At 50.0% G+C, this 275,022-nt stretch overlaps 3 protein-coding genes across 6 annotated transcripts in view; 1 reads left to right on the top strand and 2 right to left on the bottom strand.

Moving 5' to 3' along the window:
• Positions 1–15,779, bottom strand: part of LOC137547423 (V-set domain containing T-cell activation inhibitor 1-like) — a 92,135-nt gene extending 76,356 nt beyond the window's left edge. The window contains exon 1 of one of the 2 annotated variants that reach the window (XM_068271003.1): positions 15,679–15,779. The gene's annotated coding sequence lies outside the window, so the exon portion shown is untranslated. Of the gene's footprint in view, positions 1–15,074; positions 15,258–15,678 lie in introns of those variants that run through there. The other variant, XM_068271002.1, reaches the window with a different exon arrangement.
• Positions 15,780–36,227: 20,448 nt separating this feature from the next.
• Positions 36,228–127,878, bottom strand: LOC137547422 (V-set domain-containing T-cell activation inhibitor 1-like). Of its 3 annotated transcripts, XM_068271000.1 has the most exons (8): positions 127,804–127,877; positions 117,830–117,962; positions 114,897–115,032; positions 53,233–53,297; positions 51,568–51,915; positions 50,091–50,345; positions 43,744–43,878; positions 36,228–39,449 (listed from the first exon to the last, which is right to left on the bottom strand). In XM_068271000.1, exons 4-7 carry the CDS (start codon positions 53,294–53,296, stop codon positions 43,763–43,765), a joined length of 783 nt encoding a protein of 260 aa, XP_068127101.1. In that variant the 5' UTR covers position 53,297; positions 114,897–115,032; positions 117,830–117,962; positions 127,804–127,877; the 3' UTR covers positions 36,228–39,449; positions 43,744–43,762. The 3 variants fall into 3 exon arrangements, with proteins under 3 accessions (XP_068127101.1, XP_068127102.1, XP_068127100.1); XM_068271001.1 differs by lacking the exon at positions 117,830–117,962 and having other exon boundaries at positions 127,804–127,878; XM_068270999.1 differs by lacking the exons at positions 114,897–115,032; positions 117,830–117,962; positions 127,804–127,877 and adding an exon at positions 76,266–76,698.
• An 89-nt stretch (positions 127,879–127,967) lies between these two features.
• Positions 127,968–257,257, top strand: MAN1A2 (mannosidase alpha class 1A member 2). Its single transcript, XM_068270998.1, has 13 exons — positions 127,968–130,707; positions 214,131–214,386; positions 226,161–226,257; positions 229,453–229,571; positions 234,812–234,892; positions 240,634–240,728; positions 242,011–242,134; positions 244,614–244,707; positions 247,754–247,869; positions 249,006–249,225; positions 249,870–250,042; positions 253,297–253,412; positions 256,554–257,257. The coding sequence occupies exons 1-13, from the start codon at positions 130,400–130,402 to the stop codon at positions 256,684–256,686; spliced, it is 1,932 nt and encodes a 643-aa protein (XP_068127099.1). The 5' UTR covers positions 127,968–130,399; the 3' UTR covers positions 256,687–257,257.
• Positions 257,258–275,022: the final 17,765 nt, after the last annotated feature.

The raw sequence follows: 275,022 nt of genomic DNA, 5'->3' as shown, positions 1-275,022 counted from the left end.
CCTACAGGCCCCTATACCTACCTACCCACCTACAGGCCCCTATACCTACCTACCTACCTACCTACCTAAAGGCCCCTATACCTACCTAAAGTCCCGTATACCTACCTACCCATCTACCTACCTACAGGCCCCTATACCTACCTACCCACCTACAGGCCCCTATACCTACCTACCTAAAGGCCTCTATACCTACCTACATACCTACCTAAAGGCCCCTACACCTACCTACCCACCTACCTAAAGGCCCCTATACCTACCTACCTACCTACCTATACTTAAGGCCCTATACCCTGCTACCTATACTGAAGGTCCCTTTACCTACCTACCTAAAGGCTCCTATACCTACCTACCTAAAGGCCCCTATACCTACCTACATACCTACCTATACTTAAGGCCCTATACCCTGCTACCTATACTGAAGGTCCCTTTACCTACCTACCTAAAGGCTCCTATACCTACCTACCTAAAGGCCCCTATACCTACCTACATACCTACCTATACTTAAGGCCCTATACCCTGCTACCTATACTGAAGGTCCCTTTACCTACCTACCTAAAGGCCCCTATACCTACCTACCTAAAGGCCCCTATACCTACCTCACTAAAGGCCCCTATACCTACCTACATACCTACCTATACTTAAGGCCCTATACCCTATATACCTATACTGAAGGTCCCTTTACCTACCTACCTACCTATACTGAAGGCCCCTATACCTAGTTAACTACCAATACTGAAGGCCCATATACCCTGCTACCTTTACTGAAGGCCCATATACCCTGCTACCTATACTGAAGGCCCATATACCCTGCTACCTATACTGAAGGCCCATATACCCTGCTACCTATACTGAAGGCCCATATACCCTGCTACCTATACTGAAGGCCCATATACCCTGCTACCTATACTGAAGGCCCATATACCCTGCTACCTATACTGAAGGCTCATATACCCTGCTACCTATACTGAAGGCCCATATACCCTGCTACCTATACTTAGGGCCCCTATACCTTGCTACCTATACTGAAGGCCCCTATACCTTGCTACCTATACTGAAAGCTACCCATATTGAAGGCACCCATACCTAGCTAGTTATACTGAAGGCACCTTTACCTCGCTACCTATGCCTGGGTACCTATACTGCGGGCAACTATACCACGGATCGCACAATTCTTATGTGCAGGATTCGTTAGATTCGGGATTCGAAAGGTTCGAGATATTCGAGAACCTTTTTAGATTCGGATCCGGATTCGAAGAAATTGTGGATTCGTCCCATCCCTATGCAAAAGCAACCAGAGAGTTTTTGAGGGGAAAGAAGTGGAATGTTATGCAATGGCCAAGTCTCCTTACCTGAATCCGACTGTGCATGCATTCCACTTGCTGAAGACAAAACTGAAGGGGAAAAAGCCCCAAGAACAAGCAGAAACTGAAGACAGTTGCAGTAGAGGCCTGGCAGAGCATCACCAGAGATGAAGCCAGTGTCTGGTGATGTCTATGAGTTCCAGACTTCAGGCTGTAACTGACTGCAAAATATTTGCAACCAAGTATTAAAGGGAAGGTTTGCGCAAATAAAAAAATACTAAACCACTTACCTGGGGCTTCCTCCAGCCCGTGGCAGGCAGGACGTGCCCGACGCCGCTCCGCAAGCTCCCGGTCTTCTCCGGTGGCTCACCCGACCTGGCCAGGCCAGCTTCCAGGTCGAGCTCTTCTGCACTCCAACGTGCGTCTCACGCGGGCGCGCTGATGTCATCGGACGTCCTCCAGGCTGTACTGCGCAGGTCGGGTGAGCCACCGGAGAAGACCGGGAGCTTGCGGAGTGGCGTCGAGGGCACGTCCTGCCTGCCACAGGCTGGAGGAAGCCCCAGGTAAGTGGATTAGTATTTTTTCACACACTGTGGATCTTCCCTTTAAAAAGTGAAAGTGTGATTTATGATTATTATTCTGTCTCAGTACTTTTGGTCCCATAACAAGTGGGAGGCACATATACAAACTGGTGTAATTCCTACACTGTTCACCTGATTTGGATGTAAATACCCTCAAATTACAGCTGACAGTCTGCGGTTAAAGCACATTGGGTTTGTTTCATTTCATATCCATTGTGGTTGTGTATAGAGCCACAAATTCTAGAATTGTGTTGATGTCCCAATATTTATGGACCTGACTGTACACCCAAAACAAAGGCATGGATGGCACGACACACAGACAGTGAATGCCCAACGCACAGGCACCACCAACTGTCACACAGTTGTGGTCGCCCAACACAAAGGCGCGGATGCACGACACAAAGGGGCGGATGCCTGACGCACAGGTGTGGAATTGGTACAAAAATCATCCAACACACAGGTGCAGTTATAAGCATGGTCGCCTCACACAGACACAGTCGCCCAACACACAAGTGCGAATGCCTTAGGCAGGGAACACACTTGTCTTTCCGTTTTCTGCACGCGTTTTCCTGCATACTTTTTCTGCACACCAAGTGTGTTTCTATGATAGAGAAAACTGACAAAATTTGCAGAATCATGATGCAGAATGTCAGTTTTTTTTCTGCGCGCGAACAACCTATTAAGTGTGTACTAGCCTATTGATTAACATGAGTTCTCAGTTTTTCTGTGCAGAAAACACGCACAAAAACAGTCAAGTGTGTTCCCTGCCTCACACACAGGTGCCATCAACCACCACACAGGTGTAGTCTCCCCACGCACAGGCGTGGTCGTCGGACACACAGGCGTAAAGCCCCCCCTCCCTCTTACCCCGCTCAACCAGCTCCTCTGGCGGTAGATTCAGCGTCACCCGCTCTGCGCCATCTCACACGCTAGAGCAACAGCCAGCTGCCTGATCCCTGCCGTCTCCTGTCCACTCTCCGATGCTGCGCATATTACTTCCTGTTTTAGTGTGCGCAGCATCGGAGAGAGGAGACAGCGGGGATCAGGCAGCTGGCTGGTGCTCTAGCGTGTGAGATAGCGCAGAGCCGGTGACGCTGAATCTACCACCAGAGAAGCTGGTTGAGCGGGGGAAGAGAGAGGGGGATAGAGGTCGGACTCAAGCTTCTGCACTTGTGGGCATTCCCCTACCCCACACCGCTCGTGGCCGGAGCACGCTCGCTCGACCCCAGCCCCCCCCCCCCGTCGAATTGTCGATGACGCTTGAGGTTTGAGAGAACCCAGGGAGCCAGTGACACTATATCGGTAGGTGAGTTGCACACCCTCCCAACCAGCCTGACCACCTCCCCATTAGCCTGACCACTAGCCCACCAGCCTTGACCACCACCTCACCACCCCGCTAGCCCACCAGCCTGACCACCACCACACTATCCCACCAGCCTGACCACCACCCCACCAGCCTGACCACTAGCCAACCAGCCCAACAACCACCACACTAGCCCACCAGCCTGACCACTAGCCCACCAGCCTGACCACCGCCCCACTAGCCCACCAGCCTGACCACCAGCCACCAGCCTGACCACCACCCCACTAGCCTGACCACCACCCCACTAGCCCACCAGCCTGACCACCCACCCCACTAGCCCACCAGCCTGACCACCCACCCCCACTAGTCACCTGCCTGACCACCCACCCCACTAGCCACCAGCCTGACCACCCACCCCCAGCCTGACGCTGAATCTACCGCCAGAGGAGCTGGTTGAGCGGGGGAAAGAGGGAGGGGGGATAGAGGTCGGACTCCAGCTTCTGCACTTGTGGGCATTCCCCTACCCCACACCGCTCGTGGCCGGAGCACGCTGCCCCCCCCCCCACCGAATCGCCGATGACGCTTCAGGTTTGAGAGAGCCCGGGGAGCCAGTGACACTATCGGGGGGGGGGGCGCGCGAGGTGAGTTGCACACCCTCCCCACCAGCCTGACCACCTCCCCCACTAGCCTGACCACTAGCCCACCAGCCTTAACCACCACCTCACCACTCCCGCAAGCCCACCAGCCTGACCACCACCCGACCACCACCCCACTAGCCCACCAGCCTGACCACCACCCCACTAGCCCACCAGCCTGACCACCACCACCCCACCAGCCTGACCACCACCCCACTAGCCCACCAGCCTGACCACCACCCCACCAGCCTGACCACCACCCCACCAGCCTGACCACCACCCCACCAGCCTGACCACTAGCCCACCAGCCTGACCACCAGCCCACTAGCCCACCAGCCTGACCACCACCCGCTGGTCCATATGATTTAGTCCATACCGCTTAGATGGCTTATTAGCATAGCACTGTCGGCTCCATCACGCCAAGGACTTCAATGCGGAGGACGCCAGCCCGGAGTTCCGTAAGCTGCGTGTATGGATGAGAGCTGCAGCGCACGCAGCCGCGTCAGCTCCGCCCACCGACGCGTTTCACGTCCTAGTTGGACGTTTCGTCAGGGTGTGGTCTCGCTAGTAGACGTCACCTCATATATAGTGATTCAGGCTCCACCCATCGCATCTCGTCGCCATGCTATTTGTTTTCACTGCATGGAGTATGTAAAATTCGGCTTATTTGTGCTTCACACTGTATGACAGCCACTGCCCTAGTCATATGTTAAAGGTAAGCCATATCTACAGTGACAAGTTCATGTCCGGATTGGTCACTCAGAACTTTACATATTTCAGTTAATTTGCATAGGCCACATTATAGCAGCACAACAGAAGTCCATCACAGAAGGGGAAAAAAGATCTATGCATATAGTTCACAGTGCAGTTCCTCACTTCAAAAGATCACAGCAGTCTAATGGGTTTGCTCAATGTTGAGGGCTCACATCACAGCCCAATGAATAATTCATTTTCAAAAAGGCACATACAGTATTACCCTTAAAGGCACAGTCACCATTTATTGCAGATCCATACATACAACATGCTTTACCCATTTTTTTTAGGTCCCTTACAGGCCACACTCAAATACAAGGATCATTTTCAGGGGACATACAGTAATTAGACCCAAGCAGGGCTCCAAAATAGACAAAAATAGAAAACCAATTTTCACAGAAGGCATAATTATCTCTTAACTGTATCTATTAGCTTTAAAGTGGATCCGAAATAAACTTTTACTCATTGCATAATTGTGTTCCTTCCATATAGTTTATAGGGCATTCCTCAAGCCAAATACTTCTTTGTTTTTGTTTTAATACTCTAATTCCCTATAAACTGAACAAGCCTCGCCCACAGCTTCTCCAAAACGCCAAGGCACTCAGACCCATGTAGCAAGGGCTTATGGGAGCTCAACTATCTCAACTTTAGATAAGATATATAGAAAAGTTACTTGTTATAGTTAATTTTTCATCTCCGATCCACTTTGAGAAAGGGAGATAAATCCAGTTCAGCATTTAATCCACTGGGTGTATGTGTGGGTGTGACAGTGCCAAGTTTAAAAATCCACATCGCCTCCTTGCAATAAAGTATTTCATCAAAATCACCCCATCTATTAGATATTTCACCTCCCCACTAGCCCACCAGCCTGACCACTAACCTACCCTAGACCTACCTACCCACTTACCCAACCCAGCAGCCTGATGTACTTACCCACCCACCCCCACTTTGGTGTAACCCTTCTTTTCCACCCAGCATGACCTTAGGGCCCTTTTCCACTAGCTGCGATCCGCTTCAGAAAGTGGATCGCAGCCATTTTGATGAGCACCATGATAACATGTAAATCGCAGTGCTCATTTCCCACTAGCATGCGTTGTATTTTTCTGAATCACAATTGTCGGGCGATCGTGCTCCATTCCCAGCAGCTATATGAAGCAATCACGGGTAGTGTAAATTGTAGGTTGCGCTATTGTAGCGCTATTGTGATCACACTTCCTAATGGAAAAGGGCCCTAACTTCCCCACCCGACTACTTTTTCATGCCACCCGGCTGAAAAAATTTTCTGGGGAGAACCCTGATTTAGAAGGGTATACAGTACATGTTTCAGCCATATATCCCTCTCAGTTCGGGTTCCCTTTAACAGCATCCAACATCCCCCGCCAATCTCTACAGGATATCATCAGTTTACATTCAATATGAAAAATATATTTTTTGCTTACTCCTTGCCTGTCTAATACTGGGTCCACCGTCAAACAGGAGAAGAAAGAAGCGGAATTCCGGGTACCTTCCGTCCAGATACTTTACTTGCAGTGATATCAAAATAGATGGCTTGTAGTTGGCACATCCATATAGTGGATCATCAGGTGGTGGTGGGATGGAGGTGGGGGGGTGCCGGGCACCAGATGGGGCTTGCGACGGCCGTTTCGCGTCTCACTAGACGCTTGGTCACGCTGCGCTCCAATACAGAGGCGAGTCGCGGACTTCTGGTAAAATGCGGGGACAGCCCCGCACACGCCATTGGTGGATGGAGATCAGAAGGGCGATCCAGCCAGCGGAAATGTGTCGCCTTCGCTACCAAACTACATTACCCATGCGGCAATGCAGACCAGAGTGTTGGGAGGGATGTGTGCTTTCGCCACACCTCACATGGCTGCCAATCATTCTGGACTGCCACTCCCCTCGGTCCACGCTGTCCCATGACAACTGTATACATTTTAACAGTATATCATGAAACGGGCATGTGGAAATGCAATATCTTATTATTCATTATTGCATCTCTAAGGTGCAGTGCGAGACATCTCCTGCTGTTAATGTCCCTATATGTATACATAAAGTGTAAAGTGACACACCATTGCTTAAAAGGGATAAAAAAACCGGGCTGGTCAGACTCAGCTGCAGCCAAACAAGCCTAACTGCTACGGTACTTTAAAATAGGCATTGCACATTGCTGTCAGTTACATGGCCATCTCAACTAGCAGAAAGGGGAAAAGAAGGTGACAAAGAGGGGGGGGGGGGAAGAAGAAAATAGGAACAATAGAGGAAAGTTTGATCTTAAATTCCACCTCCATCGCACCAGCACTAAATATGACACTGGAAGGCATTACCATAATATTTTGCACATAGAACAATGAAGCAGAAAACAATCATTCAGGGATCCAACATACATGCCAATTCAATTTTGTCATTGAGGCCAGCTGGTCCCATTGCTTCAGTACGCAATATAACACTGGTTTCCCTCCGTTATGCTGGGAATACACGGTTCGTTTTTGCCTTCGTTTTAGCCTTCGATTCGTTCGGTAAACGAATCGAGTGTTGAAAACGTATGTGAAAATAGTCATAATCTCATTATAGTTTCGATTAATAGACCCCAAAAACGAACGACTAGTGATCGAACAGGTTTGATATTATCTCTCTTTATCCATCTAATCGAGCCCATTGGTAGGCTTGATGGCTGTTCAGATCGATTATATATTTGTTTATGCCTTCCGTCCCTGTACTACGTTTCGTTTCTTTGCAGCCTTCGATCATTGGAAAAACGAAACCATCAGAATCGAAAAAAAAAAACGAAACCGTGGGTGGTGATATTAACCGTACGGTCGATTATTTCGGGATCGAAAAGGACAAAAGGCACAATCGAAACGAAGGTTTAAACGAAGGCAAAAACGAAACGTGTATTCCCAGCATAAGAGGAGTTTGTCCCTATTACCTCCCCTCCTAGGGGCCTCCACTCTTTCCAAATTTCAGTCCTTTGCCACTACCTCCATGTTCATCCCTCATATGAGAAACCAATCTGGTGCAACTCTTCCCAGCTTTGATCGTACTAATATGCTCTCCAATACGTTTCCTAATAGATCTCGTTGTTTGTCCAATATAATATCTTTTACATGGGCAAAATAAAACATACACTACATAATCGGTTTGGCATGTATAAAGGCCTCTCATATGGAACCCAACCCCTCCCACCTCTAAATACCTTTGCGTAATCATCCTAGGGCAGTATTTACAAAACCCACATTTGAAATTGCCTTTAGTGGCACATCGATCAAGCCAGGTTGTACGTTTGGGGGACACAAACTCACTCTTAGTTAGGAGGTTGGCCAAAGAGGGGGCTCTCCTAAAAGCTACTCATGGGGGATGAGTTAACTTTCCTGATAGGTCAGGATCCTGTTGGATTAATTCCCAATGACTGAAGATACTCTCCCTTATTTTGTCAGCCATGGGGGTATAGTCAAAAGTGAAGACCATCCTCTTGTCTCTTTCCTTTCGGTTAGTATTTCCATACAAGAGGGTCCTTCTATCCTTCCCTGCTGCCCGATTTCTCGCTTTCACCAGCATTTGTGGATCGTATCCTCTCTTGATAAATCTGGCAGCCAAATCATCAAACGTAGATCACAACCAATTGTTCCTTCTCAGGCGCAGAAACTGGCCGTATGGGATAGCCTCCACAACATGTTTTGGGTGGAAGCTCCCAGCATGAAGGACTGAATTGGTTGCGGTCGGTTTACGATAACCCTCGCTAATCAGTCTATCATCCACAATTTTCAACCTCAGGTCGAGAAAGACCACCTCATCTCCTATCATCTCTGAAGTACATTGCATATTGATTTGATTGACATTTAAATACTTTAAATGAATTCAACAAATTCCATTTCCGTGCCGGACCACACCACCAGGACGTCGTCCACATACCTGGACCACTGTCTGATGTGCCCCCGGAAAGGATTCACATCCGAGTGCACAGCAGACTCTTCCCACGCCCCCAAGAAGAGGTTTGCAAAGGAGCACGCCACTGGGGTTCCCATAGCGGTCCCCGCCACCTGTTGGTACCACTGGCCGACATTATGTGTTAATACATAATGCAGACATTCGCAAAGAAATTCAACAAATTCATCATCCTTATTGGTCCGCTGCAAAAATCTCCTGACGGCCTGCACCCCCAGGTCTTGGGGAATCCTGCTGTACAGACTGACCACGTCAATTGTGGCCAGTCTGTCACCCGGGACCCAAGTGACGTGCTCCACCACCTGCAACACCTCTAGGGTGTCCCTCAAATAGGAGGGCACCCCTCCGAGGGGGCGCAGGAGGTGGTCCAGGTATCTGGACAGTCTCTCCGTGAGAGACCCACAGCCAGAAACTATGGGGCGCCCCGGTGGTGCGGTCAGGGACTTATGGATTTTAGGGATGTGATACCATACTGGTCGTCTGGGGAAGGTCGGGATCAAGTCCCTCGCCAATTTTTTGGGGGAGGAATCCCCTCCCTGCCCCTCTTTCTAATAGGGCTCTTAATTCGGCCTGGAAGTGGGGGGTTGGATCACGGGGAAGCCGACGATAGGTGTCCCTATCAGTTAATTGCCTTTTGGCCTCATTTTTGAATTGTTGGGTAGACATTATGACAAGGTTGCCCCCTTTGTCCGCATTCCTTATGACCAACCCCTCATTTTTCCTCAGCCACTGAAGTGCCTTCCTCTCTTGTATACTTAGATTTGGTATGGCCTGTTCATAAATCTGTGCTTTCAAATCTTTTAATACAGCATCAAAGAAATGGTCAATACTCGACCCAGGGTTGGCTGGGAAAGGTTGCATCGATCTACAAGCTCTGAAAGTATGTGTGTCCCCCAATTGTAAATCCCCCGTGGCTACTACATCTGACCAATCCAGACATCCTCCTTCCTCCCACAAGTCATTTGTATGCCCTCTATTTCCTCATCCGTGGGGTCCCACCGCACTATTGGACCAATGTCCAAGTTGCTGGTGTCAATCCCCTGTGTCATCTGAGGAAAATCTTCTTTGGCACCCTCCGTTGCCGGGTTGGTGGCCTCTAGAGTGTTATTAGGTCCCCCAACCCCTAAGGCTTCCGTCATTGGGTGTATAGGGGCACCATGCGGTAATGATGTTTCCACCTCAATCGAGTCCTTGGTCACTTCACCAAATTTCTGGCAGATGACCAATTTCCGTGTGGATTTGTAAAGGTCCACAGTAAATGATACTATATCAAAGTCCTGCGTGGGACAGAAGTTCAACCCTCGACTCAGGAGGGAAATACATGCTTCTGGGACGGTTACCCCTGAAAAGGTTTACAACCTGGGGGACCTTAGATTCCCTAATTTCTTCTACATGATGGATACACGTTTCTTTTTGGGTTGTTTGGCCTCCTTGACCCCCTCCCAATGGACTGTCCTTGATGTTCCCTCTAAAGCTGCGTCCCCTTCCTCGTCGGACTCTTGGTCTAAAGGGCCCACTGCCCCAACACATGATGGATCTACCGAATCTTTCGTCTCTTCCTTTTTAGGGGTTTTAGGAGGTTTCCTAGGTTTCCTTTTCGGAGGTTTTCTAGGTTGTTTCCCTTGATCTGGATCACTATCTGAACCCGAGTCAGTGGTCCAGTAGCCCCTGCCCCTAGGATTCTTAAGAAAAGGGACTGGATTCCAGCTGAAGATCTTGCCCTTATCAAAATCCTCTCGATCACGAAATAACTTTTTCAGTTTTCTTGTTTTTATCTCGTCTTGTATTTTGATAATTTTATCTTCTATGTTTGAAGTTACTGCCGTGAATTTTTCCTCAGTGACGGAGTGTTCATATTTTTTAGTGTCATTTAGTTCTGCTGATATTTTATTGTACTCTAGGGTGGTGCATGCAAGGACTATATTTTGAAGCCTCTTTGCATGGTCTAAATGAGCCTCTGTCCAATCATCAACAAATTGTTTATCTTCACAGTATTCGGATGGTTCCCAATACCGTCTAAATCCCCTGGCCACTATGCCGTCTCTCTTGTATCTTTTGAGAGTAGTGACCGTCCAGAAAAGCTTAGTTTCCTGCTCACTGAGCCTACCCGGGCCCCAACCTCCTTATTTGCCTCCGTAGAAGCTGCAGTGTTCGAGAAGAAATTTGTAAGGTCCTCTCTACCGACAGCCACCTTATCACTCACACACAGTAATGAATCGATATCCAGTGAATCCAACTCGTTATCACTGTCATTCTGCACATCGTCTTCATTCATTGCATCATTAGAGCATGTAGTCATGATAGTTGCTCTACTCCTTATTAAGTGGCTGAGGAAAAATGAGGGGTTGGTCATAAGGAATGCGGACAAAGGGGGCAACCTTGTCATAATGTCTACCCAACAATTCAAAAATGAGGCCGAAAGGCAATTAACTGATAGGGACACCTATCGTCGGCTTCCCCGTGATCCAACCCCCCACTTCCAGGCCGAATTAAGAGCCCTATTAGAAAGAGGGGCAGAGAGGGGATTCCTCCCCCAAAAAATTGGCGAGGGACTAGATCCCGACCTTCCCCAGACGACCAGTATGGTATCACATCCCTAAAATCCATAAGTCCCTGACCGCACCGCCGGGGCGCCCCATAGTTTCTGGCTGTGGGTCTCTCACGGAGAGACTGTCCAGATACCTGGACCACCTCCTGCACCCCCTCGGAGGGGTGCCCTCCTATTTGAGGGACACCCTAGAGGTGTTGCAGGTGGTGGAGCACGTCACTTGGGTCCCGGGTGACAGACTGGCCACAATTGACGTGGTCAGTCTGTACAGCAGGATTCCCCAAGACCTGGGGGTGCAGACCGTCAGGAGATTTTTGCAGCGGACCAATAAGGATGATGATTTTGTTGAATTTATTTGCGAATGTCTGCATTATGTATTAACACATAATGTCTGCCAGTGGTACCAACAGGTGGCGGGGACCGCTATGGGAACCCCAGTGGCGTGCTCCTTTGCAAACCTCTTCTTGGGGGCGTGGGAAGAGTCTGCTGTGCACTCGGATGTGAATCCTTTCCGGGGGCACATCAGACAGTGGTCCAGGTATGTGGGCGACGTCCTGGTGGTGTGGTCCGGCACGGAAATGGAATTTGTTGAATTCATTTAAAGTATTTAAATGTCAATCAAATCAATATGCAATGTACTTCAGAGATGATAGGAGATGAGGTGGTCTTTCTCGACCTGAGGTTGAAAATTGTGGATGATAGACTGATTAGCGAGGGTTATCGTAAACCGACCGCAACCAATTCAGTCCTTCATGCTGGGAGCTTCCACCCAAAACATGTTGTGGAGGCTATCCCATACGGCCAGTTTCTGCGCCTGAGAAGGAACAATTGGTTGTGATCTACGTTTGATGATTTGGCTGCCAGATTTATCAAGAGAGGATACGATCCACAAATGCTGGTGAAAGCGAGAAATCGGGCAGCAGGGAAGGATAGAAGGACCCTCTTGTATGGAAATACTAACCGAAAGGAAAGAGACAAGAGGATGGTCTTCACTTTTGACTATACCCCCATGGCTGACAAAATAAGGGAGAGTATCTTCAGTCATTGGGAATTAATCCAACAGGATCCTGACCTATCAGGAAAGTTAACTCATCCCCCATGAGTAGCTTTTAGGAGAGCCCCCTCTTTGGCCAACCTCCTAACTAAGAGTGAGTTTGTGTCCCCCAAACGTACAACCTGGCTTGATCGATGTGCCACTAAAGGCAATTTCAAATGTGGGTTTTGTAAATACTGCCCTAGGATGATTACGCAAAGGTATTTAGAGGTGGGAGGGGTTGGGTTCCATATGAGAGGCCTTCATACATGCCAAACCGATTATGTAGTGTATGTTTTATTTTGCCCATGTAAAAGATATTATATTGGACAAACAACGAGATCTATTAGGAAACGTATTGGAGAGCATATTAGTACGATCAAAGCTGGGAAGAGATGCACCAGATTGGTTTCTCATATGAGGGATGAACATGGAGGTAGTGGCAAAGGACTGAAATTTGGAAAGAGTGGAGGCCCCTAGGAGGGGAGGTAATAGGGACAAACTCCTCTTAAGGAGGGAAACCAGTGTTATATTGCGTACTGAAGCAATGGGACCAGCTGGCCTCAATGACAAAATTGAATTGGCATGTATGTTGGATCCCTGAATGATTGTTTTCTGCTTCATTGTTCTATGTGCAAAATATTATGGTAATGCCTTCCAGTGTCATATTTAGTGCTGGTGCGATGGAGGTGGAATTTAAGATCAAACTTTCCTCTATTGTTCCTATTTTCTTCTTCCCCCCCCCCCCCCCCCTCTTTGTCACCTTCTTTTCCCCTTTCTGCTAGTTGAGATGGCCATGTAACTGACAGCAATGTGCAATGCCTATTTTAAAGTACCGTAGCAGTTAGGCTTGTTTGGCTGCAGCTGAGTCTGACCAGCCCGGTTTTTTATCCCTTTTAAGCAATGGTGTGTCACTTTACACTTTATGTATACATATAGGGACATTAACAGCAGGAGATGTCTCGCACTGCACCTTAGAGATGCAATAATGAATAATAAGATATTGCATTTCCACATGCCCGTTTCATGATATACTGTTAAAATGTATACAGTTGTCATGGGACAGCGTGGACCGAGGGGAGTGGCAGTCCAGAATGATTGGCAGCCATGTGAGGTGTGGCGAAAGCACACATCCCTCCCAACACTCTGGTCTGCATTGCCGCATGGGTAATGTAGTTTGGTATCGAAGGCGACACATTTCTGCTGGCTGGATCGCCCTTCTGATCTCCATCCACCAATGGCGTGAGCGGATTCCGGAGGAGGCGACTCGCCTCTGTATTGGAGCGCAGCGTGACCAAGCGTCTAGTGAGACGCGAAACGGCCCTCGCAAACCCCATCTGGTGCCCGGCACCCCCCCACCTCCATCCCACCACCACCTGATGATCCACTATATGGATGTGCCAACTACAAGCCATCTATTTTGATATCACTGCAAGTAAAGTATCTGGACGGAAGGTACCCGGAATTCCGCTTCTTTCCTCTCCTGTTTGACGGTATGCATAATCTTTTTTCACCATATCCGTTGTGCACACGTCCTGGCAGCAAGGATTCAGGAAAACGTCGGTGACTTGGTGAGAACTTTTGCCTGTATGACACCCACACTGTCTCCAGACATGTTTATGTAGGGAGTGCCACTCACAGCCTTTTTCTTCGGGTCCTAATGCTGGGGCCACACCATAAAATTTTTTGGGCAGATTTACCTGCCAAATCGATTATTTCCAGCATGTCTGATCTGAGAATCTATCACTTTTTTGAGCAATTTTCTGACCGATTTCCATAGAAACTAACAGAAATCAGTCAGAAAATCGCTCACAAAAATCTATAGATTCTCAGATTGGCCATGCTGGAAATAATCGATCTGGCAGGTAAATCTGCCCCAAAAAAAAAAATGTATACATACTTCCCAACTTTTTGAGATGAGAAAGAGGGACACTTAAGCCACGCCCCTGTCACACCCCTAGTGACGCATACCATAAAGATTTCATAAGAAAAATAGGTACTTATCCGTTAGCCGGGCGCATCCGGCAGGTGGCGCTGTTGTTAATTCCAATCATATTTACAGTCACGTAACAAAACTGTGAATGCGCCCGGCTAACTGTGAATGTCAATGTAAACGCCGCAGGTGGCGCTAATTGCATTCTTTGTTAAGGTGACAATATGTATATTAAAAAAGAGAGTTAAATGACAAATAAGCCGGCGGCAATGTAACAGATCAAGCCGCCGGCTTGCTTCGTGTCTCGCTCTCCTCCCCCCTTGTCCTCTCTCGTATAGAGCCCTGGGGAGGGGGGGGGGGGGGGGGGGGGACTCGTGTCCCCCTAGAGTCGTTTGTCGCGGCAGGGAATCCTGCTTGTTTTATTGTGACGAACGACTTTGGGGGGACACAAGTCCCCTCCCCAGGGCTCTATACGAGAGAGGGCAAGGGGGGAGGAGAGCGAGACACGAAGCAAGCCGGCGGCTTAATCTGTTACATTGCCGCCAGCTTGTCATTTAACTCTCTTCTTTAATATACATATTGTCACCTTAACAAAGAATGCAATTAGCGCCACCTGCAGCGTTTACATTGACATTCACAGTTAGCCAGGCGCATCCGGCGTTTACATTCACAGTTTTGTTACGTGACTGTAATTATGATTGGAATTAACAACAGCGCCACCTGCCGAATGCGCCCGGCTAACGGATAAGTACCGAAAAATATGTTGTTTTATAATTCAAACCACACAGGTCCTTTCTATCCTGGTTCATTTTCCTTCATAGTAACATTTTAAAAGTAGTAATATATCAATTTATAGGATGGGAATAAAGTTTAGAGTCAAACACATTTTTTAGCAGAGAAATATATTATTTACATAGAAAGAGGGACAAATGAGGAGGAAAGAGTGACAGTTGGGAGCTATGGAATAATCATAATACCAGCTCAAAGCGCAGGTCGCTGAGAAGTTGCCACTCACCAAGCCCCAGTAAGTTTGGCTGTCACTCACCTGCCTGCTCCCTCGCTGACAGGACAGACGGCTGGAGAAGTGCTGGGAGGTGTCAGATATCAGCAGGCTGCGGCAGTATACTGCACTGGCTCTGGTGACAGCTCTGCCTCTCCTCCCTCCTCACCCATCCAGTTTCCTCACTCTTCCTGTCAGCTCAGCTTCACTTCCTGGCTACAGCAGACCCCCACTTCCTGGCTACAGCAGTCCCGCCCCCTCTGCCCAGTGCCCACTGACTGACAAGCTGCGGGGCCGACCAATCGCAGGGCAAGTGACATAGCACGCCTCACAGCACAGAGCGTGATTTCCGGAGATGGGATGTTGTGAGGCGTGTGAGCTGGTTGGCGTGTGTGCGAAGCTAGGAGATGAGCTGACTATTAGGGCTCTCAACAGTACGGGTTAGTCTCTGGCCCCCAAATCAGGACAGTCCCGCAGGATTCGGGACGGTTGGGGGGGGAAGGGGAGGCCGAGGCCCGGGGCTGCTCCCTGTTCCCTGTGACGTACTTGGGGGTCGGCTGCCAAACGCATCATTACTCAGAGCAAAGTTTCTCCTGTTTGCATAACACACAGTTCTGTTTGTGCAGCAGAGCTTCACTCTGCACCTTACCTGTGTCTCAGGGGACCTGCAGCACCTAAGCACAGTGCTCCTCCCCCTCTGTCATCATCACATCTCTGCACAGAACTCTCTCTCTACCGGGATCCAGCTGGAGAAGGCCTAGGCCTTGACTGAAGCTCAGTGTGCAAACTTCCTGCTAAAGGCTTGCTATGGCAACGCGGCGGCGGCCATTTTGGATTTGGGCAACATGCCCATACAAATTAGATCAAAGATGGCTTTTATTGCCATAAGATTCATACAGATATTGCCAAAGCAGAAGGGGGGGGGGGTGAGGGACATGGAAGGGGTGGGGTTGGTGTACAATGTCTAAGCAGTGTGTGAGGTGTTTAGGTTAAAGGGACACTTAAGTCAAACAAAAAAAATGAGTTTTACTCACTTAGGGCTTCCAATAGCCCCCTGCAGCTGTCCGGCGCTCACGCAGTCTCACTCTGATCCTCCTGGCCCCGCCGGCAGCCACTTCCTGTTTCGGTGACAGGATCTGACAGGCTGGGGACGCGAGTGATTTTTCGCGTTCCCAGACACATTAGCACCCTCTATGCTGCTATATGCAGGGCCGGATTTCTGGCAAGGCCACATAGGCCATGGCCTAGGGCACCAGAAGTTTAGGGGGTGGTTCAGTGAGGGACAGGAAAGCTGTTCTATGCAGTCATCCCTATCTACAAGAACAGCTTTAACCTTTGAACTCTGTCCTGCACTTGTGCCGTCCCTGCAAGACCTGTAAGCTCTATTCTGCAGGTATGGTGACGCAATGGGTCCATCATTAATGAGATGGCAAACATAACATAACATTTCAAAACATAACTTCTAATCTATACACGCATCACTAAAATAGCTATTGTCTGTGACACCAATGATGGAAAGTAAGGCGAATTCTCATTGGGGCACACAGAGATAACAACCATACAAATGATATAGTTGGCGGTAAAAAGTACAAATCCGGCCCTGGCTATATGGTATATGATATATGCTATAGCAGCATAGATGGCGCTATTGTGGCCAGGAATGCGAAGAATCACTCGCGTCCCCAGCCTGTCAGCTCCTGTCACCGAAACAGGAAGTGGCTGCCGGCGGGGCCAGGAGGATCAGAGGGAGATGGCGTGGGCACCAGACAGCTGCAGGGGGCTATTGGAAGCCCTAGGTGAGTAAAACTCATTTTTTTGTTTGACTTAAGTGTCCCTTTAAGGGCCCGTTTCCACTACGGCGATTTTCGCCGGCGATTCTGCAGAGTTCCCCCGCACATGATTCGCACGGGGAAACTCTTCCATAGGGGATGATGGGGCCGCAGCGGAATCGCTTGCGGGAGCGATTCGGCCGGAACCCCCCACAGAATTCGCGGCGGAGGCCATACCTCCCAACATTTTAAAATTAGAAATCGGGACACAGGCCACACCCCTAAGTCACGCCTACCATAACGTTTTTTGGAGATTTTTTTTTTTTAATATTGATGCCCTTATATTTTTTTAATAAATATATCCCTCATATACCCTGCCCATGGGTGGGGCTAACTGTAATGTAGTTATACCAGCTAATGTAGTTATATAAAAATATGAAGTAAATGCACATAATGACAGACAGTGTTTCCCCAGTAAACGCACATAATGAGAGACCGCTTTTCACCAGTAAATGCACATAATAAGAGACAGCTTTTCACCACTAAATGCACATAAGAGACAGCTTTTCACCAGTAAATGCACATAAGAGACAGCTTTTCACCAGTAAATGCACATAAGAGACAGCTTTTCACCAGTAAATGCACATAATAAGAGACAGCTTTTCACCAGTAAATACATATAATAAGAGACAGCTTTTCACCAGTAAATGCATATAATAAGAGACAGCTTTTCACCACCAAATGCACATAATAAGAGACAGCTTTTCACCAGTAAATGCACATAATAAGATACAGCTTTTCACCAGTAAATGCATATAAGAGATAGCTTTTCACCAGTAAATGCACATAATGACAAACAGCCAGTTGTCCCCAGTATACAGTATGTAGCCAGGGATATATGTGCCCAGTATATGTAGCCAGAGGTATATGTCCCCAGTATATGTAGCCAGGGATATATGTGCCCAGTATATGTAGCCAGAGGTATATGTCCCCAGTATATGTAGCCAGGGATATATGTGCCCAGTATGTGTAGTCAGAGGTATATGTCCCCAGTATATGTAGTCAGGGGTATATGTGCCCAGTATATGTAGTCAGGGGGTATATGTCCCAGTAAATGTAGCCAGGTGCATATGTCCCAGTATATATAGACGGGTATATGTGCCCAGTATATGTAGCCAGGGGTATATGCGCCCAGTATATGTAGCCAGGGGTATATGCGCCCAGTATATGTAGCCAGGGGTATATGCGCCCAGTATGTATAGCCAGGGGGATATGTGCCCAGTATATATAGCCAGGGGGATATGTGCCCAGTATATGTAGCCCGGGGGTTATGTGCCCAGTATATGTAGCCAGGGGGATATGTGCCCAGTATATGTAGCCAGGGGGATATGTGCCCAGTATATGTAGCCAGGGGGATATGTGCCCAGCATATGTAGCCAGGGGGATATGTGCCCAGCATATGTAGCCAGGGGGATATGTGCCCAGCATATGTAGCCAGGGGGATATGTGCCCAGCATATGTAGCCAGGGGGATATGTGCCCAGTATATGTAGCCAGGGGTATATGTGCCCAGTATATGTAGCCAGGGGGTATATGTGCCCAGTATATGTAGCCAGGGGGATATGTGCCCAGTATATGTAGCCAGGGGTATATGTGCCCAGTATATGTAGCCAGGGGGTATATGTGCCCAGTATATATACCCAGGGGGATATGTGCCCAGTATATATAGCCAGGGGGATATGTGCCCAGTATATGTAGCCGGGGGATATGTGCCCAGTATATGTAGTCAGGGGTATATGTGGCCAGTATATGTAGCCAGGGTGTATATGTCCCAGTATATAGGCAGGTGTATATGTAGGCAGGGTTATATGTCCCAATATATGTAGGCAGGTGTATATGTGCCCAGAATAGGTAGCCAGGTGTCCCCCCCACCCTCAGGAGGGGAGCAGCGCAGTAAAGAGGGAGAGCGGTGGGCAGCGGTGGAGAAGGGGGGCAATCACCCCCCCCCCCCCCTTCCCTCACCTTAGGGTACTCTCCCTCCCTCGCTGTCCCCTCCGGGATTAAGTGCAGTGGCTGGCAGAGGGGCGGAACTTACCTTCCGTGTCTCTGTCCCGTCTGGTCTGGTCTCGTCGCCGGCGCGGGATGATTTGCCACTACTCTTTTCTGATCCAGAGCAGCGGCTGCAGAACCAGAACTTCCAGCCGGCACTTGGAGCGACACGGAGGGTAAGTCCCGCCCGCTGCCAAGCGCCACCACACTTAGTTTCGGAGGGGAGAGCGAGGGAGGCAGAGCACCCTAAGGTGAGAGAAGGGGGGGAGATGGCCCCCTTCTCCGCCGCTGCCCACAGCTTTCCCTCCACTGCGCTGCTCCCCTCCTGTTATGGGTAGCTGTCAATACTGACAGCCGCCCCGGACTTGGGGGGCTCTTACCGGGATAGCGGGAGAGCCCCCAAAATTGGGAGAATCCAGACGAAAACGGGACAGTTGGGGACTATGGCGGAGGCTGTGAATCCCATAGCCGTGCATGGGATTCGCCTGCGATCCCGCCCACCCGCTCAGTGCCAGCGTGCGTCTAAGAGACGCACGCCGCACTAGTGGAAACGGGCCCTTACAGTTCATTTATGTCCCTCTCAGTCTGTGCCATGCTGTGGTGTAGTGTGCAGCGATTTTCACTGTGGGTTCCTCCTCTCAGTCTGTGGCATGCTGTGACATAGTGTGCAGTGATTGTCACTGTGGATTTCTCCTCTCAGTCTGTGACATAGTGTGCAGCGATTGTCACTGTGGATCCCTCCTCTCAGTCTGTGGCATGCTATGATGTAGTGGGCAGTGATTGTCACTGTGGATTCCTCCTCTCAGTCTGTGGCATGCTGTGATGTAGTGTGCAGTGATTGTCACTGTGGATTCCTCCTCTCAGTCTGTGGCATGCTGTGATGTAGTGTGCAGTGATTGTCACTGTGGATTCCTCCTCTCAGTCTGTGGCATGCTGTGACATAGTGTGCAGTGATTGTCACTGTGGGTTCCTCCTCTCAGTCTGTGACATAGTGTGCAGCGATTGTCACTGTGGATCCCTCCTCTCAGTCTGTGGCATGCTATGATGTAGTGGGCAGTGATTGTCACTGTGGATTCCTCCTCTCAGTCTGTGGCATGCTGTGACATAGTGTGCAGGGATTGTCACTGTGGATTCCTCCTCTCAGTCTGTGGCATGCTGTGACATAGTGTGCAGTGATTGTCACTGTGGATTCCTCCTCTCAGTCTGTGGCATGCTGTGACATAGTGTGCAGCGATTGTCACTGTGGATCCCTCCTCTCAGTCTGTGGCATGCTGTGACATAGTGTGCAGCGATTGTCTCTGTGGATTCCTCCTCTGTCTGTGGCATGCTATGATGTAGTGTGCAGCGATTGTCACTGTGAATTCCTCCTCTCAGTCTGTGGCATGCTGTGATGTAGTGTGCAGCGATTGTCACTGTGGATCCCTCCTCTCAGTCTGTGGCATGCTGTGACATAGTGTGTCAATTTGTATGGTATAGAAGGGTTTGAAGGTTGGCACTGCAGCTTGAGTATCGGGAGCTGGCAGGATCCACTATGCTTCATACAATATGGCAGTGAATGCGTGCTCTGGTGATAGGTTTAGCGTTACTGTATGGGAGAGGGGAGAGAGAGGAGAGGAGACCGGCACTGCATTCAGCATTTTATTCCATGTTGAGACATACGCATAAAAAACACACATAGCATTGTGCAATGGAGAACGTACCAGTAAATGAAGCAGTGAGGGTGGCGGTGGGTGCAGGGCACTGTGGGCCTTACGGCCGTTTCGCGCAGGTATGCGCTTCCACGGAGGCTCTAGTGCGGGCTGGATGCTGGCCAGGTGTTTAAATACATGTCCTGGTCAGCGTTCGGCGTCTCCGCGCCGAAAGAGACCGCCCACTTCCTACCAGAAGCTCCAATAGCGCGCTGGGACGCATTCGCGTTCCAGCTGGAGGTTCCTGGAGGATGACGTCACCCTTCTACCTAAGCCCGAGCAGTCCACACTTATTAGGTGGCTGCCTGAATGCTATTGCATATGACGGGCATTGGAAGGGATGGGTGATCGCCATCTTGTGGCCGAAAAAGAGTAAGCAGCGCTATAGAAACAATGTGATAGAACCTGGTGGTTAGAAACCTAGTGTAAACAATCCATAAATACAATAATAAGCTAAGTGAAATAAATGGGTAAATACAGTGGTTACAGGAGCTAAGATGTGGATGTTATCCACAATATTCAAAAGTGGCAACGTGCAAAAAGTGCATTGTTAGTGCGTACAAATATTGGCACATAAAGTGAGTGGGAGCTAAAAAGGAAGCAGCGTGTCAGCATGCTTCCATAAATAGGGGTTGGGTAGAGATGAATGGAAGGAGACCTTGCAAAAAACATTGTCAAATGTGGGCGCAACGACTAAATTAGATCTTAGATCCTACATAGGGAGGGCATATATGGCATTAGTGCCATAGAGGCGTAAAGGGGGGTCTCTGGTACATCTTGATAGATTGTTGATACTTGTGTAAATTAGATACTATAAATGTGAACACGGGCCATCTATTCATACATCATGGATCTAAGAAGCAAGACAAGTCAGTGTAATCATTGAGTCCTAGTGCACCCATGGCATCAGAGCGTATAATAAGAAGGACTTCCTCCCTTTTGAGTTTCCTTTCTCTGTCCCCCCGACGTGACAGGGGGGATACTTGTAATATGTTGGCGAAAGTCATCAACCTTGCGTTTCCTTCATGAGCTTCTCTCATGTGCTTGATCAGGCGTGGGGAACCATGTCCCGATTTTATAGAGTTAAAGTGTTCTCTAAATCGTCTACTGGCCGTTCTGGTGGTTTCCCCTATGTAGAACCGGCCGCAGGGACACCATATCGAATAAACGACGAAATCGGATTGGCAAGTGAAAAATGATTTAACCGATTGGCATAGCGGTCCGAGTTGGTAAATGGATCCGGTGCGCATTTGTGAGCAAGAAATGCAATGGCCGCATTTATGGTTTCCCTGCGGTCTAAACTGAGCTAGCCAGGTTTCTACTTTTGGACTCCGAAACTCACTTCTACTGATATGGGAGCCTATAGTGGGAGCTCGCCTGAAGGAAAATAAAGGGCCATCGTTGACCAGACTTTTAAGTGCAGGGTCTCTGTTGAGAATCTCCCAGTTCTTTTTGACAGTACTTTTGATCTGTTCTGCCATTCCAGTGTAGTCAAAAGAGAAAAGGGCTTTATTCGAAACTTCAATGTCCTTCCTTTTTCTAGACCTCGTCAGGTCCCTTCTATTCAGGCTTTTGGCTCTTTTGAAAGCGTCCTGTATTTCTTTAGCCTCATATCCCCTTGCCACCAATCTCCTGCCCAGCTCCTCGGACTGAGAATGAAAATCAGTGTCGCGTGCGTTATTACGGCGCAATCGGAGGAACTGGGCATAAGGTAACGAGCGGGCAACATGGTCAGGGTGGAAACTATCTCTGTGTAGTATTGCATTTGATGCTGTAGTTTTGCGATAGCCTCTGGGGATCAGTTTATCCTCTTCGATGACTAGCTCTAGATCTAAAAAAGCTATCTTTTCATCTGAGGTAGTGGCGGTGAAGGTCATATTGGCCGTATTGTTGTTAATATAACACATAAAGTCATTAAAGGTGTCACAAGTCCCGGACCAAAAGACCAGGACGTCGTCCACGTACCTGGACCATGCCCTAAGTTGGTCGATGAATGGATTGTGGTTTGAGTGGATATATTCCTCCTCCCACCAGGCTAAAAACTGGTTGGCATAAGTGCATGATACGGCTGTGCCCATGGCAGTGCCTGAGACTTGCCAGTACCACTTGCCGTCAAAAGTGAAGGCATTATGTGTTAATACGAATTGCAAACACTCGCATATAAAATCCTTATATGCTTCATCTTTACCGGTGCGGTCTAAAAAAGATCGTATCGCTCTGAGTCCTAGATTGTGGGGTATCCGACTGTATAAGCTCTCGACATCGATAGCTGCGAGCGTGTTACCACGATGCCAGTGGAATTCCTCTACACCTCTCACAACATCAATTGTGTCAGCCAGATGCGAGGGTACTAAGTCAAGCAGAGGTCTCAGGACATGGTCCAAGTACCTGGACAACCTCTCCGTAGTCGACCCCATTCCAGAAACAATGGGGCGACCCGGAGGGTTGGTCCGGGACTTGTGCACCTTCGGTATGTGGTACCAAATGGGCTTAGTCGGGTATATTGGCAACAAGCCATGGGCTAAGGTGGGTGATAGCACTCCTTGTTCTACGCCCTTTCTTAATAGTGACCTAAGCAGATTTTGGTAGCGTAAGGTGGGGTCTGACGGCAAGCTTTGATAAGTTTTTGGATCTTGAAGTTGCCTTATTGCTTCATTGCGATACTGTTCTGCCGTCATCACAACAATGGCTCCTCCTTTATCTGCTCTCCTTATCTGCAAATCTGGTCCGTTTCTTAGCCATTTTAATGCTTTCTGTTCGCTGGTGGATAGATTACTTTCCACTTTTGGATAGATCTCTGCTTTCAACTCGTTCTCAACAATTTTTTGGAAAATATCAAGGCTGGAGCCCGCCTGAACAGGGAATGGTGCTATGGACCTACAGGGCCGAAAGCTGGTATCTGGATTCAAGGTACTGTCATAAGCTTGGGACTCTAATTCAGTTAAGATATTCATATTTTGCTGGTCCTGGCTTGTCCAGGTGATAGATGGACTAAAGCCTAGTGGGCCTATTTTGGCATTCCCCCAGCACATGTTGTGTGGTTCTTCCGTTGGAGCTTGCTTTTTGAGGAAATGCAATTTTATGTTCAATCTCCTGATATTCTTGTAAAGGTCTATCTTAAAATGGGCAAAGTCAAAATCTGTAGATAGACTATAATTAAGCCCTTTTTGTAGCAAATCGATCGTTCCTTGCGGGAGAATGTATTGAGATAGATTAATGACTTCTAGGAAGTTGTCTTCAGATTGTACTGATAGATCTAAGATCTTTTCTTTTTCTGGTTCCTGGGGGCCCTTTTGTCCTCCCAAGAAAGGTGTTTCCCTTTCCTTTTGTTTCTTGTCTTTGCCTCTTCCTCTCCTCGTGCTCCGCCTAAAGGGCGGGCACGATTCTCCCCGTTAGGTTTGTTTGCTGAGTCTTCTATCGCTTTGCCTTTTTTGCTACTATCATCTTCATCACTTGATTCCGTGTCTGTAGTCCAATGACCTCTACCTTTTCTGGGTGTCCTTGGTCGTCCTCCTCTTTGCCAAGAGAAGTATTTTTTAAGATGATAGTCGTCTTTATCTCTTTGAAACTTGCGTAGTTTCCGTTCTTTTATGTTGTCTTGCACGGTGCTCAGTTTACGATCGATTTTCTTCAAGGTCTTGGTGTATTGTGAGCGATCAACTAGTTCTTGATATTGGAGTTTCAGGGTTTCTATCTCTTTAACGGTTTTACTGTGTTCTTGTCTCGATCGATCCAAGACGATGTTTTGAAGTGTGGCCGCGTGTTCCAAGTACGCTGTTTTCCACTTTTTCACGAAGTCTTCATCCTCTTGGTATTCAGATGGTTCTACATACCGTCTAAACCCTCTTGCAGTGATCTGATCATCCTTATATTGTTGTAATGTCGTGACGGTCCAGAATAATTTGATCTCCTTCTCACTCAATCTCTCCAAACTGGTCTCTGCAACCCTAGCACCCACCGTTTTGTTTGAACGTGACGATGATGATGAGCTTTTAAAAAAGCTCTTAACGTCGTTTCTGCCAGTTGCTCCTACAGCTGCTCCCGCTTCGTCTCCACTATCTGAACTTTCGTTCTCAGAATCTGAGTGGAAGTAGTCTTGTGTAGTACTCATTGACATGCTGCGTGCTCTAACCGAAAGTGCGTCAATTTGTATGGTAGAGAAGGGTTTGAAGGTTGGCACTGCAGCTTGAGTATCGGGAGCTGGCAGGATCCACTATGCTTCATACAATATGGCAGTGAATGCGTGCTCTGGTGATAGGTTTAGCGTTACTGTATGGGAGAGGGGAGAGAGAGGAGAGGAGACCGGCACTGCATTCAGCATTTTATTCCATGTTGAGACATACGCATAAAAAACACACATAGCATTGTGCAATGGAGAACGTACCAGTAAATGAAGCAGTGAGGGTGGCGGTGGGTGCAGGGCACTGTGGGCCTTACGGCCGTTTCGCGCAGGTATGCGCTTCCACGGAGGCTCTAGTGCGGGCTGGATGCTGGCCAGGTGTTTAAATACATGTCCTGGTCAGCGTTCGGCGTCTCCGCGCCGAAAGAGACCGCCCACTTCCTACCAGAAGCTCCAATAGCGCGCTGGGACGCATTCGCGTTCCAGCTGGAGGTTCCTGGAGGATGAAGCTGCGGTGCCAACCTTCAAACCCTTCTCTACCATACAAATTGACGCACTTTCGGTTAGAGCACGCAGCATGTCAATGAGTACTACACAAGACTACTTCCACTCAGATTCTGAGAACGAAAGTTCAGATAGTGGAGACGAAGCGGGAGCAGCTGTAGGAGCAACTGGCAGAAACGACGTTAAGAGCTTTTTTAAAAGCTCATCATCATCGTCACGTTCAAACAAAACGGTGGGTGCTAGGGTTGCAGAGACCAGTTTGGAGAGATTGAGTGAGAAGAAGATCAAATTATTCTGGACCGTCACGACATTACAACAATATAAGGATGATCAGATCACTGCAAGAGGGTTTAGACGGTATGTAGAACCATCTGAATACCAAGAGGATGAAGACTTCGTGAAAAAGTGGAAAACAGCGTACTTGGAACACGCGGCCACACTTCAAAACATCGTCTTGGATCGATCGAGACAAGAACACAGTAAAACCGTTAAAGAGATAGAAACCCTGAAACTCCAATATCAAGAACTAGTTGATCGCTCACAATACACCAAGACCTTGAAGAAAATCGATCGTAAACTGAGCACCGTGCAAGACAACATAAAAGAACGGAAACTACGCAAGTTTCAAAGAGATAAAGACGACTATCATCTTAAAAAATACTTCTCTTGGCAAAGAGGAGGACGACCAAGGACACCCAGAAAAGGTAGAGGTCATTGGACTACAGACACGGAATCAAGTGATGAAGATGATAGTAGCAAAAAAGGCAAAGCGATAGAAGACTCAGCAAACAAACCTAACGGGGAGAATCGTGCCCGCCCTTTAGGCGGAGCACGAGGAGAGGAAGAGGCAAAGACAAGAAACAAAAGGAAAGGGAAACACCTTTCTTGGGAGGACAAAAGGGCCCCCAGGAACCAGAAAAAGAAAAGATCTTAGATCTATCAGTACAATCTGAAGACAACTTCCTAGAAGTCATTAATCTATCTCAATACATTCTCCCGCAAGGAACGATCGATTTGCTACAAAAAGGGCTTAATTATAGTCTATCTACAGATTTTGACTTTGCCCATTTTAAGATAGACCTTTACAAGAATATCAGGAGATTGAACATAAAATTGCATTTCCTCAAAAAGCAAGCTCCAACGGAAGAACCACACAACATGTGCTGGGGGAATGCCAAAATAGGCCCACTAGGCTTTAGTCCATCTATCACCTGGACAAGCCAGGACCAGCAAAATATGAATATCTTAACTGAATTAGAGTCCCAAGCTTATGACAGTACCTTGAATCCAGATACCAGCTTTCGGCCCTGTAGGTCCATAGCACCATTCCCTGTTCAGGCGGGCTCCAGCCTTGATATTTTCCAAAAAATTGTTGAGAACGAGTTGAAAGCAGAGATCTATCCAAAAGTGGAAAGTAATCTATCCACCAGCGAACAGAAAGCATTAAAATGGCTAAGAAACGGACCAGATTTGCAGATAAGGAGAGCAGATAAAGGAGGAGCCATTGTTGTGATGACGGCAGAACAGTATCGCAATGAAGCAATAAGGCAACTTCAAGATCCAAAAACTTATCAAAGCTTGCCGTCAGACCCCACCTTACGCTACCAAAATCTGCTTAGGTCACTATTAAGAAAGGGCGTAGAACAAGGAGTGCTATCACCCACCTTAGCCCATGGCTTGTTGCCAATATACCCGACTAAGCCCATTTGGTACCACATACCGAAGGTGCACAAGTCCCGGACCAACCCTCCGGGTCGCCCCATTGTTTCTGGAATGGGGTCGACTACGGAGAGGTTGTCCAGGTACTTGGACCATGTCCTGAGACCTCTGCTTGACTTAGTACCCTCGCATCTGGCTGACACAATTGATGTTGTGAGAGGTGTAGAGGAATTCCACTGGCATCGTGGTAACACGCTCGCAGCTATCGATGTCGAGAGCTTATACAGTCGGATACCCCACAATCTAGGACTCAGAGCGATACGATCTTTTTTAGACCGCACCGGTAAAGATGAAGCATATAAGGATTTTATATGCGAGTGTTTGCAATTCGTATTAACACATAATGCCTTCACTTTTGACGGCAAGTGGTACTGGCAAGTCTCAGGCACTGCCATGGGCACAGCCGTATCATGCACTTATGCCAACCTGTTTTTAGCCTGGTGGGAGGAGGAATATATCCACTCAAACCACAATCCATTCATCGACCAACTTAGGGCATGGTCCAGGTACGTGGACGACGTCCTGGTCTTTTGGTCCGGGACTTGTGACACCTTTAATGACTTTATGTGTTATATTAACAACAATACGGCCAATATGACCTTCACCGCCACTACCTCAGATGAAAAGATAGCTTTTTTAGATCTAGAGCTAGTCATCGAAGAGGATAAACTGATCCCCAGAGGCTATCGCAAAACTACAGCATCAAATGCAATACTACACAGAGATAGTTTCCACCCTGACCATGTTGCCCGCTCGTTACCTTATGCCCAGTTCCTCCGATTGCGCCGTAATAACGCACGCGACACTGATTTTCATTCTCAGTCCGAGGAGCTGGGCAGGAGATTTGTGGCAAGGGGATATGAGGCTAAAGAAATACAGGACGCTTTCAAAAGAGCCAAAAGCCTGAATAGAAGGGACCTGACGAGGTCTAGAAAAAGGAAGGACATTGAAGTTTCGAATAAAGCCCTTTTCTCTTTTGACTACACTGGAATGGCAGAACAGATCAAAAGTACTGTCAAAAAGAACTGGGAGATTCTCAACAGAGACCCTGCACTTAAAAGTCTGGTCAACGATGGCCCTTTATTTTCCTTCAGGCGAGCTCCCACTATAGGCTCCCATATCAGTAGAAGTGAGTTTCGGAGTCCAAAAGTAGAAACCTGGCTAGCTCAGTTTAGACCGCAGGGAAACCATAAATGCGGCCATTGCATTTCTTGCTCACAAATGCGCACCGGATCCATTTACCAACTCGGACCGCTATGCCAATCGGTTAAATCATTTTTCACTTGCCAATCCGATTTCGTCGTTTATTCGATATGGTGTCCCTGCGGCCGGTTCTACATAGGGGAAACCACCAGAACGGCCAGTAGACGATTTAGAGAACACTTTAACTCTATAAAATCGGGACATGGTTCCCCACGCCTGATCAAGCACATGAGAGAAGCTCATGAAGGAAACGCAAGGTTGATGACTTTCGCCAACATATTACAAGTATCCCCCCTGTCACGTCGGGGGGACAGAGAAAGGAAACTCAAAAGGGAGGAAGTCCTTCTTATTATACGCTCTGATGCCATGGGTGCACTAGGACTCAATGATTACACTGACTTGTCTTGCTTCTTAGATCCATGATGATGTATGAATAGATGGCCCGTGTTCACATTTATAGTATCTAATTTACACAAGTATCAACAATCTATCAAGATGTACCAGAGACCCCCCTTTACGCCTCTATGGCACTAATGCCATATATGCCCTCCCTATGTAGGATCTAAGATCTAATTTAGTCGTTGCGCCCACATTTGACAATGTTTTTTGCAAGGTCTCCTTCCATTCATCTCTACCCAACCCCTATTTATGGAAGCATGCTGACACGCTGCTTCCTTTTTAGCTCCCACTCACTTTATGTGCCAATATTTGTACGCACTAACAATGCACTTTTTGCACGTTGCCACTTTTGAATATTGTGGATAACATCCACATCTTAGCTCCTGTAACCACTGTATTTACCCATTTATTTCACTTAGCTTATTATTGTATTTATGGATTGTTTACACTAGGTTTCTAACCACCAGGTTCTATCACATTGTTTCTATAGCGCTGCTTACTCTTTTTCGGCCACAAGATGGCGATCACCCATCCCTTCCAATGCCCGTCATATGCAATAGCATTCAGGCAGCCACCTAATAAGTGTGGACTGCTCGGGCTTAGGTAGAAGGGTGACGTCATCCTCCAGGAACCTCCAGCTGGAACGCGAATGCGTCCCAGCGCGCTATTGGAGCTTCTGGTAGGAAGTGGGCGGTCTCTTTCGGCGCGGAGACGCCGAACGCTGACCAGGACATGTATTTAAACACCTGGCCAGCATCCAGCCCGCACTAGAGCCTCCGTGGAAGCGCATACCTGCGCGAAACGGCCGTAAGGCCCACAGTGCCCTGCACCCACCGCCACCCTCACTGCTTCATTTACTGGTACGTTCTCCATTGCACAATGCTATGTGTGTTTTTTATGCGTATGTCTCAACATGGAATAAAATGCTGAATGCAGTGCCGGTCTCCTCTCCTCTCTCTCCCCTCTCCCATACTGTGACATAGTGTGCAGCGATTGTCTCTGTGGATTCCTCCTCTCAGTCTGTGGCATGCTATGATGTAGTGTGCAGCGATTGTCACTGTGAATTCCTCCTCTCAGTCTGTGGCATGCTGTGATGTAGTGTGCAGCGATTGTCACTGTGGATTCCTCCTCTCAGTCTGTGGCATGCTGTGACATAGTGTGCAGCGATTGTCTCTGTGGATTCCTCCTCTCAGTCTGTGGCATGCTATGATGTAGTGTGCAGCGATTGTCACTGTGGATTCCTCCTCTCAGTCTGTGGCATGCTGTGACATAGTGTGCAGTGATTGTCTCTATGGATTCCTCCTCTCAGTCTGTGGCATGCTGTGACATAGTGTGCAGTGATTGTCTCTATGGATTCCTCCTCTCAGTCTGTGGCATGCTGTGATGTAGTGTGCAGTGATTGTCACTGTGGATTCCTCCTCTGTCTGTGGCATGCTGGGATGTAGTGTGCAGCGATTGTCACTGTGGATTCCTCCTCTCAGTCTGTGGCATGCTGTGACATAGTGTGCAGTGATTGTCACTGTGTATTTCTCCTCTCAGTCTGTGGCATGCTATGATGTATTGTGCAGCGATTGTCACTGTGGATTCCTCCTCTCAGACTGTGGCATGCTGTGATGTAGTGTGCAGTGATTGTCACTGTGGATTCCCCCTCTCAGGCTGTGGCATGCTGTTATCTAGTGTGCAGCGATTGTCACTGTGGATCCCTCCTCTCAGGCTGTGGCATGCTGTGAAGTAGTGTGCAGCGATTATCTGTGTGGATTCCTCCTCCCAGTCTGTGGCATGCTGTGACATAGTGTGCAGTGATTGTCACTGTGGATTCCTCCTCTCAGTCTGTGGCATGCTGTGATGTAGTGTGCAGTGATTGTCACTGTGGGTTCCTCCTCTCAGTCTGTGGCATGCTGTGACGTAGTGTGCAGCGATTGTCACTGTGGATTCCTCCTCTCAGTCTGTGGCATGCTGTGACGTAGTGTGCAGCGATTGTCACTGTGGATTCCTACTCTGTCTGTGGCATGCTGTGATGTAGTGTGCAGCGATTGTCACTGTGGATCCCTCCTCTCAGTCTGTGGCATGCTATGATCTAGTGTGCAGCGATTGTCATTGTGGATTCCTCCTCTCAGTCTGTGGCATGCTGTGATGTAGTGTTCAGTGATTGTCTCTGTGGATTCCTCCTCTCAGTCTGTGGCATGCTGTGACGTAGTGTGCAGCGATTGTCACTGTGGATTCCTCCTCTCAGTCTGTGGCATGGTGTGATGTAGTGTTCAGTGATTGTCTCTGTGGATTCCTCCTCTCAGTCTGTGGCATGCTGTGACGTAGTGTGCAGCGATTGTCACTGTGGATTCCTCCTCTCAGTCTGTGGCATGCTGTGATGTAGTGTGCAGCGATTGTCACTGTGGATTCCTCCTCTGTCTGTGGCATGCTGTGATGTACTGTGCAGTGATTGTCACTGTGGATTCCTCCTCTCAGTCTGTGGCATGCTGTGACATAGTGTGCAGTGATTGTCACTGTGGGTTCCTCCTCTCAGTCTGTGGCATGCTGTGACATAGTGTGCAGTGATTGTCACTGTGGATTTCTCCTCTCAGTCTGTGACATAGTGTGCAGCGATTGTCACTGTGGATCCCTCCTCTGTCTGTGGCATGCTATGATGTAGTGGGCAGTGATTGTCACTGTGGATTCCTCCTCTCAGTCTGTGGCATGCTGTGACATAGTGTGCAGGGATTGTCACTGTGGATTCCTCCTCTCAGTCTGTGGCATGCTGTGACATAGTGTGCAGTGATTGTCACTGTGGATTCCTCCTCTCAGTCTGTGGCATGCTGTGACATAGTGTGCAGTGATTGTCACTGTGGATTCCTCCTCTCAGTCTGTGGCATGCTGTGATGTAGTGTGCAGTGATTGTCACTGTGGATTCCTCCTCTCAGTCTGTGGCATGCTGTGACATAGTGTGCAGTGATTGTCTCTATGGATTCCTCCTCTCAGTCTGTAGCATGCTGTGATGTAGTGTGCAGCGATTGTCTCTGTGGATCCCTCCTCTCACTCTGTGGCATGCTGTGACATAGTGTGCAGCGATTGTCACTGTGGATCCCTCCTCTCAGTCTGTGGCATGCTGTGACATAGTGTGTAGTGATTGTCACTGTGGGTTCCTCCTCTCAGTCTGTGGCATGCTGTGACATAGTGTGCAGCGATTGTCACTGTGGATCCCTCCTCTCAGTCTGTGGCATGCTGTGACATAGTGTGTAGCGATTGTCTCTGTGGATTCCTCCTCTCAGTCTGTGGCATGCTATGATGTAGTGTGCAGCGATTGTCACTGTGAATTCCTCCTCTCAGTCTGTGGCATGCTGTGATGTAGTGTGCAGCGATTGTCACTGTGGATTCCTCCTCTCAGTCTGTGGCATGCTGTGACATAGTGTGCAGCGATTGTCTCTGTGGATTCCTCCTCTCAGTCTGTGGCATGCTATGATGTAGTGTGCAGCGATTGTCACTGTGGATTCCTCCTCTGTCTGTGGCATGCTGGGATGTAGTGTGCAGCGATTGTCACTGTGGATTCCTCCTCTCAGGCTGTGGCATGCTGTGATGTAGTGTGCAGCGATTATCTGTGTGGATTCCTCCTCCCAGTCTGTGGCATGCTGTGACATAGTGTGCAGTGATTGTCACTGTGGATTCCTCCTCTCAGTCTGTGGCATGCTGTGACATAGTGTGCAGTGATTGTCACTGTGGATTCCTCCTCTCAGTCTGTGGCATGCTGTGATGTAGTATGAAGCGATTGTCATTGTGGATTCCTCCTCTCAGTCTGTGGCATGCTGTGATGTAGTGTGCAGCTATTGTCACTGTGGGTTCCTCCTCTCAGTCTGTGGCATGCTGTGACATAGTGTGCAGTGATTGTCACTGTGGATTCCTCCTCTGTCTGTGACATGCTGTGACGTAGTGTGCAGTGATTGTCACTGTGGATTCCTCCTCTCAGTCTGTGGCATGCTATGATCTAGTGTGCAGCGATTGTCATTGTGGATTCCTCCTCTGTCTGTGGCATGCTGTGATGTAGTGTGCAGCGATTGTCATTGTGGGTTCCTCCTCTCAGTCTGTGGCATGCTATGATGTAGTGTGCAGCGATTGTCATTGTGGGTTCCTCCTCTCAGTCTGTGGCATGCTGTGATGTAGTGTGCAGCGATTGTCACTGTGGGTTCCTCCTCTCAGTCTGTGGCATGCTGTGATGTAGTGTGCAGCGATTGTCACTGTGGATTCCTCCTCTCAGTCTGTGGCATGCTGTGATGTAGTGTGCAGCTATTGTCATTGTGGGTTCCTCCTCTCAGTCTGTGGCATGCTGTGATGTAGTGTTCAGTGATTGTCTCTGTGGATTCCTCCTCTCAGTCTGTGGCATGCTGTGATGTAGTGTGCAGTGATTGTCACTGTGGGTTCCTCCTCTCAGTCTGTGGCATGCTGTGATGTAGTGTGCAGTGATTGTCACTGTGGGTTCCTCCTCTCAGTCTGTGGCATGCTGTGATGTAGTGTTCAGTGATTGTCACTGTGGATTCCTCCTCTCAGTCTGTGGCATGCTGTGAAGTAGTGTGCAGCGATTGTCTCTGTGGATCCCCCCTCTCAGGCTGTGGCATGCTGTGATGTAGTGTGCAGCGATTGTCACTGTGGATCCCTCCTCTCAGTCTGTGGCATGCTGTGATGTAGTGAGCAGCGATTGTCACTGTGGATCCCTCCTCTCAGTCTGTGGCATGCTGTGAAGTAGTGTGCAGCGATTGTCTCTGTGGAGCCCTCCTCTCAGTCTGTGGCATGCTGTGATGTAGTGTGCAGCGATTGTCACTGTGGACTCCTCCTCTCAGTCTGTGGCATGCTGTGACATAGTGTGCAGTGATTGTCACTGTGGATTCCTCCTCTCAGTCTGTGGCATGCTGTAACATAGTGTGCAGTGATTGTCTCTGTGGATCCCTCCTCTCAGGCTGTGGCATGCTATGACGTAGTGTGCAGCGATTGTCTCTGTGGATCCCTTCTCTCAGTCTGTGGCATATGGTTATCATATTTGCATTTCTGCATAAGTATTATTATTCATTTAGAAATTACAAGTTCCCAAAAGTACAGTTTTTTGCTTTGAAAGCTGACTTTGCATTTTATTCATAACTGGTTTTGTTCATTATGTATTGAAGGCAGAAATGCTTTCAGTGTCTGTCTGTGTCCAGGAGCTTCTGCACAGTCAGAGAATGTGTCACATTCCTCACTTGATACAATTAAGTAAACACAAGATAACATCTACACTTCAGATGCATCCAGATTTCTCTGCGCTGAACTTTCAAGTCCTGTGTGTAACCCTTTGAATGCTGTTCTAGTAAAAAAAAAACGCTGGTTGTATATAATATGCTGTAAATAAATTGTTAGAGCAAAGGAGAAATGCTGGGTTTCATTGCGCTTTAACTGAATTTTCGTAAGGCTACATTCACAGAGGGCACTCTGTTGCCTGTCACATCAGGATTGCAATGGTTCAGGACAGTTGCACGTTATCTGTGCATTGAGTCATATACAGTGAAGCTACAGTCAACAAAAAGTATGCTTCACTGTAACTGATAACACGCACATTTTGTGGTAAATCACTGCATTACGATGACACACGCTGTTATACTGCAACGCATTCCACTGCACTGTGAATGTTGCATGGGTGGTGCATCGCAGTTCAGCAAGCCGCGTTACAAATCGGCCGTTATGCCGCACCGCAATGCATAGCTGCGAATGTAGCCTTACTAGTCCAGTGTTCTCCACAGTTCATTTGTTTCTCCAGCCATTTAACCACTTCCCCACCACAGGTTATGTCCCCTTAAAGGGAACCGAGCATCATTTTTAACTCCCCGGTCAGCTCTATAGCAAATTAAAAATGCATGCTAAAAATGTGGGTTATTATTAATTTCATTTTACCTCATCTTTTTAATTAGAGGCAGAATTCTTCTATTTCCTCCGTCCGCACAGACAAAGCAACAGAAGATGGAAGGTAGATAAGAAGTTACCTAATTAGACTTAAAGCGGATCCGAGATGAAAAACTAACTATAACAAGTAACTTATCTATATATCTTATCTAAAGTTTAGATAGTTTACACAGCAAATCTGGCTGCAAACAGCTTCAACAGTGTGATTATTTATTCTTGTGATACAATGATACAATGCAGCCATGTTCTGTTTGTCACATTACACACAGGCAAGCTGCTCTGCATCTCCAGCCCTCAGCCTGTGAAAACTTCACTCGCCTCTGCCTCTGAAATCTCTGGCTGGTAACACCTCCTCCTGCCCAGACTGAGCTCCCATAAGCCCTTGCTACTTTGCCAAGGCCAAAAGGCTTGTTTAGTTTATAGGGAATTAGAGTAATAAAACAAAACAAAAAAAGTATTTGGCTTGAGGAATGCCCTATAAACTATATGAAAGGAACACAATTATGCAATGAGTAAAAGTTTATCTCGGATCCACTTTAAGTACCCACAAACAAACCCATTATGCTGGCTCCATACCATACAAATTTTTTGGCAGATTTGCCTACCGGATTGAGTATTTCCAGCATGTCCGATATGAGGAATTTTAGCGTTTTTCTGATCGATTTGCATAAAAACGAATGGAAATCGGTCAGAAAATCGCTCCAAAAATTGATCGATCTTCAGATCGGACATGCTGGAAATAATCGATCTGGCAGGTAAATCTGCCCAAAAATTGTATGGTGTGGAGCCAGCATAAGGCATTAGGGAGGTAGAGGAGTCTTCCCCACTGTACTTCAAACACAAAACATTAGTCACACTTAAAGAATTTCACACCAAACCTTGGATAATGGCAGTGAAAAGGTAGCAGGGGGGGTAAATTCTTAAACATGCAGAGGCGTAGCAATAGGGGGTGCAGAGGTTGCAACTGCATCGGGGCCCTTGGGCCAAAGGGGCCCTCAACTACAGTATTAACCTTTATTGGTCCTGTGCTGATAATAATCACTTCTATAGATACTTTGCATAGTGGTAATCATTAACAGACTGTTCCCCATCCCCTTCTTGCACCTCTGACACTGTAGTTGTCCTTGTTAGGTTTTGGTGCGCCGTATCAATTGTTATGTATGAGTGTTTGGGGGGCCCCAATGTAAAACTTGCATTGGGGCCCTGAGCTCCTTAGCTACACCACTGCAAACATGGCAGCCCTTTCAGTAATTTGAAGCCAGAAGCTGCTAAGATCCCTTTATGAAACTAGAGCATATTTCACACATCACGCTCCTCCCATTTATTCGCCAATAACTTATCGCCACTTATGACACTGAAATGATCTATTCAGTACATCTGGGTTTTTTGCCACAAATTAGGCTCTGCTTAGGTGAGTATCTTTTCCACTACAGATCAAAAAAGCGCTCAAAAAAATGCTTCTAGTGTGATTGGGCCCTTATAGCTATTCCAACCAATTGCCTCCAAGCTAAGGATCCGGATGCACAGCTCTGGCTTCCATGGGTTCTTAGGAAGCACCGAGCCTATCAACAGTAGAAGGCTGTGGTTTCCAGTGTTCTTTATAGTGTAACCTATAACTGATGCTTCTCCACTCATCCTCTCCTCCATAGAGGGGGCGGGTGTATTTGTGGAAGGGGGTGGAGTCACAGGTTGCCGCATCTGAGGGACTGAATAGTTCAGAAATGGCCCTCCTCTTGCAGATGCTGGAGACTTGTAAAAGCAAATTATTCTGTATGATCAGTGACCGTATTGTAAGCATACAATGAATTTGTCTTGTTATAACAAAAAACAAAGTCTTGTAAAAGTAATACCTTTTAATGGCTGACTGATAAAGTTACATTAAAGTTACATTGTTTTCTCTACCTACACAATTTGTTTGGCTAACACAGTACAGAAACATTTTTGCTACTGTTTTGTTATAAGACTCTATTTTGCCTTTTATTTTAGTAGCTCTCACATTGTGTAAGCAGGCTATGTAACAACAATCTGGAATGTGGACAGACAAGGTACATCTCCCCAAACTCAACCAACAAATAAACTGGCGTGGATAACACCTCTCTATCGATGCCTCCATGGATGGGTGATGTGGACTCAGAACCTTCCATCCTTCAAACTCTGGACACTGGAATAGTCTGATTATTTCCCAGAATTCCCGGCTCATCAAGAAGGTTGTTTGAATGATCCATGTAGCGGTGTACAGCGTTTTCCATGTGTCTTGGTGGCAGTTACTACATCAGGTGTAATAGTGGCACTGCCATCACTCTCTGTTACTCCATCTGCTGAAAACACAGGTGCATAGCGCCCAACTGTCCCTCTTTCGGAGGGACAGTCCCTCTTTGGAATCCCTGTACCTCTGTCCCTCTTTCCTCCTCATTTGTCCCTCTTTTTTTGTACAGATCTATGTATATATACATATTTTTGTACTGAAAAAAATGTCTTTAATATAAATGTTATTTATATCCTTTAAATTGATACATTTCTTATTTTCAAATGTTAATATAAAGGAAAACGAACAAGGATAAAAAAGGACCAGTGTGGTTTCAATTATAAAACATCATATTATTCTGATGAAATCTTTATGATACTTGTGACTGGAGGTGTGGCAGGGGTGTCACCTAAGTGTCCCTCTTTCTGATTTCAAAATGTTGGGAAGTATGCACAGGTGTCCAACACAAGGCCCGCGGGGGGAATGTGGCCCTCGAGATCTTCAAATGTCCATCATTGTAAGAAGCAGAAGAACATCAGCACACGGCCCTTCCATCCAGAGGACACTGGTGACATTCTTTCTAATTTAAACATTGTCATTTTGAGCCGGAGTGCAACAATAACTCACAGGACACCCCTCCCCCAACAAAATTAGCATAGGGCCCCCTCCCGAGATCCAAACCGCCAAACTTCCCAGTTGGTCATAAAGCACACACACCTTTCCCCCTCCCCCTGACACCATTTCCCCGCATTGCAGGGAAGCGCAGGGGAGCAGTGTAATATTTACCAGTGCTAGTGATGCGTTGTGTCTCCTGTCCTTCCTGGCAGTCACTCGCTCTGTGCTTTCATACCTCCTTCCTTCAATCACCTGACATCCATTCTGATTTCTGAGCCAGCAGAGCGTGTGGCCATCAGGAAAATCTGAGGAGTCCTCAAAGCAGCATTCTAGCAGGTAAAAGTTAAACTGCTCCACTGTGCTACTCTGCAGTAGGGGGAGGAGCGGGCCCCCATAGCCACCCACCATGATCATGAGACATGCCTCGGGAGCCAGGGGTATGCCTCATAGAGCGTGTGGCCATCAGGAAGATCTGAGGAGTCCTCGAAGCAGCATTCTAGCAGGCAAAAGTTAAACTGCTCCACTGTGCTACTCTGCAGTAGGGGGAGGAGCGGGCCCCCATAGCCACCCACCATGATCATGAGACATGCCTCAGGAGCCAGGGTTATGCCTCATAGAGAGTGTGGCCATCAGGAAGATCTGAGGCGTCCTTCGAAGCAGCACTCTAGCAGGTAAAAGTTAAACTGCTCCACTGTGCTACTCTGCAGTAGGGGGAGGAGCGGGCCCTCATAGCCACCCTCCATGATCATGAGACATGCCTCAGGAGCCAGGGTTAGGCCTCATAGAGCGTGTGGCCATCAGGAAGATCAGAGGAGTCATCGAAGCAGCACTCTAGCAGGTAAAAGTTAAACTGCTCCACTGTGCTACTCTGCAGTAGGGGGAGGAGCGGGCCCCCATGGTCGCTATGGCTACACCACTTAACTGAACCTGTTCAATAATGTTCAATCTTAATAAAAATTTTGGCCTGCGACTTAGACTATGTTTAAGACTTTGGCCCCTTATGTTATTGAGTTTGAAACCCCTGGCTTAAACCATACATGATATATCATTTGGAACAATTCTTTCACTGTTAACATTTTCTTTTACACTTGGATTTTTCCATCTCAGGACCTTCCAGTCTACCTGCAATGAGTAAATTACACAAACTTCACCCGGCTCCCTCCATACAGATGTGGCAGGAAGACATGACTCGTGTTAGGGGGGAAAGGTTTTGTTGAGACATAATATGTGATGATGATAGCTCTGGTGGAGTCTGATAGAGGATAAAGAGAAGCCTCTCCAGAGACTGGTTAGAAAAGTCCCCCCTCTTAGCAGATCTATGGATCAGCAGAATGAGGTCAGTCTTTATAGACAATGCTGAGGCCAGGTAAGGAGGTCCACCAGAGATGAGGCATCTCCAGAGATTGGTTAGAAAGGTTTCCCCTCTTAGCAGAGCTAAGGATCAGCAGAATGAGGTCAGTCATTATAGACAACGCTGAGGCCAGGAGAGGAGGTCCACCACAGATGAGGCGTCTCCAGAGATTGGTTGGAAAGATCTCTCCTCTTAGCAGAGCTACAGATCAGCAGAATGAGGTCAGTCTTTATAGACAACGCTGAGGCCAGGAGAGGAGGTCCACCACAGATGAGGTGTCTCCAGAGATTGGTTAGAAAAGTTTCCCCTCTTAGCAGAGCTAAGGATCAGCAGAATAAGGTCAATCATTATAGACAACGCTGAGGCCAGGAGAGGAGGTCCACCACAGATGAGGCGTCTCCAGAGATCTCCAAAGATTGGAAAGATCTCTCCCCTATTAACAGAGCTACAGATCAGCAGAATGAGGTCAGTCTTTATAGACAATGCTGAGGCCAGGTAAGGAGGTCCATCACAGATGAGGTGTCTCCAGAGATTGGTTAGAAAGGTTTTCCCTCTTAGCAGAGCTAAGGATCAGCAGAATGAGGTCAGTCATTATAGACAACGCTGAGGCCAGGAAAGGAGGTCCACCACAGATTAGGCATCTCCAGAGATCTCCAGAGATTGGTTGGAAAGTTATCCCCTCTTAGCAGAGCTACGGATCAGCAGAATGAGGTCAGTCATTATAAATAATGTGGAGGCCAGGAGAGGAGGTAGTAGGTACATCAGAGAGTCCAGAAGTAAAGTAAGAAGTGTCCACCTCGTGTCCTGGCAGTGGGGTCCTCATGGCACCAGAGTTACTTATCATTCCTGAAATGGAAAATGAACTGTGGTTAATATACTGTACATATAAAGGGGTCCTAAACTATCTTATATGAGAGAATGAAATTCTTTATGCTCAGCTGTATTGGAAATTGTAATTTATTTAAACTAATTTCAATGTAATTATTTGCATTAAAACTTTAATTTAAACACATGATCCAGGTAGTAGCTACAGTAGCTGCCAAGCATGCTGGTCCTAAATACCGGTAATCCTGTACCCGGGACACAACGTTGCAAGAGGACACCTACAGGATCAGTGGCATAACTAAAATTCATGAGGCCCCCCAGTGAAACAATTTTCATGCCCCCCCCCTCAATGTTTCCACCCCTTCCCTTGTCTCCCCTTGGTACAGTGACCAGATTTTTGTAGGCTCAACCTGGGACGGGGGGAAATTTGGTGTCTGCAGCGAGCGTGAAAAATGGGCGTGGTCATGACATTCTATGGGCGGAGCTAACGTAATGATGCAACAGCGAGGCATAAGAAAGCAGTGTTTACGCCGTGATGTGGTCAAACGTGGATTCACATCATAGGTGTGCAGAAACTGTGTGATGCTATTTAATAGTATGCCATAACCCCAAAGCAGCAAACACAGCCAACTATGACCATTAAATAATAAATGCAGCAACAGTTACCCCAGACACCACAAAATAAACGCAATGGGCAACATTTCAGCACAAAATAAACGCATTGCGGGCAACATTTCAGCACAAAATAAACGCATTGCGGGCAACATTTCAGCATAAAATAAACGCAATGGGGGCAAACATGTCAGTACAAAATAAACGCAATGGGGGCAAACATGTCAGTACAAAATGAACGCACTGCGGGCAAACATGTCAGTACAAGATAAACGCACTGCGGGAAAACATGTCAGTACAAGATAAACGCACTGCGGGCAAACATGTCAGTACAAGATAAACGCACTGCGGGCAAACATGTCAGTACAAGATAAACGCACTGCGGGCAAACATGTCAGTACAAGATAAACGCACTGCGGGCAAACATGTCAGTACAAGATAAACGCACTGCGGGCAAACATGTCAGTACAAGATAAACGCACTGCGGGCAAACATGTCAGTACAAGATAAACGCACTGCGGGCAAACATGTCAGTACAAGATAAACGCACTGCGGGCAAACACTTCACCTGCAAGAAAAAGCATTTACTCACCTGGCAGAAGACGTCCCCTCACGCAGCCGGCCTCTGGTGCCTCAGGTGCAGCTCCCCCTGGCCTGGACGATCCTCCTTCAATCTCCCGCTCAGCCTCTCACAGGCAGAGCAGGGCTACGGCAAGATGGCGTCCGGAGGCGGAGCCCTGTACTGGAGACAAATAGTCTCCAGTACAGGGCTCCGCCTCCGGACGCCATCTTCCCGTAGCCCTGCTCTGCCTGTGCCTGCCGGAGGAAGACAATGCAGGCTGGAGCGGGGCTGCGGGGAATGAACTAGCGCAGCGTCTAGTAGACGCTGCGGCTAGTTCATTGTACGGTGGCCAGAGTCCCGAGGCCGGGACGTCCCGCTGCTATAAGCGGGACGTTTCCCGGGACCTCATGCAGCCTGGGACAGCGCCCCCCGAAGGCGGGACGCGTCCCGGGTAAAGCGGGACGTATGGTCACCGTACCCCTTGGTGACCCTCACACCCTGGGGGCCCATCTCACAAGTGTCATAAAACTAGTGTGGCCATCAGGATCCTCACACCCATAACAAGTGTGGCCACAAAACACCTGAACTGAAGTGTACAGTTGTCCCCTGTATGGGTGGAACGGAAGGTTAGTAGTTGGGGGCTTGGGGCCCCCCACAGCTCTGGGCCCCCCTAAGATCACAGGTGCGGCACCCCATAGTTACGCCCTTGTCCAGGATTATTTCACACAACCCAACTGGTGGGGGCAGAAAAAGATTGAAATGAAATGGGGCCCTGGGCATGATAGCTGTCACATTGCCAATGTGACAACTTCATGCAGCCGTGTTTCCTCTGGAAAAGCTGCAATTCCGGCCCCAGCCACTGGGAGTCCCCCTAATGCCTTCCTCACTGTGCACACAGTAAGGCTTTGTTTACAGCGTACGAGAGGATTCACTGCCAGGAGACTTGGGCGCAGGATACAGCCGGTATGGCTCACCCTGCTGCTGCACAAGTTCCCGAGGGCGTTAATTACTATTCCCCCTCCAGGTCCACGTGGATGGTGAGGAATGATGTCATTCGGCTTCCAGCTATTGCTGTCGGCCGAATTACAGTGTTTTAAAAGTAACTTCAGCTCCGTCTTCTGACAGCGCCGAAGTTACTCACTGTGCGCTGCTATAGCTGTAATTCCTATCACGGTGTATGGTGGCGCCGGCTGCGCCCAAATCTCCTGCGCTGGATTGCCAGTGCTCGTCGTATACATCTAAAATCGAAATCGCTGTCACCAGCAATTTTTGTTTTTTTGCGCGATTTTCCCCCTCCCGTCGCTCCACTGCACGCTACGATTGCAGAGTGATTTGTTTTTTCACTTCCTGACGCAAGTCAGGAAGTGAACTCTTTGACCCAGAAAAGAATAACTATAATGCATTTATTCTTAACAGCACGAACGTAATGGCTGGATAAAGAGATTTGTGAGCGTTTTGCACATTTCCTGTACCTTCCATTGTAGCAAAATGGCCCCCCGAAAATGGTACAGACAGAGCTTTGCTGAATGGAAAGCGGACGCAATGCGCTAATATGAACTATCCCATTAGGAATCATTGCACAAGCGATTTCAGGGCATTTTTTAAAAATCGTTGGCGCTCAAAAAAAGCACAAAACGCCCAAGGTGTGAACAAGCCCTCACAGATTGGATTGGATGGAGTGTGGATTAGGACACAACCCAATTTCCATTGTATGGCTAACTCAGTGTTTCTGAAACCTGTCCTCGTGGTTGCCCAGCGGTGCATGTTCTGCAGGCAGCCTCCCCTATGCACAGGTGGGGTAATTAGTGTCTCAGCTACATGGAATCCACCTAGCTGGAGTCACTAATTACCCCACCTGAGCATACGGGAGGTTGCCTGCAGAACATGCACCGTTGGGGAGTCACGAGCACAGGTTTCAGAAACACTGGGCTAACTGATACAATCTCCTCACAAGATATTTGGTATACTGCCACCACTTCGGCAGAGAATTACATTTAGCATATCTGTGCTGCAGGTTTCTCTGGGAAGGAAGTGTACATCTCCATGATCCATCCCCTGGGAACTCCGCAGACCCAAGTGCAGTTCCCAGAGATACATGTCAGCCTCACTAAAGACTAGACTTGGTATTACTTTAGTCTAGATGCCACAAACACTTGGGGTCACCTTACCATCTGAAGATGGGACCACAGACTCCGCAGGGTAACATCGGCAGATATGGCACAACTGGCACTCTTTCACCAGATAAACATTGGCTGAAAGGATACTCGAACTGAAATGTGACATAATGAGATAGACATGTGTATGTACAGTGCCTAGCACACAAATAACTATGCTGTGTTCCTTTTTTTCTTTCTCTGCCTGAAAGAGTTAAATATAAGGTATGCAAGTGGCTGACTCAGTCCTGACTCAGACAGGAAGTGACTACAGTGTGACCCTCACTGATAAGAAATTCCAACTTTAAAACACTTTTCTAGCAGAAATGGCTTCTGAGAGCAAGAAAGAGGTAAAAAAAAGGTGAATTTCTTATCAGTGAGGGTCACACTGTAGTCACTTCCTGTCTGAGTCAGGACTGAGTCAGCCACTTGCATACCTTATATTTAACTCTTTCAGGCAGAGAAAGAAAAAAAGGAACACAGCATAGTTATTTGTGTGCTAGGCACTGTACATACACATGTCTATCTCATCATGTCACATTTCAGTTCGGGTATTCTTGAAGTTGTGGCAATGTAAGCATTCCCATTCATCGCTGAGTGGCATTGCCATAAATGGACAACTGAAGACCTGTCTGGGCCAATCTGGTTTTGACAGAGGTGGTCCCTGGACCCTGTGCCTCATGGGTAAATGCCACCATGGTCAGTGGCCCCTGTGCCTCATAGGTAATTTCCACCATGGTCACTAGCCCCTGTGGCTTATGGGTATTTCTCACCCTGATCACTGGCCCCTGTGCCTTATGGGTAATTCCCACCCTGATAACTGGCCCCTGTGGCTTATAGGTAATTCCCACCCTGGTCACCGGTCCCTGTGGCTCATGGGTTATTCCCTGCCTGGTCACTCGCCCCTGTGCCTCATGGGTAAATGCCACCCTGGTCACTGGCCTCTATGCAGTATGGGTAATGGTATCAGGCAGACATATATACTCACCATGAGATAAGAAGCTCCATCAGATGGCAGCTGTGTAGCCAATGAGGAGGAGGAGCCACAGCAGGAAGACAGGTGGAGACAAGATGGCAGCCGAGCCAGTCACATCCAGGCGTCCGTCAGTCTTCAGACCAAGAACTGCAGGAAAATAGAATCTTATCAGCAAACCACCAGCATACAAATTACCCCATTTCATAAAGAATTCTCCATCCACATGAGACGAGGTGGCTGTTGGTCCGGTAAGTGCGTCCCATACCCTCAGTCACATGACCCTCAACCTGCGGAGGCGGGATATGTGGGGAATAGTGTTGTCCCGAACGGTTCGCAAGCGAACAACGTAGGTTCGCGTTCTCATCGAATCGAAAACTTTATGCGGGTTCGACCCGCCCCCTATACTATATCATTGAGCTAAACTTTGACCCTCTACATCACAGTCAGCAGACACATGGCAGCCAATCAGGCTGCACTCCCTCCTGGAGCCCCCTCCCCTCACTGTATAAGGCAGCAGCGTCGGCCATGTTCTCACTCTGTCTGCTGCTAATATTAGTGAGAGAAGGGAGAGACATTGGAGAGATAGGGAAAGCGATAGTTAGGGGGTCTGTTAGCTTGCTCCTTGCTGATATGTATTGATGAAAAGCACCACCAAAGCAGCTCTTTTGAGAGATAATGTTCTTGTGATTAGGGATGCTCAAATCCGAATTCGGGTGAAACCCGGATAGTTCTATCTGGATATCTCCCAGTAAACCTGTGCAGGGTGGGCGGGGGGACAAGCTTACCTGTCTGACGTCTTCTTCGGTCCGTCCCTCGGCGCCTCCCATGATGCGGTCCATGCACATCACTGGACTACAAACACTTCCTCCTTCAACCCGGAAGGAGGAAGTGTTTGTACTCACGTGACCACCGCGTGGAACGCAGACCGAAGGAGACGTCAGACAGGTAAGCTTGACGCCCCCCTACCCAACCAATCCCCCCCCCCCTAGCCCGCACAGGTTTACTGGGAGAAATCCGGATAGAACTATCCGAGTTTCACCCGAATACGTATGTGAGCATCCCAGCTTGTGATGTGTTTTTTTGTGTGTGTGTGGCCCACTGACACTGCATATACAGCCCTGTCTGTCGCAGCTGGCCCTTGCTAATTGCTATACTAGTGTATACCTAGTGTGAATGTTGCGCATTGTATTATAATACCAGTCACTGCATACCTTTCATTGCACCTGTGTGACCGCACGCTGTTTTATATAGCAGTCACTGCATACATTTCACTGCACCTGTGTAACCACATGCTGTTTTATATAGCAGTCACTGCATACATTTCACTGCATCTATGTGACCGCATGCTGTTTTATATAGCAGTCACTGCATACATTTCACTGCATCTGTGTGAACGCACGCTGTTTTATATACCAGTCACTGCATACCTTTCACTGCACCTGTGTGACTGCACATTGTATTATACCAGCAGTCAGTGTATACCTTTCACTGCATCTGTGTGACTGCACATTGTATTAGTCAAGTCAGTGCATACCTTTCACTTCATCCCCCCCAATATGGACAAAACAACAGGCAGAGGCAGATCCAGAGGCAGGCCACCCGGCAGGTCTGTTCGTGGTCGTGCTGTCATGATTTTGTGCGGCCCTCAACCAAAGTGCAGTGTTTAGAAGAAGGCACGTGCCTGAATAGAGTACTGGTTAAGGGCACTGCCTTTGACATGGGAGACCAGGGTTCGAATCCTGGCTAGGGTCAGTACCTATTCAGTAAGGAGTTCAAGGCAAGACTCCCTAACACTGCAGGGTGGCCTCCTGAGCGCGTCCCAGTGGCTGCAGCTCTTGAGCGCTTTGAGTCCAACAGGAGAAAAGCGCTATATAAATGTTCGGATTATTATTATCAACCCCCAATATTGTCAGGACGTAGTTGACTATTTAACACAAAACACCTCATCTTGCTCAGCTTCCGCACTGAAGCGTGACATATCTACCTCCTCCTGCTCTGATTCTGGCACCCCACTTAACACTCCGTTGCAGCCATCACCAAAGTGCCATTATCCCAGGCAGGGGAGGACTGGCACAGGGGGACGGGGGGCAATTGCCCCCCCGGGCCGCCCGAATCTTAAGTAATTAGGGCCAGCCACTGCTATATGCAGCGGCCGCAGACATACCACAGGTGACAGGTTTGCAGTGGGGATCGCAACCTCGCGCGATATTTCCCGGCAAGTTGAAGTATCCAATCAGAGAAGGGGCTGAGGCGGCCGGCCGTGGTGTGCCCTTGTGCGTGGCTGCGCCTGCGGTGGATGTGAGCGGCACAAGGAAACAAATAGCTTAGGTCCTCTCCGGCCTGGTGGGTTGACCCTGCTTGACTCCGCCCCCCGCCTGGAGCCATTGCCGCCCGCAACGTGCTGCTGTGCCTGCGGTGTCATCGGAGTGAGCTGTCTCACTCTTCAGCTTTCTGTGCTGGGGGGGCTGGGGGCCTGGAGCTGTGGCTACGAGTGGCTGGCTGGCCTGGCTGGAGGAGTCGGACACAGTCCTCCCCTGTGCTGCTGTGCCTGAGGTGTCGTCGGAGTGAGCTGTCTCACTCTTCAGCTTTCTGTGCTGGGGGGGCTGGGGGCCTGGAGCTGCGGCTACGAGTGGCTGGCTGGAGGAGTCGGACACAGTCCTCCCCTGTTCTGCTGTGCCTGAGGTGTCGTCGGAGTGAGCTGTCTCACTCTTCAGCTTTCTGTGCCGGGGGGGCTGGGGGCCTGGAGCTGCGGCTACGAGTGGCTGGCTGGTTGTCCTGGCTGGAGGAGTCGGACACTCTGGGGGCTGGGAGTCGGAGATGCCACCTATAGCTGCTTGCTGCTGTGGAGGAGGAGGAGGTGTAGGACTGAGGAGACAGGAGGATAGAGGAGGTCGGGTCCAGTCCAGGTTGCCAGAGGAGAAGGTGTTTTTTATAAATTTTGTTTCTGTACTTCTTCTCCCTTCTTGTCACTGAGTTACTCACACTCTGCTGCCTGCCTGCTACTGCTGTTAAATTAAATTCTCTGCCCAGGCCAGTGCCCTCTGAGTTTTTTTTTGTGTGATAATCATCCCCATTCTGACCCTGGCCTGAGGGGGAACGTTTTTTCTTCTTGTGGTGTGATTGGCGTCAGGGGAGGGGGGAGGCAGGCAGTTAGGCACTGTCAAACAGGTAGTTGGAGGGGGGTAGGTGTCAGACAAGTAGTTTGTATGGTGGGTGGGCAGGAGTGGGGTTAGGCATCACCAGGTAGGTAGGTTTGTGTGTGTGTGTGTGTGTGTGTGTGTGTGGGGAGGGGGTTGTTTAAAGGAGTTATCAGGCATTTTTAATGAAATAAGTGCTACTTACCCGGGGCTTCCTCCAGCCCCATGCTCTCAGCATGTCCCTCGCCGCAGCTCTGCAGTCAGCCATTCGCTGCCGTTGCCTCCCAGTCCCCGACGATGGCACCAGTCCGACCTGGATGTCGGCCTGTACTGCGCCTGTGCGAGCAGCACTGTCAATCACCGCCACGTGGACCGGAGTGTACTGCGCAGGCGCAGTAGTTCTGCATCTGCCCAGTACGCTCTGGTCCATGTGGCGGTGATTGACAGCGCCACTCGCACAGGCGCAGTCGGCCTGACGTCATCGCCGGGGGCTGGGAGCGGCAGCGAACAGCTGACTGCAGAGCTGCGGCGAGGGACATGCTGGGAGCTTGGGGCATGGACAAGCCCTGGGTAAGTAGCACTTATTTTCATAAAAAAAAAAAAAGCCTGATAACTCCTTTAAAGGGAAACTTAAGTCAAACAAAAAAAATGAGTTTTACTCACCTAGGGCTTCCAATAGCCCCCTGCAGCTGTCCGGTGCCATCGCCGTCTCCATCCGATCCTCCTGGCCCCGCCGGCAGCCACTTCCTGTTTCGGTGACAGGAGCTGACAGGCTGGGGACGCGAGTGATTCTTCGCGTTCCCAGACACATTAGCACCCTCTATGCTGCTATATGGTATATGATATATGCTATAGCAGCATAGATGGCACTATTGTGGCCAGTAACGCGAAGAATCACTCGCGTCCCCAGCCTGTCAGCTCCTGTCACCGAAACAGGAAGTGGCTGCCGGCGGGGCCAGGAGGATCGGAGGGAGGCGGCGATGGCACCGGACAGCTGCAGGGGGCTATTGGAAGCCCTAGGTGAGTAAAACTCTTTTTTTTTTTTGACTTAAGTGTCCCTTTAAGGTTAGGCATCAGACAGGTAGATTGTGCGGAGAAATGGGGTTAGGCATCAGGTAGTGTGTGTGTGTGTGTGTGTGTGTGTGTGTGTGTGTGTGTGTGTGTGTGTGTGTGTGTGTGTGTGTGTGTGTGTGTGTGTGTGTGTGTGTGTGTGTGTGTGTGTGTGTGTGTGTGTGTGTGTGTGTGTCTGGGGCTGTTATCACAATTTGAAGATTTGCACACAAGAAAGATATGGCTTTGGGCTGGGGATGCCGTGAAATGGGCCTCTAGTTTGTGTTGTCCTCCCAGGCCAAAAGGTCCCAGTCCTCCCCTGATCCCAGGGCTCAGCGTTGTGGAAATTTTTTTTGTGTGTCTGCCTCAGATGAGAGCAATGCCATCTGTAGTCTCTGCCACCGAAAATTGAGCCATGAAAAGACCAAGACGCGCGTAGGGACAACTACCTTACGAAGGCACATGATTACAAAGCACAAACTGCAATGGAATGACCACCTGAGGAAAAGCAGCACACAAAAGCAAAGCGACACACTGCAGTGGAAAATACCAGGCCACAATTATTTCTCAAAAAAGGCGATACCCAAACTGTACCGTGATGTTGAAAGGCAAGTGGTGTCATCTCTGGCACACAGCGTTGGGTCAAGGGTCCATCTGACCACGGATGCCTGGTCTGCAAAGAAGACTAAGTCGGTCCCCACACAGCATCTCTGCCTGCAGGCCGCTTGACTGCCTTCTCCGCCACTACCAACAGGGTCCAGGACTCCAGGCAGATTCCTGAATTTTTAAGCTAGCAGCAGCCGCTATAATAATTTTTCTGGTGCATGCCTGCCTCATTTTTCTGGCTGCACTGCGGCTGCAACAAACAAAACAAAAGGCATGTACATGTGTCAATTCCCCTTCGTGATCGTTACCTTGCTGCAATGAAGGGGCTTGCATATCCAGGGCCGGCCCACTCATGAGGCGGGGTGAAACTTTTGCCTCAGGCGGCAAATTTCTAGGGGCGGCATCCGCCCGTCGGAGGGTGCGGGGAGCCGGCCGCCCAGCTGGAGGGGTAGCGGGCAGGACGGGGGTATTGGGCCTAGCGGCGGAGAGGGGGGTCGGACCCCCCCCTCCCTCGCCTGGGTCCCCGTCCTCCGCTCCCCTCCAGCCTTAAATGCATCAGAACTAGCGCAACTCGTAAGAGGCAGTGGGCGGGGAGGACTCACCTCTTCCTCGCTCGATCCAGCGTGCGCTCCACTGACGTCACTTCCTGCACGCCGCCCACTGTATTGTAAATGGACGGCGTTGCAGGAAGGGACGTCAGTGGAGCGCACGCTGGATCGAGCGAGGAAGTGGTGAGTCCTCCCCGCCCACTACCTCTTACGAGTTGCGCTAGTTCTGATGTATTTAAGGCCCAATACCCCCGCCCTGCTTGCTACCCCTCCAGCTCGGCGGCGGCGGCGCCCCCCACGGGGGGGGGGGGGGGGGATCGGCGGCAGCAATAATTTTTTTTTAAATTTGCCTCAGGCGGCAAAAAGTCCAGGGCCGGCCCTGTGCATATCACAATGAAGCAACGACAGCCGGCTATATGAGTGTGTCGTTTGGCACACCTGACCCAAGAAGATAATAAGGTTGTTGCTTCATTGTGGACAGACCAAATTCGATCAGCTGGAAAGTCACTGTTGTTCTGTCATTGAGCTACCTCAGCCCGACCATAGAGGCTTGAAAACCGCCATGGCCTGCCCTCTCACCATGGTGCGCACCAGTCCAGCATGGCCGTCACTACACAAACAGCTGTTTGCGGTGCGTTACACAGTGAGTTTGGTGTGTCAGTGTGAAGCAGTACACTAATTACACTCCCTGATTGATGTATACACATGCAAGATGTTTTCAAGCACTTTAGGCCTCCAATTTAGGATGCAAAGGGATTTCTGCCTTTTAGGGAGTATAACCTTGTTGTGCATCAAATCCAGATTTTTCCCTGGGACTTTGGGCATGTATCCCACTCCACCATGCCCCCCTCCAGGTGTTAGACCCCTTGAAACATCTTTTCCATTACTTTTGTGGCCAGAATTAGTGTTTGTAGTTTTGAAAGTTTGCCTGCCCATTGAAGTCTATTGTGGTTCACGAACCAAAATCCACAGGTTTGCGACAACTCTAGTGGGGAATTGAGGATCTGTGGATACTCACTTGTGAATTTGGCGCTGCCCTGCGCCTTGGCGAGGTTGTTCTGTATGATGCAGGTGTACTGCTCCTCCAGCACTGCTCCGCTGAAGGTCGATAACACGTCCACCGTGACGCCCAGACCTGACACAATCTGAGTGCTAGCATTGATATTGGTGCCATTGCTGTTCAGCCAGGAGACGGTGGGCGACGGGTACCAGCTGCTGGAGCTGCACTGCAGGGTGCTGCCGCTGGTGTTGGTCAGTGTGAGGGGGGAGAAAGCTGGAGGAGACAGGAAGAAAAGATATATTTACTGATAATCAACATCTCACACGACAATAAACCTGCAGCAAAAGGCTGGCCATACATCAGTCAATACGAGCAACAAACGGATCATTATCTGATCAGAAAGCGGTGTTGCTCATAAATCTTTGCATGGAAAATGGCATTTTCGATTTCGAGAAACTTTTTCCTGAAAATTCAATGTATTTTCACAAAATGGCGAAAAAATTTATGAAAACTGAAAATTTTAGCACAAAACAAAATGTTTATTTTAGCGCAAACATTTTTTGAAAAATCACAAACTTGTTTCAAAATAAATGGCATTCACTCGAAAGTTGAATTTAAAGGGGCAGTTTAGTGAAAATTATGCTTTTCCATTAACCCCATATCAGTTATTTTCATGGAAAAGCAGAATTTTCACTAAACTGCCCCTTTAAAGTAAACCAGAGCTTTAGAAAAGAAAAAGTTTTAAACATACCTGGGGCTTCCTCCAGCCCCATATGCTCTGATCGCTCCCACCCCATTGTTCTCATTTCTCTCACCCTCCAGTGTTCTCACCTCCCGTACCCCCATCCTCAGTGTTCTCACCTCCCGTACCCCCACCCTCAGTTTTCTCACCTCCCGTACCCCCACCTTCAGTGTTCTCACCTCCCATACCCCCACCTTCAGTGTTCTCACCTCCTGTACCCCCACCTTCAGTGTTCTCACCTCCTGTACCCCCACCTTCAGTGTTCTCACCTCCTGTACCCCCACCTTCAGTGTTCTCTCTTCCCGTACCCCCACCTTCAGTGTTTTTACCCCTAAATCCCAGTATTCTTACCTCCTGTATCCTTAACCCCAGATTTCCCAGCTTCTTCACCCCGTAACCCCAATGTACTAACAAACAGCCCCCACACCTCCCCATACGCCCCGCGTTCTCAGATCCGGGAAGAGGTCACCCAGCACCCAAGGCTGAGACGCCAAAGTGCGCCCCCCCACACCTCCCACCCCAGCCATCATACACTGATTGCTATTAGACTAAGAGGCGCCCCAGGCCCCCAACACCTTAATCTCTAGTTATCTGGCTTGCAGTCACTGCCATGTATCCCCTTTTCTTATTTATCTCTGCTCCAAACACAATAGGGGAATGATAGCTGAGTGAGTTGTGCGCCCCATCCTACACTGCGCCCTGAGGCTGGAGCCTCTCTCGCCTCTGCCTTGGCCCAGTCCTGTGCGTTCTCACCTCCCACATTGAGAGTCAGCTTGTTGCTCCCAGTTCCCTTGGAATTGGTGATGGTACACTTGTAGACTCCGGCGTCCGCCAGCTGCACATTGCTGATCTTCAGAGAGGCGTTTCCTGACGTCAGCTGGTCCAGGAAGAGGGCGGTGCGACTTGTAAACTGGCTGTTCTGGTCCTTCAAGGAGGCCTTCCCATTCTCATACTTGTAGACGTTGCCAGTCATGCCATCCTTCTCCCACAGGACATTGCTGGCCTGTTTAGGGTCAGGCGTAAAGGTGCAGCCTAGGATGGCGTTCGTACCAATCTGCCCAACCGCATTGGATGTCGTGACATCATTCACTGTGCTGTTACCTGCAGAGAAGCCGAGAGACCAGAGACTTGTCTGCTGTGTATATTTCATAAGGTGCTCATTAACATTACAATCTCCCAAACGATCCACTGTACAATCGATTTCTGCATTGTGATTATTCTGAGTTAAAAAACTAATATCCTGCATTACTTTTTAGCATTGCACATTGCGCAGTACATACATTTTTCTATTAAAATACATTGAGTGCCAATGTATTTCAATAGAAAAATGTATGTACTGCATTGTTGTATGCGTTTTTGCATGGATTTTTATGTAAATGATGCCTGATGATGTGTTTCCTGTTCCTGTATCCTCTGACTGCAGATGAAAAAAATTGATAATTCAAAAACGCAGATAAATGCACAAATAAAGACAAACCTGCATAAAAAAACTGCACAAATGCATATGTGAAGTAACACAGGCCTTTTTGCAGTGTGAATCTTTCCTGTGGGTTTTACCAGGACTTGCACAGGGCTAATCAGTTCACTGAATAGTTAATCAATTTTTAGGTAATTCACGGCTTTCAGAATCTAATTCCCCCTGTGCAAGTTCTGGTTCAGCCCAGGTTAATGCCGGGGGCTCCTGCAGAACAGGAATATCACTGGAAATTGAATTTAAAGCTTATCTGTAATCATCAGTGGAAATTTCAGTGACTGGCTGCTTACTCATATTTATCCACAAGATGTCGCTATTTGCCGTGAAATTTACACCGTGTATAATACAGACACCATACAAGCTTGAGCTTGCAGAAAACAGCAGCTATTAGCTGGGGGAGAGAGAGAGAGCACTCCCAGATAGATGTTATTTGAAGTCCGCAGAGATCATGTAAATGTGAATTTGGCATTCAGCAGAATTTAGATTTATCTTTTAGCCAGTTTATTAGTTCCATGCAGAGGGAGACCATTATGTGACACTAGTCACATACTATAACAGGATAAATAATATCCCATTCAGTTTTTGAAAAAACTTTTACTAAAAATTAGGAAAGTCCCCGCAAAGGCGGGTCCTGCAGTAAGCGGGGGAGGGGCTGTGAGAATGGCACTGATGTTTGGGGAGGGGAAGAAGGATTGCCATTGCAATGGTGGCATTCTTCTGTGATTTCAGGAGACATAAGATGATGACAAGGGGCGGGGTAAAGAGGCAGTAAATAACGATAATCTGCTGTTAGAGGAGGCGGGAGATGTTCTATTTCCATAAGCATGGTAGACAAAGGGGGTGGGGCATAAACAGGAACATAATGAGGGAGGCGGGGCAAGCACCAATGCCCCATGCCACGCCCAGGTAATAATACAGAGGATAAACTTGTTGGAATGACTTACCTGCTACGCTGAGGCCGATGATCAGAGCGATGACAAACAAGAGAAGAACGATGATCGCGATCATTCTGCACACAAACATAAAGACAATCAGTGCTCTGTGCATGGGAGAGGGGAGGGCCACATCACCGACACCCTAACACTTCCAATGACTGAACCCCACATCCGCTCACAGAGCTCAGCAGACCAGAGTGACCCTGAGGGGACTGCAGCTTCCTGACATGCCAAGGAGGGACACTTATAGCAGGCATATATTTTGGTAAAAGCCCCCCCCCCCCCCCCCATGCCTCCAGGAGAATAGTGGGAACGGGGAAAAGCATCTTTGGATTTGCCGCAGGGGCTTCCTATTGGTTATCCTCTCTGACCCCTCAGCTGCCAGCTTGGACCTGCTTTATCTTCCCAGCTGCGCTCCCCTCCCTGCACTGCGCAGGGGCTTCCCATTGGTTATCCTCTGAGACTCCTCCGCTGCCGGCATGGAATTGCTTTATCCTCCCGGCGGTGCTCCCCTCCCTGCACTGCGCAGGGGCTTCCCATTGGTTATCCTCTGAGACTCCTCCGCTGCCGGCATGGAATTGCTTTATCCTGCCGGCGGTGCTCCCCTCCCTGCACTGCGCAGGGCCAGTGGGTTTGTGTCTGTAAAGTAACGTGGGGCTGCTTGTGCATGGAGAGAGAAGCCGTGCACAAGCCCCTCCCTTCTGCGGCGCAGATGCTGTATATTGTGCCGGCGCAGTGCAGCCATGATCGTATATGGGGGGGGGGGGGAGCAGCCACGAGAATTCTACGACATTAAAGTTGAAGATTGTTTAGAAGATCCCAGCACAGGAGGGGTGTAGGAAGAGCGGGGAAGACTATGCACTGTCCAGACGCTTCCCCTGACTGATGAAAGTAGTATTGTCCCTGGACTGAGGTAAGTATCTAACTTTTTATTTTTAACCTAATTACAGTTTTTCTTTAAAATGGAGAGATCCCATTGGTTAGTGTTAAAGGTCTTTATTGATAATTAAGAATAATAAAATACTTTACTCATTGTTGCCCTTTTTATTTCAACTTAAAGAGACTCTGTAACAACATTTTCAACCTTAGTTCTTCTATCCTATAAGTTCCTATACCTGTTCTAATGTGCTCTAGCTTAGTGCAGCCTTTTCTAGTTGCACTGTCTCTGTAATATAGCTAATCTTCCTTGCTTTGTCAAGCATTGTCGACTCAGGGAGGAATGCACTGCTTCTGCTGCAATAGGGAGAAGTTATGCACACCCCCTCCACGCCCCCTCTGGCTCTGTGTGTGTGCTGTGTTTATAAGTCACAGCCAGCGTCTCTGCTCACAGCCAGCCTGTCTGTAACCTTGTGAACAGCTGTGAGTGCAGAAAGATCAGTTCAAAGCCCAGACAAGCAGCTAAGGCAACAAGTGGGAGAAACATTCCAGCAGTCAAGTCACGTTTGAGAGGAGCCTCTGCAAAAAGGCGCCTGCTCTGATGATGTATTTCCTGTTTGGCGGCCATCTTCATTGTTTACAAAAACAATGAATAAAACAGTGATTTTATCACCAGGAAAGCAGCGGGGAGCGGTGAAAATGTCACAGAGGGGGCTAGGAGAAGACAACAAAAAGGCTGGTACGTTTATTTATGTAAGATTTTCACAGTACAGATTCTCTTTAACCCTTTGTGGAAATGGGTGTACCTATTTCACCGGGGGGGGGGGGGGGGGGAGGGAGTTGAGTGCAGGCATCTGGGGGCCCCCTTGTTGAAGGATCTCTTTGCCCAAAATATGGAAACCGAGAGCCCAATCTAACGTGGTATTTTTGATAAAGATGAAAATAGTATGCATGAGATATACTCACAAATGTGGGTAACCTCAAAGACAACCACTGATTAGGCAGGTGGGGAGAATTATAAACTGACACCCCACTCAGGTCTGTAGAAAGATGGGGATACACCCCTCCACAAAGGGTGGACTAAATATGTAATGAACAAGAGGATAACAGAGGCACCAATCAAGGATAAAGACGACTAAAACCCGTCTAAAAGGAAGGAAGTGGGTGGACTTACTTCCCTTAAAGTATATAAATGACCAGGCCAAATGAGCCGTTATAAATATAACAATAACATTTATTAAAGCAAATCCCAAAGGTGCAACGCGTTTCACGGGCCAACATCCCGCTTCATCAGGCAATCAAGCATGGAGAACACTAAAATGGTCAAGCAAAAAACCAGAGCTCAACTGAGAGCCGCCCGGCGTGTGTATGAGGCTGGATGAGGAGAGTTAAGACTATGCGCTGAAAGGTAGGCTAAGGACAGGTTGAGTCAGAAATAACTTTTCTTTCACAAACTTTCTCATGTTGTGAAGAAACGCGGAAAAGCCGCCGTCTCTCAAGGTGAGGCGGCTGTTTCCGCGTCCAGCATGGCGTCACAACGCGGAAAAACCGCCGCATGCCGCATAGGCAGAGCGGCGGAATCCGCATTGGGAACGGCGGAATCCGCATCGGGAGCAGCGGAATCCGCATTGGAGGCGGCGAACTTGCCGCATGGCAGTGTCTCTGGCAAAGGAGTTGAGCATGGGGAAGCCGCCGCAGGTGTAGGGAGCGGTACAGCGGCTCCCACGCTCGGTTCACTGGATACATTGCAAAACAGTACTGGTGTGGCTGGGACTGATAGTCCACCAAGATTCAGAGTGACACGCGCGCGCGCACAGAGGCAGAGCTTATATAACAGCCAGAAGTAGGTCAGCTGACCAAGCTGGTCAGCTGACAATTCTGAGCCCTCTCATTGGTCCACCACTTAGGGAGGGGCTGGAGAGTGGCTGTGTATATATACTGCTGGCTGTTCAGTTGCTGGTTGTCTGGCGTTGCGATCACTACGTGGTAGCACGCAGACCTGAGTCAGATCCGAAAGTGTGCCGGGACCAGCTGGAGCTGTAATCCTACACTTAGCTAGACTTTGTTGATAGTGTAAGTACTAGTTTGATTGTGTTTATCTGTTATGACCTTCTGCCTGCCTGACCATTCTCCTGAACTCTGATCCTGTACTTTGCCTTTCTGATACTCTGTTGCCGAACCCCGGCTCGTCCTTAGACTCTGCATCTGCCTTCTGACTTTGTACCTCGATATTTCTGATACCCTGTTGCCAAACCTGCCTGTACTTTAGACTCCGCCTTTGCCTTCTGATTCTGTACCTTGTCTGTCCGTGTGGTTACGACCTGATCTGTCCGACCTCGAGAACCGACCTTACTGTTAGAGGCGGATCCCAGTCCTGATAGTGACACTTCCTCTTGAGTGTCACTCTCGTTCTGTCCTTCCTTCTCTCAGCCTGACTCCTCCTCCCGGGAGAGTCCAGAAGGAATTTGTGCAGTACTCCTTACTGCTCTGAGGCCCAGCCCTCTAAGTGTTACTGTTTGCACCAAACACTCCTACGCTACTCAGGCGAACAGAGGTTAGCTTATATATCGGATTATCGGTGATACTGCAGACCATCTATAATCTGGTATATATCTGTATTCCCTGTGATACTGCAGATCACCGGTAATCAGATCCTCTCTGTGTTACACCGATCGTTACACATGTTTGCAGAAATGTAAGAACTTGCCCAGCAATGTGGCTGACACGGAAGTGGTCATATTGGTGATTACTATCCAGAAGGGTGGAGAGAGACGCAGCATGTTATTCCAGCAGCCACATCAGTCAGTGACACAGGAGTACAGCGTTGTCAGCGCGCAGAGCGGCCTCATCCACATTCTCATGTTGTTTCTTTGGTAGAATTTCTGAGCACGCCTGTGATTCAACGGACAGGAATAACCAGCTCAGACCTTCATACGGATAAGGAGGGTTAGGTGTGGCTATGGACGGTTAGGTGTTGATAAGGAGGGTTAGGGGTAAGTGGATTAGGGAAGGTTAGGCTAGGTTCACACTGAGCATTGAGATCTCTGGAACAGAAAAGACGTGTTGCATGTTATACAGCCAATGAAAAGTATGCTTCACTCCCACTGGTAACGCACATATTGTGCAGGTTATGCGGTAATGCACTGTCAGGACAAGTCAGCAGAGATAGGACCTGAGGGTTTTGACCGGATTGGGAGGAGAAGCTGACTTATCTAAGGGTAAAACGAAGCTGTCAATCTCAACCACACCTTGGAAGACTCAGCCACCACTGGCAGTTGTGTGTGAACGAATCTGCTAGACACCAATACACACACAGATTCCCGTACCAAAGGAGATCTGTACCTGTCTATGGCACTTGTGACAATTTCATGCACTGCTGTCGAGCTACTCACACTCAGGCTGGCGTCACGTATCTTGGGTCAGCCAGCTTTAGGCCAAAACTACGGGAACGCCACCCACACAATGCAATCTCACACGGTAGCAATGAATAATGCGAGCACACAATCTGGCACTGATCTGTAACACAATACACTGCAGTCTCACTCCAGGAGATGTAAATCTCTGCTTATTACACAGAAGGCTAGCTTATTAAATAAAGATTTAATATTCCAAAAAAGGTGGAACAAATGTAGAAAGAACATATACAAAAAATAATATTCACAAAAACAAAAGTAAAAATGACAAACACACAACAGGACGCTTGCTTATCAAAATAAAAGGGGATAAAACAGAAATAGAGCTTTACCAGCGTAAGGTCTAATTTCTGGTGCGGAAGGGCAGGAAGTGGATCAGATCCCAGCTAAGCGAAACAGATCAGATTCCTAGCTTAGCCTAGGTTCACACTTGGTCCGTAAACGAATCCATGACTCCGTTTTTCATCTCGGATCAAAATCGGAGCCACGCATATCTAGGTTAAAAATAGCAGCCGTCTTCACTCAAATTAAAGATAATGTAAAGTGAAACAGAGGTGCCAAAAGGATAAAAACAGTTGTTAAAAAGTTTTAAATGTTTAGGAGGCAGCCGTGGTCTTACCTCCTGCAAGCAGGCACAAAAACTGTGTATTCAAGACAAGTAAAGTTTATTGGTACACTCAAGGGGTTTAGCAACGCGTTTCGCAGGCTCTCACCCGCTTCATCAGGCAACAAGTTAATGGAGTACACAACAGTATGTGGTCCGGGATACACCTGGCCCCTCACTCAAATTAAAAACTGATCTGCCTGCGTTCAGGGGGATCCCTGTTCAAAACCTGAACGGATGGTCCAGATTTGCTGCATTTTGACGGACCACGGATACACGGAAGAGTAGTGAACATGAAGGGAAAGACGGATCCCCCTCCACACAGGCAGTTTTGGACACAGAAACGGATCTGCTTCTGTGTCACAGCCTGTGGGTTGGGAGGGGGTCGCCATGCATGCTGGAGGGGTATAGCATTAGCAGACTGGAGGGGAGGGAGCGGGCACAGCGGTGGGGAGGGGGGATCGTCCCCCCCCCTCCCCCGCTACCCCTCCAGCTACTTTGCGCAAAAAGTTGTTAAATTGTATAGCGGCAGCAAGCAGGGAGCTTACCTACTTCTTCAAGTCATGCGTCACTTCCTTCCTGCAGTGCCGCCCTCTGAACTATAGAGGGCGGCATTGCAAGAAGTCAAGCGGCGACCAGAGGAAGCACAGAAGGTAATCTCCCTGCTCGCTGCCGCTATACAATTTAACAACTTTTTTATCTCAAGTGTGTATGTAGCATAACCCTCCTTATCCACACCCAACCCTAAAGCCTGGTACACACTTTCAATTATGATTGGCCAATCACTGATCAAATTTACCACATCCATGTAGTATGAGGGTCAACAGATATTGGAGGTGGTAAAATTGGTCAGTGATTGGCCAATCAGAATTGCAAGTGTGTACCAGGCTTTAGGTGGGTAATGCCTGCCTTATACATTTTCCTGGCAGATCAGTGAATTTTCAACATGTCTGATCTGCTCCCGATTAGTAACGGCATCGGAATTCAGATCATTACTGCTTAAAATCAACCCCGTTATCAATCGGGAGCAGATCAGACATGTTGGAAATGATGTATTCAACCCATCAATCTGGCGTGAAGTTGCATCGTGAATACCAGCGTTTAGGGAAGATTGGGGTTAGCCAGGATGAGGTGCTTTAGGGTTAGGAGTGGATGAGGAGGGCTGGAGTATATTGTACTGGAAGGGTAACTTTAAAGTGAACTCGACGTGAGAGTGATATAGAAGCTGCCATATTTATTTCCTTTTAGGCAATACTAGTTACCTGGCTGTCCTGCTGATCCTCTGCCTCTAATACTTTTAGCCATAGCCCCTGAACAAGCATGCAGCATATCAGGTGTTTCTGACATTTTTGTCAGATCTGACAAGATTAGCTGCATGCTTGTTTCTGGTGTGGATCAGACACTACTGCAGCCAAATAGATCAGCAGGGCTGCCAGGCAACTGGTATTGTTTAACAGGAAATAAATATGGCAGCCTCCTTATCTCTCTCACCTCGGGTTCTCTTTAATAGCCGTAAAAGAGCGAGGTTGGCACCGCAATAATAAACCTCCAAAAACCGCTTTACAACAAAACTCTGCATATAGTTGTCACAGATCTTTGTGGCCCCGTGAATATGATTTATGCCTTTGATTAAACAGACGAGAGTCTTTCCTCCGCCTCCCTGCTCAGAATATATAATATTAATGAAAGGAAACAAGAAAACATCTATTTAGCGCTAATCTGCAGGAAGTGCGGTCTCTGTGTAATTTTCTGCCGTTTCCGATACGCGGTAATAATGATTACAGTCATTTCACATACATAATGTATATAAACTTGGCTCCGCTCGCCGCAGAGAGGGGACGTCGCAGGAAATAATAGGGATATTATTAGAGACTCGCAGCGATTTCCACACGGAAGCCGCGGTCTGTGTAACAGCGGGCGGAAGGGCTGTGACAGTGATATAGCGAGTATCGCCGCTCACAATGCAGGGATATCAATGTGTCTATTATTGTTGGGAGTTTATATAGCACCAGCATCTTCCGTGGCGCTGTACAATAGTGAATACAGACAGCAAAGGTTGCCATACATTACTCAATGTTCCACTGAGCGATTAAGTGATTGACTTTATGGGGCAAACCACTACCGTGTGTTTTTTTTCTCCTGACACGGGAGTCACGCTCACAACCTCATGCATCACAGGCAGAGGCAGTACCTGTGGTTGATCAAAAGTCGATTGACTAGAGCTCCACACACGGTGAGATCTTATGTGATTCTCCTCACTAATCAATGTGTACAATGTGCCTCCACGGTCCGACACCAAGCATCCTTTCTGTGTCTTGTATCCCTTTACAATCAATCGATATTTTCCATCCTGCCTCATTGAGTAAATTGGCTGATTTGATTAGATATCAGCCAATTCCCATGGCTACAGCAGAATGGAGCATAATCAATTCTCCTTCAATCTGATAAAATTATCGAATTGAATAGTCAATCGTACAGAAAAATCAAGTAATGTGTGGACACCTTTACAAGGCAATAGGTTAAAGCTAGACGACGGTTGGACAGGTGAGCGATGTGTTCTACATGAAGGTGGAAATATGTAACAAGTCACACAGCAGTAATAGCACATAATACCCATGTGTGTGCTGTCAGTGGAAAGGGGCAGGAGGAGGGAGAGGTCAATGTGTAAGTGAGTGCCGGCCAGCGAAGGCGCGTTATTGCACACTGATCGCTACAGGACAGGTTCTAGGTAGAGCTGCTCAAATCCGGAACTAGGAGACATCTGAATAGTTCTATCCGGATATCTCCCAGTTACCTGTGTGTGGGGGGGGGTCAGTCTTACCTGTCTGTCTTTGGTCCGTCCCTCGGCGCCTCCCACGATGCAGTCCAAGTGGCGGTCACGTGATTACAAACACTTCCTCCTTCCGGGTTGAAGGAGTGGAGCGTATCGTGGGAGGCGCCAGGGACGGATGAAGAAGATGTCAGACAGGTAAGATTGCCCCGCCCACCCCGCACAGGTTTACTGGGAGATATCCGGATAGCTACTATCCGGGTATCTCCCGGTTCCGGATTTGAGCAGCTCTAGTTCTAGGTCCTCACACAAGGGCATTGCTAGCCCCAAAGATCAGTGGCACGTGCCATGGATCTTTTCTGGCGTGCCCTGGATGTCCCCTGGCAGAATCAGCTGTGGTGCCTCAAAGGTGGCCATGCTGGGAGCTGTGGTACATCAAAGGGGGGCATGCTGGGTGCCTGTATGTGGGCATATAGGGTGTTGTGAAGCCTTTATGGCAGGTCATGGAATGCTATGGGGGGTCTGCCAGAGAACTTAGTGGCAGACCAGCCCTCCCACCAGAAAGCCAGACCAGACAGCATGGGTGAGGGCGGCTTCATCCAACATGTTGCTGGGCAGGCTTACTTAGACCGCTGTTAGGCTTGTGTACATTTTGCTCCACCCATAAACACACCCACATTCTGGTCCGTGGTCACACCCATTTTTTTGGCTGGCGTGCCCAAGTGCCGCGGATCTCTTAGGATCCTAGCAATGCCGCAATCTCACATATGGTGAGGATATAATATGCTCTATAAATGTCAGACATCTCATGTTCTTTACACGTAAAAGGAAGTAAAACAGCGTACAAACTAAAAATGGATAGGATGATATTTTATTTGACAAGGCAGAGGGCGTGGGGCATGATTTGCCAGTTATACAAGAAGCATTTAGAAGTCCCACGTCGGGCACCGTGCTGCTGCTGAGTTTATTGAAATGCTTTTATGGCCGCTGTCTGCCTGAAGTAACCAGTCAGAATTTATATACACAGGGAGAGGAGCAGCATCTGTCGGAGGCTTTCACATTATAAATCGCAAGTGCTGAGCGATCTATACTGTGATTTTTTTGAAGAGCTTTTCCCTGCGATTTACGCTTAGAAAAGCGTTTTTATAAGCGCTTTTGCTCAGCAATTTTTTTTCACTTCCATCCTGATGTCAGTCAGGAAGTGAAATCTTTTAGCCGGAAATTAATAAACACAATGTATTTATTCATAAAAGCACTCAGGAAATCGCATTATTTCTCCATACCTTCCATTGAGCCAAAGCGCTCAGAAAAATGGTACATGTAGCGCGTTTGCGATTTCAAAGAAATCAAAACGCTCACAGGTGGACACTCTCATAGGAAAACATCGCACAAGCGATTTTAGAGCGATTTCTAAAATCACCAGCTCTTAAAAAAAAATCTGCAAACACTCATAGGGCTTGATTCACTAAACCGTGATAAGACAAATATCACACCTTATCAAAGATATCACACGTTATCAAAGTTATCACACTTTGTCAAAGTTAACATGCCTTATCAGAGTAGCATAGCGAGCACTACAAACTTATGCCTGCTAACTGGTAATGTCACTCGTCCTGCCCTGAGCCCCTGCGGGTTTGTAGCGCTCGCTATGCTACTCTGATAAGGCGTGTTAACTTTGATAACATGTGATAACTTTTGATAACGTGTGATATCTTTGATAAGGTGTGATATTTGTCTTATCACAGTTTAGTGAATCAAGCCCATAGTGTGAAGAAGCCCTGACAGCTTCTCTGCTGAAGTCGTGCTGCTGCTCTCTCCTGCTCCGCTAAATCCACCAATGCAGCCCCCTGTCACCGCTCAGCTCCCCTAGTGGCAGGAGGGCGTTCCTGCATCATGTGATTACACCAGGGGAAGAGCTGAGCGGTGATAGGAGGTCGGGCATCGATGGACTCTGCTGCAGGTGAGATAACAGAGCACGACGTTCCGCTCGCACAATACTCTACATTACATGTCAGCTGGGGGGAGCGCTGGCACAGCAGACACGGGCGGCTGCAGAGGACTCCAGTGTCACCCCCCAGCCCCTGTCGCCTCCCCCTAGGTACGCCACTGCAGTCTGCATGGAGCCACGGACTGACAAAGGAGCACATGTGAGACACTCCTCTGCCAAATACATTTCAGGGTCTCTGGGGAGCAATAGTTAAAAGTGGGGGAAAGTCAAGGTGCAAAGCAGTTGGCTCTTGGGCCCTGGGGGGTGGGGCTTCAACACAGGGTCCCCTATTGTCGCTTTAGGGTCAGGGGTTCATGTCTGTCAGGGGTGCCCCCATTGTAGCCAGAACCAGCCTTGCTCTTCTGTGCAGGGATCATTGGACTTCTCATGGTAAGTATTTTGGGTGGCATTTCTGACAGTCAGGGGTTCTTTTATGTTTTGGGGGGGGGGGGGGGGTGGAGAGGGGGGTTATGTTTGGTCTCTCTTGAAGGTAGATTCACCTCCTGGACCAAAGTCTTGGTAAGCTGAACATGATAGACACGGGTGAGTAGGTGACCACCAGGGGCGTAACTAGAAATCACTGGGCCTCCCTGCAAAACTTTGGATGGGGCCCCTCCCTCTGTACACTGAATAGGGACTGTCTACAAATGTTTAGCTACAAACCTTTGTATGATTCCTTATCAGTGGCTGAGCAGATGCAGTCATTAGCACAATTGTACAGAAAGCAGAAAGTTTTTTCTCTCCTTGGCCTTAGTTGTCAGTCTCTCAGGACAGGGCCCCCTGTGGCTTCTGGGCCCCCCTGTGACTGCATCCCTTGCAGAGTCTATTGTTACACCCCTGGTGACCACATATGGTGGAGCTGCTGGTCATGGATCACCTCCACTTTGATCTTCTGGGACCTTCAGTGACCTTAGTAGGTCATGTGACCAGCCAATCAAACAAATAATGATGGGGATGGAGAATGCAGTATCCTTATAATAAAGTACTGATATGTAGAGATCATCTCCATCAAAGAGAACCATCACAGAGGCGCTTATCGTGACCTTGAGACTGTACTGTGTGTACTCCTATTTGTTATTGCCTGAAGAAGCGGGAATATACCCACGAAACGTGCCAGTTGTTTCCAGGGGTATGTGAATAAATTGTGACTACCTCAATTGACCGTGTCGTGTCTGTTTTGGAGTGGCTGGTCCACCACCGCCTCCTGAACGTTTAGCATATTTTATCTCTGTACACCTTTACAAATCAAAGAGAACCGGACTCTGGTCTAGAGTTTGTGGAGCTGCAGTGAGTTGGTGACGGGCGGCGAGGCTGAGCCAAGGACTTCCCAAAATTGAGATGCCAAAGTTCTTCCCAACCCCCGCTGTGCCCAAAGCTGGGTGAGGCCCCCAAATAAACCAATGACTAGTTCACAGAATTGTTGGGGCATCGGGTCTGGGATCTGCAGCACTTTCCTGTGAGTCCCGCATCTGATCCTGTGGAACGATCCACACTAATGCACCACAGCGATGAAAATGTCATTTTCCTTCTTATCTCTACATGAAGTTATTTGCAGGCAGCAGTGACTAACGCCCCGCACCTTGCGGTGAAGTTGAAATCCATTTATAGTCAGCCCTGGAAGGCCGCAGGGTGAGTAGTGTTGATACAGTGTGACATTGTTACTGCTGAAGTGTCCCTCTAAGAACTGTCACTGAATGTTCAACCGGATAATCCGGAGAGGCGAGATCTGCGACCGGCCAGCAGTACGAGAGGAGAGGATTATAATGTTCAGCTTGTACAAGAGCCGAGAAGGCTGCAGCACAGAACTCTGATAATTAGTGATGGTCGTAAACTGCTAACTTCGCAAAAGGTGCCCATACACCTAACGATTTTCCCGCCGACATACGGCTGATTAGATCACAGTGATCGAATCGGCTGTGAAATCGCCGCGCACACCGCTCACAGAACGATCGATTTCCGTCCAAAATCGATCGTTCCGGCCGATTCCTGTTGATCCGTCCGTGTGGAACATATTTCTCGATCGCCGGCGGGTCGGGAGTGCGTCGATAGCGGCGTTCGAATGCCCGACGACCGACGCAATACAGCGGGTATACATTACCTTTTCCGGCTGGCGCGAGTCCCCTGGTCCCCGCTGTCTTCTTTCCGCGCTGGGTTCCGGACCGGCTGCAGCTACACAGAACTTCCTGTCCCGGCAGGAAGTTTAGACAGTAGAGCGTCCTCTACTGTTTAAACATTCCCCTGGACAGGAAGTTCAGTAGCTGCAGGAACGGTCTGGAGCCCGGAGCGGAGAAGAAGACAGCGGGGACCAGGGGACTCGCGCTGGCCGGAACAGGTGATGTATGCAAGGGGGGGCAGCAGCGGCAGCTACACAGATTGTGATCGGTTTCAGGCTGAAATCGATTCACAATCTGTTTGCAGTAAAGGCAGCCATACGATCCCTCTCTGATCAGATTCGATCAGAGAGGGATCTATCTGTTGGTCGAATCTGATGGCAAATCGACCAGTGTATGGCTACCTTTGTGCAAAATTTCTCGTGAAACTTACAATTACGATTACACATAATTGCGATATTGAATTTGAATTGATTTCACTTAAGCCATTTGAAAATTTTGCATGTTATACGAAATTAAGAACAAGGCAGCTGTAAACATTCCTGCAAACCAGACTGCGTTGGACGAGCATTTCAAATCCAGCGCAGGAGATTTGGGCGCAGCCGGCGCCACCATAGGCCGTAGTAGGAATTACATCTATAGCAGCGCACAGTCAGTAACTTCGGCGCAGTCAGAAGATGGATCTGAAGTTACTTTTAAAACACTGTAAGGGCTGGTGCACACCAGAGCGGTTCTGGGGCGTTTTTTAAAACGCTTGTGGGGGAAAACCGCTTGGTAATGAAAGTGAATGGGCTGGTGCACACCAGAGCGGCTCGATTTTTCCACAAACGCAAACTTGAGGGCTGCAGCATTTTTTAGATTTCTGAGGCGTTTCTGCCTCAATGTAAAGTATAGGAAAGTGGAAAACCGCTCTGAAAAACACCAGATCAGAGCGGTTTTCCAGGCGTTTTTGTTACAGAAGCTGTTCAGTAACAGCTTTTACTGTAACAATATTTGTAATCTGCTACACAAAAATGCTCCAGAAAACGCTAGGTATGTTTAGAAAACCTCTCTACACATGCCTAGAATCGCTCTGAAATCTGCTTCAAAAACATCTAGCGTTTTGCAGATCTGCTAGAGGTTTTTGGTGTGCACTGGGCCTGATTCAGCCGCCAGCAATTACTGGAAGCCAAATTACATCATTCCCCCACTATCCATGGCGGCGTGGAGGAGGAATAGTAATTACCGCCGCCAGGACTTGTGCAGGTGCAGGATAAGCCGTATATTGGCTGTATGCTGCGCCCAGGTCTCCCAGGGCCGATTTCACTTGTCTGCGCTTTGAAGGGATAGGGGCAACATTTTCAAAACTTTGTATTTCATGAGAAAATTGATTTTAAAAAAATTCAAAGAAAAAATGTTTTTTAAACCCGGTAAAATAATATTTTAATATGTGCAAAGTTCTTCCAAGTTCTGTATACTTATTTTATACTTTTTAAGAAAATGGGCAGCGTGGGGTCCCCCCTCTCCGGAGCCTCTTTAACCCCTCGTCACCCATGCAGGTTACTATAGCTAGAATTTGGGAAAGGGCTGGGGGGATGAGGGGGCTTTGCATCCCCTCTTTTCCATAGACACCCGTCATCAAGGGCCATACGGGCTGGTATAGCTCAGGCTGTGGAGTCCCACGCTGTCCGGGCTATACCGGCCTGCATGGCTGACCAGGGGGTAAAGAGGCTCGGCAGGGGGGACCCCACACTGTCCGTTTTCTTCAAATGTGTATACTGGACTCGGAAATTGGTATATATTAAATTGTACCCCAGCAAAATGTCTTATTACCAAGTTTAAAAAAGAAAAAGAAAACATTTTTTTTCTTAGAATTTTTTAAAATCAGTTTTCTAAAAATCTAAAAATTCTCTGTGTCACTGTAGTGGCCATCTTGTTTTTGTAAGTTCCCTCCGCCTGCAGAGCCCCCATGACAGCGAGTCATCTGACTGCTGCATCAGACATTCAAGGGTTAGCTTTGCTTCTGCAACTTTCCAGGCAGGAGTTTGTTTACACTGAAGAGTCAGGGCTAGGTCAAGCAGCCAGTTAGTGCTGCACATATTTCCCAGATGCTCACAGAGAGACTCAGCAGGGATAAAGATGAATTTATCCAGAAAGGAGCTGCAGATGTACAAACAACAGCTATGTGAAACATTCTACTCAGGAAGGGTACTTGTCCAAAAGCTTAAAGTGGACCCAAATTAAAAATACAAGATATCAGGAATAAAATCTATTTTCTAAATTATAATAATAATTAGCAGCCTTTTTTCAGCTGCATGATGACAAATATAAAATATTTTACATTTATTGGAGGAGCCCCTCCCTTCCTTTCATATTGCCGGGACAGAATCCGGCAGACTGGTGGAGTAGATGGTGTCCGGCAAAGGAGGAATTGCTAATGGCTGCCAGGGGTGCTCATTCGGATTCCGCGGAAATGCAATTTCCGAAATTCTGATCGGAAATTGCATTTCCGCATCGGAATGCGGAAATCGGTAATGCAAGTGCCGTAGGCGGATTTCCGCCGGAAATCGCTGAAATTTCTGCCGGAAATCGCGGAAATTCCACCCGACTTTAACATCGATTTTCTGAAAAACTATAAGGTCTTTTTGAAAACATTTTTTTGCATCTTGTTCACAAAATTTAGTTTAATAAACCCTGAAAACTGGTGTTTCTAGGACTTATGGGGGCTTTGCTATTAACTGCTAAAGTCAGTGGATTTTTACTGTAATGTAAAATGCAGAAAGTCTGCATCTGCCTATTTTTTTCTGCATTTTACATTACAGTAAAAATCCGCCGAATTTAGCGGTTAATAGCAAAGCCCCCGTGAGTCCTAGAAACACCAAATTTTAGGGTTTTTATTAAACAGAATCTTCTGAACAAAATGCAAAAAAAAGTTTTCAAAAAGACCTTATAGTTTTTGAGAAAATCAATGTTAAAGTGGGGCGGAATTTGCGCAATTTCCGGCGGAAATTCCGCATTGGATTGCGGAAATTGGTAGCGGAAAGCGGAATCGGTAATTGGTACATGACGGAATGCGGATTTACTGCGGAATCGCAAATTGGCATTCCGACCATCGAGAGCTGCCACCTGTATAACCCTAGTTATGAAAAGAGAAGGGTGAAAAGCATGCACTGAAATGCTCATAGGCTTGAAGGAGTGTTTATTTATCTTTGTATGTGTCAGAGTGGTGCTACTAACTATTTTAAATTAAAAAAATGTTTGGTTTGGGTCCGCTTTAAGTTCTGGAGTCCTGTAGACTCTCTATCTGCTCCGGACAACAGTGATATCACCATAGAGTACAGGAAACAAAACGCTGCCTGATTACCAGGAACTCAGGATAGGCTCCGGAGTTGTGGGGGAAAGAATCTGAGGATAGAATGTGAAGCGTTTCTGGGCTGGAATGGCTGTGTAATTAGTCGGTAATGCTGATTTCTCAGTACTATTAGTGCAGGGTTAGCTGTTGTTACAGCGGTGAGAAACGCCCTTCGTGTCACCAGTGGAGAATTAATATGTCAGTTTTCTTACTTGTCAAATGTGCAACATAACAAAAAGTGTGAAAATTCTTTATGTTTCACGGTGTTTCTCATTTTCACTTTTGAAATCTGAAGAGTTTTTTCACCCGGAAAATGGAAGGAAAGTCAGAAATGTTGACGGCAATCAGGATAGTGGCCAATAAAGTTTATTTTATTCTTATTTGTTGTTAATTCTCATGAACGACCCTACACAGGTGTGTACTGCAGCGAGGGGAGGGATATATCTCTCCTAACCACACCCTCCCCTTCCTGCCAATGCCTAACCCTAACCACTCCCTCCCCTTCCTGCCAATGCCTAACCCTAACCACACCCTCCCCTTCCTGCCGAAGCCTAACCCTAACCACTCCCTCCCCTTCCTGCCAATGCCTCACCCTAACCACACCCTCCCAATGCCTAACCTTAATTGCAATCATACAAATATTGTTTATAGCAAGCACCTAAATTTCCTGCTATAAACGAGCTTTGTATGGGCGTCTGTGGCGGAGCCCAAACCTCCGCGGCTCTCCGGCTCCTAAATTACCTGCTTCCAGAATTTATGGTTAACTGACTTATTTGTTGTTGTTTTTGTTTAACTTTTAACTCTGAGAGAAAATGGGTAAGGGGTATTTCAGTACCCCTATACCCATTTCACCTGGGGGCAGAGATCTGTGGGTCCCCTTGTTAAAGGTGGTCCGCAGTTGCCACCATGAACCCATCCCCCAGGGGCCACGCCCGCAGGCATTAGGGTAGTTACCCCCACCCTCCTGCTGGGGCACCAGAGGGGATAAGCCCCTTGTTCATGGCTTGGCCGCCCTCTACCCAGGAGCCCTCACATTCCATGGACCATGCAGGCTGGTATAGCTTAGGCTGTGGAGCCCCCACACGGTTCGGGCTCGGCATTCTGGCTATACTAGCCTGCATGGGTGACAAGGGGTTACAGAGGGTTTATAGGGAGGAACCCACGTCATTATTTATTTGTTGTTGCAAACAATAGGTACTATGTACTGACCACCAGGAAACCCCGGCAGGAAATTCACTGCTCTTTCTGTTGATATATGTACATTTTCATTAACACATATATAAGAAGATACCTGTTCTACTTACATAACATATGTATTGTACTGTCCATGTTTTGATTTATATGAATTCTATATAGTAAATAAAGAGAAAACCGTTTCAGACATTTTCCATCTTTACTGCCTCTAACTGAAGCCAATCTTGATGTCATTTCCTCCCTTACTCTTTTTTTTTCTCTTAGAAACTGCACTGTCATAGTTAGCTTGCTTTGTAAATACATGTGAGCACAGCATAGATTGTATTTCAGCAGCTTCTGCAGATGGGTGAGGTGTATTTCCCTTCTCAGTCTCCTGTCACACTGAGCTGCCTTCAGCCAATCAGTGAGGAGCAGTATTGGATTAGGGGAGTGAACAATCTTCCCTCTCCTAGGCCAGGCTGACTGAGATTTATTACAGCAGAAACATTTATGATTGTATTGGAATGCTTGCAATGCAGACTGCATGTAAATTGCATAATAAACACACAGCAGTGGGTAAATGGAATTTGATTTTATGGCTGACAATCTTGCTCTAACATACCCTGCACATTTGGTGATTCTAGCATGTATGGGGGGCAGAGCCGGGACAAGGTCCTTCAGCACCCAAGGCTGAGACAGCAAAGTGCGCCCCTCCATCCCTCCCACCCCAGCCGTCACACACTGATTGCTATTAGACTAAGAGGTGCCCCAGGGCCCACAACACCTTAATCTCTAGTTATCTGGCTTGCATTCACTGCTATGTATCCCCTTCTTTCTCTCTGCTTCAAACACAATAGGGGAATGACAGCTGAGTGAGTTGTGCGCCCCCTCCTACACTGCGCCCTGAGGCTGGAGCCTCTTCAGCCTCTGCCTCGGCCCGGCCCTGATGGGGGGACTTTGCAATTAACCGCTAACATCGTCGGTATTCTTCAATGCCATTCTGCCCCGAAATTGCCAGTGAATTTGCGGAAATGTGTAAAGGCGAAAATGAATGGGAATGTACGCCATTATTGTAGAAATCTGCGGCGAATTGGGGCTTTCTAGCTCGCCAAGGGTTTTCACAATAATGGCGTCCATCTGCGCAGGACATTCTCACCTGCTCATCAATAGTTAGGCCTCTTTTCCACGAACTGTTGAGCTGTGTGCTCAGCAAGCAGTTACCAGGCAGCAGCAAGCAGTTACCAGCAGGGCCGGCCCTAGACTTTTTGCCGTCTGAGGCAAAATTAGAAAAAATCGCCGCCCCCCCCCCAGCCGTGAAGGAGGGGGGCCGTCGAGCTGGAAGGGTAGCTGGCAGAAAGGGGGTATTGGGCCTAGTGGTGGGGAGGGGGGTCGGACCCCCCCCCTCCCTCGCCTGGGTACCCTGATCTGCGCTCCTCCTCCAGCGTTAAGTACCAGCCTGCATATGATGAAGAGGCAACGGGCGGGGGAATCACTCACCTCTTCCGCGTTCCATCGTGCGCTCCACTGACGTCACTTCCTGCAAGGCCGTCCACTTACAATACAGTGGGCGGTGTTGCCGGAAGTGACGTCAGTGGAGCACACGATGGAACGCGGAAGAGGTGAGTGATTCCCCCGCCTGTTTTCTCTTCATCATATGCAGGCTGGTACTTAACGCTGGAGGAGGAGCACAGATCGGGGGACCCAGGCGAGGGATCGGGGGGTCCGACCCCCCTCCCCACCGCTAGGCCCAATACCCCCTTTCTGCCAGATACCCCTCCAGCTCGGCGGGTGGGTCCAGCATCCATGGACAGGCGGGTGCCGCCCCCCCAGATCTGCCGCCTGAGGCAAATGTTTCACCCTGCCTCATGAGCGGGCCGGCCCTGGTTACCAGGCAGCAGCGAGCAGTTACCGGGCAGCAGTGAGCAGTTACCGGGCAGCAGTGAGCAGTTACCGGGCAGCAGTGAGCAGTTACCGGGCAGCAGTGAGCAGTTACCAGGCAGCAGCGAGCAGTTACCAGGCAGTGAGCAGTTACCAGGCAGCAGTGAGCAGTTACCAGGCAGCAGTGAGCAGTTATCAGGCAGCAGTAAGCAGTTATCAGGCATCAGTGAGCAGTTACCGGGCATCAGTGAGCAGTTACCGGGCATCAGTGAGCAGTTACCGGGCAGCAGTGAGCAGTTACCAGGCAGCAGTGAGCAGTTACCAGGCAGCAAGCAGTTACCAGGCAGCAGTGAGCAGTTGTGAAAGTTTGAGAGGCATTTCACTGCCTCTAAACAGTTTGTGGAAAAGAGGCCTTAACGCTCTCGATTGGCCCATTTCCAAAGTGCGCATATTTTCATAGAATTAGCATAAGATTTGCATCACCTGTGAATAATTAGCATCTCATTTGACGATGCGTATTCGGAAGCAGCAGACGCAGTGTGAGAAATTCCTGAGATTAAATATTGATCAGCCTGACCATAAAATCCTCATAATGTTGTTACTGCAGCGACACCCAGACTGTATACAGGGCTAAATCCCTGCAGTGTTTGTGCTGTTACTATATACACAATCCAGCCGTGTCACGCATTGTCTGTAACCATGTTATATGTTCAGCACACGCCCGCACCCACACACGTATGTACTGTGTACACAGGTCGGCAGACACACACATAGGTACTATACACACTCAAAAACACATATATTCTCCCCCACTGCCACTATACTGAATGCTGACTGCAACACACACAGTCTAAAGCATAGGTTCTCAACGTGTGGTACGCGTACCCCAGGGGGTACTTCGGATGGTTCCAGGGGGTACTCGGGCTTGATATACTTAACCAAGAGTAACAAATTTAGAGTTTTAGAAAATGATACATCTTATTTAAACAACACCAACTTAGTATATTAGCTAATTAAAAGCAATAGTAGATGCTTAGAAATTGTTTAGAACAAATTAGCATGTACTACGATTACTTATATATTTGTCAAGGGGTACTTGTGATAATGTTTACTATGCTAGGGGGTACTTGGTGAGTACAGGGCCTTAAAAGGGGTCCATACTAATAAAATGTTGAGAAACACTGGTCTAGAGGCAGTGGGGGTGAATTCTCTGGGGGTGAGAGGTCCAGGGCCCACCCACACTTCCCTCTGGGTATGGCACGGTGGTTTGGGGGCCCCAGCTAGTGAGAGAGACTGGGGCCCCTGGCTGTCGTGTGAACCAGTGTTTGTGGTTTTAAATTATTTTATGCAGCCTCCAGGATGCGGATGACAAGTGAGTGGTTAGGGAGGGGGCCGTGTGGGAGATGCCTACATGGGGGCGGTCCTCCTGGCGACGTAATTACTACGATTACGTCCAACCGAAGCCTCCCACCTGAATGCTGCCTAATTTATGCAATTCCTGCTTGATTTGGTACGGCAGGCAAAGGGTGTATAACTGGGCACCTGATTGGCTGACTGGCGCCTGCTGACCACTGGCCAGATAAAGGAAGGAAATTGCAGGAGCTGTGAGTGAGAAATTGTGTGTGTTGCAGTCAGCATTCAGTATAGAGGCAGTGGGGGTGAATTCCAGGCCAGTGAGAGAGCCCAGGGCCTCCAGCTGTCGTGTGAACCAGTGTTTGTGGTTTTAATCTTTTAGGCCAATCAGAAGTCTCGGAAGTAACAGGCCAATCAGTGTATGTGGACGTTTACCGTGGTTGCCAATCGGAAAAGCAGATTACAAATAATTGCTTACGTCTGCAAAATATAGTGGATTCTGCAAAAAAAAAAATTCTCTAGGTACTATACCGTTAGCCGGGCGCAACCACTAGGTGGCGTTAAATACTATTCCCCCTCCAGGCCGCCATGGATAGTAGGGAAAGATGTAACTGCTGCCAGCGATCGCTAGAGTTTTATCGCCACATAGTGGTTGCACCCGGCTAACGGAAAAGAACCATTCTCTACAATTAACCAACTTTATTTGCAAATACTGTACAAAAAAAACACACTGTACCCATACACACATACTATACATGCACACACACTGTACATATACACACAGTATACACACTAGACACACTTCAGGCCCTTTCACACTGGCATGGTGTGGTGTGGCAGACAAGCGCACTGCTACCACAGCCTAAATAAAGCCTATGGGGTAAGTTCACACTTCCCACATTGCGGTACGCTGCACCGGAAGTCCCTAACGCTAGCGCAGAACTACAATACCGTGCGGGATCCGCGGCGACCTGCATCGGCTTGGAAGTCATGTTACTCAATGGCGACACAGAGTTTTGTTTTTTTGACGTGGTGCTGCGCATGCGCGGAAGCATATTTTTACAATACGCTTCCATGCACATTTGCATACCTCGGAGGAGGAAGTAACCACAAGTGCATGTCACTTCCTGCTTGGCTGGTGGCCAGACAGGGAACACCACGTACTGACGCGGTGTTCCCTGAAGACCTGGTTTTGGTGGAGTGATGTAGTATGAGGCCAACAGATTTTGAACACAGACAAATCATTGAAAAGTGAAAAATCAAAGATCAAAAAAAAGACCTCAAAAGATCCAGACGACAGATATTTATCTCTCAATCTTCCAGATCCATCCTGGTGGATCTGATCTGCAGATGAATGTCTGTTAAACAAGGCTTGTATGAGATCTGCAGATATCATAGAGTCAGGGCTGAGCACACACAAGAGCTTTTCTGAGCATTTATAAAATTGTTAGTGCTTTAAAAAGGCACTTGGCTAATGTATTTGGATGGGATGGATCACACCAGAGCGATGAGCTTTTTTCCCAAACTCTGGTCCTGCAGCATTTCTGCTGATTTCTGAGGCGATTCTGCCTCAATGTCAAGTAGAGGAAAGTGGAAAATTGCTCTGAAAAGCGCTAGATTAGAGCGATATTCCAAGTGTTTTTGTTACAGAAGCTGTTCAGTTCCAGCTCTACTGTAACAAAAATCAAAACCGCTACACCAAAACGCTCCAAAAATCTCTAGGCATGTTTAGAAAATCGCTAGACATGTGCCTAGAATCACCTTAACGCTGAGCATTTGCAATTACGCTAGCGCTTATTGGTGTGCACTGCTGGCCCTATGAAAGCATTTTGCAGGAGCTGATCTTATGCATGTGAGCAGCATCTTTAGTAAGCTCAGTCTTTCAAACCTGATAATTTTTATCTGATGGGTGTACTACTCACACACATTGTACACATACACACTCATACACACTCATACACACTTTGTACACATACACACTAGACGCACTCATACACACATTGTACTCATACACACATTGTACACATACACACTAGACGCACTCATACACACACTGTACACATACACACAAGACACACTCATACACACACACTGTACACATACACACTAGACACACTCATACACACACTGTACACATACACACTAGACACACTCATACACACATTGTACACATACACACTAGACACACTCATACACACACTGTACACATACACACTAGACACACTCATACACACACTGTACGCATACACACTAGACACACTCATACACACATTGTACTCATACACACACTGTACACATACACACTAGACACACTCATACACACATTGTACACATACACACTAGACACACTCATACACACATTGTACACATACACACTAGACACACTCATACACACATTGTACACATACACACTAGACACACTCATACACACATTGTACACATACACACTAGACACACTCATACACACATTGTACACATACACACTAGACACACTCATACACACATTGTACACATACACACTAGACACACTCATACACACATTGTACACATACACACTAGACACACTCATACACACATTGTACACATACACACTAGACACACTCATACACACATTGTACACATACACACTAGACACACTCATACACACATTGTACACATACACACTAGACACACTCATACACACATTGTACACATACACACTAGACACACTCATACACACATTGTACACATACACACTAGACGCACTCATACACACATTGTACACATACACACTAGACGCACTCATGCACACATTGTACACATACACACTAGACGCACTCATGCACACACACTGTACACATACACATTAGACACACTCATACACACACTGTATTCATACATACATTGTACTCATACACACACTGTACACATACACACTAGACACACTCATACTCACACTGTACTCATACACACATTGTACTCATACACACACTGTACACATACACACTAGACACACTCATACACACACTGTACACATACACACTAGACACACTCATACACACACTGTACACATACACACTAGACACACTCATACACACACACTGTACACATACACACTAGACACACTCATACACACACACACTGTACACATACACACTAGACACACTCATACACACACTGTACACATACACACTAGACGCACTCATACACACACTGTACACATACACACTAGACACACTCATACTCACACTACGCATACACACTAGACACACTCATACACACATTGTACACATACACACACTATACAGACACTGTACAGACAAACACACCACAGTGACCCCAGACACACTCATACACACACTGTAAACATCCACACTAGACACACTCATACTCACACTACACATACACACTAGACACACTCATACTCACTCTGTACTCATACACACATTGTACACATACACACATTGTACACATACACACATTGTACACATACACACACTACACAGACACTGTACAGACAAACACACCAGCAGTGACCCCAGAGACCATGGAGGGAGCAGAACTCACATTTTGAAGATAATAGCTCCAATCCCAGCCATAATTCCTGATCACTGTGTATCCAATAAGGGATCACTGTACTCTTGTGCTCAGTACTCCTTCCCAGGACAGATATGCAGCGCCCGCTCAGTACTCCTTCCCAGGACAGAGAGGCAGCTCTCAGTACTCCTTCCCAGGACAGAGAGGCAGCGCTCAGTACTCCTTCCCAGGACAGAGAGACACCGGTCAGTACTCCTTCCCAGGACAGAGAGGCAGCGCTCAGTACTCCTTCCCAGGACAGAGAGACAGCGGTCAGTACTCCATACTCCTTTGACATCAGACAATGCTCAGTACCCCTTCCTCTAGGGATAGTCGGTCTGTAGACTATGCTCAGTACCCCTTCCTCCAGGGATTGCCGGTCTGTAGACTATGCTCCGTACCCCTTCCTCCAGGGATTGCCGGTCTGTAGACTATGCTCAGTATCCCTTCCTCCAGGGATTGCCGGTCTGTAGACTATGCTCAGTACCCCTTCCTTCAGGGATTGCCAATCTGTAGACTATGCTCAGTACACCTTCCTCCAGGGATTGCCGGTGTGTAGACTATGCTCAGTACCCCTTCCTCCAGGGATTGCCGGTCTGTAGACTATGCTCAGTATCCCTTCTTCCAGGGATTGCCGGTCTGTAGACTATGCTCAGTATCCCTTCCTCCAGGGATTGCTGGTCTGTAGACTATGCTCAGTACACCTTCCTCCTGTGACATCAGGCAATTCACAGTACTCCTTCCTCCTGTGACACCAGGCTATGCTCAGTACCCCTTCCTCCAGGGATTGCCGGTCTGTAGACTATGCTCAGTACTCCTTCCTCAGGAGATTGCCGGTCTGTAGACTATGCTCAGTATTCCTTCCTCAAGGGACACCAGGCAATGCTCAGTAACAGAATACCCCTTCCACTGGCAGTCCCCAGCTATGTTGCCTGCACTGTGCACACAGCAGAGCTGCAGGTATGAGGAAGAGAGGGAAGGGACCAGCCCTGCGACTCACAAATGTGAGGGTGGAACAGACCGTGGCAGCCTCGGGCAGTGCTCCTCCACGCTGGTCATCACAGACCCAGCAGTCCAGCTCGGCCAGTGAGGCCCAGTGCACACCAAGCGGTTTTAGGAGCGATCCGCCAACCGCATCCGCCAGTGAAACCGCTTGGCTAATGTATTTCAATGGGATGGTGCAAACCGGTGGTTTGAGGTTGTTAGCAAACCGCAAACGTGCCTCCTGCTGCACATTTGCAGTTTGCAGAAGCGTTTCTGCCTCAATGTAAAGTATAGGAAAAACGCAAACCGCTCTGGAAAACGCTAGATCAGAGCGGTTTCCAGGCGTTTTTGTTACAGAAGCTGTCCAGTAACAGCTTTTACTGTAACAATATTTGTAATCTGCTACAAAAACGCTCCCAAAAACGCTAGGTATGTTTAGAAAACCTCTCTAAACATGCCTAGAATCGCTCTGAAATCTACTTCAAAACCGCTAGCGTTTTGAGGATCTGCTAGCGGTTTTGGTGTGCACGGGGCCTCACAGCCGGACACTGATATACGGCTCAATATCTCATCAGTGGTCTGTCTCACAGATTGCTGCACCTCCATCCACAATATAAGCATTGCATGACTACAGGTGCAGGATACTATCAGCTGACATGATCATGTATGATAATCCCAGGGACAGTACAGGTGCAAGATACTGTCAGCTGACCTGATCATGTATGATAATCCCAGGTGACAGTACAGGTGCAAGATACTGTCAGCTGGCCTGATCATGTATGATAATCCCAGGTGACAGTACAGGTGTCCCCATTGTCATTTACTGACCTGCCAGACTAGGTCGTTAAACAAATGACACAATCACTGTCGTTCAGCGCTATGCACTCTTCCATCCCCTCCCCCCTGATTCTCGTCCCCCCCCCTCCTGCTCCATAGAACGCGATAGACCGGTCCACTGTTTCCAATATGGATCAGCGCATGGATAGTTCGGAAATCTGGTGTTTGCATCAGAATCGTGCAATTTCAAGTTAAAATTTGAAATCACAGAATTCTGACACATAAGTTTCTAAAAGTTAGAGAAGCAAAACAGTTTCGTTACCGTGTTAGCCAAGCAAATTATGTAGGCAGAAAAAACAAAGTTTTGTAAAAGTAATGCCTTTTATTTTACCTAACCTCTGGAAATATGCCTGAAGAAGGGAACTAGATCCTCGAAAGCTCACAGAATTTAACTTTATCAGTCAGCCATTAAAGAGACACAGTAAAGTTAAAAAAAGTCCCCGGGGGGGTACTACATGGGAGGGGAAAACCTCTGGATCCTAGAGGCTTCCCCCGTCCTTCTCTGTCCCTTGATGGCAGCGCAAGAAGCCCCTGAAACCACAGCCGACACAAGGAAAGTCGGCTGTAGTGCAATCGCACCTGCAATATTTTCTCTTTTTCTCTTCCCGGTTCCAGCACAGACGCAGTAGCAGCTCCCCGATGGGCTCAGACGGTCTACTGTGCTGGTACAGGCGACTCGTGCCTGCGCAGTAGAGCCTCCATTGAAGCATACGCCGTCTGCGAGCGCGGTAGGCGCAATCCCCGCGCCTGGATCCACCACCACTTTGGTAAGCCCTCTTGCTTATTTTACAGCGCATGATACATTCCTTCTTTTTTGGTACTTATTGGTTCACACGTAAGTCTTTTACGGATGAGCTTTATATTATTGATGGCACATTGCGGTTGTTTTGACTGTATCGCACTAGGTTTCTTTAGAGTGCTGCCCTTATGCCAGACAGCACAGTTTTTTGCTATATTGCTTCACTTCCATATTGCACTTTATAAAGTTGTTACTGTGGTTATTTTGCACCAGCACTTTGTTTGCTGTGGGATGATTTCACACCGCAGCATCATTTCTGGGCTTCCGTATAGTTTAGTGCAATTTACCTTTATTCATTAGATATTGTGATATTCATTGTGGATTACCAGAGGATCTGATTACTGTCAGTATACGGGGATTTTTTACTGGTTTTAATAGTATTCTTTGATGTTTTACTAATAAAGTTGTTACCTGTTTCACACTTGATATCCGCATAATGGTGACTTTTTTATGGTTCTCACTTTTTTTTAGGGCTCTTTTTCTTATTTGGTAGCATATTGTTATCTCCCTGCAGCAGTGATCTGTAATATATTGGTCATTTGAGGTTATTGCGCTGTAGAGCTGCGCATCGGGGAGCTGCTACTGCGCCTGCGCTGGAGCCGGGGAAGGTAAATATTGCAGGTGCTACTGCGCTACAGCCGATTTTCCTTGTGTCGGCTGTGGTTTCGGGGGCTTCAAGCGCTGCCATCAGGGGACAGAGAAGGATGCATACATATAAATTCGCCACCAGGAGACTTGGGCGCAGGATACAGCCGGTATATAGCTGATCCTGCTGCTGCACAAGTCCTGGGCCTGGCAGCGGTAATTACTATTCCCCCTCCAGGTCCATGTGGATGGTGGGGAATTATATCATTTGGCTTCCAGCTATAGCTGGCGGCAGAATTACAGTGTTTTAAAAGTAACTTCAGTTCCGTCTTCTGACAGCGCTGAAGTTACTCGCTGTGCGCCGCTATAGCTGTAATTCCTATTCCGGCCTCTGGTGGCGCCGGCTGCACCCAAATCTCCTGCGCTGTTATTACAGCGCTCGGAGGAGGACGGAAGATAGCGAGAATCGTCTCCTGAGCACATCACAGGACTTCGAAAAACAAAAACTGTAAGGCCCCGTTCACATCACAAACGCGGATGGCCATGCATGCGGAACGCAACGCATGCGAACGCACGCTATCCGCGTTTGTGTGCGTTGCGTGGCTGATCCCATCACTGAAAAGTGAATGGGACAGCCGCGCGTTTTTACAAAAAATGCGTGCAGCATGCGTTCCTGGACCGCACAGGTCTGGAACGCATGCAGTGTGAACATCAGACAGTGCACTCTATGCAATGTCTGATGTCGTGCGTGTCGGCCACCTGCACGCGTTTCCAAAACGCGGCTGGAAACACGTGCAGTGTGAACGGGGCCTAAAAGAAATTGTAACCTAGTGTGAAGATATTTTCATCAATTCATACTGACTATATTTACTCTTAATTATGGTTAGTGTAAAAATATATTTGCATGACATTCAAATTTCATGATTTTTTGAAAAATTTTGAAAATGATTTGGATTTGGAATTCAGCGAATCTGACCATTCCCAGAAGCCAAACAGCGTGTCTGTACAGGCAGAGTTCCTAAAACTGTTACCCAGAACAATTACTTAGGCTACTTTCCCATCAGGACATTGCGTTTGATGCAACGTTAAAGTCGCACAACGTGCCCCTAACGCAACGCATTGTGCACTATAACTTGGAGGTTATAGTGCATTCTTTAGCCCTGCGTTTGGTGCACCGTTTTCGTCGCACAGTCATGGAACGAAAACGTTACATATATATAAAAATAAATACATTACTGAGCATGTGCAACACACAACGCAGCAGATTCATTGCTAAACACACAGCATGCAGCATCTTCTAATAACGCCTCACGTTACACACAAACGCAACGTGTGCACTGTGAATGTCGCACACACTTTGTATTGCTGTGCGTTAGTCTGCGTTATAAAATTTTCTAACGTGTGACTTTAAAGAGGAATTCCAGTGAAAATAATGTTAAAAAAAGTGCTTGATATTTACAATAATTATGTATAAATGATTTAGTCAGTTTTTGCCCATTGCAAAAATCTTTTAAATCCCTGATTTACATTCTGACATTTATTACATGGTGACATTTCTACTGCTGGCAGGTGATGTAGCTGCTGCATGTTTTTTTGGCAGTTGGAAACAGCTGTAAACAGTTATTTCCCACAATGCAACAAGGTTCACAGACAGGAAACTGCCAGGAGTACCACAGTCCTCAGAGTTTCTTGTGGGAGGAGTATCACCACAATATCAGCCATACAGAGCCCCCTGATGGTCTGTTTGTGAAAAGGAATAGATTTCTCATGTAAAAGGGGGTATCAGCTACTGATTGGGATAAAGTTCAATTCTTGGTCGGAGTTTCTCTTTAACGTCACGCTGTGAAAGAGGCCTAAAGGCCCTTATGTGTCTGTACGCTGCTCAGCTGTTCCTCTCAAGCTGTTGGTTGTACAGTAAGGATAGGTATACAGTATATTGTCTCAAGAAAGTCCACAGATGTCTAATGACGAGGGTTGGATGAACAGCTCTGTGTTCGATATGTCGGCCATTCGATTGAACAGATCAATATTATTCCGATTGCTGAAGAACTAAACTTGAATTCCCTTGAAGTCAGTACTACTATACTACTACCGGTATTAGCAAAGCCCCTGTAAATACTAGTATCACCAGATTTGTTGCATATGTTAAAGTCAACCCGAGGAGAGAGTGATATGGAGGCTGCCATATTTCGTTTTAAACAATACCAGTTGCCTGGCAGCCCTGCTGACCCTCTGCCTTTAATACTTTTACCCATAGCCCCTGAACAAGCATACAGCAGATCAGGTGTTTCTGACATTATTGTCAGATCTGACAGATTAGCTGCATGCTTGTTTCTGGTATTATTCAGACACTACTGCAGCCAAATAGACCAGCAGGACAGCCAGGCAACTGGTATTGTTTAACAGGAAATAAATATGGCCGCCTCTATATTCCTCTCACCTCGGGGTCACTTTAAGAGAACTGTGGCAACAAACTGGGAAAATTCAAAAAGCCCTTGTGATTTGTAAATGTGGATAAATGACAGATAATGTATCAACCTATCGGTAGTGATAATGTACATATGTCAAAAGAAAGCGCAGTGAATTTCCTGCCGGGGTTTCTGGGTGGTCAGTATGCAGTGTGCAACCTCGGTGGAAGTGGTAACACTTTGGCCAGGGGGATCGCTGTACAGCTGCAATATTGCTGTATGAGGATCCCTGACAACTTGACCTATTGTTTGTACTATTCAAAGTAAAACAAAAATGATAAAAAATGATATGGGGTGTGGGGATCCACAGCCTGAGCTATACCAGCCGTATACCAGGGACAAGAGGCTTCTCCCCACCATCTGTAGACAGTAGGAGAGTGGCGGTAACTACCCTCATTCCTGCTGAGGTAGGGCGGGAAGGGGGGATCATGGTGGCATCTGACCCCCAGATGCCCGCCCCCCCAGGTGAAATAGGTATGGGGTTAAAAAATAAAAGCGTTAACTTAGCATTGGTTAGTCCCCCTTAATTAATTGTCTTGATTACTGTAGCACCCTACTCTGTGGCCTACCAAAAAACAGACTGGCACCTCTCCAGTCCCTACCAGAGCCAGATTAGGACCATCCTGGGCCCCAAGCAGAAGATGTCATGGTGTGTACCGGGCATTCAGGTTTGAGGAAGATTGTGGCTGATTCACTGCAAGACCAAATTAGTCAGTTTCGCTCTCTCATTCCCACTGAGCCGGGACAAGGTCCTCCAGCACCCAAGGCTGAGACACCAAAGTGCGCCCCTCCATCCCTCCCACCTCAGCTGTCACACACTGATTGCTATTACACTAAGAGGCCCCTCCATCCCTCCCACCCCAGCCGTCACACACTGATTGCTATTACACTAAGAGGCCCCTCCCCATCCCTCCCACCCCAGCCATCACACACTGATTGCTATTACACTAAGAGGCCCCTCCATCCCTCCCACCCCAGCCGTCACACACTGATTGCTATTACACTAAGAGGCCCCTCCATCCCTCCCACCCCAGCCGTCACACACTGATTGCTATTACACTAAGACCCGCCCCTCATCCCTCCCACCCCAGCCGTCACACACTGATTGCTATTACACTAAGAGGCCCCTCCATCCCTCCCACCCCAGCCGTCACACACTGATTACTATTACACTAAAAGGCCCCTCCTCCATCCCTCCTACCCCAGCCGTCACACCCTGATTGCTATTACACTAAGAGGCCCCTCCATCCCTCCCACCCCAGCCGTCACACACTGATTGCTATTACACTAAGAGGCCCCTCCATCCCTCCCACCCCAGCCGTCACACACTGATTGCTATTACACTAAGAGGCCCCTCCCCCATCCCTCCCACCCCAGCCGTCACACACTGATTGCTATTACACTAAGAGGCCCCTCCTCCATCCCTCCTACCCCAGCCGTCACACACTGATTGCTATTACACTAAGAGGCCCCTCCATCCCTCCTACCCCAGCCATCACACACTGATTGCTAATACACTAAGAGGCCCCTCCCCCATCCCTCCCACCCCAGCCATCACACACTGATTGCTATTACACTAAGAGGCCCCTCCTCCATCCCTCCCACCCCAGCCGTCACACACTGATTACTATTACACTAAGAGGCCCCTCCCCTATCCCTCCCACCCCAGCCATCACACACTGATTGCTATTACACTAAGAGGCCCCTCCATCCCTCCCACCCCAGCCATCACACACTGATTGCTATTACACTAAGAGGCCCCTCCTCCATCCCTCCCACCCCAGCCGTCACACACTGATTGCTATTATACTAAGCGGCCCCTCCTCCATCCCTCCCACCCCAGCCGTCACACACTGATTACTATTACACTAAGAGGCCCCTCCCCTATCCCTCCCACCCCAGCCATCACACACTGATTGCTATTACACTAAGAGGCTCCTCCCCATCCCTCCCACCCCAGCCGTCACACACTGATTGCTATTACACTAAGAGGCCCCTCCATCCCTCCTACCCCAGCCGTCACACACTGATTGCTATTACACTAAGAGGCCCCTCCTCCATCCCTCCCACCCCAGCCGTCACACACTGATTGCTAATACACTAAGAGGCCCCTCCCCCATCCCTCCCACCCCAGCCATCACACACTGATTGCTATTACACTAAGAGGCCCCTCCTCCATCCCTCCCACCCCAGCCGTCACACACTGATTACTATTACACTAAGAGGCCCCTCCCCTATCCCTCCCACCCCAGCCATCACACACTGATTGCTATTACACTAAGAGGCCCCTCCATCCCTCCCACCCCAGCCATCACACACTGATTGCTATTACACTAAGAGGCCCCTCCTCCATCCCTCCCACCCCAGCCGTCACACACTGATTGCTATTATACTAAGCGGCCCCTCCTCCATCCCTCCCACCCCAGCCGTCACACACTGATTACTATTACACTAAGAGGCCCCTCCCCTATCCCTCCCACCCCAGCCATCACACACTGATTGCTATTACACTAAGAGGCTCCTCCCCATCCCTCCCACCCCAGCCGTCACACACTGATTGCTATTACACTAAGAGGCCCCTCCATCCCTCCTACCCCAGCCGTCACACACTGATTGCTATTACACTAAGAGGCCCCTCCTCCATCCCTCCCACCCCAGCCGTCACACACTGATTGCTATTACACTAAGAGGCCCCTCCTCCATCCCTCCCACCCCAGCCGTCACACACTGATTGCTATTACACTAAGAGGCCCCTCCTCCATCCCTCCCACCCCAGCCGTCACACACTGATTGCTATTACACTAAGAGGCACCCCAGGGCCCCCAACACCTTAATCTCTAGTTATATGGCTTGCAGTCACTGCTATGTATCCCCTTTTCTTATTTCTTTCTGCTTCAAACACAATTAGGAATGACAGCTGAATGAATTGTGCACCCCCTCCTACACTGCGCCCTGAGGCTGGAGCCTCTCCAGCCTATGCCTCGGCCCGGCCCTGAGTTATACACAGGTCAATAACGCCCAGATATGTCTAGCCATTATTCCATTAATTGTTTAGTGATCAACCTCTGTCACGGCAAGTTTAATTCTCATAGGCTTCAGCAGAACTGTATCAAGCTTCAATCAAACTGCAAGTGCTGTACTGCTCAATGCAGAGCAAAGTTATGGACCATCGATCCCCCATCGCTCCTGTCCTGCCCCCACACCACAGAGATTGATAAACAGCGCAATATCGCTTAAAGGCCAATCAATTATACAATACAGTATATGAGCAATAGATTACTGGCAGATTCAATAAGCGGTCAATATCGATGTGTGTGTAGCCAGCTTTAGATATAGTTGGCCAACTAGGGTGATAAAATTAAGGCCAAGTTCAGCAATGACGGGAACCGACTGTGAACATCACAGACAGAAATCGGGCCTCGTTCACATTGCGCTCCGATCACGCTCGTGTTGGCTGTTTTTTGACAAGTTTTTTTTTTCCCGATTTATGTGTATTGGACGTTTTTGTTAAGCGCTTTTCTAATCGCAGAGCAGAGAATTTTGCACAGCGACTGTGTTTTTTTCACTTCCTGATGTCAGTTCAGGAAGTGAACGCTTTTGATCTAGAAAAGAATAAATACAGTATTTATTCTTAACCTATTTTGGTTCCTGGACGTAGTTTCTACGTCCAGGAACCATGCGCGCTCCCGCGGCCGATCGCGCGCGTGCACGCGCACTCCCGGCCGCGGATTCGGTAGCCAGGGAATCAATGTATCGGGCTACGGCAGAGCCGGGACAAGGTCCTCCAGCACCCAAGGCTGAGACACCAAAGTGCGCCCCTCCATCCCTCCCACCCCAGCCATCACACCCTGATTGCTATTAGACTAAGAGGCGCCACAGGGCCCACAACCCCTCCAACACCTTAATATTTAGTTATCTGGCTTGCAGTCACTGCCATGTATCCCCTTTTCTTATTTCTTTCTGCTTCAAACACAATTAGGAATGACAACTGAATGAATTCTGCGCCCCCTCCTACACTGTGCCCTGAGGCTGGAACCTCTCCAGCCTATGCCTTGGCCCGGCCCTGGGCTACGGTGCCCGATACATTGATTCCTCTCCCCCGCTGAAAAAGCGACAGCTTCTCTCGGAAGCTGCGCCTTTTCTGGCCGTTCCCTTCCCGATGAGTCACTGTAAGCGTATGTTACGCTTAGAGTGACGTCATGTAAACAAACTCATGGCCGCCATCTTGTGGCCAAAAAGTAATACTACACCTGTAAAAAAAAAAAAAATTAAAATTAACACACATTTACATTATAAATCTATTGTTTACCTCCCACCCTCCCAAAACTACCCAAATAAAATGTTTACTATAAAAAAAAAAAAAAATTACAATAAAAAAAAAACATGTAAATATTTACCTAAGGGTCTAAACTTTTTAAATATCAATGTAAAGATGAAATATTTCTATATTTTTTTTATTTTAAACTTGTAAATAGTGATAGATGCAAAACGGAAAAAATGCACCTTTATTTCCAAATAAAATATTGACGCCATACATTGTGATAGGGACATAATTTTAACGGTGTAATAACCGGGACATATGGGCAAATACAATACGTGAGTTTTAATTATGGAGGCATGTATTATTTTAAAACTATAATGGCTGAAAACTGAGAAATAATGAATTTTTTCCGTTTTTTCTTATTCTTCCTGTTAAAATGCATTTACAGTAAAGTGGCTCTTAGCAAAATGTACCCCCCAAAGAAAGCCTAATTGGTGGCGGAAAAAACAAGATATAGATCAGTGCATTGTGATAAGTAGTGATAAAGTTATAGGCTAATGAATGGGAGGTGAACATTTCTCACGTGAAAACGACGGAACCTGAATGGGTTAAAAAGGCTCACGCAATTGCCGCACAAAGCGATTTTGTGAGCGCTTTGCATTTTCCTATACCTTCCATTGCAGCGGAATTGCCTCAAAAATGGCCCATGTACCGCTTTTCGGAGCGGATCGGAAACGAACTGCTCAGATGTGAACTCTCTCATAGGGAATCATTGCACACGCGCTTTCAGGGTGATTTTGAAAATCGCCAGCGCTTAAAAAATGTCAAAAACGCCCCAGGGGCTTGATTCACAAAAGAGTGCTGTTAGCACGGGCGTTTTCGCGTGAATTTTCGCGTGCAAACGCAAATTCTCACACGAAAACTATATCAATTTCGCGCGAAAATTCGCGAGCGTGCGCAATGCGAAAATTCACGCGAAAACGGCCGTGCTAACAGCACTCTTTTGTGAATCAAGCCCCTGGTCTTTAATAGTTGTGTCCTATTTATCTTTCTGCAGTGGGTCCCGATACTTCCTCCTTACACCCCTCATGTGGAAAGTCATAAAAATAAACCAGAAATATTATAATTTGTGGTCACTCCCATTCCAATATCCTCAGACATGTCCCGTGCCAATATCCTCTCGTCCGACTAGCGACCTACAGCAGCCGCACAGGTCACCACAGGCATCTGACAGAAATGTATCTGATAGTCGAATCTGCTGCAAATCTATCAGTGTTTGGCTACCTTTAGCTTTGATTTTATCTCCCAAATAAGGAGCCCATAAAACTTTATTGTCTCTGTTCATGATTCATCCTTCTCTGTCTGTAATGGCCCATACTCACGGGCGGTAAAAGTGGCCTGTCGCCAGCACACGTGAGCGTGTGGGCGACAGGCCGGCGACAGCTCCTCGCCAGGTCACTCCGCGTACAGACGCGGAAGAGGGACCAGCGGCATGACGGAAGCTGTCGCCGACGTTCCTCCTCCCCCCGCCGGAAGCTTGCCGGAAGCTCTGCGTACCTCAATGGAGGTTGCTGTCGCTAGTCCGCGTACTCACGCGGACTAGCGACAGCTGCGGCGGAGTTGCGGCGGCGACTGTCGCCAGGCGATTGAACATTTCAATCGCCTGGCGACTTCAGCGACGGGCGACAGTTCGGGGTGCGCGCGGCTCATACTCACGGGCGACCTGTCGCCGCAACACGCGCGCCCCGCGTGTTGCGGCGACAATTGTCCCTCGTGAGTATGGGCCATAAGATCTCTGCAGCAATGCTCTACCACAGAGATAAGAGATTATACCCACAGACACACAGGGCTTGATTCACAAAAGAGTGCTAACTGTTAGCACGGCCGTTTTAGCGCGAATTTTCGATTTAGCGGGAAAAATTGCGTTTGCACGCGAAAACGTTATCGTTTTGCGCGAAAATTCACGAGCGCGCGCAATGCGAAAATTTGCGCGAAAACAGCCGTGCTAACAGTTAGCACTCTTTTATGAATCAAGCCCTAGTAGTGACCTTAGCACGTTTAAAAACGGGCTCTAGGTCTGTCACCGCTCATATGAGCACGCCTGCCCGCCGCGCCGGCACACGCCCACCCCTCCTGGCCACATCCTCCCATGCAAGCCACACGTCCTTCCCCAGCTCTCCTCAGTGTCCCTGCATCCCTGCACATGCGCACAGCGATAAAAACACACAGGGATATGGGACGCAGAGACACTTGCCTGTTATTAGGTAGGATAGGTAGTGATGGCCGAACAGTTCTCCAGGAAAACAGTTCCTGACAAACTTCTGCCATTCCCTGTTCACATTTAAAGCAAACTTTTTTTGTCAAAAGTTTACATACGTGCTAAAAACACCAAACGTGCATTGAAACAAACGCTGAGCTACAGCGCTAAAGGGGAACTGAAGTAAGAGGTATACGGAGGCTGACATATTTATTTCCTTTTAAGCAATACCAGTTGCCTGGCAGCCCTGCTGATCTATTTGGCTGAAGTAGTGTCTGAATCACACCAGAAACAAGCATGCAGCTAATCTTGTCAGATCTGTTAAAATTGTCAGAAAAACCTGATCTGCTGCATGCTTGTTCAGGGGCTAGGGCTGAAAGTATTAGAGGCAGAGGATCAGCAGGTAACTGGTATAGCTTAAATGGAAATAAATATGGCAGCCTCCATACACCTCTCTCTCCAGTTCTCCTTAAAGGAATACTGTAGGGGGGTCAGGGGAAAATGAGTTGAACTTACCCGGGGCTTCTAATGGCCCCCTGCAGACATCCTGTGTTGGCACAGCCACTCCCCAATGCTCCGGCCCCGCCTCCAGTACACTTCTGGAATTTCAGACTTTAAAGTCTGAAAACCACTGCGCCTGCGTTGCCGTGTCCTCGTTCCCGCTGATGTCACCAGGAGTGTACTGCGCAGACACAGACCATACTGGGCCTGCGCAGTATGCTCCTGGTGACATCAGCGGTAGCGAGGACAGGGCAACGCAGGCGCAGTGGTTTTCAGACTTTAACCTATTTTGGTTCCTGGACGTAGAAACTACGTCCAGGAACCATGTGCGCTACCGCGCGCCCCCGCGGCCGTTCGCGCGTGTGCACGCGCACTCCCGGCCGCGGATTCGGTAGCCAGGCTATCAGTGAATCGGGCTATGGTGCCCGATCACTGATTCCTCTCCCCCGCTGAAAAAGCGACAGCTTCTCTCGGAAGCTGCGCCTTTTCTGGCCATTCCCTCCCCGATGCGCCACTCTAAGCGTGGGCTACGCTTAGAGTGACGTCATGTAAACAAACTCATGGCCGCCATCTTGTGGCCAAAAAGTAATACTACAACTGAAAATAAAAATAAATGAAAATGAACACACATTTACATTATAACTCTATTGTTTACCCCCCACCCTCCCAAAACTACCCAAATAAAATGTTTACTATAAAAAAAAAAACATTACAATTAAAAAAAAACAAACATGTAAATATTTACCTAAGGGTCTAAACTTTTTAAATATCAATGTAAAGATGAAATATTTCTATATTTTTTTTATTTTAAACTTGTAAATAGTGATAGATGCAAAATGGAAAAAATGCACCTTTATTTCCAAATAAAATATTGTCGCCATACATTGTGATAGGGACATAATTTTAACGGTGTAATAACCGGGACATATGGGCAAATACAATACGTGAGTTTTAATTATGGAGGCATGTATTATTTTAAAACTATAATGGCTGAAAACTGAGAAATAATAAATTTTTCCATTTTTTTCTTATTCTTCCTGTTAAAATGCGTTTACAGTAAAGTGGCTCTTAGCAAAATGTACCCCCCAAAGAAAGCCTAATTGGTGGCGGAAAAAACAAGATATAGATCAGTTCATTGTGATAAGTAGTGATAAAGTTATAGGCTAATGAATGGGAGGTGAACATTTCTCACGTGAAAACCACGGAACCTGAATGGGTTAAAGTCTGAAATTCCAGAAGTGAACTGGAGGCGGGGCCGGAGCTTCGGTGAGTGGCTGCGCGGGCGCAGGATGTCTGCGGGGGACCATTAGAAGCCCCGGGTAACTTCAACTCATTTTCCCCCGACCCCCCTACAGTACCCCTTTAAGCTCTGCCTCACCGGGCAGCAAAATCCACGACCTGGAAAGCCATGGAATTTTTCCCTGGGATTTGAAGGGTATAAAGCCCTCGTTCTACCGCAGGAATACAGCGTTTTAGCACTGCTCATATTGCTTAACATAAATAACAGGTAAAAACAAGTATTTAAATTGGCTTCAGACTCTCTTTAAATGAGTTATCAGGCAAAAGTAACAAAATAAGCGCTACTTACCAGGGGCTTCCTCCAGCCCCAATCTCCCTCGCCACAGCTCTGCCCCGATCCCCTCTAGGTCGGCCTGTACTGCGCCTGTGCGAGCGGCGCTGCAAACACCGCCACGTGGGCCAGAGCAGACTGCGCAGTTGCGGCGAGGAACATGCTGGGAGCTTGGGGCTGGATGCAGCCCCAGGTAAGTAGCGCTTATTTTGTTACTTCTGCCCTGATAACTCCTTTAAGTGTTTGTGATCTCATAAAAGGCCACTAGGTGGCAGGAGACCAATTGTACTGTTAGTATTTTCCAGGGTGTGTGGTTCCATAACTGCAACACTAGATGGCAGACAGTTACCACCAATAAAAAAAACACCTAAATCCTGGGAAGGTGACAAAGTTAAAGTGGAAAAGAAGATAGTTGTAAAACAAATAGTTTCACTTACCTGTGGCTTCTGCAAGCCCCCAGCAGCCATCCTGTCCTATCGCTATTGCAGACGGGAACGGGGGAAAAGGATACGCTTCCCCCTCAACTTAGATGTTGAGGAACAAAACAGAGCGGCGGCGGGAGAGCGGAGGATCTTGGAGGACCGGCGCGGGACAGGACGGCTGCTGGGGGCGGGAGAATGGAGGATAGTGGAGGATCGGCGCGGGACAGGACGGCTGCTGGGGGCGGGAGAATGGAGGATAGTGGAGGATCGGCGCGGGACAGGACGGCTGCTGGGGGCGGGAGAACAGAGGATCGTGGGGGACCGGCGCGGGACAGGACGGCTGCTGGGGGCGGGAGAACGGAGGATCGTGGGGGACCGGCGCGGGACAGGACGGCTGCTGGGGGCGGGAGAATGGAGGATAGTGGAGGATCGGCGCGGGACAGGACGGCTGCTGGGGGCGGGAGAACGGAGGATCGTGGAGGATCGGCGCGGGACAGGACGGCTGCTGGGGGCGGGAGAACGGAGGATCGTGGAGGACCGGCGCGGGACAGGACGGCTGCTGGGGGCGGGAGAACGGAGGATCGTGGAGGACCGGCGCGGGACAGGACGGCTGCTGGGGGCGGGAGAACGGAGGATCGTGGAGGACCGGCGCGGGACAGGACGGCTGCTGGGGGCGGGAGAACGGAGGATCGTGGAGGACCGGCGCGGGACAGGACGGCTGCTGGGGGCGGGAGAACGGAGGATCGTGGAGGATCGGCGCGGGACAGGACGGCTGCTGGGGGCGGGAGAACGGAGGATCGTGGGGGACCGGCGCGGGACAGGACGGCTGCTGGGGGCGGGAGAACGGAGGATCGTGGGGGACCGGCGCGGGACAGGACGGCTGCTGGGGGCGGGAGAACGGAGGATAGTGGAGGACCGGCGCGGGACAGGACGGCTGCTGGGGGCGGGAGAACGGAGGATCGTGGAGGACCGGCGCGGGACAGGACGGCTGCTGGGGGCGGGAGAACGGAGGATCGTGGAGGATCGGCGCGGGACAGGACGGCTGCTGGGGGCGGGAGAACGGAGGATCGTGGGGGACCGGCGCGGGACAGGACGGCTGCTGGGGGCGGGAGAACAGAGGATCGTGGGGGACCGGCGCGGGACAGGACGGCTGCTGGGGGCGGGAGAACGGAGGATCGTGGAGGATCGGCGCGGGACAGGACGGCTGCTGGGGGCGGGAGAACAGAGGATCGTGGGGGACCGGCGCGGGACAGGACGGCTGCTGGGGGCGGGAGAACGGAGGATCGTGGAGGATCGGCGCGGGACAGGACGGCTGCTGGGGGCGGGAGAACGGAGGATCGTGGAGGATCGGCGCGGGACAGGACGGCTGCTGGGGGCGGGAGAACGGAGGATCGTGGAGGATCGGCGCGGGACAGGACGGCTGCTGGGGGCGGGAGAACGGAGGATCGTGGAGGATCGGCGCGGGACAGGACGGCTGCTGGGGGCTTGCAGAAGCCCCAGGTCAGTGAAACTGTTTTACAATGATCTTCAGTTCCACTTTAAATGTCTGATTCTGGTTTTTTCCCCTGACTTGTTGCATTGAGTAAACATAGCTGTGATAATTATTTGTGTGTATCTTCATGATAGGCTTATACCATCTATTGGCTAACTTAAAGTGGATCCAAACCAAACATTTTTTTTTAATTTAAGATATTTAGTTGCACCACTCTGACACATACAAAGATAAATAAACACTCCTTCAAGCCCATGAGCATATCAGTGCATGCTTTTCACCCTTCTCTTTTCCTAACTAGGGTTATACAGGTGGCAGCCATTAGCAATTCCTCCTTTGCTGGACACCTCCTACTCCACCAGTCTGCCGGATTCTGTCCCGGCAATAAGAAAGGAAGGGAGGGGTTCTTCCAATAAATGTAAAATATTTTATATTTGTCATCATGCAGCTGAAAAAAAGGCTGCTATTTATTATTATAATTTAGAAAATAGATTCTATTTCTGAAATCTTGTATTTTTATTTATTTGGGTCCACTTTAAAAGAATAAGAGTAAGCTTTCTGCTAATAAGACTCCTTCAGACTCAATTCCTTATGAAGTGCTGGTTCACACTTGCTTTATAAACGTGGCTCAGCAACTGGCCAGAAAATGAAACTTAGCCGATGCGGAGGACCGGAGCATCGTTCCAGGACTTCGAGGGCACAGGGCGGCTGCAGGGGGCTGGCAGAAGCAGATTAGGCCTCATCTAAACGTCATATTGTGACATAAGGACCTTTTAATATGGTTCATTATACCGGACGTTTATTACTGTACTATATAATTGAATGCTATGTTTGGCCCACAGCATCTGATCCCCAGGATGCCGGGTATGTGCTGCACCTCCTCCCATAGCATCTCCTCCCTGCTGGCCCGCAGCATCTGATCCCCAGGATGCCGGGCATGTGCTGCACCTCCTCCCATAGCATCTCCTCCCTGCTGGTCCTCTGATCCCCAGGATGCCGGGTATGTGCTGCACCTCCCCCCATAGCATCTCCTCCTTGCTGGCCTGCAGCATCTGATCCCCAGGATGCCGGGTATGTGCTGCACCTCCTCCCATAGCATCTCCTCCCTGCTGGCCCACAGCATCTGATCCCCAGGATGCCGGGTATGTGCTGCACCTCCTCCCATAGCATCTCCTTCCTGCTGGCCCGCAGCATCTGATCCCCAGGATGCCGGGTATGTGCTGCACCTCCTCCCATAGCATCTCCTCCCTGCTGGCCTGCAGCATCTGATCCCCAGGATGCCGGGTATGTGCTGCACTTCCTCCCATAGCATCTCCTCCCTGCTGGCCCGCAGCATCTGATCCCCAGGATGCCGGGTATGTGCTGCACCTCCTCCCATAGCATCTCCTCCTTGCTGGCCTGCAGCATCTGATCCCCAGGATGCCGGGTATGTGCTGCACCTCCCCCCATAGCATCTCCTCCTTGCTGGCCTGCAGCATCTGATCCCCAGGATGCCGGGTATGTGCTGCACCTCCTCCCATAGCATCTCCTCCCTGCTGGCCTGCAGCATCTGATCCCCAGGATGCCGGGTATGTGCTGCACCTCCTCCCATAGCATCTCCTTCCTGCTGGCCCGCAGCATCTGATCCCCAGGATGCCGGGTATGTGCTGTCCCTCCTCCCATAGCATCTCCTCCCTGCTGGCCTGCAGCATCTGATCCCCAGGATGCCGGGTATGTGCTGCACCTCCTCCCATAGCATCTCCTCCCTGCTGGCCTGCAGCATCTGATCCCCAGGATGCCGGGTATGTGCTGCACCTCCTCCCATAGCATCTCCTCCCTGCTGGCCTGCAGCATCTGATCCCCAGGATGCCGGGTATGTGCTGCACCTCCTCCCATAGCATCTCCTCCCTGCTGGCCCGCAGCATCTGATCCCCAGGATGCCGGGTATGTGCTGCACCTCCTCCCATAGCATCTCCTCCCTGCTGGCCCGCAGCATCTGATCCCCAGGATGCCGGGTATGTGCTGCACCTCCTCCCATAGCATCTCCTCCCTGCTTGCCCGCAGCATCTGATCCCCAGGATGCCGGGTATGTGCTGCACCTCCTCCCATAGCATCTCCTCCCTGCTGGCCCGCAGCATCTGATCCCCAGGATGCCGGGTATGTGCTGCACCTCCTCCCATAGCATCTCCTCCCTGCTGGCCCGCAGCATCTAATCCCCAGGATGCCGGGTATGTGCTGCACCTCCTCCCATAGCATCTCCTCCCTGCTGGCCCGCAGCATCTGATCCCCAGGATGCCGGGTATGTGCTGCACCTCCTCCCATAGCACCTCCTCCCTGCTGGCCCGCAGCATCTGATCCCCAGGATGCCAGGTATGTGCTGCACCTCCTCCCATAGCATCTCCTCCCTGCTGGCCCGCAGCATCTGATCCCCAGGATGCCGGGTATGTGCTGCACCTCCTCCCATAGCATCTCCTCCATGCTGGCCCACAGCATCTGATCCCCAGGATGCCGGGTATGTGCTGCATCTCCTCCCATAGCATCTCCTCCCTGCTGTCCTGCAGCATCTGATCCCCAGGATGCCGGGTATGTGCTGCACCTCCTCCTATAGCATCTCCTCCCTGCTGGCCCGCAGCATCTGATCCCCAGGATGCCGGGTATGTGCTGCACCTCCTCCCATAGCAGCTCCTCCCTGCTGGCCTGCAGCATCTGATCCCCAGGATGACAGGTATGTGCTGCACCTCCTCCCACAGCATCTCCTCCCTGCTAGCCCGCAGCATCTGATCCCCAGGATGCCGGGTATGTGCTGCACCTCCTCCCATAGCGTCTCCTCCCTGCTGTCCCGCAGCATCTGATCCCCAGGATGCCGGGTATGTGCTGCACCTCCTCCCATAGCATCTCCTCCCTGCTGGCCTGCAGCATCTGATCCCCAGGATGCCGGGTATATGCTGCACCTCCTCCCATAGCATCTCCTCCCTGCTGGCCCGCAGCATCTGATCCCCAGGATGCCAGGTATGTGCTGCACCTCCTCCCATAGCATCTCCTCCCTGCTGGCCCACAGCATCTGATCCCCAGGATGCCGGGTATGTGCTGCACCTCCTCCCATAGCATCTCCTCCCTGCTGGCCAGCAGCATCTGATCCCCAGGATGCCGGGTATGTGCTGCACCTCCTCCCAAAGCATCTCCTCCCTGCTGGCCCGCAGCATCTGATCCCCAGGATGCCGGGTATGTGCTGCACCTCCTCCCACAGCATCTCCTCCCTGCTGGCCGCAGCATCTGATCCCCAGGATGCCGGGTATGTGCTGCACCTCCTCCCACAGCATCTCCTCCCTGCTGGCCCGCAGCATCTGATCCCCAGGATGCCGGGTATATGCTGCACCTCCTCCCATATCATCTCCTCCCTGCTGGCCCGCAGCATCTGATCCCCAGGATGCCGGGTATATGCTGCACCTCCTCCCATAGCATCTCCTCCCTGCTGGCCCGCAGCATCTGATCCCCAGGATGCCGGGTATGTGCTGCACCTCCTCCCATAGCATCTCCTCCCTGCTGGCCCGCAGCATCTGATCCCCAGGATGCCAGGTATGTGCTGCACCTCCTCCCATAGCATCTCCTCCCTGCTGGCCCACAGCATCTGATCCCCAGGATGCCGGGTATGTGCTGCACCTTCTCCCATAGCATCTCCTCCCTGCTGGCCCGCAGCCTCTCTGATCCCCAGGATGCCGGGTATGTGCTGCACCTCCTCCCACAGCATCTCCTCCCTGCTGGCCGCAGCATCTGATCCCCAGTATGCCGGGTATGTGCTGCACCTCCTCCCATAGCATCTCCTCCCTGCTGGCCGCAGCATCTGATCCCCAGGATGCCGGGTATGTGCTGCACCTCCTCCCACAGCATCTCCTCCCTGCTGGCCCGCAGCATCTGATCCCCGGGATGCTGGGTATGTGTTGCACCACCGCCGCATCACCCGCTCTCAGCAGATTAGCAATGGGATCACCAGCCACACGTGAAATCCTGCTTCCTCTCTGACTACAGCGGCGCCTCATGTGACCTGGCAGCATGTAACAGGTCACATGAGGCACCGCTGTAGCCATGGATACAGGACACTGGATGGGCAGATGGAGATCCCATCGCTGGAACACTGAGAGCAGGTGAGTGAAACGACGCCGTGCATCTTGGGAGGGGGAGGAATGTGAGGAGGAGGGGGTACATTTGGGGAGGGGAGCCGCCTCTTGCTGCCCTCTAATTGTTGCTGCCCTGAAGAATGTGATTCAGGTTACTTCATGGAGGAACCGCCCCTGGCCATGCACGAAGGTCTACAGACCGGCCAGCGGTGGGGGGCTTCAGGAGAACATGGGAAGCTGCGGCAGTATCTGTTTATTTGGGGAGGGGGGGCACCTCAAGTTTGCTTTAGGAAATGTAATATAATTTATTTTGTAACCAACAGGTTGGTCGGAGAGTGAAGGACGCCCTGTACCCTGCATGGTATATAAATGGTTTTGATTTTGCAGCTACCAGTTTAGGAAGTAACCGAGGGACACACATTGTACAATCCGGTCACAGGATTTCCCCACCACAATCCATTATTTGCCTTCCGCTCGGCGGTGATGACAGCAATCAATATGCTCATTTCAGATAAGATCTGAATTTCCTGCCGGATCGCTCCGCGCCCGCGACTCGCCGCTTTATTCCTCCCGGTGTTTGGGGAAATCAACGGATATTTTTATCCAATCTTCTTCTAATCTGAGAACAAAGAATTTCCAGCAGAGGAGATGGAATTTAACCCCTTGGCGGCGGCCTCTGCGTGGCGTGGAGGAAACGTGGTGTCTAGTGTGGCGGGAGAATAACTCGGAGGGAGAGAGGCCTGAATCGTGATCCTCGCTCTCGGAATATATAGCGGAGCCGCGGGAATAAACTCATTAACTGTCTTGTCATTGTGAAGCTAATTAGTGGCCGGGACTTCAGCAGAAGCCTCTGATTAAGGAATGATGGATGAGGGGTGAGAGAGGCGTGATGGGCGGCTGCTGTCATCAGTTATTGGAGATGTGGCACCAGCATGCTCCATAGCGCTGTACACAGCAGAGGGATGATGGATGAGGGGTGAGGGAGGCGTGATGGGCGGCTGCTGTCATCAGTTATTGGAGATGTGGCACCAGCATGCTCCATAGCGCTGTACACAGCAGAGGGGCGGAGGGGTGAGGGGTGAGGGAGGCGTGATGGGCGGCTGCTGTCATCAGTTATTGGGGATGTGGCACCAGAATGGTCCATAGCGCTGTACACAGCAGAGGAATGATGAATGAGGGGTGAGGGAGGCGTGATGGCAGCTGCTGTCATTAGTTATTGGGGATGTGGCACCAGCATGCTCCATAGCGCTGTACACAGCAGAGGGATGATGGATGAGGGGTGAGGGAGGCGTGATGGGCGGCTGCTGTCATCAGTTATTGGAGATGTGGCACCAGCATGCTCCATAGCGCTGTACACAGCAGAGGGATGAGGGGTGAGGGAGGCGTGATGGGCGGCTGCTGTCATCAGTTATTGGAGATGTGGCACCAGCATGCTCCATAGCGCTGTACACAGCAGAGGGATGAGGGGTGAGGGAGGCGTGATGGGTGGCTGCTGTCATCAGTTATTGGGGATGTGGCACCAGCATGCTCCATAGCGCTGTACACAGCAGAGGGGCGGAGAAGGGTCACACAGCAATCAATGGATGGTGGCAGATGAAACATGCAGATCGCTCATTGCCAATCAGACACAGTGTCCATCATCCCAGCAATCATCAGCTGTTATCAATAGTAAACTGATTTCTTTTCTTCTGTCACTATTAAGCCTCAATTTTTTTTCGAATAGTTCTATGTACTCTTAAGTGAAACTGGCGCAATATTCATTTTCATCAGGCTAAGTTCACAGTGGTCAGTTGCATAACTGCAATAGGGTAAGCAGAGGATGCAGCCACATTGGGGCCCCTGGACCAGAGGGGCCCACTAGAAGCCCTCCTCCATCCATGGTAGCCTAGTAATGAACACCTCTATGGGCTTGATTCACAAAGCGGTGCTAACCTACTTAGCGCGTCTAAAGTCTTTAGACGCGCTAAGTAGGTTAGCACCGGATTTTTCAATCAGATCGTGCGCTAACTTTGCGCGCGTAAAGTTTTACGCGCGCAAAGTTTTACGCGCGCTAAGTCCCATAGGCTTTAATGGGCACTTCGCGCGGTGCGCCCTGTGCTCTGTGCAGTACGCGCATAAAGTTTTACGCGCATAAAGTTTTGCGCGCGTAAAGTTTTATGCGCGAAAAGCTTGTTTAGACGTGCTAAGGGGGTTTTCACAGGCGTGCTAACAGTTAGCACCGCTTTGTGAATCAAGCCCTATATGTGCATTGCATAGTTGTAATGCTTAATTAACTGTTACACCTCTCTGACACTGCAGCTTTCCCCTCCCCTGCTTACACCTCTCTGACACTGCAGCTGCCCCCTCCCCTGCTTACACCTCTCTGACACTGCAGCTGTCCCCTCCCCTGCTTACACCTCTCTGACACTGCAGCTTTCCCCTCCCCTGCTTACACCTCTCTGACACTGCAGCTGCCCCCTCCCCTGCTTACACCTCTCTGACACTGCAGCTGTCCCCTCCCCTGCTTACACCTCTCTGACACTGCAGCTTTCCCCTCCCCTGCTTACACCTCTCTGACACTGCAGCTGCCCCCTCCCCTGCTTACACCTCTCTGACACTGCAGCTGTCCCCTCCCCTGCTTACACCTCTCTGACACTGCAGCTTTCCCCTCCTCTGCTTACACCTCTCTGACACTGCAGCTGCCCCCTCCCCTGCTTACACCTCTCTGACACTGCAGCTGCCCCCTCCCCTGCTTACACCTCTCTGACACTGCAGCTGCCCCCTCCCCTGCTTACACTTCTCTGACACTGCAGCTGTCTCCTCCCCTGCTTACACCTCTCTGACACTGCAGCTGTCCCCTCCCCTGCTTACACCTCTCTGACACTGCAGCTGTTTCCTCCCCTGCGTACACCTCTCTGACACTGAAGCTGTCCCCTCCCCTGCTTACACATCTCTGGCACTGCAGCTGTCAATTGCAGCTGCAATTGCTTATGCAATTTTGATCAAATTTTCAAACAGTGAAGCATATTTTTGTAAAATAAATGGCTCTCTCTTATGAGTGCAGCTAAACTGGTGTTGGTGTTCTGTATTTTGGGTGGTTTACTATTACCAGTGCTAGCACCTGGGAGGTTTGATACATATTGTTGAGCATTTGTACATATTTTTTTCTTTATACACACACTAGATGGATGTCTCCCGACTGGGATCGCAACCCAATAACTAGGGCAACATTGCTGCGCCCAGGTTGACAGATGCGTCATAGCCTGCAGGTTGATATGTGGGTGGTGACGTGGGGCGGCGTTATCTGTGGATGGGTAGGGGCGTATTGGCGCAGCAGTAATAGCACAGGGGAACCAGGTAAGCGGGAGAACATTGCTCTAGGCTATAGCTCGGCCAAAGCAATCCTCCGGGTCGGATCTCTGGTGAAGTGGTTGCTGTACAAAAGTTGGATTCTCGTTATTGTTGAGTTTGATCTGGCATGTGTATGGTGCTTAAGGCTCTTCATTTTCAGAGTCAAGGGACTCCACCAGTCCCACCATCCAACCAGGCAAGCAGGGCAGCTGAAGCTCCTCCAAGCATTGGTCTCCAACTGATGCTGTTCCTACACAATCCTCGGACCCTCCCAAGTTCCCAACTCCCTGCTCCACATCCGGAGACCCCTGCACCACTAGCCCATGGCCACCACCTTCACACCAAACTCACGCCTCCCCACCGCTCAGTATAGGGGGGTCCTCAGCTGTAGGGGTCACACCACCCCCCTTCCCACCATAATCATGCCACCCCACCGCTCAGTATAGGGGGGTCCTTGGTTGAAGGGGTCACACATGGCAACTCCCCTTCCCATCATAATCATGCCACCCCACCGCTCAGTATAGGGGGTCCTTGGCTGAAAGGGTCACACATGGTGACTCCCCTTCCCATCATAATCATGCCACCTCACCGCTCAGTATAGGGGGGTCCTCAGCTGTAGGGGTCACACCACCCCCCTTCCCACCATAATCACGTCACCCCACCGCTCAGTATAGGAGGTCCTTGGCTGAAGGGGTCACACATGGCCACCCCCCTTCCCACCATAATCACGCCACCCCACCGCTCAGTATAGGGGGTCCTCAGCTGAAGGGGTCACACATGGCCACCCCCCCTTCCCACCAAACTCATGCCACCCCACCGCTCAGTATAGGGATGTCCTTGGCTGTAGGGGGTCACACATGGCCACCCCCCTTCCCACCATAATCACGCCACCCCACCGCTCAGTATAGGGGGTCCTCAGCTGAAGGGGTCACACATGGCCACCCCCCCTTCCCACCAAACTCATGCCACCCCACCGCTCAGTATAGGGGGTCCTTGGCTGAAGGGGGTCACACATGGCCACCCCCCTTCCCACCATAATCACGCCACCCCACCGCTCAGTATAGGGGGTCCTCAGCTGAAGGGGTCACACATGGCCACCCCCCCTTCCCACCAAACTCATGCCACCCCACCGCTCAGTATAGGGGGTCCTTGGCTGAAGGGGTCACACATGGCCACCCCCCCTTCCCACCAAACTCATGCCACCCCACAGGCTCAGTATTGGGTGGTCCTTGGCTGTAGGGTCACACATGGCAACTCCCTTTCCCACCAAACTCATGCCACCCCACAGGCTCAGTATTGGGTGGTCCTTGGCTGTAGGGTCACACATGGCAACTCCCTTTCCCACCAAACTCATGCCACCCCACCGCTCAGTATTGGGTGGTCCTTGGCTGTAGGGGACACCCTTCAATCTGGGGAAGAAGAAGACCAGCTTGCTGGAATGACATGACGGCCCAATCCCAGAACACAATGAGGACCCAGATGAAAACCTCATCATGACATCATCGCTGGAGGGTTCCTGGAGAGTTTGGGTGGGGGGAGTTCTGATACAGCAACGCTCCAGTCCATTCATATTGTCCATGCTTGACCAGCGCACATCTCTGTACTGCAAAAACATGATTTATTGAATTCACATCAATTCTCGTGCTGCAGCCATCAATCTGCAATGAAAAAAAGGGGCATCTAGTCCAAATCTCTGCCCAGAACGGCTCAGGCCCTGTGGACACCTTTCTCTTTAATACTGCATTGGTATGAACTGGTAGCGTTTATGAATATAGAATATGGACTGGAAGCCCTGTTTGTTTCGCTGAAGATTGATGGCTGCAGCCGGGGAAGGGATGTGAATTCAATAAATCACATTTCTGCAATACAAAGATGTGTGTGACGGTCAACCAAGAAAATGAGTGTCGTATCCCGCTGCGGTCCCGGTGGAGGTACCGCCGACGCACCACCTATTCTGGCATTGGAAGTGCTGCCAATAAATGTGTGCGTATATATCAGAAATATACACTTTAAAGTGGGGTAAAACTCTGACATAACATTCAAGAAAAATGTGTTTTCCCACTTTGTATTACCCATATAGTTATCATATGTTTTGCTTTTGTGCACAAGTAATATTGTCTGTTTACAAATTACAAGTTCCCAAAGTACAGTTTATCTGCTCTGAAAGCTGCCATTGCATTTTATTGCATAGCTGCTGTTAACCACTTCCTGCCCCATGCTGCGAAAATAAGTCTCTGCACTCCTGTCCCTACAAAATCCTAGATAACACTGTTTATTTCTCTCTGAGCTGATAACAATGTACACAGTTGTAAAGGAATGACAGCACACCCCTCCTCTCTGCTCCTCCCAGGGAATGTAATGGCAGGATTAATGTGTAAACAAGTGTAAAACAAACATTCCAGGAGCAGACAGATGTAACAACAGAGTAGGGTATATACAATGTGTTACTAATGCATAGTAAAACAAACAAACTGTTTAAATAAACAGGAGAGATAGACAAATAAAACGTGTAGTTTAATGTACAAGAGAAGCTATTTACATTAAAGCTATAATATATGAAAGTAGAAAAATTATGTATTTTTTCACTTTTTTTCCTTATTTTCCTTTAAAATACATAGAAAATAAGGTCATTAATAAAGACAAATATCAGCCACAAAAAGCCTAATTTGTCCTGAATATAACAATATATAGATCATTTAGTTGTGATAATTATTTATAAAGTTATTGCCAAAGGAATCAGAGCTGAGCTGAACTGTGAAAATGAACAGGGTAGGGAAGTGGTTACAACCTATCTAGTGATCGCTTAGCTCTTTCTGCTTCTCAGCTCAGTACAGCTCAGCTTCGGCAGTTGCTCGTGTTTACTAAATGTATCTGACAAAGGAATGTAAACAAAAGTTAATGTTATTACCTGTCATGGACGGTTGCGGGGCCGCAGACGCGTCCTGGAACCGCCCGTGAAGAAAAAGCGATCTGACTCGATTCTCTGCATTGATTGCGCTTCAGATCAATAGAATCTGGATTGATTGTGTAGGAGCATTAGCTTAACTGCAGGATGGCTCTTTTGATATGCTTATGAGCAGGAGCAAACCCTTGTGTTCAGGAAGCTAATCCCAGCAGGGTGCTATTCAAAGCACTGCTTTTTCCCCAGACTGGCCGGAGCCAGATAAACAGAATAAGAAAGCATGGGTGGTATGATTTCCTGTCGGTATACAAAAACCGTATATCGCACAGCTATGAAATTCATATCGTATTGTTCGGTAAAATCTGGCCATCGTGCTGATATGAAATTCATTGTGATAGTCCATCCGGTTATTGAGGTATGATCCTTCTCAAGAACTGGACCCGCTGCCCTAGCCATGTCTGATGTCATATTAATCTGTATTTTCCGACAAGTATGAATCTGTTATCCCCCTAAATATAACGTGTATCATTTGTGAGGTACGGCAGTTTGTAAGTTTAAAACCTAAAATCTCTCAGAGGGAATGAACTGTCATTGGTGGGTAACTCAGAGGGGGCCGGCATTGCCCCACCCCCAAACCAGCTTCATCAAAACCACATGGCTGGCAGGCGGGGTTTCAGTCCTCCAAATTCCACCTTCACGAAAGCACTCTGCCAGCCAGGGGACCATGTGGTTGACGGCCATCTTGTCTGAACTGAACAAAGGACACTTTCCATTTTGCTTGGATTTTAAATTAAACTGAAACAAAGAACTTTGCGGAACTTGAAACCAAGGACTGATTTTAATAATTGTCTGTATATATTAATTATTTATATTGCTTTCCATAAATCGACGCTATCGTCATTTGTTGTTCCAGCTACCCTATTATTCAGCATACACAGAAACTGAACTCAGGTCTCTGAAGAGACGCTACTATTGTTGATATCTAGACAGAATACAGCGTGTTTTAACCGTTTTATTTGCAGGTCGAGAAATAGCCAGTTAGTGAGTTCCCCTGTCTCAGAAAACAGAGGTGGTGGCAGATACCCTGAAATAGTGTGTAAAGTTGTAATTACCGTACCTCACAGGCTCCCTTCTGGTTTGTCTGCGGCCAATTCCCAACGGTTCCTACGCATTGACTGCGACCAGAGTTCGCACGATCCGTGCGCTGGCACCGTTTGGAAGGCATTTCGCGGTCTGACCACTAGGGCTCCTGTGACATTACCTAATGTTATTACCTCTTTAGAAGTGGCCAAAAGCTTTCCACTGAAGCAATGAGCTTTCCACTGAAGAACAAAGTGCTGTGTTTAACCGTTTGAATGCTGTACTGCTACATTTTTTTGTGGTAGTAGATTTTACTCTGTAAATAATCTTTTAGAACAAAGAGGAAATGCTGAGTTTCATATCACTTAAAGGGCCCATTTTCATTATGTTCAGATTGTGCCAAATCTGCAGCGTTTCCCTGCAGGTGATAGGGCTAAAGTGTACCTGAGGTGACATGATGAGATAGACATGTGTATGTAAAGTGTTCAGCATACCAATAACTAGGCTGTGATACTTTTTCTTCCCCTGCCTGAAAGAGCTAACTATACAGGTGTGCAACTGACATTTTCTCTCTATTCAGGACCAAGACTACAGGTAAGCTTCACTGATAAGAAGGTGGGGGCAGAATCTGCTGGGGAGGGGGGGGGGGCAGGGTTATTTTTGCCCAGGTGGTGGAGAGGTAAGGGGGCCTTGGGGCTACCTTTACCCTGGGGCCCCACTGGAGCTTGAATTGGCCCTGCTGATGAGGAATTGAAACACTTTCCCGGCAGAGAACAGCTTCTGAGAGCAGGAGATAGATTAAAAAAAAGTCAGTCAATAGTTAGTATATTTTAGCTCACTGAGACATGGAATGACTGTGTCATTGCTCTATTTATTTTACATTTTTCAACATAACATAAAACTGTGAGATTTCTAAAAAATAAAAAAAAAATACAATTTTTTTTTAATTTTTTAGGTGAAGGATAGGTACAATGGTTTATCTCATCAGTCCAGGGCTGGGCTGAGGCAGAGGCAAGAGAGGCTCCAGCCTCAGGGCGCAGCCTACGAGGGGTGCACAACTCACTCAGCTATCATTCCCCTATTGTGTTTGAAGCAGAGAGAAATAAGAAAAGGGGATACATGTCAGTGATTGAAAGTCAGATAACTAGAGATCAAGGTGTTGGGGGAGTTGGGGGCCCTGGGGTGCCTCTTAGTCTAATAGCAATCAGTGTGTGACGGCTGGGGTGGGAGGGATAGGGGGCACACATTGGTGTCTCAGCCTTGGTTGCTGGAGGACCTCGTCTCAGCTCTGCATCAGTCTATTTTCACTTAAAAGTTCACTTTAAGGTGAAGAGTATTTTGTTGATTGGTTTGCTTGTACAATAAAGCTGGCTGTGGCCATTCTGCACCCTGAACCAGGGACCCCAGCAGAGGACAGGCCCATCCTCCCCCCATCAGCAGAAGCCAGGACTCTTCCCCACGGCGGCCATGTCTGCGATCGTCCTTCACACGCTGCTGCCGGGGCTGTTTGTGTCAGCAATATTTAAAGTTAACGTAATGAGAGTAGCTGGTGGGGCAGGGAGGCGCGAGGCGGTAAATTGCCACCGCCGGTGAAGTGTGACAGGTCTTCTTGCTGCAGCTGCAGATGTTGGCGGTGCCCGTCCGGCGTCCCCGTGCCAGCTCCTGCTCACCGAGCGTCCGCCGCCTGTAATTGCAGCCACAAATCTCATCCATATTTGCACACGTCCGGAAAGTTTAGCTACGCTGGCGTGTTTAAATCAGGGCAGACACTGAGAAGTGCGTTTATCAGCGGAATCACTTCCTGCCAGCAGGACGATGGCACCGCGCCCGCCTCTGTACCCCGCACAACGAGAGGTTAATGCTAGCCGCCTGCTGTACCCCGCACAACGAGGGGTTAATGCCGGCTGCCTGCTGTACCCCGCACAACGAGGGGTTAATGCCGGCCGCCTGCTGTACCCCGCACAATGAGGGGTTAATGCCGGCCGCCTGCTGTACCCCGCACGACGAGGGGTTAATGTCGGCCGCCTGCTGTACCCCGTACAACGAGGGGTTAATGCAGGCCGCCTGCTGTACCCCGCACAACGAGGGGTTAATGCCGGCCGCCTGCTGTACCCCGCAAAATGAGGGGTTAATGCCACCCGCCTGCTGTACCCCGTACAACGAGGGGTTAATGCCGCCCGCCTGCTGTACCCCGCACGACGAGGGGTTAATGTCGGCCGCCTGCTGTACCCCGCACAACGAGGGGTTAATGCAGGCCGCCTGCTGTACCCCGCACAACGAGGGGTTAATGCCGGCCGCCTGCTGTACCCCGCAAAATGAGGGGTTAATGCCGCCCGCCTGCTGTACCCCGCACGACGAGGGGTTAATGCCGCCCGCCTGCTGCACCTCGCACAACGAGGGGATAATGCTGGCCGCCTGCTGTACCCCCGCACAACGAGGGGTTAATGCCGGCCGCCTGCTGTACCCCCGCACAACGAGGGGTTAATGCCGGCCCCCTGCTGTACCCCCGCACAATGAGGGGTTAATGCTGGCCGCCTGCTGTACCCCGCACAACGAGGGGTTAATGCTAACCGCCTGCTGTACCCCGCACAACGAGGGGTTAATGCTAACCGCCTGCTGTACCCTGCACAACGAGGGGTTAATGCCGGCCGCCTGCTGTACCCCGCACAATGAGGGGTTAATGCCGCCCGCCTGCTGTACCCCACACAACGAGGGGTTAATGCTGGCCGTCTGCTGTACCCCGCACAACGAGGGGTTAATGCCGCCCGCCTGCTGTACCCCGCACAACGAGGGGTTAATGCCGGCCACCTGCTGTACCCCGCACAACGAGGGGTTAATCCCGGCCGCCTGCTGTACCCCGCACAACGAGAGGTTAATGCCGGCCGCCTGCTGTACCCCGCACAACGAGGGGTTAATGCCGGCCGCCTGCTGTACCCCCGCACAACGAGGGGTTAATCCTGGCCGCCTGCTGTACCCCCGCACAACGAGGGGTCAATGCTGGCCGCCTGCTGTACCCTGCACAACGAGGGGTTAATGCCGGCCGCCTGCTGTACCCCGCACAACGAGGGGTTAATGCCGGCCGCCTGCTGTACCCCACACAACGAGGGGCTAATGCCGCCCGCCTGCTGTACCCCGCACGAGGGGTTAATCCCGGCCGCCTGCTGTACCCCGCACAACGAGGGGTTAATGCTGGCCGCCTGCTGTACCCCGCACAACGAGGGGTTAATGCCGGCCGCCTGCTGTACCCCCGCACAACGAGGGGTTAATCCCGGCCGCCTGCTGTACCCCGCACAACGAGGGGTTAATGCTAACCGCCTGCTGTACCCCGCACAACGAGGGGTTAATGCTGGCCGTCTGCTGTACCCCGCACAACGAGGGGTTAATGCCGGCCGCCTGCTGTACCTCGCATAATGAGGGGTTAATGCCGGCTGCCTGCTGTACCCCGCACAACGAGGGGTTAATGCCGGCCGCCTGCTGTACCCCACACAACGAGGGGTTAATGCCGGCCGCCTGCTGTACCCCGCACAACGAGGGGTTAATGCCGGTCGCCTGCTGTACCCCCGCACAACGAGGGGTTAATGCCGCCCGCCTGCTGTACCCCACACAACGAGGGGTTAATGCTGGCCGTCTGCTGTACCCCGCACAACAAGGGGTTAATGCCGGCCGCCTGCTGTACCCCGCACAATGAGGGGTTAATGCCGGCCGCCTGCTGTACCCCGCACAACGAGGGGTTAATGCCGGCCGCCTGCTGTACCCCGCACAACGAGGGGTTAATCCCGGCCGCCTGCTGTACCCCCGCACAACGAGGGGTTAATGCTGGCCGCCTGCTGTACCCCGCACAACGAGGGGTTAATGCCGGCCGCCTGCTGTACCCCCGCACAACGAGGGGTTAATCCCGGCCGCCTGCTGTACCCCGCACAACGAGGGGTTAATGCTAACCGCCTGCTGTACCCCGCACAACGAGGGGTTAATGCTGGCCGTCTGCTGTACCCCGCACAACGAGGGGTTAATGCCGGCCGCCTGCTGTACCCCGCATAATGAGGGGTTAATGCCGGCTGCCTGCTGTACCCCACACAACGAGGGGTTAATGCCGGCCGCCTGCTGTACCCCACACAACGAGGGGTTAATGCCGGCCGCCTGCTGTACCCCGCACAACGAGGGGTTAATGCCGGTCGCCTGCTGTACCCCCGCACAACGAGGGGTTAATGCCGCCCGCCTGCTGTACCCCACACAACGAGGGGTTAATGCTGGCTGTCTGCTGTACCCCGCACAACGAGGGGTTAATGCCGGCCGCCTGCTGTACCCCGCACAACGAGGGGTTAATGCCGGCCGCCTGCTGTACCCCACACAACGAGGGGTTAATGCCGGCCGCCTGCTGTACCCCGCACAACGAGGGGTTAATGCCGGTCGCCTGCTGTACCCCCGCACAACGAGGGGTTAATGCCGCCCGCCTGCTGTACCCCACACAACGAGGGGTTAATGCTGGCCGTCTGCTGTACCCCGCACAACGAGGGGTTAATGCCGGCCGCCTGCTGTACCCCGCACAACGAGGGGTTAATGCCGGCCGCCTGCTGTACCCCGCACAACGAGGGGTTAATGCCGCCCGCCTGCTGTACCCCCGCACAACGAGGGGTTAATGCTGGCCGCCTGCTGTACCCCACACAACGAGGGGTTAATGCTGGCCGTCTGCTGTACCCCGCACAACGAGGGGTTAATGCCGGCCGCCTGCTGTACCCCGCATAATGAGGGGTTAATGCCGGCTGCCTGCTGTACCCCGCACAACGAGGGGTTAATGCCGGCCACCTGCTGTACCCCACACAATGAGGGGTTAATGCCGGCCGCCTGCTGTACCCCGCACAACGAGGGGTTAATGCCGGTCGCCTGCTGTACCCCCGCACAACGAGGGGTTAATGCCGCCCGCCTGCTGTACCCCACACAACGAGGGGTTAATGCTGGCCGTCTGCTGTACCCCGCACAACGAGGGGTTAATGCCGGCCGCCTGCTGTACCCCGCACAATGAGGGGTTAATGCCGGCCGCCTGCTGTACCCCGCACAACGAGGGGTTAATGCCGGCCGCCTGCTGTACCCCGCACAACGAGGGATTAATGCCGCCCGCCTGCTGTACCCCCGCACAACGAGGGGTTAATGCTGGCCGCCTGCTGTACCCCACACAACGAGGGGTTAATGCTGGCCGTCTGCTGTACCCCGCACAACGAGGGGTTAATGCCGGCCGCCTGCTGTACCCCGCATAATGAGGGGTTAATGCCGGCTGCCTGCTGTACCCCGCACAACGAGGGGTTAATGCCAGCCGCCTGCTGTACCCCACACAACGAGGGGTTAATGCCGGCCGCCTGCTGTACCCCGCACAACGAGGGGTTAATGCCGCCCGCCTGCTGTACCCCGCACAACGAGGGGTTAATGCCGGCCGCCTGCTGTACCCCGCACAACGAGGGGTTAATGCCGGCCGCCTGCTGTACCCCGCACAACGAGGGGTTAATGCCGCCCGCCTGCTGTACCCCGCACAACGAGGGGTTAATGCCGCCCGCCTGCTGTACCCCGCACAACGAGGGGTTAATGCCGCCCGCCTGCTGTACCCCGCACAATGAGAAAATCCAAAACGTTACCCCAGAGACCTGACAAGGCAAACTACCAGAACTTGTGCTCAATTTATTTATTTTCTTTTGAAATTATATCTTTTTAAATGAAAGCAAATCATTGTATTTTTTAGTTTTTGGATAAAGCGAAGAAGGCTGAGATTTTCTTTCTTCTGTCATGCTGCCCGTACACGGTACAATAAAAACGTTAAATTTTCCCAAAACATTCCAATAGAGTGAAAAATCATTGAAAAGAATCTTTTTTCCGATCATGAAAAAAACCAAACAATTATTTAATTTTTTTTAAATAAAAATCTGATGGGACATGTTGAAACAATCTGGGCGATTATTTGTAAAATTGTTTAGTGTATGGTAGGTTCTATAAGAAAATACTTTTATTAGATAAACCAACCAACTTTTTCTTCATATTCGATCATTTTTCTTGCATTTTCGGAAAAATTGAATGTTCCTGTATGGAACCTTGAACAGAATTGTAAAAACGATTTGACCAAACGGAATAATTGATCAAATTTCTCTGATCGAAAAAAGAAAAAAAGGAAAAAATTGTACCGTGTATGGACACTATTAGGATATTATGGCTGTCTTTGTCCACCTTGGGAATCTCCCCCTCAGGAGGACATTTAAAAAAAGGGTCTGGGGTGTCTTGTGTTTCTTCCTGGGAGAGGAAGTGGACGCCCACTAATGAGGACACAGCGGTTTACCACAGAAGAAGAGGTTCTAGAACCCATCCCTTCAGTGGCGTAACTAGAAATCACTGGGCCCCCCTGCAAAACTTTGGATGGGGCCCCCTCCACCCTGAATAGGGACCGTCTACAAAACTTTGTATGATTCCTTATCAGTGGCTGAGCAGACGCAGTCATTAGAACAACTGTGCAGAGAACAGAAAGCTTTTTCTCTCTTTGCCCAGACTCCTCCAGCATTACTTCAGTACAGAGCACTTGGGGAGGGGTAGAAAGGCCGGGGGTAGAGAAGTCCCTGCTGAACACTGAAAAAGGACTCTACACATCTTTGTCTGCAAAACTTTTTATGATTGGCTGAGCAGCGGCTGAGCCGATGCAGTCATTATTACAATTGTGTAGAGAGCAGAAAGTTTTTTTTCTCCATGCCCTTAGTTGTCAGTCTCTCCCCACAGGGCCCCCTTGCGCTGCATCCCTTGCAGGGTCTATTGTTACGCCCCTGCATCCCTTTCATCCATACCCAAACTGTTCCTGGGCTTCCACACCCAACCATGCCTGGACTTCATAACCAATTGTTAGTGTGTAGGAAAAGCTCAACGCTGCTTGTGAGCCATCACCAAAACATTTCAGTCAAAACCTGTTCTTTGTCTGGTTAGTGGTCGGGTTGTTTGGTTAGCAATCAGGTCAGAGCCGGGAGAAGGTCCTCCAGCACCCAAGGCTGAGACTCCAAAGTGCACCCCTCCACCCCACACACCCAGCTGTCACACACTGATTGCTACTGAACTAATGGCCCCTAACTCCGTACTCTCTAGTTATCTGGCTGCAGTCACTGCCATGTATCCCCTTTTCTTATTTCTCTCTGCTTCAAACACAATAGGGGAATGATAGCTGAGTGCGCCCCCTCCTACACTGCGCCCTGAGGCTAGAGCCTCTCTCGCCTCGGCCCTGAGTCAGGTTGTCTGGTTACTGGTTAGGTTTCTTGGTTTGCAGTTGGGTTGCCTGGTTAGTAGTTGGGTTGTTTGGTTAGTGGTTGAATTCGTTGTTTAGTGGCTGAGTTGTCTGGTTAGTGCTCAGATTGCTTGGCTAGTGGTCAGATTGTCTAGTTAGTGATTTGGTTGTTCAGTCAGCAGTCAGGTCATTTGGTTAGCTGTTGTTGTTTGGTCAGCAGTCAGGTTGTTTGGTTACTGGTTGGGTTTATTGGTTTATTGGTTTGCAGTTGGGTTGTCTGGTTAGTGGTTGAGTTGTTTGGTTAGTGGTCAGATTCTTTGGGTAATGGTGAGATTGTCTGATTAGTGGTCAGGTTGTCCAGTTAGTGCTTAGATTGCTTGGCTAGTGAGCAGACTGTCTGGTTAGCGGCCTGGTTGTTTGATTACTGGTTGTGTTGTTTGGTAAGTAATTGCATTGTTTGGCTAGGGGTTGGGTTGTCTGGTGAATGGTCAGGTTGTCTAGTTAGTGTTTTTTTGGGTTGCCTGGTTAGAGGTCGAGTTGTCGGGTGACGGTTGCCCTGTTTGTTAAAAACTTGGAGAACAGATGAGTGAATTCAGCTGACGGGACGCTCGGCACAATCTCGCTATACAGATGACAAAAGACCTCGGCAACAGCTGAAAAGTGTCCAACTTTCCCCTCCAATAGCGGAATATTGCAGAAAAAGCACAGATCGGTTTCAGCTGTGTACACACCTCAGAGTTTCATAGCTTGTGATAGTTTCAGGTGAAAGTCTAGATGTGGGAGGAACTCTTATGTCTCTGTGGGATCACGTGAGATAACAGCGCTCTCCTACTAATATCTGTTTTGGCGATCGGATGAGCAACACGCTGGAATTATCGATTTGCATTGAAAGCCACGTATGACGTCAGTTTGATTGTCACGGTAACGCATACACAGTTGGTAGCAACATAAAGTCTGCTTGTTTGACATTCGCCCCGTTTCTGTGTGTGCGTTGCTATGGTGACTGTGAAAAACACGTGTCACGTTACTCGGGCGTGTAGATAAATATCTTCCCATTGCTAAAAATAGGGAAACTTGGGGCTGTTACCGGATATCTCGAATTCTTTTCACGTGTATTATCTGTCCATTAATCAGCCGCTCTTTCTATGACTGAGCACAATCTGTCCCGCCCATCGAGACGCCGGATAAAAGGCAACCGCATTGTTCCTTCTGTGCTGCAAACTGCGGTCTGCCCCGTTTGTTAAGGAGGAGCTCCGAAGAAAGTGTGAAAATAAAAATCATTACTACAAGGCTAGAGTTCCACGATTACTTCCAATTCCTTGCGGTTTCCACAATTACCCTCCGATTCCTTGCGGTTTCCATGATTACCATCCGATTCCTTGCGGTTTCCACGATTACCATCCGATTCCTTGCGGTTTCCACGATTACTTCCAATTCCTTGCGGTTTCCACAATTACCCTCCGATTCCTTGCGGTTTCCACAATTACCCTCCGATTCCTTGCGGTTTCCATGATTACCATCCAATTCCTTGCGGTTTCCACGATTACCATCCGATTCCTTGCGGTTTCCACGATTACCATCCGATTCCTTGCGGTTTCCACGATTACTTCCAATTCCTTGCGGTTTCCACAATTACCCTCCGATTCCTTGCGGTTTCCACAATTACCCTCCGATTCCTTGCGGTTTCCATGATTACCATCCAATTCCTTGCGGTTTCCACGATTACCATCCGATTCCTTGCGGTTTCCACGATTACTTCCAATTCCTTGCGGTTTCCACAATTACCCTCCGATTCCTTGCGGTTTCCATGATTACCATCCGATTCCTTGCGGTTTCCACACTTACCCTCCAATTCCTTGCGGTTTCCACGATTACCCTCCGATTCCTTGCGGTTTCCACGATTACCATCCGATTCCTTGCGGTTTCCACGATTACCATCCGATTCCTTGCGGTTTCCACACTTACCCTCCAATTCCTTGCGGTTTCCACAATTACCATCCGATTCCTTGCGGTTTCCACGATTACCATCCGATTCCTTGCGGTTTCCACGATTACCATCCGATTCCTTGCGGTTTCTACGATTACCATCCGATTCCTTGCGGTTTCCACGATTACCATCCGATTCCTTGCGGTTTCCACAATTACCCTCCGATTCCTTGTGGTTTCCACGATTACCATCCGATTCCTTGCGGTTTCCACGATTACCATCCGATTCCTTGCGGTTTCCACGATTACCATCCGATTCCTTGCGGTTTCCACGATTACCATCCGATTCCTTGCGGTTTCCACGATTACCATCTGATTCCTTGCGGTTTCCACGATATAACCATCTGATTCCTTGCGGTTTCCACGATTACCCTCCGATTCCTCGCACACGAATACGGATGCCATTTGGCAGCCTATTGAAGTCAATGGGGAGCGTGGGAATTTGTGTGTGGGGTCTGACGGCATGCAGAATAATCTCGCATCACCCGTCCGAATCCCATAACAGAGCTAGAGGGATTTGGCGTGCCGGCATCTCCTTTCGCAAGCAGTGGTGGCTCCAGCTTCAAATGAAGGGGGGAGGGGGCACAAAGGCTGGCTGGTGGGCCCATTTGGGTGATCAAAATCGATCTGTGTATGGTGAGCTTTAGGTATTTTTTGCCTAACTCAGGTGATGATAACATTAAAGGAGTACCGTAGGGGGCTGGGAGGAGGGGGAGAAATGAGTTGAACTTACCCGGGGCTTCTAATGGCCTCCGCAGACATCCTGTGCCCGCGCAGCCGCTCACCGATGCTCCGGCCCCGCCTCCAGTTCACTTCTGGAATTTCAGACTTTAAAGTCTGACAACCACTGCGCCTGCGTTGCCGTGTCCTGCTGATGTCACCAGGAGCATATTGCGTAGGCCCAGTATGGTCTGTGTCTGCGCAGTACACTCCTGGTGACATCAGCGGGAGCGAGGACATGGCAACACAGGCGCAGGGGTTTTCAGACTTTAAAGTCTGAAATTCCAGAAGTGAACCGGAGGCGGGGCCGGAGCATCGGTGAGTGGCTGCGCTGGCACAGGATGTCTGCGGGGGACCATTAGAAGCCCCGGGTAACTTCAACTCATTTCCCCCGACCCCCCTACAGTATTCCTTTAAGGCTTCTAATTCAGCAATGATAGGAACCAAATGTAAACATCTCAAACAGAAGCTTTTGAGCAGAGAAGATTGTCCAAATGATGGTGCTATTATTGACGAAAAGTTACCTACAGATGTACTTGGCAAGTTTTCTGGCATGCTTTAATACTTACTTGCTAGCAAGCTGCTCCTGTGGACAGATCACAGACAAATCATTCCAGCCCCCAGCCTGTGTTTGAGGACTCACAGGGGAGGGGAAAGAGGCAGAAGGGGGAGAAACACTGTGTGTGTAATTCCTTATCTTAGTAGAGAGGTAGAGAGATTTTTTTTGCAAATACAAAATGTCATCCAGATACAATAATTACAAGGGATCTTCAAAGGATTGTGAGGTATTTATGGCAAATAGATAAGACTCTTGGTTACACCTACATACACTCAGGCTGACATGGAGAGGGTTTTTTTTTTGAAGACCCTATCCTGTTCACTGTATGCTTCTGGAACCTAGAAACAGTTAACGGGGGCACTCAGAGGGGCATAGTGATTCCCAAGGGGGGGCCAGTGCCCCAGAGTACCCTAGTGTAGCACTGCCACTGCTCACAAGATGCATGCAGAGCACAGTGCAAACCTGGCCTTAGTATTCACTTATATAGAGGTGACACATATACTGCAGTGTAAATGTAAAGGAGATATAGCCGTACCTTTGCTTGTCTGATATCCGTCATATTTTTCTGCAGAAGTTGTTGACAAGATCGACATGGCCACGCCTCCAGTGTGACAATGAGAGTCAATTATTGGGGTTCTAATCCTTTTGTTGTCACTCGATGTCTAAAAGAACTACAAACACCAGTCATCAGGATCGTCAGTGGGACGAAACACACACATACACTGGCATCATAGCTTGACTGATATAAATAAAAACAGGACAGTTAGATACTTACCTCTAGAGGGGTCACCCAGAGAGAGGTTTCACCGAACCTCCATGAACACATCGCTTCTGGCTGGGACCTTCTTCCTCTATGCAGGCGTATCCCATCCCTGTCCCTGAACGAGCGCCGGCCCACTGACAGACCACGCCTGCACACAGTAGCATGGAACCGCTAGTGCATGGAGGGAAGAGCCCTGCACGAGTGCCGGCCCACTGACAGACCACGCCTGCACACAGTAGCATGGAACCGCTAGTGCATGGAGGGAAGAGCCCTGCACGAGTGCCAGCCCACTGACAGACCACGCCTGCACAGTAGTACGATGTCGCTAGTGCACGGAGGGAAGAGCCCTGCACAAGCGGCTCCGTACTATTGCACAGGGGTGAGCCGTTGTGCACCTACAAAGTGCAGTCTTGCTCTTACTGACGGGAGCACGGCCAAGAGAACCTTTTTGACAATCTCTAATATATCAAAAAGAGAAAGAGGCCTTGCACATCCCTATGTAAAACTTGTAGGTTTATTTGAAAAAGATTAAAAGGCATACATTACTATTCCAGTCAACATGGCAGAGAGAGGTAGGCAGGTGGGGAGGTCGACAGCCGTTTCGCGCCGTCACATACAGTGTCCTGACGATGCGCCACTGTATGTGACGGCGCGAAACGGCTGTCGACCTCCCCACCTGCCTACCTCTCTCTGCCATGTTGACTGGAATAGTAATGTATGCCTTTTAATCTTTTTCAAATAAACCTACAAGTTTTACATAGGGATGTGCAAGGCCTCTTTCTCTTTTTGATATATTGGACTTTACTTGTCTGGCCAATTGCACTCCCCCAGTGTGTTGGATTCAGCCTCCTGTGCATGGTCATTTTATCTATTGGTTTGATATTTTTGACAATCTCTTGTTGAATAGGTTTGGAGGGTCCCAGCACTGGAACGGCGAGCTTGAGGGGGATGGGAAAGCCTCTATTATCCAGGTTTCCCTGTACAGAGGTAAGTATCTAGTGCTGGCCATTTTCCCCACAGGCACACTACAGAGTATAATAGAACTCTGCCTCTGTAACCCTTCCATAAAATCTTCTGTGAGAGGCACACCAGTTATTGGCACAGATTTTACTGAACTAACTAAATAAGCCAGGTGACCATCAGCAGTGGGCAAAAACTGCTATCTTACGTAGGGACCTATTTTCACTTCAAGGAAACCTGAAGTATCTTAAAAAAAAGAGTTTCACTTGCCTGGGGCTTCTGCTAGCCCCCTGCAGCCGTCCTGCGTGTGCGCCGGTCCTCAACGATCCTCCGGTCCCCCGCCATGGCTCAGGTTTGATTTCACCGCCTTACAACTTACAAGTCGATGTCCACGGACTCTCCCGGCGAGGGGAGGGTGAAAGAGGACACACACGGCCAGGGCTGCGCATGCGCGGTGACCAGCTCAGTCGCTGAAAGTGAAACTGAGCCGTGGCGGGGGACAGGAGGACCGTTGAGGACCGGCGCGGGCGCAGGATGGCTGCAGGGGGCTGGCAGAAGCTCCAGGAAAGTGTAACTCTTTTTTTTAAAAGATACCTCAGGTTTCCTTTTAATCCTTTTCTGATCCTGACAGTTAATTTCATACCACAGACCAGAGAGTGATCACTTATGCAGGATACATCAATTCATATCTGTCACGGTATTGATTCACCTCTCTGGCTGCTACACGGCGACTTCCTCCACTATTCCCTCTTCCCCTTCTATGCAGCTCTCCCTGCAGTGATAGATAGAGAGGCTCAGTGCCTGATTAAGAAATGCCCTTTATAATCCTCCTCATACTCCTCTGTTTACAGGAGCTAATGAAGACTCTACACAACTTAAAGAGAACCTGAGGCGGCCATGAACACAGAAGAGAAATACTTGCCTAGGCAGAGGGAAGCCTCGCCCATCCTCCTCGCTGTGATACATTCATCATTTGTCATATGCAATACATCATACCTCAGAGTACAAGCAGGCAGGATGTAGCTCCACCCTCCTGCTGCCCAGATGATTACAGCTGCCTGCCTGGGTAGGACAGCCAGGGAAGGAGAGATGGAGGCTCTGTGTGTGTGTGTGTGTGTGTGTGTGTGTGTGTGTGTGTGTGTGTGTGTGTGTGTGTGTGTGTGTGTGTGTGTGTGTGTGTGTGTGTGTGTGTGTGTGTGTGTGTGTGTGTGTGTGTGTGTGTGTGTGTGTGTGTGTGTGTGTGTGTGTGTGTGTGTGTGTGTGTGTGTGTGTGTGTGTGTGTATATATAGCCAGGTCCATAAATATTGGGACATTGACACTATTCTAACATTTTTAACTTTATACAATTCCAACACTTTTGGCTCTATACACACCTACAATGGTTTTGAAATGAAACAAAGATGATCTGTTTTAACCGTATTTACATCCAATTAGTCGAAAGGTGTAGGAATTACAATAGTTGGCATATGTGCCCCGAAAATAAGTTTTCTAGCAAGATTTTTCGGGATTTTTGAGGATGCTCGAAATATAAGCCCTACTCTAAAAAGAGCCCTAGTTACAGTTTGTAAAAAAAAACCCAAAACAAACAAACAAACATTAAAATAGTGTCCAGGCAGCCATGGTACAGCAAATCGCTGGGGATCGTAAGCATGGATCGCTGGATACATGTGCTTTCTGGGTGATTGAGCAATCAGCCTAAAAAGCACAACCCCAATCCCCCCCCTGGAAAGCAATTAATACTTACCACGCCTCCAGCGAAGTCTTCTAAGCTTTCTGGAGCTGCCGGCAGCAGGGCCGGGCCGAGGCATAGGCTGGAGAGGCTCCAGCCTCAGGGCGCAGTGTAGGAGGGGGGCGCACAATTCATTCAGCTGTCATTCCTAATTGTGTTTGAAGCAGAAAGAAATAAGAAAAGGGGATAAATAGCAGTGACTACAAGCCAGATAACTAGATATTAAGGTGTTGGGGACCCTGTGGCCCTCTTAGTCTAATAGCAATCAGTGTGTGACGGCTGGGGTGCGAGGGATGGAGGGGCGCATTTTGGTGTCTCAGCCTTGGGTGCTGGAGGACCTTGTCCCAGCTCTGGCCGGCAGCTTTCCGGCCTCCTCCGTGCACTCTGCCTCCTCACCTGACCCGTGTGTGTGGGGGTCACATGACACGCCAGGAGCCATGCACGGACACTTGGAGCTACAGGAAGCTTGGAAGATGCCCCCTGGAGGCTCTGTAAGTATTTTATGCCCTGCAACCCCCCAAAACACTGAAACAGCCCCTGTTATTCCCTCAGGCATGCCGGTTTGTTGAGACTAGTGTTGGGCGAACACCTGGATGTTCGGGTTCGGGTCCGTTCGTCGAACATGGGCCAGATGTTCGGCATGTTCGGCCCGAACCCCGAACTCCCCGAACATCCCGCTTTTGGGGGCCCTATGGGGTCGCAGGCATAAGGGGGGAGCATGCCCTGGTCGCGGGGGGGTCGGAAATTCCCCCCACCCCCTCCGCTAGCGCTCTGCCCGCTTCCCCATACAAAAATTTTCAGTAAAGTTCAATAGTACCTTCAGTGGCTGGCTGGCACTGTGGTGTGAGCGAGTAGGAGGAGTCCGAGTAGGACGCGTTGAGGCCGGGCAGCGGGCGGTTCAGCGGTAGTACCCTTGTGTACCCTTGTGGTACTTCCGCCCTTTCTCTGACCTCACATCCTCTGCATACGAGGGTACGTGTCACGCGTACCCTCGTATGCGTCATCACGTAGAGGACGTGAGGTCAGAGAAAGGGCGGAAGTACCACAAGGGTACTACCGCTGAACCGCCTGCTGCCCGGCCTCAACGCGTCCTACTCAGACTCCTCCTCCTCCTCACTCACAACACACCACAGTGCCAGCCAGGCCAGCCACTGAAGGTACTATTGAACTTTACTGAAAATTTTTGTATGGGGAAGCGGGCAGAGAGGGGAGCGCTAGCGGAGGGGGTGGGGGGAATTTCCGACCCCCCCCCCCCCCGCGACCGGGGCATGCTCCCCCCTTATGCCTGCGACCCCATAGGGGGGCAGTATTCGGCCGAACAGGGGCCCTGTTCGGCCTGTTCGGCTGGGCATTGAGCTGTTCGGGCGAACCCAAACTAAAAAGGCCGAACACCATGAGGTGTTCGGCCGAACTCGAACATCACCCGAATAGGGTGATGTTCTGCAGAACCCGAACAGTGGCGAACACTGTTCGCCCAACACTAGTTGAGACTTCCGGTTGTCTGAGTTCCGGAGTAACAGGGACTTTGCTGTAAAATCAAATGGCGATAGAATGCAGCAGGACAGAAACCGCAAAAAGATGATGTTCCAGAATGTGTTAGCATGGCTGTAATGGAACACAAGTTCAAGAATGAATGTGGATTGTTCATGGAAAAATAAGGTATTCCCTGAAAATAAGCCCTAATGCATCTTTTGTAGCAATAACTTTGTTATGTGTGGGGAAACACTGTATGGGGATGCCGCATCCTCATAACTTTGCCTCAGGCGTCAAAAAGTGTAGAACCGACTCTGTTCTTACTTCTGATCAGCGCTGTGAAGTCAGAACAAAAATCATCCGATTCCGACTCCTCAGTTATGAAAACACAGACTACAGGTACCCAAAATTGCTCCGACTCCTTGACTCCGACTCCACAAGCCTGCTGTTGATATGAGCAGAGCAACACTAGAGGCACAGAATGTGCCCTTCTGGGATCAGCTCAGAGATCCTCCTGGGATGTAGCTGACCGCAGAGCGCTGTTCCTTGTTTCATCACGGTTTAGATTGTTGTTGCATGTTTTAGTATTTACTACGGTGCCCACTAACGATCCTTATTCCTGATCAACCAGCCGATCTGATAAATGTGATCGTCGGATACTAACAGGCAGGAAAAATCATACCACGGGAGAGCCTGCAGCAGTCCCTGCACTTACCTCCCTGGGATCCAGCGCTGCAGTTCTCCCTCCGTCCTCCAGGTGGTGCTGTAACCCTATAGTGAGTCAGTGGGATGTAGATCCTCTGTGGACAGGAAGAGGAATGGCCGCCAGTGTCTGGATCAGAAGCAGGAGATTTGGGCGCATGAGACAAGTGGACAAAAAGGGCGCCCCATTCACTCCCATTATAAATATCGTTTAATGGGCGCCGAACAGGGAAAAAAAGGCGCCGGAGATTATTAACGTTTTAACAAATGGCGCCCGGAGATTTTTAAGGATTTATAACTATGTTTGTGGTGATTTAACTTTACAAAATGAGCCCGTGACGAATAACGTTTATACAGATACTAAATCACTATTTCTAAAACATTTATAAAACATTATTATCCACCCAAAAAAAATATTTACATTTTTTTTATTTACATTTTTTATGTATTAATCTCTGTAAAACATTATTATCCATAGGGGGTCTTAGGTTTAGGCACCACCAGGGGGGTCTTAGGTTTAGGCACCAACTGGGGGGTCTTAGATTTAGGCACCAAGAGGGGGGTCTTAGGTTTAGGCACCACCAGGGGGGTCTTAGGTTTAGGCACCAACAGGGGGGTCTTAGGTTTAGGCACCACCAGGGGGGTCTTAGGTTTAGGCACTAACTGGGGGGTCTTAGGTTTAGGCACCAACAGGGGGGTCTTAGGTTTAGGCACCAACAGGGGGGTCTTAGGTTTAGGCACCAACTGGGGGGTCTTAGGTTTAGGCACCAACAGGGGGTCTAGGGGTTAGGGATAGGTACAGGGAGGGTTTTTAATAAACGAAAATATAAGTTTCAGTTTACAAACAGGGAAGATTAACGTTTTAAGAATTGCCGATCTCATACACATTATTTAGTGATTTATAAATTCTTAAAACACTATTTGTAAACGAAATTCTACACAATATTTCTATAAACGATAATACTGTTTATCGTTTACACCACGCGCCCTTTTTTCCCGACGCCCTTTTTTGATGTACGCGTCTGGATCACCCGGTAGGTGAGTGAAATTGCCCTGTGTGCGCAATGCTCTGTGGCTGGCTACCACCAGTGTAGCTCGCTATTACCGCTAAGGAGGTTAAAGGTATCACTGGAATCAACGTTTGTTGTTGGTTGGTTTAATATCTGCATATAACCTTTACAATTCTCCCGAAAAATGCTGTTTATGTCAGAAGAGTAAGATGGTGTTCTGGTCTCCTGCCTGCAGATGTCACTGTGGTTTTATCTACACCATACTGTATATCAGGATCTCTTCTAGTCCTTTTGTTGTTCATACTGGCTAGTTCTGGCTGCCAGCGTAATTCTGCCTAACAAAATACACTGTTGGGGTATCCTATTATTATTATTGATTTATAAAGCGCCAACATATTCCGTGGCGCTGACTACAGAAGATATCATTCACCACTTCCTGCTCCACGCTAAACACCATGGCCCACTTCAACCACGAGGACCACCGCAGTCTGGGAAAACCTGCTCCAGGCAGCAGCAGATTGGCTGTTAGAGCTGGGGCTTCTGTGATCATTACACGATATACCGTGACACAGTCAGCTAACGCTAACATCAGCAGGGTGACCTCAGAGGCAAAGGAACCACAACTCAGAATAATGATCTTGTCATCAGCCACCCCGGTAACCTCATGCTCTGTGCAGTGGCGACTCCAGCTTCAGATTTTTGGGGGGGCTCAAAGGGGGCACAAGGGCTGGCAGGTGGGGCTTACAGGGGGGAATTGCACGTAATGACAGACCGTCTTTCACCAGTAAATGCACGGAATAAGAGACATCGTTTCACCCGTAAATGCACATAATGACAGACAGCGTTTCCCCAGTAAATGCACATAATGAGAGACAGCCTTTCACCGGTAAATGCACTTAATGAGAGACATCGTTTCACTAGTAAATGCACATAAGAGACAGCGTTTCACCAGTAAATGCACGTAATGACAGACAGCGTTTCACCAGTAAAATGCACATAAGAGACAACTTTTCACCAGTAAATGCACATAAGAGACAGCGTTTCACCAGTAAATGCACGTAATGACAGACAGCGTTTCACCAGTAAAATGCACATAAGAGACAACTTTTCACCAGTAAATGCATGTAATGACAGACAGCCTTTTACCAGTAAATGCACATAAGAGACAGCTTTTCACCAGTAAATGGACATAAGAGACAGCTTTTCACCAGTAAATGCATGTAATGACAGACAGCCTTTTACCAGTAAATGCACATAAGAGACAGCTTTTCACCAGTAAATGGACATAAGAGACAGCTTTTCACCAGTAAATGCACGTAATGAGAGACAGCGTTTCACCAGTAAATGCACATAAGAGAAAGCTTTTTACCAGTAAATGCACATAATAACAGACAGCCTAGCTGCGCGGGCGGGCAAGGAGAGCGCGCTGCATGTCATGTGATGCCGCCGGACATCATCACGTGACAGTGCACACTTTTATACTGTCGCCACCACGTACCCTCTGCATGGCTGAGCGTGAGTCGAGCCTGCACTCGGGCCGGGGCGGGCGGTGACTGAACGCTGGTGGTGGGTGGTGACAGTCAGCGCCAGCCCAAGTCATCCTCCCAGCCAGGCTCGGCTCCTTGTTTGTGCTGCACTAAGGTCGGGTCAGGGTCGGACTCCTCGGAACTTGCGGCGGCTGGCGGGGGGCTTTAAGGGGGGCTAATGAGTCGCCAGCTGGGGCTGAAGCCTGGCTCTGTGTAAAGAACAGGGAGATGGGATTTCTGGGGAGTCAGTGTGCTATCATTACCAACAAGCCAGCAGTGTATTTTTGAGACAGTTAAAGTGTACCGGCGCTCAGTAACAGACAACGCTATGGGGGTGACTAGGGATGAGCACGAATTTCCCATAATCGTAATTTGCAATTACCATGCAAAATCGTAATGTAATGTGAAGCCTCCGGTTCCCAATGAAGTTTCCCCCTCCCCTGTAGCTGCAGGCAGTCCAGCGCTGGCCCCCCCAAAGTGTCCCGGAATCCTGGCCTGACAAGCCTGACAAGCGCTGATTTATTTGCCTCTCCTGGCTCCAGCGGGGGCGCTGTTGCGGCTCTCCGCATGGAGATAGGCGGAAATAGCGGATCTCCGTCGGGTCCACTCTACTGCGCAGGCGACTTGCAGGAGACTTGCGCCTGCACAGTAGAGCGGCCCGACGGAGATCGGCTATTTTCACCTTTCTCCGTGCGGAGAGCTGAGGCTTCCCCCACCCCAGGTGAGTACCTCCCAGGAGAGGTTTTTAAAGTTACAGGTTTTTTTTAAGGGGAAGAGTGGGAAAAGGTAAAAAAAAATTCAGCGCAATTCAAAGCGAGAGCCACAGCGTGTTATCGGGCAACTTGTGCGGTGAACTGGAAGTCATGTAAGTCTATGGCGACACAGTTTTAAAAAAAAAATGTTTGTGCTCGTGGTGCAGACGCAGTGCACATGCGCTTCCCGCCCAATTTGAATTCCGCCCACAGGAAATGAGCGCTAGAGAGCCTGACTTCCTACTTGGCCTGCAGCCGGAATGGAGATCACCGCGCACTGCCGCAGTAATCTCCATATGCTTTTTTTGGCACTGCGGTGCGATCAGCCACTACAACTGCAGGTTAGCAGTGTGAAGCCAGCCTTAGCGCCTGCAGCAGCTGGCAGACCTCACTCAGGAATATCAGCTCAGCACCGCATTACAACTGCAGGTTAGCAGTGTGAAGCCAGCCTTAGCGCCTGCAGCAGCTGGCAGACCTCACTCAGGAATATCAGCTCAGCACCGCATTACAACTGCAGGTTAGCAGTGTGAAGCCAGCCTTAGCGCCTGCAGCAGCTGGCAGACCTCACTCAGGAATATCAGCCCCGCATTACAACTGCAGGTTAGCAGTGTGAAGCCAGCCTTAGCGCCTGCAGCAGCTGGCAGACCTCACTCAGGAATATCAGCTCAGCACCGCATTACAACTGCAGGTTAGCAGTGAAAAGACAGCCTTAGCGCCTGCAGCAGCTGGCAGACCTCACTCAGGAATATCAGCTCAGCACCGCATTACAACTGCAGGTTAGCAGTGTGAAGACAGCCTTAGCGCCTGCAGCAGCTGGCAGACCTCACTCAGGAACATCAGCTCAGCACCGCATTACAACTGCAGGTTAGCAGTGTGAAGCCAGCCTTAGCACCTGCAGCAGCTGGCAGACCTCACTCAGGAACATCAGCTCAGCACCGCATTACAACTGCAGGTTAGCAGTGAGAAGACAGCCTTAGCGCCTGCAGCAGCTGGCAGACCTCACTCAGGAATATCAACTCGCAAAAATAATTTCCAGAATTGGCAGAATCCAAGATGGCTGCGCCGCCGGGACAGAGATAGGTGGGACGATACGGTGTAATAATGAAATGATGTGTAGAATATAAGATTGGCTCAAGGGTAGAACGTTTAGATCCTGAAGAAAAACACGCAGAAGTCATTTATGTGAAGTACATTTCTTCAAAGCTGATCTATAATGTTGGATACCGCCGCGCCACGCAACGCCAGCGGCTCCGCCACAAACACGGCGTCTGTTTCACAAATAAACTCGGCTTCACTCACTTGTTATTTCTTAAGTCCCCTGACCGCCTGCCAAATATCTACAGCGATACTCTGCCTCCTCGCTGCAGTCTTCCATCTGCTGGGTCTGCTGCTGCCAGCTTCCTCTCTGATGTTTCATATGATAATGCAGCCACTAGAGGGCGGGGACTGACAGATCCGCCATCAGACCAAGTGAGAGCCCATCTGTAGCTCCTCCTTCAGCGCCCTCTACTGGTTGGAAATATGTGTGATGATTCTTGGAAGCAATAATGCTGGCAGAAGGCTTAAAGGACACATTGAAGCTTAATAAACATAAAAAAATCCACTTACCTGGCGCTCCATACAGCCCCTGCCTGCCGATCGGTCCCTATGCCGCAGCTTCGCTCCACGCTGGTGGTCCTGGGTCCCCTCGGTGCAGGATTCCTACCGCGCCTGCGCAAGCAGCTCTCAGAGTCGTGCTGACGTCATTTGGACTGTACAGCGCAGGGGCAGAACTACTGCACCTGCGCTGTACAGTCCAGATGACGTCAGCGCGCCAGTGAACCGCACGCTGGAGCGCAGAGAGAGCTGATACCACCGGAGGGAACCGGGAGCCACCAGAGCTGCGACGAGGGCACAGGACGGATGCCAGGGGCTGGAAGAAGCCCCAGGTAAGTAGATTTTTTATTTTTATTTTGCTTGGTCCACTCCTTTAAAGTGTACTTGGGCAAATCTTTTTTTTTCCTGACCTGAGAGTCAAACTCATGGCCTCATGCTTCACAGGCAGAGGCTGTACCTCTGGACAGATGTGTGCAGAGGGAAGCCTCTGGATCCTGCAGAGCATACATGTCAAACTCTGGCCTGTGGGTCAAATCTGGCCCACAGAGCCATCAAATTCCCCCTCCCCCCCCCCCAAGTGGTTTCCCCACTTTAAATTATGTTTGCTCCACTCTAGACCACCAGGGAAGTTATATTGGAGGTGAAGCCCTAGCTCACCAGGGAAGCCATAGGGGAGAGGGGGAAAGCAATAGACACCAGGGAGCTGTACGGGAAAGGGAGGGTGATCAATAGACACCAGGGAACTGTATATGGGAGGGAGGGAACCACTACACAACAGTTAACTGTATAGGGGAGGGATGAGCACTAGACACCAGGGAACTGTGTAGTGGAGGGAAGAGGCATTAGACACCAGAGAACTGTATAGGGGAGAGAGTAGGTGTTAGGCATCAGGGAAATAACTGTATAGGGGAGGGAGGACCACTAGACACCAAGGAACTGTATAGAGGAAGGAAGGAGGACCACTAGACACCAGGGAACTGTATAGGGGAGGGAAGGAGGACCACTAAACACCACAGAACTGTAATGGGAGGAGGAGGCATTAGACATGCAGGAACTGTATAGGGGAGGGCCACTAAACACCACAGAACAGTATAGGGGAGGGAGGAGGCATTAGACACGCGGGAACAGCATAGGTGAGGGAGGGAGCACCACTAGACACCAGGGAACTGTATAGGGGAGGGAGGACCACTAGACACCAGGGAACTGTATAGGGGAGGGAGGACCACTAGACACCAGGGAACTGTATAGGGGAGCACTGTTTTCCCCGGAATTTTTTTCCAGCCGGGTGGCATGAAATAGTAGCCGAGTGAGGCAAGTTGAAAAATGCAGGGCAACTCTGCTTACAGCATAGGAGGAGGTGAGCCGATGACAGCCGGGTGGTCACCAAATCTAGCCGGGTGCAGCACCCGGCTAAAAGAGCCTGGGGAGAACAATGGGGGAGGGAGGACCACTAGACACCAGGGAACTGTATAGGGGAGGAGGGCACTAGACACCAGGGAACTGTATAGGGGAGGGAGGGCACTAGACACCAGGGAACTGTATAGGCGAGGGTGGGGGCCACTAGACACTGAAGAACTGTATAGGGGTTGTAGGGGGCCACTAGACACCAGGGAACTTTATAAGGGAGGGAGGAGGGCCACTAGACATTGCTGTTGGCCCGTGACTTAGTCTCAGTTTTCAATATCAGCCCACTTTGTATTTCAGTTTGACAGCCGCCCCAAAGCACCTGCTGAGTATCACAGTGGGGTGCGCTCCTCTGCAGGCATGGCAGCCGTGTTGTGCCTGTGTGAGTACGGCCGCGCCTGTGCAGCAAGCTGGAGCCACTGGTGCACAAGAGACTCTGTACTGCTGCACACCGCCATGCTTGTGTCAAAGAAAAAGCACCGCCCCGATGTTAAGGAGGGTCCCGGCAAGAGCGCGGAGGACCGGTGCAGCGGTGGCGGTCTCCAGGAGGATGCGGGAAGACTCTTCTTAGGGAAATATCTCTTTTTTTTATTATTATTATTTTGCTCTGCCTCAGGTTCTCTTCACCTGTAACACAGCAAGAAAAGTGTGTCTTCCAACACATTTACCTATAGAGCACTAGATATACGAGCTCTGTAATAACAACGCAGGAGATTTGGGTGCAGACGGCGCCACCATAGACTGTAATAGGAATTACGGCTATAGAGGTGCACAGCGAGTAACCTCGGCACCGTTAGAAGACAGAGCTGAAGTTACTTTTTTAAAACACTGTAATTCGGCCGCCAGCAATAGCTGGAAGCTGAATTACATCATTTCCCAGCATCCGCCAGGACCTGGAGGGGGAATAGTAGTTAACGCTGACGGGACTTGAGCAGCAGCAGGGTAAGCCGTATATTGGCTGCACATTCATAGGAATGCCTATATATACGGCTGCACCTTACAGAGACTCTGAGCCAGCTTCTGAGTAGGGATAGCCCTGCCTAGGAGAACTCACGGGGGAGCATGTGATCAGTTTGCTCAGCTGATAGATTTGTATGTAGGATACAGTAACACTGGAATATGACCAATACCCATACCTCCCAACTTTTTGAGATAAGAAAGAGGGACACTTAAGCTACGCCCCTGCCACACCCCTTATCACGCCCCCATCACACCCCTAGTCACACATAAAGATTTCATAAGAAAAATATGTTGTTTTACAATTCAAACCCCACTGGTCCTTTCTATCCTGCTTCATTTTCCTTTATAGTAACATTTTTAAATTAGTAATATATCAATGTAAAGGATGGGAATAAAGTTTAGAGTCAATAAAACACATTTTTTAGCAGAGAAATATATATAGTTACATAGAAAGAGGGACTAAGTCCTGAAAGAGGGACAAATGAGGAGGAAAGAGGGAAAGAGGGACAGGGCTCCCATAGTGAGTGAAATATGAGGAGTAGCATGATGATGAATAACACACTCACACTCCTCAGGAGGGGGATATGCTGTATAATGTGCTGTATAGAGAGTCAGCACCTCTTTGCCCTCTTCCAAAATGGCGCCCTCAGCTCCACCACGTGACCCGTCACCGGAAGTACTGGTGCTCGGCTCCTCCCCGTGCGGCCGCCAGCGGTGTTACGCGGGGATTGGCTACTGCAGGCTCGGCGTCTCCATGGCAGCCCCTCCTCGCTCCGCCCACCCGGCCAAGATGGCGCCGGCTGCGATGTACGTCTGAGCGAGAGAAGAGGGAGCCGGGCCCGCCTCAGGCCGAGAGACCACCAGCATCCCCCGTGTATTCCCTGACTGCTAGGGCCGGGAGACCCCGTACCGGACTGCAGAGACCCTCCAGCCAGGCTGTGACCGCAGAGACACCCTACACTGCTGCTGCTGGGAGAGACATCCCACCGGAGAGACTGCTGCCAGCACAGAGGCTCCCCCGGCTGTGACCGCAGAGACATCTTACACTGCTGCTGCTGGGAGAGACATCCCACCGGAGAGACTGCTGCCAGCACAGAGGCTCCCCCGGCTGTGACCGCAGAGACATCTTACACTGCTGCTGCTGGGAGAGACATCCCACTGGAGAGACTTCTGCCAGCACAGAGGCTCCCCCGGCTCTGACCGCAGAGACATCTTACACTGCTGCCTGGAGAGAGAGCGAGGCACCCCACTGCAGAGACTGCTGCCAACACACATCCTACCCCAGGCTGTTACTGCAGAGACACCTTACACTGCTGCCAGGAGAGAGAGGCATCCCACTGGAGATACTGCTGCCAGCACGGAGACTCTCCCTGGCTGTGACTGCAGAGACATCTTACACTGCTGCCAGGAGAGAGAGGCATCCCACTGGAGAAACTGCTGCCAACACAGAGACTGCTGTATCTAGAGAGATTCCCCCCTGGGCTGTACCTGCAGAGACAACTTACATTGCTGTCAGGAGAGAGAGAGAGAGACATCCCACTGGAGAGACTACTGCCAACACAGAGACTCACCCAAGCTGTAACTGTGGATACTGCTGGATCTAGAAAGATTAGCCATAGGCTGTGACTGCAGAGACACCTTACATTGCTGCTGATAGATAGATACCTGGCTGTGACTGCAGAGACCTCTGCCAGCAGGGAAACACCAGTAACTGCAGAGACTGCTACCATCAGAGAGACACTACCCTGGCACAGGAGTAACATCAGTGACTAGAGAGACTGTTGGCTCTAGAGAGACTTCCCCCCCAGACTGTGACTGCTGCCTCTGGCACTGGAGAGACATCATACCTGAGAGATATCAGCCAGTTGGCACTTGGTCTCTGGGCACAGCTCCCATTGGCAGACTGGCACTTGCTTGGCAACTCCTGGAGGGAATAGTTCCTTAGTATAACTGGATCAGAGCAGTGCCCACAATCCAGGTAACACGAGGCACGTTCCTGCCAGCAGCCAGTATTGGATATCACACAGCCTGGCACCGCTGGCATTAGAGATCCTCCACCTGAGGAGCTGTGCCAGGCCCTGCGTTACTTCTGCCAGGATACAGAGACCTGGGCACCGCTGGCATTAGAGATACTCCCCCTGAAGAGCTGTGCCAGGCCCTGCGTTACCTCTGCCAGGATACAGAGACCTGGGCACCGCTGGCATTAGAGATCCTCCACCTGAAGAGCTGTGCCAGGCCCTGCGTTACCTCTGCCAGGATACACAGACCTGGGCACCGCTGGCATTAGAGATCCTCCACCTGAACAGAGCTGTGCCAGGCCCTGTGTTACCTCTGCCAGGATACAGAGACCTGGGCACCGCTGGCATTAGAGATCCTCCCCCTGAACAGAGCTGTGCCAGGCCCTGCGTTACCTCTGCCAGGATACAGAGACCTGGGCACCGCTGGCAGCAGCAGCACACACTCAGCATTGTCACTGGCGAGAGATGAGCACAGCCATGCGGTGACTGGCACCAGTGAGCTCTCACACCGCTGGTGACTGGAGACCCCCTCTCATTGGCAGCTGCTGGCAGAGTGGATTCTGGCTTCTCCTGTTTGGCTGCACACTATAAATTATTGAGAGGCGTGTATCTGATTGAAGCTTCATTAAGGTGCATTTACCTGGCAGGTTTGTGGGCACAGCTGGTACTGTGAGGGCCACATCTGTCACAGCAGATCCAGCCAAGGAGGCACAGCTGGCACAGAGCTTGTATATTTCACAGTATATCCCGTTCACGAGGAAGGCGGCTGGACCTGCATGGTTGGTACCTGAGTCACACCTGGCAGGAGCTCTGGGCACGGATGGCACTAGAGAGTGAGCTGGAGGAGTAGACACACCTGCTAGTCAATTATGGGCATTTCTCCTACACCCTGATGATTGGCATTGTCGTGTTTCCATCGTAGGTCTTGTAGACTTCTACCTCCAGCAGTTGTAGCATTTACCTGCTTCAGGCCAGCAGCGGGCTCAGAAATACCAGCACTGGAACCCTCTAGCCGTGCCCTTGGTGCTCCAGGTGCCGAGGACTTGCGTGTGGCATCTCCTGTGCCCGGGCCGTCCAGGAAGGTCCCTCAATGCATTGTACATTCGGCATCACCTGAGGCCTGCCGATCCCTTCCACTGCAGACATGACCACCCCGGCTCTCCTCCCCATCTCTGGGCGAAGGATCCCAGCGCTCAACCTCGGAACTTCTTCCATCCCCCATCACCGTGCCACCCTGAGGCTCTCCGAGAAGTTCATCCTGCTCCTCATCCTCAGTGCCTTCATCACGCTCTGCTTCGGGGCCTTCTTCTTCCTGCCGGACTCCTCCAAACACAAACGCTTCGATCTGGGCCTGGAGGACGTGCTGATACCCCACATAGACTCGGATAAAGGAGACAAGAACACAGGAGGCATCCTGATCCACGGCCAGGGTCACGATGAGCACCGACACAGGTAACCCGTCTCTACCACTTCTTTATTGTTGTTGTGTAATGATGTGATAGAAAGTGTTATGTCCAGTAAGGTGGATAAGGATGAATAATCACATGTCCTGGCAGTGTAGTGTGGTCTGGTGTCAGTTGTGGGATTTTATATAGTGCTGACATCTTATGCAGCACTGTACAGAGTACATAGTCATGTCACTAACTGTCCTCAGAGGGGTTCACAATCTAATCCTACCATAGTCATAGTCTAATGTCCTACCATATTATTATTATGTATTTATATTGCACTGACATCTCCTGCAGCACATTACAGAGTACATAGTCATGTCACTGACTGTCCTTAGAGGAGCTCACAATCTAATCCTACCATAGTCCTAGTCTAATGTCCTACCATATTATTATCATGTATTTATATAGCACTGACATCTTCTGCAGCACATTACAGAGTACATAGTCATGTCACTGACTGTCCTCAGAGGAGCTCACAATCTAATCCTACCATAGTCCTAGTCTAATGTCCTACCATATTATTATTATGTATTTATATACCACTGACATCTCCTGCAGCACATTACAGAGTACATAGTCATGTCGCTGACTGTCCTCAGAGGAGCTCACACTCTAATCCTACCATAGTCATAGTCTAATGTCCTACCACAGTGTTCTCCCCAGGCTCTTTTAGCCGGGTGCTCCACCCGGCTAGATTTGGTGACCACCCGGCTGTCATCGGCTCACCTCCTCCCCTCCTCCTATGTTGTAAGCAGAGTTGCCCTGCATTTTCATCTCGACCCACCCGCCTACTTTTTCCTGCCACCCGGCTGGAAAAAAATTCTGGGGAGAACACTGTACCATATTATTATTATGTATTTATATAGCACTGACATCTCCTGCAGCACATTACAGAGTACATAGTCATGTCACTGACTGTCCGCAGAGGAGCTCACAATCTAATCCTACCATAGTCATAGTCTAATGTCCTACCATATTATTATTATGTATTTATATAGCACTGACATCTCCTGCAGCACATTACAGAGTACATAGTCATGTCACTGACTGTCCGCAGAGGAGCTCACAATCTAATCCTACCATAGTCATAGTCTAATGTCCTACCATATTATTATTATGTATTTATATACCACTGACATCTCCTGCAGCACATTACAGAGTACATAGTCATGTCGCTGACTGTCCGCAGAGGAGCTCACAATCTAATCCTACCATAGTCATAGTCTAATGTCCTACCATATTATTATTATTATTATGTATTTATATAGCACTGACATCTCCTGCAGCACATTACAGAGTACATAGTCATGTCACTGACTGTCCTCAGAGGAGCTCACAATCTAATCCTACCATAGTCTAATGTCCTACCATATTATTATTGTGTATTTATATAGCACTGACATCTCCTGCAGCACATTACACAGTACATAGTCATGTCACTGACTGTCCTCAGAGGAGCTCACACTCTAATCCCTACCGTAGTCATAGTCTAATGTCCTACCATATTATTATTATTAAGTATTTACAGTATATATTACTGACATTTTCTGCAGCACATTACAGAGTACATAGTCATGTCACTGACTGTCCTCAGAGGAGCTCACAATCTAATCCTACCATAGTCATAGCCTAATGTCCTACCATATTATTATTATGTATTTATATAGCACTGACATCTCCTGCAGCACATTACAGAGTACATAGTCATGTCACTGACTGTCCTCAGAGGAGCTCACAATCTAATCCTACCATAGTCATAGTCTAATGTCCTACCATATTATTATTATGTATTTATATAGCACTGACATCTTCTGCAGCACATTACAGAGAACATAGTCATGTCACTGACTGTCCTCAGGGGAGCTTACACTCTAATCCTACCATAGTCATAGTCTAATGTCCTACCATATTATTATTATGTATTTATATAGCACTGACATCTCCTGCAGCACATTACAGAGTACATAGTCATGTCACTGACTGTCCTCAGAGGAGCTCACAATCTAACCCTACCATAGTCATAGTCTAATGTCCTACCATATTATTATGTATGTATTTATATAGCACTGACATCTTCTGCAGCACATTACAGAGTACATAGTCATGTCACTGTCCTCAGAGGAGCTCACACTCTAATCCTACCATAGTCATAGTCTAATGTCCTACCATATTATTATTATTATGTATTTATATTGCACTGACATCTTCTGCAGCACATTACAGAGTACATAGTCATGTCACTGACTGTCCCCAGAGGAGCTCACACTCTAATCCCTACCATAGTCATATGTCTATGTATGTACTGTGTAGTGTATGTATCATAGGCTTGGGCTAATTTAGGGGGAAGCCAATTAACGTATCTATATGTTTTTGGGATGTGGGAGGAAACTGGAGTGTCGGGAGGAAACCCACCCAGACACAGGGAGAACATACAAACTCCATGTAGATAGTGCCCTTGCTGGGTTTCAGGGGACACAGCGCAGCAAGGCGAGAGCGCTAACCACTACGCTATCATGCTGCCTGGATGGAGCCCCCTATCTGCCAGTAAGGTGCATGATGTGTAATCAGGAGTTCTAGCAGAGCAGTGTGGTCTGGCGTCAGCTGTGGGATGGATCCACATATCTGCCAGTAAGGTGCATGATGGGTAATCAGGAGTTCTAGCAGAGCAGTGTGGTCTGGCGTCAGCTGTAGGATGGATCCACATATCTGCCAGTAAGGTGCATGATGGGTAATCAGGAGTTCTAGCAGAGCAGTGTGGTCTGGCGTCAGCTGTGGGATGGATCCACATATCTGCCAGTAAGGTGCATGATGGGTAATCAGGAGTTCTAGCAGAGCAGTGTGGTCTGGCGTCAGCTGTGGGATGGATCCACATATCTGCCAGTAAGGTGCATGATGGGTAATCAGGAGTTCTAGCAGAGCAGTGTAGTCTGGCGTCAGCTGTAGGATGGATCCACATATCTGCCAGTAAGGTGCATGATGGGTAATCAGTTCTAGCAGAGCAGTGTGGTCTGGCGTCAGCTGTGGGATGGATCTACATATCTGCCAGTAAGGTGCATGATGGGCAATCAGGAGTTCTAGCAGAGCAGTGTGGTCTGGCGTCAGCTCTGGGATGGATCCACATATCTGCCAGTAAGGTGCATGATGGGTAATCAGGAGTTCTAGCAGAGCAGTGTGGTCTGGCGTCAGCTGTGGGATGGATCCACATATCTGCCAGTAAGGTGCATGATGGGTAATCGGGAGTTCTAGCAGAGCAGTGTGGTTTGGTGTCAGCTGTGGGATGGATCCACATATCTGCCAGTAAGGTGCATGATGGGTAATCAGGAGTTCTAGCAGAGCAGTGTGGTCTGGCGTCAGCTGTGGGATGGAGCCCCCTATCTGCCAGTAAGGTGCATGATGGGTAATCAGTTCTAGCAGTGCAGTGTGGTCTGGCACCAGCTGTGGGATGGATCCACATATCTGCCAGTAAGGTGCATGGTGGGTAATCAGGAGTTCTAGCAGAGCAGTGTGGTCTGGCGTCAGCTGTGGGATGGATCCACATATCTGCCAGTAAGGTGCATGATGGGTAATCAGGAGTTCTAGCAGAGCAGTGTGGTCTGGCATCAGCTGTAGGATGGAGCCCCCTATCTGCCAGTAAGGTGCATGATGTGTAATCAGGAGTTCTAGCAGAGCAGTGTGGTCTGGCGTCAGCTGTGGGATGGATCCACATATCTGCCAGTAAGGTGCATGATGGGTAATCAGTTCTAGCAGAGCAGTGTGGTCTGGCGTCAGCTGTAGGATGGATCCACATATCTGCCAGTAAGGTGCATGATGGGTAATCAGGAGTTCTAGCAGAGCAGTGTGGTCTGGCATCAGCTGTGGGATGGATTCCCCTATCTGCCAGTAAGGTGCATGATGGGTAATCAGGAGTTCTAGCAGAGCAGTGTGGTCTGGCGTCAGCTGTGGGATGGATCCACATATCTGCCAGTAAGGTGCATGATGGGTAATCAGTTCTAGCAGAGCAGTGTGGTCTGGCGTCAGCTGTAGGATGGATCCACATATCTGCCAGTAAGGTGCATGATGGGTAATCAGGAGTTCTAGCAGAGCAGTGTGGTCTGGCATCAGCTGTGGGATGGATTCCCCTATCTGCCAGTAAGGTGCATGATGGGTAATCAGGAGTTCTAGCAGAGCAGTGTGGTCTGGCGTCAGCTGTGGGATGGATCCACATATCTGCCAGTAAGGTGCATGATGGGTAATCAGGAGTTCTAGCAGAGCAGTGTGGTCTGGCGTCAGCTGTAGGATGGATCCACATATCTGCCAGTAAGGTGCATGATGGGTAATCAGGAGTTCTAGCAGAGCAGTGTGGTCTGGCGTCAGCTGTGGGATGGATCCTCATATCTGCCAGTAAGGTGCATGATGGGTAATCAGGAGTTCTAGCAGAGCAGTGTGGTCTGGCATTAGCTGTGGGATGGATCCACATATCTGCCAGTAAGGTGCATGATGGGTAATCAGGAGTTCTAGCAGAGCAGTGTGGTCTGGCGTCAGCTGTGGGATGGATCCACATATCTGCCAGTAAGGTGCATGATGGGTAATCAGGAGTTCTAGCAGTGCAGTGTGGTCTGGTGTCAGCTGTAGGATGGATCCACATATCTGCCAGTAAGGTGCATGATGGGTAATCAGTTCTAGCAGAGCAGTGTGGTCTGGCATTAGCTGTGGGATGGATCCACATATCTGCCAGTAAGGTGCATGATGGGTAATCAGGAGTTCTAGTAGAGCAGTGTGGTCTGGCGTCAGCTGTGGGATGGATCCACCTATCTGCCAGTAAGGTGCTTGATGGGTAATCAGGAGTTCTAGCAGAGCAGTGTGGTCTGGCGTCAGCTGTGGGATGGATCCACATATCTGCCAGTAAGGTGCATGATGGGTAATCAGGAGTTCTAGCAGAGCAGTGTGGTCTGGCGTCAGCTGTGGGATGGATCCTCATATCTGCCAGTAAGGTGCATGATGGGTAATCAGGAGTTCTAGCAGAGCAGTGTGGTCTGGCATTAGCTGTGGGATGGATCCACATATCTGCCAGTAAGGTGCATGATGGGTAATCAGGAGTTCTAGCAGAGCAGTGTGGTCTGGCGTCAGCTGTGGGATGGATCCACATATCTGCCAGTAAGGTGCATGATGGGTAATCAGGAGTTCTAGCAGTGCAGTGTGGTCTGGTGTCAGCTGTAGGATGGATCCACATATCTGCCAGTAAGGTGCATGATGGGTAATCAGTTCTAGCAGAGCAGTGTGGTCTGGCATTAGCTGTGGGATGGATCCACATATCTGCCAGTAAGGTGCATGATGGGTATTCAGGAGTTCTAGCAGAGCAGTGTGGTCTGGCGTCAGCTGTGGGATGGATCCACATATCTGCCAGTAAGGTGCATGATGGGTAATCAGTTCTAGCAGAGCAGTGTGGTCTGGCATTAGCTGTGGGATGGATCCACATATCTGCCAGTAAGGTGCATGATGGGTAATCCGTTCTAGCAGAGCAGTGTGGTCTGGCGTCAGCTGTGGGATGGATCCACATATCTGCCAGTAAGGTGCCTGATGGGTAATCAGGAGTTCTAGCAGTGCAGTGTGGTCTGGTGTCAGCTGTGGGATGGATCCACATATCTGCCAGTAAGGTGCATGATGGGTAATCAGGAGTTCTAGCAGAGCAGTGTGGTCTGGCATCAGCTATGGGATGGATCCACAAATCTGCCAGTAAGGTGTATGATGGGTAATCAGGAGTTCTAGCAGAGCAGTGTGGTCTGGCGTCAGCTGTGGGATGGATCCACATATCTGCCAGTAAGGTGCATGATGGGTAATCAGGAGTTCTAGCAGAGCAGTGTGGTCTGGTGTCAGCTGTGGGATGGATCCACATATCTGCCAGTAAGGTGCATGATGGGTAATCAGTTCTAGCAGTGCAGTGTGGTCTGGTGTCAGCTGTGGGATGGATCCACATATCTGCCAGTAAGGTGCATGATGGGTAATCGGGAGTTCTAGCAGTGCAGTGTGGTCTGGTGTCAGCTGTGGGATGGATCCACATATCTGCCAGTAAGGTGCATGATGGGTAATCGGGAGTTCTAGCAGAGCAGTGTGGTCTGGCGTCAGCTCTGGGATGGATCCACATATTTGCCAGTAAGGTGCATGATGGGTAATCAGGAGTTCTAGCAGAGCAGTGTGGTCTGACATCAGCTGTGGGATGGATCCACATATCTGCCAGTAAGGTGCATGGTGGGTAATCAGGAGTTCTAGCAGTGCAGTGTGGTCTGGTGTCAGCTGTGGGATGGATCCACATATCTGCCAGTAAGGTGCATGATGGGTAATCGGGAGTTCTAGCAGAGCAGTGTGGTCTGGTGTCAGCTGTGGGATGGATCCACATATCTGCCAGTAAGGTGCATGATGGGTAATCAGGAGTTCTAGCAGAGCAGTGTGGTCTGGCACCAGCTGTGGGATGGATCCACATATTTGCCAGTAAGGTGCCTGATGGGTAATCAGGAGTTCAAGCAGAGCAGTGTGGTCTGGCACCAGCTGTGGGATGGATCCACATATCTGCCAGTAAGGTGCATGATGGGTAATCAGTTCTAGCAGAGCAGTGTGGTCTGGCGTCAGCTGTGGGATGGATCCACATATCTGCCAGTAAGGTGCATGATGGGTAATCAGGAGTTCTAGCAGAGCAGTGTGGTCTGGCGTCAGCTGTGGGATGGATCCACATATTTGCCAGTAAGGTGCATGATGGGAAATCAGGAGTTCTAGCAGAGCAGTGTGGTCTGGTGTCAGCTGTGGGATGGATCCACATATCTGCCAGTAAGGTGCATGATGGGTAATCAGGAGTTCTAGCAGAGCAGTGTGGTCTGGCGTCAGCTGTGGGATGGATCCACCTATCTGCCAGTAAGGTGCATGATGGGTAATCAGTTCTAGCAGAGCAGTGTGGTCTGGCGTCAGCTGTGGGATGGATCCACATATCTGCCAGTAAGGTGCATGATGGGTAATCAGGAGTTCTAGCAGTGCAGTGTGGTCTGGCACCAGCTGTGGGATGGATCCACATATCTGCCAGTAAGGTGCATGATGGGTAATCAGGAGTTCTAGCAGAGCAGTGTGGTCTGGCGTCAGCTGTGGGATGGATCCACATATCTGCCAGTAAGGTGCATGATGGGTAATCGGGAGTTCTAGCAGAGCAGTGTGGTCTGGTGTCAGCTGTGGGATGGATCCACATATCTGCCAGTAAGGTGCATGATGGGTAATCAGGAGTTCTAGCAGAGCAGTGTGGTCTGGCGTCAGCTGTGGGATGGAGCCCCCTATCTGCCAGTAAGGTGCATGATGGGTAATCAGTTCTAGCTGTGCAGTGTGGTCTGGCACCAGCTGTGGGATGGATCCACATATCTGCCAGTAAGGTGCATGGTGGGTAATCAGGAGTTCTAGCAGAGCAGTGTGGTCTGGCGTCAGCTGTGGGATGGATCCACATATCTGCCAGTAAGGTGCATGATGGGTAATCAGGAGTTCTAGCAGAGCAGTGTGGTCTGGCATCAGCTGTAGGATGGAGCCCCCTATCTGCCAGTAAGGTGCATGATGTGTAATCAGGAGTTCTAGCAGAGCAGTGTGGTCTGGCGTCAGCTGTGGGATGGATCCACATATCTGCCAGTAAGGTGCATGATGGGTAATCAGTTCTAGCAGAGCAGTGTGGTCTGGCGTCAGCTGTAGGATGGATCCACATATCTGCCAGTAAGGTGCATGATGGGTAATCAGGAGTTCTAGCAGAGCAGTGTGGTCTGGCGTCAGCTGTGGGATGGATCCACATATCTGCCAGTAAGGTGCATGATGGGTAATCAGTTCTAGCAGAGCAGTGTGGTCTGGCGTCAGCTGTAGGATGGATCCACATATCTGCCAGTAAGGTGCATGATGGGTAATCAGGAGTTCTAGCAGAGCAGTGTGGTCTGGCGTCAGCTGTGGGATGGATCCTCATATCTGCCAGTAAGGTGCATGATGGGTAATCAGGAGTTCTAGCAGAGCAGTGTGGTCTGGCATTAGCTGTGGGATGGATCCACATATCTGCCAGTAAGGTGCATGATGGGTAATCAGGAGTTCTAGCAGAGCAGTGTGGTCTGGCGTCAGCTGTGGGATGGATCCACATATCTGCCAGTAAGGTGCATGATGGGTAATCAGGAGTTCTAGCAGTGCAGTGTGGTCTGGCGTCAGCTGTAGGATGGATCCACCTATCTGCCAGTAAGGTGCATGATGGGTAATCAGTTCTAGCAGAGCAGTGTGGTCTGGCATTAGCTGTGGGATGGATCCACATATCTGCCAGTAAGGTGCATGATGGGTAATCAGGAGTTCTAGTAGAGCAGTGTGGTCTGGCGTCAGCTGTGGGATGGATCCACCTATCTGCCAGTAAGGTGCTTGATGGGTAATCAGGAGTTCTAGCAGAGCAGTGTGGTCTGGCGTCAGCTGTGGGATGGATCCACATATCTGCCAGTAAGGTGCATGATGGGTAATCAGGAGTTCTAGCAGAGCAGTGTGGTCTGGCGTCAGCTGTGGGATGGATCCACATATCTGCCAGTAAGGTGCATGATGGGTAATCAGGAGTTCTAGCAGAGCAGTGTAGTCTGGCACCAGCTGTGGGATGGATCCACATATCTGCCAGTAAGGTGCATGATGGGTAATCAGGAGTTCTAGCAGAGCAGTGTGGTCTGGCGTCAGCTGTGGGATGGATCCACATATCTGCCAGTAAGGTGCATGATGGGTAATCAGGAGTTCTAGCAGAGCAGTGTGGTCTGGCGTCAGCTGTGGGATGGATCCTCATATCTGCCAGTAAGGTGCATGATGGGTAATCAGGAGTTCTAGCAGAGCAGTGTGGTCTGGCATTAGCTGTGGGATGGATCCACATATCTGCCAGTAAGGTGCATGATGGGTAATCAGGAGTTCTAGCAGAGCAGTGTGGTCTGGCGTCAGCTGTGGGATGGATCCACATATCTGCCAGTAAGGTGCATGATGGGTAATCAGGAGTTCTAGCAGTGCAGTGTGGTCTGGCGTCAGCTGTAGGATGGATCCACATATCTGCCAGTAAGGTGCATGATGGGTAATCAGTTCTAGCAGAGCAGTGTGGTCTGGCATTAGCTGTGGGATGGATCCACATATCTGCCAGTAAGGTGCATGATGGGTAATCAGGAGTTCTAGCAGAGCAGTGTGGTCTGGCGTCAGCTGTGGGATGGATCCACATATCTGCCAGTAAGGTGCATGATGGGTAATCAGTTCTAGCAGAGCAGTGTGGTCTGGCATTAGCTGTGGGATGGATCCACATATCTGCCAGTAAGGTGCATGATGGGTAATCCGTTCTAGCAGAGCAGTGTGGTCTGGCGTCAGCTGTGGGATGGATCCACATATCTGCCAATAAGGTGCCTGATGGGTAATCAGGAGTTCTAGCAGTGCAGTGTGGTCTGGTGTCAGCTGTGGGATGGATCCACATATCTGCCAGTAAGGTGCATGATGGGTAATCAGGAGTTCTAGCAGAGCAGTGTGGTCTGGCATCAGCTATGGGATGGATTCACAAATCTGCCAGTAAGGTGTATGATGGGTAATCAGGAGTTCTAGCAGAGCAGTGTGGTCTGGCGTCAGCTGTGGGATGGATCCACATATCTGCCAGTAAGGTGCATGATGGGTAATCAGGAGTTCTAGCAGAGCAGTGTGGTCTGGTGTCAGCTGTGGGATGGATCCACATATCTGCCAGTAAGGTGCATGATGGGTAATCAGTTCTAGCAGTGCAGTGTGGTCTGGTGTCAGCTGTGGGATGGATCCACATATCTGCCAGTAAGGTGCATGATGGGTAATCGGGAGTTCTAGCAGTGCAGTGTGGTCTGGTGTCAGCTGTGGGATGGATCCACATATCTGCCAGTAAGGTGCATGATGGGTAATGGGAGTTCTAGCAGAGCAGTGTGGTCTGGCGTCAGCTCTGGGATGGATCCACATATTTGCCAGTAAGGTGCATGATGGGTAATCAGGAGTTCTAGCAGAGCAGTGTGGTCTGACATCAGCTGTGGGATGGATCCACATATCTGCCAGTAAGGTGCATGATGGGTAATCAGGAGTTCTAGCAGAGCAGTGTGGTCTGGCGTCAGCTGTGGGATGGATCCACATATCTGCCAGTAAGGTGCATGATGGGTAATCAGTTCTAGCAGAGCAGTGTGGTCTGGCATTAGCTGTGGGATGGATCCACATATCTGCCAGTAAGGTGCATGATGGGTAATCCGTTCTAGCAGAGCAGTGTGGTCTGGCGTCAGCTGTGGGATGGATCCACATATCTGCCAATAAGGTGCCTGATGGGTAATCAGGAGTTCTAGCAGTGCAGTGTGGTCTGGTGTCAGCTGTGGGATGGATCCACATATCTGCCAGTAAGGTGCATGATGGGTAATCAGGAGTTCTAGCAGAGCAGTGTGGTCTGGCATCAGCTATGGGATGGATCCACAAATCTGCCAGTAAGGTGTATGATGGGTAATCAGGAGTTCTAGCAGAGCAGTGTGGTCTGGCATCAGCTATGGGATGGATCCACAAATCTGCCAGTAAGGTGTATGATGGGTAATCAGGAGTTCTAGCAGAGCAGTGTGGTCTGGCGTCAGCTGTGGGATGGATCCACATATCTGCCAGTAAGGTGCATGATGGGTAATCAGGAGTTCTAGCAGAGCAGTGTGGTCTGGTGTCAGCTGTGGGATGGATCCACATATCTGCCAGTAAGGTGCATGATGGGTAATCAGTTCTAGCAGAGCAGTGTGGTCTGACATCAGCTGTGGGATGGATCCACATATCTGCCAGTAAGGTGCATGGTGGGTAATCAGGAGTTCTAGCAGTGCAGTGTGGTCTGGTGTCAGCTGTGGGATGGATCCACATATCTGCCAGTAAGGTGCATGATGGGTAATCGGGAGTTCTAGCAGAGCAGTGTGGTCTGGTGTCAGCTGTGGGATGGATCCACATATCTGCCAGTAAGGTGCATGATGGGTAATCAGGAGTTCTAGCAGAGCAGTGTGGTCTGGCACCAGCTGTGGGATGGATCCACATATTTGCCAGTAAGGTGCCTGATGGGTAATCAGGAGTTCAAGCAGAGCAGTGTGGTCTGGCACCAGCTGTGGGATGGATCCACATATCTGCCAGTAAGGTGCATGATGGGTAATCAGTTCTAGCAGAGCAGTGTGGTCTGGCGTCAGCTGTGGGATGGATCCACATATCTGCCAGTAAGGTGCATGATGGGTAATCAGGAGTTCTAGCAGAGCAGTGTGGTCTGGCGTCAGCTGTGGGATGGATCCACATATTTGCCAGTAAGGTGCATGATGGGAAATCAGGAGTTCTAGCAGAGCAGTGTGGTCTGGTGTCAGCTGTGGGATGGATCCACATATCTGCCAGTAAGGTGCATGATGGGTAATCAGGAGTTCTAGCAGAGCAGTGTGGTCTGGCGTCAGCTGTGGGATGGATCCACCTATCTGCCAGTAAGGTGCATGATGGGTAATCAGTTCTAGCAGAGCAGTGTGGTCTGGCGTCAGCTGTGGGATGGATCCACATATCTGCCAGTAAGGTGCATGATGGGTAATCAGGAGTTCTAGCAGAGCAGTGTAGTCTGGCGTCAGCTGTGGGATGGATCCACATATCTGCCAGTAAGGTGAATGATGGGTAATCAGGAGTTCTAGCAGAGCAGTGTGGTCTGGCGTCAGCTGTGGGATGGATCCACATATCTGCCAGTAAGGTGCATGATGGGTAATCAGGAGTTCTAGCAGAACAGTGTGGTCTGGCGTCAGCTGTGGGATGGATCCACATATCTGCCAGTAAGGTGCATGATGGGTAATCAGTTCTAGCAGAGCAGTGTGGTCTGGCGTCAGCTGTAGGATGGATCCACATGTCTGCCAGTAAGGTGCATGATGGGTAATCAGGAGTTCTAGCAGAGCAGTGTGGTCTGGCATCAGCTGTAGGATGGATCCACATATCTGCCGGTAAGGTGCATGATGGGTTATCAGTTCTAGCAGAGCAGTGTGGTCTGGCATCAGCTATGGGATGGATCCACATATCTGCCAGTAAGGTGCATGATGGGTAATCAGGAGTTCTAGCAGAGCAGTGTGGTCTGGCGTCAGCTGTGGGATGGATCCACATATCTGCCAGTAAGGTGCATGATGCGTAATCAGGAGTTCTAGCAGAGCAGTGTGGTCTGGCGTCAGCTGTGGGATGGATCCACATATCTGCCAGTAAGGTGCATGATGGGTAATCAGGAGTTCTAGCAGAGCAGTGTGGTCTGGTGTCAGCTGTGGGATGGATCCACATATCTGCCAGTAAGGTGCCTGATGGGTAATCAGGAGTTCTAGCAGAGCAGTGTGGTCTGGCATCAGCTGTGGGATGGATCCACATATCTGCCAGTAAGGTGCATGATGGGTAATCAGGAGTTCTAGCAGAGCAGTGTGGTCTGGCGTCAGCTGTGGGATGGATCTACATATCTGCCAGTAAGGTGCATGATGGGTAATCAGGAGTTCTAGCAGAGCAGTGTGGTCTGGCATCAGCTGTGGGATGGATCCACATATCTGCCAGTAAGGTGCATGATGGGTAATCAGTTCTAGCAGAGCAGTGTGGTCTGGCATCAGCTGTGGGATGGATCCACATATCTGCCAGTAAGGTGCATGATGGGCAATCAGGAGTTCTAGCAGAGCAGTGTGGTCTGGTGTCAGCTGTGGGATGGATCCACATATCTGCCAGTAAGGTGCATGATGGGTAATCAGGAGTTCTAGCAGAGCAGTGTGGTCTGGCATCAGCTGTGGGATGGATCCTCATATCTGCCAGTAAGGTGCATGATGGGTAATCAGGAGTTCTAGCAGTGCAGTGTGGTCTGGCATCAGCTGTGGGATGGATCCACATATCTGCCAGTAAGGTGCATGATGGGTAATAAGGAGTTCTAGCAGTGCAGTGTGGTCTGGCGTCAGCTGTGGGATGGATCCACATATCTGCCAGTAAGGTGCATGATGGGTAATCAGTTCTAGCAGAGCAGTGTGGTCTGACATCAGCTGTGGGATGGATCCACATATCTGCCAGTAAGGTGCATGATGGGTAATCAGGAGTTCTAGCAGAGCAGTGTGGTCTGGTGTCAGCTGTGGGATGGATCCACATATCTGCCAGTAAGGTGCATGATGGGTAATCAGTTCTAGCAGAGCAGTGTGGTCTGACATCAGCTGTGGGATGGATCCACATATCTGCCAGTAAGGTGCATGGTGGGTAATCAGGAGTTCTAGCAGTGCAGTGTGGTCTGGTGTCAGCTGTGGGATGGATCCACATATCTGCCAGTAAGGTGCATGATGGGTAATCGGGAGTTCTAGCAGAGCAGTGTGGTCTGGTGTCAGCTGTGGGATGGATCCACATATCTGCCAGTAAGGTGCATGATGGGTAATCAGGAGTTCTAGCAGAGCAGTGTGGTCTGGCACCAGCTGTGGGATGGATCCACATATTTGCCAGTAAGGTGCCTGATGGGTAATCAGGAGTTCAAGCAGAGCAGTGTGGTCTGGCACCAGCTGTGGGATGGATCCACATATCTGCCAGTAAGGTGCATGATGGGTAATCAGTTCTAGCAGAGCAGTGTGGTCTGGCGTCAGCTGTGGGATGGATCCACATATCTGCCAGTAAGGTGCATGATGGGTAATCAGGAGTTCTAGCAGAGCAGTGTGGTCTGGCGTCAGCTGTGGGATGGATCCACATATTTGCCAGTAAGGTGCATGATGGGAAATCAGGAGTTCTAGCAGAGCAGTGTGGTCTGGTGTCAGCTGTGGGATGGATCCACATATCTGCCAGTAAGGTGCATGATGGGTAATCAGGAGTTCTAGCAGAGCAGTGTGGTCTGGCGTCAGCTGTGGGATGGATCCACCTATCTGCCAGTAAGGTGCATGATGGGTAATCAGTTCTAGCAGAGCAGTGTGGTCTGGCGTCAGCTGTGGGATGGATCCACATATCTGCCAGTAAGGTGCATGATGGGTAATCAGGAGTTCTAGCAGAGCAGTGTAGTCTGGCGTCAGCTGTGGGATGGATCCACATATCTGCCAGTAAGGTGAATGATGGGTAATCAGGAGTTCTAGCAGAGCAGTGTGGTCTGGCGTCAGCTGTGGGATGGATCCACATATCTGCCAGTAAGGTGCATGATGGGTAATCAGGAGTTCTAGCAGAACAGTGTGGTCTGGCGTCAGCTGTGGGATGGATCCACATATCTGCCAGTAAGGTGCATGATGGGTAATCAGTTCTAGCAGAGCAGTGTGGTCTGGCGTCAGCTGTAGGATGGATCCACATGTCTGCCAGTAAGGTGCATGATGGGTAATCAGGAGTTCTAGCAGAGCAGTGTGGTCTGGCATCAGCTGTAGGATGGATCCACATATCTGCCGGTAAGGTGCATGATGGGTTATCAGTTCTAGCAGAGCAGTGTGGTCTGGCATCAGCTATGGGATGGATCCACATATCTGCCAGTAAGGTGCATGATGGGTAATCAGGAGTTCTAGCAGAGCAGTGTGGTCTGGCGTCAGCTGTGGGATGGATCCACATATCTGCCAGTAAGGTGCATGATGCGTAATCAGGAGTTCTAGCAGAGCAGTGTGGTCTGGCGTCAGCTGTGGGATGGATCCACATATCTGCCAGTAAGGTGCATGATGGGTAATCAGGAGTTCTAGCAGAGCAGTGTGGTCTGGTGTCAGCTGTGGGATGGATCCACATATCTGCCAGTAAGGTGCCTGATGGGTAATCAGGAGTTCTAGCAGAGCAGTGTGGTCTGGCATCAGCTGTGGGATGGATCCACATATCTGCCAGTAAGGTGCATGATGGGTAATCAGGAGTTCTAGCAGAGCAGTGTGGTCTGGCGTCAGCTGTGGGATGGATCTACATATCTGCCAGTAAGGTGCATGATGGGTAATCAGGAGTTCTAGCAGAGCAGTGTGGTCTGGCATCAGCTGTGGGATGGATCCACATATCTGCCAGTAAGGTGCATGATGGGTAATCAGTTCTAGCAGAGCAGTGTGGTCTGGCATCAGCTGTGGGATGGATCCACATATCTGCCAGTAAGGTGCATGATGGGCAATCAGGAGTTCTAGCAGAGCAGTGTGGTCTGGTGTCAGCTGTGGGATGGATCCACATATCTGCCAGTAAGGTGCATGATGGGTAATCAGGAGTTCTAGCAGAGCAGTGTGGTCTGGCATCAGCTGTGGGATGGATCCTCATATCTGCCAGTAAGGTGCATGATGGGTAATCAGGAGTTCTAGCAGTGCAGTGTGGTCTGGCATCAGCTGTGGGATGGATCCACATATCTGCCAGTAAGGTGCATGATGGGTAATAAGGAGTTCTAGCAGTGCAGTGTGGTCTGGCGTCAGCTGTGGGATGGATCCACATATCTGCCAGTAAGGTGCATGATGGGTAATCAGTTCTAGCAGAGCAGTGTGGTCTGGCATCAGCTGTGGGATGGATCCACATATCTGCCAGTAAGGTGCATGATGGGCAATCAGGAGTTCTAGCAGAGCAGTGTGGTCTGGCATCAGCTGTAGGATGGATCCACATATCTGCCGGTAAGGTGCATGATGGGTTATCAGTTCTAGCAGAGCAGTGTGGTCTGGCATCAGCTATGGGATGGATCCACAAATCTGCCAGTAAGGTGTATGATGGGTAATCAGGAGTTCTAGCAGAGCAGTGTGGTCTGGCGTCAGCTGTGGGATGGATCCACATATCTGCCAGTAAGGTGCATGATGGGTAATCAGGAGTTCTAGCAGAGCAGTGTGGTCTGGTGTCAGCTGTGGGATGGATCCACATATCTGCCAGTAAGGTGCATGATGGGTAATCAGTTCTAGCAGTGCAGTGTGGTCTGGTGTCAGCTGTGGGATGGATCCACATATCTGCCAGTAAGGTGCATGATGGGTAATCGGGAGTTCTAGCAGTGCAGTGTGGTCTGGTGTCAGCTGTGGGATGGATCCACATATCTGCCAGTAAGGTGCATGATGGGTAATCGGGAGTTCTAGCAGAGCAGTGTGGTCTGGCGTCAGCTCTGGGATGGATCCACATATTTGCCAGTAAGGTGCATGATGGGTAATCAGGAGTTCTAGCAGAGCAGTGTGGTCTGACATCAGCTGTGGGATGGATCCACATATCTGCCAGTAAGGTGCATGATGGGTAATCAGGAGTTCTAGCAGAGCAGTGTGGTCTGGCGTCAGCTGTGGGATGGATCCACATATCTGCCAGTAAGGTGCATGATGGGTAATCAGTTCTAGCAGAGCAGTGTGGTCTGGCATTAGCTGTGGGATGGATCCACATATCTGCCAGTAAGGTGCATGATGGGTAATCCGTTCTAGCAGAGCAGTGTGGTCTGGCGTCAGCTGTGGGATGGATCCACATATCTGCCAATAAGGTGCCTGATGGGTAATCAGGAGTTCTAGCAGTGCAGTGTGGTCTGGTGTCAGCTGTGGGATGGATCCACATATCTGCCAGTAAGGTGCATGATGGGTAATCAGGAGTTCTAGCAGAGCAGTGTGGTCTGGCATCAGCTATGGGATGGATCCACAAATCTGCCAGTAAGGTGTATGATGGGTAATCAGGAGTTCTAGCAGAGCAGTGTGGTCTGGCATCAGCTATGGGATGGATCCACAAATCTGCCAGTAAGGTGTATGATGGGTAATCAGGAGTTCTAGCAGAGCAGTGTGGTCTGGCGTCAGCTGTGGGATGGATCCACATATCTGCCAGTAAGGTGCATGATGGGTAATCAGGAGTTCTAGCAGAGCAGTGTGGTCTGGTGTCAGCTGTGGGATGGATCCACATATCTGCCAGTAAGGTGCATGATGGGTAATCAGTTCTAGCAGTGCAGTGTGGTCTGGTGTCAGCTGTGGGATGGATCCACATATCTGCCAGTAAGGTGCATGATGGGTAATCGGGAGTTCTAGCAGTGCAGTGTGGTCTGGTGTCAGCTGTGGGATGGATCCACATATCTGCCAGTAAGGTGCATGATGGGTAATCGGGAGTTCTAGCAGAGCAGTGTGGTCTGGCGTCAGCTCTGGGATGGATCCACATATTTGCCAGTAAGGTGCATGATGGGTAATCAGGAGTTCTAGCAGAGCAGTGTGGTCTGACATCAGCTGTGGGATGGATCCACATATCTGCCAGTAAGGTGCATGGTGGGTAATCAGGAGTTCTAGCAGTGCAGTGTGGTCTGGTGTCAGCTGTGGGATGGATCCACATATCTGCCAGTAAGGTGCATGATGGGTAATCGGGAGTTCTAGCAGAGCAGTGTGGTCTGGTGTCAGCTGTGGGATGGATCCACATATCTGCCAGTAAGGTGCATGATGGGTAATCAGGAGTTCTAGCAGAGCAGTGTGGTCTGGCACCAGCTGTGGGATGGATCCACATATCTGCCAGTAAGGTGCATGATGGGTAATCAGGAGTTCAAGCAGAGCAGTGTGGTCTGGCACCAGCTGTGGGATGGATCCACATATCTGCCAGTAAGGTGCATGATGGGTAATCAGTTCTAGCAGAGCAGTGTGGTCTGGCGTCAGCTGTGGGATGGATCCACATATCTGCCAGTAAGGTGCATGATGGGTAATCAGGAGTTCTAGCAGAGCAGTGTGGTCTGGCGTCAGCTGTGGGATGGATCCACATATTTGCCAGTAAGGTGCATGATGGGAAATCAGGAGTTCTAGCAGAGCAGTGTGGTCTGGTGTCAGCTGTGGGATGGATCCACATATCTGCCAGTAAGGTGCATGATGGGTAATCAGGAGTTCTAGCAGAGCAGTGTGGTCTGGCGTCAGCTGTGGGATGGATCCACCTATCTGCCAGTAAGGTGCATGATGGGTAATCAGTTCTAGCAGAGCAGTGTGGTCTGGCGTCAGCTGTGGGATGGATCCACATATCTGCCAGTAAGGTGCATGATGGGTAATCAGGAGTTCTAGCAGAGCAGTGTAGTCTGGCGTCAGCTGTGGGATGGATCCACATATCTGCCAGTAAGGTGAATGATGGGTAATCAGGAGTTCTAGCAGAGCAGTGTGGTCTGGCGTCAGCTGTGGGATGGATCCACATATCTGCCAGTAAGGTGCATGATGGGTAATCAGGAGTTCTAGCAGAACAGTGTGGTCTGGCGTCAGCTGTGGGATGGATCCACATATCTGCCAGTAAGGTGCATGATGGGTAATCAGTTCTAGCAGAGCAGTGTGGTCTGGCGTCAGCTGTAGGATGGATCCACATGTCTGCCAGTAAGGTGCATGATGGGTAATCAGGAGTTCTAGCAGAGCAGTGTGGTCTGGCATCAGCTGTAGGATGGATCCACATATCTGCCGGTAAGGTGCATGATGGGTTATCAGTTCTAGCAGAGCAGTGTGGTCTGGCATCAGCTATGGGATGGATCCACATATCTGCCAGTAAGGTGCATGATGGGTAATCAGGAGTTCTAGCAGAGCAGTGTGGTCTGGCGTCAGCTGTGGGATGGATCCACATATCTGCCAGTAAGGTGCATGATGCGTAATCAGGAGTTCTAGCAGAGCAGTGTGGTCTGGCGTCAGCTGTGGGATGGATCCACATATCTGCCAGTAAGGTGCATGATGGGTAATCAGGAGTTCTAGCAGAGCAGTGTGGTCTGGTGTCAGCTGTGGGATGGATCCACATATCTGCCAGTAAGGTGCCTGATGGGTAATCAGGAGTTCTAGCAGAGCAGTGTGGTCTGGCATCAGCTGTGGGATGGATCCACATATCTGCCAGTAAGGTGCATGATGGGTAATCAGGAGTTCTAGCAGAGCAGTGTGGTCTGGCGTCAGCTGTGGGATGGATCTACATATCTGCCAGTAAGGTGCATGATGGGTAATCAGGAGTTCTAGCAGAGCAGTGTGGTCTGGCATCAGCTGTGGGATGGATCCACATATCTGCCAGTAAGGTGCATGATGGGTAATCAGTTCTAGCAGAGCAGTGTGGTCTGGCATCAGCTGTGGGATGGATCCACATATCTGCCAGTAAGGTGCATGATGGGCAATCAGGAGTTCTAGCAGAGCAGTGTGGTCTGGCATCAGCTGTGGGATGGATCCTCATATCTGCCAGTAAGGTGCATGATGGGTAATAAGGAGTTCTAGCAGTGCAGTGTGGTCTGGCGTCAGCTGTGGGATGGATCCACATATCTGCCAGTAAGGTGCATGATGGGTAATCAGGAGTTCTAGCAGAGCAGTGTGGTCTGGCATCAGCTGTGGGATGGATCCTCATATCTGCCAGTAAGGTGCATGATGGGTAATCAGGAGTTCTAGCAGTGCAGTGTGGTCTGGCATCAGCTGTGGGATGGATCCACATATCTGCCAGTAAGGTGCATGATGGGTAATAAGGAGTTCTAGCAGTGCAGTGTGGTCTGGCGTCAGCTGTGGGATGGATCCACATATCTGCCAGTAAGGTGCATGATGGGTAATCAGTTCTAGCAGAGCAGTGTGGTCTGGCATCAGCTGTGGGATGGATCCACATATCTGCCAGTAAGGTGCATGATGGGCAATCAGGAGTTCTAGCAGAGCAGTGTGGTCTGGCATCAGCTGTAGGATGGATCCACATATCTGCCGGTAAGGTGCATGATGGGTTATCAGTTCTAGCAGAGCAGTGTGGTCTGGCATCAGCTATGGGATGGATCCACATATCTGCCAGTAAGGTGCATGATGGGTAATCAGGAGTTCTAGCAGAGCAGTGTGGTCTGGCGTCAGCTGTGGGATGGATCCACATATCTGCCAGTAAGGTGCATGATGCGTAATCAGGAGTTCTAGCAGAGCAGTGTGGTCTGGCGTCAGCTGTGGGATGGATCCACATATCTGCCAGTAAGGTGCATGATGGGTAATCAGGAGTTCTAGCAGAGCAGTGTGGTCTGGTGTCAGCTGTGGGATGGATCCACATATCTGCCAGTAAGGTGCCTGATGGGTAATCAGGAGTTCTAGCAGAGCAGTGTGGTCTGGCATCAGCTGTGGGATGGATCCACATATCTGCCAGTAAGGTGCATGATGGGTAATCAGGAGTTCTAGCAGAGCAGTGTGGTCTGGCGTCAGCTGTGGGATGGATCTACATATCTGCCAGTAAGGTGCATGATGGGTAATCAGGAGTTCTAGCAGAGCAGTGTGGTCTGGCATCAGCTGTGGGATGGATCCACATATCTGCCAGTAAGGTGCATGATGGGTAATCAGTTCTAGCAGAGCAGTGTGGTCTGGCATCAGCTGTGGGATGGATCCACATATCTGCCAGTAAGGTGCATGATGGGCAATCAGGAGTTCTAGCAGAGCAGTGTGGTCTGGTGTCAGCTGTGGGATGGATCCACATATCTGCCAGTAAGGTGCATGATGGGTAATCAGGAGTTCTAGCAGAGCAGTGTGGTCTGGCATCAGCTGTGGGATGGATCCTCATATCTGCCAGTAAGGTGCATGATGGGTAATCAGGAGTTCTAGCAGTGCAGTGTGGTCTGGCATCAGCTGTGGGATGGATCCACATATCTGCCAGTAAGGTGCATGATGGGTAATCAGGAGTTCTAGCAGTGCAGTGTGGTCTGGCGTCAGCTGTGGGATGGATCCACATATCTGCCAGTAAGGTGCATGATGGGTAATCAGTTCTAGCAGAGCAGTGTGGTCTGGCATCAGCTGTGGGATGGATCCACATATCTGCCAGTAAGGTGCATGATGGGCAATCAGGAGTTCTAGCAGAGCAGTGTGGTCTGGCGTCAGCTGTGGGATGGATCCACACATCTGCCAGTAAGGTGCATGATGGGTAATCAGGAGTTCTAGCAGAGCAGTGTGGTCTGGCATCAGCTGTGGGATGGATCCTCATATCTGCCAGTAAGGTGCATGATGGGTAATCAGGAGTTCTAGCAGTGCAGTGTGGTCTGGCATCAGCTGTGGGATGGATCCACATATCTGCCAGTAAGGTGCATGATGGGTAATCAGGAGTTCTAGCAGTGCAGTGTGGTCTGGCGTCAGCTGTGGGATGGATCCACATATCTGCCAGTAAGGTGCATGATGGGTAATCAGTTCTAGCAGAGCAGTGTGGTCTGGCATCAGCTGTGGGATGGATCCACATATCTGCCAGTAAGGTGCATGATGGGTAATCACGAGTTCTAGCAGAGCAGTGTGGTCTGGCGTCAGCTGTGGGATGGATCCACACATCTGCCAGTAAGGTGCATGATGGGTAATCAGGAGTTCTAGCAGAGCAGTGTGGTCTGGCATCAGCTGTGGGATGAAGCCCCCTATCTGCCAGTAAGGTGCATGATGGGTAATCAGCAGTTCTAGCAGAGCAGTGTGGTCTGGCATCAGCTGTGGGATGGATCCACATATCTGCCAGTAAGGTGCATGATGGGTAATCAGGAGTTCTAGCAGAGCAGTGTGGTCTGGCGTCAGCTGTGGGATGGATCCACATATCTGCCAGTAAGGTGCATGATGGGTAATCAGTTCTAGCAGAGCAGTGTGGTCTGGCGTCAGCTGTGGGATGGATCCACATATCTGCCAGTAAGGTGCATGATGGGTAATCAGGAGTTCTAGCAGAGCAGTGTGGTCTGGCGTCAGCTGTGGGATGGATCCACATATCTGCCAGTAAGGTGCATGATGGGTAATCGGGAGTTCTAGCAGTGCAGTGTGGTCTGGCGTCAGCTCTGGGATGGATCCACACATCTGCCAGTAAGGTGCATGATGGGTAATCGGGAGTTCTAGCAGTGCAGTGTGGTCTGGCGTCAGCTCTGGGATGGATCCACACATCTGCCAGTAAGGTGCATGATGGGTAATCAGTTCTAGCAGTGCAGTGTGGTCTGGCGTCAGCTGTGGGATGGATCCACATATCTGCCAGTAAGGTGCATGATGGGTAATCAGGAGTTCTAGCAGAGCAGTGTGGTCTGGCGTCAGCTGTGGGATGGATCCACATATCTGCCAGTAAGGTGCATGATGGGTAATCAGTTCTAGCAGAGCAGTGTGGTCTGGCGTCAGCTGTGGGATGGATCCACATATCTGCCAGTAAGGTGCATGATGGGTAATCAGGAGTTCTAGCAGAGCAGTGTGGTCTGGCGTCAGCTGTGGGATGGATCCACATATCTGCCAGTAAGGTGCATGATGGGTAATCAGTTCTAGCAGAGCAGTGTGGTCTGGCGTCAGCTGTGGGATGGATCCACATATCTGCCAGTAAGGTGCATGATGGGTAATCAGGAGTTCTAGCAGAGCAGTGTGGTCTGGCGTCAGCTGTGGGATGGATCCACATATCTGCCAGTAAGGTGCATGATGGGTAATCGGGAGTTCTAGCAGTGCAGTGTGGTCTGGCGTCAGCTCTGGGATGGATCCACACATCTGCCAGTAAGGTGCATGATGGGTAATCGGGAGTTCTAGCAGTGCAGTGTGGTCTGGCGTCAGCTCTGGGATGGATCCACACCTCTGCCAGTAAGGTGCATGATGGGTAATCAGTTCTAGCAGTGCAGTGTGGTCTGGCGTCAGCTGTGGGATGGATCCACATATCTGCCAGTAAGGTGCATGATGGGTAATCAGGAGTTTTAGCAGAGCAGTGTGGTCTGGCACCAGCTGTGGGATGGATCCACATATCTGCCAGTAAGGTGCATGATGGGTAATCGGGAGTTCTAGCAGAGCAGTGTGGTCTGGCGTCAGCTGTGGGATGGATCCACATATCTGCCAGTAAGGTGCATGATGGGTAATCAGTTCTAGCAGAGCAGTGTGGTCTGGCGTCAGCTGTGGGATGGATCCACATATCTGCCAGTAAGGTGCATGATGGGTAATCAGGAGTTCTAGCAGAGCAGTGTGGTCTGGCATCAGCTGTGGGATGGATCCACATATCTGCCAGTAAGGTGCATGATGGGTTATCAGGAGTTCTAGTAGAGCAGTGTGGTCTGGCATCAGCTGTGGGATGGATTCCCCTATCTGCCAGTAAGGTGCATGATGGGTAATCAGGAGTTCTAGCAGTGCAGTGTGGTCTGGCGTCAGCTGTGGGATGGATCCACATATCTGCCAGTAAGGTGCATGATGGGTAATCAGTTCTAGCAGAGCAGTGTGGTCTGGCATCAGCTGTGGGATGGATCCACATATCTGCCAGTAAGGTGCATGATGGGCAATCAGGAGTTCTAGCAGAGCAGTGTGGTCTGGCGTCAGCTGTGGGATGGATCCACACATCTGCCAGTAAGGTGCATGATGGGTAATCAGGAGTTCTAGCAGAGCAGTGTGGTCTGGCATCAGCTGTGGGATGGATCCTCATATCTGCCAGTAAGGTGCATGATGGGTAATCAGGAGTTCTAGCAGTGCAGTGTGGTCTGGCATCAGCTGTGGGATGGATCCACATATCTGCCAGTAAGGTGCATGATGGGTAATCAGTTCTAGCAGAGCAGTGTGGTCTGGCATCAGCTGTGGGATGGATCCACATATCTGCCAGTAAGGTGCATGATGGGTAATCACGAGTTCTAGCAGAGCAGTGTGGTCTGGCGTCAGCTGTGGGATGGATCCACACATCTGCCAGTAAGGTGCATGATGGGTAATCAGGAGTTCTAGCAGAGCAGTGTGGTCTGGCATCAGCTGTGGGATGAAGCCCCCTATCTGCCAGTAAGGTGCATGATGGGTAATCAGGAGTTCTAGCAGAGCAGTGTGGTCTGGCATCAGCTGTGGGATGGATCCACATATCTGCCAGTAAGGTGCATGATGGGTAATCAGGAGTTCTAGCAGAGCAGTGTGGTCTGGCGTCAGCTGTGGGATGGATCCACATATCTGCCAGTAAGGTGCATGATGGGTAATCAGTTCTAGCAGAGCAGTGTGGTCTGGCGTCAGCTGTGGGATGGATCCACATATCTGCCAGTAAGGTGCATGATGGGTAATCAGTTCTAGCAGAGCAGTGTGGTCTGGCGTCAGCTGTGGGATGGATCCACATATCTGCCAGTAAGGTGCATGATGGGTAATCAGGAGTTCTAGCAGAGCAGTGTGGTCTGGCGTCAGCTGTGGGATGGATCCACATATCTGCCAGTAAGGTGCATGATGGGTAATCGGGAGTTCTAGCAGTGCAGTGTGGTCTGGCGTCAGCTCTGGGATGGATCCACACATCTGCCAGTAAGGTGCATGATGGGTAATCAGTTCTAGCAGTGCAGTGTGGTCTGGCGTCAGCTGTGGGATGGATCCACATATCTGCCAGTAAGGTGCATGATGGGTAATCAGGAGTTCTAGCAGAGCAGTGTGGTCTGGCGTCAGCTGTGGGATGGATCCACATATCTGCCAGTAAGGTGCATGATGGGTAATCAGTTCTAGCAGAGCAGTGTGGTCTGGCGTCAGCTGTGGGATGGATCCACATATCTGCCAGTAAGGTGCATGATGGGTAATCAGGAGTTCTAGCAGAGCAGTGTGGTCTGGCGTCAGCTGTGGGATGGATCCACATATCTGCCAGTAAGGTGCATGATGGGTAATCAGGAGTTCTAGCAGAGCAGTGTGGTCTGGCGTCAGCTGTGGGATGGATCCACATATCTGCCAGTAAGGTGCATGATGGGTAATCGGGAGTTCTAGCAGTGCAGTGTGGTCTGGCGTCAGCTCTGGGATGGATCCACACATCTGCCAGTAAGGTGCATGATGGGTAATCGGGAGTTCTAGCAGTGCAGTGTGGTCTGGCGTCAGCTCTGGGATGGATCCACACATCTGCCAGTAAGGTGCATGATGGGTAATCAGTTCTAGCAGTGCAGTGTGGTCTGGCGTCAGCTGTGGGATGGATCCACATATCTGCCAGTAAGGTGCATGATGGGTAATCAGGAGTTTTAGCAGAGCAGTGTGGTCTGGCACCAGCTGTGGGATGGATCCACATATCTGCCAGTAAGGTGCATGATGGGTAATCGGGAGTTCTAGCAGAGCAGTGTGGTCTGGCGTCAGCTGTGGGATGGATCCACATATCTGCCAGTAAGGTGCATGATGGGTAATCAGTTCTAGCAGAGCAGTGTGGTCTGGCGTCAGCTGTGGGATGGATCCACATATCTGCCAGTAAGGTGCATGATGGGTAATCAGGAGTTCTAGCAGAGCAGTGTGGTCTGGCATCAGCTGTGGGATGGATCCACATATCTGCCAGTAAGGTGCATGATGGGTAATCAGGAGTTCTAGTAGAGCAGTGTGGTCTGGCATCAGCTGTGGGATGGATTCCCCTATCTGCCAGTAAGGTGCATGATGGGTAATCAGGAGTTCTAGCAGAGCAGTGTGGTCTGGCGTCAGCTGTGGGATGGATTCCCCTATCTGCCAGTAAGGTGCATGATGGGTAATCAGGAGTTCTAGCAGTGCAGTGTGGTCTGGCGTCAGCTGTGGGATGGATCCACATATCTGCCAGTAAGGTGCATGATGGGTAATCAGGAGTTCTAGCAGAGCAGTGTGGTCTGGCGTCGGCTGTGGGATGGATCCACAAATCTGCCAGTAAGGTGCATGATGGGTAATCGGGAGTTCTAGCAGTGCAGTGTGGTCTGGCGTCAGCTCTGGGATGGATCCACACATCTGCCAGTAAGGTGCATGATGGGTAATCGGGAGTTCTAGCAGTGCAGTGTGGTCTGGCGTCAGCTCTGGGATGGATCCACACATCTGCCAGTAAGGTGCATGATGGGTAATCAGTTCTAGCAGTGCAGTGTGGTCTGGCGTCAGCTGTGGGATGGATCCACATATCTGCCAGTAAGGTGCATGATGGGTAATCAGGAGTTTTAGCAGAGCAGTGTGGTCTGGCACCAGCTGTGGGATGGATCCACATATCTGCCAGTAAGGTGCATGATGGGTAATCGGGAGTTCTAGCAGAGCAGTGTGGTCTGGCGTCAGCTGTGGGATGGATCCACATATCTGCCAGTAAGGTGCATGATGGGTAATCAGTTCTAGCAGAGCAGTGTGGTCTGGCGTCAGCTGTGGGATGGATCCACATATCTGCCAGTAAGGTGCATGATGGGTAATCAGGAGTTCTAGCAGAGCAGTGTGGTCTGGCATCAGCTGTGGGATGGATCCACATATCTGCCAGTAAGGTGCATGATGGGTAATCAGGAGTTCTAGTAGAGCAGTGTGGTCTGGCATCAGCTGTGGGATGGATTCCCCTATCTGCCAGTAAGGTGCATGATGGGTAATCAGGAGTTCTAGCAGAGCAGTGTGGTCTGGCGTCAGCTGTGGGATGGATTCCCCTATCTGCCAGTAAGGTGCATGATGGGTAATCAGGAGTTCTAGCAGTGCAGGGTGGTCTGGCGTCAGCCGTGGGATGGATCCACATATCTGCCAGTAAGGTGCATGATGGGTAATCAGGAGTTCTAGCAGAGCAGTGTGGTCTGGCGTCGGCTGTAGGATGGATCCACAAATCTGCCAGTAAGGTGCATGATGGGTAATCGGGAGTTCTAGCAGAGCAGTGTGGTCTGGTGTCAGCTGTGGGATAGATCCACATATCTGCCAGTAAGGTGCATGATGGGTAATCAGGAGTTCTAGCAGAGCAGTGTGGTCTGGCATCAGCTGTAGGATGGATCCACAAATCTGCCAGTAAGGTGCATGATGGGTAATCAGGAGTTCTAGCAGAGAAGTGTGGTCTGGCATCAGCTTTGGGATAGATCCACATATCTGCCAGTAAGGTGCATGATGGGTAATCAGGAGTTCTAGCAGAGCAGTGTGGTCTGGCATCAGCTGTGGGATGGATCCACATATCTGCCAGTAAGGTGCATGATGGGTAATCAGGAGTTCTAGCAGAGCAGTGTGGTCTGGCGTCAGCTGTAGGATGGATCCACATATCTGCCAGTAAGGTGCATGATGGGTAATCAGGAGTTCTAGCAGAGCAGTGTGGTCTGGCATCAGCTGTGGGATGGATCCACATATCTGCCAGTAAGGTGCATGATGGGTAATCAGGAGTTCTAGCAGAGCAGTGTGGTCTGGCATCAGCTGTGGGATGGATCCACATATCTGCCAGTAAGGTGCATGATGGGTAATCAGGAGTTCTAGCAGAGCAGTGTGGTCTGGCATCAGCTGTGGGATGGATCCACATATCTGCCAGTAAGGTGCATGATGGGTAATCAGGAGTTCTAGCAGAGCAGTGTGGTCTGGCGTCAGCTCTGGGATGGATCCACATATCTGCCAGTAAGGTGCATGATGGGTAATCAGGAGTTCTAGCAGAGCAGTGTAGTCTGGCATTAGCTGTGGGATGGATCCACATATCTGCCAGTAAGGTGCATGATGGGTAATCAGGAGTTCTAGCAGAGCAGTGTGGTCTGGCATCAGCTGTGGGATGGATCCACATATCTGCCAGTAAGGTGCATGATGGGTAATCAGGAGTTCTAGCAGAGCAGTGTGGTCTGGCGTCAGCTGTAGGATGGATCCACATATCTGCCAGTAAGGTGCATGATGGGTAATCAGGAGTTCTAGCAGAGCAGTGTGGTCTGGCGTCAGCTGTAGGATGGATCCACATATCTGCCAGTAAGGTGCATGATGGGTAATCAGGAGTTCTAGCAGAGCAGTGTAGTCTGGCATTAGCTGTGGGATGGATCCACATATCTGCCAGTAAGGTGCATGGTGGGTAATCAGGAGTTCTAGCAGAGCAGTGTGGTCTGGCGTCAGCTGTGGGATGGATCCACATATCTGCCAGTAAGGTGCATGATGGGTAATCAGGAGTTCTAGCAGAGCAGTGTGGTCTGGCGTCAGCTGTGGGATGGATCTACATATCTGCCAGTAAGGTGCATGATGGGTAATCAGGAGTTCTAGCAGAGCAGTGTGGTCTGGCGTCAGCTGTGGGATGGATCCACATATCTGCCAGTAAGGTGCATGATGGGTAATCAGGAGTTCTAGCAGAGCAGTGTGGTCTGGCATCAGCTGTGGGATGGATCCACATATCTGCCAGTAAGGTGCATGATGGGTAATCAGGAGTTCTAGCAGAGCAGTGTGGTCTGGCATCAGCTGTGGGATGGATCCACATATCTGCCAGTAAGGTGCATGATGGGTAATCAGGAGTTCTAGCAGAGCAGTGTGGTCTGGCATCAGCTGTGGGATGGATCCACATATCTGCCAGTAAGGTGCATGATGGGTAATCAGTTCTAGCAGAGCAGTGTGGTCTGGCATCAGCTGTGGGATGGATCCACATATCTGCCAGTAAGGTGCATGATGGGTAATCAGGAGTTCTAGCAGAGCAGTGTGGTCTGGCGTCAGCTGTGGGATGGATCCACATATCTGCCAGTAAGGTGCATGATGGGTAATCAGGAGTTCTAGCAGAGCAGTGTGGTCTGGCGTCAGCTGTGGGATGGATCCACATATCTGCCAGTAAGGTGCATGATGGGTAATCAGGAGTTCTAGCAGAGCAGTGTGGTCTGGCATCAGCTGTGGGATGGATCCTCATATCTGCCAGTAAGGTGCATGATGGGTAATCAGGAGTTCTAGCAGAGCAGTGTGGTCTGGCGTCAGCTGTGGGATGGATCCACATATCTGCCAGTAAGGTGCATGATGGGTAATCAGGAGTTCTAGCAGAGCAGTGTGGTCTGGCATCAGCTGTGGGATGGATCCACATATCTGCCAGTAAGGTGCATGATGGGTAATCAGGAGTTCTAGCAGAGCAGTGTGGTCTGGCATCAGCTGTGGGATGGATCCACATATCTGCCAGTAAGGTGCATGATGGGTAATCAGGAGTTCTAGCAGAGCAGTGTGGTCTGGCATCAGCTGTGGGATGGATCCACATATCTGCCAGTAAGGTGCATGATGGGTAATCAGTTCTAGCAGAGCAGTGTGGTCTGGCATCAGCTGTGGGATGGATCCACATATCTGCCAGTAAGGTGCATGATGGGTAATCAGGAGTTCTAGCAGAGCAGTGTGGTCTGGCGTCAGCTGTGGGATGGATCCACATATCTGCCAGTAAGGTGCATGATGGGTAATCAGGAGTTCTAGCAGAGCAGTGTGGTCTGGCGTCAGCTGTGGGATGGATCCACATATCTGCCAGTAAGGTGCATGATGGGTAATCAGGAGTTCTAGCAGAGCAGTGTGGTCTTGCATCAGCTGTGGGATGGATCCACATATCTGCCAGTAAGGTGCATGATGGGTAATCAGGAGTTCTAGCAGAGCAGTGTGGTCTGGCATCAGCTGTGGGATGGATCCACATATCTGCCAGTAAGGTGCATGATGGGTAATCAGGAGTTCTAGCAGAGCAGTGTGGTCTGGCGTCAGCTGTGGGATGGATCCACATATCTGCCAGTAAGGTGCATGATGGGTAATCAGGAGTTCTAGCAGAGCAGTGTGGTCTGGCGTCAGCTGTGGGATGGATCCACATATCTGCCAGTAAGGTGCATGATGGGTAATCAGGAGTTCTAGCAGAGCAGTGTGGTCTGGCGTCAGCTGTGGGATGGATCCACATATCTGCCAGTAAGGTGCATGATGGGTAATCAGGACTTCTAGCAGAGCAGTGTGGTCTTGCATCAGCTGTGGGATGGATCCACATATCTGCCAGTAAGGTGCATGATGGGTAATCAGGAGTTCTAGCAGAGCAGTGTGGTCTGGCATCAGCTGTGGGATGGATCCACATATCTGCCAGTAAGGTGCATGATGGGTAATCAGGAGTTCTAGCAGAGCAGTGTGGTCTGGCGTCAGCTGTGGGATGGATCCACATATCTGCCAGTAAGGTGCATGATGGGTAATCAGGAGTTCTAGCAGAGCAGTGTGGTCTGGCATCAGCTCTGGGATGGATCCTCACATGTCCCTCTTGCTCAATTGCTTCAGTTTCTGTGGATACTCCCAGTAATGATTAGATGCAGACAGAAGTTACTCGCTGGCAGCTATAGATGGCCTGTTAGATATGGAAATATAGATGTCATCGCTATGAAATACACTGGATGCCTAAAGGTTGCCATACACTTCACAATTCTCCACCGAGCGATTAAAGGGACCCTGAGATGGACAAAAAGCCATAACCTGGGGCTTCCTCCAGCCCCTCGTGGCCTGCGATTTCCCTCGGTGTCCTCCAGGCTCCCTCTGTTGGAGCAACGACTTCGGCTGAGGTCGCCGCTACTGCGCATGTGCAGCTCCTCTGTGCTCCCGTCGCCATAAGTGTGCTGCGCATGTGCAGCTCCTCTGTGCTCCCGTCGCCATAAGTGTGCTGCGCATGTGCAGCTCCTCTGTGCTCCCGTCGCCATAAGTGTACTGCGCATGTGCGGCCCCTCCGTGCTCCCGTCGCCATAAGTGTACTGCGCATGTGCAGCTCCTCTGTGCTCCCGTCGCCATAAGTGTACTGCGCATGTGCGGCCCCTCCGTGCTCCCGTCGCCATAAGTGTGGTGTGCGGTTCATTCTTTTCTTGCGTGAGCAGCATTCTTAGGGCCCATTCACACTTGAAAGTGCAAAATTGCGTGAGCGATTTCTCAGAGGAAAAATCACTGAACACTGCGTCGATTTTTCCGCAATCGCTTCTGGTCGCTACCTATCAGGTAGGACACGCAGCAAGCAAAGTGCTTACTGCGTGTTTAAAAAAAACGGGGCCTGAGCGGTGACCTCCGACGTCTCTGGACGAGCCTAGCTCATCCAGAACGCCAGGGAGGTTAATGTGGAGTCGGTACAAAAATCTTCAGACTCCTCAATTTATGAAACCTCCGACCTCCAGGTACCCAAAATTGCTCCGACTTCTTAGTCTAATTTTTACAGAGGCTATGGATTTGGTTCAAAAATCATCCGCCTCCTCACTTTGTTGAAACCACCGACTCCAGGTACCCAAAATTGCTCCGACTCCACAGCCCTGGGAGTCGGGACTTGGAGTCGGATGATTTTTGAACCAAATCCACAGCCCTGGTAAGTATTCGACTGAGTCGGAGCCATTTTGGGTACCTGGAGTCGGAGTTGAAGTCTGTGGTTTCATAAACTGAGGAGTCGGGAGTTGGATGATTTTTGTGCCGACTCCACAGCCCTGGTAACTATAAAGGTGCGTACACACCTGCAACTATAGTCGTTTGAAACGATCGTTCCCCGATCATTTCAAACGACGATCGTTTTAAAAAAAAAAATCCAACGATCATTAAGTCAAACGACAGACGAGCTAGATCGTTAAAAACGAAAGATCTGCCTTGGCGGATTTTTTTAAACGACAATCGTTAGCAGAAGAAGTACACCATTAGAAAACAGTCGTTCGTAATAGACCTGACATGCGCATTTTGTTATATCTCCATAGAACCTTTTATTTTTATGCACAAGCGCAACAGTTGCTTTTCGTGATGTAACGTTGGTTCTATGAATGTGTCCTGTGACACGTTAATTGCTACACGATTATACCATAATTGCCATTTTAACAGGACCGAGTGTATTTTAGTATGTTTTGTCAACGCTATATTATGTAAATGCTCTACCTACATACCTACAGTATGAAAGCTTGTACTGTAATGTAACATACGTAACGTTAGTTTTACAGAGTAATGTATGTTTTGAACCATTCGTTACATGCGGGCGGAACTTGCTATGATGTCACTTCCAGGAACAGTATGTGACGTGGTTCCGGATTGTTCGTTAACAAACCATCAGATCGTTACACACCTTTAAAAGCTAACTTAGGTCGTTCTTTCGTCAATTAAAAGATCGTTCATCGTTCACAACGAACGATCGTTGTCGTATGTGTGTACGTAGCTTTAGACTGAGTGGGAGTCTAAAGCAATTTTGGATACCTGGAGTTGGAGTCGGGGGGGTTCATAAACTGAGGAGTTGGATGAGTTTTGTACCGACTCCACAGCCCTGGTGCCAGGAGGGTCAGGAGACTCTAGCCGGAAACTTCATCTGAGGTTAGTTGGTTGTGTAGTTTCTGCAGTATAGCCGGATCAGGTACAGTTAATAGTCGTGTTTCCAGCATTTCACTCAGTTTTGTCAGTGAAGCTGGTCCTAATAATGTCATGCTGGTTCTGGGGTTCCATACTCATCTGTCTGTAGCGAGGTTTTAGTAGCTTATGATAGTAATTTTGACATTTTGCTTATGTTACCCGGAAGCGATGGTGATCAGCTGATGCCGCATAAGTTGTGCTTTTCAGACTCAATGTAAGAAACAGGCCTAACTAATACAGCCCTACACGCTCCATCTCAGACTCCACAGCCCTGGTATTAAATGGTAAATACAGTAATGTAAAGTATAGTAAGCTTGGGGGTGGCGAGGAAGCCAGTCTTCAAAGGATACCTTAGTGCAAACTGAAATGAAAAATTGGGTAGGCAGGCATGTTTAGTGGGCTCTCCTTATGCCCACTGCTCCCCTGTTCTCCTCCGCCCTCTCTGCTACAGCCTAGCACTTTCCCCCCCCCAAACTTACTTCCTGGTTGGGGTGGTCGCCCCCCCCCCGGCATCGCACATCCTTGTTTGCGTGGTTGCTGCTGGGAGAGATCTGCACAATACGTAGCTGCGCGCCAATTTGCACTAAGGTATCCTTTAGGCAACAGCCCACAGTCAGCCTTAGAAGCTGGCCTTCTCCACTGTGAGTTCTGCTGGGGATTTGTGCTGGTTAGTTGAGTTAGATAACCAGGACTATACTGTATATAAACGTAAGATCAGAGACCAGGTTATTTTACCTGTGATATCAGGGTCATCGGCTGCGGAAGTTGTCCAAGCAAAGCTGCCGCCTTCCATAGTTAAGTTTTCAGAATTGTCTCCTATCAGCAGATGAGAGAAATGTGTGAATCTGTTGTGTGATATAATAATGCAGAGAGTAGAGTGCAGGCAGAACATGGCAGGCTGATGGGGAGGGGGCTGAGGCCCACCTGTGTACTGTACAGTGTCATGTAATATTAGTGGGCTGTCAGTATCTGTCACCGTGTAGACTGGTGTCTGATCATCTCATTCTGCATCCTGTAGTAGGGTAGGAACACAGCGTCACCCAGCCGGGATAATCACTCCTAAACCATCTCCTAGTACTGCACAGTGTCACTGGGAGGTCTAGTGTCTCCCAACCAAATATGTCACCCCTCTCTGTATGACTACTGACCTGTCACCCCTCTCTGTATGACTACTGACCTGTCACCCCTCTCTGTATGACTACTGACCTGTCACCCCTCTCTGTATGACTACTGACCTGTCACCCCTCTCTGTATGACTACTGACCTGTCACCCCTCTCTGTATGACTACTGACCTGTCACCCCTCTCTGTATGACTACTGACCTGTCACCCCTCTCTGTATGACTACTGACCTATCGGTGAGCTAGTGAGTGGCTGCTGCTGGCATAGTGGTGGCTGCTAGTGAACGACTGCGCATAGTAACCCTTCCTTGTGACTGTACGAATGCAGTGCCCTTCCCCCTGTGCCCTCCTGCTGGATGCAGTGCCCTTCCCCCTGTGCCCTCCTGCTGGATGCAGCGCCCCTTCCCCTGTTCCCTTTTGCTGAATACAGTGCTTCTCCCCTGTGCCCTCCTGCTGGATGCAGTGCTCCTCCCCTGTGCCCCCTTGCTGGATGCAGTGCTCCTCCCCTGTTCCCTTTTGCTGAATACAGTGCTTCTCCCCTGTACCCTCCTGCTGGATGCAGTGCTCCTCCCCTGTGCCCCCTTGCTGGATGCAGTGCTCCTCCCCTGTGCCACTTGCTGGATGCAGTGCTCCTCCCCTGTGCCACTTGCTGGATGCAGTGCTCCTCCCCTGTTCCCCCTTGCTGGATGCAGTGCTCCTCCCCTGTGCCACTTGCTGAATGCAGTGCTCCTCCCCTGTTCCCCCTTGCTGGATGCAGTGCTCCTCCCCTGTGCCCCTTGCTGGATGCAGTGTTCCTCCCCTGTGCCCCTTGCTGGATGCAGTGCTCCTCCCCTGTGCCCACTTGCTGGATGCAATGCTCCTCCCCTGTTCCCACTTGCGGGATGCAGTGCTCCTCCCCTGTGCCACTTGCTGGATGCAGTGCTCCTCCCCTGTGCCACTTGCTGGATGCAGTGCTCCTCCCCTGTGCCACTTGCTGGATGCAGTGCTCCTCCCCTGTGCGACTTGCTGGATGCAGTGCTCCTCCCCTGTGCCACTTGCTGGATGCAGTGCTCCTCCCCTGTGCCACTTGCTGGATGCAGTGCTCCTCCCCTGTGCCACTTGCTGGATGCAGTGTTCCTCCCCTGTGCCACTTGCTGGATGCAGTGCTCCTCCCCTGTGCCACTTGCTGGATGCAGTGCTCCTCCCCTGTGCCACTTGCTGGATGCGGTGCTCCTCCCCTGTGCCACTTGCTGGATGTGGTGCTCCTCCCCTGTGCCCCCTTGCTGGATGCAGTGCTCCTCCCCTGTGCCCCCTTGCTGGATGCAGTGTTCCTCCCCTGTGCCACTTGCTGGATGCAGTGCTCCTCCCCTTGCTGGATACAGTGCTCCTCCCCTGTTCCCCCTTGCTGGATGCAGTGCTCCTCCCCTGTTCCCCCTTGCTGGATGCAGTGCTCCTCCCCTGTTCCCCCTTGCTGGATGCAGTGCTCCTCCCCTGTGCCACTTGCTGGATGCAGTGCTCCTCCCCTGTGCCACTTGCTGGATGCAGTGCTCCTCCCCTGTGCCACTTGCTGGATGCAGTGCCCCTCCCCTGTGCCCACTTGCTGGATACATTGCTCCTCCCCTGTGCCCCCTTGCTGGATGCAGTGCTCCTCCCCTGTGCCCACTTGCTGGATACATTGCTCCTCCCCTGTGCCCCCTTGCTGGATGCAGTGTTCCTCCCCCGTGCCACTTGCTGGATGCAGTGCCCCTCCCCTGTGCCCACTTGCTGAAAACATTGCTCCTCCCCTGTGCCCCCTTGCTGGATGCAGTGCTCCTCCCCTGTGCCACTTGCTGGATGCAGTGTTCCTCCCCCGTGCCACTTGCTGGATGCAATGTTCCTCCCCTGTGCCACTTGCTGGATGCAGTGCTCCTCCCCTGTGCCACTTGCTGGATGCAGTGCTCCTCCCCTGTGCCACTTGCTGGATGCAGTGTTCCTCCCCTGTGCCACTTGCTGGATGCAATGTTCCTCCCCCGTGCCACTTGCTGGATGCAGTGCCCCTCCCCCGTGCCACTTGCTGGATGCAGTGCTCCTCCCCTGTGCCACTTGCTGGATGCAGTGCTCCTCCCCTGTGCCACTTGCTGGATGCAGTGCCCCTCCTCTGTGCCCCCTTGCTGGATGCAGTGCTCCTCCCCTGTGCCCCCTTGCTGGATTCAGTGCTCCTCCCCTGTGCCCCCTTGCTGGATGCAGTGCTCCTCCCCTGTGCCACTTGCTGGATGCAGAGTTCCTCCCCTGTTCCCCCTTGCTGGATGCAGTGCTCCTCCCCTGTGCCACTTGCTGGATACATTGCTCCTCCCCTGTGCCCACTTGCTGGATGCAGTGTTCCTCCCCCGTGCCACTTGCTGGATGCAGTGCTCCTCCCCTGTGCCCACTTGCTGGATACATTGCTCCTCCCCTGTGCCCCCTTGCTGGATGCAGTGCTCCTCCCCTGTGCCACTTGCTGGATGCAGTGTTCCTCCCCCGTGCCACTTGCTGGATGCAGTGCTCCTCCCCTGTGCCCACTTGCTGGATGCAGTGTTCCTCCCCCGTGCCACTTGCTGGATGCAGTGTTCCTCCCCCGTGCCACTTGCTGGATGCAGTGCTCATCCCCTGTGCCACTTGCTGGATGCAGTGCCCCTCCCCTGTGCCACTTGCTGGATGCAGTGCTCCTCCCCTGTGCCACTTGCTGGATGCAGTGCTCCTCCCCTGTGCCACTTGCTGGATGCAGTGCTCCTCCCCTGTGCCACTTGCTGGATGCAGTGCTCCTCCCCTGTGCCACTTGCTGGATGCAGTGCTCCTCCCCTGTGCCCCCTTGCGGGATGCAGTGCTCCTCCCCTGTGCCCCCTTGCTGGATGCAGTGCTCCTCCCCTGTGCCACTTGCTGGATGCAGAGTTCCTCCCCCGTGCCCCCTTGCTGGATGCAGTGCTCCTCCCCTGTGCCACTTGCTGGATGCAGTGCTCCTCCCCTGTGCCCCCTTGCTGGATGCAGTGCTCCTCCCCCGTGCCACTTGCTGGATGCAGTGCTCCTCCCCTGTGCCCACTTGCTGGATACAGTGCTCCTCCCCTGTGCCCCCTTGCTGGATGCAGTGCTCCTCCCCCGTGCCACTTGCTGGATGCAGTGCTCCTCCCCTGTGCCCACTTGCTGGATGCAGTGCTCCTCCCCTGTGCCCCCTTGCTGGATGCAGTGCTCCTCCCCCGTGCCACTTGCTGGATGCAGTGCTTCTCCCCGTGCCCCTTGCTGGATGCAGTGCTCCTTCCCTGTGCCCACTTGCTGGATACAGTGCTCCTCCCCTGTGCCTCCTTGCTGGATGCAGTGCTCCTCCCCTGTGCCCACTTGCTGGATGCATTGTTCCTCCCCCGTGCCACTTGCTGGATGCAGTGCTCCTCCCCTGTGCCACTTGCTGGATACAGTGCTACCCCCGTGCCCCCTTGCTGGATACAGTGTTCCCCCCGTTCCTCCTTGCTGGATGCAGTGCTCCTCCCCTGTGCCCCCTTGCTGGATACATTGCTCCTCCCCTGTGCCCCCTTGCTGGATGCAGTGCTCCTCCCCTGTGCCACTTGCTGGATGCAGTGCTCCTCCCCTGTGCCCCCTTGCTGGATGCAGTGCTCCTCCCCTGTGCCACTTGCTGGATACAGTGCCCCTCCCCTGTGCCCACTTGCTGGATGCAGTGACCCTCCCCTGTGCCACTTGCTGGATGCAGTGACCCTCCCCTGTGCCACTTGCTGAATGCAGTGCTCCTCCCCTGTGCCACTTGCTGGACGCAGTGCTCCTCCCCTGTGGCACTTGCTGGATGCAGTGCTCCTCCCCTGTTGCACTTGCTGGATGCAGTGCTCCTACCCTGTGCCACTTGCTGGATGCAGTGCTCCTCCCCTGTGGCACTTGCTGGATGCAGTGCTCCTCCCCTGTGCCACTTGCTGGATGCAGTGCTCCTCCCCTGTGCCCACTTGCTGGATGCAGTGCCCCTCCCCTGTGCCCCCTTGCTGGATACAGTGCCCCTCCCCTGTGCCCCACCTTGCTGGATGCAGTGCCCCTCCCCTGTGCCACTTGCTGGATGCGGTGCTCCTCCCCTGTGCCACTTGCTGGATGCGGTGCTCCTCCCCTGTGCCACTTGCTGGATGCAGTGCTCCTCCCCTGTGCCACTTGCTGGATGCGGTGCTCCTCCCCTGTGCCACTTGCTGGATGCAGTGCTTGGCTGCTGGATGCCCCCTTCCTTGCTTTGATATGCGGGGCTGCTCCCCTGCTGTATCACAGATGTAGGCAGGGCTGTGGAGTCAGAGTCAGAGCAATTTTGGGTGCCTGGAGTCGGGAAAAAATGCACCGACTCAGACTCTTAATGAATTTAAACTGTAATTAAAATAGAAAGTATGATAAAATGTTCTATTTCTCAGATAATTCATCATCAATAATTTATATATACAGTAATAGCTGTGCTTAGCCCACAAAAATGAAATAAACCAATCAAAATTAGTTACTTGTGCTTCTTCAATAAAGCAGTCCCCGTATTTTTAAAGTCAGATATACACATCTGATTGTGACTGTATATATGATGTGTACACAGGAATCTCTAATATATACTAAATAACATCTATGCTGTAAGTGTAAAGCCTGACGTGTAGCCGTGTCACTAATAGAGATGGTCAATGAGATGGAAATCTGCGTTGATGCTGATTTATGCAAATGTATGCACTCTCTTTGCTCATTAAATCAAATAATTTGATATGTTGTTAAAATTTGGTTTGGTGACTACGAATTAAAGGGTACCTGAGACAGATGAAAAGAAAAGTGTTATACATACCTGGGGCTTCCTCCAGCCCCCTTCAGGCTAATCAGTCCCTCACTGTCCTCCCACCACCCGGATCTTCTGCTATGATTCCTGGTAATTCAGCCAGTCAGCGCTGTCCGGCCGCATGCCGCTCCCACAGCCAGGAACATTCTGCACCTGCGCAATAGTGCTGCGCAGGTGTAGTATGCTCCCGGCTGAGTGTGTGCATGCGCACTACACCATACTGGCTCAAGTACCTGGACTCATAGCAGAAGATCCAGGTGGTGGAGGAGTACAACGAGGGACTGATTATCCTGAAGGCGGCTGGAGGAAGCCCCAGGTATGTATAAAACTTTAATTTCATCTGTCTCAGGTTTACTTTGTTACACAGTAGTACTATACTCTACATATGCACTCCCCACAGAGCTGCAGGGAATCCACTGAGAATGCTGTCCACATTGAACACAGAGGTGTTGTCTGTTTACAATCTCCTCATTCCCCTGCAGAGTACCTGCACATCACTCTTACATGCACCCACAGTTACATTGCCTAGGGCCTGATAGATGTTCTTTGTTCCGGTTTGTACCTTTTACAAGTACTCTTACCAAGGACTAGTTTTAGTCTAAAGGGAATAAATATAGTAGTCTCCATATCCTTCTCACTTCAGTTGTCTTTTAAAATTCCTAAGCGTTGGCAGTTAAGAGACGTATTTCATGTTACATACTTTCAATCAACAAGATTGTAATATGCAAATTAGAGGAGTCGGTGGATTTTTGTAGCGACTCAACAGCCCTGGATGTAGAGATAACTCTTCATACTGCCAGGCTGGTGATTTAGTTGATGTCACTTGCTGGATTGCATGCCTCCCCCAGGAGCAGTTATTGCTCAGCGCTGAAGACCCCTGGAAGTGAATTAGTTAAAATATTTATAGTCCTCGAGAGAGACCAGCCGGACCCCTGACCGCATGCTAATCTCTTCCCATCACAGACGCAGCAGCAGACAGATCAATGCAGCGAGTGCTCTGCATAATAACAGTCCTGTGTGTGGCTTTGTGTGGGGAGGGGCTCTGTGTGATCCAGCTGTGAGGGGAGGGAGGGGCTCTGTGTGGTCTAGCTGTGTGGGGAGGGGCTCTGGTCCAGCTGTGAGGGGAGGGAGGGGCTCTGTGTGATCCAGCTGTGTGGGGAGGGGCTCTGGTCTAGCTGTGTGGGGAGGGGCTCTGTGTGATCCAGCTGTGAGGGGAGGGAGGGGCTCTGTGTGATCCAGCTGTGTGGGGAGGGAGGGGTTCTGTGTGGTCTATATGTGTGGGGAGGGGCTCTGGTCCAGCTGTGCGGGGAGGGAGGGGCTCTGGTCCAGCTGTGCGGGGAGGGAGGGGCTCTGTGTGGTCCAGCTGTGTGGGGAGGGGCTCTGTGTGGTCCAGCTGTGTATGGAGGGGCTCTGTGTGGTCCAGCTGTGTAGGGAGGGGCTCTGTGTGGTCCAGCTGTGTAGGGAGGGGCTCTGTGTGGTCCAGCTGTGTAGGGAGGGGCTCTGTGTGGTCCAGCTGTGTAGGGAGGGGCTCTGTGTGGTCCAGCTGTGTAGGGAGGGGCTCTGTGTGGTCCAGCTGTGTGGGGAGGGAGGGGCTCTGTGTGGTCTAGCTGTGTGGGGAGGGAGGGGCTCTGTGTGGTCCAGCTGTGTGGGGAGGGAGCGGCTCTGTGTGGTCCAGCTGTGTGGGGAGGGGCTCTGTGTGGTCCAGCTGTGTGGGGGGGGGGCTCTGTGTGGTCCAGCTGTGTGGAGAGGGAGGGGCTCTGTGTGGTCTAGCTGTGTGGGGAGGGAGGGGCTCTGTGTGGTCCAGCTGTGTGGAGAGGGAGGGGCTCTGTGTGGTCCAGCTGTGTGGGGAGGGGCTCTGTGTGGTCCAGCTGTGTAGGGAGGGGCTCTGTGCGGTCTAGCTGTGTGGGGAGGGAGGGGCTCTGTGTGGTCCAGCTGTGTGGGGGGGTTCTGTGTTGTCCAGCTGTGTGGAGAGGGAGGGGCTCTGTGTGGTCCAGCTGTGTGGAGAGGGAGGAATGCTGTGTGGTCCGGCTGTGCAGTGGGTGGGCTCTGTGTGGTCCGGCTGTGCAGCAGGGTTGGGGATTCCGCTATGTTTTGGTGTTACTGAAGCTTAAAGGATACCCGAAGTGACGTGACATGAAGATTGACATGTGTATGTACAGTGCCTAGCACACAAATAACTATGCTGTGTTCCTTTTTTTCTTTCTCTGCCTGAAAGAGTTAAATATCAGGTATGTAAGTGGCTGACTCAGTCCTGACTCAGACAGGAAGTGACTACAGTGTGACCCTCACTGATAAGAAATTCCAACTATAAAACACTTTCCTAGCAGAAAATGGCTTCTGAGAGCAAGAAAGAGATAAAAAGGGGAATTTCTTATCAGTGAGGGTCACACTGTAGTCACTTCCTGCCTGAGTCAGCCACTTACATACCTGAAATTTAACTCTTTAAGGCAGAGAAAGAAAAAAAGGAACACAGCCTAGTTATTTGTGTGCTAGGCACTGTACATACACATGTCTATCTCATTATGTCACATGTCACTTCGGGTATCCTTTAATTGAAACCGTCAGTGAAGGAATTTTGGAGAGAGTAGATTGTGGTGCAGCAGCTGTGTACAGGGATGTGATATTTCCTGCATGTTGTTCCTGTTGTGTGACTGGCTGCCCACTTTCCCCTCCAGCATTGGCTGCTTCATCTGTCTGCAAATGTCAGATCTCCAGAGATCATCACCCCCGACTGCAGCGAGCAAATCCATCCATCGCCAGCACTGCGGAGACAGATGAGGGGGCAGCATGCTGTGAAGGGTCAATTCTGTACCTGCTATATAGCGCTGAAATATACCACAGCACTGTACAGAGATCACTGATCCATTCCCATCAGTCTCTGCACCAGAGGAGCTTACACTCTAATGTCCTCACCACAGTCACACACTATTATTATTATACATTTATATAGCTCTGACATATACCACAGTGCTGTACAGAGATCACTGATCCATTCCCATCAGCCTCTGCACCAGAGGAGCTTACACTCTAATGTCCTCACCACAGTCACACACTATTATACATTTATATAGCTCTGACATATACCATAGCGCTGTACAGAGATCACTGATCCATTCCCATCAGTCTCTGCACCAGAGGAACTTACACTCTAATGTCCTCACCACAGTCACACACTATTATTATACATTTATATAGCTCTGACATATACCACAGCGCTGTACAGAGATCACTGATCCATTCCCATCAGTTTCTGCACCAGAGGAGCTTACACTCTGTCCTCTCCACAGCCACACACTATTATTATTATACACTAGTGACTTTAGCCCATTTAAAAACGGCCTCTAGTCATTGCCGCCACATGCCAGCGCACATACGCCCACCTGGCCGGCCCCCTGGAACGTTCTGCTCCTGTCCCAGGCTGTCTGTGCTGCACACATGCGCACTAAAAAAGACACACGGACACTGATAACGCAGGGACACCTGCGGTTTTATTATATAGGACTAGCTGATGACCCGGCGTTGCCCGGGTATGTATTTGGCTGGTGTTGGCTCTGCCCACTTTTTCTATCCCTAACGCACAAACACTCCGTGACCAAGTCAGTGAGCTTTGGGGTCTTTGGCATCAATCATTTGTATTTTCCCATTAAAATGAAACAAATCTGATTGGCTGTTTGTGGCTCCAGCCCTTTTCTGAATTTGAACCCCAGTCTCCCAATGACCAACTGTACCAGGTTTTGTACCATTAACAGTGCAGGGATGACAGCAATTAAAATATTACCCTTGAAAAGCAATAGGTGAATTGTGATTGGCTTTTGTCGGCTCCACCCACTTTCTTGAATATTAATCACAGTCACCCAGTGACCAGCTATGCAAAGTTTGAGATCCCTGCCATTAACAGTGAAGAAGTGTTGCTGTTTACATTTTCCCAGTGAAATTTGTATTTGTCTCCGCCCACTTTTTGTAAACTTGTCATACAGCAGAGGTGCCCACACTTTTTCGGCTTGTGAGCTACTTTTAAAAATTAGCAAGTCAAAATGATCTACCTATGTACAATTTTAGGAGCACACTTGTATATACTGAATGGAAAATGTAGTGGGGTCGGGATCTACCATAAGTCCTTTGCGATCTACCCTAAGGGCACCCCTGACATACAGTATCTCAATGACAAAGTTTGTGAGCTTTCAGGTTCCTGGCATCAATTGTGTGAATGGAAGCAGTTTATCCAGAAAAGAAATCTGATTGGCTGTTTGTGGCTCCGCTTCTTTAGTGAATTTGAACCCCAGTCACCCAATGACCGACTGTAGCAGGTTTGAGGCCTCTGCTATTAACAGTGCAAGAATGGTTGCAGTTGAAATATTCCCCTTGAAAATCAACAGGTGAATTTTGATTGGCCATTATAGGCTCCACCCTCTTTTCTGAATATTAACTCCAGTCACTCAGTGGCCAACTGTGTAAAGTGTGAGAACCCTGCCAAAACAGTGTGGGGAATGACTGCAGTTTACATTTTACCATGTAAAAAGTTAGTTGCTTTTGGCTCCGCCCACTTTTTCTAGCCTTGGCATACAGTCACTTAATTACCAAGTGTATGAGCTTTGGGGCCCTTGGCATCAATTTGTATCTTCGCATTGAAATTAAACAAATCTGATTGGTTGTGGCTCCGCCCCCTTTCTAAATTTGAACGCCCAGTGACCAACTGTATCAGGTTTGAGGCATCTGCTAGTAACAATGTAAGAATGGCAGCAATTCCCCTTGAAAATCAACAGGAGAATTTTGATTGGCTGTTGTAAGTTCCACCCACTTTCCTGAATATTAACTACTTCCGGACCGCGCTAATTGAAATCTACGCCCTGTATTGAGGGCTGCCAGGGAGTAGATTTCAATTCCCCGCCGCTGCGCGCATCCGCCATTTTCGTGTCTCTCGCCGCTGAATCCCCGCCGTCTCTTGCCGCAGCTCACTCGGCTCTGAGTCTCTGACGGCTGAGTTCCTGTGAGCGGGGCAGTAGCCGATTCTATTGGCTCTTGGCCTTGTATTTTAATGTAAGCAACTCCCATTGGCTTACATTGAAAGACAGGGCCAGGAGCCAATCAAAGCTGCTCCTGGCTGGCTCACAGAGTGGGTGGCCCAGCTTCCCTATGTGCGGCAGTGACGGCGGGTATGTTCAGCTATTTGTCAGGATCCTGCCATTTCTGTACCAGCGGTCTCTGGTGCTTAAAGGGGCAGAGACCGCTGGTACTTAAGTGGTTAATCCCAGTCACTCAGTGGCCAACTGTCAAGTTTGAGAACCCTGCTATTAACACTGTAAGAATGGCTGCAGTGTATATTTTCCCATATAAAAAAAAATTAGTTGTTTTTGGCTGCACACACTTTCTCTGACCTTGACATACAGTCACTCAATGACCAAGTTTATGAGCTTTGGGGTCCTTGGCATCAATCATTTGTATATTCCCATAGAAATTAAACCAATCTGATTGGCTGTTTTTGGCTCCTCCCCCTTTCCAGAATTTTAACCCCAGTCACCCAGTGACCAACTGTAGCAGGTTTGAGGCATCTGCTATTAACAGTGTAGAAATGGCAGCAATTTAAATATTCCCCTTGAAAATAAATAGGTGAATTTTGATTGGCTATTATAGGCTCCACCCACTTCCCTGAATATTAATCTCAGTCACCCAGTGGCCAACTGGGCAAAGTTTGAGAACCCTGGCATTAACAGTGTAAGAATGGCTGCAGTTTATATTTGACTAGGGAAATTTGGTTTTGGCTCCACCCACTTTTTGTACCCTTGACACACAGTCACTCAATGACCAAGTTTGTGAGCTTTCAGATTCCTGGCATCAAAAATGTGTGAATGGAAGCAGTTTATTCACCAAGGAAATCTGATTGGCTGTTTGTGGCCCCGCCCCTTTAGTGAATTTGAACCCCAGTCACCCAATGACCGACTGTAGCAAGTTTGAGCCCTCTGCCATTAACAGTGTAAGAATGGCAGCAGTTTAACTATTCCCCTTGAAAATCAATAGGTGAGTTTTTATTTGCTGTTGTAGGCTCCACCCACTTTCTTGAATCTTAATCTCATTCATCCAGTGACCAACTGTGTCACATTTGAGACCCCTGCAATTAAGGCCCAGTGCACACCGGGCAAATCCGCCGGCCGAATCCGCCTGAAAATCCGCGTGGCTAATGTATCTCTATGGGCTGGTGCACACTGGCGGTTTGAGGTTTTTACCAAGCCGCAAACGTGCCTCTTGCTGCACGTTTGCGGTTTGCTTAAAACCTCAAACCGCCAGTGTGCACCAGCCCATAGAGATACATTAGCCACGCGAATGCGGCCGGCGGATCCCATACAAAATCCGCTCGGTGTGCACCCGGCAAATATTGGCTCTCTGCTCCCAAAACTGCTAGCGTTTTGATGATCTGCTAGCGGTTTGGGTGTGCACTAAGCCTTACAGTCTAAGATTGGCTGCAGTTTACATTTTCCTATTTAAAATGAATGGCTGAAATTTGATTGGCTGTTTTATGCTCCGCCCACTTTTCCTGGATTTTTAACCTCGGTCACCAAGTGACCAACTGTGCCAAGTGTGGGGACTTTGGCTTGATTACTGTGAGAATGGCAGCCTTTTACATTTTTTCCATTGACATGAATGTGTGAAATCTGACTTGCTGTTTGTAGCTCCGCCCACATGTGCAGGGGGCCGCGAGACCCCCAGAACATAACATCCCAGGTAGTAAGGGATCTGTATTGCAAGTTTTGTTCAAATCGGCAACGCGTGTTCCACACACACACACACACACACACACACACACACACACACCACACACACCACACACACCCCACACACCCCACACACACCACACACACCACACACACACACCACACACACACACACACACACACACACACACACACACACACACACACACACACACACACACACACACACACACACACACACACACACACACACACACACACACACACACACACACACACACACTTTTATGTATATAGATTTATGTAGCTCTGACATATTCTGCAGTGCTGTACAGAGATCACTGACTGCCTGTATGTGGCTGTACACATGTGCTGCTGTGACCCCCTCACCTTGCCATGTGGCAGCGCAGGAGAGGTTACACACAGGCAGGGCAGTGAGAGAGGCAGTCATTGCTGCTGGATACAGGAGTCCCCTGCCACAGAGTCCATCCACATACAGGGAACGCGGGAGCCTCCCAGACCTGTTTGTCTGGCTGGGAGGAACAAGGCCTGGGCTAAGATACTGATCCTTCTCTCTGATATTTCCTGCTGGCTGAGCCACTGAGCTTCTGACAGATGGCATTGCTCCAGTGTCTGTGGTCAGCCGACCGCATCTGCCCAACTCCTGCCTGCTGTAACTGATTGTCATCTACTGCTAGAGGAGACAGGATTCTGTGCTGAGGAGCGGTGATACTCCACTGCTGAGACCTGCTGTGACGCTACACAGTCCCCAGATATAACATAGATACATAATAATAATATGGTAGGACATTAGACTATGACTATGGTAGGATCAGATTGTGAGCTCCTCTGCGGACAGTCAGTGACATGACTATGTACTCTGTAATGTGCTGCAGAAGATGTCAGTGCTATATAAATACACAATAATAATATGGTAGGACATTACACTATGACTATGGTAGGATTAGAGTGTGAGCTCCTCTGAGGACAGTCAGTGACATGACTATGTACTCTGTAATGTGCTGCAGAAGATGTCAGTGCTATATAAATACATAATAATAATAATATGGTAGGACATTAGACTATGACTATGGTAGGATTAGAGTGTGAGCTCCTCTGAGGACAGTCAGTGACATGACTATGTACTCTGTAATGTGCTGCAGAAGATGTTAGTGCTATATAAATACATAATAATAATATGGTTGAACACTACACTATGACTATGGTAGGATTAGAGTGTGAGCTCCTCTGAGGACAGTCAGTGACATGACTGTGTACCATACAGAAGATGTCAGTGCTATATAAATGCATAATGAAATTAGTACTGACCCCGCCCATTTCTCTTGAAGTAGTTGATCAGGAACCCCTGTACCAGCTATTCCTGGCAGCAGAGGCTACAGGTAGTGATTATTATCAAGGTTGCACGGTTTGTAGCAGAACTCATTGAGAATCATGTGATCGGATTAGTCAGGTGATTGGTTTCTAAGACTCCGCCTTGTTTTGACCACTTCCTTTCAGTCCACAGGCAGGAAGCAGGAATGGGACTTCACAGAGACAGAGTAAAGGAATGTAGCTAGTGGAGCTTCAGAGAAGAACATACAGCTACCTGTTCCTGAAATATGTAATTCAGCTCTTACTGTTAATGCGGTGCACAGAACCTGAGGCATTGCTAATAATGCAGGTTTATTATCCTTTACAGTGGGAAGCAGCAGAGTTTGGGTGATCACTAGTTACTGCTGGAGGTTTAGGAGGCGGAGCGATGATTGTTGCCACGCCCTGTCACATGAACCATGCTGTCATTATATGTGCGGTATCCTGTATGTCATTATCCGGCTGCTCTGGTTTCCAGGGACGCTGCCGGCCGCATCAGATGCTAATGGAATCCTCTCATTACACTCAGAATAATTAGTGCTGTAATCAGAGTCCATTACTGGCCTGGTCTCTATTGCTGAGTGCGGTCTGCCTATCCATCTGCAGCATCTAATGGGATGGGGGGGGGGGGGGGGGGGTAGGTTCCGAGCAGAGGCTGACTGTGTGATGTAATGACGGCTGTATAAAGCTCTTATGGACAGTAACGTGTGCTCAAAGTGCACCTGTCACTTCACTGACACGTCTCCTTACTGGTATCTACTCTGCTTCTCCTATACGTCTGATAGCGCTAGTATATACATACTGCTACCCCCTCCCCCATCTTATTTATCTGATGTATTGAGATGGTTCAGTTGGTTCTAGATCAGGGCTGTCAAACTGAAAGAAAGTGGGCCGAAAATTGAACACTGAGACCAAGTCACAGGCTAACCTCAATATCTAGTGGCCTCCCTCCCTTATACAGTTCCCTTGTGTCTAGCCCCCCCATCCTATACATTCCCTAGTATCTAGTGCCTTCCTCCCTCCCCTGTACAGTTCCCTGGTGTCTAGTGCCCCCTCTTCCCTCCCCCATCCTATACAGTTCCCTAGTATCTATTAGCCCTCCTCCCTCCCCTATACAGTTCCATGGTGTCTAGTGGCACCCTTCCCTCCTCTCCACAGTTCCCCGGTGCCTAGTGGCCCCCTCCCTCCCCTACACAGTTCCTTTGTGTTTAGTGGTCACCCCTCCCCTTTTCAGTTCCCTAGTATCTAGCAGGGCTGTGGAGTCGGAGCAGTTTTTGGGTACCTGGAGTCGGGAAAAAACACAGAGGTGTTATCTTTCACCCATAAACCTGATTCAGATTGTGCATGAAGAATGTGTAATAGAGGAAGAATCTCCTTCTTCCCCTGCAGAGTAACTGCACATCATTCTTACATGTACCCACAGTCACATTGCCTAGGGCCTGATCCATGTTCAGATTGTGCATGAAGAATGTGTAATAGAGGAAGAATCTCCTCATTCCCCTGCAGAGTACCTGCACATCATTCTTACATGTACCCACACTTACATTGCCTAGGGCCTGATAGATGTTCTTTGTTCCGGTTTGTACCTTTTACAAGTACTCTTACCAAGGACTAGTTTTAGTCTAAAGGGAATAAATATAGTAGTCTACATATCCTTCTCACTTCAGTTGTCTTTTAAAATTCCTAAGCGTTGGCAGTTAAGAGACGAATTTCATGTTACATACTTTCAATCAACAAGATTGTAATATGCAAATTAGAGGATTCAGAGTCGGTGTAATCCTAACCTGAGGAGTCGGAGTCAGTGGATTTTTGTACAGACTCCACAGCCCTGCTATCTAGTGGCCCCCATTTCTCCCCTATACAATCTCCGGTGTCTAGTGGCCCCCCCTCCCTCCTCTATACAGTTCCCTTGTGTTTAGTGGTTGATGTTACCTGCGGGATAGGGTCCTGAACCCTGCCGGGCAATGTCGATCTAGCATGTGTACTGACCTTGAGATTGAGTAGAGGCAGGAGCTGCGCGAATGATTGCTACGCCCCATTGATTGCTTCCTGAATTGCGTCACTATTGACCATTTTAAGGCTTGATTAACTTTGTCTCTAGACTCTAAAGGAGGCCAGACACAGATCGATTCTCTTGTTTGAATCCCGGCAGATAAGATCGCGCTGATCGAATCTGCCGGAAATGTATTCCTGCACATTTCTAATTCATCACTAAAATTTGATTGAAATAATAGATCTGACAGCTGAAGTCTATTGAACCGTGCTGTGTGTGTGGTAGGAATCAATTACAATACGATCTGATCAGTCGGTTTGACGCATTTCTGTGTGTATGGCCAGCTTGAGCTATAATGTCAGCGTTCGCCTCCTGCTGTTTCTTATGTCTGTACATGTTTTGCCACCTGTGTACACGCTTCTTATGTATGCCTGTATGTATGACGTACGCGTGTATCCGTGTTTACATGTTCCCCTACGCGATATCACAGAACCTGACGGCGCGGCAGAAAGCAGTAATATTAATTGTAGCGTCTGTGATATTCCTCCGAGAATCCTAATATCCTGCTAATGAACAGCTGCGGCGTATTTACCGGAATCGCCGCCGTGCGCTCCTATCACCGCTGTCGGCCGGGTAACGTTTGATCCGCGCTGTCTTTGGATTGCGAGCTGTCAGGATGCATTTGTGAATGATAAATGGTGTTTTTCTCCCCCCGGGGTTGCTGATAAATGGTGGATATGCCCCCATCTCTCCGCCTCTCTCGCCGTGGCGATCGTTACCAGCCGCCTCTGGAGCGATAATTTATGGTGTTGTTGATGCTGCAGCAGCTGCGGAGCGCGAAGGGTTACGGGCACCGCAGCTGGAAGCGCACATGCCCATTCTTATTTAGACTTTAATTAGAGCGCATTGTCAGAGGTGTCACCGTGTCACTTTCCAACGCCTGACCCAGCGCCGCGTCCCACGCAGTACAGGATGATGCCTGCCCGCTAATGACGGAGATCACAGCAGCAGTTTGCCAGCCTAATGAGGTGTCAGGCGCCAGGGCTGGCCGGTGCCCCCTGGTGAAGAGGGCAGAGGAGTATCGGATGCCCATATGTCTCATCCCATCCCTTGTCTTGATTATACACCGTCCTCCCACGCTGCCCCCCGACCTGCTGCTTGGCAGCCAGCCTGTTCCATTAAGGTGCCCGCAGCTCTGTTCCAGCTGTGTGTGCTTTGCTGCAGGCTGGCACAGCTCCCGCCTGACTATACTTACATCAAGGGCGACCGCAGCCCTGCCATCGCCTATATCCATTCCCAGCCCCGCCAACGCCTATATTACTTCCCAGCCCCCCCCCCCCCCCCCCCCGCGCCATTCGTAAACCAAGCAGGCACCCATACGCAAGCCCACAGCCGACCCATTCTGCAAAAGCCAGATGACTTTACCCTGAGTGGTAGCGCCCAATTCAGGGCATGGCACTAGAGGAGCAATGTGGCGGAATCCATGCCCCCCTATCTCAGTGTAAAACTATGCTGCTGTCAGCCACTTGCTAGAAAACCCATTTAAAGGACACCAGAAGTGAGAGGTTAATGGAGGCTGCCATATTTATTTCCTGTTAAGCAATACCAGTTGCCTGGCAGTCCTGCAGATCTCTCTGGCTGCAGTAGTGGCTGAATCACACCAGAAACAAGCATGCAGCTAATCCTGTCAGATCTGAAACGCCTGATCTGCTGCATGCTTGTTCTGGGTCTACAGCTATAACTATTAGAGGCAGAAGACCAGCAGGGCTGCCAGGCAACTGGTATTGCTTAGAAGGAAATAAATATGGCAGACTGCATATCCCTCTCGTTACAGTTGTCCTTTAAGGTGCCCATTAACAATCCAATTTCCTGAATGGTCAGCCATACAATCTGATCTGTTATGATTGATCGGAAACGGTAGTTCAGGCCCAATGGAGGAGAGAATGATGAGCAATACAATCGGACTAAAAAAACAGTTCCAAAATTCAGATTGACAAACAGAATGTTTGGGGATTGGTACCACTGAAGGTAGAAGTGCTGAGCGGAGGTGAGGATTGCTGGGACCCCCAGTATGGTGTGATATGACCCAGGCCAGGGTGATAGGCAGTCTATGCTTGCATGGTGGCCCCGATGTGTTCATCCTCGGAGCTGTGTCAGGTGGGTGGGTTAGAAGTGCTGAGAGGAGGTCAGAGGATTGCTGGGACCCCCAGTATGGTGTGATATGACCCAGGCGAGTCTGATAGGCAGTCTATGCTGAGAGGAGGGCAGAGGATTGCTGGGACCCCCAGTATGGTGTGATATGACCCAGGTGAGGGTGATGGGGAGGATTGCTGGGACCCCCCAGTATGATGTGATATGACCCAGGCGAGGGTGATGGGCATTCTATGCTTGCATGGTGGCCCCGATGTGCCCATCTCCGGAGCTGTGTCAGGTGAGGGGGAGGGGTGAGGAGGGCAGAGGATTGCTGTGACCCCCGAGGTCTGACCTGCACACTATGCAGCCTCCTGAGATTTGTATGGGGTTTCCTCATTGTGATACATTGTGTACAGCTGAGATCACACCTCACCCGCAGCTCCAGTTTCCAGGATAGGCGATAGCCGGTGTCACCGGAGAGCGAGGTGTCACTATACGGCCTGTGCTCTGATACCTCTGCTGGGGGGGGGGGGGACAATGGAGGATCATGGGAAGGCGCCTGTATAAGGACATTGCTTAATATTCCCAACTAGAGGTGTCCATACATCAGGATGCCCAAAAATGTCAAATGCAAACGCGTAGCCTGCACCATTATCAGGTGATTTCCAGGTGATCGAGTTTCAGTGCTATAGAAGCGCAAAACGCGATCGCGACAAAATCGCCGCACTGTTAAGTGATTTTTCTGCGTGAAATTGCGGAAAAATCACTCCTGCACAAAAAAATCAGGTGTGAATAGAGCCTAACTGCTTCACTCTTAAAGGATAAAGTTGCTGAGTAAAGTGCTGGGATTAGCTCATTGGCTATAAGCAGTCAGGAAAGAATGCCCTGTGTGTACAAGAGTGCAGTTTATTGGGGGTGTTCTGTGTTTATTAGAGGGCGGTTTATGGGGCTATCATCTTCCTGTGGAGGGTTCTGGCTGCATCTTTTCCCAGCCATAGACTATAAAGCTTTTACTGTCACCTGACTGTATATATACAGCTGTGACTAATGACTGCAGAATTCAGGGACCAGTCAGTCCAGTCTGAGGATGGGGGAATGTGACCTTTCATTAGTTGGCCTCTGTGAGTAATGAAAGCTCCCCTTAGCACTGGTGACGTCTATGGCGGTGACCTAACGCAGTGTAACCCCGGAGTAACTCCATAAGACACAGTAACACCTGCGTGAGCGCGCTCCATGGCTGAGTCTAGCATGGCGAGCTCTGCTCACAGTGACCAATAAGGAGCTTCCCTGCTGTTCTGAGGGGTGGAGTTAGCTCCATGGCTGTATCTCACAGTGACCAATAAGGAGCTTCCCTGCTGTGCTGAGGGGTGGAGTCAGCTTCATGGCTGTATCTCGCTCACAGTAACCAATGAGAAGCTTCCCTGCTGCGCTGAGGGGTGGAGTCGGCTCCATGGCTGTATCTCACAGTGACCAATCAGGAGCTTCCTTGCTGTGCTGAGGGGTGGAGTCGGCTCCATGGCTGTATCTCACAGTGACCAATCAGGAGCTTCCCTGCTGTGCTGAGGGGTGGAGTCGGCTCCATGGCTGTATCTCACAGTGACCAATGAGAAGCTTCCCTGCTGTGCTGAGGGGTGGAGTCTGCTCCATGGCTGTATCTCACAGTGACCAATGAGAAGCTTCCCTGCTGTGCTGAGGGGTGGAGTCGGCTCCATGGCTGTATCTCACAGTGACCAATGAGGAGCTTCCCTGCTGTGCTGAGGGGTGGAGTCGGCTCCATGGCTGTATCTCAGTGACCAATGAGGAGCTTCCCTGCTGTGCTGAGGGGTGGAGTCTGCTCCATGGCTGGATCTCACAGGGACCAATGAGGAGCTTCCCTGCTGTGCTGAGGGGTGGAGTCAGCTTCATGGCTGTATCTCACAGTGCCCAATGAGAAGCTTCCCTGCTGTGCTGAGGGGTGGAGTCTGCTCCATGGCTGGATCTCACAGGGACCAATGAGGAGCTTCCCTGCTGTGCTGAGGGGTGGAGTTAGCTTCATGGCTGTATCTCGCTCACAGTGACCAATGAGGAGCTTCCCTGCTGTGCTGAGGGGTGGAGTCCTCTCTATGTACACTGGCAAGATGGAAGCAGTTGATTTTGATTGGTCCAGCTGTGGGCGGAATACAGTTTGCATGGAAGAGTGAATAATTAGCCAGTTATGTGGGAGTACTAATATTACCAGCTTCGGATGTACAGATTGATACCGGCATAACCTACAACTGAAAACCTGTCTCCCAATTACTTATTCATTGTATAGCTATCCTACCCTCCTTTGTCCCAAAATAATGTCATCCGTTTAAACATCACTACTCTCCCCTTCCCCCAGTGTCAGCAGCTGGTACTGCAAGCTGACATCTTGTGTTGTAATGTAACATTCAGTTAAATTTGAGTACCTTACTGCTTTATTTCTGAGGCTTTCTATGAGTTTTGCTTGTACACAGGAACCTTGTGCTATAAATGAGTCTCAGTATTCTCCCCAGAAAATTTTTTCTAGCTGGGCGGCATGAAAAAGTAGCCGGGTGGGGCGAGATGAGAGAATGCAGGGCCGGTGCTTCTGTGCGCACTTACACTTACAGCAGAGGAGGAGATGAGCCGATGACAGCCGGGTGCTCACCAAAACTAGCCGGGTGGAGCACCCGCCTAAAAGAGCCTGGGGAGAACACCGAGCCTTATCTCCTGCAGTCAGAGATAAAACCGCAATCTGTCTGCAGCCTGGACAGTACAGCACCGCAAACTGATTGAGAGTAAATCTGTGAAGGCGGGCCATACACTGGGCGATTTGACCTACAGATAGATCTCTCTTCAATCGTTACCGGATCAGAGAGGAATCGATCTGTTCGAATCCCTCCACACACTGCACACAGATTTTCAATCGATTCCTGCATAAAATCTTTGAACATCTTTGCCTGCCAGTTCTCCTAGTCCTAGCAACAACTCACACAAGCTAGAAAGTCACCCGAGACAATTATTTGGGCATTGCGCCCAATAGATTGGGCATGTGAGATATGTTAACAGCAGCGAACCAGTGCATTTTTATCCCTTGCTTTTGCCACCCTATTATTCCCCCCTCCCCTCTCCATAGAAGCAGCACAGCCCTGTCGTGTCTCCCTGACAATCGAGCAGCAGTCGTTGCAGATTGTCCGTGTGTGTAGGGCATATCTCTTTCCTGCTGTGTGGCTGTCACTGTCGGACAGAGTAACTGCCAACTGTCAGTATTCTCTGCACGCAGTTTGCGCCCGTTCTGCCGCTCATCGCTCCACATCTCAGCCTGACAGCGGGCAGCTGTGCGCTGGATGGCGGTACATCTGTGAAGTCACACTGAAGACATCCCAGCCGCCGCCCAGCGGGAGAAATCTCTGCTTTCAGCGGACGTGTCAGGCAGCCGAGAGCTGGATGTTTTCTGTTCCAGGGAATTCTCCAGGAATTTAGGAAGTGCCTTAAGCGAAAGGCCTTGTTTTAAAGGGAACCTGAAGTGAGAGGGATATGGAGGCTGACATTTATTTCAATTTAAACCATACCGTCTGCCAGGCTTTACTGCTGATCCTCTGCCTCAATACTTTTAGCTAAAATGCAGAATCTGATTCTAAGCAAAACATAATTTTATACTTTCTACAGAAGAAGTTAAAACTTAGCTTTTATTAATTCTGAAAGTGTATCGGAGATGGTACAGTGTCTTATTTACACGTACCTCGAGCTTCCTCCAGCCCCACCTGGCATCCCTCGCCGTCCTGTTCGGCCCCTCCGTTCTGGCGGTATGACTCCTGGTAATCCGTTAAGTTGTGGCCAGTCCTGGGCTTCTGCGCGGCCGCACGCCCCCATCCCCTGGAGCATTCTGTGCCTGAGCAGTACTTTGTAGGCACAGAAAGCTCCCAGCAGCGGGAGGGCGATGAGGGGTGCGCACACGGACGGATTACCAGGAGTCATAGCGCCAGAACGGAGGGGCCGAACTGGACGGCGAGGGATGCCGCGGTCCTCATGGGGCTGGCGGAGGCCCCAGTAAGTATAAATAAGCCACAGTGTATCATCTCAGGTTCCCTTTAAAAACTGACTGGCCTGGATATCTGATAGTATTTGCTTAAAGGGGTTCTGGGGCACATATAGAAAAACAAAATCCAACACTTACCTGGGGCTTCTATCGGCCCCCTGCAGCTGTCCTGTCCCGCGCCGTCCTCCTCCGTTCCCCGCTGCTGGTAACCTGCTAATTATTCGTCTAACTAGATGAATAAAACTTTGTACTGTGCCTGCACAGTAAGCTCCCAATGATGCACTCAGGAGCAAGCACCCGTGCACAGCCGCAGTTCTATTCATCTAGTTAAATGAATAATTAGCAGGTTACCGGCGGCGAGGAACGGAAGATCGTAGGAGGACGGCGCGGGACATGACAGCTGCAGGGGGCCGATAGAAGCCCCAGGTAAGTGTCAGGTTTTGTTTTTTATTATACATGCCACAGAACTCCTTTAAAATAGTGCTCTGGGGGCGTGTGAAGTCACAGACCCGGTGACAGTATAGCATCATTAGACTGATCTTAAGGGTTTAGCCCTCTAACCCAAATGAGAATAATGTTCATAAGCGCGGGCAGATCACCCCACTACAACCCTACAACCCAACATGTTTCATGGAGAAGGCTACACATGGCCAGGCCTGTCGGCAAAACTAAACTAGCTGGCGGCGGGGGACCAGGGGCTCCATGAGTGACTGCGAGGGCACGGGACGGCTGCAGGGGGCTGGTAGAGGCCCCAGGTGAGTAAAACTCATTTTTTATGCCAGGCTTAAGTATCCCTTTAACAGGAAATAAATACTGCAGCCTCCATATTACTCTCACTTCAGGTTCTCTTTAAACTAAACCTGTCAGAACTGGGTAGTATGGTAATTGGTATTGGGTCTGTACCATACAGTAAAATGTCAAGCTATTTATAAGTACATTTTTTTTCGTTGATAGATCGCAGAGGGTGGCTGCGCTGACCTTTACCTGTGTATAAAGCCTGAGGCCGCCCCTCATTGTATCTGTGCTAGTGAGAGGGTGTGGTCTGTGGTCAGGTGACGTCACAGCCTGAGGCCGCCCTTCATTTTGGCTGTGCATGTAAGAGGGTGTGGTCTGTGGTCAGGTGATGTCACAGCCTGAGGCCGCCCCTTATTGTGGCTGTGCAGGTGAGAGGGTGTGGTCTGTGGTCAGGTGATGTCACAGCCTGAGGCCTCCTCATTGTGGCTGTGCAGGTGAGAGGGTGTGGTCTGTGGTCAGGTGATGTCACAGCCTGAGGCTGCCCCTTATTGTGGCTGTGCAGGGGAGAGGGTGTGGTCTGTGGTCAGGTGATGTCACAGCCTGAGGCTGCCCCTTATTGTGGCTGTGCAGGGGAGAGGGTGTGGTCTGTGGTCAGGTGATGTCACAGCCTGAGGCTGCCCCTTATTGTGGTTGTGCAGGGGAGAGGGTGTGGTCTGTGGTCAGGTGATGTCACAGCCTGAGGCCGTCCCCTCATTGTGACTGTGCAGGGGAGAGGGTGTGGTCTGTGGTCAGGTGATGTCACAGCCTGAGGCCGGCCCCTCATTGTGTCTGTGCAGGGGAGAGGGTGTGGTCTGGTCAGGTGATGTCACAGCCTGAGGCCGTCCCCTCATTGTGGCTGTGCAGGTGAGAGGGTGTGGTCTGTGGTCAGGTGATGTCACAGCCTGAGGCTGCCCCTCATTGTGTCTGTGCAGGGGAGAGGGTGTGGTCTGTGGTCAGGTGATGTCACAGCCTGAGGCTGCCCCTCATTGTGGCTGTGCAGGTAAGAGGGTGTGGTCTGTGGTCAGGTGATGTCACAGCCTGAGGCCGTCCCCTCATTGTGGCTGTGCAGGTGAGAGGGTGTGGTCTGTGGTCCGGTGATGTCACAGCCTGAGGCTGCCCCTTATTGTGGCTGTGCAGGGGAGAGGGTGTGGTCTGTGGTCAGGTGATGTCACAGCCTGAGGCTGCCCCTTATTGTGGCTGTGCAGGGGAGAGGGTGTGGTCTGTGGTCAGGTGATGTCACAGCCTGAGGCTGCCCCTTATTGTGGTTGTGCAGGGGAGAGGGTGTGGTCTGTGGTCAGGTGATGTCACAGCCTGAGGCCGTCCCCTCATTGTGGCTGTGCAGGGGAGAGGGTGTGGTCTGTGGTCAGGTGATGTCACAGCCTGAGGCTGCCCCTCATTGAGTCTGTGCAGGGGAGAGGGTGTGGTCTGTGGTCAGGTGATGTCACAGCCTGAGGCCTCCTCATTGTGTCTGTGCAGGGGAGAGGGTGTGGTCTGTGGTCAGGTGATGTCACAGCCTGAGGCTGCCCCTCATTGTGTCTGTGCAGGGGAGAGGGTGTGGTCTGTGGTCAGGTGATGTCACAGCCTGAGGCCTCCTCATTGTGGCTATGCAGGGGAGAGGGTGTGGTCTGTGGTCAGGTGATGTCACAGCCTGAAGCTGCCCCTCATTGTGTCTGTGCAGGGGAGAGGGTGTGGTCTGTGGTCAGGTGATGTCACAGCCTGAGGCTGCCCCTTATTGTGGTTGTGCAGGTAAGAGGGTGTGGTCTGTGGTCAGGTGATGTCACAGCCTGAGGCTGCCCCTTATTGTGTCTGTGCAGGGGAGAGGGTGTGGTCTGTGGTCAGGTGATGTCACAGCCTGAGGCTGCCCCTCATTGTGTCTGTGCAGGGGAGAGGGTGTGGTCTGTGGTCAGGTGATGTCACAGCCTGAGGCCTCCTCATTGAGTCTGTGCAGGGGAGAGGGTGTGGTCTGTGGTCAGGTGATGTCACAGCCTGAGGCTGCCCCTCATTGTGTCTGTGCAGGGGAGAGGGTGTGGTCTGTGGTCAGGTGATGTCACAGCCTGAGGCTGCCCCTCATTGTGTCTGTGCAGGGGAGAGGGTGTGGTCTGTGGTCAGGTGATGTCACAGCCTGAGGCCTCCTCATTGTGACTGTGCAGGGGAGAGGGTGTGGTCTGTGGTCAGGTGATGTCACAGCCTGAGGCTGCCCCTCATTGTGTCTGTGCAGGGGAGAGGGTGTGGTCTGTGGTCAGGTGATGTCACAGCCTGAGGCCTCCCCATTGTGGCTGTGCAGGGGAGAGGGTGTGGTCTGTGGTCAGGTGATGTCACAGCCTGAGGCCTCCCCATTGTGGCTGTGCAGGGGTGAGATGTCCACCTGCATGGCTGATGTATGTCGGCCTCCTTTTCTTGTGACAAGTGATACAGCCTAAAAGGTGCCGCTACCAGCCTCAGGCCACCACGCCGTTCCACAGTGTTCCCCTGAGTGCCGCCTGCTATCAGTAAAAAACAATGCTGTGACTACAAAAGCATTTCACTACTAAGGAAATGGTTGTGAGAATCGTCCTGTAGCTGTCTAGTAGTCACACTTGGTCTTGTGTTTGAAGATTGCACTCTTATTGCTGCATATTGAGGCAGAAAGTTTTGGATCAGGATGATACCACGGAATATGTTGGCGCTTTATAAATAAATAATAATACCATTTATTAGTACCCCTGAACTGGGGTAAATTCTTTTTTAATAAAGCTCATGGGGGGGTAGATTACCTTTTTACAGTTAAGGTTCCCATACATCAGGCGACTTTGGCAGGCGATCTACCAACTTGATTATCGAATTGGTTGAAAATCTGTGCAGGCCCCACCGACATCCAGTCATCCACGTGTATCTTATCATATCCATTTATTAGATCCCAAAAGTGACTAAATTACAAACACATTTTTTTCTGCATACGGTAATCGTATGTGAGCATAAAGGAAAAAAAGCTCTAAAAAATAAAATCACTGAAAGTGTTATTCCTGTACTTCCTTAAAGGAACAAGTAAAAGTAAACTTAGATTTTAAAAGCATTTCCTGAGCAGCAGTTTCTAAGTCTGACTGCCAAAATACTGTAGTGTGCAAACATGTAGGGAGGCTGGCTGGTGTCCTACTATTTTGGCAGCTAAACTGCTGTTCAGGAAATGCTTTTGCAAACAAAGACAACCCTGAGAATCCTTCATGAGGAGATGGACTAGTTCAAATCCTGTCGGTCACTGCTTATTTTTTTCGCTGGATTAGGCAGTTAAAATCTGACAACTGACAGGTTTTGGGCCAGTCCATCTCCTCATGGGGGATTCTCAGTGTTTTCTTTGTTTTCAACATCATTTCCTAAACAGCAGTTGGAAAGTCTGACAAAATGGTGTTGCAAGGGATTAGGGAGGCTGGCTGGTATCTTACTATTTTGGCAGTTACCATAACAACTTCACCTCGAAGGGTTTTTCACCTTAAAAAAAAACATTTTCACCTGTCAGAGCTCCTTCCATTCATTCGTCTATAACTTTATTACTACTAATCACAACAAAACAATCTAGATTTTATTTTTTTCGACACCAATTAGGCTTTCTTTGGGGGGTACTTTTTGCTAAGAATTATTTTATACTAACTGCATTTTAACAGGAAAAAGAAAAAATTGAAAAAATTCATTATTTCTCAGCTTTCAGCCATTATAGTTTTAAGATCAAACATGCCACCGTAATTAAAACCTACACATTTTATTTGTCCATTTGTTACGGTTTTTGCAACATTTAACATTTTCCCTAGTACAATGTATGGCGACAATATTTTATCTGGAAATAAAGGTGCATTTTTTTCAGTTTTGCGTCCATCCCTAATTACAAGCCCATCATTTATAAAGTAACAGTAATATACCCTCTTGACATACATGTTAAAAAAACAGTTCAGTCCCTAAGGTACGGTAACTATTTATGTATATATTTTTTTATTTGTAATTTTTTTTTTACAAACATTTTTGGGGGTGACTATAGGGGAGGTAAGGAGTTAATTTGAAAAAATGTCTTTTAATTAAAAAAAAAAAAAAAAGTGTTTAGCTGTAAGTTTACTATTTGGCCACAAGATGTCCTCGCGCATGGCTTCCGTATGCATAGTATTACTACAAAGAGAGAAAGTTATGTGTGGATGTGTAAGCATTGGTTTTTGTGAATGGTGGCGCCGTCTCTTAGACGGTTTCAGTCATTCACACGGCGACTTAGATCAATGAATGAGAACTGTGTTCTAATTCATTAATCTCCTGCCTAACGATTGAGGGAAATAATTAAAGTGAACCTAAACTGAGAAGGATTTTTCCTTTTAAAATAATACCAGTTGCCTGACTTCTCCTGCTGATCCTGTGTCTCTAATACTTTTATCCACAGCCCCTGAACAAGCATGCAGATCAGGTGCTCTGACTGAAGTCAGACTGGATTAGCTGCATGCTTGTTTCAGGTGTGTGATTCAGACACTACTGCAGCCAAAGAGATCAGCAGGGCTGACAAGCAACTGGTATTGTTTAAAAGGAAACATTCTACACGCCTCTCAGTTAAAGGGATACTGTAGGGGGGTCGGGGGAAAATGAGCTGAACTTACCCGGGGCTTCTAATGGCCCCCTGCAGACATCCTGTGCCCGCGCAGCCACTCCCCGATGCTCCGGCCCCGCCTCCAGTTCTCTTCTGGAATTTCAGACTTTAAAGTCAGAAAACCACTGCGCCTGCGTTGCCGTGTCCTCGATCCCGCTGATGTCATCAAGAGCGCACAGCGCAGGCCCAGTATGGTCTGTGTCTGCGCAGTACACTCCTGGTGACATCAGCGGGAGCGAGGACACGGCAACGCAGGCGCAGTGGTTTTCTGACTTTAAAGTCAGAAATTCCAGAAGTGAACTGGAGGCGGGGCCGGAGCATCGGTGAGTGGCTGCGCGGGCACAGGATGTCTGCAGGGGGCCATTAGAAGCCCCGGGTAAGTTCAGCTCATTTTCCCCCGACCCCCCTACAGTATCCCTTTAAGGTTCCCTTTAAACTGCTGTTCAAGAAATGCTGTTGAAAACAGAGAACCCTGAGAATCCCCCATGAGGAGATGGGCTGGACCAAAACCCTGTTGGTTCTGTCACATTTTAACTGCCTACTTTTTTCGTGATAGCGGTCCTTTAAAAGTCACATCCTGCGCTGGGTACAATGTGTGGCATAGCCGGCGCTCTTCTCAACGCTGGGAAATTCTGTTGATAAAAGTGTAATGTTTATCTTGTGGCCAAATTCAATATTTACCCGTCGTCCATCGTCGCTGTTTGCCGCGGCTAACACGTCTGCCGCTCTGAGCGATCGAGTGATCATTAGGATGGTGAGCCTAACAATGCCAACGTTCTCCGGGATGTACAGAGGCCTGGTGTGAAGTCTCTCTTATGTTAGGGTGCGCCGCCGGCTGTAGGGTTTGGTTGGATCGCTGTTCCTGCCATCTCTCTCTCTTGTAATGCTGGGAATACACCAGGAGTTTTGTCGGCAGATAGACGGCTCGATCCATAATTTCCGACAGCTCTGATCGGATTTTGATCATTTTTCAGATCAATTTTCTTATAGAAAAACCAGATCAAATCAAAAAGTAAATATGCCCCCAAAAACTCACTGTGTATTCCCAGCATAACAGGTTATTCCCCATGGCATGTCATGTGACGTATGTTAGGGTGCACCGCTGGTGGTAGCGTTTGGTTGGATCGCAGTTCCCGCTGTCTCTCCCTTGTTATGGATCAGTCCCCGTGGCATGTCATGTGACGTATGTTAGGGTGCACCGCTGGTGGCAGCGTTTGGTTGGATCGCAGTTCCTGCTGTCTCTCCCTTGTTAAGGATCAGTCCCCGTGGCATGTCATGTGACATATGTTAGGGTGCACCGCTGGTGGTAGTGTTTGGTTGGATCGCAGTTCCTGCTGTCTCTCCCTTGTTATGGATCAGTCCCCGTGGCATGTCATGTGACGTATGTTAGGGTGCACCGCTGGTGGTAGCGTTTGGTTGGATCGCAGTTCCCGCTGTCTCTCCCTTGTTATGGATCAGTCCCCGTGGCATGTCATGTGACCTATGTTAGGGTGCACCGCTGGTGGTAGCGTTCGGTTGGATCGCAGTTCCTGCTGTCTCTCCCTTGTTACGGATCAGTCCCCGTGGCATGTCATGTGACATATGTTAGGTTGCGCCGCCGGCGGTAGCGTTTGGTTGGATTGCAGTTCCTGCTGTCTCTCCCTTGTTATGGATCAGTCCCCGTGGCATGTCATGTGACATATGTTAGGTTGCACCGCTGGTGGTAGTGTTTGGTTGGATCGCAGTTCCTGCTGTCTCTCCCTTGTTATGGATCAGTCCCCGTGGCATGTCATGTGACATATGTTAGGTTGCGCCGCCGGCGGTAGCGTTTGGTTGGATCGCAGTTCCTGCTGTCTCTCCCTTGTTATGGATCAGTCCCCGTGGCATGTCATGTGACATATGTTAGGGTGCATCGCCGGTGGTAGCGTTTGGTTGGATCGCAGTCCCTGCTGTCTCTCCCTTGTTACGGATCAGTCCCCGTGGCATGTCATGTGACATATGTTAGGTTGCGCCGCCGGTGGTAGCGTTTGGTTGGATCGCAGTCCCTGCTGTCTGTCCCTTGTTACGGATCAGTCCCCGTGGCATGTCATGTGACATATGTTAGGTTGCGCCGCCGGTGGTAGCGTTTGGTTGGATCGCACTCCCGCTGTCTCTCCCTTGTTACGGATCAGTCCCTGTGGCATGTCATGTGACATATGTTAGGGTGCACCGCTGGTGGTAGGGTTTGGTTGGATCGCAGTTCCCGCTGTGTCTCCCTTGTTACGGATCAGTCCCCGTGGCATGTCATGTGACATATGTTAGGGTGCACCGCTGGTGGTAGCGTTTGGTTGGATCGTAGTTCCCGTGGCATGTCATGTGACATATGTTAGGTTACACCGCTGGCGGTAGCGTTTGGTTGGATCGCAGTCCCTGCTGTCTCTCCCTTGTTACGGATCAGTCCCCGTGGCATGTCATGTGACGTATGTTAGGGTGCACCGCCGGTGGTAGCGTTTGGTTGGATCGCAGTCCCTGCTGTCTCTCCCTTGTTACGGATCAGTCCCCATGGCATGTCATGTGACATATGTTAGGGTGCACCGCTGGTGGTAGCGTTTGGTTGGATCACAGTCCCTGCTGTCTCTCCCTTGTTACAGATCAGTCCCCGTGACATATGTTAGGGTACACCGCTGGTGGTAGCGTTTGGTTGGATCGCAGTTCCCGCAGTCTCTCCCTTGTTACAGATCAGTCCCCGTGGCATGTCATGTGACGTATGTTAGGTTACACCGCTGGCGGTAGCGTTTGGTTGGATCGCAGTCCCTGCTGTCTCTCCCTTGTTACGGATCAGTCCCCGTGGCATGTCATGTGACGTATGTTAGGGTGCACCGCCGGTGGTAGCGTTTGGTTGGATCGCAGTCCCTGCTGTCTCTCCCTTGTTACGGATCAGTCCCCATGGCATGTCATGTGACATATGTTAGGGTGCACCGCTGGTGGTAGCGTTTGGTTGGATCACAGTCCCTGCTGTCTCTCCCTTGTTACAGATCAGTCCCCGTGACATATGTTAGGGTACACCGCTGGTGGTAGCGTTTGGTTGGATCGCAGTTCCCGCAGTCTCTCCCTTGTTACAGATCAGTCCCCGTGGCATGTGATGTGACATATGTTAGGTTGCACCGCTGGTGGTAGTGTTTGGTTGGATCGCAGTTCCTGCTGTCTCTCCCTTGTTACGGATCAGTCCCCATGGCATGTCATGTGACATATGTTAGGGTGCACCGCTGGTGGTAGCGTTTGGTTGGATCGCAGTCCCTGCTGTCTCTCCCTTGTTACGGATCAGTCCCCGTGGCATGTCATGTGACGTATGTTAGGTTGCACCGCTGGTGGTAGCGTTTGGTTGAATCAAGTCCATGCTGTCTCTCTCTTGTTACGGATCAGTCCCCGTGGCATGTCATGTGACATATGTTCAGGTGCACCGCCGGTGGTGGTGGCGTTTGGTTGGATCGTAGTTCCCGTGGCATGTCATGTGACATATGTTAGGTTACACCGCTGGCGGTAGCATTTGGTTGGATCGCAGTCCCTGCTGTCTCTCCCTTGTTACGGATCAGTCCCCGTGGCATGTCATGTGACGTATGTTAGGGTGCACCGCTGGCGGTAGCGTTTGGTTGGATCGCAGTTCCCGCTGTCTCTCCCTTGTTACGGATCAGTCCCCATGGCATGTCATGTGACATATGTTAGGGTACACCGCTGGTGGTAGCGTTTGGTTGGATCGCAGTCCCTGCTGTCTCTCCCTTGTTACGGATCAGTCCCCGTGGCATGTCATGTGACGTATGTTAGGGTGCACCGCTGGTGGTTGCGTTTGATTTGATCGCAGTTCCCGCTGTCTCTCCCTTGTTATGGATCAGTCCCCGTGGCATGTCATGTGACGTATGTTAGGGTGCACCGCTGGTGGTTGCGTTTGATTTGATCGCAGTTCCCGCTGTCTCTCCCTTGTTATGGATCAGTCCCCGTGGCATGTCATGTGACGTATGTTAGGGTGCACCGCTGGCAGTAGCGTTTGGTTGGATCGCAGTTCCCGCTGTCTCTCCCTTGTTACGGATCAGTCCCCATGGCATGTCATGTGACATATGTTAGGTTGCACCGCTGGTGGTAGTGTTTGGTTGGATCGCAGTTCCTGCTGTCTCTCCCTTGTTACGGATCAGTCCCCGTGGCATGTCATGTGACGTATGTTAGGGTGCACCGCTGGCGGTAGCGTTTGGTTGGATCGCAGTTCCCGCTGTCTCTCCCTTGTTACGGATCAGTCCCCATGGCATGTCATGTGACATATGTTAGGGTACACCGCTGGTGGTAGCGTTTGGTTGGATCGCAGTCCCTGCTGTCTCTCCCTTGTTACGGATCAGTCCCTGTGGCATGTGATGTTACATATGTTAGGTTGCACCACTGGTGGTTGCATTTGATTTGATCGCAGTTCCCGCTGTCTCTCCCTTGTTACGGATCAGTCCCTGTGGCATGTCATGTGACATATGTTAGGTTGCACAGCTGGTGGTAGCGTTTGGTTGGATCGCAGTCCCTGCTGTCTCTCCCTTGTTACGGATCAGTCCCTGTGGCATGTGATGTTACATATGTTAGGTTGCACCACTGGTGGTTGCGTTTGATTTGATCGCAGTTCCCGATGTCTCTCCCTTGTTACGGATCAGTCCCCGTGGCATGCGATGTGACAGCGGCAGGTCCGCCTCCGGTCACCTCACTGACAGCTGGCGGTCGCTGGACGATAATTAGCAGCCTTGTACGGTATAAATCCTGCGTGTAACGTTATTAATTGACCTGCAGATTCCCGGGGGAGGTTAGCTGCAGAGGCCTCCACAGTGCAGAGTTTTGGAGTCAGAACCTCATTCATCAGCGCTCACATGTCCCCCTGGCGGGATTTATTATTATTAAGGTTGGCGAATAAATTACCCCTTCCCCGACACTTACCGCAATAAATGACTTTGTCATATCGCCGCCTCGGGCCGGAGCAAGTCTGCAGCAGGTTCACCATTAATAAGTCATTCATTCCGTATGAGATCCGTCCGATGGGAGCTGCTCTCATGAAAAATGGCAAAAGGAGGAAAGTGTAGAAGATTCCATTACATTTCCGTGTCCCCCCCCCCCCCCCCCCCCTCCTGTGCGGCCATCCCAGGCCTCCCCCTCCTGTGCGGCCATCCCAGGCCTCCCCCTCCTGTGCGCCCATCCCAGGCCTCCCCCTCCTGTGCGCCCATCCCAGGCCTCCCCCTCCTGTGCGCCCATCCCAGGCCTCCCCCTCCTGTGCGCCCATACCTGGGCTCCCCTCCTGTGCGGCTATAATCAGGGCTCCCCTCCTGTGCGGCCATCCCAGGCCTCCCCCTTCTGTGCGGCCATCCCAGGCCTCCCCCTTCTGTGCGGCCATCCCAGGCCTCCCCCTTCTGTGCGGCCATCCCAGGCCTCCCCCTTCTGTGCGGCCATCCCAGGCCTCCCCTCCTGTGCGGCCATCCCAGGCCTCCCCTCCTGTGCGGCCATCCCAGGCCTCCCTCCTGTGCGGCCATCCCAGGTCTTCTCCTCCTGTGCGGCCATTTCAGGCCTCCCCCTCCTGTGCGGCCATCCCAGGCCTCCCCCTCCTGTGCGGCCATCCCAGGCCTCCCCCTCCTGTGCGGCCATCCCAGGCCTCCCCCTCCTGTGCGGCCATCCCAGGCCTCCCCCTCCTGTGCGGCCATCCCAGGCCTCCCCCTCCTGTGCGGCCATCCCAGGCCTCCCCCTCCTGTGCCTACTACTACCTGCTGTAAGTGACAGCAACATAGGAGAAAAGTAATTTATGACTCATTTTACTTCTGAAAGAATCAAACTTCATTTATTTTGTACGTTTACATTTATTTGAAATATAAACATTTTTCGCTATGGTGACCCTTTAAGGCGTAGCTCTGAGTCCTCCAGGTGTCGTCCGTGGCGGCCGGCTGTGTTTTCTGCCTGCATTTCGGATGAGGCGCTCAGCTCTGATTAGAAGTCCTCATCGCACCCAAACACGGCGGCGGTGAAGAGCCTCTCCACTCACAATGGCTCCACTTGGCGTGTTCGCCCGTAAGCAGCGCTTCAGACGTCTCACAGCCGCCAGGCGAGATCGGCTCTGTATTCCGGTCACACGCGCCGCCGCTCTTATCTCTAGGGACAGCCGAAGAGGCCAAGCGTGCTGCCTCCGCCGCTAAAATACCTGACAAATTGACCTGTCACCGCTTGTCTGATCCTGCCCTTTCCCCGGCCGCTCCTGCGCTCCGCGGACGCACGCTCTGCGCACACAGATAACACCAGCCGCCCGCAGCATTTACCCAGGAACAAAGGGAGGAAAAATCCAATCGGCTTCCGTTACAGAAATTCCCAGGATCTTGTTTCTGTTCTTAGTGAGCCAGGCCACTCAAACCGTGCAAATTATTATAGTGTGCCTTTATCCCGCCATTCAGACTGCAAAGAGAGGGCGGGGCTGAGGGATGGGGGCGGGGCAGAGACCGCTGACTAAAGAGAGCAGCTTGGGAAGTCTGTGCGTCAGAAAGTGGCTGGTAAAGGAGTTGTTGATTAGGTGAAAATGGTAAAATCAGGCCCCTTAGTAATGGGAAGGTCCTGAGCCTTCCCAGATCTGCCAGCAGCACCCCGTACCAGCACCGGGTCCTCTACACCAATCTGGTGTAGAGGCTACGCCTCCACCGTGTACAAGCGCCTCTGTACTGGGCTGGAGCACAGGCTTTTTCCTCTGCATTCGAGCAGCTTTGTACCACTAGGCATGCTGGGACCTTATTCGCACATGCTCAGTACAGGTGTGTTCATCAACAACAATGAAACATTTGTAAACCGCTTTTCTTCCGTAGTGCTCAATGTGCACACGCTTGTCTCAGATCAGTATATAGTGATGTTACAGGGAAAAAGTTATAAGGTCATAAATGCCAGACTAAGCAGGTGGCTTTTCAGCTTTGATTTCAACGTATCCAGGGTTGGAGCTGTCTTCATTATGTTTGGCTAGGCATTTCACAGGGTAGGGGCAGCATGACAGAAAGCTCTGGTTCCAAAGGTTTTTAGCTGACTCTGGGGGTGCTCAAGTTATTGGATCCCTCTGATCTGAGGTTGTGGGTGGTGTGACGCAGCTGCAACATCTGCTTCAGGTATCCGGGGCCTAGCTAGCGTAGGGATTTGAATGTTAGCATGTCAGTTTTGAAAAGGAGGCTAGCTCCAAGAAGAGGAGGATCATGGGTGGCAGCGGTGGACCTGAAGAGGATGTCCTTGTTTGAGAAATCAGATGACCCCTTTAGGATTGCCGCATTTATATCTGGGTATTGTGGTGTTCGGGGTTTGATCGCTTGTCACGCTGAAGTGCTGATAAAACACCTCTGATCACTCTGGGAAGCCAGGCTCACAGGCTTCTGGAGAAGTGAGATCTGCAGTGTGAACAGTGAGAAGTTTATAAGCAGCAGCTGGAGATGGCAAGTCCTCAGCAGCATCTTAAGGGCTCAGTATTTAATGAACACCTCAAGTGACAGCCGCAGGATCAGATGTGTTTACAGCACTGCAGCTATTTCTGTCATACATTTTCACTTAAGCTTTGCTTGAAGCAGTTTTCTTGGCTTAAAACAACCCTGAAGTGAGTTAGATACCCAAGAAGAGGGAAGTCTCTGAATCTCATCAAGCCTTCACAGATCTCACTGGATCTCATAGACCCTTCCCAGTCCTCTCTGGATCTCATAGACCCTTCCCAGTCCTCTCTGGATCTCATAGACCCTTCCCAGTCCTCTCTGGATCTCATAGACCCTTCCCAGTCCTCTCTGGATCTCATAGATCCTTCCCAGTCCTCTCTGGATCTCATATACCCTTCCCAGTCCTCTCTGGATCTCATAGACCCTTCCCAGTCCTCTCTGGATCTCATAGTTGCTTCCCAGTCCTCTCTGGCTCTCATAAACCCTTCCCAGTCCTCTCTGGATCTCATAGACCCTTCCCAGTCCTCTCTGGATCTCATAGACCCTTCCCAGTCCTCTCTGGATCTCATAGTTGCTTCCCAGTCCTCTCTGGCTCTCATAAACCCTTCCCAGTCCTCTCTGGATCTTATAGACCCTTCCCAGTCCTCTCTGGATCTCATAGACCCTTCCCAGTCCTCTCTGGATCTCATAGACGCTTCCCAGTCCTCTCTGGATCTCATAGACCCTTCCCAGTCCTCTCTGAATCTCATAGACCCTTCCCAGTCCTCTCTGGATCTCATAGACCCTTCCCAGTCCACTCTGGATCTCCTAGAAGCTTCCCAGTCCTCTCTGGATCTCACAGACTCTTCCCGGTCCTCTCTGGATCTCATAGACTCTTCCCGGTCCTCTCTGGATCTCATAGACCCTTCCCCATCCTCTCTGGATCTCATAGACCCTTCCCAGTCCTCTCTGGATCTCATAGACCCTTCCCGGTCCTCTCTGGATCTCATAGACCCTTCCCAGTCCTCTCTGGATCTCATAGACGCTTCCCAGTCCTCTCTGGATCTCATAAACCCTTCCCAGTCCTCTCTGGATCTCATAGACCCTTCCCAGTCCACTCTGGATGTCATAGACCCTTCCCAGTCCTCTCTGGATCTCATAGACGCTTCCCAGTCCTCTCTGGATCTCATAGACCCTTCCCAGTCCACTCTGGATCTCATAGACCCTTCCCAGTCCTCTCTGGATCTCATAGACCCTTCCCAGTCCTCTCTGGATCTCATAGGCCCTTCCCAGTCCTCTCTGGATCTCATAGACGCTTCCCAGTCCACTCTGGATCTCATAGACCCTTCCCAGTCCTCTCTGGATCTCATAGACCCTTCCCAGTCCACTCTGGATCTCATAGACCCTTCTCAGTCCACTCTGGATCTCATAGACCCTTCCCAGTCCTCTCTGGATCTCATAGACCCTTCCCAGTCCTCTCTGGATCTCATAGACCCTTCCCAGTCCTCTCTGGATCTCATAGACGTTTCCCAGTCCTCTCTGGATCTCATAGACCTTTCCCAGTCCTCTCTGGATCTCATAGACCCTTCCCAGTCCTCTCTGGATCTCATAGACTCTTCCCGGTTGTCTCTGGATCTCATAGACTCTTCCCGGTCCTCTCTGGATCTCATAGACCCTTCCCAGTCCTCTCTGGATCTCATAGACCCTTCCCGGTCCTCTCTGGATCTCATAGACCCTTCCCAGTCCTCTCTGGATCTCATAGACCCTTCCCAGTCCTCTCTGGATCTCATAGACCCTTCCCAGGCCTCTCTGGATCTCATAGACCCTTCCCAGTCCTCTCTGGATCTCATAGACGTTTCCCAGTCCTCTCTGGATCTCATAGACGTTTCCCAGTCCTCTCTGGATCTCATAGACCTTTCCCAGTCCTCTCTGGATCTCATAGACCCTTCCCAGTCCTCTCTGAATCTCATAGACCCTTCCCGGTCCACTCTGGATCTCCTAGAAGCTTCCCAGTCCTCTCTGGATCTCATAGACTCTTCCCGGTCGTCTCTGGATCTCATAGACCCTTCCCAGTCCTCTCTGGATTTCATAGACCCTTCCCAGTCCTCTCTGGATCTCATAGACCCTTCCCAGTCCTCTCTGGATCTCATAGACGTTTCCCAGTCCTCTCTGGATCTCATAGACCCTTCCCAGTCCTCTCTGGATCTCATAGACCCTTCCCGGTCCACTCTGGATCTCCTAGAAGCTTCCCAGTCCTCTCTGGATCTCATAGACTCTTCCCGGTCGTCTCTGGATCTCATAGACTCTTCCCGGTCGTCTCTGGATCTCATAGACTCTTCCCGGTCCTCTCTGGATCTCATAGACCCTTCCCGGTCCTCTCTGGATCTCATAGACCCTTCCCGGTCCTCTCTGGATCTCATAGACCCTTCCCAGTCCTCTGGATCTCATAGACCCTTCCCGGTCCTCTCTGGATCTCATAGACCCTTCCCAGTCCTCTCTGGATCTCATAGACCCTTCCCAGTCCTCTCTGGATCTCATAGACCCTTCCCGGTCCTCTCTGGATCTCATAGACGCTTCCCAGTCCTCTCTGGATCTCATAGACGCTTCCCAGTCCTCTCTGGATCTCATAGACCCTTCCCAGTCCTCTCTGGATCTCATAGACCCTTTCCAGTCCTCTCTGGATCTCATAGACCCTTCCCAGTCCTCTCTGGATCTCATAGACTCTTCCCGGTCTTCTCTGGATCTCATAGACGCTTCCCAGTCCTCCCTGGATCTCATAGACCCTTCCCAGTCCTCTCTGGATCTCATAGACCCTTCCCGGTCTTCTCTGGATCTCATAGACGCTTCCCAGTCCTCTTTGGATCTCATAGACGCTTCCCAGTCCTCTCTGGATCTCATAGACCCTTCCCAGTCCTCTCTGGATCTCATAGACCCTTCCCAGTCCTCTCTGGATCTCATAGACCCTTCCCAGTCCTCTCTGGATCTCATAGACCCTTCCCAGTCCTCTCTGGATCTCATAGACGATTCTCAGTCCTCTCTGGATCTCATAGACCCTTCCCGGTCCTCTCTGGATCTCATAGACCCTTTCCAGTCCTCTCTGGATCTCATAGACCCTTCCCGGTCCTCTCTGGATCTCATAGACCCTTCCCGGTCCTCTCTGGATCTCATAGACCCTTCCCAGTCCTCTCTGGATTTCATAGACTCTTCCCAGTCCTCTCTGGATTTCATAGACGTTTCCCAGTCCTCCCTGGATCTCATAGACCCTTCCCAGTCCTCCCTGGATCTCATAGACCCTTCCCAGTCCTCTCTGGATCTCATAGACCCTTCCCAGTCCTCTCTGGATCTCATAGACTCTTCCCAGTCCTCTCTGGATTTCATAGACGTTTCCCAGTCCTCCCTGGATCTCATAGGCCCTTCCCAGTCCTCTCTGGATCTCATAGACCCTTCCCGGTTAGCTCGGAGCACCAGCGTTTGTGTATCTTGGTTTTCTCCAGCTCAGTAATGTTGTACGCTGTACGGAACCGCCACAGGCCACATCTGGCACATATCAGCCACTCATGTGATGACAAGGAAATAACATTACACAGCCAGGTGATTCTATTTCTCTGGATAGGAAATGAGATAACATTGGACTTCTGTCCTTGAGGATTCCCAGGACACATGGCGGTACAGAGGATCGTTGCCACTTACTACGCTCGTTGTGGTTGTGTTTGTATTGTGTATGTACACTGAGTGGCCGCAAAATGAGAGCCACCCTCTGATAATGAGTTGGTCCACTTTTAGCTCTGATCACAGCCGACATTCTCCTTGGCCTGGACTCTATAAGATGCTGATACCGTTGCTGAGGAATGGTGGCCCATGCTGACATAATGGCAGCTCTAAGTTGGGTCAGATTGGATGGTGGCGTTTCCAAGCTTTGACGTGACCTTTCGACCTCGTCCCACAAATACTCAATAACAGGTCAGGAAACTGAGCTGGAAACAGGTTAAGGGACTACTGAAGAGAGAGGTATATGGAGGCTGCCATGGTTATTTCCTTTTAAGCAATACCAGTTGCCTGGCAGCCCTGCTGATCCTCTGCCTTTAATGCTATTAGCCATAGCCCCTGAACAAGCATGCAGCAGATCAGGTGTTTCAGACTTTAAAGTCAGATCTGACAAGACTAGCTGCATGCTTGTTTCTGGTGTTATTCAGATACTACTGCAGAGAAATAGACCAGCAGGGCTGCCAGGCAACTGGTATTGATTAAAAGGAAATAAATATGGCAGCCTCCGTATACCTCTTACTTCAGTTCCCCTTTAAACTCTGATTGATGTTCCTCCAAGCAATTGAGACCAATCGAGCACAGTGGCAAATGCCCACAACAGGTGTCTTTTCCTATTTTCTGTGATACCACAGGCACTCTTGATGGTCTCCTGCTGCTAAAGCCCATCCTTTGCACAGTCCGTCTTGTTGTGCGTTGGGATATGCTTTGTGCTGCACCTGCATTGAATTCAGCTGTAATTTGTTGTGCTGTTGCCCTTCTGTTGCTGCGGACCATGCGGGCTGCTCGCCTTTCACTTCTCTCGATCACCAGCCTTTTTTGACTTTTATCGCTTGAGGTTTTTTTTTCTCAACTGCGACTTTATCACAGCGGCCACTCATAGCCATTGCGCTGTCTCAGAGTGGAAGTACATTAAAGCACAACTAAAGTGAAAGGCTGCCATATTTATTTCCTGTTAAACAATACCAGTTGCCTGGCTGCCCTGCTGATCCTCTGCCTCTTATACATTTAACCACAGCCCCAGAACAAGCATGCAGCAGATCAGGTGCTCTGACTGAAGTGTGGCTGGATTAGCTGTATGCTTGTTTCAGGTATGGGATTCTGACACTTCTGCAGCCAGAGATCAGCAGGAGGGCCAGGCAACTAGTATTGTTTAATAGTAAGTAAATATGGCAGCTTCCATACCGCTCTTGCTGCAGGCGTGACACCGTGGTGAGGACAGTTGGGGACAGGCTGTGAATCCAGGGAGGTGTTTAGATCAGACAGCGAGGTGTGTTGTAAGATTGGGATGACAAATGTGCTGGCTGATTACTCGCTGGGAGGGGGCTCTGCTCTGTCCTTGACCTCCAGAAGATGCACAGCGGTGTGTTTGTGTGGATGGGGGGGGGGGGTCTGGCTGCCTCCAGCCCCCTTTCCATGGTGCAGTGCTGGGGGGTCCGGCTGCCTGCAGCCCCCTCTCCATGTTATGCACAGAGAGAAAGACACGCTGCACATTACATCCTAACTGCTCACCGTCACTGGGGAGATTCCAGAACGTTTGTTCCCTCCAGCCTGACTGCCAGGCCTGCTGGTACTTGTAGTTCAGCCGTTGGAGTGCAAATTATCCTTCTGCAGTGTTGTGGAACATTTCCTCCCTCCAGCCTGCCTGCTGGTACTTGTAGTTCAGTCGCTGAGGTGCAGATTATCCTCCCGCAGCATTGCGGAACGTTGGTTCCCTCCAGCCTGCCTGCCAGGCCTGCTGGTACTTTTCGATCAGTCGCTGTATCGCAGATTATCCTCCCGCAGCATTGTGGAACGTTCCTTCCCTCCAGTCTGCCTGCCGGGCCTGCTGGTACTTGTAGTGCAAAGTCTCTGGAGTGCAGATACGTTCACTAATTGATGAGCTGAATAACTCTCTGCAATTACATTTACAATTAGCACAGCATGACCCCCTGTCACCCCCATACACTTACGGTTCCTGGCCCAATTCCCAGCCGCATACAATTTGCATTACATCTGCATACAAGCCAGAACGATTAGTGTCACATTGGCCATCTGTAGAAGCCGTTGTCCTTGTAACACTCGGATGAGGTCACATAGAAGTGTCTGCATAGAATATATCAAGGAAATCCTAGCGTACAGTAACCCCTCGTTCCCCAGCCGCTTCCCTGTACGTCTTATAGCGGGTTATGCAGAATTGTGTCGCCTGCTGCAGTCTGGCTGGGGTGTGCGAGTGACAAGACTGGCTTACAGAGTCACGCTGGGGAAGTGTCGCCCTCTGCAGTCTGGCTGGGGAGTGACGAGCCTGGTTACAGAGTCACGCTGGGGAAGTGTCGCTCTCTGCAGTCTGGCTGGGGAGTGACAAGCCTGGTTACAGAGTCACGCTGGGGAAGTGTCGCCCCCTGCAGTCTGGCTGGGGTGTGCGAGTGACAAGACTGGCTTACAGAGTCACGCTGGGGAAGTGTCGCCCTCTGCAGTCTGGCTGGGGTGTGCGAGTGACAAGACTGGCTTACAGAGGCATGCTGAGGAAGTGTCGCCCTCTGCAGTCTGGCTGGGGTGTGCGAGTGACAAGACTGGCTTACAGAGTCACGCTGGGGAAGTGTCGCCCTCTGCAGTCTGGCTGGGGAGTGATAAGCCTAGTTACAGAGTCACGCTGGGGAAGTGTCGCCCTCTGCAGTCTGGCTGGGGTGTGCGAGTGACAAGACTGGCTGATAATAAATATCTGGAGTATCAGATCACATTGCTGCAGATCTTGCCTGTATAATTATTGGTGTAGCAGCGCGCAGGGACTTTGTTGAGAGGCAATGAATAGATCTGGGCGTGCAGCGGAAGATTTGCCGGCGGGGGGGGGGGGGGGCCTCGGTATAATTGGCGAGATGCGTGGCAGTTCAGCATTGTTACACGACGGTTGGCAATGCAGCTAGTTATCCCAATAATGATATTTCCTCCTGTATATCACCTCACTGCGCTGTTTACCTCACGCGGCGTGCAGCCCCCCTCCTGGGCGTCCTCGCGTACCACCGCTGCTCATTATTGATGAGTGTTTATATCGGGGCCGGGGGAGGGCCGCGGCGTGAAATATTAATGCCTCTCGCGCAGCCTGTACTCTCTGCAAAACACTAAGTGGATTTATATCTGTGGCTCCGCGACGCAGCTTGCCACGGGCGGAGAATAGAGCGCGAGGCATTCAGCACGGATATCACAGGGGACCCGACAGCCGAATCCCACCAGGCCTCTGTGTGACCCACATCACCAGCAAATGGTCATATTCAGCATTTGTTTGAGCTGTGCACCCGCCGCCTGAGTCATATCAGACATTGCCAGGCCCAGTCTCACACCTGCAGAGGCCTAGAGTCCCCCAGTAAACATCATACTCAGCATTGTCTGAGCTGTGCACCCGCCGCCTGGGTCATATCAGACATTGCCAGGCCCAGGCTCACACCTGCAGAGGCCTAGAGTCCCCCAGTAAACATCATACTCAGCATTGTCTGAGCTGTGCACCCGCCTCCTGGGTCATATCAGACATTGCCAGGCCCAGGCTCACACCTGCAGGGCTGCAGAGGCATGGAGTCACCAGCACACATCATATCCTGCATTGTCTGAGCTGTGCACCTGCCGCCTGGGTCATATCAGACATTGCCAGGCCCAGGCTCACACCTGCAGAGGCCTAGAGTCCCCCAGTAAACATCATACTCAGCATTGTCTGAGCTGTGCACCCGCCGCCTGGGTCATATCAGGCATTGCTGGGCCCAGGCTCACACCTGCAGAGGCCTGAAGTCACCAGCAAACATCATACTCAGCATTGTCTGAGCTGTGCACCCACCTCCTGGGTCATATCAGACATTGCCGGGCCCAGGCTCTCACCTGCAGGGCTGCGGAGGCATGGAGACACCAGCACACATCATATTCAGCATTGTCTGAGCTCTGCACCCGCCGCCTGGGTCATATCAGACATTACCGGGCCCAGGCTCACACCTGCAGGGCTGCAGAGGCATGGAGTCACCAGCAAACATCATACTCAGCATTGTCTGAGCTGTGCACCCACCTCCTGGGTCATATCAGACATTGCCGGGCCCAGGCTCACACCTGCAGGGCTGCGGAGGCATGGAGTCACCAGCACACATCATATCCTGCATTGTGAGCTCTGCACCCGCCTCCTGGGTCATATCAGACATTGCCGGGCCCAGGCTCACACCTGCAGGGCTGCAGAGGCATGGAGTCACCAGCAAACATCATACTCTGCATTGTCTGAGCTGTGCACCCGCCGCCTGGGTCATATCAGACATTACCGGGGGCCAGGCTCACACCTGCAGGGCTGCAGAGGCATGGAGTCACCAGCAAACATCATACTCAGCATTGTCTGAGCTGTGCACCCGCCTCCTGGGTCATATCAGACATTACCGGGGCCAGGCTCACACCTGCAGGGCTGCAGAGGCATGGAGTCACCAGCAAACATCATATCCTGCATTGTCTGAGCTCTACACCCGCCGCCTGGGTCATATCAGACATTACCGGGCCCAGGCTTACACCTGCAGGGCTGCGGAGGCATGGAGTCACCAGCAAACAGCATACTCAGCATTGTCTGAGCTCTGCACCCGCCTCCTGGTTCATATCAGACATTACCGGGCCCAGGCTCACACCTGCAGGGCTGCAGAGGCATGGAGTCACCAGCAAACATCATACTTAGCATTGTCTGAGCTCTGCACCTGCCTCCTGGGTCATATCAGACATTACCGGGCCCAGGCTCACACCTGCAGGGCTGCGGAGGCATAGAGTCACCAGCACACATCATATCCAGCATTGTCTGAGCTCTGCACCCGCCTCCTGGGTCATATCAGACATTACCGGGCCCAGGCTCACACCTGCAGGGCTGCGGAGGCATGGAGTCACCAGCACACATCATATCCTGCATTGTCTGAGCTCTGCACCCGCCGCCTGGGTCATATCAGACATTACCGGGCCCAGGCTCACACCTGTAGTGCTGCGGAGGCATGGAGTCACCAGCAAACATCATACTCAGCATTGTCTGAGCTCTGCACCCGCCTCCTGGGTCATATCAGGCATTGCCGGGCCCAGGCTCACACCTGCAGGGCTGCGGAGGCATGGAGTCACCAGCACACATCATATCCTGCATTGTCTGAGCTGTGCACCAGCCTCCTGGGTCATATCAGGCATTGCCGGGCCCAGGCTCACACCTGCAGGGCTGCAGTGGCATGGAGTCACCAGCACACATCATATCCTGCATTGTCTGATCTGTGCACCCGCCTCCTGGGTCATATCAGGCATTGCCGGGCCCAGGCTCACACCTGCAGGGCTGCGGAGGCATGGAGTCACCAGCAGAATTGGAGTACTTGCAATGCAGGATCAGGTTGCAGGCTGCATAATAAACACAGTGCAGTGGGGAAATGGAATTTGATTTTGTGGCTGATGATCCCTCTTTAACGAGGACCTGTAACCCAGGACTGACCTTCATCCCAGTCAGTAGCTGATACCCCCTTTCCCATGAGAGATCTTTTCCTTTTCACAAACTGATCATCAGGGGGCGCTGTGTGGCCGATATTGTTGTGGTGAAACCCCTCCCATAATGTGATGTCATTATGACCATGGTCCTGACAGTCTCCTGTCTGTGAACCTCATTGCATTGTGGGAAATAACGGCTTTTTCTAACTGCCAAGCAAGCAGCATCTCCCTCTGTGGATAGAACTCTCAGTAATAAACATTCCGCACAGATCACCTGGCAGAACTAAAGATGGCACCACCAGTGGTAAATGTCAGGATGTAAAGCAGGGAGAGAAAAAGATTGTACATTGCACAACACTGACTAAATAACGAATAAATGAATATTGTAACAATAAGCAATTTTATTCACGATGTTTTTTTTTTACTGCAGTTCCTCTTTAAGGAATCAAGCGGTATTGCATTGTGTATTTGCAGGATTATTGCAGTGCAGGGAGAATGGAGGAACAATGCCATACAGGCAGCATTGTTTATTATGCTGACAAGTAAAGTTCAAGTCTAAGCTGCATCAATTAACTTAATAGTATCAGCACAAAATGTTGTGTAATGTAAGAGAACCTGTGATTACGAATGATGCTTCTCACTGTGTGCAAGTCCCAGCAGTCACATGGCCAAGATCCCACTAACCCGGGCAAACCGGGAAACTCCATTACCCCTAATGACACCGGGGGGCAGAGGACTGTCCCTTTCCCTTTGTCAGGATAGATGGCTGTTATTGTGGTCGGAGCGCCTCTTTATCCCGCAGTGCAGCTGTAGATGTGAGCGTCCCTCCATACCCCTAATGACACCGCAGGGCAGAGGACTGTCCCTTTCCCGTTGTCAGAGTGGATAGCTGTTATTGTGGTCGGAGCCCCTCTTTAGCCCGCAGTGCAGCTGTAGATTTCAGCATCCCTCCATTTCCCGTAGTCAGGGTGGATAGCTGTTGTTGTGGCCGGAGCCTCTCTTTAGCCCGCAGTGCAGCTGTAGATGTCAGCGTCCCTTCATTTCCCGTAGTCAGGGTAGATGGCTGTTGTTGTGGTCGGAGCCCCTCTTTAGCCCCAGGGCTGTGGAGTCGGAGTCGGGGCAATTTTGGGTACCTGGAGTCGGGAAAAAATGCTCCGACTCCTAATGAATTTAAACTGTAATTAAAATAGAAAATATGATAAAATGTTCTATTTCTCAGATAATAGTCATTATAAATATATTACACATACAGTAATAGCTGTGCTTAGTCCTCAAAAATGAAATAAACCAATCAAAATTAGTTACTTGTGCTGCTTCAGTAAAGCAGTCCCCGTATTTTTAAAGTCAGATATACATATCTGATTGTGACTGTATATATGATGTGTACACAGGAATCTCTTACGAAATAACATCTATGCTGTAAGTATAAAGCCTGATGTGTAGCCGTGTCACTAATAGAGATGGTCAGTGAGATGGAAATAATTCTGCGTTGATTCTGATTTATGCGCTGACTGGCTGAATTACCAGGACTCATAGCAGAAGATCCAGGTGGCGGAGGAGGACAGCGAGGGACTGATTAGCCTGAAGGGGGACTGGAGGAAGCCCCAGGTATGTATAAAACTTCAATTTCATCTGTCTCAGGTTTACTTTGTTACACAGTAGTACTATACTCTACATATGCACTCCCCACAGAGCTGCAGGGAATCCATTGAGAATGCTGTGCACATTGAACACAGAGGTGTTGTCCATCACCCATAAACCTGGTTCAGATTGTGCATGAAGAATGTGTAATAGAGGAAGAATCTCCTCATTCCCCTGCAGAGTACATGCACATCACTCTTACATGTACCCACAGTTACATTGCCTAGGGCCTGATCCATGTTCAGATTGTGCATGAAGAATGTGTAATAGAGGAAGAATCTCCTTATTCCCCTGCAGAGTACATGCACATCACTCTTACATGTACCCACAGTCACATTGCCTAGGGCCTGATCCATGTTCAGATTGTGCATGAAGAATGTGTAATAGAGGAAGAATCTCCTTATTCCCCTGCAGAGTACATGCACATCACTCTTACATGTACCCACAGTCACATTGCCTAGGGCCTGATCCATGTTCAGATTGTGCATGAAGAATGTGTAATAGAGGAAGAATCTCCTTATTCCCCTGCAGAGTACCTGCACATCACTCTTACATGTACCCACAGTTACATTGCCTAGGGCCTGACAGATGTTCTTTGTTCCGGTCTGTACCTTTTTCAAGTACTCTTACCAAGGACTAGTTTTAGTCTATGACTAAAGGGAATAAATATGGCAGCCTCCATATCCCTCTCAGTTCAGTTGTCTTTTAGAATTCCTAAGCGTTGGCAGTTAAGAGACGAATTTCATGTTACATACTTTCAATCAACAAGATTGTAATATGCAAATTAGGAGTCTGAGTCGGAGGAATCCTAAACTGAGGAGTCGGAGTCGGTGGATTTTTGTACCGACTCCACAGCCCTCTTTAGCCCGCAGTGCAGCTATAGATGTCAGTGTCTCTCCATTTCTCTTTGTCAGGGTGGATAGCTGTTGTTGTGGTCGGAGCCCCTCTTTAGCCCGCAGTGCAGCTGTAGATGTGAGCGTCCCTCCATACCCCTAATGACACCGGGGGGCAGAGGACTGTCCCTTTCCCTTTGTCAGAGTGGATAGCTGTTATTGTGGTCGGAACCCCTCTTTAGCCCGCAGTGCAGCTGTAGATGTCAGCGTTCCTCCATTTCCCTTTGTCAGGGTGGATGGCTGTTATTGTGGTCGGAGCCCCTCTTTAGCCCGCAGTGCAGCTGTAGATGTCAGTGTCCCTCCATTTCCCTTTGTCAGGGTGGATGGCTGTTATTGTGGTCGGAGCCCCTCTTTAGCCCGCAGTGCAGCTGTAGATGTGAGCGCGTCTTGCTCTGATTGAGCAGCATCTTGCCATGCAGAGCGCCTGTATTGAACCCCCTCAGTGCGCAGGCTCTTGTAGGATTGTTGGGATCCCCTGAATGGCATTAGAGCAGCATGCCTGTGTCTCCCATTGTCCCCACCAGTGCTGTTCTGTCACAGATGACTTCATGTGCCCCGCTCTGCTTCCTCCCAGAATCCTCTGCGGAGCGGCTCCTTATGCCCCCGGGGTGACTGTCTGCCTGTCCGTGGCGTTCTCTCCATTCTTCCTGATTCTGGAGCGGAACGCTTTGATTGTCTCCGTACCTCTCATCCTCACAGCCCCACTCACTGATCTCATCCAATCTCATGGCCTCTCCGGGGACGCTGCAGAACAATCCACTGCTGTATTCCTGTCTCTCACACCGGGGGGGGGGGGGACGATCCGCTGCTGTGTCCGTCACTCACACCGGGGCTGTCCCTGAGGGGGGGGGGGCGACAACCCGCCGCTGTGTCCCTGTCACTCACACCGGGGCTGTCCCTGAGGGGGGGGGGGGGAGACAATCCGCTGCTGTGTCCCTGTCGCTCACACTGGAGCTGTCCCTGGGGGGGGGGGGACAATCCGCTGCTGTGTCCCTGTCACTCACATCGGGGCTGTCCCTGAGGGGGGGGGGACAATCCGCTGCTGTGTCCCTGTCACTCAACCCAGGACTGTCCCTGAGGGGGGGGGGGGGCAATCCGCTGCTGTGTCCCTGTCACTCACACCGGGGCTGTCCCTGAGGGGGGGGACGATAATCCGCCGCTGTGTCCCTGTCACTCACACCGGGGCTGTCCCCGAGGGGGGGCAATCCGCCGCTGTGTCCCTGTCACTCACACCGGGGCTGTCCGTGAGGGGGACGATAATCCGCCGCTGTGTCCCGGTCACTCACACCGGGGCTGTCTCCAGGGGGAGGGGGACTCTGCGGAACAATTCACCGCTGTCGCCCTGGCACTCACACTGCTCTGTCCCTGGGCTCATCTCCTATTATTTCAGATAATTAGAAAAAAAAATTCAGTGTCACAATGACGCTTTCCATTATTTGCTAATTAAAATCAGCCACCAAATCTGGAGGCCAAACCTCTAATTCACATGAATGATTACAGCCTGTACAGAATGCCATACTCTAACCACTGGGAGTACCAACACTGGTCATATACACATATATAGCAGTGACATGGCTATGTACTCTGTAATGTGCTGCAGGAGATGTCAGCGCTATATAAATACATAATAATAATATGGTAGGACATTAGACTATGATTATGGTAGGATTAGAGTGTGAGCTTCTCTGAGGACAGTCAGTGACATGACTACCGTATGTACTCTGTAATGTGCTGCAGAAGATGTCAGCGCTATATAAATACATAATAATAATATGGTAGGACATTAGACTATGACTATGGTAGGATTAGAGTGTGAGCTTCTCTGAGGACAGTCAGTGACATGACTATGTACTCTGTAATGTGCTGCAGGAGATGTCAGTGCTATATAAATACATTATAATAATATGGTAGGACATTAGGCTATGACTATGGTAGGATTAGAGTGTGAGCTCCTTTGAGGACAGTCAGTGACATGACTATGTACTCTGTAAAGTGCTGCAGAAGATGTCAGTGCTATATAAATACATAATAATATGGTAGGACATTACAGTGTTCTCCCCAGAATTTTTTTCCAGCCGGGTGGCATGAAATAATAGCCGGGTGGCATGAAAAAGTAGCCGGGTGGGTTGAGATGAAAATGCAGGGCAACTCTGCTTACAGCATAGGAGGTGAGCCGATGACAGCCGGGTGGTCACCAAATCTAGCCGGGTGGAGCACCCGGCTAAAAGAGCCTGGGGAGAACACTGCATTAGATTATGACTATATGGTAGGATTAGATTGTGAGCTCATCTGAGGACAGTGACATGACTGTGCTCTGTAATGTGCTGCAGAAGATGTCAGTGCTATATAAATGCATAGTAATAATATGGTAGGACATTAGATTATGACTATATGGTAGGATTAGAGTGTGAGCTCCTCTGAGGACAGTCAGTGACATGACTATATACTCTGTAATGTGCTGCAGGAGATGTCAGTGCTATATAAATACATAATAATAATAATATGGTAGCACATTAGACTATGACTATGGTAGGATTAGAGTGTAAGCTCCTCTGAGGACAGTCAGTGACATGACTATGTACTCTGTAATGTGCTGCAGAAGATGTCAGTGCTATATAAATACATAATAATAATATGGTAGGACATTACACCCGTGACTATGGTAGGATTAGAGTGTGAGCTCCTCTGAGGACAGTCAGTGACATGACTATATACTCTGTTATGTGCTGCAGGAGATGTCAGTGCTACAGTGGTTTGCAAAAGTATTCGGCCACCTTGAAGTTTTCCACATTTTGTCCTATTACTGCCACAAACAAGAATCAGTTTTATTGGAATTCCACGTAAAAGACCAACACAAAATGGTGTACACATGAGAAGTGGAACGAAAATCATACATGATTCCAAACATTTTTTACAAATCAATAACTGCAAAGTGGTGTGTGCATAATTATTCGGCCCCCTTTGATCTGAGTGCAGTCAGTTGCCTATAGACATTGCCTAATGAGTGCTAATGACTAAAAAGAGTGCACCTGTGTGATCTAATATCAGTACAAGTACAGCTCCTCTGTGACGGCCTCTGAGGTTGTCTAAGAGAATATTGGGAGCAACAACACCATGGAGTCCAAAGAACACACCAGACAGGTCAGGGATAAAGTTTTTGAGAAATTTAAAGCAGGCTTAGGCTACAAAAAGATTTCCAAAGCCTTGAACATCCCACGGAGCACTGTTCAAGCGCTCATTCAGAAATGGAAGGAGTATGGCTCAACTGTAAACCTACCAAGACAAGGCCGTCCACCTAAACTCACAGGCCTAACAAGGAGAGCGCTGATCAGAAATGCAGTCAAGAGGCCCATGGTGACTCTGGATGAGCTGCAAGGATCTACAGCTCAGGTGGGAGACTCTGTCCATAGGACAACTATTAGTCATGCACTGTACAAAGTTGGCCTTTATGGAAGAGTGGCAAGAAGAAAGCCATTGTTAACAGAAAAGCATAAGAAGTCCCGTTTGCAGTTTGCCACAAGCCATGTGGGGGACACAGCAACCATGTGGAAGAAGGTGCTCTGGTCAGATGAGACCAAAATGGAACGTTTTGGCCAAAATGCAAAACGCTATGTGTGGCAGAAAACTAACACTGCACATCACTCTGAACACATCATCCACTGTCAAATATGGTGGTGGCAGCATCATGCTCTGGGGGTGCTTCTCTTCAGCAGGGACAGGGAAGCTGGTCAGAGTTGATGGGAAGATGGATGGAGCCAAATCTTGGAAGAAAAGCTCTTGGAGTCTGCAAAAGACTTGAGACTGGGGCGGAGGTTCACCTTCCAGCAGGACAATGACCCTAAACATAAAGCCAGGGCAACAATGGAATGGTTTAAAACAAAACATATCCATGTGTTAGAATGGCCCAGTCAAAGTCCAGATCTAAATCCAATCGAGAATCTGTGGCAAGATCTGAAAACTGCTGTTCACAAACGCTGTCCATCTAATCTGACTGAGCTGCAGCTGTTTTGCAAAGAAGAATGGGCAAGGATTTCAGTCTCTAGATGTGCAAAGCTGGTAGAGACATACCCTAAAAGACTGGCAGCTGTAATTGCAGCAAAACGTGGTTCTACAAAGTATTGACTCAGGGGGCTGAATAATTACGCATGCACCACTTTGCAGTTATTGATTTGTAAAAAATGTTTGGAATCGTGTATGATTTTCGTCCCACTTCTCATGTGTACACCACTTTGTATTGGTCTTTCATGTGGAATTCCAATAAAATTGATTCATGTTTGTGGCAGTAATATGACAAAATGTGGAAAACTTAGGGGGCCGATTACTTTTGCAAGCCACTGTATATAAATGCATAGTAATAATATGGTGGGCCATTTAGACTGACTATGGTAGGATTAGAGTGTGAGCTCCTCTGAGGACAGTCAGTGACATGACTGTGTACTCTGTAATCTGCTGCAGTAGATGTCAGTGCTATATAAATACGGTACATAATAATAATATGGTAGGACATTAGACTATGACTATGGTAGGATTAGAGTGTGAGCTCCTCTGAGGACAGTCAATGACATGACTATGTACTCTGTAAAGTGCTGCAGAAGATGTCAGTGCTATATAAATACATAATAAGAATAATATGATAGGACATTACACTATGACTATAGAAGGATTAGACTGTGAGCTCCTTTGAGGACAGTCAGTGACATGACTATGTACTCTGTAATGTGCTGCAGAAGATGTCAGTGCTATATAAATACATAATAATAATATGGTAGGACATTAGACTACGACTATGGTAGGATTAGAGTGTGAGCTCCTCTGAGGACAGTCAGTGACATGACTATGTACTCTGTAAAGTGCTGCAGAAGATGTCAGTGCTATATAAATACATAATAATAATATGGTAGGACATTAGACTACGACTATGGTAGGATTAGAGTGTGAGCTCCTCTGAGGACAGTCAGTGACATGACTATGTACTCTGTACAGTGAAGCAGAAGATGTCAGTGCTACTGTATATAAATACATAGTAATAATATGGTGCATTGTATGATATTGATCTGCATGGTTGTGTGTTGCAGGGAGGACGAGGAGCAGCTGCGGAATAAGATCCGTGCGGACCACGAGCGCGCCCTCCAGGAGGCCAAGGAGAAGCTGAAGAAGTCTCGGGAGGAGATCCGGGCGGAGATCCAGACCGAGAAGAACAAGCTGATGGAGGAGATGAAGAAGAAGGACAATCCTCCGCTGCCGCTGGCTCCCGTTCCCAACCTTCCAGAGCTGAAGAGTGGCGACCCCGGCGATCCCGACATCCGGGAGAAACGGGACAAGATCAAGGAGGTGAGCAGGCGGGAGGGCAACGCCCCCGACAGGTGGCTATAGGGGAGGGGACAGCAGTGGTGACGCCCCCTACAGGTAGCCATAGAGGAGGGGAGGGGACAGCAGTGGTGACGCCCCATACAGGTGGCCATAGAGAAGGGGAGGGGACAGCAGTGGTGACGCCCCCTACAGGTGGCTATAGAGGGGAGGGGACAGCAGCGGTGACGCCCCTACTGGTGGCCGTAGAGGAGGGGACAGTAGTGGTGACGCCCCGTACAGGTGGCCATAGAGGGGAGAGGACAGCCGTGGTGACGCCCCTACAGGTGGCCATAGAGGAGGGGAGGGGACAGCAGTGGTGACGCCCCTACAGGTGGCCATAGAGGAGGGGAGGGGACAGCAGTGGTGACGCCCCCTACAGTTGGCCATAGAGGGGAGGGGACAGCAGTGGTGACGCCCCTACAGGTGGCCATAGAGGAGGAGACAGCAGTGGTGACGCCCCATACAGGTGGCCATAGGGGAGGGGACAGCAGTGGTGACACCCCCTACAGGTGGCCATAGAGGAGGGGAGGGGACAGTAGTGGTGACGCCCCCTACAGGTGGCTGTAGAGGAGGGGAGGGGACAGCAGTGGTGACATCCCCTACTGGTGGCTATAGAGGAGGGGAGGGGACAGCAGTGGTGACGCCCCCTACAGGTGGCCGTAGGGGAGGGGACAGCAGTGGTGACATCCCCTACAGGTGGCCGTAGAGGAGGGGAGGGGACAGCAGTGATGACATCCCCTACAGGTGGCCATAGAGGGGAGAGGACAGCAGTGGTGACGCCCCTACAGGTGGCCATAGAGGAGGGGAGGGGACAGTAGTGGTGACGCCCCTACAGGTGGCCATAGAGGAGGGGAAGGGACAGCAGTGGTGACGCCCCCTACAGTTGGCCATAGAGGGGAGGGGACAGCAGTGGTGACGCCCCCTACAGGTGGCCATAGAGGAGGAGACAGCAGTGGTGACGCCCCATACAGGTGGCCATAGAGGAGGAGACAGCAGTGGTGACGCCCCCTACAGGTGGCCATAGAGGAGGGGAGGGGACAGTAGTGGTGACGCCCCGTACAGGTGGCCATAGAGGGGAGAGGACAGCAGTGGTGACGCCCCATACAGGTGGCCATAGGGGAGGGGACAGCAGTGGTGACGCCCCTACAGGTGGCCATAGAGGAGGGGAGGGGACAGTAGTGGTGACGCCCCCTACAGGTGGCCGTAGAGGAGGGGAGGGGACAGCAGTGGTGACATCCCCTACAGGTGGCCATAGAGGAGGGGAGGGTTCAGTAGTGGTGACGCCCCGTACAGGTGGCCATAGAGGAGGGGAGGGGACAGTAGTGGTGACGCCCCCTACAGGTGGCCGTAGAGGAGGGGAGGGGACAGCAGTGGTGACATCCCCTACTGGTGGCTATAGAGGAGGGGAGGGGACGGTAGTGGTGACGCTCCTACAGGTGGCCGTAGGGGAGGGGACAGCAGTGGTGACATCCCCTACAGGTGGCCATAGAGGAGGGGAGGTGACAGTAGTGGTGACGCCCCTACAGGTGGCCGTAGAGGAGGGGACAGCAGTGGTGACACCCCTACAGGTGGCCATAGAGGAGGGGAGGGGACAGTAGTGGTGACGCCCCTACAGGTGGCCATAGAGGAGGGGAGGTGACAGTAGTGGTGATGCCCCGTACAGGTGGCCATAGAGGAGGGGAGGAGGCAACAGTGGTGACGCCCCCTACAGGTGGCCGTAGAGGAGGGGAGGAGACAACAGTGGTGATGTGTTTGGAATAATATAAAAAGTTTTTCAAAAAAAACCGTCTGATCGGATCTTGAGTCTTTGTACCGGCGGTAGTTTGCATCTCCCCATTGAGGTGAAGGGAAGCCTTCATTGCATTTACTAATGCAACCATGATGTGATCCAGTATGCCAACACCAGAAGCTCAGTGATGAAGCCAGTCATTGGTTGGGAATACTGTGGCTTGAGGACCACTCCAGCGAATAAAATAAGCAGTTTAAAATTGAAAGAACCAATAGGTTTTGGACTAGTCCATCTCCTCATGAGGGAGCTTTCGAGACAGCAAAGGATGATTTGCATATTCTGCAGTGATGCATTGTGGGAGACCTCATATGCCCACTCCAACCTGAATAATCGCAAATTCTTTCTGTTTTCAGAAGGCAAACGTTTATTTTCCATGGCATTCTAGAAAGAGGGCTTTTTAGTCCTTTTGTAGCCCCGTAGGCCTCATTCACATCTATGCAGCGCAGATGCAACGCGTACGATCGCACGCCATCTGCGCTGCTACCTCCTGCACTACTGATCCCATCCACTGACAGTGAATGGGTCAGCTCTGCGCTTGCGGGCAGAATGCATGCAGCAGTACACAAGTGCATCTTTTTTTCTTTTTCTTTTTTTTTTTTTTATTCCATCCTACTGCCAAATACAGTGGCTTACTAAGATCAATTTATACAATACAAACAAGCTATTTTTTTAAACACGAGTAGACTTTTTTTTTTTAATAGTTTATCATACACTACCTCCCTGACGTTCAATTTCCCCAGGATTTCTGTGCAGAAAGTGATAAAATGTATTTTTAAAACTTTTTTTTTTCTGTAACTTGCCAAAATGTGTCAAGCAAGGGTCTAGTATACAGTGCAGGAGAGTATTGCTGTGTATGCACGTTTATACTATTCACAGCAGGATTTTTTTGATGGATATATCTGTCAGTACTGCTGAGGAGGTTAAAGACAAGGTGGTATATCCATTTCTTAAGGAGCGCCTACCCCCACCACTGCAACGAGCGGCTGGCCGGCCAGACCCCCCCCCCCCCCCCCTGCCGACAGCGGAGAGCGAGAACCGTCTGCCAAAAGCCCCACCCCCGACTGACCCGACCTATGAGTCTTGTCCAAGACCGCAGCACCGGTCTCTGACAGTATATGGTGGGTACAGGTATAGACTGGTAGCCGGGTGATATGATGCTGTATATACGGTGTATGATGGGTACAGGTATAGACTGGTAGCCAGGTGATATGAAGCTGTATATACAGTGTATGATAGGTACAGGTATAGACTGGTAGCCGGGTGATATGATGCTGTATATACAGTGTATGATGGGTACAGGTATAGACTGGTAGCCGGGTGATATGATGCTGTATATACAGTGTATGATGGGTACAGGTATAGACTGGTAGCCGGGTGATATGATGCTGTATATACAGTGTATGATGGGTACAGGTATAGACTGGTAGCCGGGTGATATGAAGCTGTATATACAGTGTATGATGGGTACAGGTATAGACTGGTAGCCGGGTGATATGATGCTGTATATGCAGTGTATGATGGGTACAGGTATAGACTGGTAGCCGGGTGATATGAAGCTGTATATACAGTGTATGATGGGTACAGGTATAGACTGGTAGCCGGGTGATATGATGCTGTATATAGTATATGATGGGTACAGGTATAGACTGGTAGCCGGGTGATATGAAGCTGTATATACAGTGTATGATGGGTACAGGTATAGACTGGTAGCCGGGTGATATGAAGCTGTATATACAGTGTATGATGGGTACAGGTATAGACTGGTAGCCGGGTGATATGAAGCTGTATATACAGTGTATGATGGGTACAGGTATAGACTGGTAGCCGGGTGATATGATGCTGTATATAGTATATGATGGGTACAGGTATAGACTGGTAGCCGGGTGATATGAAGCTGTATATACAGTGTATGATGGGTACAGGTATAGACTGGTAGCCGGGTGATATGATGCTGTATATACAGTGTATGATGTGTACAGGTATAGACTGGTAGCCGGGTGATATGAAGCTGTATATACAGTGTATGATGGGTACAGGTATAGACTGGTAGCTGGGTGATATGAAGCTGTATATACAGTGTATGATGGGTACAGGTATAGACTGGTAGCCGGGTGATATGAAGCTGTATATACAGTGTATGATGGGTACAGGTATAAACTGGTAGCCGGGTGATATGATGCTGTATATACAGTGTATGATGGGTACAGGTATAGACTGGTAGCCGGGTGATATGAAGCTGTATATACAGTGTATGATGGGTACAGGTATAGACTGGTAGCCGGGTGATATGATGCTGTATATACAGTGTATGATGGGTACTGGTATAGACTGGTAGCCGGGTGATATGAAGCTGTATATACAGTGTATGATGGGTACAGGTATAGACTGGTAGCCGGGTGATATGATGCTGTATATACAGTGTATGATGGGTACAGGTATAGACTGGTAGCTGTGTGATATGAAGCTGTATATACAGTGTATGATGAGTACAGGTATAGACTGGTAGCCGGGTGATATGAAGCTGTATATACAGTGTATGATGGGTACAGGTATAGACTGGTAGCCGGGTGATATGAAGCTGTATATACAGTGTATGATGGGTACTGGTATAGACTGGTAGCCGGGTGATATGAAGCTGTGTATACAGTGTATGATGGGTACAGGTATAGACTGGTAGCCGGGTGATATGATGCTGTATATACAGTGTATGATGGGTACAGGTATAGACTGGTAGCTGTGTGATATGAAGCTGTATATACAGTGTATGATGAGTACAGGTATAGACTGGTAGCCGGGGGATATGAAGCTGTATATACAGTGTATGATGGGTACAGGTATAGACTGGTAGCCGGGTGATATGAAGCTGTATATACAGTGTATGATGGGTACAGGTATAGACTGGTAGCCGGGTGATATGAAGCTGTATATACAGTGTATGATGGGTACAGGTATAGACTGGTAGCCGGGTGATATGATGCTGTATATAGTATATGATGGGTACAGGTATAGACTGGTAGCCGGGTGATATGAAGCTGTATATACAGTGTATGATGGGTACAGGTATAGACTGGTAGCTGTGTGATATGAAGCTGTATATACAGTGTATGATCAGTACAGGTATAGACTGGTACCCGGATGATATGATGCTGTATATACAGTGTATGATGGGTACAGGTATAGACTGGTAGCCGGGTGATATGATGCTGTATATACAGTGTGTGATGGGTACAGGTATAGACTGGTAGCCGGGTGATATGAAGCTGTATATACAGTGTATGATGGGTACAGGTATAGACTGGTAGCCGGGTGATATGAAGCTGTATATACAGTGTATGATGGGTACAGGTATAGACTGGTAGCCGGGTGATATGAAGCTGTATATACAGTGTGTGATGGGTACAGGTATAGACTGGTAGCCGGGTGATATGATGCTGTATATACAGTGTGTGATGGGTACAGGTATAGACTGGTAGCCTGGTGATATGAAGCTGTATATACAGTGTATGATGGGTACAGGTATAGACTGGTAGCCGGGTGATATGATGCTGTATATACAGTGTATGATGGGTACAGGTATAGACTGGTAGCCGGGTGATATGATGCTGTATATACAGTGTATGATGGCTACAGGTATAGACTGGTAGCCGGGTGATATGATGCTGTATATACAGTGTATGATGGCTACAGGTATAGACTGGTAGCCGGGTGATATGAAGCTGTATATACAGTGTATGATGGGTACAGGTATAGACTGGTAGCCGGGTGATATGAAGCTGTATACACAGTGTATGATGGGTACAGGTATAGACTGGTAGTCGGGTGATATGAAGCTGTATATACAGTGTATGATGGGTACAGATATAGACTGGTAGCCGGGTGATATGATGCTGTATATACAGTGTATGATGGGTACAGGTATAGACTGGTAGCCAGATGATATGATGCTGTATATACAGTGTATGATGGGTACAGGTATAGACTGGTAGCTGTGTGATATGAAGCTGTATATACATTGTATGATGGGTACAGGTATAGACTGGTAGCCGGGTGATATGATGCTGTATATACAGTGTGTGATGGGTACAGGTATAGACTGGTAGCTGTGTGATATGAAGCTGTATATACAGTGTATGATGGGTACAGGTATAGACTGGTAGCCGGGTGATATGATGCTGTATATACAGTGTATGATGGGTACAGGTATAGACTGGTAGCCGGGTGATATGATGCTGTATATACAGTGTATGATGGGTACAGGTATAGACTGGTAGCCGGGTGATATGATGCTGTATATACAGTGTATGATGGGTACAGGTATAGACTGGTAGCCGGGTGATATTAAGCTGTATATACAGTGTATGATGGGTACAGGTATAGACTGGTAGCCGGGTGATATGAAGCTGTATATACAGTGTATGATGGGTACAGGTATAGACTGGTAGCCTGGTGATAGGATGCTGTATATACAGTGTATGATGGTACAGGTATAGACTGGTAGCCGGGTGATATGATGCTGTATATACAGTGTATGATGGGTACAGGTATAGACTGGTAGCCAGCGATATGATGCTGTATATACAGTGTATGATGGGTACAGGTATAGACTGGTAGCCGGGTGATATGATGCTGTATATACAGTGTATGATGGGTACAGGTATAGACTGGTAGCCGGGTGATATGATGCTGTATATACAGTGTATGATGGGTACAGGTATAGACTGGTAGCCGGGTGATATGAAGCTGTATATACAGTGTATGATGGGTACAGGTATAGACTGGTAGCCGGGTGATATGAAGCTGTATATACAGTGTATGATGGGTACAGGTATAGACTGGTAGCCGGGTGATATGATGCTGTATTTACAGTGTATGATGGGTACAGGTATAGATTGGTAGCCGGGTGATATGAAGCTGTATATACAGTGTATGATGGGTACAGGTATAGACTGGTAGCCGGGTGATATGAAGCTGTATATACAGTGTATGATGGGTACAGGTATAGACTGGTAGCCGGGTGATATGATGCTGTATATACAGTGTATGATGGGTACAGGTATAGACTGGTAGCTGGGTGATATGAAGCTGTATATACAGTGTATGATGGGTACAGGTATAGACTGGTAGCCGGGTGATATGAAGCTGTATATACAGTGTATGATGGGTACAGGTATAGACTGGTAGCCGGGTGATATGATGCTGTATATACAGTGTATGATGGGTACAGGTATAGACTGGTAGCCGGGTGATATGAAGCTGTATATACAGTGTATGATGGGTACAGGTATAGACTGGTAGCCGGGTGATATGATGCTGTATATACAGTGTATGATGGGTACAGGTATAGACTGGTAGCCGGGTGATATGATGCTGTATATACAGTGTATGATGGGTACAGGTATAGACTGGTAGCCGGGTGATATGAGGCTGTATATACAGTGTATGATGGGTACAGGTATAGACTGGTAGCCGGGTGATATGAAGCTTGTGTGTGTGTGTGTGTGTGTGTGTGTGTGTGTGTGTGTGTGTGTGTGTGTGTGTGTGTGTGTGTACAGTGTGTGTGTACAGTGTGTGTGTACAGTGTGTGTGTGTGTGTGTACAGTGTGTGTGCGTGTGTGTGTGTGTACAGTGTGTGTGTGTGTGTGTACAGTGTGTGTGTGTGTGTGTGTGTACAGTGTGTGTGTGTGTGTGTGTGTGTGTGTACAGTGTGTACAGTGTGTGTGTGTGTGTGTGTGTACAGTGTGTGTGTGTGTGTGTGTACAGTGTGTGTGTGTGTTTTGATATGAGGCTGTATATACAGTGTATGATGATGTCTGGGTCAGGCTCTTCTTTCTATTCGCCTCCTCTCTCTTCTCTCTCTGTATTCCTTCTCTCCCTCCTCCTCCCCCAGCCCTTGTGACCCGCTGAGCTCTCTGTGCCATCATGTGTGCCAGCCACTCACAGCTCCGTCTAATGGCAATTAAAAGCTTTTCACTCTAGCGAGTCTTGCAGCACAGTAGGAGGCTGGTGAGGGCTTCTGCCAGCTGCCTGTCATTAGCTGCCTGCGAGGTGGAGATCGGAGGGGGGCAGGCTGCCAGGGGGGCACTGCTGGGGGGGGGGGGAGATGGGAGGGAGCAGGCTGCAGCGGGGGGGACGACGATCGGATAGGGGCAAACTGCTGCGTGGGGGGGCAGCAAACTGCCAGGAGGGGGCACTGCAAGCAGGAGGAGTGAGATCAGAGGGAAGCAGGCTGCCACCAGGGGGCACTGCAGGGGGGGTGGAGATTGGGGTGGGGGGGGCAGACTTCCACAAGGGGGCACTGGAGGGGAGATGGAAGGGGGGCAGGCTTCCAGGAGGGGCACTGCAGGGGGAAGGAGGTGGGTGAGAGGGGATGACACACATATGGCTGCAGCCATGTGACTGGCCCGCTCTCGGCTGGCTGATATCCTGACTACAGAGCGGTGATGTCATGTTGGTGGCACCGGTGCCAGCGTTTATACTGTACACACACACAGTGCCCTCAGATCACCGTTCACCCAGATTCCTCCAGATGACTCTAAATCGGGTAATTATCGTGTGTCCTCCCCACAGGACCTCAGTCCCTGCATTATTCAGCAGATTTCCTGATCATACGTTGTCATTCATACGTCAATCAGCAATCGGGTCATCCAAGGAGGTTGGCGTCTTCTGACCGCTCTGACCAAGCAAGGAAGATGATTGCAACGTTATAGATGCCAATCATTTCTGTGTACATGCAAATTGTATGCAGATCAGATTTGGGTTCAATTCGCTGGTTTTGATTGGCTGAGTTTCAATCTGGGTACAATATACGCTTAGTTTACTCACTACAGAATTATCTGAATGTCAGAGAGCTTCTATGAGGCGCACAGAAGATCTGCCTCAAGCTCCATACATCTGGCTAATTGCTCAGTGGATAGAGTGATCGATTTGTACTGTGTGTGGTCAGCTTTTACAGTTTTGTTAAAACCGAAGTGAGCGGAATTTAGAAGCTGCCATATTTATTTCCTCTTTAGCAATACCAGTTGCCTGGCTGTCCTGCTGATCTGTCTGGAATCAGAGTCTGAAGCACACCAGAAACAAGCATGTATTAGAGGCCGAGGATCAGCAGGACAGCCAGGCAACCTGCATTGTGTAAAGGAAAATAAATATGTCAGCCTCCATATTCCTCTGACCTTCAATCGAATTCTTGGGCAGGGTTGCCAACTCATCCATATTTAAATACTGACACATCTAAGTTACACAGGTTCTGGGGCTTCTCACACATAATCAGTGCCTAAACTGCATCTAACTAGCCACAGGACATGTATAATTCATAAGCGTCCGTATTTAAAGGGATGAGTTGGCAACACTGTTCTTGGGAAGTGTTCACCTTTAGAATCTTTCGCAGTCGATTTGGGACATCAAGGAGGTGTATTTTGTGCCAATCCGAATCTTCACTGAAAATTGTACCGTAAGTGCACAACTAGCATTAGTTATTTAAAGTGATGCTGAGCTGAATCTCCGGTTCAAAACGAGCTCTTGCCCTGCAGAGAGGGAAGCTCAGGATTCTGTAGAGGCTTCTCTCCCTTGTCGGCAGCCACCCGTTGCTGAGCGCGGCTCCCCCTCTGAATCGGACCACGCAGCTCCTCTTCCTTGTTCATGGCTGCACTGTAGCCGCGCCTGCCTGCCTGCCTGCTCGCCCGCTCATGCGCAGTAGCACGAAGCCCACGTCCCCAGCCCACTGCACATGCGCAGTTGAGCTCAGTCAGCTATTCCGCGGCCATGAATAAGGAAGAGAAGCTGCACAGCCCTGATGTTATTAGCGACAATGCCTTGCCGCTAATCTTCCGGGGGGCCACGCTCAGTGACGGGGGACATTAGAATAGAGAGGAAAGCCTCAATAGCATCCTGGGGCTTCCCTCTCTTTAGGTAAGTATCTGATTTCGTGCCTGAACTTCAGCTCCAGTACACTTTAAGTATTTGGAGTAAGTCAGACGGAGAGAACTCGCTGGGGGATTTAAGCGTGTCTCGTGTCTGTGAGCAGAGGGTCCTGCGGACACCAGACGTCACGTCACCTCCACATTCACCGGAGCACTCTGTGACATTCAGAGATGCCGGTCTATGCACAGGTGAGGTGGTGGAACGTCCCCTCCTGGCCGCAGGGACAGCCCTGACTCTCTGAGATACCACTCTGTACACAAGTGAGGTGCTGGGGCAGCCCTGACTCTCTGAGATGCACCTCTGTACACAGGTGAGGTGCTGGAACACCCAGTGACTCTGAGATACCGGTCTGTGACAGGTGAGGTGCTGGAACGCCCCATCCTGGCCACAGGGACAGCCCTCTCTCTCTCAGAGATGCACCTCTGTACACAGGTGAGGTGCTGGAACACCCAGTGACTCTGAGATACCGGTCTGTGACAGGTGAGGTGGTGGAACACCCCCTTCCTGGCCACAGGGACAGCCCTCTCTCTCTCAGAGATACCCCTCTGTACACAGGTGAGGTGCTGGAACACCCAGTGACTCTGAGATACCGGTCTTTGCACAGGTGAGGTCGTGGAACACCCCCTCCTGGCCGCAGGGACAGCCCTGACTCTCTGAAACGCAATGTGTACACAGGTGAGGTTCTGGAACGCCCCCTCCTGGCCACAGGGACAGCCCTGACTCTCGGAGATACCCCTCTGTACACAGGTGAGGTGCTGGAACACCCAGTGACTCTGAGATACCGGTCTGTGCACAGGTGAGGTGGTGGAACACCCCCTTCCTGGCCACAGGGACAGCCCTCACTCTCAGAGATACCCCTCTGTACACAGGTGAGGTGATGGTACGCTCCCTCCTGGTCGCAGGGACAACCCTGACTCTCTGAGATAACCCTCTGTATACAGGTGAGGTGCAGGGGCAGCCCTGACTCTCGGAGATACCCCTCTGTACACAGGTGAGGTGCTGGGGCAGCCCTGACACTCAGAGATACTGTTCTGTACACAGGTGAGGTGATGGTACGCTCCCTCCTGGTCGCAGGGACAACCCTGACTCTCTGAGATACCCCTCTGTATACAAGTGAGGTGCTGGGGCAGCCCTGACACTCCGAGATACTGGTCTGTACACAGGTGAGGTGATGGTACGCCTACTCCTGGCCGCAGGGACAGCCCTGACTCTCTGAGATACCGCTCTGTACACAGGTGAGGTGCTGGGGCAGCCCTGACACTCCGAAATACTGGTCTGTACACAGGTGAGGTGATGGAACGCCCCCTCCTGGCCACAGGGGCAGCCCTGACTCTCTGAGATACCCCTCTGTATACAGGTGAGGTGCTGGAACAATGATATACTGGTCTGTACACAGGTGAGGTGGTGGAACGCCCCCTCCTGGCTGCAGGCCCTGACTCTTGATACCCCTCTGTATACATGTGAGGTGCTGGGGCAGCCCTGACACTCCGAGATACTGGTCTGTACACAGGTGAGGTGATGGAACGCCCCCTCCTGGCCACAGGGGCAGCCCTGACTCTCTGAGATACCCCTCTGTATACAGGTGAGGTGCTGGAACAATGAGATACTGGTCTGTACACAGGTGAGGTGATGGTAAGCCCCCTCCTGGCCGCAGGGACAGCCCTGACTCTCTGAGATACCCCTCTGTACACAGGTGAGGTGCTGGGGCAGCCCTGACACTCAGAGATACTGTTCTGTACACAGGTGAGGTGATGGTACGCCCCCTCCTGGCCGCAGGGACAGCCCTGACTCTTGATACCCCTCTGTATACATGTGAGGTGCTGGGGCAGCCCTGACTCTCTGAGATACCCCTCTGTATACAGGTGAGGTGCTGGAACAATGAGATGCTGGTCTGTACACAGGTGAGGTGATGGTACGCCCCCTCCTGGCCGCAGGGACAGCCCTGACTCTCCGGCACAGCTGTGTCACCCTGTCATTATTCCTGTTACCCTGTCATTATGTCTCCTGTCCTCTGAGGGTATCACTCTTCTCTCTCTCTCTCTGTCCTCAGATGATGAAGCATGCCTGGGATAATTACCGGCAGTACGGCTGGGGCCACAACGAGCTCAAACCCATCGCACGGAAGGGACATTCCACCAACATCTTCGGTAAGACCAGCTGCCCATTCATGGGACGCTACTCTCCATGCATCAGCCATTGACGTATAAAGCACCAGCATATTCCGTAGTGCTGTACAAAGGAAGAAATACAAACATGGGGTACATAATGATACAGACAATGGTGTACACCAGAAATGTAGACACTGGTACATAATACAGAACTGGTAATTACAGTGACAGATGTTACATGATAAATAAAGTGTGGAAGAAATTCCAAGACACAAAGGGTGAGAGAGCTCTGCCCTTGTGAGCTTACAATCTAAAGGAATGGAGGAGAACAAGAGGCGGGGTATTACACAATATACATACAGGCAGTGTGTGTTTAGGTTATCTAGTAAGGAATATGACTTGACCAGAGGTTGAAGGAGGAACGGCCTCAGCTAGAGAATATGCTTGTCGGAAAAGGTGAGTTTTGAGGGAGCGTTTTAAGATTTCAAAGGTTGGGGAGTGACGGATGTGTTGTGGAAGGGCATTCCAAAGGAGGGGTGAAGTACATGAGAAGTCTTGTATATGTGAATGTGAGGAGGTGATTCTAGAGGACAAAAGAAGGTCATGTGCAGATCTGAGATTGCGGTTGGGTTGGTATCTGGAGACTAGTGAGGAGATGTACAGGAGAGAGAGTGTGGAGAGCTTTGTAGGTTATGGTTAGGAGTTGGAACTGGATCCTCTGGGTAATTGGCAGCCAGTGAAGAGCTTGACAGAGAGGAGCAGCAGAGGAAGAGCGGGAAGAAAGATGAATAGAAGATAAATAATAACTTAGTTCAGCATGTATATGGCGTTCAAGTAGTTTGGATGCAAATGGGAGAAGTGACACTGGGCAGTAGTTGGGGAGTGCGATGGGAACTAGAGATAGCTTCTCAAGTAGTGGTGTTGCAACAGCCTTTTTGAGTGGTGATAGAGAGATGCCAGTGGAGAGGGATAGGTTACATTGTGATGTTAGTGCAGGGAGGAAGGATGAGGATAGCTGCAGAATGAGATGAGAGGAAACCGTTTAGTGGATTTGGTCATCCAGGGTTGGCAACTGACACGGTGAGGGCGGACATTGGTAAGAGGAGCGAAGGCATCCATCAGTGAGGGATTATGTAAGAAGAGGTGCCACGGCATCAGAGACAGACTGCATGTCTAGATTGCGATAGTTTCTGCGAGTATGTGAGCGTGCTTGTGCCAGGGTGGTAGGAAAAGAGGAGAGAGAGAAGTTGAGTAAGTTATGGTCAGAGAGCGGGAGTGGAGCATTAGTAAAATCAGTGCTAGAAGAGAGATAAGAGAAGATGAGGTAGAGTGTATAACCATTAGAGTGAGTTGGAGCAGAGGGACCACTGAGACAGGCCATAGGAGGAAGTAAGTGATAGAAGTTTGGTGGAGACAGAATTATTAGTGGCAACAGGAATAGTAAAACCACCCATAACGGTGGTGAGGATTTCAGAGGACAGGAGCTGGAGGAGCGATGCAGAGAAGTTATCTAAGAAAACAGAAGCAGGGCCTGGAGGGCGGTAAATAACTGCAATTTGGAGGTTCGAGGGAGAGTATAGTCGGACTGCATGGACTTCAAAGGATGGCAGGGAGAGAGAGGGAATAGGAGTAAGAGGCTTGAAGGAGCATTTGTCTGAGAGGAGAATGCCCACACCACCCACCATGTTTATTCCCACTTCTAGGAGTGTAGCTAAAGTGGAAACCTCCATAAGTGAGGGCAGCAGGTGAGACTGTGTCAGAAGGGGTCAGCCAGGTTTCAGTGATCCCAAAGAATGTGAAAGCATTGGAAATGAAAAGATCATGGATGAAGGGCAGCTTGTTGCTGACTGAGCGGTATTCCAGAAGGCAGCTGAGATAGGAGTGGAGCATGGGGAAGAAATGAAATAATAAGGTTATAGCAATTGGGAGATGAATGGGATTTGTTGCTAACAGTGTGATTAGCAGGTGGAAGTGAGGGTCCAGGGTTTGGTGCAATTTCCCCTGCAGCGAGGAGGAGGAGGAGGCAAAGAGAGTGAAGCAGAGGGTGAGATTTAGACTTCTGTTTAGACACAGCATGAGAAGTAAAATGAGGTTATAGAAATAAGAAAAGCTCATGAGAATCAATCTGCAGAGTGGATAAGAGAGATTGTGAAATGTACAGCATATTGCTGACAGCAGGAGGATGGAGTGTGTAGAGATCTGAAGATGGCTAGGGAAAGCAGGGTGATCGTTAAGACCAGGAAAAACATTGTGGCAACTTACCGTATGTCAGACAAGCAGAGTCTTGTGTCAGTTCCTTCTGTTCCCTTCCGGTTCAATTCTGGTCTAATTCTGGTTGATATCTTTGTACTTAAAGGACAACTGAAGCGAGAGGGATATGGAGGCTGCCATATTTATTTACTTTTAAGCAATACCAGTTGCCTGGCTGGCCTGCTGATCCTCTGCCTCTAATACTCACAGCCATAGCCCCTGAACAAGCATGCAGCAGATCAGGTGTTTCTGACATCAGATCTGACAAGATTAACTGGATGCTTGTTTCTGGTGTGTGATTCAGACACTACTGCAGCCAAATAGATCGGCAGGGCTGCTGGGCAACTGGTATTGTTTAAAAGCAAATATATATGGCAGCTTCTAAATACCTCTCACTTCAGTTGTCCTTTAAAGGGACAGATTGTACTTTAAGGGCTGATACATAATCAGTCTTATAGCTCGGTTATATACTGAAGGCTGCTAGCCTCATTAGCACAACTTTTCAGTGATGGCTAACCTTGGCACTCCAGCTGTGGTGGAACTACAAGTCCCATGAGGCATTGCAATACTCTGGCAGCTCTATGCATAACTCGGGGAGGCAGAGGCATGATGGGATTTGTAGTTTTGTCACAGCTGGAGTGCCAAGGTTAGCCATCACTAGCTTAGACTGACTTCAGGTCATCCAGAGGTGTCACTGCAGCTGGGGATTCTGGGTAATAGCATCACATCTTATATATGAAGCTCTCCCTGGGAAATGTACTGATGCACATGCTGCACTCACAGCTGTGCCTGCACTGCCCCCTCTGGCCGCTGGTGGTAGCGCGGCTCTTGTTTGGCAGCGAGCAGATTTTGCAGCAGATCTCGTTGCAGTAAGAGGATTGCCGTTGAGGCCTAAGCTTGTTTGTACAGCCTGGTTTGTGCAATCCATTTATGTGTGACATCAGCGGGCATCTGGAGATAACCCTGCTCTCCCCTCCCCCACAGGGAACTCGCAGATGGGGGCCACCATAGTGGACGCTCTGGACACCCTCTACATCATGGGGCTGATGGACGAGTTCCATGACGGGCAGGAGTGGGTGCAGAACAACCTGGACTTCGGTGTGGTGAGTGTGCTGCAGTGCTATCGTGTCACCACCAGGGGGAGCAGCGCTGGGGAGATCCCCCTTCTGTGTGTCATTAAAGGAGAACTCCAGCACCTTCATCCTGACATTAACGGGATACAGTGACTTGTCTATGCAGGCGACCCAGCATTTGTAGTGCTTCAAACACCAGAGACCTCCTACTGAAGAGTCCACATCTTTAATGTATTCCAATAAGACAGGAGAAGTCCAAAGTAACATTAGTCAAGGTTCTGTGTACAAGTGAATAGCTAATTATGATATATGACCACTTCTTGTTCACCTCAGAGAAATGATGCCTCGCTTGTCCTAGCAACAACAGAGACATCTGCTTGTGTGAGACTGGTAACACTCACCTGACATCTCACAGTAACACCAGAAATAATCGTACCCCTTGGAGTAATTCTATCCCTGATGTTACCCCTTACAGGAATCCTAATTCTTAGCTCCCCCCTTCCATTAAGCCTGTCTTCCCCTGGCATTGGGCCCAGCAATAAGCTTACCTTTAGATTGGGCATTATGCTAACTGTACTTTTACGGTAAGGCTTATAGCTATGTACTCTCATAGACTCTTGTCATCCAAAACATTTGCTTGTGATCAGTTCAGGTGACGGTATAAGTGTCCTCCATGCCGGTCTCCTCTCCGGAAGTCCTCTGGGTTGTTCTTGATTGTTAGTACATAGCTTCCTTGCAATCGTGTCCCACCCACTAAGCCTAAAGGGAGGCTTGCCCCTATCAGTAAGCCCAACGTTAACTTTTAAACTAATTCTTAAAGAGAGACTGAAGTGAGTATAAAACTCGCTTCAGCTCCTATATTCAGCAGGGGCATGTGTGCCCCTGCTAAAACGCCGCTATCCCGCGGCTAAACGGGAGTCCCTTACCCCCCAAATCCCCTTGTCTACTCACGGGGATCTCTTCCTGTTTGAGGCAGGGCTAATGGCCGCAGCCCTGCCTCACGCGTCTATCAGCACGTATCTCCGCCTCTCCACCGCCCCTTTCCCGCCCCTCTCAGTCTTCCTTCGCTGAGAAGGGCGGGGGAGAGGCGGCGATGCGCCGCTGATAGACGGCGCTGAGAGGCAGGGCTGCAGCGGTTAGCCCTGCCTCAACAGCAGCAAAAACTACGACCAAGTTGGTCGTAGATTTTGCAGGGGGGGATTTGGGGGGTAAGGGACCCCCGTTTAGCCGCGGGATAGCGGCGTTTTAGCAGGGGCACACATGCCCCTGCTGAATATAAGCTCTGAAGCGAAATTTATTCTCTCTTAAGAGTCTCTTTAAAGGATACTTGAGGTGACGTGTGACATGATGAGATAGACATGTGTATGTACAGTGCTTTGCATACTAATAACTAGCCTGTGTTTCTTTTCTACTTTCCTAGCCTGAAAGAGTTAACATTCAAGCATGCAACTGACAGTTTCTTTCCAGTAGGGATCTAGTCAGGCTATAGCATAAACCTCACGTATAAGGAATAACAGCTATAAAGCTTCTGCTTGGCAGAGAAGAGCTCATGAGTGCAGGGGATAGACAAAAAAAGTCAATAGTTCATATATTTTAGCTCTGTCACACTGAAAGACTGTATCAGTCATATGAGGCAATACAACATTAAACATTTTTTTAACTGGTACACAGAAAATAAAACTGGCATTCTAAGAATAGTCATTTTTAGGAGGAGGAGGATAGATTAAATTGCTTATATCGTCAGTTTATTTTTTCATCAGGTTCCCTTTAATGTAACTATGTCTAGCAATAACCACTGTCCTCCACCAGACTGCACTGCCGATTTCACCCAGCCTCACAGGAGGCCATTGTGATTGCTGAGAACGTAGCCATGAGAATGTGAGAGGTCTGTTGGCCAGGAGGCCGGTTCCAGAATCCTGTTCATGTAGCGCAGTCCTTCAGATAAGCACACACTGCTGCTGGGCGTGTCCTCGGTGTAATAGCACACACCGCTGCTGGGCGTGTCCTCAGTGTAATAGCACACACAGCTGCTGGGCGTGTCCTCAGTGTAATAGCACACACTGCTGCTGGGCGTGTCCTCAGTGTAATAGCACACACCGCTGCTGGGCGTGTCCTCAGTGTAATAGCACACACTGCTGCTGGGCGTGTCCTCAGTGTAATAGCACACACCACTGCTGGGCGTGTCCTCAGTGTAATAGCACACACTGCTGCTGGGCGTGTCCTCAGTGTAATGGCACACACCGCTGCTGGGCGTGTCCTCAGTGTAATGGCACACACCGCTGCTGGGCGTGTCCTCAGTGTAATGGCACACACCGCTGCTGGGCGTGTCCTCCGTGTAATAGCACACACCGCTGCTGGGCGTGTCCTCAGTGTAATGGCACACACCGCTGCTGGGCGTGTCCTCAGTGTAATAGCACACACTGCTGCTGGGCGTGTCCTCAGTGTAATAGCACACACCGCTGCTGGGCGTGTCCTCAGTGTAATAGCACACACTGCTGCTGGGCGTGTCCTCAGTGTATTAGCACACACTGCTGCTGGGCGTGTCCTCAGTGTAATAGCACACACCACTGCTGGGCGTGTCCTCAGTGTAATAGCACACACCGCTGCTGGGCGTGTCCTCAGTGTAATGGCACACACCGCTGCTGGGCGTGTCCTCAGTGTAATAGCACACACCGCTGCTGGGCGTGTTCTCAGTGTAATAGCACACACCGCTGCTGGGCGTGTCCTCAGTGTAATAGCACACACTGCTGCTGGGCGTGTTCTCAGTGTAATAGCACACACTGCTGCTGGGCGTGTCCTCAGTGTAATAGCACACACTGCTGCTGGGCCTGTCCTCAGTTTAATATCCCACACTGCTGCTGGGCGTGTCCTCAGTGTAATAGCACACACCGCTGCTGGGCGTGTCCTCAGTGTAATAGCACACACCGCTGCTGGCCGTGTCCTCAGTGTAATAGCACACACCGCTGCTGGGCGTGTCCTCGGTGTAATAGCACACACCGCTGCTGGGCGTGTCCTCGGTGTAATAGCACACACCGCTGCTGGGCGTGTCCTCGGTGTAATAGCACACACCGCTGCTGGGCGTGTCCTCGGTGTAACAGCACACACCGCTGCTGGGCGTGTCCTCCGTGTAACAGCACACACCGCTGCTGGGCGTGTCCTCAGTGTAATGGCACACACTGCTGCTGGGCGTGTCCTCAGTGTAATAGCACACACCGCTGCTGGGCGTGTCCTCAGTGTAATAGCACACACTGCTGCTGGGCCTGTCCTCAGTGTAATAGCACACACCGCTGCTAGGCGTGTCCTCAGTGTAATAGCACACACTGCTGCTGGGCGTGTCCTCAGTGTAATAGCAGACACCGCTGCTGGGCGTGTCCTCAGTGTAATAGCACACACTGCTGCTGGGCGTGTCCTCAGTGTAATGGCACACACCGCTGCTGGGCGTGTCCTCCGTGTAATAGCACACACCGCTGCTGGGCGTGTCCTCAGTGTAATGGCACACACCGCTGCTGGGCATGTCCTCAGTGTAATGGCACACACCGCTGCTGGGCGTGTTCTCAGTGTAATAGCACACACTGCTGCTGGGCGTGTCCTCAGTGTAATAGCACACACTGCTGCTAGGCGTGTCCTCAGTGTAATAGCACACACTGCTGCTGGGCGTGTCCTCAGTGTAATAGCACACACCGCTGCTGGGCCTGTCCTCAGTGTAATAGCACACACTGCTGCTGGGCGTGTCTTCAGTGTAATAGCACACACCGCTGCTGGGCGTGTCCTCAGTGTAATGGCACTCACCGCTGCTGGGCCTGTCCTCAGTGTAATAGCACACACCGCTGCTGGGCGTGTCCTCAGTGTAATAGCACACACTGCTGCTGGGCGTGTCCTCAGTGTAATAGCACACACCGCTGCTGGGCGTGTCCTCAGTGTAATGGCACTCACCGCTGCTGGGCGTGTCCTCAGTGTAATAGCACACACCGCTGCTGGGCGTGTCCTCAGTGTAATAGCACACACCGCTGCTGGGCGTGTCCTCAGTGTAATAGCACACACCGCTGCTGGGCGTGTCCTCAGTTTAATGGCACTCACCGCTGCTGGGCTTGTCCTCAGTGTAATAGCACACACCGCTGCTGGGCGTGTCCTCAGTGTAATAGCACACACTGCTGCTGGGCTTGTCCTCAGTGTAATAGCACACACCGCTGCTGGGCGTGTCCTCAGTGTAATAGCACACACCGCTGCTGGGCGTGTCCTCAGTGTAATGGCACACACCGCTGCTGGGCGTGTCCTCAGTGTAATGGCACACACTGCTGCTGGGCGTGTCCTCAGTGTAATAGCACACACCGCTGCTGGGCGTGTCCTCAGTGTAATAGCACACACCGCTGCTGGGCGTGTCCTCGGTGTAATAGCACACACCGCTGCTGGGCATGTCCTCGGTGTAATAGCACACACCGCTGCTGGGCGTGTCCTCAGTGTAATAGCACACACCGCTGCTGGGCGTGTCCTCAGTGTAATAGCTCACACTGCTGCTGGGCGTGTCCTCAGTGTAATAGCACACACCGCTGCTGGGCGTGTCCTCAGTGTAATAGCACACACCGCTGCTGGGCGTGTCCTCAGTGTAATAGCTCACACTGCTGCTGGGCGTGTCCTCAGTGTAATAGCACACACCGCTCCTGGGCGTGTCCTCTGTGTAATAGCACACACCGCTGCTGGGCGTGTCCTCAGTGTAATAGCACACAAGGAGACACTGCAGGATGCCTTCTCCTCTCTTTACTAAGGGCCCCGTACATCACTTGATTTTGCCAGCTGATCGAGATCCGAAAATTAGATACCGTAACATGGCCACTTGATCGATCTGTCGATCAATTCCTGGACTAAAATCGGTGGAAAGGATCTATCAGGAATGTTGGAAAATATTAAATAGCAAATCCTGGCCTCCTCCAGTGTCCAGCGTCACCGCGAACGCCTGTGCCATGTGACACTGGCGCATTTAGCGACCACGCTGGCGTAATAACATGATACAGGTGCTCGCTATGATGCCAGACACCGGAGGGGGCCACTACAGGGAAAAAAATAAGCAGTTAAAATCTGACACAACCGACTAGTCCATCTCCTCATGGGGGATTTGTTAAGGTTTTCTTTGTTTTCAAAAGCATTTCCTGAATTGCAGCTAAGGTTATACCACCTGAGTACAAGTTACATAAAATGTTCATGCAAAATGGATTATTTACATATCCCCGCCCATCTCCAGTGTCATTACTAATGTGTGTGTTTCTGTCTTTCAGAATTCCGAGGTCTCAGTATTTGAGGTGAACATCCGATTCATTGGCGGTTTGCTGGCTGCGTTCTACCTGTCCGGACAGGAGGTGAGAGCTGGGGAAGTACAGAAATGGAGGGGCAATCTATGAGCGGTCAGTCTGTACAAGCGGACGGCACCAATACCACCTCTGTGAGCTCCTCTGTCACATGTCTAATGGTGCTCCGCCCACCCCCATCCATAGCAACCAATCAGCATCCAGCTCAGGTGATGCAGTACAAGAAAGCAGATCATTGGCTGCTGAGGACTTCAAGATTTAACTTTATTTTCTTTTTAACCGAATCTTTATTGAAATATAGTCAAGATGACACAAGCGGTGAAATACAATAACGCGCACATGATACAAAACACGGCCACACATCGCCATACGAGACTTCAGTGTTATCCTTCATCTGACAGATATGTGGATCCTAAGCACAATTCCCTGTAGGAGTCACGTCACACTGCCGATTGGCGGTAGCGGTGCGATCCAGGGACCACACTGCCAAAAAACAGGCCTTCGGGGATCACCCAGTCAGTATGCGGTAATCCACGTCTGGCAGCAGGCCAATCAGGAAGTGACGTTCATTTCCTGTGGTCGAATCGATGATGTGCACTGAAGCGTATTGCTAAAATATTCTTCCGTACATGACATCCGGTCTGCCACAGGAGCCGCACGGTAACGTAGGTATGCGTTCGCGTTAGATAGGGTAGTCTCCATCATCGGCTGGGCGCGTCAGTTGTGGGTGGAGTGGGCTGATAATGGGCTTGGAGCTGCAGGGAACAGGGATGCTCGGGTAGTACTTTTTAAAACCTGAATTGATCCGGATCCGATGCGGATATCTGAAATTTTAGATACCCACATGAACGCGGATATCCGACCTATTCGGATATCCGGATAGGGAAACCGGAAGTGCCTTTCAAAATGTTTTAAATCCATTTCTAACCTTTAGGCTTCTTGCACACCAAGACGTTGCGTTAGGTGCCACGTTAAGTTCGCATAACGTGCACCTAACACAACGTATGGTGCTGCAAGAGCCGACGGTAGAGTGAGCCGCGTTAGGCGGCTCGAGTCCTATAATGTCTCCCAGAGTGGCGCTGATTGGCCAGCGGGTCCACGTGATGCGGAGCGAGACACTCCGCATCACGTGGTCCCGCCGGCCAATCAGCGCCCGCCAGTGCAGTGAATATTAAGTAGCCATGTGCGCGGCTGCTGTAGCTGGCTCTCTCCGCCTCCTCTCCGCCTCCTCTCCGCCCCCCACTGCGCATGTGCAAACAGTCTAACGCGGCTATAGCCGCTCCAACGCCGTAGCATGCTGCACTTTGCACAGAACGTGCAGCGTTACATGTAACGCTTGTGTTACATTGCTGTGCGTTGGGGGAGCGTTACAGGCGCACTAACGTGCGCCTGTAACGTCTTGGTGTGTAAGCAGCCTTAAAGACACTTTCTAGCCTCTTACCCTCCTCCCCTCCCTCCCTCCTCCTCCGGAGGAGCATCTTGTCTTCCCGGGATTTGTAATGATGTCAAAAGCCAACTCACATACATTGGCCAGGAATCAAACCCAGGTCAACTGCTTGGAGGGCAGCTATGCTCACCACTATACCACCAACACTACATGCTGAAGCCAGCCTAGCTGGCCTGGGAAGGATGAAAAGCTAGGTGGCCATGCAACCATTCCTGCTAACCTAAAGCTTACTTGTGTCTTATGGCCTATGGTCTCGATTCATAAAGCATTCCCGCATGCGGAAATGCTGAAAACAGCTCACTTTACCGACCACATAGCAAAACTTGTATTCATAAAGGCTGTTTCCGCATGATAAGCCGACATTCCTGAGAAGAACGATAAATCACCGCCTTGCGCTGTGATTATCTTAACAAAAGTAACAAAATGTCAATTCATAAAGATTAGAAGAAGCGGTATGCGGACGGGGAATACCGCTCCCTCTGATGTGGCGAGAAGCATGCGGAATACATTGCAGTGAATGGGACAGACCTCCCAAGCAGCAGCAGAGAGAACACCGCACGGAGAGACTCAGCCAGCTCCTGTGTTTCTGCATGTCTCCCGACAGCCTAACGCCTGCCTACAGCGGGAAATCTCCGCTCTGCTATCGCAACTGGCAACATTTTATGAATGCTCACCCTGGAGTCAGAAATACCGAGCGCAGAGTTTCCCCGCACTGATTTACATCACCCAACACTTTTTTATGAATCGAGGCCATTGGCTTAAGACTTGACCAAATCCAATGCTCCAATATGGGGAAGCTTCTCTGTTTTTGTTTTTTTGTGTGGTGTCACAGTTCACTCATCTCTTCAACTACAAGAAAGGCCCAGGAGTAGTCTTAGCTACCGTAATATCTATGTTACGGCAGGGCCCTTATTACACTTCCTCTTACAGGGCTATGGAAACCGTTTTGCCCTGCGATAAAGCGAGGTGCAAAAATGAAATCATGCCTAGCAGAGGATGGTTTCGATCCATCAACCTCTGGGTTATGGGCCCAGCATGCTTCCGCTGCGCCACTCTGCAGTCTGCTTACATTTGTATACAATCTTCAAGTTTAAGAAGGGTACATTAGTTCCCTTCACAAAACACAAAAGGCAAGCGTGTCCCTGGGTGAGCTTGAACCACCAACCTTTCGGGTTAACAGCCAAATGTACTAACCAATTGTGCCACATGGACTGTGTGTGTCGTGGCTGCTAAAGTGCTATCTGGGGTTTTCTTCGGACAACTGTTGAACACAAAAGGCAAGGCCATCCCTAGCAGGAAGTGTTGCATGGCCACCTAGCTTTTCATCCTACCCACCCTTGCCCTGGAATCTTCCAGACTTCAAATTGCTGTCCTTTGCTGTGTGTGTTGCACCAGCATCATCCAGGGGGGCACATGATCTTTCTGAAGTCTTGAATTGAAGCCTGTAAGCAGTATCACCATGTGTCCCACTGCTTTCATCTAGCAAATTAGGCTAATAAGTAAGCTCATTTTTCTCTTGGGTATATCACAATGGTACATGCTAGGCTGGCTTCAGCGTGTAGTGCTGTCGGTAGTATAGTAGTGAGCATAGCTGCCTTCCAAGCAGTGGGCCTGGGTTCGATTCCTGGCCATTGCATGTAAGCTGGCTTTTGACATCCCTACAAATCCCAGGGAGAGAGGGGGAGGAGGAGGAGTGTGTGTCGCTTTTTGCCATTGAAGCTGTAATCCGGATTCGGATATCTGGGAGAAATCCGCGATATCCGGGTTGGCTGTAAAAATACCCGCAGATAGCTATCTGGATTAAAAAAAAAAAATCCGGAATCCGAATCGGATAGTGTAAAAAAGTTCGGATATCCGGGTTACCCGGATGAGCATCCCTGGCAGGGAAGCCATGCGCTGTACATTATTCCCGCCATCGCTGAGCATTGCCGCGTCAGTGGTTCAGGAGCGGCGGGCAGCGCATGGTATGAGATCTGCCTCTCCCGGCAATATACCTGGAGCTTCCAGGTAATGGCATTTCTCTGGATTTGGTTTCTGCTCGGTTTAGATGGTGATTTATTACCTGCCGTTTTCCCCTTGCCCCATGGGACGCCTGTAGCCCGGCATCATCACAGCGGCGGGCGATCCCGTAAATCATCTCACAACGCCCGGCGGACGCATTTACAAGCTCCTGCACTGAATTACCCAGACTCCCCTGAGCGCGTCTCTCTCTGGCTCATCCTGCGGTCCGCTTGTCCCGCCGCGGCACGAGCCTGCAGATTTACAGCCCTCATAAATACGCTTTTCTCCGACGCCAGTAAAAAGGAGATGGCGGGACGAGATGTACTGAGTGCAGCAGTGCGTCACGGAGCGCGCGCCGCAGTAGCGTCCCCGCGGCATCAACACACCTATAAATATTTATTTGTGTTTGCAGTAGAGTTCAGCGGTCTGTTACTCGCCATTCTCTACAGATCAGGCGTTAGAATTCCATCGTGATCGTTTCATATCTACCTGAAACAGCGCCCAGATGTCCGCTCACACGTAAAGATGGTCTGCAGTTAGCTGATTTGTCCAATTTCATACATATTGGCCTACACATTGTACCCAGCTTGGCATTGGCATTGCCCCAAGAAAAATCTGTACCAATCGCATTTGTCTGATCCAATTTCAAGCTACATACATAGTTATTTGGGTTGAAAAAAGACATGCGTCTATTGAGTTCAACAAGTCTGCATCACTTTAGTAAATTTGCAGTTCATTATCCATTTGCATTTATTTATGTGGTGGAGTTTAATTGGCTTTCCACTCAGTGCAGGTGCAGATGGTTCATGCATGCGGAGTAGAGCGGAGTAAAGTATGGCGGCTGTAGAAGGGCGGAGCATAAATAGAGAATATAATTTGGGAGGCGAAGTAGAAAACAATATGGCGCTGCTGGGAGGTGCATCAAATAACCCAATCACTGTACCGGAAAATATGGTGGAAGCGCTAATACCTCGTCACACATTTGCTTGCCACGCCTCCCTCATTATATGTTTATGCTCCGCCCCTCTGTATCCACCATGAAATGCCTCTCGGATGAGATGTATTGCTCCACACCGCCAACATTTCACTCCTTGAACAAGCTCCATCTAACGGCATGTGTCTGCCTCTCTGCTCCGCCCCTTCCAGGATAGAGCGAGAATGCACTGCAAACACGGGGGTTGCTGAGCTGGGCCTCACCACCAGGTATGTCACCTGGTCTGCCGGTGCACAATCCCTCCGTGGGTCACCACTCCACCATATAGATGCAAACAGCTGAAATGAAGGAGGCACTCAATTGGCGTATAAACTTGCGTTTATAAAATAAGTAGCAAACACGACATGTTTCGGGGTTTCCCCCTTCCTCAAGTGTACATGCAACCTCACCAACACAGCAAACTTATGATCAATAGTGCACACCCAACTTGAAAATCCCTCCTTTTCGGTCAGCTGACCACTCTTAGATTAACCCCTCAGGGTAAGTTCATCATTCTGGGCACTACACTCAAATGTCTACCCACATAACCACTTTATGGAACATGAGTGTAAGCAATCATTTTTAGGCAGCAATCATTTAGGCCACTTTCTGGAACATGAGTGTAAGCAATCATTTTTAGGCATGATGCCTAAAAATGATTGCTTACACTCATGTTCCATAAAGTGGTTATGTGGGTAGACATTTGAGTGTAGTGCCCAGAATGATGAACTTACCCTGAGGGGTTAATCTAAGAGTGGTCAGCTGACCGAAAAGGAGGGATTTTCAAGTTGGGTGTGCACTATTGATCATAAGTTTGCTGTGTTGGTGAGGTTGCATGTACACTTGAGGAAGGGGGAAACCCCGAAACATGTCGTGTTTGCTACTTATTTTATAAACGCAAGTTTATACGCCAATTGAGTGCCTCCTTCATTTCAGCTGTTAGAGCGAGCATGCCAACGCCCCCCGCCTTTCCCCTCCTCCCTCCCCGGACGTCTCTCAGGGTCTTCCTGATGGAGCAGAGTGTTCTGTACACACAGATAGGCACCCAGTATAACAAGTTACATCTCTTTACTGAAGGAAGTCATGCAGAGATAAATCACACACCACCATCAGGTAATGCAGCTTAGAACAGGGAGGAGAATGAATACAGGAAATAACAATGCCATAGAGATCATTGCCTCACATTACAGACAGTGACATCTTGTGGTTGCTTTACTATACTGCAGTTTAGGTAATAATGTTGTTACATCTCTCACACTAACAACCCCAGCTATTGGCTGCACACAGCATGTGCCATTCCTAATATTTACGACAGCCGAGTGATCGCCACATTCCTGTACTCAGACGCCGCTCTCCTCCATTGTCTTCCAGGTATTCAAGACTAAGGCCGCCCTATTGGCTGAGAAGCTGCTCCCAGCATTCAACACTCCCACCGGCATCCCCTGGGCCATGGTGAACCTGAAGAGGTAAGTGTCTGTCATGGAGCTGCCGGTGGCCTCCTGCCAGGTCCGCAGAAGGGGTGTGGTCACTGCTGAAACCCCACCCCCATCTTGGAGTATATAAAACACGGGGAGCCCTGCCACTGCTTTCCTGGGTGCCGCCTGTAGGGGGCAGGGTGGTCACTGTGCTCAGCACTGGATACACCTCTAAAGGCAGACATAACTTGTGTCCTCCCTGAGCTGGCCTTAAGCCGCATCTACACGCGTAGATGAGGTTCCGATGTTACTTATCAATCGAGCCGCTGATGCGGCTCGATTGATAATATCCGACAGGTTGGATCTTGCTACCGCCGATTCCCTGCTCGCTCCCCGCGAGGGGACAATGGCAGGGAATCGAGCGGAAGATGCGCAGCGGGTATCAAATCCGGCGCGCAAGCGGGGACGCGGCAGGTACACGCGGGGAATGCGGAAGAGGCGATTAGCCGCCGGATCGGAGCCTCATCTACGCGTGTAGATGAGGCTTTAGAGGATAAGTGTAGTTACATGAGTCTGCCAGTTATCTCGCCATTCCCTCCACTCTGTCATCTGCCTGCTGAACACATCTGGAAGGTAGATGGGGGGGCTGATTAGGTGTCAGCAGCACAGCGCCACCTGCAGTCAGATGTCTCTCGTTACATAATGAGCCTCGCTCCAGCAGGCATTATTACTCCTGACATTTATTGTTACATTGTCTTACCACTGAGAGGCAGCCCTCGCCCTTTCCATAGGACAGAGCCGTGTGTGCGGCCACAAGCCCGGTGCTGTGTCTGATCGCGCTGCCTGTAAATTTACGCTGCCCCGCCTGCTCAGTGCGATCCCGCTCTGCCACATTTCCTATTCAATTATGCTGCCAGCGCTAAACATCCCAAATATCTCCGCAGCCGCACCTCCTACACTCCCCAAATTTTCAGGGTAGAGTCCCTCTTGTTCCTGAGATAGGTTTCTGTAATGTTTCTTGTGAACAACGGGGCTCAGGGGCTGTGAACTGGCACAGAGGTAGTTCGGGGGGTTCCCCCCTACCCTGAAAATTTTAGGAGTGTAGGAGGCGTGGCTGTGAAGATATTTCAGGGGGTATTATATGAAACTTCCCACTGAGCATGCGTGATATTCAATGAGGAAGGCAGCTTCCGAGCAGCACGATCAGACATAACACCAGCAGGTAGAATTATCCCCTGCTCCATTGTGTGTGGCCGCTATGAGATTGCTGGTCAGTCACCGGGGCCGAGTCATAACAGAACTCCTCACTGCTGCTGCTCTTGTCTCCCTCTAGTGGTGTCGGCAGGAACTGGGGATGGGCCTCGGCTGGCAGCAGCATTCTGGCAGAATTCGGGACCCTCCATCTGGAGTTTGTACATCTCACCTACCTGACGGGGAACCCCATGTACTACAACAAGGTGAGTGTGTGCGGTAATGGAGGGGGAGGGCAGATAGTGGCCCCTCCCACTGCTTCATTATCATTAATAAACTTTATTTATAAAACACTAACCTATAACTGTACAATAGATAGAGGAGACATTACAACATTAACCAACGCTACACAAAATAGTGGCATAACAATTTGCGAATAAATATAGCAGACAAGTTACTGAGTCCATATGGTGGTGGAGAAGATCACACTGTGAGGAGGGTCCTGCCAAATGGGCTCACAATCTAAGGGGTGGGGGGTGGAGCTATGAGTATGGGCGGGTAAGCTATGGTAAACAAATTGCGCTCCTCTGCAGATTATTCAAACTTTAAAAGCACACTTTACCCAGCTGGGGCACTTTAAAAAGAGAGGCATGCCGCTCACTAATATAAAATGCTCAGCAGTGCATAAAATTAGCATTAAAGGGAACCAGAGAGGAAGCACCCTTGTGTATTTTACCATATATATCGGTAAGAACATTAGAGAAAACACCTACCCTGCTCTCTGTTTCATCCTCACTGCTAAACGTGTCTGTTACCAGCTGTGATAAGAATCCCGGACTGAGCATTCAGTCTGGCTTTGCTGGGAATGATTATTGCTGAGTCATTATAGCAGAGCCACAAGAGGGCAGGCTTGGGCTTGAAAAGACACCAGAGAAGACAGACTCAGCTATAATCATTCAGTAGCAAAGCCAGACCGACTGCTCAGTCGGGGATTCTTATCAGAGGTGATAACAGTCAGATTACACAGAGAACAATGAAACAAAGAGCAGATTAGGTGTTTACTGTCATGTTCCCACTGATTTATAAGGTAAAATACAAGAGGGTGCTTCATCTCTGGTTCTCTGTAAGTTAAACCAAGAGTCCACTTACATCATAAAAAAAAATCATAGATGTAAACAGTCTCTTACACTGCAGCTGAAACTTTCTTCTTTCTGTTCCCGGACAACACAAGAAACAAAGAGCCCCACAATAGTGAAGTATTGCTACAGCAGTCCATCAGCTCCCCAATTCACCACATAAGAGGCTTCGTGCTCATGGCTACACTGTGTCCACAACGGCCACCAGAGAAGACAACCGATGCTCGCCAAGAATTAAAGACAGCCCAAGTTGCTTGTGTATGCCAAATCCATTCCACTTCTGTAAATTCCTCACAGCTTGCGTCATCATGTGTCATACAGATGGCTTCCATAGCGCTATACCGACAATGTTGCTTACTGTCCAGTGCTCAATGTGAAGCTGAGATGGGGACTTAAAGAGGAACTCCAGTGAAAATAATGTAATTTTAAAAAAAAAGTGATTCATTTTTACTAAAATTATGTATAAATGATTTAGTCAGTATTTGTGCCCGTTGTAAAATATTTCCTCTCCCTGATTAACATTCTGACATTTATCACATGGTGAAATTTTTACTGCCAGCATTTGATATCACTGGAAGGAGATGCTGCTTGCTTTTAGGAAACAGCTGTTAATTCCCACAATGCAACAAGACTCCCACAGAGTGATGTCAGAACCATGGTCCTGAGGGGTTTCACCACAATATCAGCCATACAGAGCCCCCTGATGGTCTGTTTGGGAAAAGGAATAGATTTATCATGGGAAAGGGGGTATCAACTACTGATTGGGATGAAGTTCAATTCTTGGTCACGGTTTCTCTTTAAGTGAAAAACATACATGCCTAGGGCTTACTCTGGCCCCCTTCAGGCTTATCACTCCCTCAAGTATTAGAGTCAGAGGATCAGCAGGACAGCCAGGCAACTGGTATTGCTTAACAGGAAATCAATATGGCAGCCACCATATACCTCTCACTACAGGTGTCCTTTAAAAAACTCCAGAACAGATTCCCATTACATAATACCGTTTTATTAAATTAAAATATAAAAAAGATTTGCACTCACAAGCCTTGAATAAGGTTGGGCATTTCATGAAACATCCCCACACGTGTGTACAGCATCTCCCTGCCGTCTCTCTCCAAGCTCCGCCCTATCGGTTTCGTCACTTAGTGCCTCATGAGGAGCCCTTGATGATCCAGTATGGATTTCCTCGCACTAGAGTAGAGAGGCGACTCAACATCAGCAGGTGGGGGGCGGAGCTGATACAGCTTCTGGTCTGTAGCCCCACCCCCATTCCACGCGCGTCAGCATAATTACAAAATTACATGGCACAGCGTGGTGCCAAAGGGGATTAAAAGTGTTTGACTTTGTCATGCCAGACTAGACCTAGCAACAGCGCCGCTACAACAAGCCTAAATGCATCTATGTAATATTTTATGGCCTTTCTGTGACTGCAGTTACATTAGTGCTGCCTGTAGGGGGCAGTAAAGCTACACCCGGCATGCAGGAAACACACCTATTACTGAGGCACACACAGCTTAATTACTTTAATTGATTAGAGGAGTGATTTTATAAACTCTCATTCGTTTGAATAGCCGAATTTGCAGTAATGCAGCATGAATTTCCCTCTCCGCAGGTGATGCACATCAGGAGGTTACTGCAGAAAATGGATCGTCCCAACGGACTTTATCCAAACTACTTAAACCCCAGGACCGGACGCTGGGGACAGCGTGAGTAATGAGGGGTGATTGATAATACGGTGTGCCTCAGATCTTGTCACTAACATGAGTCATCAGTGCCCTGGGCTCCCGTGCTCAGTGTGTACTGAAGTGCTGATCGCACCTGCACAGGGATGATAAGACATGGAGGTGGAAGACATACATTCAACGAGGAGATGTAAAGTAAAAAGCAATGAGAATAACCGGAATCAGCTTATACTGTACATACTGGAGGTAGCAGGGATCAGCGCACACTGCAGCTAGTTTACTATCAGTACTGGCACAGAGTAACAGCTTATACTGTACATACTGGAGGCAGCAGAGATCAGCACACACTGCAGCTAGTTACTATCAGCACAGGCACAGAGTAACAGCTTATACTGTACATACTGGAGGTAGCAGGGATCAGCACACACTGCAGCTAGTTTACTATCAGTACTGGCACAGAGTAACAGCTTATACTGTACATACTGGAGGTAGCAGAGATCAGCACACGCTGCAGCTAGTTTACTATCAGTACAGGCACAGAGTAACAGCGTATACTGTATATACTGGAGGTAGCAGAGATCAGCACACACTGCAGCTAGTTTACTATCAGTACTGGCACAGAGTAACAGCTTATACTGTACATACTGGAGGTAGCAGAGATCAGCACACGCTGCAGCTAGTTTACTATCAGTACAGGCACAGAGTAACAGCTTATACTGTACATACTGGAGGCAGCAGAGATCAGCACAAGCTGCAGCCAGTTTACTATCAGCACAGGCACAGAGTAACAGCTTATACTGTACATACTGGAGGTAGCAGAGATCAGCACACACTGCAGCTAGTTTACTATCAGTACAGGCACAGAGTAACAGCTTATACTGTACATACTGGAGGTAGCAGAGATAAGCACACACTGCAGCTACGTTACTATCAGTACAGGCACAGAGTAACAGCTTATAATGTACATACTGGAGGCATCAGAGATCAGCACACACTGCAGCTAGTTTACTATCAGTACAGGCTCAGAGTGACAGCTTATACTGTACATACTGGGGCAGCGGAGATCAGCACACACTGCAGCTAGTTTACTATCAGTACAGGCACAGAGTAACAGCTTATACTGTACATACTGGAGGTAGCAGAGATCAGCACACACTGCAGCTAGTTTACTATCAGTACAGGCACAGAGTAACAGCTTATACTGTACATACTGGAGGTAGCAGAGATAAGCACACACTGCAGCTACGTTACTATCAGTATAGGCACAGAGTAACAGCTTATACTGTACATACTGGGGGTAGCAGAGATCAGCACACACTGCAGCTACGTTACTATCAGTACAGGCACAGAGTAACAGCTTATACTGTACATACTGGAGGTAGCAGGGATCAGCACACACTGCAGCTAGTTACTATCAGTACAGGCACAGAGTACCAGCTTGTACTGTACATACTGGGGGTAGCAGAGATCAGCACATGCTGCAGCTAGTTACTATCAGTACAGGCACAGAGTAACGGCTTACACTGTACATACTGGAGGTAGCAGAGATAAGCACACACTGCAGCTACGTTACTATCAGTACAGGCACAGAGTAAAAGCTTATACTGTATTCACCGGGGGTAGCAGAGATCAGCACACGCTGCAGCTAGTTTACTATGAGTACAGGCACAGAGTAACAACTTATACTGTACATACTGGAGGTAGCAGAGATAAGCACACACTGCAGCTACGTTACTATCCGTACAGGCACAAAGTAACAGCTTATACTGTACATACTGGAGGTAGCAGAGATCAGCTCACACTGCCGCTAGTTTACTATCAGTACAGGCACAGAGTAACAGCTTATACTGTACATACTGGAGGTAGCAGAGATCAGCACACGCTGCAGCTAGTTTACTATCAGTACAGGCACAGAGTAACAGCTTTTACTGTACATACTGGAGGCATCAGAGATCAGAACACGCTGCAGTTAGTTTACTATCGGTATAGGCACAGAGTAACAGCTTATACTTTACATACTGGAGGTAGCAGAGATCAGCACACACTGCAGCTAGTTTACTATCAGTACTAGCGCAGAGTAAAGGTGCGTGCACACGGACTACCAGCGACAACGATGGGTCCGCCAGACCCTCCCGCTGGACGGACATTTAGACGACAGTAGTGCGTGTGTACACGCTGTTCGACTGATAAGGCTGTTTCTGAACGATCTGCTCAGTGGATCGTTCAGAAGCAGCCTTATCAGTCCCCCGACAGCACGTACACATGCGCTACTGTCGGCTAAAAGTCCACCTAGCGGGAGGGTCCGGCGGAAACGTCGTTGCCGCTGGTAGTGCGTGTGTACGCACTTTAACAGCTTATACTAGACATACCAGAGGTAGCAGAGAGCAGCACACACTGCAGCTAGTTACTATCAGTACAGGCACAGAGTAACAGCTTATACTGTACATACTGGAGGCAGCAGAGATCAGCACACACTGCAGCTAGTTACTGTCAGTACAGGCACAGAGTAACAGCTTATACTGTACATACTGGAGGCAGCAGAGATCAGCACACACTGCAGCTAGGTTACTATCAGTACAGGTACAGAGTAACAGCTTATACTGTACATACTGGAGGCAGCAGAGATCAGCACACACTGCAGCTAGTTACTGTCAGTACAGGCACAGAGTAACAGCTTATACTGTACATACTGGAGGTAGCAGAGATCAGCACACACTGCAGCTACGTTACTATCAGTACAGGCATAGAGTAACAGCGTATACTGTACATACTGGAGGCAGCAGAGATCAGCACACACTGCAGCTAGGTTACTATCAGTACAGGTACAGAGTAACAGCTTATACTGTACATACTGGAGGCAGCAGAGATCAGCACACACTGCAGCTAGTTACTATCAGTACAGGCACATAGTAACAGCTTATACTGTACATACTGGAGGCAGCAGAGATCAGCACACACTGCAGCTAGTTTACTATCAGCTCCAGTACACATGTGATGAGGGCAGTGTCGGGGTGACGTACGCTCAGAGATGTGACCAGTAGGTAATGCTGTCACTTTCTGCCCCCTACAGACCACACGTCAGTTGGCGGTTTGGGAGACAGTTTTTACGAGTATCTCTTGAAGGCCTGGCTGGTGTCTGACAAGACGGACGTGGAGGCCCGCAACATGTATGACAGCGCCATTGAGGTGAGTATAGTTCTCCATGTCCCCCTCCTGTACAGAGCGGTCCTGTCCTGCGGGGGTCATTCTCCATCATTGCCCTCGGAGCCAGCTCTGTACAATACCAGCATTCACCATACATTACTCCAAGCCCTTATGTATATATGCGCTATATATCAGGAGAGATGGGTGCAGTATCCCCGAGCTGATCTAAAGACGACGCGATGCTAAGAAATGACTGCTCAGTGTGGCAGATTATCCATCTATCTGTCTGAATTTCAAACCATTTCTGATTGGATTGCTTATCATTTTCCCCTTCGTTACTGGGCATAAATGATCTGTTCTGATCTATCGTAGCGATTGGATCAGATGATCGATTGGCGAACTGGATGGTCACTGGGCACTTTTACATTGCTGTGTGTCATCCAATCAGGACTTGCTGGATTTTCCTAAGTGAAGATGAGTTGGGCGGTTTGCTGTAACCCGGCCTCTTCTAGGCTTGTATATAACCTACAGAAGTACTGGCATTTATGTTCCCACATATGTAGCTGGCATATTAAACTGACCATGTACCTGTACTGATCAGCTATTGATCCGCTCACATGATCAGTGGCTGGATAGTGTACTGATTAAGGGCACTGCCTTTGACATGGGAGACCAGGGTTGGAATCCTGGCTAGGGTCAGTCCCTATTCAGTAGAGAGTCCTCGGGCAAGGCTTCGTAACACTGCAGGATGGCCCCTTGAGCGTGTCCTTAGTAGCTGCATTTCCTGAGTGCTTTGAGTCCAACAGGAGAAAAGCACTTTACCAATATTAGGATTATTATTATTGGATTATTATCACTGCTTTTCACTCAAATGAGGACATCTAGGAGGAGGAACTGTGTGTGCAGCCAATAGGCAGCTGTGCATCTGCCTCAGGCTGGGAATGGGGCAGGGATTACTGCCCCGCAGCATATAACTGGTCTTATGTAAGGGACCGCCCACTGCCCGCCACATACTCCGCTCTGTAAAGGGGACAGAAGTCTGGCGATCCAGACCAGGTAGCGGATCACACACTGGAAGTTATTATGCTGAAAATGTACTTATCAATAATGTTTATTATTATTATTTACCAATGTTGAAGAGAAGAGATGTAATCTGGAATTCTGTTTGTCTCTCTCAGGCCATCGAGAAGCATCTGATCCGCAAGTCTACCGCCGGCCTCACCTTCATCGGGGAGTGGAAGAACGGCCACCTGGAGCGGAAGATGGGTCACCTGACCTGCTTCGCAGGGGGGATGTTTGCCCTGGGCGCAGACGGGTCCCCGGGGGACAAGGCGGGGCATTACCTACAGCTGGGGGCGGAGATCGCTCACACGTGTCATGAGTCATATGACCGAACAGGTGAATATCATGGGCGGAGCCCCATTCCAACATACGGCCAATTACTGCACACATCAGGCTGCGTTAAACTGTAGTTCTGTATAAAAGTGAACTGTATGCGTTCAATAATCCAGCAGTAAAAGAGATACAGACAGCTTTTTCCCACCCATCTTATCATAAAATGCGACTCATGCTGCCAGCTCACATTTCCAGTCACTCCAGGAGTTGTGAATGGTGTTAAAATGTAAATGAAGTGGGAGTGTACCCTCAGCCTGAAGGTTAGTGCATCCTCCCAGCGGGGGGGGGGGGGGGGGGCGTGAGATATTGATATTGGCCTATGGGATGAGTCTACACTCCTGCATTATTTGCATTATTACTCCCTTCATAGCTCACCACAGCTGCTTCAGTAAATAGAGATGTGAGCTGGCAGCATGAGTCACTTGGTGCAGATTTTCAGATAAGATAGGCAGGAAGCACAGGGAAAAGATGTGTGTACCTCCTCTGCTGCTGGATTACAAACTAATGTCGTTCATTTATGCTTAGGAATACCATTTGCTGAAGGGTTATAAAGCTTGCCTGGTCGCGGGGTGTTTTACAGTAGAAATCTAGCCGTGTCCATGTCTCTCCCATGGTGTGACCTTCACATTCACTTTCTCTGTTCTCAGTGCTGAAGTTGGGCCCGGAAGCCTTTAAGTTTGAGGGCGGGGCTGAAGCAGTGGCCGTGCGGCAGAACGAGAAGTATTACATCCTGCGTCCGGAGGTGATCGAGACGTACTGGTACATGTGGCGCTTCACACACGACCCCAAATACCGGGCCTGGGGCTGGGAGGCCGCACAGGTGAGCTGAGCTCCACGCAAGAGTCAGACTTGGGGTCATCGTGATGTTTTGTGGGCGGAGCCATCTGTGGCCTTCTTTATATATGCTATTTCTTCTCGTTTTGAGATCTACCCCTTCTTACTGCATCCTGCGCAACATACACTAAATAAGACGCCCAGCAGGGGAAATGGAAGGCTTTAATAATCTGTGCAGGGTGGCTGCAAAGCTGGGTGCTTAGAAGCGTAGAGTTCTGACAACAGGAGTCTCAAAGTGTCAGAATATTCTGATCCTGACTCCCTGAGAGATAAATTAATCTAACGGTGTAGGGGAGCCACTGGTAATGGGTGCAGCAGGTATGCAGAGCTGGGAACTCAGGTGCACAGAGATCTCACTACCAGAGCCCCTGAGAGATAGAAGAATCCAGCAGGGGGAGGAGCCTCTGGTAATGGGTGCAGCAGGTGTGCAGAGCTGGGAACTCAGGTGCACAGAGATCTCACCACCAGATCCCCTGAGAGATAGAGGAATCCAGCAGGGGGAGGAGCCTCTGGTAATGGGTGCAGCAGGTGGGCAAAGCTGGGAACTCAGGTGCACAGAGATCTCACCACCAGTGCCCTGAGAGATAGAAGAATCCAGCAGGGGGAGGAACCTCTGGTAATGGGTGCAGCTGGTGTGCAGAGCTGGGAACTCAGGTGCACAGAGATCTCACCACCAGAGTCCCTGAGAGATAGGAGAATCCAGCAGGGGGAGGAGCCTCTGGTAATGGGTGCAGCAGGTGTGCAGAGCTGGGAACTCAGGTGCACAGAGATCTCACCACCAGATCCCTGAGAGATAGGAGAATCCAGCAGGGGGAGGAGCCTCTGGTAATGGGTGCTGCAGGTGAGCAGAGCTGGGAACTCAGGTGCACAGAGATCTCCCCACCAGAGCCCCTGAGAGAGAGAAGAATCCAGCGGGGGGGGGGGGGGGGGGGGACTCTGGTAATGGGTGCAGCAGGTGTGCAGAGCTGGGAACTCAGGTGCACAGAGATTTCACCACCAGATCCCTGAGAGATAGAAGAATCCAGCAGGGGGAGGAGCCTCTGGTAATGGGTGCAGCAGGTGTGCAGAGCTGGGAACTCAGGTGCACAGAGACCTCACCACCAGATCCCTGAGAGATAGAAGAATCCAGCAGGGGAGGAGCCTCTGGTAATGGGTGCAGCAGGTGTGCAGAGCTGGGAACTCAGGTGCACAGAGATCTCACCACCAGATCCCTGAGAGATAGGAGAATCCAGCAGGGGGAGGAGCCTCTGGTAATGGGTGCAGCAGGTGTGCAGAGCTGGGAACTCAGGTGCACAGAGATCTCACCACCAGATCCCTGAGATAGGAGAATCCAGCAGGGGGAGGAGCCTCTGGTAATTGGTGCAGCAGGTGTGCAGAGCTGGGAACTTAGGTGCACAGAGATCTCATCACCAGATCCCTGAGAGATAGAAGAATCCAGCAGGGGGAGGAGCCTCTGGTAATGGGTGCAGCAGGTGTGCAGAGCTGGGAACTCAGGTGCACAGAGACCTCACCACCAGATCCCTGAGAGATAGAAGAATCCAGCAGGGGGAGGAGCCTCTGGTAATGGGTGCAGCAGGTGTGCAGAGCTGGGAACTCAGGTGCACAGAGATCTCACCACCAGAGCCGCTGAGAGATAGGAGAATCCAGCAGGGGGAGGAGCCTCTGGTAATGGGTGCAGCAGGTGTGCAGAGCTGGGAATTCAGGTGCACCGAGATCTCACCACCAGAGCCCCTGAGAGATAGGAGAATCCAGCAGGGGGAGGAGCCTCTGGTAATGGGAGCAGCAGGTGTGCAGAGCTGGGAACTCAGGTGCACAGAGATCTCACCACCAGAGCCCCTGAGAGATAGAAGAATCCAGCAGGGGGAGGAGCCTCTGGTAATGGGTGCAGCAGGTGGGCAGTGCTGGGAACTCAGGTGCACAAAGATCTCACCAAAAGATCCCTGAGAGATAGAAGAATCCAGCAGGGGGAGGAGCCTCTGGTAATGGGTGCAGCGGGTGGTCAAACCTGGGAACTCAGGTGCACAGAGATCTCACCACCAGAGCCCCTGAGAGATAGGAGAATCCAGCAGGGGGAGGAGCCTCCGGTAATGGGTGCAGCCGGTGTGCAGAGCTGGGAACTCAGGTGCACAGAGATCTCACCACCAGAGCCCCTGAGAGATAGGAGAATCCAGCAGGGGGAGGAGCCTCTGGTAATGGGTGCAGCAGGTGGGCAGAGCTGGGAACTCAGGTACACAGAGATCTCACTACCAGATCCCTGAGAGATAGAAGAATCCAGCAGGGGAGGAGCCTCTGGTAATGGGTGCAGCAGGTGTGCAGAGCTGGGAACTCAGGAACACAGAGATCTCACCACCAGAGCCCCTGAGAGATAGGAGAATCCAGCAGGGGGAGGAGCCTCTGGTAATGGGTGCAGCAGGTATGCAGAGCTGGGAACTCAGGTGCACAGAGATCTCACCACCAGAGCCCCTGAGAGATAGGAGAATCCAGCAGGGGGAGGAGCCTCCGGTAATGGGTGCAGCCGGTGTGCAGAGCTGGGAACTGATATTTGCAGAGGTACATAGTGGTATATTTCTGTTTTCAGTAATAGGTGTTGTGGGAGGGGGGGGGGGGTCATTTAACCATGCTGTAGGCCCCCTCTGAACCTAATATACTACATTTCTCCAGGCCTGAAGAAGTCTGATAAGTGATCTAGATGTCCTGGGCTGCATGTGTTACAACATTGTCTGTTATCAGGTGGGAGGAGTTTGCACCCCCTCACTTGGGCCATATCAGATGATAGTGGCGTTTGCCGGAGGGTCAGTAGCGAGAACCTTGTGTAATGAGTCTAGAATAGCCAGACAGTAATGCATGACTGCTGCTCACCACCCTCTCGCTGTGTTCTAATATGACCCAGGTGCTGGGTGTAGCCGTTGTGAGGTTGCTTACTGCAGGTCGGGATGTTATGCTAGGTACACACAATGCAATTTCCTGTCTAATCGGCGGGTGCTCTGAGAGGAGGTTGCATCGTGTGTACATGTCCAAACAGGTTCAATTCTGCTGTTATAACTTCAAAAAATTGATCCTGATATCGAACGGGAGCAGATTGAACATGATGGAAATAATTGCCCAATTCCCGTTGATAGGACAGGAAACCGCATTGTGTGTACCCAGCAGCAGACAATCCTGAACTTGGGCTGCAGTGTTTCTGCTCCCTCTAGTGCTGCTGCTTTGCCTGGATTAATGTGACTTTGTCTCCACCTGCAGGCCATTGAGAAGTACTGCAGAGTCAGTGGCGGATTCTCCGGCCTGAAAGACGTCTACTCCTCATCTCCAGCCTATGATGACGTCCAGCAGAGCTTCTTCCTTGCCGAGACACTCAAGTGAGTCCTGGGAACATGTACAGCCACTTATACCGGAGACATGGCGCACCGTCTGGGGTCCTGCAGCCACTTCCTGTGTGCATCCATCAGTCGTGTCTGACCTCTGTGTGTGATTTCTTATTCTGCTCCTGTGTAGATGGAGGAGGCGTGTCTGACCTCTGTGTGTGATTATATATCCTGTGTAGCCAGAGGAGGCGTATCTGACCTCTGTGTGTGACTATATATTCTGTGTAGATGGAGGAGGCGTGTCTGACCTCTGTGTGTGGCTGGATAGTGTAATGGTTAAGGGCTCTGCCTCTGACACAGGAGACCTGGGTTCAAATCTCGGCACTGCCTGTTCAGTAAGCCAGCACCTATTCAGTAAAGAGTTTCTTGGGCAAGTCTCCTTAACACTGCTACTGCCTACTGAGTGCGCTCTAGTGGCTGCCTCGCAAGTGCTTTGAGTCCGACAGGAGAAAGGCGCTATACAAATACTGCAATTATATATCCTGTGTAGCCGGAGGAGGCGTGTCTGACCTTTGTGTGTGATTATATATCCTGTGTAGCCGGAGGAGGCGTGTCTGACCTCTTGTGTGTGATTATATATCCTGTGTAGCCGGAGGAGGCGTGTCTGACCTTTGTGTGTGATTATATGTCCTGTGTAGCCGGAGGAGGCGTGTCTGACCTCTGTGTGTGATTATATATTCTGTGTAGATGGAGGAGGTGTGTCTGACCTCTGTGTGTGATTATATATCCTGTGTAGCCGGAGGAGGCGTGTATGACCTTTGTGTGTGATTATATATCCTGTGTAGCCGGAGGAGGCGTGTCTGACCTCTTGTGTGTGATTATATATCCTGTGTAGCCGGAGGAGGCGTGTCTGACCTTTGTGTGTGATTATATGTCCTGTGTAGCCGGAGGAGGCGTGTCTGACCTCTGTGTGTGATTATATATCCTGTGTAGATGGAGGAGGTGTGTCTGACCTCTGTGTGTGATTATATATCCTGTGTAGCCGGAGGAGGCGTGTATGACCTCTGTGTGTGATTATATGTCCTGTGTAGATGGAGGAGGCGTGTCTGATCTGTGTGATTATATATCCTGATCCTCTGTGAGGAGGCGTGTCTGACCTCTGTGTGTGATTATATATCCTGGTCCTTTGTGAGGAGGCGTGTCTGACCTCTGTGTGTGATTATATATCCTGCTCCTCTGTGAGGAGGCGTGTCTGACCTCTGTGTGTGATTATATGTCCTGTGTAGATGGAGGAGGCGTGTCTGACCTCTGTGTGTGATTATATATCCTGCTCCTGTGTGAGGAGGAAGCGTGTCTGACCTCTGTGTGTGATTATATATCCTGGTCCTCTGTGAGGAGGCGTGTCTGACCTCTGTGTGTGATTATATGTCCTGTGTAGATGGAGGAGGCGTGTCTGACCTCTGTGTGTGATTATATATCCTGCTCCTGTGTGAGGAGGCGTGTCTGACCTCTGTGTGTGATTATATGTCCTGTGTAGATGGAGGAGGCGTGTCTGACCTCTGTGTGTGATTATATATCCTGCTCCTGTGTGAGGAGGAAGCGTGTCTGACCTCTGTGTGTGATTATATATCCTGGTCCTCTGTGAGGAGGCGTGTCTGACCTCTGTGTGTGATTATATGTCCTGTGTAGATGGAGGAGGCGTGTCTGACCTCTGTGTGTGATTATATATCCTGCTCCTGTGTGAGGAGGAAGCGTGTCTGACCTCTGTGTGTGATTATATATCCTGGTCCTCTGTGAGGAGGCGTGTCTGACCTCTGTGTGTGATTATATGTCCTGTGTAGATGGAGGAGGCGTGTCTGACCTCTGTGTGTGATTATATATCCTGCTCCTGTGTGAGGAGGCGTGTTTGACCTCTGTGTGTGATTATATATCCTGGTCCTCTGTGAGGAGGCGTGTCTGACCTCTGTGTGTGATTATATGTCCTGTGTAGATGGAGGAGGCGTGTCTCACCTCTGTGTGTGATTACTTATCCTGCGCCTGTGTAGATGGAGGAGGCGTGTCTGACCTCTGTGTGTGATTATATATCCTTGTCCTTTGTGAGGAGGCATGTCTGACCTCTGTGTGTGATTATATATCCTGGTCCTCTGTAAGGAGGCGTGTCTGACCTCTGTGTGTGATTATATATCCTGCTCCTGTGTGAGGAGGCGTGTCTGACCTCTGTGTGTGATTATATATCCTGGTCCTTTGTGAGGAGGCGTGTCTGACCTCTGTGTGTGATTATATATCCTGGTCCTCTGTGAGGAGGCGTGTCTGACCTCTGTGTGTGATTATATATCCTGCTCCTGTGTGAGGAGGCGTGTCTGACCTCTGTGTGTGATTATATATCCTGGTCCTTTGTGAGGAGGCGTGTCTGACCTCTGTGTGTGATTATATATCCTGGTCCTCTGTAAGGAGGCGTGTCTGACCTCTGTGTGTGATTATATATCCTGCTCCTGTGTGAGGAGGCGTGTCTGACCTCTGTGTGTGATTATATATATCCTGGTCCTTTGTGAGGAGGCGTGTCTGACCTCTGTGTGTGATTATATATCCTGGTCCTGTGTGAGGAGGCGTGTCTGACCTCTGTGTGTGATTATATATCCTGGTCCTGTGTGAGGAGGCGTGTCTTACCTCTGTGTGTGATTATATATCCTGCTCCTGTGTGAGGAGGCGTGTCTTACCTCTGTGTGTGATTATATGCCCTGCTCCTGTGTGAGGAGGTGTGTCTTACCTCTGTGTGTGATTATATATCCTGCTCCTGTGTGAGGATTCGTGTCTGACCCCTGTGTGTGATTATATATCATGGTCCTCTGTGAGGAGGCGTGTCTTACCTCTGTGTGTGATTATATATCCTGCTCCTGTGTGAGGAGGCGTGTCTTACCTCTGTGTGTGATTATATATCCTGCTCCTGTGTGAGGAGGCGTCAATTGTCTTAACAGGAAATAAATATGACAGCCTCCATATCCCTGTCACTTCAAGAGTCCTGTAATTTTAGACTCGGGTGATGCTATTTTCGCTCCCCATATGTGGAGCAGCAGTGGGGGGGGGGAGAGACACGTTAGGACATGTCATCAGTGGCAGATTGTATTCTGAATGTGTGATTACATTCTCTGTATGACCGATTGCTGACTTACACATGTTCCTGGGTTTCCCCCGCAGGTATCTGTACCTCCTGTTCTCCAGCGACGACCTCCTCCCATTGGACAACTGGGTCTTCAACACGGAAGCACACCCGTTACCCGTCATCCGGCTGGCCAATAGTACGCTGCCTGGAAGTCATGTGGCTCGATAGGACCACCTCTGCTGGGACCACTTCAGACTTAATGGGGGGTTTCACCCCAGATGCCCTCTGTACCCGACTGGGGGCGTCGCCCGTCCTCTGTACCCGACTGGGGGCGTCGCCCATTCCCGGGCACAATTCCATGTTTAATCCATTTATTTCCGCCTCCAGCGTCCGATGGTAGGAGGCGGCTCGACCAAACTGCTCTGCTTATCAAGGCTGCTAGTGCGGGGGTTCCGGGGCCAAACAGCAGGGGCTGGGGCAGGGTGGGGGAGGAGGGGCTATGGCATTCGTTTTGGTTACGAGGTCTCGTGTTTATGGGCGGAGTTTGGAGGTATTTGCACTGTGCGTCAGGACGGCCGCAGTTTCAGTGACTCTGGAGCAGAGCACGGCGCCCCCCTCTGGAGGAGTATGTACTGAACAGTGAGCCCACCGCTCCAATGGAAATTATATGAGCAATCAAGGGTCTTTGGGAATCCCGCCCCCTCCGAGGCGCTCACTACCCCCTCCCCTTTTATTTCTGTTTGTGGATATTAGCGGCATGAGCAAAGCAACAAGCAGGGGATTAAAGACTTTGTACATACTGGCCTGCCTGGTGCTCGTTACTGCCCCCTGGGGGTGCTGGTGTCCTGGTGCTCATTACTGCCCCCCGGGGGCTTCTGGTGCTCATTACTGCCCCCCGGGGGTGCCAGTGTCCTGGTGCTCATTACTGCTCCCTGGTGTCCTGGTGCTCATTACTGCCCCCTGGTGTCCTGGTGCTCATTATTGCCCCCGGGGACCGCTGGTGTCCTGGTTCTCATTACTGCCCCCTGGGGGTGCTGGTGTCCAGGTGCTCATTACTGTCCCCCGGTGGTGCTGGTGTCCTGGTTCTCATTACTGCCCCCTGGGGGTGCTGGTGTCCAGGTGCTCATTACTGCCCCCTGGGGGTGCTGGTGTCCAGGTGCTCATTACTGTCCCCCGGTGGTGCTGGTGTCCTGGTGCTCATTACTGCCCCCCGGGGGTGCTGGTGTCCTGGTGCTCATTACTGCCCCCTGGGGGTTGCTGGTGTCCTGCTCATTACTGCCCCCCGGTGTCCTGGTGAACATCACTGCCCCCCAGGGGTGCCGGTGTCCTGGTGCTCATTACTGCCCCACGGGACCGCCGGTGTCCTGGTGCTCATTACTGCCCCACGGGACCGCCGGTGTCCTGGTGTTCATTACTGCCCCCCGGGGGTGCCGGTGTCCTGGTGCTCATTACTGCCCCTCAAGGGACAGCTGGTGTCCTGGTGCTCATTACTGCCCCCGGGGACCGCTGGTGTCCTGCTCATTACTGCCCCCTGGTGTCCTGGTGCTCATCACTGCCCCCTGTGGACCGCTGGTGTCTTATTGCTCATTACTGCCCCCCGGGGGTGCTGGTGCTCATTACGGCCCCCCAGGACCGCTGGTGTCCTGGTGATCATTACTGCCCCCTGGGGGTGCTGGTGTCCTGCTCATTACTGCCCCTGGTGTCCTGGTGCTCATTACTGCCCCCCGGGGGTGCTGGTGTCCTGGTGCTCATCACTGCCCCCCGGGACCGCCGGTGTCCTGGTGCTCATTACTGCCCCCGGGGGTGCTGGTGTCCTGGTGCTCATTACTACCCCCTGGGACCGCTGGTGTCCTGGTGCTCATTACTTCCCCCCGGGGCTTCTAGTGTCCTGGTGCTCATTACTGCCCCCTGGGGTGCCGGTGGTGTCCTGGTGCTCATTACTGCCCCCGGGGACCGCTGGTGTCCTGGTGCTCATTACTGCCCCCTGGGGTGCCGGTGGTGTCCTGGTGCTCATTACTGCCCCCGGGGACCGCTGGTGTCCTGGTGCTCATTACTGCCCGCCGGGGACCGCTGGTGTCCTGGTGCTCATTACTGCCCGCCGGGGGACGCTGGTGTCCTGGTGCTCATTACTGGCCCCCGGGGGACGCTAGTGTCCTGGTGCTCATTACTGCCCCCCGGGGGTGCTGGTGTCCTGGTGCTCATTACTGCCCGCTGGGGACCGCTGGTGTCGTGGTGCTCATTACTACCCTCCGGCGGCCGCTGGTGTCCTGGTGCTCATTACTGCCCCCCAGGGGATGCTGGTGGGTTACAGTTTATCTATCTGTGTGTATTGTAGGTGAGGTTGATGCTTATAGGGAAAGAATAGAGGTAAATGCTGACAAGTGTCGCTGCTTCCTGGCTAGAGGGATGCCACATGTGCCTTATTCATTGCTAGATAGGCATGTAGCGGACCCTTACCCCCACACTGTGGGCGTTTGTATCAATCAGATCTGATCGCTAGGGCAACCGTTTGGGACCCCGTTGCTGTATAGATGTATCGCTAAGCAACAGCAGAGCAGTGCATCTGTACAGCAGTGAGGCGCTGAACCGTCGCCCTAGCGATCACGTCTGATCAGTCATTGAAGGATTGATCACATTTTAAAGGAAACCTGAAGTACCGAAAACAGAGTTTCACTTTCTTGGGGTTTCTGCCCGCCCCCTCCGCCCGCCCTGTGCCCGCGTCATCTCCGTACAATCTTCCGGTCCCCCGCCACTACTCAGTTTCGCTCTCTTCATTCACCAGCCACTGCGTGGCCACGTTCATCCTTGTTTGCGCTCCTGTAGCTATGAGTGTCTTGCACAGTAGAGATTTTCTCGTACTGCGTCTGTGCAGGACATTTCCTGCAACGGGAGCACAAATGAGGACATGTGTGGGCAGGGTCACGCAGACGCAGTAGACGTTAGAATGCAGCGATAACAAAACTGATCCCGCAGCGGGGGACTGGAGGATTGTCGAGCGCAGGCACAGATCAGCTGCAGGGGGCTGACAGAAGCTCCAGGAAAGTGAAACTTTTTTTTTTAGTTTTTGTTAAGGTTAGGTACACAAGCGTTTGATCAGCTAGGGAGGGGCTAACACTTACAACAGGGAGGGGCTAGGGAGGGGCTAACACTTACAACAGGGAGGGGCTATCACAATACAGGGAAACACATTTTATTCTGTAACACTATCTTCCACTTTTCTCACCCTTCTCCTCACATCAGCTCCCATTATTGGACATAAAAGGGACCCTGAGCTCTGAATAAAAAAATGAAATTTGGACTCCAGCACCCCCATAGCCTGCGATGTCCCCCGGCATCCTCCTGGTCCCTTCTGTGGTCCCTGGTTCCGGTAATCGGGTGACGTCAGCCGAAGTCATCCGTGTGCGTCATCACGCTGGCTGGCGTAAGAAAGCCGCGCATGCGCAGGACTCCTACACGGCCGGTGTGATGATATGCCGCGGGGGCACATATGGGTGACTTCACCCGAAGTCGCCAGATTACCAGGACCATGCCGGGGGCTGGAGGATACCCAGGTAAGTACCAACTTCATGTTTATTCAGAGCTCAGAGTCCCTTTAATATCCAGGATCTTGAAGATCTGAATGACGTACCTGCTCTTTCAGCAGCTCTGCCAGCAGTACTCTGAGTAGGGATGGCAATGCTTAGGAGAAGTCATGGAGAAGCATGTGATCAGCATCTGCAAACGATAAGTTCCTGTAAAATGCATTGCAGATCTCATGCACACCTTGTTTAACCATCCTGGTGGATCAGATCTGCAGATGAATGTCCGTTAAACAAGGTGTGTATGAGATCTGCAGATATTATAGCCCCTGTACACACGCTCAACAGCGGTCTTTTAAGCAGCACAATTATCAAACAACTGATAAGTAGTCACAGTTGGATTGATATCTTATGAGTTGTTTGAACAATAGCAAGCAACTTTTTTTTGGTTCTTCAACTTGTTTCACGACAAAAGTTGTTTGATAATTGTGCTGCATAAAAGACCGCTGTTAAGAGTGTGTATGAGGCAGTGTAGCGGTCTGATCTCTTGTGTTGTCGGAGTCCTGCCATAAGGGGACGTCTTGAATGAGCCACATCTGGCCGCCTCAGAGGAGATTAGGAGCAGAACGGCTGGCGCTGTGTCCTCCGGATGCCAGGGATTAATGCAAAGGTGATTGTGTTATAAAACACAAGGCAAAGGCCCAGCTGGCTGTGTACACAGGAGGAATGTCCTCCACTGTCTGCAGAGTGCTATTCCCAGGAGAGACGCCGATCAGCCGTAACCACCGGCCTGCTGTAACTCTAACCACCCATCTGCCTTGTGTCACCCCTCACCACCCATCTGCTGTAACTAACCACCCATCTGCTGTAACTAACCACCCATCTGCTGAAAGCCTAACCACCGACCTTGTGTCACCCCTCATCACCGACCTGCTGTAACTAACCACCCATCTGCTGAAAGCCTAACCACCGACCTTGTGTCACCCCTCATCACCGACCTGCTGTAACTAACCACCCATCTGCTGAAAGCCTAACCACCGACCTTGTGTCACCCCTCACCACCGACCTGCTGTAACTAACCACCCATCTGCTGAAAGCCTAACCACCGACCTTGTGTCACCCCTCACCACCGACCTGCTGTAACTAACCACCCATCTGCTGAAAGCCTAACCACCGACCTTGTGTCACCCCTCATCACCGACCTGCTGTAACTAACCACCCATCTGCTGAAAGCCTAACCACCGACCTTGTGTCACCCCTCACCACCGACCTGCTGTAACTAACCACCCATCTGCTGAAAGCCTAACCACCGACCTTGTGTCACCCCTCATCACCGACCTGCTGTAACTAACCACCCATCTGCTGAAAGCCTAACCACCGACCTTGTGTCACCCCTCACCACCGACCTGCTGTAACTAACCACCCATCTGCTGAAAGCCTAACCACCGACCTGCCTTGTGTCACCCCTCACCACCGACCTGCTGTAACTAACCACCCATCTGCTGAAAGCCTAACCACCGACCTTGTGTCACCCCTCACCACCGACCTGCTGTAACTAACCACCCATCTGCTGAAAGCCTAACCACCGACCTTGTGTCACCCCTCATCACCGACCTGCTGTAACTAACCACCCATCTGCTGAAAGCCTAACCACCGACCTTGTGTCACCCCTCACCACGGACCTGCTGTAACTAACCACCCATCTGCTGAAAGCCTAACCACCGACCTTGTGTCACCCCTCATCACCGACCTGCTGTAACTAACCACCCATCTGCTGAAAGCCTAACCACCGACCTTGTGTCACCCCTCACCACGGACCTGCTGTAACTAACCACCCATCTGCTGAAAGCCTAACCACCGACCTTGTGTCACCCCTCACCACCGACCTGCTGTAACTAACCACCCATCTGCTGAAAGCCTAACCACCGACCTTGTGTCACCCCTCATCACCGACCTGCTGTAACTAACCACCCATCTGCTGAAAGCCTAACCACCGACCTTGTGTCACCCCTCACCACGGACCTGCTGTAACTAACCACCCATCTGCTGAAAGCCTAACCACCGACCTTGTGTCACCCCTCATCACCGACCTGCTGTAACTAACCACCCATCTGCTGAAAGCCTAACCACCGACCTTGTGTCACCACCGACCTGCTGTAACTAACCACCCATCTGCTGAAAGCCTAACCACCGACCTGCCTTGTGTCACCCCTCACCACCGACCTGCTGTAACTAACCACCCATCTGCTGAAAGCCTAACCACCGACCTTGTGTCACCCCTCACCACCGACCTGCTGTAACTAACCACCCATCTGCTGAAAGCCTAACCACCGACCTTGTGTCACCCCTCATCACCGACCTGCTGTAACTAACCACCCATCTGCTGAAAGCCTAACCACCGACCTTGTGTCACCCCTCACCACGGACCTGCTGTAACTAACCACCCATCTGCTGAAAGCCTAACCACCGACCTTGTGTCACCCCTCATCACCGACCTGCTGTAACTAACCACCCATCTGCTGAAAGCCTAACCACCGACCTTGTGTCACCCCTCATCACCGACCTGCTGTAACTAACCACCCATCTGCTGAAAGCCTAACCACCGACCTTGTGTCACCCCTCATCACCGACCTGCTGTAACTAACCACCCATCTGCTGAAAGCCTAACCACCGACCTTGTGTCACCCCTCACCACGGACCTGCTGTAACTAACCACCCATCTGCTGAAAGCCTAACCACCGACCTTGTGTCACCCCTCATCACCGACCTGCTGTAACTAACCACCCATCTGCTGAAAGCCTAACCACCGACCTTGTGTCACCCCTCACCACCGACCTGCTGTAACTAACCACCCATCTGCTGAAAGCCTAACCACCGACCTGCCTTGTGTCACCCCTCACCACGACCTGCTGAAACCACCACCTTGCCGAGACCCTAACCACCGAAACTCTTAATCACTGACATGCCAAAACCCTACCCACCAATCTGCTAAAATTCTAACCACCAACCTCTTCAAACTGTAACCAGCAACCTGCTGAAACTGTAACCACCGGTCTGCCTCGTGTGACCTGTCAATGCCTGGCCTCTATCTCTCTACTTATAATACACTATCAGCCTATAATTTAGTGCAGCTCCCCCTGGTGGTCAGGCCTGGACTCCACAAAACTTGTGAGAGTGTGCTGTGGTATCTGACTATATCTATAATACATATACACTATTAGCCTATAATATTGTGCAGCTCCCCCTGGTGGTCAGGCCTGGACTCTACAAGATCTGTGAAGGTGTCCTGTGGTATCTGACTACAGGTCTATAATACACTATCAGCCTATAATATAGTGCAGCTCCCCCTGGTGGTGAGGCCTGGACTCCACAAAACTTGTGAGAGTGTGCTGTGGTATCTGACTATATATCTATAATACAAATAATACACTATCAGCCTATAATATAGTGCAACTCCCCCCGGTGGTCAGGCCTGGAGTCTACAAGACCTGTGAAGGTGTCGTGTGGTATTTGACTATATATCTATAATACATATAATACACTATCAGCCTATAACATAGTGCAGCTCCCCCTGGTGGTCAGGCCTGGACTCCACAAGTCCTGTGAGGGTGTCCTGTGGTATCTGACTATATATCTATAATACATATAAAACACTATCAGCCTATAATATAGTGCAGCTCCCCCTGGTGGTTAGACCTGTACTCCACAAGATCTGTGAAGGTGTCCTGTGGTATCTGACTATATCTATAATACATCAGCCTATAATATAGCACAGCTCCCCCAGGTGGTCAGGCCTGGACTCCACAAGATCTGTGAGGGTGTAATGTGGTATCTGACTATATATCTATAATACACTATAATACATATAGTATACTATCAGCCTATAATATATTGCAGCTCCCCCTGGTGGTCAGGCTTGGACTCCACAAGACCTGTGAGGGTGTAATGTGGTATCTGACTATATATCTATAATACACTATCGGCCTATAATATAGCGCAGCTCCCCCTGGTGGTCAGGCCTGGACTCCACAAGGCCTGTAATGATGTCCTGTGGTATCTGACTACATATCTATAATACACTATCAGCCTATAATATAGCGCAGCTCCCCCTGGTGGTCAGGCCTTGACTCCACAAGGCCTGTAATGATGTCCTGTGGTATCTGACTACATATCTATAATACATATAATACACCATCAGCCTATAATATAGCGCAGCTCCCCCTGGTGGTCAGCCCTGGACTCCACAAGACCTGTGACTGTGTCCTGTGGTATCTGACTATATATCTATAATACATATAATACACTATCAGCCTATAATATAGTGCAGCCCCCCCTGGTGGTCAGGCCTGGACTCCACAAGACCTGTGAAGGTGTCCTGTGGTATCTGACTATATATCTATAATACACTATCAGCCTATAATATAGTGCAGCTCTCCCTGGTGGTCAGGCCTGGACTCCACAAGACCTGTGAAGGTGTCCTGTGGTATCTGACTATATATCTATAATACATATAATACACTATCAGCCTATAATATAGTGCAGGTCCCCCTGGTGGTCAGGCCTGGACTCCACAAGACCTGTGAAGGTGTCCTGTGGTATCTGACTATATATCTATAATACACTGTCAGCCTATAATATAGTGCAGCTCTCCCTGGTGGTCAGGCCTGGACTCCACAAGACCTGTGAAGGTGCCCTGTGGTATCTGACTATATATCTATAATACACTATCAGCCTATAATATAGTGCAGCTCTCCCTGGTGGTCAGGCCTGGACTCCAGATTTATAAAGCTGTTGTGGTATCTGACTATATATCTTTTGCTTCATTCATGTAGGTTGGTGATCTAGGTACACACGATACGTTTTTGCGTTCGATAATTTCCAGCATGTCCGATATTACGTTTCAATCGTTTTACCGCTGGATTTCTCATACAAGTTAATGGAAATTGATACGAAAATATAAGGGAATCGAGCAGGAAACCGACTGAAGAAATGCACGGCGTGTACCTAGCATTAGTGAGCCAGCACATGGCATCATAGGTCACATACTGTATGTTGACTAGCTGTTTGCCTGAGATGAAAGCCAAAGACAGAGGACAGACAGTATCTGTAGACCAGGGCCGGGCCGAGGCATAGGCTGGAGAAGCTCCAGCCTCAGGGCGCAGTGTAGGAGGGGGCGCACAATTCATTCAGCTGTCATTCCTAATTGTGTTTGAAGCAGAAAGAAATATGAAAAGGGGATACATAGCAGTGACTGCAAGCCAGATAACTAGAGATTAAGGTGTTGGGGAGGTTGTGGGCCCTGTGGCCCTCTAAGTCTAACAGCAATCAGTGAGTGACAGCTGGGGTGGCGGGGATGGAGGGGCGCACTTTGGTGTCTCAGCCTTGGGTGCTGCAGGACCTTGTCCCGGCTCTGCTGTAGACGGATTCAGAGGCAGGGGCTCCTCTGGAGCAAAGTTTGCTTCAGGTTTGGAGAGAAGTACTGATACCACCGGCAGCCTCTCTCATGCACTCTATCAGTTCTGGAACATAATGACAGGTCCTCTTCACCCTCTGCCCGTACTTGTCTATCCAGCTGCACAAGCTGGGCTTAACTTACTAGAGTTCTCTTTTCCGTGCAGAAACCTAATCCTCTGCCTTCTATGTGTAACTCGAGGAAACCGCAAGATCAGCAGAGAGAGTGACAAACACGGGGGGGGGGGGGGGGGGGCAGGGGGGGCTACCGACACCTGTAAATCCTTATCTACTTACTACATACATACATCGTATCATTGTAACGTATAATTATGTATAGATATAGTACTGTATGGGGCCACAGCCTAGCAGGAGTGTGTATAAACTGCTTTCTCTGCAGCAAGTCGGGTTTACCTGGCTGCACATCTGCTGGTTTATACTGTAGCTACTGTCTCATAACTATAGCAAGGGTTTGTTGTGTTGTTTTTAGGCAAACCAGGCAACAGCCTAAGGTGACACCTGTGAGAGGGGGCGCTATAGAGCTATTCTCAGCACACTGCTTTATGGAATTCTGATACACTCACTGCTAGTTCCATTAGAAAGGGATGGAGGATGATTTTAACAAAGGACCACTCCAGCAAAAAAAGGAAGCAGCTGAAATCTGGCAGAACCAACAGGTTTTGGACCAGTCCATCTCCTCATGGGGGATTCTCAGGGATTTCTTTGTTTTTATAAAGTATTAATTGAACGGCTGTTTAACTGCCAAGACAGTAAGATACCAGCCAGTAGAGATGGCCCGAACTGTTCACCTGTTTGCGGCAAACAAGGGGTGTTCGCGTTCGCTCCCTCAGGCGTGCTCAACCCACCCCCTATACATTATAATGAAGCCAAACTTTGACCCCTCACCCCAGAGTCAGCAGACACATGGCAGCCAATCAGCTATCCCTCCCATCTGCTGGACTTGTCCCCCCCCTTCTCCCCCCCCAAAATCAGAAAGCCAGCACAGCAGCCATTGAGCAGTCTGTACTAGGCAGATCAGGGATGACAGTGTGCTGCTGACAGGGAGAGGGTTAGGTAGGCCTGTGATCTGTGTCCTCAGTGCAGATCCTTGCTGCTACCACATTGTCCTGAACAGCTAATAGCCCTTCTTAGGGCTGATACATTGTTTTTCTTGCTTTTGTATTGCTGTTCTGTATCCAGTGCACATGTTAGCTGTTGGAGACCGGTCTGCTGGTCCTAGCAGTGCTCTGACCATAACCCAATAATCCTTCACCACCACTACTGGCATCTAGCATTCACTACTGCCCCCTGTATAAGGCCTCAGCGCAGAATCAGTGTTTTTTTGGTCACTTTAACTGTCATTGCACTACCTCAACCCGACTGTAGGGGCTGGAAAACTGCGATCACCTGCACTCCCATAAACGTGCGCAGAAGCACGGCAGCCACTACACAAAGACTTCCACCGAGAGGACTAACATTTATGTCCTGGAGGTGTCAATTAGTAAATATAATGATTTGCTCACCTGACGTAATCACTAAAGCTCTCTGCGGTGTGTTAAACACTGCGTTTCATGTTTCCTCTGTCAGTGTGAACCAGGCATAACCCTTACACTACCTTATTGCCATGTACGCACGCCAGATGGTTTAAAGCACTTAATTTTAGAAATGTAATAATAATAATAATAATTGCTTTTTTTGTATAGCGCTTTTCTCCTGTCTGACTCAAAGCGCTTGCGAGGCAGCCACTAGAGCGCACTCATTAGGCAGCAGCAGTGTTAGGGAGTCTTGCCCAAGGTCTCCTTACTGAATAGGTGCTGGCTTACTGAACAGGAAGAGCCAAGATTGGAGCCCAGGTCTCCTGCGTCAGAGGCAGAGCCCTTAACACGACTCTATAGGTTTTAAAATTCGTCTGCCTATTAAAGTCAATTAAGAGTCGCCTTTTCGCAAATGTTTGCACAAATTCGCGTCCAAAGTTTGCGAACTGAAAATTTGGTGTTCGGGCTATTATTACCAGCCAGCCTCTTCACTCACTTGCACACTATTTTGGCAGTTAGACTGAGCAACTGCAATTCAGTGAATGCTTTTGAAAACAAAGAATACTTTGAGAATCCCCATGAGGAAATCGACTAGTCCAAAACCTTTCGCTGGAGAGTTTCTTTAAATGAGCACTGCTGATTAGCATAAACAAGGTGTCTGAATAGTGTAATGATGATATGATAGGTGCTGTTAATGTGCCAGCTAAGCTATAGTTGTTTATTTGTTCTGTGTTAATTACTGCATCTAGTATGCATTCCCAGAGCAAAATTGTTACTTATAGAGACCCAGGCTGTACATGAACAGTATCATTTTTATTAAGTGGCTACATAACAATTATAGGACGGGTTTGTTGTGGGGGTTCTGTGAGTTTGGGTCCGTGAGGGGGTATCTGGCCTGCTGCTAATCTGTATATTCTTTACAGACTTATTTTGAGAAACAGCATCATTTTTATTGATGTTTCCAAATGTAGTCGCAGATTGGGGGAGGCGAGTACTGTTTTGACTGGAGCATTGCTAGCCCCAAAGATCAGTGGTACGTGCCCTGGATCTATTCTGGGGTGCCCTGGATGTCCCCCAGGCAGAGTCAGCTGTGGTGTCTCAATGGCGTGCATACTGGGTGCTGTGGTGCTATGCTGGGTGCTGTGGTGCCTCTATGGAGGCATGCTGGGTGCTGTGGTGCCTCTATGGAGGCATGCAGAGCTGTGGTTCTTCTATGGGGGTTTGCTGGGAGTTGTGGTTCCCTTAATGGGAGGCCCGTGGAAGCATGGGAGGGGGTTTACTAGAAGGTCAGGGGATGCTATAGGGCAGTGATGGCTAACCTTGGCACTCCAGCTGTGGTGGAACCACAAGTCCCATAAGGCATTGCAATATGCTGATAGCTCTGAGCATAACTCAGGGAGGCAGAAGTATGATGGGATTTGTAGTTTAGTCACAGCTGTAGTGCCAAGGTTAGCCATCACTGTTATAGGGGGAACTGCCAGATAACCTGGCATCAGGCCAGCCCGCCCAGCAGAAAGCCAGACCAGCCAGCACCTCAGCCAGGTAACTCTGCCTAGTTATGTTTAAAGGGAACCTTAATTGAGAGGGATATGGATGTTTCCTGTTAAACAATACCAGTTGCTTGTCAGTCCTGCTGATCTCTTAAGCTGCAGTAGTGTCTGAATCACACATCTGAAGCTAGCATGCAGCTAATCCAGTCTGACTTCAGTCAGAGCACCTGTTCTGCATGCTTGTTCAGGGGCTGTGGCTAAAAGTATTAGAGACACAGAATCAGCAGGAGAGTCAGGCAACTGGTATTATTTTATAAGGAAGAATCCATAACCTTCTCAGTTGAGGTTCACTGCCTACTTATGTGATATGCTGTATTATTATTTTATTTATTTATTTATGTATTAATGGAGAGGGAGCTTCATCCAACATTTTGCTGGGCATGCCTACTTAGACTGCTGTTACGTTCATGTAAATTTGGCTCCACCCACGACCACACCCACATTATGTTATGTGACCACGCCCATTTTTTGGCTAGCATTCCCAAAAGTGCCCTGGATCTCTTAGGATCTTAGCCACGCCCCTGCTGGCGCACCACAATGCCCAGAAGCTGCCCTGACCTGAGAAATGTCAGCTGTGCTTAACACAATGGTGAGCAGAGCAGCGGATGGATGGGGGTCCCTGATCACCAGGGAGGGGGGGTAACCTAGCTGCAGTTTAATTTATGAGGGCAGCTAAAATCTATATATATAAAATCGTGTGTGTGTGTGTGTGTGTGTGTGTGTGTGTGTGTGTGTGTGTGTGTGTGTGTGTGTGTGTGTGTGTGTGTGTGTGTGTGTGTACAGTGTGTGTGTGTGTGTGTGTGTGTGTGTGTGTGTGTGTACAGTGTGTGTGTGTGTGTGTGTGTGTGTACAGTGTGTGTGTGTGTGTGTGTGTGTACAGTGTGTGTGTGTACAGTGTGTGTGTGTGTGTGTGTACAGTGTGTGTGTGTGTGTGTGTGTACAGTGTGTGTGTGTGTGTGTGTACAGTGTGTGTGTGTGTGTGTGTACAGTGTGTGTGTGTGTGTACAGTGTGTGTGTGTACAGTGTGTGTGTGTGTGTACAGTGTGTGTGTGTACAGTGTGTGTGTGTACAGTGTGTGTGTGTGTGTGTACAGTGTGTGTGTGTGTACAGTGTGTGTGTGTGTACAGTGTGTGTGTGTGTACAGTGTGTGTGTGTGTGTGTGTGTGTGTGTGTGTGTGTGTGTACAGTGTGTGTGTGTGTACAGTGTGTGTGTGTGTACAGTGTGTGTGTGTGTGTGTACAGTTTGTGTGTACAGTGTGTGTGTGTGTACAGTGTGTGTGTGTGTGTACAGTGTGTGTGTGTGTGTACAGTGTGTGTGTGTACAGTGTGTGTGTGTGTGTGTGTAGTCACTTGGTGACCGAGGTTACAAATCCAGGAAAAGTGGGCAGAGCATAAAACAGCCAATCAAATTTCAGCCATTCATTTTAAATGGGAAAATGTAAACTGCAGCCATTCTTAGACTGTTAATCGCAAGGTTCTCAAACTTGCCACACTTGGTCACTGGGTGAATGCGATTAAGATTCAAGAAAATGGGTGGAGCCTACAACAGCCAATCAACATTCACCTATTGATTTTCAAGGGGAATATTTAAACTGCTGCTATTCTTACACTGTTAATGGCAGAGGCTTCAAACTTCCTACAGTCGGTCATTGGGTAACTGGGGTCCAAATTCACTAAAGGGGCGGGGCCACATACAGCCAATCAGATTTCCTTAGTGGATAAACTGCTTCCATTCACACATTTTTGATGCCAGGAACCTGAAAGCTCACAAACGTGGTCATTGAGTGTCTGTGTGTCAAGGTTACAAAAAGTGGGTGGAGCCAAAAACAACTTTTACTGGGAAAATATAAACTGCAACCATTCTTACACCGTTAATGGCAGGGTTCTCAAACTTTGCACAGTTGGTCATTGGGTGACAGATTAAGATTTTGGAAGGTGGGTGGAGCCTACAACAGCCAATAAAAATTCACCTTTTGATTTTCAAAGGGAATATTTCATCTGCTACCATTCTCTTATACTGGTAAAAGCAGATGCCTCAAACCTGGTACAGTTGGACACTGGGTGACTAGGGTCCAAATTCAGGAAGGGGGCGTAGCCACAAACAGCCAGATTTGTTTATTTTTCAATGGGAATATACAAGGTATTGATACCAAGGACCCCAAAGCTGATAAACTTGATAATTGAGTGACTGTATGTCAAGGTTAGAAAAAGTGGGCAGTGCCAACAACTTCATTTTTTACATTGCAGGGTTCCCAAACTTTACACAATTGGCCACTGGGTGACTGGAATGAATATTCAGAAATGTGGGTGGAGCCTACAACAGCCAATCAAAATGAACCTATTGATTTTCAAGGGGAATATTCACATTGCTACCATTCTTACACTGTTAGTGGCAGAGGCCTCAAACCTGATACAGGTAGTCATTGGGTGACTGGGGTCCAAATTCACTATAGGGGTGGAGCCACAAACAGCCAATCAGATTTGTTAGATTGATTTCAGCCATTCTGTTATTGGCAGGGTTCTCAAACGTGACACAGTTGGCCACTGGGTGACTGGGACTAATATTCAGAAAAGTGGGTGGAGCCTACAGCAGCCAATCAAAATTCACCTTTTGATTTTCAAGGGGAATATTTACATTGCTGACATTCATGCACTCTTAATGGCAGAGGCCTAACATCTGCTACAGTCCGTCACTGGGAGACTGGGGATTAAATTCTGAAAGGAGCGAGCCAAAAACAGCCAATCAGATTTGTTTAATTTCAATGGTGAAATGCAACTTATTGATGCCAAAGCTCATAAACTTGGTCATTAAGTGACTGTATGTCAAGATTAGAAATAGTGGGCAGAGCCAAAAACAACTAACTTTTTACATGGGGAAATGTAAACTGCAGCTTTTCTTACACTGTTAATGGCAGGGTTCTCAAACTTCACACAGTTGGTCACTGGGTGACTAGAATTAATATTCGGAAAAGTAGGTGGAGCCTACAAGAGCCAATCAAAATTCACCTATTGATTTTCAAGGGGAATGTTGAAACTGCAGCCATTCTCACACTGTTAATAGCAGAGGCCTCAAACCTGCTACAGTTGGTCGTTAAAGAGAACCTGAACTGAAAATAAAAAGTCTAAATAAACATGCACAGGTCATACTTACCTCCCGTGCAGTCTACTCCCCAATCTCTTTCTCCTCTCCCGTGTCCCATTTGTCCACTGTGATCAATGGAATTCTCCGTCCTCCATTTTAAAAATGGCCATTACCCCATAACAGCTTCCTGCTCATCACACTGTTAAACTGTAATATCGCTCACTTGAGCCATAGGGAAACATGGACATTACCTTGTACATTCAGTTGTAACTGACAGCTGCTGATATATAACTGACAGCAACTGGTATATTTCAGTTCTGACAATTTATTGTCAGAACTGGAAGTGATCACTGTAAGGAGAAAATGGTGAGCTTCTGAGAGGAACTGACAGTGAGGTAAGTATGTAATATTCATTTGCAGCGACGTCATGTGTTTATTTTAAATAATTTTACTCACTTCAGGTTCCCTTTAAGTGTTTGGGGTTCAAATTCAGTAAAGGGGCGGAGCCAAAAACAGCCAGATTTCTTTGCTGGATAAACTGCTTATATTAGCACAATTTTGATGCCAGGAACCCAAAAGCTCACAAACTTGGTCATTGAGTAGTGACTGTGTGTCAAGGTAACAAAAAGTGGGTGGAGTTAAAAACAGATTTTTCTGGGAAATTGTAAACTGCAGCCCGTCTTCACTGTTAATGGCAGGGTTCTCAAATTTAGCATAGCTGGTTACCGGGTGACTGGGATTAATATTCAGAAAAGTGGGTGGAGCCTAAAAATGCCAATCAAAAATCACATGTCACTTTTCAAGGAGAATATTAAAATTGCTGCCATTTTTGCACTGTTAATGGCACAAGCCTCAAACCTGGTACAGTTGGTCATTGGGTCACTGGGGTTCAAATTCAGAAAAGGGGACAGAGCCACAAACAGTGAATCAGATTTGTTTCATTTAATGGGAAAATACAAATTATTAATGCCAAGGACCCCAAAACTCACAAACTTGGGCATTGAGTAGTGACTTTGTGTCCAGGTTACAAAAAGTGGGCAGAGCCAAAAACAAATTTCACTGGAAAAGTGTAAACTGCAGCCCTTCTGTTTATTTCAGGGTTCCCAATCTTTGCCCAGATGGTCACTGAGTGACTGAGATTAATATTCAGGGAAGTGGGTGGAGCCTATAGTAGCCAATCAAAATTCACCTGTTGATTTTCAAGTGGAATATTTAAATTGCTGCCATTTTTACACTGTTAATAGCAGATGCCTCAAACCTGCTACAGTTGGTCATTGGGTGACTGGGGTTCAAATGCTGGAGAGGGGTGGAGCCACAAACAGCCTATCTGATTTGTTTAATTTCTATGGGAATATACAAATTATTGATGCCAAGGACCCCAAAGCTCACAAACTTGGTCATTGAGTGTTTGTGCGTTAGGATTAGAAAGTGGGCGGAGCCAACACCAGTCAAATACATACCCGGGCAACGCCGGGTCATCAGTGGGTGAAGACAAATACAAATCTCACTGAGAAAATGTAAACTGCAGCCATTCTTACACTGTTAATGGCAGGGTTTTTAAACTTTTCACAGTTGGTCACTGGGTGACTGAAATTAATATTCAGAAAAGTGGGTGGAGCCTACAAAAGTGAATCAAACTTCACCTGTTGTTTTTCAAGGGGAATATTTAATTGCTACGATTCTTGAACTGTTAATGGCACAGGCCTCAAACCTGGTACAGTTGGTTATTGGGTGACTGGGGTTCAAATTCAGAAAAGGGGGTGGAGCCACACACACCCAATCAGATTTGTTTCATTTCAATGCAGATTATTGATACCAAAGACCGCAAAGCTCACAAACTTGGTCAGTGAGTAATTGTGTGTTAGGGTTAGAAAAAGTAGGCGGAGCCAACACCAGCCAAATACATACCCGGGCAACGCCGGGCAATCAGCTAGTATAGTGATAAATGCCAAATATTTGGCTTCCACATTGAGCTGCATTCTATTCTGCAGCCAGCAGGGGGCAGCAGAGGACCAGAGAAGAGTCTTCAGACTTCAGTTCATCAAGTTCAACACCATAAACTCAACTCAAGCCAGGAAATTCCGCCGACCCTGCGCTGGAGGTTCCCCATCTACAATCATATCATCATCATTTTCTCTTTGGCTGCTGTCATTTCCCACAATCTGGCTTCGGGGATTGTCTCTCAAAGGTCATAAAAGATGCAAATTCTCATTTCTCTCCTGTGAAGCAAGCAGGGAAAATGTGACGTTATTTCTATGATTTCTCTGTAATGGCAGCGATCAGCTGATCACCAGAAAAGCGCCTCTTTCTGCCGATATAAGGGCTTCTTCACACTAGGGGCGTTTTCGAGGGTTTTTAAGCGCCAGTGATTGTTAAAATCGCCCTAAAAGCCCTTGTGCAATGATTTCCTATGAGAGAATTTAGCATATGAGCAATTCGATTCCGATCCGCTCACCACAAGTCTGTACCATTTTCTGGGCGATTTGCCTACAATGGCAGGTATAGGGAAATCGCAAAACGCTAGAAAAAGCGCTTGGTATAGCGATTCCCCCAGCGCTTTCATGAATAAATACATTGTATTTATTCATTTCCGGGTGAAAGAGTTCACTTCCTGACGTTAGTTAAAAATCTGCAAAAGCGAAGCGCCGGGAGGCGCTAAGAAAAATTGCGCACAAAATCGCAAAACGCTGGCGCCAGCTATTGCGATTTATGATGTGAACAAGGCCTAACAGAATGTTCAGGAACTTAGCTTGTCGCCATATTTATAAGAAGTGACTATCAGCTGACGTGATCACACCTCTTATATTGGTCGCTTGTGGTGCTGCCACTCTTGCTGCGGATCGCTGCTCTAATAAGCGCCGTCTGCCGCCACGATTAATCTCAATAATGTCCTCACCGGGCGTTCGCCAATCCTGATCTGCGCTGAAGCAAACGGAATCACTGATCGCCGCTTTACAGCAGTTACAGGAAGCGATCAAATCTCAGCTCACAGCAGTAAAAAAAATCAGATCCCTCCTTTATTATAAAGGGCGATCGTACAGAGCTGAGCTGACGGCGATCAAAGACGTGAACGTGCGGGGTGACAAATCAGCAGAGGCGGATCTGGAGGCGTGCACATGGGGCTCCTGCTATAGGCGCCCTTGTCACTCACCTCCCAGGGGGCGCATAAATAAGAGAATCCCCTCTCTCCCTCCCAGCCAGCCAGGTCTGATCACCTCCTGGCCCCTTCCCATGGCGGTGTTTTAGCTGGCCGCCAGGGCCATACAGCAGAAGGAGACACTTGTCGCGTCCCATTCACCTCTCTACAGCTTATGTCGCCCAGGCAACGTAGACACATATCCCCCTCCTGATTGGCTGTGTGGAGCCCTGCTGCTGCCGCTGGGGCTGATGGGGGATGGAACATAGAGGAGAACAAAAGTCTGTGTAGC

The sequence above is a fragment of the Hyperolius riggenbachi genome, chromosome 2, assembly GCF_040937935.1.
Source record: "Hyperolius riggenbachi isolate aHypRig1 chromosome 2, aHypRig1.pri, whole genome shotgun sequence".
NCBI lineage: Eukaryota > Metazoa > Chordata > Amphibia > Anura > Hyperoliidae > Hyperolius > Hyperolius riggenbachi.
The sequence above is the reverse complement of the archived record's forward strand: the minus strand, read 5'-3'. Positions and strand labels throughout refer to the sequence as shown.

Coding starts and splice junctions, on each gene's coding strand:
- LOC137547422 (XM_068270999.1), bottom strand. CDS start 76,297: ATGGCTGGGATTGGAGCTATTATCTTCAAAAT. Junction 51,916..53,232: donor CATCGGCCTCAGCGTAGCAG/GTAAGTCATTCC, acceptor GCTTCTCTGCAG/GTAACAGCACAGTGAATGAT. Junction 50,346..51,567: donor GCTGACTCTCAATGTGGGAG/GTGAGAACGCAC, acceptor TGTCTCCTCCAG/CTTTCTCCCCCCTCACACTG.
- MAN1A2 (XM_068270998.1), top strand. CDS start 130,400: ATGACCACCCCGGCTCTCCTCCCCATCTCTGGGCGAAGGATCCCAGCG. Junction 214,387..226,160: donor AACGGGACAAGATCAAGGAG/GTGAGCAGGCGG, acceptor CTCTGTCCTCAG/ATGATGAAGCATGCCTGGGA. Junction 226,258..229,452: donor ACATTCCACCAACATCTTCG/GTAAGACCAGCT, acceptor CCTCCCCCACAG/GGAACTCGCAGATGGGGGCC.